The 219,850-nt window shown below is 37.5% G+C and overlaps 3 protein-coding genes across 5 annotated transcripts; 2 read left to right on the top strand and 1 right to left on the bottom strand.

Annotated features, from left to right (window-relative positions):
* Positions 1-31,773: 31,773 nt before the first annotated feature.
* Positions 31,774-88,900, top strand: PLBD1 (phospholipase B domain containing 1). The gene is made up of 11 exons (XM_037136568.2): positions 31,774-32,164; positions 43,921-44,140; positions 59,011-59,094; positions 60,487-60,625; positions 63,282-63,422; positions 63,937-64,081; positions 81,970-82,170; positions 82,278-82,418; positions 85,663-85,848; positions 86,624-86,730; positions 88,610-88,900. The coding sequence occupies exons 1-11, from the start codon at positions 32,008-32,010 to the stop codon at positions 88,790-88,792; spliced, it is 1,704 nt and encodes a 567-aa protein (XP_036992463.2). The 5' UTR covers positions 31,774-32,007; the 3' UTR covers positions 88,793-88,900.
* On the top strand, positions 71,987-74,542 carry LOC119042792 (developmental pluripotency-associated protein 3-like). The gene has a single exon (XM_037136569.2). The coding sequence runs from the start codon at positions 72,821-72,823 to the stop codon at positions 73,286-73,288; it is 468 nt and encodes a 155-aa protein (XP_036992464.2). The 5' UTR covers positions 71,987-72,820; the 3' UTR covers positions 73,289-74,542.
* A 728-nt stretch (positions 88,901-89,628) lies between the features above and the next one.
* On the bottom strand, positions 89,629-207,830 carry ATF7IP (activating transcription factor 7 interacting protein). Of its 3 annotated transcripts, none has more exons than XM_037136567.2 (15): positions 207,657-207,830; positions 161,307-162,940; positions 153,847-153,924; positions 152,356-152,501; positions 150,484-150,621; positions 143,295-143,360; positions 129,906-129,985; positions 128,868-128,956; positions 123,248-123,895; positions 116,383-116,444; positions 103,067-103,145; positions 100,491-100,646; positions 98,682-98,861; positions 96,815-96,927; positions 89,629-94,191 (listed from the first exon to the last, which is right to left on the bottom strand). In XM_037136567.2, exons 2-15 carry the CDS (start codon positions 162,931-162,933, stop codon positions 93,772-93,774), a joined length of 3,882 nt encoding a protein of 1,293 aa, XP_036992462.2. In that variant the 5' UTR covers positions 162,934-162,940; positions 207,657-207,830; the 3' UTR covers positions 89,629-93,771. The 3 variants fall into 3 exon arrangements, with proteins under 3 accessions (XP_036992462.2, XP_036992461.2, XP_036992460.2); XM_037136566.2 differs by lacking the exon at positions 207,657-207,830 and adding an exon at positions 191,715-191,870; XM_037136565.2 differs by lacking the exon at positions 207,657-207,830 and adding an exon at positions 184,176-184,536.
* Positions 207,831-219,850: the final 12,020 nt, after the last annotated feature.

The raw sequence follows: 219,850 nt of genomic DNA, 5'->3' as shown, positions 1-219,850 counted from the left end.
ATTCTGTCCTAGTCCTCTCCCGTGAGAGGCAGGGCCTGCAGCTGTCTCAGGTCTGGGATAAAGTCAAATCCTGTTTAACTATGGAAACCAGTACTTCTAACTCTGCAAATATCCCTTTCCTGCCACCCAGAAGCCATCTCCTGATCCCCCTATGGCTCCCCGGCACAACTCAGGTGCTTGGAATCTCTGGGAAAATGGCAAAAGTCAGTTGGTGTTGCGTAGACAAAAATGAGCAAGACAAGCATATAGCACTTCTGCCGTTAACCTTCAGAACTAAAACTTCTTCACACATATTCCCCCTTGCCAGGCTGCTGCCATGAAAACCACTGAGAGATTAAGAAACATGTCTTCTCCATCACCTGGAGAAGGGAAAAGCAGAAAATCAGAAGCTAATAAAATAAATTATGTCCCGATTTACAGGTTGAGAACCTACTATTCAGCAAGAGTTCCTCCCTGGGATCTGGAGGTTTATAATCAATCTGTGCCTCAGTGTCCAGCACAGGGAGACTTTCTGCGTGGGGGTGAGGTTGTGACATGAAAGTTCTCGGTCATTTATTTAGTAAATGTATATAGAGCACCTCCTCTTATTCTAGGAACTGAGTGTGGTGTTGGCGTTGTAGAAACATGGTCTCAGCTGAGCTCTGAATCTTAGAGGGGAGAGAGAAATGTAAGGAGTTAAGTAAAGTTGGGGTGCTAAGCAATGTTCTTGACAGTGGGCAGATTTAGCAATGTCTAAACCAACCAGAAAAACTCAAAAGCATGTGTGATGCTAAGAGGCATTGATAAGACTACTCAGTTGAAGTCTCCGGTTTGTCTGCTATTACAGAATCTACATGGGTGTGAAACATTTCTCAACCTTTACACAGATGTATGGCCTCAGCTTGTCCACTTAATAATGTGGTTATATCAGTGATGACAGTGACTAAGGATGGGACCCAAGCCAGGGCGGGTGTCTCACTTGTTTGGAGCATCATTGTGTACACCAAAAGCTTGCAGGTTCAGTCCCTGGTTGGGGAGCATAGGGAGGGAACACTTAGTGTTTCTCTCTGCTCTCTCCCCCCTCTTTCTTCTCTCTTCAAAATCAATAAACATATCTTCAAGTAAGAATTTTTTTAAAAAGAATGAGACCCAAGCAAGTGTCAAATTCCTGCACTATTCTAGCTTTTAATTAATTAATTATCTAATTAATTACTGTATCTAAGCTCATGTTTCACTAATAAACCATGAAGCATAATATGCACCAGAAGCAGTTGTTACAAAGATTTTTTCAATTGAATTTGTCAGGCACTTAGCACAGTATTCTCACATAGTAGTTTCTCAGCAAATAGCCTCTGCCTCCCGCCTTTCCCCTGTCTCTACTTGCTTTATCAGAATTTTAAAATTTCAAACTCAGGACCTCATATGCACAAAGTACACATGATTTATATTTAACAGCTGATTACGGAATTTTTCAAGTGTATGCAAACATAGAAGGATATGGCTAATGAATCCCTATATAGTCATCATCAGTTTCAGGAATTAACATTTTTTTTAAATGTGAGAAAGAAACTCATATTTATTCACAGGTCTAACGACTCAGGCACGGACCACAAAGAAGCAGCGGTGTGACTGCTCTGTGGTGACCAGTATCATCTATCCGTGCAGAACTTCCAGGTCCTCTCCATGCCCACCACCCTCACACAACATTTTGATGTGTTCACCAGCTCGGAACCTCTCAAGACCTATTGTTCTGTGGAGGTCTCCTTATGCAGTCGCAATTGATTGAATCATGAGTCATTGGAGAGGTCATGAGCCATCTCCAGCCCCTCTGACCTCCCCAGATTGCAGGGAGGGACAGGTCTCTATCTAGGGGCCTCCTACCTGGGTCAATTCATTAGCATATAAAAGACATCCTTCTTACTCAGGAAATTCTCAGGGTTTTAGGAGCTCTGTGGCAAGAACAGTGGAAAGACCAAGAATATTTTTTATTATACTACGGTCAGGGTTCCTGAAGGTGGACATGTTGCTACACAGCAAGTGGGGCCCTGCTGCCTGCTGCCACCTGCCAGGCGAAATTCTGGAGGCAAAGGTTTGAAAATAAAGGAAAGGAGTCTTTATTCAAAAACTACACGATTATGAAATAAATTTCCCCATGCAATAGTCACTTAAGCCTATTAATTAAGGCTAAAATCTTTAACTCTGGAGTAACCCTATCATCCCCCTTGTTAGTTTTTAATTATCTTATTTCTATAAGATTAGCTTCCAAACTAAAACAGAAGATACAAAAGCTACATTTTTGGAAGAATAGCAAGCTTCTGCCTCAGAGCCCATTGCTTCGGGAACACCCAAAAAAGAATAGCTCTGCCACCCCGATCCTAGGCTGCTCCTAGTCTCTCTCCTCCCCCATCCAAAAATACTATCCTTTGGGAAATGCCGGCAGCTGCAGCACCATCACGCAGGCATCCTTGAAGAAGAGATCCAGAGAGCCACTCTCTGCCCTCCTTTTATTTTAAATCTCTGGCCCATAATGCCATGGGCTCTGGAGGCTATCTGCTTCTCAGCCAATCCCGTCATAGACCGTTTACCACTGCCTGGGCAAACTCCTCCCACTCCTGATCTGATTGGATCTCGGTATCAGATTGCGAACAGAATGAGGAGCCAACTTGCAGCTCCCAGAAGCTGCTGTCTTAATTCTGATGCTCAACTGAAGGCAGCTGTCATTATTAGTGTAACAGTCTCCACTCATTATTTACAACTGGTGTTTATTGGGGACTGTACTGATTTCTAGGGCTGTGCTTTGTGTGCTGCTCTCAGCCTATCAATTACCAGTGTTGTGTCTGTACTGGTCCCTGTGGCTCTTATTACGATTGCGAGATGCCCTTCAGCAGTAAACATTAGAAACTTATTAAAAAAAAAAAGTATATTATCTTGGGGAGGAACAAACAGTCCCTCTGAAGTTTCTTTGGCTGATCTATTCAAATAAACATGAGACAGATTAACAAGAGTATAAGCAAATTTAACTTGTACTTATGTGTGGGAACCCCATATATAAAAGTCCACGTGCACAAGGGCTTCGGAGGTAGAAAAGGAACACGGGTATTGGCAAAAGAACCTCCAGCCCAAGGAAATGTGTTATGAAAAAGAGTATATTTGAGCCAAAATGAGGACAATTGCTGGGAAGCAAAATCTCAAGGGATTGAAAAAATGTTCCCGAAGAATGGCAGTTTTGCATCTTATTTTATGCCTTAGAATCAAAAAAGAACTAGGGGAGTTACATGAAATCCATTGGTGGTAGATTAGGGAGGGGAGAGAAAACGAGGCAAGGAAATCTCTGGGACTGGGTAAAAAGTACAATGGAGAGACGCGGACGTCGGTGCGTACAGCACAGAGATGGTATGTGGGAAACAGATAACAAGGCAGTCTTGTGCTCTGGTGCCTGGGGCCAGGCCTAGAACAGGAACACCCACCATGACCCGCTTTTAGTTAGGGGTTTTTACATTCAGACCACTCTGTGTGGTTACTTCGGTTTCTAGGTTTGTAAAGCCCACCATGCGGGACTCCCTTGAGATTACCAGGTTTGGAATGTGGCCCCTTTTCTGTCTGTGTGAGTATGTAAGACATCCTGAGCTAGGGATAAGGTAAGGGGCATTGGGGGTTTCAAAGGGTCACTGCAAGATGTTAAGAGGAACAGAAGCTTAGAAAATTAGAAGTGTGTCCTACCCTACAAACAGGACAAAAGAGGTTGTCTCTGATCATCTCTTATAGACAAGGCCTCTATTTCAAAGCTTCTAGGTGGTTCAGGGAGGAGCAGAAGTTTTTTTTTTGAGCCTGAGGCTAACACTGCCTTTAGGTCCAAACAATCTGCATACCACAGAGGCACACCTTGGGGTGACCTGCTCTGAACCCCCAATAATTACTTACAGGTCCTGGAAATTATATGGCACATCTGGGGCCACACAGCAAGGTCATGGGAAGGGGGGGCAGAGGAGACAGCGAGGGAAAGAGAGCAGTGAGCACAAAGCTGGGGCTCTGCTTTATTGGGGTCAAATGTGCGGCCCTAGGGTTTCACTCTACTGGTGAATATAAAACATCAGAGCAGAAATTTAAAGCCCATGAAGAGAAAAACTAACAAGTGGCCCAAACAGTCACTTACAAAAATCAACCATGACCTCTAAAACAAAGGAGCATGCAGCCCCAGCCCCAACCTGCCTCACGACAGGGCTCTTGATCTAGTCCCGTGACAGCTGCGGCCTTTGTTGATTGACATGCCTCTTCTTCTAAATGGATGCTTCAGCAATAGAGCTTGGATTGCAGAAAAGAAAAAGAAAAACTGTCAGAGCCTATACTACAGGCTGCTTGTAAGAAATCGCCATCAACTTGGTAGCTTAAAAAAACCAGAAATGTATTCTCTCACAGTTCTAGAGGCCAGAAGTTTGAAATCAAGGTGTTGGCGGGATGGGGCTGTCTCCACAATCTTTTTTTTTTTAGATTTTATTTATTTATTTTTAGACAGAGGGGAAGGGAGGGAGAAAAAAAAGGGAGAGAAACATCAATGTGTGGTTGCCTCTGGCATGCGCCCTACTTGGAACCTGGCCTGAAACCCAGGCATGTGCCCTGACTGGGAATCGAACCAGTGACCTTTGGATTCGCAGGCTGGCACTCAGTCTACTAAGCCATACCAGCCAGGGCTCCTTGCAGTCTTTAAGGGAGCATCTTCCAGCTCCTGACTGACTCCAGGACTCCAATCTTCTCCATCTTTAATGGTCTTCTCTCCATGTTTATTGAGGGGAAGCAGAATATGCCACTTCTGCAAATGGATTATTTTAAGCTAAAGACAATTAAGACCCAGCAAATTCAGGCAAAGTTTTTCCCTCTCCCTTAACTGCCTAAAAGAATTTAGATGGGGTGGGGGGAGAAGGGGTGGGGGCGCTGTATCAGGAACAGAGATTTTTACCAGAGATAACTGTTTATGTCAGAAAGACTCACCTGGATGGCAGAGCAAACACTGGTTTGCCAAACATTGGCTCTTCTCATCTTCCTGTGAGTCATCCCCTCCTTTTAAAGGCCCAGACCCTGTCCCTTTCTGTAACTCAGGATGGTATATGAGCCTAAATTGCATGACTGCCTCTGAGTCTCAAATTTTTACGGGGCTCTTGAATGTGCAATTTTAAAATTATTTTTCTCCTGTTAATTTGTTTTATATTAATTTAATTATTAGATCAGCCAAAGAGCCTAGAAGAGAAGTTTTCTGCCCCTGCATTATCTTTTATGTGTCTCTCATAGGAACAATTGTCATTGGATTTAGGACCATTCAGATAATCCAGAATGATTTCTGGAGAGCTTTTATTTAATTGCATCTGCAAAGATTCCTTTGCCAAATAAGGTCACATTCACAGGACACAGACATGTCTTGGGGAGGCCATCACTCAACCTACTACTACAGACACATTCTGCCTACTTGTATCATCTAAAAAAGGGTAACCATTTCTATCTTCAGGTCTTGATGAAAGTTCTGACGAGTGTTCTGGTGTCCCTCTGTCTGGTCCCATGAGAAACCAGACTGGGGGTCATTCCACCTAAGGGCTCAGGTGTTAAAACATAACTTACGTCAAAACATTGTCTTCAGCCTGCCAGAGGTTCGACCCATTGTGACCATTAGTCAGGTCAGCACTAGTGCCCTCTGCCGCCTCAGAGGTGGCTGATTATCCAGGGGAAAGCTAGGCCCCTGAGGGATATATGTATATATGGAGAGATATGGTTTGTAGAGCTGGAATTTAAAGCTAAATTTAATCAAAGTCATGTAATCAAGGCCCCTCGGGAGAAGTGAACACAGATCCTTGGACGACCAGTGAAAACAGGCTCTTCCATAGGACTCCAAAGAAAGCATGCCAAGAACCCACGCATGGGAGACTATGGTGCCGCAAAATGGTTTATTTGTGAGGAAGGCTGTTTTAGGATTTCAAATTTCCCATCTCTGTCCATCCCACCACAGGAAAAGTTCAACCATGGCTTCAGCAAGGCCAAAACAAAAGCCACTGTCTAGAGCTTCTGCTTCATATTAAAGCTCAGTCCTTTGGAGCCCACACAGTTGGCCAAAGGTCCCAGTAACTGCTAGACCTGCAGGGCCTCGTGTTCCCAAGTGAGACTGTGTGCAAAAGAACCGGGTGAGGTTAGGTCACAAGTGCGCATGTGTGAGAGAAGGAGAAAGAGAGAGAGAGAGCAAAAAGCACACTTCTTCGTTCCCCTGGGGTTATATTTACATCAGCTTGGGTCTGAGACAGACCAGGTGCCTTTTCAAAATAACCAATCAACTTCCCACGCTTTCCTGGGCTTTCTGATAGTTTCATCTCATGGTTAGACTGACAGGCCTCAGTGGTCAAGCACTTCCCCCTGCACCCCGAAGGGGAAGGGAGGAGTGTTAAGCCTCTTGGTGGAGCAATGCTGTGGTCCCCTGGGCATGAAGCTGTAGCTTCCTGGTGAAGCAAACAGGCTCATGCTTTCCAGTTTATTAAGCTCAATGTCTAATTCCTTTTGCTTTTTCTTATTAGTAACCAGTTAACTACCTACAGTAACACTTGGTCTTTTTTTTTTTTCCTCTTCTTGAATCTTTGCTCCAGACTTCTGTATGCAGGAAGACCCAGAAGATAGGGTAAAATCCACGGCAAAGAGCCACAGTGCTGGCTGATAAAAATACAAGTTGCTTAGCCTTTAGAGGAGAAGGACAAGAGAGACATTCCTAAGTCCAGCTCAACTAATAAGAGTGGCAGGTGAGATAGAAATCTGAGCAAATCTTTCTCTGACCAGCGTAGCTCAGTTGGTGCCATTGTCCTGAAAAGCACAAAGTAGCCAGTTTGATTCCCAATCAGGGCACATGCCTGGGTTGTAGGCCTGGTTCCCAGCTGGGGTGCATGCAAGAGGCAGCTTATAGATGTTTTTCTCACATGCATCAGTGTTTCTCTCCCTTTTTTTCTCCCTACCTTCCCCTCTCTCTAAAATAAATAAATTTTTAAATTTTGAGCACCTTTTGTCACTTTATCAACATTATCTCAAAAAATGATTTAAAAGATTAATAACAATAAATTATTAACCTTAAAAAAATTATTACTGCCCTGGCCAGGTAGCTTAGCTGGTTTTAGCGTTGCCCCAATAATCCACAGCTGTGGGTTGGATTCCTGGTCCGGGTGCACAGACAAGGACCAACCAGTCAATGCCTAAATAAGTGAAACAAGTCAACGTTTCTCTCTCTCTCTCTCTGTCAAAATCAATTAAAAAAATTTTTTAAACATTATCTCAAAAGTTACCATAGAGATACTACAGTTTCTAACTGAGAAAACTGGTTCAGAGAATTTAAAACTACTTGCCACTCCTTCTTGATAAAGATAGGGTTTGAAACCAGGTCTGCAAGGTCTCCATTCTTTTGGTCAAGCCCAGGAGGGAAATTAAATAGCATTCTCTGAAAAATGGCTATACTCAGCATAAGAAACCATCTATGCTGTTAGAAGGGAAAACTTCCTAACCAGGAGAGTTCTAAGATTGTGGGACAATCATCTGCCCTTTTCTGAAGATTCTAACAAACTGCAAACCTTTTCCCAACTCACACATTTTTCTCTGTGACTTCTTCTATTTTCCTGTTTATTAAACACTCCTAGGTTCCAGGGATATTCTTTAATATAATCCACAGCAATCTCTACAGTAACTGTTATCCCTGCTTTAGAGACTATGGCAATAAAATAAGCAATTTGCCTAATATTTTACAGCTACTAAAAATCAGGGCTTATAATGGGACAGGTTAATTTGACCCCAAAGCCCATGATGCTGCTAAAACTTTAGAGTTTTTTTCTTTTTAAATTTTTTAAATTTTTATTGTATTTTTTACATTACCATTTATCTCCCTACACTTCCTTCCCCACCCCATAATCCCTGTCTTGTTGTCTATGTACATGGGTCCTTTTTTCTTTTCTTTTTTTTTTTACAAGTTTTATTGATTATGCCATTACATTTGTTCTATTTCCCCCTTCATTCCCTTCCACCCTGCACACCCCTCCCCCACCATTTCCCCCCTTTAGTTCATGAATATGTGTCTCAAGTTCTTTAGATTCTATATTTCCCTACTATTCTTACCCTCCCCCCTATCTATTTTCTATCTACTGTCTATGCCACTTATTTTCTGTACCTTCTCCCCCCTTCTCCTTCTCCCACTTCCCTGTTGCTAACAGGGAAGATCTCCACGTGATCTTTATTTCTATGGTTCACTCTTGATCTAGCTGTCCTCTTAATTTGCTTTTGTTTTAGGTGTGGTTGTTAATAACTGTGAGTTTGCTGTCCTTTCACTGTTCATCTTTTTTATCTTCTTTTTCTTAGATAAGTCCCTTTAACATTTCATATAATAAGGGCTTGGTGATGATGAACTCCTTGAATTTGATCTTATCTGAGAAGCACTTTATCTGTCCTTCCATTCTAAATGAAAGCTTTGCTGGATAGAGCAATCTTGGTTGTAGGTCTTTGGTTTTCATGATTTGGAATACTTCTTTCCAGCCCCTTCTTGCCTGTAAGGTCTCTTTTGAGAAATCCGCTGACAGTCTGATGGGAACTCCTTTGTAGGTGACTGTCCCCTTATCTCTTGCTGCTTCTAGGATTCTCTTCTTCATTTGAATCTTGGCTAATGTAATGATGATGTGCCTTGGTGTGTTCCTTCTTGGGTCCAACTTCTTTGGGACTCTCTGAGCTTCCTGGATTTCCTGGAAGTCTATTTCTTTTGCCAGAGTGGGGAAGTTCTCTTTTATTGTTTGTTCAAATAAGGTTTCCACTCGTGACTGTTCCTCTTCCCCTTCTGGTACCCCTATAATTCGAATGTTGGAGTGTTTAAAGATGTCCTGGAGGTTCCTAAGCCTCTCCTTATTTTTTTGAATTCTTGTTTCTTCATTCTTTTCTGTTTGATCATTTTTTCTTCCTTCTGGTCCACTTCATTGATTTGAGTCCCAATCTCCTGTCCATTACTATTGGTTTCCTGTGTATTTCCATTCATTTCAACTAATTTAGCCTTCATATGAGACTAAAATCAACCAGTTCTGTGAACATCCTGATCACCAGTGTTTTGAACTGTGCACCTGAAAATCTGGCTATTTCTTCATCACTTAGATTTATGGGCTCTGGGGCTCTGAGTTGTTCTTGAGCCATGTTTTGATCTATTTATGAGGAGAGGCGCCTTACGTGTTCACCAGGGTGGGGCCACCCAGGTCGCTGGTTTGTGACACTGTATGTGGGGGCGGGGCCAGAGAGGAAGCAATGGCAGTCCTCTCCGTTGGCCAGGTCCGCCTCACCACTCGACCCCGCCTGTTTATCTGAGCGCAAATGTGCGCCCACCACCCTGCGCCGGGGCCTGCGAGGTCTCAATGCACGTCTCTTCACTGGTTTATCTGAGTACAAATGCACGACCTCAGCCAGCCAGCCACGTCCGCCTTCCCATAGCTACCCCGCACCTGGGATCCGTGCCCTCGGCTGTTTGCGCACCGCTCGGGTCGAGGGATCATTTTTGCTCGACCTGCTCTGCTGCTGGCTTCGCCACTCTCACCAGTTTAGCTGAGGGGTCCGTTATTTTCGGACTCCGTATTGTTCGATTTTCTGTGATTTGGTTGGGTTTATTGTTGTTAAAACTTTGTTGTTTTTAGATTTGGTTGTGCAAGGAAGCAAAGTGTTTCCACCTATGCCTCCATCTTGGTGGAAGTCCCAACCTTAGAGTTATTGACTCTCTTTTCAATACCACTCATTTGGTATTTATATTTATTCTTCAGTCATATTGGAGATATATCTATATATCATCATCATTGACCAGTCTAGAAGTCTCTTGTAGGCAAAATATTTGTTTTATACTTCCTTCATGATTCTGTCACTGAGATACAGAAGTTCATGGAGATAAATATCTTCATACTCATCTAGGCTGGATGGCTTCTTTCTGCTCCTCAGATTTCATCTGCACCCTTCTGTACTCTGTTCTGTGTCCCAAGGAATCTGTCCTTCAGCAGATGGCTTCTTTAAATGGCTCAATTGGTTGGAGCATTGTCCCTTGCATGAAAAATGTTGTGGGTTCAATCCCTGGTTGGGGCATGTGCGAGAGGCAACCAATCAATGTTTTTCTCTCATATCACTGTTTCTCACATTAGTGTTTCTCTCTCTCTCTCTCCTTTCCTCTCTCTCTAAAGACCAATAAACATATCCTTGGGTAAATATTTTTTAAAAACCTTTTAAGAAAATAAAAGGGGACAGAAACTTGAGGTTGTCTGCCTATAGGAGACAGCAGAAGAAAGATCAATGAAAATGAGTAAAAGAAAATGAGAACTTCTGGTCAAGATGGTGGCCTAAGCAGACACGGCTCACCGCTTCTCACAACCACATCAGAACTACAACTCAATGTAGAACAACCATCACTCAGGAACATCAGAAATCAAGTTGAATGGAAGTCTGACAACTACAGAATTGAAAAAAACACATCCATCCAGACTGGTAGGAGGGGTGCAGATGCAGAATGGGCTGGTCCCACACCCGTGTGTGGTAGATAAAAATCCAGGAGGGATCTCTTAGGAACAAGGAGTCCCAGACCCATAGCAGGCACCCCAGCCCAGGTTTCCAGTGCCAGGAAGATAAGTCCCCACAACTCTACCTGCAAACACCAGCAGGGATTGAGTTGGTGGTGGAGGCTTTAGGATCCCCAAACAGTTCCTCCAAAGAACCCACGCACAATGACTTACCAACTCAGACTCACTTCCTCTGAGCTCCAGTACTAGGGTAGCAGCTTGAAAGGCACCAAAGGTATACTGGAAGAAAGTGAAGTGTCTGTCATCAAGGAAAGCAGAGGCCATCGTCCCTTTGCTTAACCCTCCACCCACAGAGCCAGCACACTGGTGACAAATATGAGACTTCATCAACTCGGATAACACTTCATAACTTGGATAACTCGAATGGACCTGCACTGGAGATCCACAGAGGCTCTGCCCCACCCAACTTGCAGGCCCACCCAAGCTGCATTTCCATAAAAATGGTTGGTCTTGTCTCCTAAATCCTCTCAAACAAGCAGCAGCTGGTTTCAGTGAGCCCTTGCAGCAGCCAGACTAGAGTCACAGCTTGACTTACCTGGGAATCTCTAATCTGATTGCTTTACAACTCAGGCAGAGTGCCCCCAGGTAAAAAATAGGTAGGGGCTGACCTGGGCCTGCACCACCTGGGAAACCCCAGGGTCAGCACACCCAGTGGACAGCTGCAGACCACATCAGAGCACCACCACTCTGCGCCTGCATAGCTGATCATCCAAGGAAGGTGAAGGTTAGTGGTCACTGGTCACAGCCAGTCCTTGCAGCTGATTGGCCTGGGTAAATCCCTCTCATTTATCTGCCAACAGCAACCAAGGCTCAACTACAAGAGGAGAGTGTACTCAGCCCACACAAAGGGTGCACCTCGAGTACCCAGCTTGGATGATAGAAGAGACTGTGCCACTGGACCCTACAGGACATCTACTACATTAGGCCATGCTATCAAGAAGGAAGTCATAGCAGCTCTACCTAATACATAGAAACAAACACAGGGAGGCTGCCACAATGATGAGACAAAGAAACATGGCCCAAATGACAAAACAGATCAAAACTCCAGAAAAGAGCAAAATGAAATGGAGATAAACAATCTATCAGATGCAGAGTTCATAGTACTGTTTATAAGGATGCTCAAGGAACTTAATGAGTTCAGCAGCATAAAAAAGACCCAGTCAGAAACAAAGGACACACTAATTGAAATAAAGAACAATTTACAGTGAAACATCAGTACAGTGGATGAAGCTGAGAATCAAGTCAATGATTTGGAACATAAGGAACCAAAAACGACCAATCAGAAAAACAAGAAAAAAGAAAGGCATCCAAAAAAAATGAGAATAGGGTAAGCAGCCTCTAACACAACTTCAAAAGGTCCAACATTCACACCATAGGGATGCCAGAAGAAGAGAAAGAACGAAAAATTGGAAGTCTATTTGAAAAAATAATGAAAGGAACCTTCCCTAATTTGATGATGGAAATAGACATGCAAGTCCAGGAATCATAGACTTCCAAACAAGATGGATGCAAAGAGGCCCACTCCAATACACATCATCATTAAAAGGCCAAAGGTTAAAGATAAAGACAGACCTATGGAAGCACCAAGAGAAAAGAAGTTAGTTCTCAGATGGCTGCCCGATGGAAGGGGCGAGGGGAGAATGGGTGAAGAGGTGAGGGGACTGAGAAGTGCAAATAGGTAGTTACAGAATGGCTTTATAACCATGAGGATATAAAGTACAGTCTAGGAAATGTAGTAGCAGAAAAACATACACATGACCCATGGACATGAACCATGGTGGGGTGATTGCCTGAGGGAGTAGGGGTGCTGGGTGGAGGGGGCCAAAGGGGGAAAAGTCAAGACAATTGTAATAGCATAATCAATCAAATATAATTTAAACAAATTATTACGTAGTAACGCATATTCAAAAAAATAAGAAGTGGCATCATAAATACTAAGAAAGTAGGATGTTAGAAAAGAGGGAACTGTCACCTGAGCCAAATATTGCAAAGCATAGAAAAAGTTCAGATTTTAGGGAAAAAAAATGTATGACATGGCAGTTAGGAGTAGAATTGTGAACTTTAAGAAATATCTGGAGAATGGGACAGAAAAAGATTCAATATCAGCTCACAGGAGACCCTGTGTGTTCTCGGATGTTGGTGGATCCTTAAGATCACAAATTCCACTTTAGCAAATCACTTCTCTGGTAAAATGCCCACCCACAAAGTTAATTACACAGTCATTCTGAGATGCCAGGACCACTTGGCCATCTGCTGAACCCTTCCCACTTCATACTTCGTGCCTCAGCGAAACCCCTAATGGCTACACGGCATGGGTTTTAGGACCTCCCTCTGACCGTTTGAACTATGATGATTGAATCCACAAATGGCTGAAGTCTTCTGTACCTTAGAGGAAACCACTCTGGTTCCTCATAATTAAGATGTAACATGGGCAGGGTAAAGGCCATTGCCATTTGGCCAACAAATGTCCTTAAGTCAGTGGTTCTTTGAGTGGACGGTCATGCCCCACTGTAGAGGCTCTGAGGCAACAGGAACCAGGACTCTGAGTTTTATTTTTTACTTTCACTTTTATTTCATTTTATTTTTTTCAATTACAGTTTACATTCAATATTATTTTGTATGAATTTCAGGTGTACAGCATAGTAGTTAGACAACCATGCACTTTACAAAGTGATTCCTCCCAGTACTTCCAGTACCCACCTGGCACCATATGTAGTCTTTACAATATTATTGACTAAGTTTCCTATGCTGTACTTTACATTCTTGTGCTATTTTGTAACTACCAATCTGTACTTCTCAATCCCTTCACCTTTGCACCCAGCCCCCCAGCTCTCCTCTGGTCTGGCAACCATCAATCTGTTCTCTGCATCTGTGAACAGGACTCTGCTTTTTAAATAAGGAACACATGTGATTCTGATGCTGGTAGTTGTTAGAATTGTTATTTGCAACACAGTCAGAACCTATTGCTAATCGTACAAAGGGCAGGGGAGCGCAGGGCAGGGCAGGGCAGGGCAGGGCAGGGCAGTGAGAGGCCTCTTCATACAAGAGAACTGAATTGTTCCCACTTGGCTCCAAAGCCAAAAACAGGATTTTTTTAAAATCCTCACCCAAGGACCTTTTTTCGCTGCTTTTGAGAGGTAGGGAGAAAGAGAAACATTGATGTTAAAGAGAAAAACATTGATCGGTTTCCTCTTGTAGGCTCCCCAACCAGGGATCCAACCCAAAACCTAGGCATGTGCCCCGACCAGGAATCGAACTTTCAACCTTTCAGTATATGTGATGGCACTCCAATGGAGCCACACCAGCCAGTGCCTAGGAGAGGATTTTGATCAAAGACACAGGTGGCCCTGAGGCCAAGGGGGAGCTCTTAGGCATGAGTTCCAGGCTGCCTCCCTTGAGTATGCACTCCACCGCCCAGGGCCTGGCCTCTCACCCAACCCTGCTTGGTTCCCAGGTCACTCACTTTTCCACGGAGATGAGCGGCCCCTGGAGAGAGCCTAGGAATGAGGGCCCAGAAGAACCAGTGCAGGATTTACCCCACCGTCAGGACAGCGTGTCAATTTGGGTCTCACAAGAATGCAGACGATGGCACAAACTATTGAATAACTCCATTCTAGATGCAAAAGAAAGGTTAACTCATTACAGACAAAGAATGTCTTCAGCTGTTAGGGCTCAACTCCACCTAGCCATGTTACAGTTTCTTTGTTCAGTGTGCTTCTCCCTTCCACAAAACCTACTTCAACCCTCTTCATATTTCCCTAGTCCTGGGCAGATGGCCTCACCTCCTACTACAGAGAGAAAGCAGAAGTCGCAATGTGGCAAATTCCTTCCTCTTGCCTGTAGCCTCTTCACACAACTACTTGCCTTTGCACCCAGGAGCTCTTTGTTCTAGACTGTTGCAGTGAAAAGGAACTGCTCCTCTTATCATCTAAGATCAATCTCTCCACCTATTCCTAATCCTTCTATGGTGTTTTCCATTTTTACTCCTAATTCAAGCTAATACTATCAAGTATTTATTCTCTCCTCTAAGTGCTTCCTCCTTTGAACTTCCCAAATACCCTATGCTTATCATTCGTGTACTTAACATATTATATTATAATGATAAGTTGATGCTTTGACCCCCCCCTCAGACTGGTCAGATCATTGAGATCAGGGATTTTTGTCTTATTTTTGTAATCCCTCATGTTTAGCTAAGTTCCTGGAACACTTTTTTTTTTTTTTTTTAATGAGTGAATGAATAATGATGGATATCTAATCTAAAACACTAGTTAAACTTGTAGGTCAAAGACAGCTGGATTACTTTAGATTTATTTCCATATTGAATATGCATGCTTTCAGATTTGGTTGCACAAAGCTGCCCATCTGACAACATAATTACAATTATGAAAATAATAATGGGTAACATTTACTGGGATTGTACCATGGTAACTAGCTATATACCTATTAGATCATTTAATCTTCAAAACACTACTGCAAGGTAACTAGTAGTATTTCAAACTTTCAGATAAAGAAACAGACGCCAAATTTTCAAATACATAAATGTATTTATGCCACATTGCTTTTATTTCCTAGGTAACCATGTAAGCATATCCTACATGTTCCCTGTGGCACTCTGTGCTTCACATTAAAGAAAGCCCGAAGCCCAGGTCACTGGAGTGGTCTGCGGCTGTCCCTGTACTTCTGCAAGCTCTCCCTCTTCTCAGTGACTGCGCGCTTCTGCCGCTGTGAGGGTTCTCTCGACTTTGTTTCAAGAATCTTATGACTTGAGAACGTTGGCTACAAAGGAGAGAAGAGATACATGGCCATTGCCAAGAGGGAGCATGAAATGGAGATTTTGGTTTTTGTTATTAATGCTACATTTCATCAGGTTTACAGTTTTGCTAAAGGAAAGAGTAAAGAGAGAGATCAAAGATAGAGAAGAGAGAAGAAACATTTGATAGTGTTAGACTGAATTGAGTAAAAAGGGAAAACACCATAGAAGGATTAGGAATAGGTGGAGAGATTGATCTTAGATGATAAGAGGTGCAGTTCCTTTTCACTGCAACAGTCTAGAACAAAGAGTTCATGGGTGCAAAGGCAAGTAGTTCTGTGAAGAGGCTACAGGCAAGAGGAAGGAATTTGCCACATTGCGACTTCTGCTTTCTCTCTGTAGTAGGAGGTGAGGCCATCTGCTCAGGACTAGGGAAAAATGAAGAGGGTTGAAGTAGGTTTTGTGGAAGGGAGAAGCAAATTGAACAAAGAAACAATTAACATGGCTAGGTGGAGTTGAGTGTCCATTTGAGACTGAGATTTATGAATGATTAATGGCACCAAAATTTTTAGCGACTTGGTTTTCTCCATTAGAGGTCAGCTAGTGGAGTGGAGGCACAGACAAAACGTGTAGTTGGATTCATGCAGGTATTTTGTCAACATGGTTAAATCAGTAACTGTGACACCATTACGAAAGGCCTCCAGCCTGACACGTGTGGCTCAGTGGATTCAGTGCCGCCGGCGAACCTAAGGGTCACCAGTTCAACACCCGGTTTGCAGACCAGATCCCCCCTTGGGGGCATGCGAGAGGCAACTGATTTATTTATTTCTCACACACTGATGTTTCTCTTCCTCTTTCTCCTTCCCTTCCGCTCTAAAAATAAATATATAAAATCTTTTTGAAAAAAGATTATGATATTTTTCGGACTATAAGAGTAACTTCCCCCCAAATTTTGGGGGGAGGGGGGTGTGGCCTATAGTCCGAATGCAACTTACCTGTCTTGCAGTGGGGGCGGGGGCGGCAGTGGAGCGGGGTCACAGGAGGCAGAATCAGGGTCTCCACAGCAGGAAGCCTGTGGCGACAGGAGTGGGGCAATGCTGCGGGCCCTGGGCTGGGAGGAGGGGGTGTCTCTCTGGAGCGAAGCCAGGGAAGTTGGAACAGAGTCCCCGCTGCGGCATACTATAGCGCTAGGGGGAGGGTACAGTCTGTGCAGGCGCTTCAGGAGAAGAAAGCCCGCGGCACCCGTACAGGCCTCCGTCACGTGACTGGTGTGTCTCTCCCCTCCCCACCATTAACATTAATGTAGGCAAATTCCACTGCAGGTTCACCTGTCACTGTGGCCCTGCAGCTGTTGCAAAACTACAACTCCCATCATGCTTGGACAGGTTAGGATAATCGGGGCTGTAGTTTGGCAACAGAGCCGCACAGGTTGTGCACAACTGCTGTCCCTGTACAAGACAGTTGCACAACCTGTGGCCCTCCAGCAGCAGATCCCCCATAACAATGCATCATCCACTGATGTTCTCAGCTACGGTGCCCCCATAAATACGAAGGACACAGTGCTGGTAGTTCTGTCATTACTGTGTTTTGTTGTAGAAAGATACAATAGCGTGCCATAGTCTCCCGCTGAATCTACCATAATTGTGGTAAGATGTCAAAGCAGAAAAGGTTTCATATAAAGTCCCGTTTAAACTGGAGGTAGTGAAGTACACCAAAGAACATGGGAACAGAGCAGCAGACAGACACTTCGGGCCACCTCCGACCGAAAAAATGAAACGGGAATGGCAGAAACAGGAGGATCAGTTGCAGAGAAGGGACAAAATGAAACGATGTTTTCATGGCATGCTGCAAAATGGCCACGGTTAGAAGCGGATATGAAGAGTGGATCACACGCCAGGAACAGTGGCTTTCAGTATCTACAACAATGATCATACATGGAGCCAAACATCTTGCTGCAGAGAAAGGCGTCGAGGACTTCACTGGATCACCATCATGGTGCCACAGATTTACGAAGAGATGTGACCTTGCTGTGAGCACCGAAACCAGTATTACACAAAAAATGCCTACAGACTATGAATCCAAGATTGTGTCTTTCACAAATTTGTAGTGGATGCAAGAAAGGAAAATGGATTTGAAATAAGCCAGATTGGCACATGGATGAAGTCCCGTTAACCTCTGATGTTCCGTCAAACAAGACTGTTGAGGTGAAAGGTTCCGAAACCATGACCATGAAAACTTCGGGGCATGACAAAACCCATTACATGGTTGTGTTGTCCTGCTGTGCAGATGGCACCAAACTGCCACCATTGCTGATTTTCAAAAGAAAAAACATGCCAAAAGAGGCCATCCCAAGAGGACTTATTGTTCACACTCATGACAAAGGATGGATGAACGAAAATGGTATGAAGATATGGGTAGAAAAAGTGTGGTCCAAATGTCCTGGAGGGCTTCTGAAAAAAACTTGCTCTATTAGTGCACACATCACTGAAACCACAAAAAAAGACATTTAAAGAAGAGAAAACCCATCTGGCCATAATTCCTGGGGGCTTACCAACCAGTTGCAACCTTTGGGTGTTTCCATCAACAAGCCATTTAAAGTTTTCACGAGAGAAGAGTGGAACAAATGGATGGCTGCTGGAAACCAGGATCTGACACCAGCTGGGTGAATGAAGAGGCCCACAATTACCCAAGTTTGCGAGTGGGTGAAAAGCTCATGCAGTCAGTGAAGGATGAAACCATTGTGAGGTCCTTCAAAAATGTGGCATCAGCAATGCCGTGGATGGCTCTGAAGATGGCATCCTCTATGAGCAGAGTGAAGACAGTGACACTAGTGATTCTGAGGAGCTGAGCTACATACATGGGACAGCAGTGACAGGGAGTTCTTGGGGTTCCCTGGTGAGCAGAGGAGTTTCCGTACTTACAGCTTGAAGTCAGTAATAATGGTTGTTATTATTATTGTAATAACAATAGTGGTTGTTATTATAATGCTGTTGTTGAGTTCTGTTTATATTTACATTGGTGAAATATTACGTTATTTATGTCATTGAATATCTTACCACATTTTTTGCTTCAAAAATTTTTTTCCTATTTTCCTCATCTAAAACCTAGGTGTGTCTTATGGTCCGAAAAATACAGGGAATAGTTTGAATTCTTTAAACAAATAGTCTTGCAAGATTTGCACACACAGAATTTTATAGAAACTGGAATTGGAAACCACTTTTTTAAAAAGGGAATGTTTATTGAGTGTTTAACACACACGGGGTTACTTCATAATTACATGACATTAGGTATGATTGTAGGTTCTTTGGAGGGCCGGCCACAGTGCAGCGACACTTGGAAGGAAGGCAGAAGCTGCTGCAGCTCCAAGCTAGAGGAGGCTGTCCCCTGGGGCGGGGTCAGCGTGCTGGCTGGGGCTGCAAGGGCAATTCTTTGGCAAGCGAGGTGGGGTTAGCTAGGGACTGTGACTTCCTAGAGATTGGATATTTTGAATAATTCTGCAGGCCCAAGAAAGAGGAGGCCATATCTGACCGTTAGTATCTGGGAGGCTTGGGCAGCTAGCTGACTGTTAGACATGTAACCCAGGACTGTTAGAGCCTGAGAAGGTAAGTAGTTAGGGCAAGGTCTTAGCAAATTGCATGCAAGGGGTAAACGGTTTTTAGCCTTGACTTCAAAACTAGGCCAAGAGAACACTTGTGAAATACTGTATTGCCCAAATATTGGCAGACCACTTTAATTCTATTAACATGTGGAACTTATAACACACCTATAATGTAGGTATACTAGTTTTATTATTCCCACGAGGGGAACAGAGTCATGGAGATATAAAGTCACTTGCCTGTGTCACGGCAACGTGAATGTTTAAAACCCTAGGATTTGAATAAATAAATGAATAAATCCAAATGATTTGGTTCTAGGAACCAAATATGTTAACCACCACGTTTCACCTGATTAAGGTAGGTAACCTGGAGAGAAGAAAAAGTATGTTAGGCCATCAAATCCTGGTGTCCACAGGAGGTGTAGCCTGGAGACACAATGGACGGACAAACTGCTGTCCTCTTAACGACATCAGGATTTCTCTACGTGGTTGAGAGGAAGAGTCTTGGAGAGCAGAGAGCAAACTCACTGCTTTACTTAGGTTACTGTTTATTTGGGAAGACTTGGTGGAGCCTCTGTTTTTGGAGCCTGGGGCAGTTAGCGTTGTTCTCCTGGGGGAGCCACTGCATGTCCTTCAACCAGGCCGTTGGGCGGCCCACCTACATTGGCATTGGATTCTGTACAACCCAGGTCCCCCACTGTTCAGGGATCCTCTAGGGGAAAACATTCATTAAAGATTTGCCTTCAATTTCAAGACATTTAAGGAGAGCACACACACACACACACACACACACACACACACATGAAACACACACGAAACAGACATGAACAGCCAGAGTTCAGTTATTAGTGGTACAAATAATAAGGGTAACAATAGTTCAAAGAAAGAAGTATCACCATGTATCAAACAGCTTCAGGGTAGAGGTCAATCCTCTGAACCTCACAGAACTCATATTTATTATGTAGCACTTAGTATTATGGCCTCGTGTTGTAGCAACTTGGATACTTACCTAAATCCTACCACCACATGGCGAGTTCTTCCACCAGGGCAGTTACCTCAAATTTTCTACTTGGGGATCTCACAGTATCTATCATAGATAGATACTTTTTTTTTTTTTACTAAGCCCTCTGAAGTGCTTCTTTAATTTGTCTAATTTGAGGTTAGAGCTGAGCCTTCAATGATGGATTGGTTTGAAAAAGAAAAGAAATAAGCTAGAACAACTTCATCAAACTATGGAAAGAAAAGGCAACCTATTTTAGACCCAGTGCTAGATCAGCAAAAGGTTTACCCAGAAGAGATCAAATGAGAAGGAAAGGCATCGAGAGTCATATCATGAAGGCTAAGCTATAAAATTTGAACTTTCTCAAATACACTGGTGGCTTTCAGTCCTATAGGCTAGGGGGATTTTTTTTTCTTTGTTTTTTTGCACTGACCCCAGGGGTTCACTTACTATGTTTGCAAGATGCCCTTAAGCAATAACCATTAGGAAGCTTTGAAGAAAAAAGAACTCATTACTTATAGGCCAAGGAATTTTACAAAGCGTGCCTGAGGGCACATAGCCAGGAAAGCCTAGCCAGGTCACGGGGGATGGCTACTGGGGGGAGAGACTGGGGGGGGGGGGATTGTCATAGATAGATAGATAGATAGATAGATAGATAGATAGATAGATATAGATAGATAGATACATACATACATAGATAAATAGATAGATAGATAGATAGATAGATAGATAGATAGATAGATAGATACATACATACATACATAGATAAATAGATAGATAGATAGATAGATAGATAGATAGATAGATAGATAGATAGATAAAGAGAGTGAGCACAGGCCCAGGTAGGAGGAATTTGAATCTTCTGGGAGGGTAGTTTAAATCCCAGCCCAAAGAAGATCAGATTGATAGTGAGGCATTAAGCAACCAAGAGTATTTTGAAAATTCTTTCTGGACAAATTATCCATCCAACTGTTGCTTTTGGCAATGGAGTTCCTTTGGGAAAAAAAGTAACAACAACTACAAAACTGACCTAAATGGAACTGTTAGTATTTTTCCAAAGTAGAAAAGCTCAATCTGAAATATACTTTGTGTTGCAAATTGTACAATAGCCAATTTAAAACTCTTGGTTGTAGTTAGTCTATTAAGAGGATTTTAGTCAGGACACCTTCAAATATTTATATTTTATTTATATAACATAAAATATTCTATGAATATTTTATGATAAAATAAAATTTTTTTGGTAAGAAAACTACTATATTCCTACTATAGAAACTTTGGAAACTACTGACATGTGGGGGAAATAGCTTTCTAAATCCCCAAACACAGAGATACCCATTGAAATATGCTCACATAATTCTTTCCTTTGATGAATTCCCCTCCCCCAGTACCACTTAAACACTATGTCCTTTTGGATATATAGCAAGGTATATATGAATATGCATTCAGTTAAATTCAGTAATGATGCAGTTTGCAGCTGATACCCATCCTCTGCCCAATTATCAATATCGATTTCATTAATTTCATTAACTTTGAGAGACTGTGTCTTTTATAGTAAAGTCTTTAATTTTTGGACTCTGCTCATAGCATCACGGGGGGGGGGGGCGGTTACCACACATATTTTTTCTTGGCGGGATCAATGCGATTTGGCCCTCCCTGCAGGTTTTCCATAGTGGAAAGTAGGCTTCCTTACCCCCTCCATAGCTCATCTTGTAACTGGTAAAGACATCAGTGTTTCGGCTGCCTGTCACTACCAAATCCAATAAGCAATGACAGCCATTGAATCTTTTATGGGCGCTTTATTCAGATGGCCCGTGATCTGAAAAAATGGCGGGTTCATACCCTAACAAACCATCTTGTCTTTTCTTTCCAAGCCAGACCTTTTATAAGGTGGGGGTGGGGGAATAAACAAGGTGGGGTGAGGGCTTTGAAATTCAGGGAGGATTCGGTGAGCAAAGCTGCAACATTCCTATGTCCCGGGGCAGTTAGCTGTCCCCAGGGAAGGGGGGTGGTCTGTTTTCCCAAGAACAAAGGTTTGAAAGTCCCCAGGTGGTAATCTCCTATCAGTGCCCCAGGGGGCCCGCTGTTTCTCTGGAGCCAGGACAGGCCTTATCTGTAGTTTCTGAAACAAAAGCTTTAACACACACATTACTTGCTAGACTTATAACTTTTTCCTTAAGCTAAAATTTTCCAAGTCTTGAGTCCCCTATCAATCTGAGATCAGAGCAATGCTCTAATGGCCCCACATCTTGCAGACTTGAAATCTGTTTCTTCTGCCTTTGCCTGAAGGCCCTTCCTCTTCCAAGAGCTCAAACCAAGGTAAGAAGGCAGGCAAATGTAAGAGACACCCTGCTTTTCTCCCCTCTTCCTTCTCCCCACCCCCTCTGCTTTCTTCTGAGTGCTCACACACCAAACTACTCTTCTGGTTTCCTTTCTCAATACAAGCCAACTCAGGTAGATCAATATATGTTGGACTCATTCATTCATCAGACACATCCAAATGTGAATCCTGGTTCCTTTTTTTTCTTTTCATTTTTTGTAAATTTTAGTTTAGCTCAGCCAAAGATCCCATGCTACCTAAGCCTAGACAATAAGCTCACCCCCTAGAAGGTGATCAATTAGAGGGTTGGCTTCAGGATTATCAGTAAATAGACCGAGTCATTTATTTGTTTCACACAGCCAGTTTTTGAAAAGCATGACTCATTCTTCACAAAGAGTCGTCAGGATATAGAAAATCATTGCTCAAGTTATCTGGCCATGACAATGGCCATTATGGTTTTTATGCAACTTTGCTTCTGTTATGTAATTCTTGTTGACACAGTGTTTTAACCAAGTAACTTGGTTGCAAATGCTAAACAGAAAATCACCTACAAGTTCTGCAAATGGTCGTCAACCACAACAAGGAACCAATCTGCAATGTGCTGTGAAGAATGCAGCTTGAGAAATGCACCTTGTGTCAGAAGGCAAGATTAGGAAACAAAGAAAACACCGTCCTGCTGGTGGAAGCCCTGAGGTGCAAGCTGCATCCCTAGGTTGCAGGACCCACCTAGGAAGAGAGAACCAACTTCATTCTTGAACTTAAGGACCTGAATTTACTAACCTGTGTGAGAAATTCCTTTCTACATGTTTACATCATGACTTTCCTATTTATCCTTCAGGCCTTAACTTTGACTAGGCACTAAGTCAGTTGGAACACATCAAAGAAATTCTTTTTAAAAAGATTCCTAGAAGTTCTATTTTCTGAGTCCTTGAAAATGTGTTACCTTGACACATGAACTAAAATTAACTCAGTATGAAATGTCGTGGTCACAACCTTTTCTCTCAAAAAAATCTGTAGATAATTCTTCATTGGCAATGTCAATCTGATTCTTAATACTTTCCAGGTAACAATTTCCATCACAGCATTTTTATTTGTTTGTTTGCTTGCTTGCTTGGGTTTTGTTTGTTTTGATGTTTTGCTTTTCTACAAATTCAGTATCTACTATTTTCTTAATAACTGCCATGCAATCAATCCTATAGAGAGGCCCAGCTTTGTGGAGGGAAAGCTTTGATAAGCCTGAAAGGTAAAGGAATGTTTAGCCTCCAGGGCCAGTGGACTGATGGGTCCAAGCTTGAGATAAGCTGTGCCTCAGGGAGGAATGTGCCGGCTGCTGGGAGAGGAGAGGAAGAGGTTCCCAGAGCTTAGGTGTTGGTGGCAGCACAGAAAGGGCGATTCAGGAGAGGTGAAAAGCCAGCTAGGAAGCCAATGAAAAAATGGCCATTAAAAATTACCCCTTACCCTGGCTGGTGTGGCTCACTGTGTTGAACATTGGCCTGTGAACCAAAAGGTCACCATTTGGATTCCCAGTCAGGGCACATGCCTGGGTTTTGGGCCAGGACCCCAGTTGGGCATGTGCAAGAGGCCACCTACCAATGGTTCTCTCACATATGGATGTTTCTCTCCCTCCTTTCCCCTCGCTCTAAATAAGTAAATAAATAAATGTTCAAAAAATAAAATAAAAATTACCCTTTTAGGCCCTAGCCGGGTAGCTCAGTTGATTAGAGCGTCATCCCCATATGCCAAGGTTGCAGGTGTGATACTGGGTCAAAAGAATACAAGAATCAATCAATGAATGCATGAATAAATGGAACAACAAATCGATGTTTCTCTCTCTCTTCCTGTCTCTAAAATCAATAAATAAAAATGTTTTAAAAATTAAGAAAAAACAGCTTGCCAAAAGGATTCTTGTGGGGGATTATTTTTTGCCACATTTATTTTACTTCTGTCCATAGATACATTTATTTTTACCAAACCATCTGTAAATTGCAGACACCGTGACCCTTCACCCCAGTGGGTGTGTCCTCTGAGAACCAGGACCTCCTCCTGCACATCCACAATGCTGTTCCCACACTCAACGAAAAATATTGTATATTTTAAAAATGTACAATACTGATATACAGTCTTTATTTATTTGAATTTCTCCAAATAATTTCCCTGAAAATGTCTGCACGCATGCTCGTTCAGGACCCAGTTGAAGATCACACATCATTTTTGGTTGTAATGTCTCTTTAACAGCCTTTAACCTAGAAGAGTATTTCCTTCATGTTTTCTTCGGGGTGGGGGTGCAGGAGATGGTGGTGGGAGTTGGAGGAGAACATGTCTATTAAGTAACTGACATTTTAAAAAAATTATAGGCTCCAATAATCTGGATTTACCAGATTCAGGAATAACTACTGTAAATAATTCGTGAGCCCCAGTATAAAATGCAAATGCATGATGCTTTGTTCAGAAATTAGTAAGAATTTCAAGACAGTGAAACAGACAGTTGAACCCAGCATGGGCTCCTTGTAAGGATGGGGTGCATTAGACAGCCATGGGCCCTGATGCCGGCCCTAGCAGGTTTTATCTTCAATCTTTGTTATTTAATTCAGGTTAAATATGTTTGCCAAAACTACCATTTCAGGAGAAACACCTGGATGTGTTCATTTAGCTCAGGAGAGTTTTCTTGATAGTGTTCTGATCAGTGCTTGGATTCTAATGAGTTCAATTTCACCTTCAGGAGAGTGAATCATTCTTAGGGTGAATTTTAAAGTCTTTTGCTTATCACATCTTTATCTTCTTCTTTGTGTTTATCTTCTCCCTGTAATTCCTGGAGGGCCTCATCAACTTGTCCTTCAAATTACTGGCTCGATTTTATTTTTTTGAAAAGATTTTATTTATTTATTTATTTCTAGAGAGACTTGAAGGGAGAAAGAAAGAGAGGTAGAGGTGAGAGAAATATCGCTGGGTTGCCTCTCGGCCTGCAACCCAGCATGTGCCATGACTGGGAATCAAACTGAAGACCCTTTGGTTCACAGGCCAGCACTCAATCCACTGAGCCACAGCAACCCCGGGCATATTGGCTTAATTTTTAACAGTGTTGACTTCTGCTCCTTACTATCACCCTCCAATGGAAATGCCAATTCTACTGTTAAATTTTAGTTTTCTGTCACCCTTTCTTATTCTACCGATCCCTTTTAATTGCATGCATTTTCTTTCAACTTGTGTTTTCTTTATAAGCTTTCTTCTCTTAGTAAATAGAAGCTATGTTTTTCTCATATCCTAAAGACAATGCTAAAATATTTTCTAAAAATTGCTTTGGGTTCCGAAAATTGATAGTTTATAGAAATCCGAGATTTCAAGTTGATGTTCCCTTGCTCTCATTCTGAAATATTTTTCAGACAACACCATGTTGTGTTCTCGTCATCTTTAAATTGAAAGAGCTAGCAGACAGTGTGGTTCTCAACAGAGAGAGTATTCAAATTTTTCTTGGCATCACCCCCTTAGAACTGTCTTCTTAGACTACAGTTGTCTAGAAGATTGATACGCACAGTTTTAACTCCATTCCCTGTATCCAGGAGATGCTCATCTAGTTTACTCAGCCAGACTGAAATAGGATCTTGCCCTGTTCACCTTTTCTGGAATTTGACCCAGGGTTATATTTAAATGCTAATTTCTAGACACTTTCCAAGAATTAACTGCCTAAGATTTGTCTTCTTGTTGTCTTCATTTTAAAATATCAGTAGCTGCCCTGGCCTGGTAGTTCAGTTGGTTAGAACAGCACCCTAATACACCAAGGTTGTGAATTCTATCCCCATTGGTTGCCACATAGAAGAGTCAACCAATGAATGCGTAAATAAGTGGAATAACAAATCAATGTTTCTCTCTCTCTCTCTCTCTCCTGCTTCCTCTCTTTCTCTCAAATCAATAAAGAAACCTTTAAAAAATGAAAATACATAAAACAAAATATCAGTAGCAGCCATGTTCATCAAGCACTTACTCATTGTTATCTACCATTCAGGCTTCAGTCCTTATAATCTGAAGGAATAGTGGGGGCATTTAATGCAGGAATATTTTGCATCTACAGTTAAGGTTGAACACTACTAAGAAAGAATTTTGTTTTGCTTACTGTTATTATTTGGCATTTGTACTGCTGTCTGTAGAATGAATGCAGATAGCAAGATATAAAGAGCAGGAGAAGAAAGGTACATAGAGAAAGTTGGTGGCAGCTATTCCAGGAAGTAACCACTCGGTTTAGGAAAGAGGTGGAAAAGAAGTTTACAGAAGGTATGAAAAAAAAACTGTCAGGAAGACATGACATCCCTTAAATGATGCAGAACATGCTCGTGTCCCTAAAACCATCCCAGTGCTTTCTTCAGCCTCTCTGGAGGGACAGTTGTGGGTGAAGATGCCAATCAGCAGGGTGAGAAAGTTCATGTTTGTCATGTGGAGAAAAAAAAATTATACTAAACCATCTAAGCAGTATTCAGCTTGTGCCGAAGTCCCTTCTCACCTCCACCTCTCCTACTGCAGTCAACCATCCCTGACTGACATCTTACCCTTGCACCATGGTCCCGAAGCCAAGACATGCTAGTGGCATTCCAATCACTGACCAATGACAGATCCTCTTTTGTGCAAGATACCCATGGGCTAGAGATTAGAGTGGATGGCAGCTTACACAGAAGATGAGCAAGTGAAAAGCAGAGAGGGGAGAAAGACAGTACAGAATTGTGTTACAAGCACTCAAAACAAGCTCCACCAGCAGCAAGCCCAAGCCCACGATTTCTGAAGGATGTCAACCCTTTCTTTGGTTCTGCAGCAATTTGAACTCAATGTTCTTTGGGATTTTATTTTATTTATTTATTTTTAGACAGAGGGGAAGGGAGAGAGAAGGAGAGAGAGAAACACTGGTCCAAGAGATGTTGATTGGTTACCTCTCACATGCCCACGACTGGGGGCCTGGCCCACAACCCTGGCATGTGCCCTGACTGGGAATTGAACAGGGCAACCTTTGGGGCCACAGGCTGGCACTCAAACCACTGAGCCACACCAGCCAGGGCTGAAATCAATATTCTGACACTTAAGGACCAAATGCTAAGTTTAACTACCAAAACAATCTACACACAATACTGGAAGACAAAAAAAAAATATTACACAGAAGGAAAATTAATTACAGAAGTAAATATACAGAAGAATAGTTAGCTAGTATTCTAAATATTACTCAAAACACTTTTCTTCTGAGAAGTTTTTGTTTAACCTAGTAAATCTTCCACAATTAGGTTTATTCCAAGTTACATTCCAAGAGTCTAATGTTTATTGTTCAAGGCAGGAGAAGATAAAAATATTTAAAAATCAGGGTAAAATCGGTGGCTTTTTGAGATTTTGAGTAGACAGAAGCCACAGTCTTCAAAACCATTAAATGTAAAATCTATGCCTCTGAAAGAGAAAAATATCTTGAGATATTGAAAGCTTGGCTTGGAAAATTGAAAGACACAGATTAAAATAAAAGGGCAAAGTATATTCAAGAACAATACATTGGAATAAGGAGGTATAAGAAGGTTGAATTGGTTTCTTGTCAAACAAGTAAAAAGTCTGAGGCACTAATAGAGAATATGTAGTGGGTTGATGCAAGGGCCAGCCCCACCCTCTCTCCAGGAGATGAGTTACCTACTTAATGAGTGGGGTGGGGTGTCGAAATATTTGGTAATAGAAATTCTAGATGGGCCTGGAATTACCAGGAGATTATGTTTAAACTGTCCAGAATGTAGTCATGAACTTGCAAAAGAGTTGTGTGCCCCACATACACCCGAGTGGGAGAGTAGCAGTGACCGAGGGAGGCGCCTGGGGAGATGAGCCTGAAGGCAGTTGTCTCACTGTTTGACACACACTAGATCAGAGTCCCTACTGCCCACAAATGCAATGCCTGCTCCCTCTTAACTAGACACTTATCAGGCGCTGTGGCTGTGACATCTGAGTTTGAGATACAACAGCAAAACCAGCACGAATTCCTTTTTCTTCTTCACAGTTACACAGGTGGAAGCTCTGTACTTCTTACAGATTTTAACAATCTCAGCAAGTGATTTTTTTTCTGCCCTTATGAAGTTGAGAACTTAAAAAAAAGGAAGTTCTCTTAAAGGAAGAACTTCACAGCTTCTCTTGGGCATGTTTGAATTGCCTGCATCAGTACTCATGCACTTTGTGGTCATTGTTAAGTAATATAAAGGTGACTGGGACACCAGCACTGGGATCCCGCAACAGGCAGTTTGGTGACTGAGAAGGCCGCTGAGTGGCTGACAGGCAGGGAGCCCTTTACGGTGTGGACATGCTGGGCAAAGGGATAATTCACATCCTGGGCAGGGCAGAGCAAGGTGGCTCGATTTCGCCACGCCATTCAGATCAGGACATGGTTTAAAACTTAGGAATGGTTTATTCCTGGAATTTCCCATTTCATTTTTTGGGGGCATGGTTGACCTTAAGTAACTGAAACCATGGAAAACAAAACAGCAGGTAAAGGGGTATTATAAATTTTTAGGAAAACATAGTAGTACTACTGTCCAGTACTACTGTCCATTCAGATCAGGACATGGTTTAAAACTTAGGAATGGTTTATTCCTGGAATTTCCCATTTCATTTTTTGGGGGCATGGTTGACCTTAAGTAACTGAAACCATGGAAAACAAAACAGCAGGTAAAGAGGTATTATAAATTTTTAGGAAAACGTAGTAGTACTACTGTCCAGGACACTGTGCAAATGACTATTATTATTAAATTGTTTGCCCCTAATTACTGAAAGGAACTGTTAGCTATTTCCTGTGGCCTGCAGCCCCAAGAATATATTATTGAGACTCTAAAGGTACTATGAGCCAAGAACAATTGGGAACCTCTGCCTTTGGAAATGGTGGGACCACAAGATGAAAGGAGACTGGGTTTCATGCAGGAAAGCCACCTACCAATTAAGAACTCCCACATTGAATTGGTATATGAGCCAGAAATAAACTTCTGTTGCATTAGCCTACTGAACTTTTAGAGTTCTCCCAAGTCCAAAGTGAGGACTTCGGAGAACTATTAATACCATAACTTGTGGTCCAGCATTTGGATGTTTGCACCTTGAGCTTTGATGATGCTCCAAAGCATTTCTTTGCCCTCTTGGGCTCTGAAAGCAGCTGCAGAGCAAGCAAACCTGTGCTGATTGGACTGTTTGATAAATCATACCCTCTGTGCAGCTGACAAGCAACATCCTCAGTACTGGAAGCACTGGACCAAAAAACCTTTGTTCTGTGAACCCAAACCAAAATTAGGACACCGATAAATGTTTGATGGCATGTACCCATTGTTCTTAACATTGAAAGTTCAGCCCCAACCACATAGCAAAGTTGGTTAGAGAACCATCCTGATGTGCCAAGGTTGTGGGTTCAATACTTCTTCAGGGTAAGAAGCAGCCAATGAATGCATAAATAAGTTGAACAACAAATTGATGTTTGTTTCTATAACAAGTCGATGTCTCTCTCTCCTCCCCCTAAAAATCAATAACAGTTTTTGAAAAAGAAAATTCACCCTGCCTGTTGTGGCTTAGTGGATTGATCACTGGCCTGTGAACCGAAGGGTTGCTGGTGCAATTCCCAGTGTGGCCACATGCCTGGATTGCAAGCCAGGTCCCCAGTGGGGGCACAAGAGAGGCAACCACACACTGATGTTTCTCTCCCACTCTTTCTCCCTCCCTTCCCCTCTGTCTAAAAATAAATAAATAAAATCTTTTTTTTTTTTAAGAAAAAAACCTCAGTTGCCCCCACCAATTAGACATGAATGATGTACGTTTCATAACCTTGTTTCCTAGCAATGCTTCTCCTTCTAAAGCTATGTTCTTCTCCCTACCCCCCACCTGGGAAGATGTCTTCAAGTCCTACTGAGGGCTACCTTCTCTGATTTGCAAATCGTATATGAACAAAACTTTTAATTTCTTTTGTAATTTTTGTTAATACTAGCATTACCCTAACCAATACGCACAGTGTATGGGAACCTAGGCCAGAGGCCAAGAGCTGCAGATGCCAACAGCGGATTCCTGCACATCACAGCATTGACCAGAAAGGCTGAACCTTCAAATCAGCTTATTTCCTGCTGTAGGAAAGGTGACTTTTGTTCTCTCTTCTCATCGCCCCTTAACACTTCAATTAAGCTTCAAAGAAGACTAAGAAGAGTGGGTGTCTAACTGCGGGCCGTGTTGTGGCTTGTCCCATCTGTACCTCCCTTAGAGCTAGCTCTACTACAGTGCTAATGGCCACTTTCCAGTACCTGTGTATGTACTGAATTTTGCCATGTATAGTGCACCCTCACATTTTGGGCCCAAACTCTCAAGAAAAAAAAATTTTTATTTTAGTTTTTTAACCCAATTATTTATTTATTTATTTATATTTAGACACTTGGTTTTTTGCCCCAACCAGCACAGAGTGGGGGTTCCTAAGTGGGGTCAATGGGAGAGATGAAGAAAGACACAGACAGTTTAAGGAAAAGCAGAGGCCGCGGTGGAGAGACAATGACCCTGAACATGTTCTCAGCGTTTATTTTATAAGGGTTAGTTAGAGAAAGCTCAAGGACGTTTTGCAGACTCAGGAAAGAACTGCAGGCATAATCGCTCCGTTCCCAGGCTATCTAAATGATAAATATTTCTTCTGCAAAAGCTACAGTCGTGTTCAGCTGAAGCTCGTGGTTAACTATCTCCTTCTTAATCCCTGCAGGGTCTGGCTGCAGGACGCCAGACTTCACCATCCTCCACAGTTTTCTTGGTATTATAAAAGAATTTTAGCATTTATTTTTGAACGAATTGTGGTACAAGAAATTTTATGTAACAAATATTACAAAACACAAGAACAGATACAAGGTACATAGATACGGAATTAGTACTATCCATGTACAATGTGCACCCTTATTTTTCCCTCAAAAATTTGGGCATATGGCTTTGTGCCTTCTTGGCTGTGGTAGGTCATGCTCTTGTCTGTATAAAACCACTGCTACCTGGTTCACCAGATGGGCTCAATAAATGCTTATTAAATGAATAAAATACCTTTTGCCTACTTCATAATGTCACCTAGGGCACCCTCTGCCACCTTCACAATGTCACCCAAGGCATAGTTTTGCCTACTTCACAATGTCACTTTCAACTGACTGCACAGAAATGGGGACTTCACAGCTCTGTCTGAATCTCTCTCCAGTGGTGGCTCCAGCCAATGAAGAAAAAAGCAAAGAAACCAAAGTCTTGAGCTGCAGCAAATGGATTTAGGTTAAACAGCCTGGGATGGAGGGGTGCTGATCCTTGGGGGAGAAGGGACCTGTGAAGACCTTTCCAGAACGGCAAAGAATCAGAGCTGCTTGTAAGCAGGGGCATGCATTTCCCCCAACCTTCCTCTACAGAGGAGTGGCCGGCCCTGGAGACTCAGGCTAGTGGTGCTGACGTGAACTGATTTGTTCAAACCTAGGGCTGCAAAACAGCCCGAGGAGCAGAGAAAGTAGTGCGTAACGCTGTTAGATCCCAGAAGTGCTGCGGCGAACTTTCCCAGCCCGGCCCACTGGGCGCTAGAGGGTCACGAAGGACCCGCCTTTCCCAGACCGAGGCACCATAGGGCGAAGGTTGTTCCCAAGGCCACGTGAGGCTTCCGGGACCTCTAAAGCCCCAAACGAGCAGAAGTAATGAAAGAGGGAAGTTAAGGACGCTCCAACTCTGAGACGCTGCGCGCCTCTGCCGGCCCTCGAGCCGCTCTCCCAGCAGCTGCCACTGCTGGCCACCTGGTCCAGCCCAGGGGAGATGGTGACCGCAGAGCGATATCGCGACCGCAGAGCAACGTCCCGCCGCAGCCCGGACGGGCGCCTCCCCCGGCTGCCCGCGCCCTCGGCCCCGCCGCCACCGCTGCTGCTGCTGCTACTGCTACTGCTGGCCGCCGCCGCGCCGCCCAGCCTGGCAGGTGAGCACAGCGCGCCCGCGGAGAGGTTCCGCGCTGCCTGCGCGCGCCCCGCCGAGCCCCGGGCCCCGCCAAGTTTACTTCTAGCGAGTGTCGGGGTTCTGAGTGGCCGCCAAGGAGCGCGCTCTTGCGGGGGACTGACAAGGCTCGCTTTAGCACTGTTGTGGCTCTGAGTTTGCCCGGGAGAAGGGCATGGGGTTTGTATTCCTGCGAACTTAAAAAGTGTTGGCCACAGTTCTTGGCAGGCAAATCCGTTCGCTCCTGCACGACTCGGCTTGCCTCAAAGTGCTAGCCAAAGGACATCTAAATATATTTACTCGCATCATAGGGAGGTATGATTCCGGGCTGCCACTCTTCCCCCGCTTCTTAATGGTCAATAACTGGTTTAAAATGCTAAGAAATGCAACCTGGTGCTGTCAGCTTGGTATGTGTCAGGCAGTGTGCTAAAGGATTTATGTTTTCCAATATGACGCTCACTAGAGGGTAATCTAAATAGCTTGACTACCCCCATTCTACAGAGGAGAAAACTTAAGATTAAGTAATTTTCATAAAGATACACAGCATATGAAGGCAGAGCTGAAATGCTAAAGGTCATTTACTCAACTATTCCCCTCCTAGGGAAACAGGCTTCATCCCCTACACGTATTCGCACTTACCTGTACACTTCGCAAAAACCAAACCAACAACAAAAAAACAAGGTTGGATTTGGCATTTTCATTCCCAATGAATAAAGTCAACAATAATGAAAGAACTGAAAGACTTCAAAAGTGATGTAATCTTACAAGCCCCTTTCTATGTTGATCTTGCATAAGAATAGCGTGGAGTTTAGGAGTGCACACTCCTCAGAGGAGTGCTCTGATTCTTGTTACATCACCTTCCATCAGATTTCGAGACAGTTTTCGCAACTTGCCTGCATGTTGCTATTCCATTTTTCCAGTCTTTTAAGCTTCTTGGGCTTCTGAGATCAAAAGTGATGCAGCCCCAGGCTTCTGACTCCAGGTTTACCAGCACATTCCATACTTCCCAGGACCTTGGAGATGGTGTTGGTGCCACGTTTAGGTTCAGGAGACTGTTCTCTCACACGTACCTGGGGCTGTTCTCTCACACGTACCTGGGGCGAGCTACAGTGCCCCGGATACGGAAAGGGTGTTTCTTTCTGGAACACCAGAGGACACTTTTCTCCCTTTTCTGTTCTTTTGGAACCTTGGGATTGTTTTAAATTTTCTGTAGATGGGGGGTGGGGCAGCCTGAGGAGTGAGCAGGAGACATTATTTTTCTTAAGATGTGACACTGTTTATTCAAGAAGATGTCATCTGGAAAGAAACCGCTTCTTAAACCCAGTTCCCCAAATGATAGATAAGCTGACTCCATGCCGGGTGGGGTGGGGAGTCGTCGAGGCAAGAGAGTGAGGGTATTTCGGTTACTGGCCTTCCTGACAATTGTCTGCCCAGCAATCCCGAAAGACTTCTTAACGTGGAGTCCACGGACAACCAGTGGTGCCCATGCTAACTGTTTCAAAAAATGGGATCTCGCTTGCCTTCGATCCGCCCCTATTAACCTCTTTTCCGATGCAGGTTTTTGGTGCTTTGTCTTACCTTCTCTTAGACTGCAAAACTGAGGGCAGAGAACATGGTCTTTGCCATTGCTTGCTTTTCATGTTTCCTTTGAGTGCCCAGCTCAGTACTTTGAATTTAGTGTATACATGATAAACACTGAAGGGAATGCATTTTAATCTCCTTGGAATGACTTTTATATCCACTAAGATGCATCTCTTTACAAACAACTTCTTCAATTTGTTTAAAAAAAGACTTTTTACTGTAATTATTCTAGAGATTGGCAAACAAGTGCATGTTCATCCTAGCCATGTCTTTCAAACTATTACAAACTTTAGAGGTGTAACAGTGTTGCCTTTATCTTTCCAAACTAGAAAGGCCTGTATTTGTGTTTAGGATGTCTCATATAATTTTTCTAAGCTGTTTATATAGTGAAGTCAGGTTGTCACTAGGGGAAGGGATGGGTTGGTTGCCAGGAGACATGTAGGGTGGCATAGAACCCTTGGTAAAACTGGTTCCAAACCTGACCCTGGAACCTGCAGGGCTGGACTCCAGAAATATCTTCTCTCTGGTGCTCCAGAGCTGATCGGCTATAAGGAAGCTGATTCACCCTGATAACCACACAAGTCTATGAACCAAAATACCAGTTGTTAATGTTTAACAGACTGGGTGTTTGTGTAGCTTGCTCCAGCCGTGCTCTGCTGAAACTACGTGGGATAGATGAGATGAGGGATTCCCAGGATGGAGGTTGGATTAATCCACCTCCCGGTGGGGCCTGACACTTCGGGCAGGGCATGGGCACTCCTGCACTGACAGTCCCCACCTGGCCCAAACCTGGCTGCCTTTCCTAGGCTCCCACGGCTCACCAGTGCCCACGTGAGACTAACAGATCACCTCTCCAGACCGGTGATACCTCTGTGTAGTAGTCAAGGAGTTTGCTGTCCTGAGAGTCTTTCCATCTTCTTAAGGTGACTCAGCAGCTTCTGGCTGACACCAGTCTCAGTTACTTCTATAACTCTGAAGACATTCGTATTTCCAAATCACTGAGGTAGTTGCTCCATATGTTTGCTCTATGGCTGTTCTTCATTTTGGGAAGTACAGTGTTAGAAAGATAGTATCAAATTCCATAAATAGAAGCTATGGAGCCTTACTGCCCGTGTTTGAATACTGGCTCCAATACTTACTGTGTGACTTTAAGTAAATTATGTAATCGCTCTATGCCTCAATTTCCTAGCCTGTAAAATGGATGTTCTAATACTCTCTGTCTCATAAAGTGGTCACGAGGAACAGTGTCTGGCTATATACAGTAGGGGCTATATATAACTATATGCCACACAATGATATTTTACTCAACTGCATATACAATGGTAGTCCCACAAGATTACAGTGGATGTGAAAAATTCCTACTGCCTAGTGATATCACACCCATTGTAACTCATAGTGCAACGCCTCACACAGATTATTGTGTTACACTTGGCAACAGTGTGCAGCATGGTACCATGCTATACAGGTTTGTAGTGTAGGAACTGTAGGGGCACAGAATTTATCACTCCCAAACATGCCTATTTAGCATAAGGATTATTATAGGTTAGTCAAGAAACAGCAGACCCCGGAGAAGTTTTAAAACCAAGTAGAAGTGACACTTTCTAAAAGGCATTTACATCTATAAGGGAAATCTCCATATGTCTCCCTCACTGAGTGACCTTATCTTCAGAAATTCTTATCAGTGCAGACGGCAATAACTTGAATCTGCTTAACAACCTGAACCTTGATACGATGGGCTTTTCCTGGTAATTGTCCCTAACTGAACCCCCCACCCCCAACATCTTCTTTTGTCTTCAGCTGAAGATGGTATTTAAAGTTGCTTCAGCCATTTTGGTGAATAACTCCGTTTTTCTGGGCCTCTCCTATGTATATAGAGGTATATGTGTTACTAGACTTTTGTTTTTTTTCTTTTTAACCTGGCTTTTATTTCTGGGATGGCTCAATTAAGAATCCAGAAGAGTAGAAGGAAAATTCTTTTTCTCCCCTCCAGAATAATAGCCTTAGGTGTGTAGTGAGCTACCCCATCTAGGTTTGTATGAGTGAACTGTCATAGTTGCACAATGACCAAGTCATTTATTGACAGATTTCTCGGAATGTAAATATGTCCATTGTTGAGTGATGCATGACTGTAGTCGAGCAGCTATTACTACTGGCCATTGGAGTTACTCTTCTATGAAAAGGCATCAGGGATCTCTTAATTAAGCAACCAAGATGGCAGATGATCAGCTATGTGCTGTGATGTAATAATTTATACAATACTCAGAATTTTTCCTTAGTCACAGTCCAGCATTTGGGGGGTTTGAGGGGTGTACATCAGGCAGCTGTTTCAGAAACCAGTGAACAGTTTCCTTGGTCACTTCCCAGGGTCAGAGCTGTCTGACTGAAATTGTCTTGATTGCTTTAGTCACGGCTGCTTTAGAACCTCCCAACTCTTTTCAGTCTTTCTGAGCCTCACTAAGGCTTCCTACAGCACATCCCCACTGTCCGGGTGATCAGACCCAGAAGAAGTACTCTGTGAATTCAGATGTTTTCTTGTGCTCTCCCTAAATCAGTTTGTTGATAAAAATGTATAGAACTAGGGGAATGGAGGGGGGAATAGAACAAATGTAATGGCATAATCAATAAAAAAGTTTAAAAAAAAAGTATAGAACTTTTGGGAGAAGTGCCTATTCACTTCTATTATTAAACCTTGTTTCCTGGCCCTCCTGAAAATGTGGATCTGACAGCAAAAATCAAAAACTTTCTCCAGAAGAAAATTAAAAAGAAACTTATTTCAGTCTTTAAACTGAAGTAACTTTCTTTAGTCTTAAAATTGAAATAGAACATTTAAACATCATTTTTCATGGTGATTGCTTTTTATACTATAGAAACTATGAATCATGTGAATTTCATCTTGGGACTTTGTTCTGACATGAAGAGCAGAAATTTTTGTTTTCATATATTTTTAGGCATTGTTTTTACTTTAGTCTCCTGTTATCTTTTGCTTTGTTGAATGCCAAATTTTAAAGCATTATTTATTGAGATAGCAAATGAGGTAGCAGCATCAATAATAGAATGAATCTCAAAGAATTTATTTTGTTCAGTATTTTAAGGCTTTTTAATGCACTTAATATTCATCTTTTTTTTTTAATGGAAGAAGTTCCAGTTGCTCTTAACTTATATTCCACAATCTTTTGAAAGTTTAGCTTTACGATGTGGCTAGAAAATCATTAATGTTATTATGTAGTTTGTGTTAGCAGTGAATGTCAGACCTCAGTCCTTGAGTTTAGGTAAGAAAGAATTCAGTACCAAGAACTCTAGTGAAGGAGAAAGTTTATTTAGAAAGTCACAAAGGTAGAAGAAACGAGCCATCTGGGCTGTGTGGGCTCTGGAAACAAGTTACAGAGGCAAAAGAAGGGTTCTTGGAGCTTAGGAAAAAGAAAGCAAGGGCACATGCCTGAACAAAGAGTGGGGGAAAGACTCAGGTGTACTCTAGAGAGAGAGAGACAACACCTTCACTGGGTCACTGGGTTACTGGGTCACTGGCCTTAAGGGTTTTTATCTGTTTTCTGAAGATGAGGATTTTAGAGGAGGTTGTCAAGGAGGATCTCAATAGAATATTCATCAGCTTTTCAGGTGTGTAGGGTCATAGTCTCTACTGATTGGCTGGTGCTGTGGTGGAGGGTCATTAGTCATTGCACCTGATATCAACCATGGCATTGCTTCCTTGGTTTCGGCTGCTTTTCTGGGCCTGGAGCTGAAACACAACTGAGTATCACAACTTCTGTGATAACTCCCAGAAGTTATCTCTAGTTTGACCGAACTCTGACTCTGTGGTCAACGGACCCAAGGCTTTGTTTCTAAGATTATTTGATGCTAATCAGAACCTCATTTCCCTGAGGGCTTAATGCTTAGAGGAGTGGTCCTGTGAGGAAGGAGGCAGGTGGGTCAGAGAGCTGGATGGGGCCAGCGTCCCTTATTCCACTTGCTAAGGAGTTATCCTAACTGATTGAAAGGCTCAGGGTTGCTCTGAAATTTGTCAGCCTTGCAAATGCAATTTCAATTTCCACATAAGGTAGTTTAGAGTTATTCAAACCAGCATTTGGAAACCTAGGGTACGAAAATTCTAATTCACAACTAGAAATCAAGTATTAATGTATTACAGGCTTGATACAAATCTGTCTCTGAGTGTGACCTTCACAGCTATTGTGATAGTTTGTGATTGAGGCAGCCACATAATCAATGAAGCATTGTGTTAGAAACAAGGAAGTTGATACAATGAAATATGCAATATTTTCCAGGACCTTATAATCAAATTTATTGGACCAAATTCATACAAATGCACATAACCAAAAAGTAATCTAGATGAAGAGTAAGCTAAGAGAGCTGAATTAGAATGGGGCTAAATTGACTTTCTGTTGGTAAGTTTTTTGGCAAAAACTCTGATTTAATCTCATAGTGAGGAGTAAGTTTGTTTCAAGGGGGAGGAGGAAATGGATCATTTTAGTTTCAGACAAATCTTATAGCATTTTTTCTGCATTAGTGTTTTGTTGCTTTGGGGTACTTTTTAAAAGCTATATCCTTTTCTATTCACCAAATGTATCAGGTACATCATGCATCCCACCTCACATCCTCTCACCTGCCTTTTATTCTAAATAGCTAGCTTCATGCAGGTGTAACCTGAGGCACCTCCACTCAGTGACACTGCAGGATTCCCTTGCTTTCTGACCCAGAGTTTCTCTGAAATCAAATCATTTAGTACTAGAGCACATGCAGACCGGGAGTGAAGGTTTAACGCTGCATAGGACAGCTTTTGACTTATGCAGGGGGGAGCCGAAGGGGAAATTCTCCCTCTTCCATCCCCAGTAGAGGGTCTTTAGAGGCTTATTCTGCACACTTCCTCAAACCATCTCAGAATGCACCCTTATGGGGGTAGCTACAGGCAGACCCAGGGAAGGCGCAGCACGGCTGGCTGTCTGAGGTCGTGCATTTGCGCGCAGATAAACCAGTGAAGAGGCGAGCATTGAGACAGACCTTGCAGGCCCTGGCACAGGGCGGCGGGCTCGCACATTGGTGCTCAGATAAATAGGCAGGGGCCAGCGGTAAGGCGGACCTGGCAAGCGGAGAGGACTGCCATTGCTCTCTCTCTGACCCCGCCCCCACATACAGTGTCACAAACCAGTGACCTGGGTGGCCCCGCCCTGGTGAACACCTAAGGCGCCTCTCCTCATACGTAACAGGCATAAACAGATCAAAACATGGCTCAAGAACAACTCAGAACTCCAGAGCTAATAAATCTATGTGATGAAGAAATAGCCAAACTTTCAGATGCACAGTTCAAAACACTGGTGATCAGGATGCTCACAGAACTGGTTGATTTTAGTCACAAATTAGGGGAACATATGAAGGCTAAACTAATTGAAATGAATGGAAATGCACAGGAAACCAATAGTAATGGAAAGGAAACTGGGACTCAAATCAAGGGAGCAGACCAGAAGGAAGGAAAAAATGACCAAACAGAAAAATATAAAGAAACAAGAATTCAAAAAAATGAGGAGAGTCTTAGGAACCTCCAGGACATCTTTAAAGGCTCCAACATTCGAATTATAGGGGTACCAGAAGGGGAAGAGGAACAGTCACGAGTGGAAACCTTATTTGAACAAATAATAAAAGAGAACTTCCCCATTCTGGCAAAGGAAATAGACTTCCAGGAAATCCAGGAAGCTCAGAGAATCCCAAAGAAGTTGGACCCAAGAAGGAACACACCAAGGCACATCATCATTACATTAGCTAAGATTCAAATGAAGAAGAGAATCCTAGAAGCAGCAAGAGCTAAGGGGACAGTCACCTACAAAGGAGTCCCCATCAGACTGTCAGCGGATTTCTCAAAAGAGACCTTACAGGCAAGAAGGGGCTGGAAAGAAGTATTCCAAGTCATGAAAACCAAAGACCTACAACCAAGATTGCTCTATCCAGCAAAACTTTCATTTAGAATGGAAGGACAGATAAAGTGCTTCTCAGATAAGATCCAATTCAAGGAGTTCATTATCACCAAGCCCTTATTATAGGAAATGTTAAAGGACTTTTAGAGAGATAAAAAAGATGAACAGTGAAAGGACAGCAAACTCACAGTTATTAACAACCACACCTAAAACAAAAGCAAATTAAGAGGACAGCTAGATCAGGAGTGAACCATAGAAATGAAGATCATGTGGAGATCTTCCCTGTTAGCAACAGGGAAGTGGGAGGAGGAGAAGGGGAGAGAAGGTACAGAAAATAAGTAGCATAGACAGTAGATAGAAAATAGATAGGGGAGGGTAAGAATAGTAGGGAAATATAGAATCTAAAGAACTTGAGACACGTGTTCATGAACTAAAGGGGGGAAATGGTGGGGGAGGGGTGTGCATGGTGGAGGGGAATGGAGGGGGGAAATAGAACAAATATAATAGCATAATCAATAAAATAAAAAATATATATATATAAAAAATGCACCCTTATGTTAGCTTTTCCTCATTCCCTGTTTTATTCCACCAGCCCCCTATTCCTGTTCCCTGGGAACACTCCCCGGAATAATCTGATTCCTCTGGAGACTAAAACCTGAAACTCCTGCTTATAATGTTGTTGGCCGGACATTGTTCATGAGTCAGCTATTTTCTTAGTGATTCTGATGAAGAGTCAAAGGAAATCTAAAAACCAAATATTAATTTATTGAGAACCATTTCACAAAAGGGAAGATCAATGCCAAGTGCACAGAAAAAGAGATCCTGAGAGACTATGCTCAGGATCATATGATGATCATATGATGAGCATATGAGACTGTGTTCATAAAAGAGAAAAGCAACTCAAGGATCAGAATCAGTGAAGTACTAGCTAAACCCAATCTGAGTAGATTGAATTGCAATCTTAATCTTTTTACATTTTCTCTCACATATTCAGAACCTCTGCTCTCTTGTTTCTCTTTTTTCTAGCTTCCTGAATATATTAGCCAAAATTGTATTGCTCAGGGTTCAATACCACTTACTCTAGCATAAATGAGGTGCTAGGAAAATTATGCTCCAAATTTGGGTGAGAGTGATTTAAATCATTTATGACTATTTTGCAAATTCCAAGACAGTTAGAAATTTTTTTAACTTAACTGAAGACAATTAAATCATAGAAAATATTAGAATACACAAGTAAATAAAATTTTAAATGATTATGCTTCTTCCATCTTTATTGATAGAAAAAAATACCCTGATTTTATAAAGTAACATTCCCATTCATTCAACAAATATTTATCAACCGCGTTGTTGAGAATGTTGCTGTTAAAAAACGTTTAGATCTTATTCTCCACTTGCACAACTCTGGAGAAAACATCAATACATGGTGCTTGTACTGGGAGCAGCTGAGCCATTCTCTAGGCTCCTCACCTGAACTTGAACATGTATTGTGATTACTTCAGTTATTTCAGGCTAACTTCTGCGAATGTTACAGTAAACCTCACTTTCACTTCAAAAACACACACAAGTAAACTAGACTCACAGGAATGTGACTGTGCCAGGCACAGTGATTCCAGAATATTCTGTGGCAAGCCGCAGCAGTCCCTGCCTTCAGAGAGCTTGTATAAAGCTAGGTTAGGTTTTGAATTATGTAATATTTTTCTACCTTTTTGCTATCTTTTTACATCATCTGCTTCCTAACTTGAGATTTTTTTTTTAGAAAAAATTATAATGGTTTAAAAGCTGTTAAAGGACTTAAGAAAAAATATTGTGCAGTGCTGGGAAAACCAGAAAGATGCATGGAGAAAACATCGAGGAATAGAGGACATTGATTAGGAGTGAATTGAGAAACTCAGATTTTGGTGTAATTTTCAAAGCATCTGGTAAATTGGTCAGCTCATTACTAGCAAATTTTTATCATTGAATTCTCATGAGGCCTGGGCAGGGGACCTTCCTTCGTGAGGACTAGAGTAAGGTCAAAAAGCACAGATTTGCAGACATTTGTTATTGGTGGTCGGAAAATTAGGTCAAATGTGGCAGTACCTGTAGCAATGAAAGCACAGCCCTTGAGTACTTAGATTGAGAGCAAGCCAAGTTCATAGCAAAAGGAGCTACTGGAATGGAAAACAAAAGGAAGGGAAGGTCAGGATGCTGATGAGAAATGCCAACATTTTGGAGAAGGGAACAAAGCTAAAAATCATGTTATGTGGGCAGAACTGAAAGAGACGAGAGACTGACAAGTGTTGCCTTCCTTTTTTTACAATTTCTGTTCATGATCCCACCCTTCCTGCAGCCATTTGTGGTTATTTTTTGTTTAGTCAGTCCTGCTTTCTCATTTCCCTACAGACTCCCTGGAGGTGAGGGTAGCAGAGAATGTGAGAGAAAGGCTGGGAAGGGCTGAGGCTATGGCTTTTGTGGTCCAAAATCAATTTGGAAGGCATATTTATTGTACTTGGGAGGCAAAGAAGGGAAGTTTCTATGAATACTGCTTACAATTCTCAAATCATGGCCAATTTGTGACTTTATTAACAATTAGACTATTGCTTGCCATCGGGAGTTCACACAGTATTCTGCCTGTGACAGTCAATGTCCTTACCTCCACTTAACCACTTTTTAGAGAAAGCCTACCATTGTGGTCATGATGCTCTGAGATTACAATTATACTTTTAGTGCTTATTGGATAAACAATCATTACAACAAAAAACCAAAATGGTGAGTCACTTTTGAATTTAATCTGAGCTGGAATTTCTAGTATCTTAACCCCTAAAACCTCAGTATGTCCAAACCTATTCCTTCCCAGACCGATTCCCCACTTGCTCCCTTTCTCAGTGAATGACACAGCATTCATCCACTGAGTCCCAACCTAGAACCCGAGAGTCATTCTGGCCTCCTCTCCTCTTTGATGACCTGAGTGTAAAGTTTGTCTTTAACCGGAGCAGCCGTGCAGTGGTTTCTTAGGCAGAGAAATGAACACAGTATATACCCTATCTTTTCTCCCCTTCTTTTTTCTGGTTTTTCTTTCTTTTCCTAAGTCTCTCTTCCTTTCACAAATATTTACTGAGTATCCATTATAGGCTGGGCACCATACCTAATGCCGAGGAAACAGTTTTGGGCTTCAGTGGTTCATAGGTAGAAGCGGGAGCAGACACTTAAGTTGCAGTACAAAGTAATAAGACCTAAAGATGTATATACTAGGTACATTAAGCTTGTAGAGCAAATCAGCCCCTTCAAAGGGGTGCTGCTTCCTAAGTCTAAATTAGCAATTTTGAGATTGCTAGGTGGCTAACAAGAGAGAAACTCTCAGGCAGAGGAAGGAGCATATGCGACTCCGCGGTGGTGGCCCAGCTCCTGGTGGGTTGGGTGGTGTGTGACCCTTTCCAGATTGTAAAGTGCAAGGGGCAGTGGATGAAGCTGGTGGGTAGGCAGCTACCACAGAATGCAGAGAGAGCTTCTGTGGTAGCTTTGCTTTGATCCGTGTGGCAATAGAACATGTTAATTTACTAGAGGGGGAGGAGCCACCACAGAGAGAAAACTTTAGGGTGCTGGAGGAAGAAGATATAGGTTAGAACACTTCCTAACAAGATGAGAGGGGTGAGATTGAGAGCACCCATGGGTAGATGGATTAAAATGAACAAGAAGAGAGACGTGAATATAGGATTTGTGAGGATGAATTCACAAAATTATCAAGACCTTGAGGGGGTCACAAGTGATAGTTTTTATTTTTATTTTTTATTTTTTGCTAAATAGGAATCTAATGTCATGTAAGAGTTAAGCAGGAAAAATAGGATAAGGAGCCAGAGAATGCGAATGCTTTGACCCAGCTGCTGAGCAGAATGGAAGGCCCTGGCGACCAGGGACGTGAACCCTGTCCTTGGCTGAATGAGGAAGTGGGCAAGGGCTCCAGCTCCGTCCTGGCTGCTCTCCCATCTCTCAGGATGGAGCCCGTAGATCCACCTCTGTGATGTTATAACCACGCCCCTACAAACTTCAACTGGTATCTTTGCTATGGGCTGATCCCCCTTGATTAAGGTTCTGGTTTTTCCTCCACTTGCAACAAAGACAAACTATTGTGGCAGATGTCCCAATTTGTTAGAATGGAATTCTTTAAACAGTGAATGTGTTGAAATTGTTTACATAGAAGAAAAATACATAAGAAAATCAGTTCAATGGCATCCTATCATTCTTCCCTTTTCTTTTCTTCCAGAAGTCTCCTATGCGACTGCATACTGGATACCTGCTGAAAAGACAGTGCATGTCAAAAACGTACTAGACAAGAGCGGGGATGCCTATGGCTTCTATAATAACTCTGTGAACACCACAGGCTGGGGCATCCTGGAGATCAAAGCAGGGTATGGTTCTCAGACTCTGAGCAATGAGGTCATCATGTTTGTGGCTGGCTTTTTGGAGGGATACCTCACTGCCACGTAAGTACCCCAGTCCCTCATGGGGGAGAACTGTCAGGGGACCTCTGTCTTTTTCTGTGTCCAGCAGGGTAGCCCTTGTCTTCCGGAATTGTGTGTTAGTAGCTGTACTAATGTACATTAGTAGCTGTAGTAATATCTCCTATGACAGAAATATCAGAATTACATTTGTACTCTCAGTCAGTACCTGCCCCCAAGGAACAAAGTGGCCCGTCAAGGTACTGCTCAGTTGGCACGGCGCAGGCTTTTTAAATCTTGCCTTCTCCAGGAACGGTTTTAAGAGACAGCTAAGCCATCTCGTCCTGCTAGTTATTGTCCAGCAGAGAACAAGTAGGAGGTGAAGTGACTCTTCAAGAACCACAAAACAGAGAAGGTTAATTAAAAAAAAAAAAAACATGAGAGCATTTCTTTTCAACAGTCTTAGAACAATACTTTCGAGTGGGTAAAGAAATTTTTAATTGAAAATTTTAAATTTGAAACTGATTTTAAATAGAAATTCCGGTTCTATTATTACTTGGTTCTTGTGTCCTTTGTCTTATAAAGATAACAAAAATGCAGTTAATGGTGATGCAGACAGAACTCATTCTTTTAAGAGAAAAACTCTTCAAGGAAAAGAAAGTTGCAACCCATTTAACCAAGCCTCAGTCTTTCTTTGCTATAAAGTGTCTGGATAAGTCAGCTTTCTGTTTTTAACGTTCTGTGACCTAGATTACTGAGGGCAGTCTAACCAAAACTTATTTTGCACTGTTACCGCCTTGGTCATAGTAAGTACAATGCAGTCTTAATCGGTTTCTGCATTCTGGAGGTTATATTGGATGTTGGGTGACTGGTTATTAAGTTCTGGCTGCTTCTTTCAAATTTAAACTAGAAATTCCCATTTTTGTTTTTATGCCAAATTTTTGTTACCCTACCATTGGAGACCCTTCATATAGTATACTACTCAGAGGCGCATACAACTTTATAAACCCAGCAAGATATTTAAAACATGTTTCTGGCTGTATTACACATGTACAATCTGAACTTGTTATCTTTCATTCCAAATTTTTATCCACTTCTATATTCACTCATTTGATTGCCTTATTTGAATTGAATTGCAAATTTGAAGAAATATTTTTTATCAACTGACTGACTGGAAAGAGAGAGAGAAGCAGTGATTTGTTGTTCCACCCATTCATGCTTTTACTGGTTGATTCTTGTGTGTGCCCTGACTGGGGATTGAACCCACAACCTTGGTGTATTGGGACAACATTCTAACTAACTGAATTACCTGGCCAGGGCTGGAGAAGTAATTTGGGCAGAAATTGTGTGAATATAAGCATAGTAGATGAACTCATGCGTGCCAGCCATAGTGGGTTATTGAGGGAAACTGTGTGATTTGAAGACAGCAGCTCTAGTCCTGAGACTGTTGTGAGAATAAGCATGTCTGCCTTGGAGATGGTGTCCCTACCAGAGAGCTCAGGAGTGTGGCTGAGAGGACTTCGGACAAAGGTGGCACTTCAATACTCTTCTGTCTCAGGAAAAACTGGTTTTAACATTTCGCTTTTGTGGATGACTTTACCATTTCCCCCCAGTTCTTCATATAAAGCACTAACCTATCCTTGATTACCTTTATCCACTTTCTAAGAACATCCATAAATAAAGGAGCCATTTTATTAACAACTTTTTAAATACTTTTATTTTAGAGTAAAAATTACTTAAATTTTATTTCTTAAAAAAATAAGTCACTTAGCTACTGGTCACTAACTGTTTTATTGTTCTCTTTGCCTTTTGCCGTGTCTTTTCCAAGAAAATTCCACATGTAGAAGTCAGTCTTTTATGATTAAAGCAAATACACAACTTCCTGCATATTGTGATCCATTTTCAGGATCTGGCAACTGAGTCAGCCTTCTCTTCAGACCAGTAGCAGCAGCCCATGGGTGAGTGATCAGGAGAGAGGGAGAGGCCAGTCTCGCAACCTCAGTCAGTGCTGGTCCGTAAGGGATGATTGGGAAACCCTGGGCAGCATTTCCGCTGCACAGAACAACCAGAAAAGAGGGCTTTAATCTGAAGTACCAGAAAAGTCCGAGAGGAAGGCATCCAGTGGACCAGAGCAGTCAAAGAAGGCTTTGTGGAAGGGTGAGTTGTGGGTCTGGTGCTTGACGGATGAGAACCATTTTACTTGGCTGGGAAGAAGGAAGCAATCATTCTGGGCAGAAGGCAGTGGGACGGAGCACTGAAAACGGCCCTGACTCTGAAAGAGTACATTGCATTTACAAAGAGCGAGGAGTGGAGGCTCTGACTGAGCCAGCAGAGGGCAACAGGTTTAGAAAAGGCAAATGGGGGCTGTACTGTGGAAGGCTTTGGAATGTAGACCGCTCCAAGGTTATCCTCCTCTATTCCAAGCACAGAGTGCTAAGAAGTTCCGTGAGTTTAAAAGACGACTGCTCTGTTCGTCTTCATATTGTATTTATGACCATGGCAGTTCTCCCTGCCTGCTCAAGGATGGGCTTCCTGTATGTGGTACCAAGAATCTGAGGGACTACTGCTCCATAGAGACCGTGATATATCTCATTGAATAAGAGCTGCTGGTGAGCAGGAAGATGCATGATAACTGAAGGGAGAGAGAGATAACAGCATTTGTATGTTTGAAGAAGGGAAGGAAAAGAGAAAAAGAAAGAGGAGGGAGAAAAGGCAGCAAAGAAGGGAAAAGAAGAGAAGGAAGATGAAGAAGAATTGCAGTCTAAACTCTCTTTAAAAGGGCGTGTCCTCCCTTGCCAGGTAGCTCAGTTGGTTAAAGCATCATCCTGATACACCAGGGTGGTGGGTTGGATCCCCAGTCAGGCACATACACAAGTCAACCAATAAATGCATAAAGAAGTGGAACAATAAATTGCTGTCTCTTTCATCCTCTCTGTCTCTCCTTTGTCTTCCTACCTCAAATAAGAAGGGGCGAGTGTGCATTTCCCATAAGCTACTTTTCAGAGGCTTATGGGAAATTTTAAGCGCATTCCTGAAAAGTCAGATCAGTAGGGGCATTTCCAAATCAGCATTCATTTAAAGGAACAGCCTTGTGCCTAGCTGAAAGCTCAGGTTAGTGGGATGTGAGCCAACATGCTTAAAACAGACCTCTGGCAATGAGTTGGGGAAGAGGGGAGAGAAGGAGGAAGCTATCTGTTTCCTTCCTCTTCTTCTGATGTGGTCCAGGAGAAGGCTTGTCGCACATTCTGATGCCCAACAGTTTGCTTCGAGGGAAGAAGATAGGCCAACGGAGTCAAGAAGCTGGGCTCACAGTGACAAGCTCTAGCAAGGAGACAGAACAGAGGAGATGCTGGAGCATTCATGGGACTTGGACTCCTAGACCGAAGGCACCAGCAAGGACTGTCTGCAGTCAGCACCATGGCTGCACAGCCCACCGTCTGGACTGAGCAGGGAGAGGCAGTGTGGCTCCCTCTGAGCAAAGGTTCCCAGCATTCTCTCAAGCAAAGCAGAAGAGCTTACATGTCAGCTATCTCAAGGCTGAGGCTGTAGCCACAAAATCAACAGTAGAGAAGGAATACAAGTCACAGGCTATGCTTTCTGTTTGTTTGCTGGCTTGTCTTCAGCTACACATGGGCAATTGTCTACAAAGTAATAGCATCTTCTTACACAAATATCATTTTATCAACTTAAACCATACAACATCCTCCTAGGGACTTTTATTTGTGAAGCTTTCCCAGGTATGATTGACTCCACATATCAAGACACTGCCTTGAAGCAAGGGCATCTGAGCCTGAGCTGACAGGGAAGTGGGTTGTGCCAGAGGCCAAAAGAAAGAGCCATCTTGTCTCATTTTGCTCTCAACTTGGAAAGCTGCTCAGGCAGCTGCCAAGGAGTGGGAGCACTGGGCTGCCACCTTTCCCCACAGCGCCACGTCTACAATGGAGTGCTGTTCCTCACAGTCTCCTGACTCTTGGCAGGAGGAGGTGTCTGAGAAGATGAATATTGTGTGCTGAACAATTGAGATATTCAGATAAGGAGACCCATTTACCAACCCTGGAAGACATAATTTGCTCTTTTCAACCTATGGGATACTCGAGAGACCGAATGAAAACAGACAAAAAAATATTCTCACATCTTCCATCATTTCCTTTAAATTTGTCATTTCCTTGAAGTTTTACAACACTTCCAGTTAACAATTTGGTCCTGGGCCCAGCCCTTTGTACCTTTCATGAAGCTCGAGGTCATCTACCCTTGCTGCTTTGGCAGACTAATTTCATCCAGGGCGGTGGCGGCAGCAGCAGCAGATTCAGCTGGGCCATAGTTTGGATTAGGCACAAGATACTTTCAGAGGCTTTTCTTACTGTCTGGCACTTCCACATGCTCTCTTCTTTTCCCCGTCTTCTTCTACTATCTATGGCCCCACTCATCTCCTGGGGAGTCACTCGCTGCAGGCCTCACCATGCAAGCCTTCACTCCAAGAGGGCTCCTGAGCTATGCTGGGATGCCCCTCAGTCTCTCGCCCTTCCCCTTTCTAGCAACTCTTAGAGCCATGATTCCTGAGAACCAAATGCTGCCTCTTGCATCTCCACCAGCTGAAATATTGCCCAGCCTCCTAGATGCATCTCAGAGGCTGTCTTTCTGATGAAGCTTTTTCTGATTCCATTCCCACTGGACTGGAGCTCTGTCTCCCCCACCCCGCCCCAGCACCATCTGTTAGTGCCTAAGGGCAGGGTCCTATCTTATTCATCTTTGAATACCCCAGACACCTGGCCCAGTGCTTCTGCCCTCAGCAGAATTTAATTACATGCTTATTAGGTTTAATTGAATTCTGTTGTTGTTCCAATTCTATTAGAGATGAATTAGGAGAGTGAGATACATATTTCCATGCATTGTGTTGCCTACAAACCTTGATCGAATTGAGCTTCTTCCTCTGTTTTTAACTCTATGGAGTGGCTCCCTAAGAGTTGCCATTCAGAGTCTCTGATATTTCATTAATGATGTAAAATCTGTTAAATAGTCATAGATTGATTTTTAATAGAGTGAGTCAAGAAACCTTTCTGGAAAGAATGGTGATGAGGGTGTGAAGACCTGGTCTACTCTGGTTTTGAACAAAGTGACTGACTTTGTGTTGCTGAAGTGGCTGGTGAGATGACCCCTGGAATCACCCAGGAAGCACGAGCCAATTCAGCGCAACAAATACTTGTTACACTACCCGTACCAGGTTCTGGGAATGGGGAGAAAGGTAGGGGGAAAGTTAATTCCTAAGTACATTCTTCAAAGAGGATGCCTTTCAAATTAATATGTCGACACAACAGTTGCTAAAACTAGGATTAAGAGATTGTTAGCAAAATTATGGCACAAGTAGAGAAAATAGTTAAGGGTGGTACCTTTTTTGTGTTTGGTCTACCGCCAAGAAATAGCTCAAAAATCTCCTTCACACTCCCAACTTACCCTTTTGATATTAGAAACTGAATATGCTTCCAGGTCAAGGCTATGGGCAAAGGAAAGATAAGTAAGACACAGTCTCACTCTCAAAAATGTCAAAAATCCCATCAACTAGTAATTATCTGAAACTTAACATGAACCACAAAATGATGATGGTGATGATGACGATGATACCTAGCATTTATAAAGCATTTAAAAAGTACCGGACATTGTTCAAAGTATTTTACATATATTAAATTATTTAATCCACAAAATGTTATGAGGCATTTGTCACTGTTATCTCCATATCACTGATATGAAAGTCCCAAAGCTAGTTAGCAGGAGCTAGGGTTGGACACCAGGCTGTCTGGTTACAGAGTTTGTGCACATGCACACATGTACATATACACATAGTAGCACACGCTCCAATGAATAATCACTATGGAAGATACTAAAGAAGCCCAATATGGTCTCTGACCAAGGAAGTCAAAACAGAAAACAGTAGGAGATAGTGGATGACAAGTGAGTGCTAAATAACGTGTATTCACACAATGCAGAAAGATTCAGGAAAAGGTGGGGATACTTGTGTCTCCATGATTCTCTTGTAAAAATTTGTGTGAGAGACATGAAAGTGAGCAAAATTTCAGCCCAAGTTAGGAGGAAATTTACTGGTTTTACACACCACAGGAGCTAAAACTAAATCTAACACATCTGTGACATCGACTCTAGTGTGAACTTTGTTTGAAGAGAATTCAGAATGTGGAGGAATTAGCAATCTTGCTCGTGATCACAGAGCCTAGAAGTGGTGGAGTCAAGCTTTACTCAGAATCCAAAGCTTGCACTTCTAACTGCTATATTCTGTTTCTCTACCAAACAAAAGTGTAGGGTCCCAGGCACAGGGATCAGAGAAGGGCCTCAACCCAAGGAGCCTGCAAATGGATTGTGTTCTGCAGGGCCCCTGAATGGAGCAGCATCATTTGAGGCCTCCCCTTCTGATCTCAAGGTGGGGGTTTGTCTTCCCATGCTCTGAATGCCAGAATTGAAAAATCTAGTCTCTGCCAAAAAAAAGAAAGGAAGAAAAAGAAAAAGAAAATTTGTCAGTAGTTCAAGCCCAGTTATCCTCCTGTATCTCCATCTGTCTTGTCTATGGTTACATGGATGCCCTCAGCAACCACCCACCAGTCAAGATTAATGTTCACCTGTTTCATGGCTCCTCAACCTCGGCACCACTGGCATTTTGGGATGAATTCTTCTTTTGGTGTGGAGGCTGTGCATTGTAGGATGTTTAGCGACATCTGTTGTACCTTGCCCACTGGTGTGGCAACCAAAAATGTCTCCAGATATTGCCAAATGCTCCCTAGAGGGAAAAATCACTCCAGTTGAGAAACAGTGCCTTGTTTTTTAAGTAAACTGGAAAATTGAGGGAATTCAGAACTGTGAATGGAGCTAGGAAGGATACAATGACGAAAACAATGTGTAAAAATTATGAATTTTTTAACTTTTTTATTGATTATGCTGTTACAGTTCTTCTATTCCCCCTTTATTCCCCTCCACCCTACCCCCCCATCCCCACCATTACCCCCCTTTAGTTTATGACCATGTGTCTCAAGTCCTTTAGATTCTATATTTCCCATGCTATTCTTGCCCCCCCCATCTATTTTCTATCTACTGTCTATGCTACTTATTTTCTGTACCTTCTCCCCCCTTCTCCTCCTCCCACTCCCCTGTTGCTAACCCTCCATGTGATCTTCATTTCTATGTTTCCACTCCTGATCTAGCTGTCCTTTTAGTTTGCTTTTGTTTTAGGTGTGGTTGTTAATAACTGTGAGTTTGTTGTCCTTTCACTGTTCATGTTTCTTTAACTTCTTTTTCTTAGATAAGTCCCTTTAACATTTCATATAATAAGGGTTTGGTGATGATGAACTCCTTGAATTTGATCTTATCTGAGAAGCACTTTATCTGCCCTTCCATTCTAAATGAAAGTTTTGCTGGATAGAGCAATCTTGGTTGTAGGTCTTTAGATTTCATGATTTGGAATACCTCTTTCCAGCCCCTTCTTGCCTGTAAGGTCTCTTTTGAGAAATCTGCTGACAGTCTGATGGGAACTCCTTTGTAGGTGACTGTCCCCTTAGCTCTTGCTGCTTCTAGGATTCTCTCCTTCATTTTAATTTTGGCTAATGTAATGATGATGTGCCTTGGTGTGTTCCTTCTTGGGTCCAACTTCTTTGGGACTCTCTGAGCTTCCTGGATTTCCTGGAAGTCTATTTCCTTTGCCAGAATGGGGAAATTCTCCTTTATTATTTGTTCAAATAAGTTTTCCACTGGTGGCTGTGCCTTTTCCCCCTTCTGGTACCCCTATAATTCGGATGTTGGAGCGTTTAAAGATGTCCTGGAGGTTCCTAAGACTCTCCTCATTTCTTTGAATTCTTGCTTCTTGACTCTTTTCTGTTTGGCCATTATTTGCTTTCTTCTGGTCCACTCCATTGATTTGAGTCCCAGTTTCCTTTTCATTGCTATTGGTGTCCTGTGCAATGCCATTCATTTCAATTAGTTTCGCCTTCATATATTTGTCTAATTTGTCAGTATAATCAACCAGTTCTGTGAGGATCCTGATCACCAATGTTTTAAACTGTGCGTCTGTGAGTTTTGCTATTTCTTCATCGCTTAGATCTATTGGCTCTGGGGCTCTGAGATCCTCCTGCGCCATTCTTGATCTGTTTGGGCCCTTTAAGTGTGAGAAGCGGCGTCTTGGATTCCCAGGTCGCTGGGTTGTGACGCTGTATGTGGGGGCGTGGCCAGAGCGGGGAAATGGCGACCCCCTCTGCCGCTTCTCACAGCTGGGTGCGGAGGAGCAGAGCCTTAGGTGGTTCACCTGGGCCGGGCCACTCAGAGTCGCTGGGATGACCTGTATGTGGAGGTGGGGGTCAGAGCAGGGAAATGGTGGCGCCCTCCATTGCCGCTTCCCGTGGGGACCTGCCGGGCCGGTCCAACCGCCCACTCCCTTGCCTGTCCACCCGCGCACAAATGCGCGACCTCAGTCAACATGCAGCCCCGCTGCTCCGCTGTCTCCCCCGCGGTCGCTCGCCTGGTCGCTCGCTCGGTCGCTCACTAGGTCCGACCCTGCGCCTGGATTCCACGGGCCTGAGTCCGTCTGGCCGAGTCCTCCTGTGCAACCCTGCTCCTCCAGCCGCTGGTTTCGCCCCTTACCGGTCAGGCTGAAGAATTTGTTGTTAACGGACTTCCGAAAAGTTCAATTTTCCGTGTTCTGGCTGTGTTTTCTGTTGCTAATATTTAGTTTTCTCTAATCTTGGTTGTGTGAGAAGGCACGGCACATCCACCTATGCCTCCATCTTGGCGGAAGTCAAAATTATGAATATTTTTTGTTTGCCTGAGTAAGCATGGTAAATCAGTAGCCCATGTATTGTTTTCCAAAAAATAGAACTTTATTTTTATATAAATCATTTTCATTGTAACAGGCCACTCCCTTATGATGGTTATAAAGATGTTGCCATAGTCATTTCTACATAAATAAAATAGTTTATCATTTCAGCTGGGCCAATTCAGAAAGTTCCACTTTTTTCCAGAATGAATTAGTGTTACTGAGGCTTCTTGGAGGGAGGGGGAGATGTTTAATCAGTGGTTCTCCCGTATCTTCCTCTGGCATCCACCAAAGTGAAACAATCTCATTTAGTGTTTAGGTTAGGGGAGTCCCTGCCTGACATCTGATGAAGATCCCACGGTCTCCAGCTATCTACTCAATGCCATCTGAGGTTGCACTTCTCACCACAAGTACAAGTTCTCTGCCCCTGTTAGCTCCATCAGCTGCCAGGGTCCACTGATTTCACTGTAGACCACAAAAGAACACATTTGGCTGTGCCCCAAACTCATTGAAGTGTTCAGAAGTGCTATATTTGGCTCATAAGCCCAGACAGTCCAAACAGCTATTTCTATTTGCCCGGGCAGTCTTGGAATGGGACACTATAGGGTTATAACCTCCCCGAGCAAGAGAGTCATCAAATTCCCTCAGAATTCCTGCATTTCATTCACCTGAAGTGTGAGGCCAGGGCAGAGGGCCCCTTCCTTGTCACCCACATACCTGTCTAGTTTCAGAGGTGGTGGAAAGAGAAGGGTGACCAACTTAATCATCAAATAGATGTGGCGGCATAAAGATACATAAGTAAAAGTTAAATGTGATCATTCAACTTTTAAAAAACATTTATAAATAATTTGAAAGAAATACTGTCTTGAAGTAACATTTAATGGATTCAAGGACCATAAAATAAAAGAGATCAAAGGATTTTATTTCAATGCTGTTTCCCTAACTGGCAATAAAACTCTATTCTCATTCTATCAGTTTTAGTTCTGGAAGCTGCAGTAAGTTCTCACTTAATGTCATTGATATGTTCTTGGAACTGCAGTGCAATGACTTGTAAGGAAGCCAGTTTTACCAAAGGTTAGTAGACACCAACAAGAGTTAAGTTCCTACTGCCTCTCATCAATGTTACAACAAAATGTTGGGAATGACATTTGAGGACCCACTGTACTAGATAAAGGGTATCTAAATCTCGAAAGTACAGGGAACCAAATTCCCCATCTTGAAATCTGAGTCACTTCCTGTTTACAATGCTGACCTTCCTGGTCAGTAAAAAACATCAAATGAAAACCAAAACTAGGCCTTTACATAAGCTTTCAGTGCAGAGAGTCAAGGTGTTCACAATTTGACTGACTTTGCTCCAAACTTACAGCCCATGATAGATGAAATATATCAAAAGAGCATCATAGTAATTCAGCCGGACACCCAAACGAGATTAAACATTTTTTGAACAAGAAAAGGAACAGAAAGCAGAATGCTGAAGTATGAATCTGCTGGGCCCTCGGTCTGGATCAGGCAAAGACAGCCCAACCTGCTGATGCATGAAGGCCTCAGTGTGCTGGGTGAGCTGAGTCGAGGCTGAGAGCCCAAGTTACTTTGCTACTTTCGACTGTGCACTAGGCAACCACGGAGTAAGCTCTATTGATGTGTACCCTAGCCTAAAGGTTTATAAGAAACCAAGAGCTTGGGAAAGGGGCCTGGGCAACCTAGAACCAAATCCCACATATGTGGGTTCAGTTACAATTTCAGCTCCAGTATTCCATAGGAAAGAAGTCCCCAAAGTTATTCTAAGATCTAGTTCTCAGGGAGTCAGAGAGATATACTAAGGGGAAAATGAGAGAGACAGAGAGATGTCAAATAAATAAAAATGTCTGCACCCTAAAGTTCCAAAATATACAGATTGAATGCTAAGAAAAAGTCAACAAAATCAACACTATCATGAATATACCCCAGATTAATTTTATACAATGTTTTAACAAAAGCTTTAAATATTCTTATGGAACTTTGACTTATAAATGAAGGAAAACAGAAGAGTTTATGGAACAAAAGAATAAGATATTTTAAAATAACCTATTTGAAATGTTATAAATAAAATTATGGAAATTAATTTCTAAAAATGTTGATAAATTGATAATTCCTAGATGCAGAGAAAAAATTCTGTATCAGAAGTTAGTAATGACTGATTATATAATATGCTGCCCAAAGAAATAAAGAGATAAAAATAGAAAGCTATTAGAGAGAGGAGTTAAAAAACCACCAATATACAAGGTCTGTCCAGAAGGTATCCAGCCATGTAATAAGAAAAATGGAGACATTTATTGAAGAAGATGCAAGATACAAGAGATGTTGTACATAAAACAATGATGCCTCAGTCCCCTTCAAAGTAGGTACCTTGGGACCTCACACAGTTCTCCCAATTGCCATTAGCTGCCCTGTCATATTTTCCTGAATCTCACTGATAGTCTGAAATCTCTTCCCTTTCAAAGGTGATTTTAGTTTTAGAAAAAGCCAGAAGTCACAGAGTGCCACATCTGGGCTGTTGGGGAGCTGAGTCACCTGGGTGATTTGATGTTTCTCAGAAAAATTCAAAAATGATGCATGAATGGGTGTGCTGTCTTGATGAAGTTGCCAGTCTCCAGTAGCTATAGCCTTCTGAATCATCAAGATCATTTCCATGGAGGAATGTTCGAGTTTAGTGCAAAATTTGAGGGAGATTCATTGCTCTACTCACTCAGTCAGTTTGAATATGATGGCCACACAATAAACACACTCACTCAGTGACTAGTCATCCCTTCTGACTAGCGCAGTGAGGTTGTCATTGTTCACACACGTACACTCCAGTCCACTCTCCTCGGCTGCCAGGTTGCGTCCATGTCACACAAACCATTTTTGTTGGATTAACAATGGCTGGACTTTGGGGGACAAACCACGCATTAGGAGTCCCAGAAAAAGAGACTGGAGAGAATGTCATATAAGCAATAGTTGGTAGGGTAATAGTTGAGGCTTTATTAAAATCGAAAAATGCATGAGTCATTAGTTGGAAGACACAGATTATTAAATTGCTACAACAGAGTCAGTACTACAGAAAATTGAGAATAGAGAGAATAATCTTGAAATCTACCAGAAAGGAAAGACATTGCCGACAAAGGAATTGCAGCAAGACTGACAGCGTACTTCTCATCAACAGCAGCAGAGTCAGAAGGTAGGAAGGTAACATCTTAAAAGTACTGAGGAAGAATGACTGGAATTTTATAACCATTTAAATGATTCAAGAGCAAGGTCACAAAAGTATATTTTCAAATATATAAAATAAAATGGTTTACCACCCACAGACTTCCACTAAACAAAGAAATTAATAAAATGTTATTGTAAAAGTCAAAAATTAGGAAAAAAGTTAAATAGAAATATTTTTAAATATTTCTTTGAACAATAATATAATGGGAGAACAATAATATAAATCTTTGAACAATAATATAATGGGAGATATCAGTAGGCAGTTAAAGCTTGCTAAAATATGCATTATGTTTCGAGGAGGAGAGAAATATTGGATCAGCCAAAAAGTTCATTTTTTTTCTGTAAGATGGCTCTAGTAGTGCTTAGTTGTCTTTAATTTCATTAAAAACAGATACTGTTAGATTGCATTCAGACAGCTGTCATGTCAGCATGCATTTAAAAAGAAGCTTATCAAAACTGGTGAATTTTTGTGTGGCCATTTTCATATTGAAGATGGGAGAAAATACATAACATTTTCAGCATAGTATGCTTTATTATTTCAAGAAAGATAAAAATGCAACTGAAATGCAAAAAAGATTTGTGCAGTGTTTGCAGAAGCTGCCGTGACTGATCAAATATGTCAAAAGTGGTTTGTGAAGTTTTGTGCGGGAGATTCCTTGCTTGACAATGCTCCATGGTCAGGTAGACCAGTTGAAGTTGATAGTGATCAAATAGAGACATTGAGAACAATCAACTTATACCACATGGGAGATAGTCAATATATTCAAAATATCCAAATCACTAAAGTTATTGGTGAAAATAAAAAGCGTGTCTTTTAAATTATAGAAAAAACACCATATGGACTTTTGGCCAACCTAATATAAAATTCATTTAAACTTACTAAGGCAATGAAAAGTTGTATTTTTTAAAATTTTAATTGTTACTTACAGTATAAAAATATGTTTTACATCTTCTAACTCAGCAGAAGTAAAAAAGAAAGATAATGAAAATATCTGAACAAAGAAAACAAAAGGGGGTTAAAGAAAAGTATGGTAAATGGAAAACAAAAAAGATTGTAGTAATAACTCCAAATACATAAAATCACAATAAGTGTAAATGGATTATTTTCATCAGTTAAGATTTTAATTGAAAGGTGTTGCTTAGGGGTACAAACTTGAACCTCATAGACAAATAGTGATGGTAGTCAATAACAGTCTGTTATAAATGTCAAAGCCTCTAAAAGACTAGATCTTCATAGTTCTCACCACAAAAAGGAGTGATGATCGTGGGACCTGAGAGAGATGTTAGCTAACACCACAGTGGTAATTATAATGTAATATATAAATGCATTGAGTCAAGGTGTTGTACACCTATAACTTACACAATGCTATTGTATAAGTTACAGGTGTCAATTATATCTTAATAAAAATGTTTTCTGTACAGCTTCTGAGACACATTTAACTTTTTAAAAGTAAGTTTTAAAATAAAGAGTTCCAAATGACCAATAATCCTGGGATGGGGGGGGCGGCGGAAATTAAAACAATGGGAAACCATTTAACACCCACGAAACTGTTTAAAACTAGAAGGTCTAACCACACCCGGTGCTGGTGAGGCAGTGGCAGGAGAAGTCCGACATGGGCGGGGGCAGCTGGCACAGTCACTGGGGGGGACAGACTGGCAATATTGAGTCCCTCTAGCTGTATAGAGTATTTGCCCCAGATACCCTACTTTTATATAGTATGTATATACTAGAAGAACATCCAAGTATGTAAAAAGATGTTTACAATAATATTTAATAATGCAATATGATCGTGAAAAATTAAAAAACAGTTAAATGTCCATGATGGGTAGGTATACATGAATTGTTATAGTGGTCATACCATCAGCAGCTGCCAAGAATAAGTTTAAGCTGCAGACCATAACACAGATATTTCTTTTAAAAACGTAATGTTGATCCCTGGCCAAGTGGCTTGGTTGGTTAGACTATTATCCCACACACCAAAAGGCTGCAGGTTCAATTCCTGGCCAGGGCACATACGGGAGGCAACTGGTCATTGTTTCTCTCTCACATCAATGCCTCTCTTTCTCTTTCTCTCTCTCTCTCTCTCTCTCTCTCTCAATCAGTAAAATGTATCCTTGAGTGAGGATTTTTTTAAAAAGTAATGTTGAGAGAAACAAGTTAAAGTGGTAGATATGGTCTTATTTACACTTTGTTCTGAAATATGATAAATAATACTCTACATTGTTTATGGTTAAATATATATGCAGTGGAAACATGACGGTATAATCAATCACGGATTCAAAATTGTAGTTTCCTTTGGGAAGAAGGGACAGGATTGGTGACAAAAAGGTGTGCACAGGGGCTTCACATCTATTTTTTTTTAATTTTTAAAAAATTTCATTTCTTTATCTTTAGAAGAGAAGGGAAGGAGAGAGGGAGAGAAATATCAATTCACGGTTGCTTCTCCTGCATCCCCTGCTGGGAACTGGCCCCTGCTGGGAACTGGCCTGCAACCCAGGCATGTGCCCTGAAGGGGAATCAAACTGTGATCTTTGGGTTCGCAGGCCCGTGCTCAATCTACTGAGCTACATCAGCCAGGGCCCTATTTTAATATATATATATATATATATATATATATATATATATATATATATATATATATAGCAAATATGGCAAAATAGAGTGATTTAATAAGGTTATATAATGGATACTTGAGTTATATTTTATGCTTTTCTATACATTAGCAATATTTCCCAATTCTAAACTGTTTGATTTATAAAAGCAATATTAGAGAAGTTTTGCAATAGGGGACATTCCAGTTAGCCAAAAGATTGGGTAATTGACTGTGATGGAGAAATCTAAGGAGAAAAATGGAAATGTAACCATTTTGATCTATCGTTTCAGACACATACACGACCACTTCATAAACCTCTACCCACAGCTGATTAAGAAACCTTCCATCGTGGATAAAGTGCAGGAGTTCATGGAGTATGTACAGTCACTTTTCTCTTCTCATTGAAGCTGCGGGGCCTGAATGTGTCCTTTCGAACCATGATTTGCCTTTCACCGATTTCTTTTTCTGTTCGTCAGGCAGGACTCTGGAGTTGTTATTGTAGTGAGGTGTAGCACATTTTGGTGATAGTATGAAAACTGGTTGCAGACACCAGGCCCTCTAATTTGGGCTCTTTTGGAGGTCAGGTTAAATATCACGTTAGCAGTTGCACAGCTGGAGGAGGACACCATCGGTGTGCAGCAGGCAAATTCAGATCCCTGGATCGCTCCCTCCCCTTCCCCCATCCCCACCCCTGGCGGGAGGGCATGGGATGGGGTGACTCTCCTTCCTCTGGGGTCCTCCCTCTTTCTTCTGTCAGGTGCTTCCTTTTCAGCAGCCTGGGGACTAATCCCACTGTAGTGTTAGCCCGTATCTAAAGTCGTAATTCTTAACATTCTCTGAGAATATTTCTACTTTAATAAAATTGTCTGAAGACTAGTAACTCTCAATATTCAGAAAATTTGTCATATATCTGTGGGATGATGGACTATGAGATTAATTTGGGGATAGAAGAGCTCTTGGTTTGGCCCTCCAAATTACACACCAAGGAACCTCTTCATCAAATGCTAAAGTCCTACAGAGTATCAGTTAAAAACCATTAACTGGGCTAGACCCCATAAAGTAATAATGCTGTATTCTAAAACCGATCTAGAGGTAGCCTGACCAAACCAGAAATGACTTTCAGCACACAGGTGTGTCACAGCAGCCCCCACGAAGTGCATAGAACTGAAAGAGACAGAGTGAAAGGACTATGAAAAACAAGACTTGTTTTTTTTGTTTTTTTTTTTTTTGCTGAGCATGCTAGGACATGAGATTGGAGGAAATGATTAGTGACAACTGAAATAGAATGAACCAGGAACTATAAAAATGATCTGAACAAAATATAAACATGTACAAGCAACCCTGCCCTTGGGAGTTCTTATTTTTTCTTGTTTAACTTTACCTCTTGGTAAAGTTACGCTTTACCAAGTGTAACTGACTTACTGACCTAGTGAGATGTTAGGATTTGATGTGAAGGTACTGGGACTGTCTCTCCTTGACTTTCTCAGGTCTCGGTATCCCAGTCAGGTTAACGCTACACCTGTGCTTTGGCTCCAACTACAGCACAGAGGAAGCTCTGAAGGGAGAGTCCTATCCCAGGGAGAAATTAAAAATCACTTCGGATTTGCCCTGATGGTCTTTCAGAGGGAGTGGAATGTTAGAAGATCCAGAATTTAAATTATACTACCATAATTATCAGAATATGTTATCTTGAAGTGCCCAGGTTTAATTTAGCTTTGGATGAGCAACCACAGAGACCTCTGGGACAAATCTAATTTCTCTGTCAGGAAGCAAGAACAGTGGACACGAAATAACATCAAATATTATGAAGATGACCCGTTTTGGAGACACACAGGCTACGTCATGGCACAAATGGATGGGCTCTATTTAGGAGCAATGAAGAAGTCTATCTTAATAGGGGAAAAGGTAAGGCTTTTAAGAAGCTACTTGATACAGGGTTTATTAAAAATAATCTTTAAAATTACATTCCAGTATAGAAGCAGATCAAATTAGGATTAGAATATAAAGTTCTTGCACACAAGTACCATCTTATTTATCCTGACTCATTGGCTGACACAAAATTAGAGCTTACTTGCTTCTGCATTTTCTCAACCTCTTTCATTACACTGTCTTCTGGGTCAGGGAGAGAGGCTGGTGTGTGTACTGGCTGTCCAAGTAACCTAAGGAAGCTACTGTCTACATGATGTGACCATTGAAGCACAACGTCTAAGTGTGCACATGCTCTGCATCCCATGTCCATGCACACGTCTGTGCACACACATGCCCATGCACAATTTTCTCTTAAAGCTTTACTGAATCATTGAGGATTTAAAGGGAGCATTTAATTACCTCTAAAATTATGGAGCCCTTGTTTCCTGAGGGAGATTATAGATACACACACACACACACACACACACACACACACACACACACACATATTCTGGACAAAAATATACAAAAAAAGACAGTTCATAGAAAAGTGATGCAAAAATTATAAATCATATGATCTCAGTCTTGCTCATAAGATAGAAATTCAAATTAAAACCATATTGAGTAATACTTTTTCACTTGTCACAAATTTTGGCACAAATTCTAAAATGTGAAAGCATCCTCTGTTGGCCAAGCTATGGGGGAAAGGCACTTTTCTAAAACACCAGTGAGGATGCAAAGTAGTGTATCCACTCAGCAGGAATTTTTCAGTCAGTACCAAAATCACATACTCATATACCCTTTGACCCACTTACAGAATTATCACAAAGGCTCACTAGCAAAAATAGAAGCCTATTCATTGCAGATAATTTATAATAACTAATGACTAAAAACAGCCAAAATATAGAAGACTAGTTGCATAAATGATATAGATGCAGACAGGAACGAGGTAGATCTCCTTACACTATTATGGAGGGACTTTCAGAACCTGTTACTCTGTGAAAAATAAAGACAGTGTGTATTGTGTGCTACCTTTTATATAAGATGTGGAGGGAGACAGGTAGATAGATAAACAGACACACAGATTTGCATATCTTTTCAAGAAGAAACAACAATGAAAGAATAAGCCAAAATCTAAAATTAAAAAAAAGAATTACTTATGAAAGCAGGAAGAAAAGGAAGTGGAGGGGAAAGGCTGCATTTCTTCGAATGTAACTTGTTTATACGTTTACATTTGGCTTTGGAACCAGGCAAATGCTGTTGATAACTATAAAATGAAATTAAATCACAAAGAAGAAATGCAGTTCCTGAAATCTGGAAACAAATGGACAGAAATATAGTTAACTGTGTATCAAGCGCATAGCAAAACCATACGGAGAGTAGTTGTTGCAGGTGCCTTTAGAACAGTTATCACTGTGTACCCTAGTGCGACAGGTCCTAAGAACAGGAAGAATCCCCCAAAAAACCCTAAAACAAAATGACCTGAAATTATATTGAGTAATCTTATATAATAATATTGGTATTGTTATTTTGAAATTTGATCAAGTTCAATAGATACAGTAAGATAAAACAAACAAGTAAATAGAGGGGAGGGCAAAAGTACCTTTACAGTTGTGAGTACTCAGAACAGAGCTTACTATAGTATTCTTATATTCTTATTTATTAATTATTATGTGATTCTCCAACAAATGTTGGATATCGAGATTTTCAGCATAAGAAAAATTAATGAAGTAAAGACCCTATCATTTTTTAAGTTGAATAATTAGGTTGGGTTTTTTGTTTTGGTTTTTGGTTAAAATTTCTTTTGTGTGAGTCCTCCCACCGCCTGTGCCTAGTGGGCTGAACCTCGATAGAGCAGCGCTTATCCAGTTAGCCCAAGGTTCATGTTCAAGTCCGATCATTGCTTCAGGGTTAATGCTGTCAAGTCAGTTAGACCTACGTTAAACATACCATCAAAATCAAAAGCATCCTGTCCTGGCTGGTGTGGCTCAGTGGGTTGAGCGCTGGCCTGCCAACCAGAAGGGCACTAAATCAATTCCCAGTCAGGACACATGCCTGGGTTGTGGGCCAAGTTCCCTAGTTGTGCACTTGGGAGAAGCAATGGCTCGCACATCAATGTTTCTCTCCCTCTCTTCCTCCCTATCTTCCCCTGTCTCTGAAAATAAATAAAATCTTTAAAAAAAAGAAAAATCTTAGTTGAATGTGTTTGCTGTAAAGCAGTGACTCTCAACTAGGAGTGATTTCTTTCCAGAGGATATGTGGTAATACCCAGAGACATTTTTGGTTGTCAACACTGGGAGGTACTACTCATGTCTAGTAGCTAGAGGCTGGGGATGCTGTAAAGCATCTTAGAATGCACAGCACCCCCCACCCCCCAAAAAGAATTATCACTAGTGCTGAGACTGAGAAAACCTGGAGAGGCAGCTGTCTTAGGAGAATTTGCCCAAGTCTGTGGATATTAAAACATGCTAAAATACTCATAAACTATAAAGTAAAAAATATTTTATAAGTTTACAATGAAATCTAGTGCATCTGTTACATTAGGGGCCCTTCACAAAGCAATAATATAATGGATCCCTAACAAGAGACACAACAGAAAATGGCATCTGGCTGTCACAAATCAGTGTTGATCATGGTCTCTGTCTTCCCCCAGCCCATGACCCTGTTCCAGATTCAGTTCCTGAATGCCGTTGGAGACCTGTTGGATCTGATTCCCTCTCTTTCGCCCACAAAAGATTCCAGCCTGAAGGTTTTTAAGAGATGGGACATGGGACACTGCTCTGCTCTTATTAAGGTGAGACACACAGCAGTCTTTCTCTTTTTCCTTGCTCTGGTCCACACAGATTTTTTTCTGTGTGACACCCAGGTATGGTAACATCTCATTGGCCCTGGCTATATTAGATCAGCTCTTGGGTTCCTCTGTCATAGATGTGAAGAACTGGAAGGCACTTGTGGAGGGAATTGGTGTACATGGTGTTACCTGTATTTCTTCCACAATTTTTCCTATTCCGTGTCTACCTGTCCCTCTGACTTTCCAGAATCTTCCCTTTTGCGCACTAGGACAGTCTATCTTGTGTGCACATTAAAGGTTAACTTTCCGATAGTAAATAGAGCAATAGACACAATCCCTGTACATTTACTTCACTTACAGTCAATTTCTCTATGCATCTCCCGTACACTTACTTCACTGAAGTAAGTATATAGGGATTGTGTCAATTTGTGTCTCAGTTATGTTAATCATTTATGACATATATCTATATATCACTTGTAGTCATTATCTATATTGTTCACTGTGATTCTGACTACAGGTTCTTCCTGGATTTGAGAACATCTACTTCGCTCACTCAAGCTGGTACACATATGCGGCCATGCTCAGGATATACAAACACTGGGACTTCAACATCAGAGATAAAGACACCAGCAGTAGCTGCCTCTCTTTCAGCAGTTACCCAGGTAAACAAGTTTAGGGGACATCTGAGTGCCCTGTCAGGACGAAACCTTGGTGGTTCAGAGTAACTGGAATGGAAGAAGTATTTAGTGGTTACTAAACATGAATAAAATTTCATTTTCAGCATGCTTTTTGAAGATCTATAGTCCTAGTGCTTTTAAAAATAGAATGACATAGACTTAGTTAATAGAGTTGCCACTCACTCACTTCAAAAAATGCAACTGAGTGATTTATGAGGTACAAGGCACTTTCCTGTGCTTTGCTGCAGAAGCAAAGATGAGCGAGGCAGATCCTGCTCCCCATGCCTCCGCGAGGGCCTGTTTTTCTTTCTCTTGTTCGCTGCAGTATCCACAGCACCTAACCTAGTATGTGGCACCTAGTACTTAACAACTTCTTGATGAATGAATGGATGAGTGAATGAATGGGTAAGTTTATGAATGTTACAATAACAAGATAAACACAATACAGCTAAGAACAATATTATTACTGGATACTGTGTATGCTACAAAAAGAGGGAGAACTCACATCAGGTTGTTGGAGACAGGAAAGAAGGGTTGACATTTGAGGTGAACCACGAATGATGACTAGGATTTGAGCAGGTGGAGATGGATGGGAAGGACAGTCTCTGCAGAGTAGGACTTGCACACTCTTCCCTAAAGGAAACAAGCAGATGATGCAATGAATAAAAGGTGCTAGTATAAAAAAAACTGAAGTGGAAGCAACTGTAGCAAACACACATTGAAAGGAGGCCAGCTGCTCAGCTCCCACTGACAGTTGTGGAGATCAGTGTTTCCAGTTCCTCCAACTTCTCAAGAGAAAAACAAAACCACTGTGTGAACCCAAGAAAACACATCGGCTAGCTGGAATTGCCCACTTAGTTGAAGGTTTGCAACCTGTTCACAAAACATCATGTGCAAAGGCCAGGGGGGAATTCTTACCAAATTCCTAAGGGTCCAAGGAGGATGTGATGTGCATACTCTTGAGCTTTAATTACATGTGTATCACTTACAGGGTGGTTGTACCAACCACTTGTCACATCCATCTCTCATCATCAGAGCATTTTGCCCTTTCTGGTATTATTGCTCCCGGTAGTGTTAACATCACCCTATCAGGAATGCTGACGAAGGGCATAGCTTGTTATTCTTCATTCCTTGGGACCCGACACTTCTTTTAAGGCCATTTGATTTCATCTTTTTTATAGTTTCCTTAACTGCTTCGGTTTAACAGGGCTGGGGGGCTCTTTGCTCTGTGCTCTGATTCTTTCATGTTCCTGTAGAGCAAAATTTAAGGACAGCAAGAGAGTGAGACCCATCAAACATTCTTACTCTTTCTCTTGTTTACAATAAAGTGTGATGTTCGAATGTTAACTGCCCTGCTTTGAATCTCTGGAGATTAGTGTTCCACCACAGTCTTAAAATTCCTGGATCCCAAAAGCAGGGATGGGGAAGGACATGAGGGATTTCTTATAAAACTCACAACTGTTAACATTTCCATGTACGCCATTTCAGAATAGACACAGATAATAGAGATTTTTAGAGCAATTACACTGAGACAGAACAAAAGTTACTTTTTTTTTTAAACCCCCAATGTGTTTTAATCGAATCCAGTGGAGCAGTGTGCTTCCTGTTTTCTTGGGCTGAACAACTTCGTTTTCAGCAGCACACGTGAAGTACCATGTCTTGTTTATGTTGCAAAGAGCTGATTAAGGGCGGAAGCCACTTTGGATTCAGCTAGCAGACGTGGAACTAGGCTTTGCCACTAACATCATGCCGTGGGAGCTGTTGACCCCAGCACAGAGTTGGATGCTTGCTTGTTTCTCTTTGGTGGAAAAGCGTCATGGTACATGAAATGGATTAGAAGTGTGGTGTTAGTTTTGTTTTGAAGGAGGCAGGACCTGGAGGCTCTTCATGATAAGTACGAGGATATTAAGAATCGCCGAGTCAGAACAGACATATCAAGTCATGAAACATTCGTGACTTAGCTGAAGCTCATGTTAAAGGCTGATAACTGTGCTATCGCAGACACCATCACACTGAACATGCACTTAGCTCTGAAGATCTCACATGCACCTGTCCATACTCTTACAACACGCAGTGGACCCCTGCAAAAGTCCAACCCCGATGACAATTGCCATGAGATCTACAAACTTTCAAGACACAATGGTCTTTTTTTGAAGTTTCCAAAGGAGAAAGGTAGACCTTGAACAGCTGCTAACCTGTTCACCAACATATGAAGTCCAACTATTTTACTTTTTGTAAACCCGCTTTTTTATTTATAAAATGAGGCTAATATAATGCTTACTTCATAAAGTTGTAAACACTATATAATTTATTCATTCATCAATAATTTTCTGTTAAATTACTTGGGAGGCAAAGCATTTACAATGGAGAACTGATGCGGACGAACACTGTCCTACAGTGTCTATGGTGTTGTGGATGAGACGAGACAAATTCACATGGACTACTGAGTTCTGTAGAGGAAAAGGGATGGCATGGCCACTCTCTCAAAAGGAGAATACCCCAAACCTTGCCTTGACAGGCTTTTATTGGCTTAATTTGCATAGGAATCCAGGGCATATATGGAAAGCTCATCAATTATTGTCAGGCAGTAATGATCAAATAGATAACATTAAAAGAACTCTGAAGACCTATTCTGAGACAGGGTCAGATAGCTGAAGGGCCATAAAACATTGGGGGGGGGGAATTCATTCCATGCTTGGACTGCGGACAGAATGAGGACTCAGGCTACGTCAAAGCCAAGAGGTGAAGGTCCATCACCCCCTTTTTTTATAGCCCCCAAGTCCTTCCCTGAGGGCCCCCCTCATGACCATGCCTGTCTTAGGTTGTCCTTCCCTGGAGGAATCTTACCCATCATTGGCTAACCAGTCTGCACTGGGGGCCAGGCAGGTTGAAGTAAAGTGGGCAGAGGTAGTGCTCCCGCCAGGGAGATAAGCTTTGTCCCCTTAGTGGCTTAGGGTCTCAAGGCCTCTCACTCAGCCTTAGCCATGGGGAGATTACAGATTCTGAAACCAGGCAGGACAGTTTCCACCAGAGAACAAGACAGATACAGTTTCTCCTCTAACAAAATTTGTCTTCTGGTGAAAAATAGATACAAAGAAAAAAGCAATGATAATACAGTGTGATTTGTGTAATAAATAATAGGCAAGACCAGTTTGGGTATGTTGAAATAGACTGTAAGAGAGTAAAATTTAAGTTTAGGCACAAAAGACAAGTATAAATTTGCCAGACCATTGGGGATAGTGAGGTGGTGGAATATTCCAGATGGAACAAATAGCATGTATAAAGGCCTATTGGCAAGAGCAAGTGTGGGGAAGGCAAGAGAGAAGGAACAAAGATCAATGCAAGACCATTAGAGTCACAAGTGGGAGTGGCATAAATAGATTTACATTTTAGTATTGTCTGGCCCATGAAAAGAGGACAAGAGAGGCTGTCCACAGAACATTAGAAGGGTGGTACGATAATCCAGGTGACTCAAACCATATGTTTTATAGATGGCCAAAAGATCTATGGATGGAAGACCAATATCCATGTTCAAGGAGAAAACAAAATGTCAAAAATGACTGTGAATGACTTTCTGTGGGTGCCTGTGGTCCTAGCCAGAATACAGGCCGGGTGATTACCTAATGAGAACTGCCAGGAGGCAGTTCTCCTTTCCTTTGCTGGAGAGGGTGAGTTCCCTAGGGTGATCAGGCTTAAGAGAGAATGCATAAAATCTTATGAAACCTGCTTTGTTAATACTCTCAATTTAAATGATAACAGTCCAAGCATGGAATGAATTCTTTCCCCCAATATTTTATGGCCCTTCACTCCCCACACTGTGCACCAGCACCGGAAAATAAAAGGAACAGTGCAGTCCTTCACAATGCAGTCATCAGCATTACAAAAGGACTTACTGTCTCCAACACACCCAGGCTGACCTAAGCCAATCTCCTGTGCACCAGAGCATTCATTCACTGACTCCATACAAACAGAGGTGGTTAAGGCAAAGGAATACATTAATATTATAACCCCCATCTTAATCCTTTCTAGATTTGGTAGTCTCAGTCCTTTTTAGTCTAGTTTTTAAAAACTGTGAATTTCCTTTACCCTTGGAGAAATTATTTCACCTGAAGATGATAATATGAAATGTCCTGAGGAAGTCAAATGTGTACCAGGTGCTGATAACATCCACACCACCCGTAAGCCCAGGCAGCGAGTTTTTGGCTCTGCAGCATCTTCCTCACAATACTCTGAGCCTGGCCCCAGCAGCCTGAGACTAGGCAGGCTAGAGGTTCTGGGGCATCCTGGCCCTGGCCCGGGTCTCAAGTATATCTGATTTAGGAAGCACCTTTCCAGAAATTTTCTGTCTGTCTTTCCAGTGTATAAGACTTGTATAATGCTCTGTATAAGACTTTTCTATCTTTCCAGTGTATAAGACTTTCCAGTGTATAAGACAGTGTATAACGCTCTATATAAGACTTGAATTTGTGGCCATCACTAACAAATCACAGTAAAGACCTTTGAGAGAGGCATTAGCAGCCAGTATCGACAGGTGGCATGATAGCTATTACAGATAGATAGAAATGTTTTATCTATCTTTCCAGTGCCCAAGACCAGCCAGTATGGCATTCAGGTGGGGCCAAGCTCAGAGAGGGACCCATGTGCATCAGATGCCCATATCTGTCATTTTTGGAGGGGGGGTTCCCTCTACCCACATCCACAGGCAAGTTCAACAAGATGCCGTGAGGAGCTCTGGGACCCAAGCTTATAAGGAGGTCCTGGTGAGTAGATCCTTTCTGCTGGCCCTCAGAGTATATTCTTACCTCACTGAACTGACAGAATGTTGGTAACACGATGAGTTTGGGTGACCCTCATGGCAGACACAGCATGTGTTCTGGGTTCTAAGTGACCAAAGTCAGACCGAAGTTCTGGGTTCTAAGTGCTTACCCTTGGGCTTCAGCATGTGTTGTCACTGCAGTGCCATCTTCCTTCTGCAGCACTCAAAGGCAGCAGGGGAAGTGACAGGTGAACTTCACTCTGTGAGCTCCACTGCTGGCCCTTGTCACCTCATCTCACTGCAATATTCTGGGGAGAGCTGGGGCCAGCTCCTATGGGGGCTTTTGAGAACCTTGCTCCACAGCGCCAATGGGCATTTCGACTGATTTCATGCCTTTAGTTAATGATGTGGCTTCCCACACTCTCAGGCCAGTCTTACGATGCTTGAATCTTCCTTGTGCAACTGGGACTGCTCTTCTGGCCCTGCCCACAGGCCTCTGCCCTAATGGTGCCCACTGCTGGGGGGGGTGTGAAACGTGGGGGTGTGGAAAGAGATCACATTCTAGGAATGCAAGGGTTACAGCTGAAGGAACCCAAGAACAAAGAATTGGAAAATAGGTTGATCTATGTTTATGCTATGGTATTCTGAATTTAACTTTAATGACCATAAAGAAATTATCATTCATGTTTCTCTTAATGCTCTGTATAAGACTTGAATTTGTGGCCATCACTAACAAATCACAGTAAAGACCTTTGAGAGAGGCATTAGCAGCCAGTATCGACAGGTGGCATGATAGCTATTACAGAGTCATTAAGTAAATGGCGGTAGGGAATGGCAGGGGCAAAGAAATCCATGTTGCTTTAGTACAAGCAAGTTACAGAGTCGTGGCTTTGTGAGTGAGAACAGGATTGCTACCTTTTTCTCATGGTGGGAGATTTAAAATTATCCAGGAATAATGCATTTGATAATAAGTAACACAGAGAGATGGTACCCGGACACTATAAAGAATCTTCACATGTACTGACTGGACAAATACATTTGTACTTTTCTCCACCCAGTATTCTAAATCTTCATCAGTAAACCACTACATCTCACCTGGCCCATAAATTTTGGAAAATATTTCTTCATCCAATTGTTTTGTAGGCAGGGGCCCTGAAAAACATACTTGCCTGAGGCTCTGGAAGCTCTGAGGAAGGTGGCCCTGGATAACCTTGTTCTAGAAGCTTTCCACCCCTCACATGGGTTTTTGAATAGCTGTGGTCCAATTTACCTAGCAACTGATAAGCCTAAGGAAGATAAAGGCCCCAGAGTAGCCCTACCTCAGGATACTGTACACACCTAAGTGTTGATTTTGGCTGTGCAAGTCAAGAGCCAAAGAGATAAGACAGACATGGAGAGAAATCCCATAGAGAATGATAGCACTGAAAAGGGAGCAAATACCACTTATGAAGACCTCAGCACAAGGGTCTACTGACTTCAGTTGCAAGAAACCTTTCAATCAATTCAGAGAAAATCAGTGTCATTAACACTGAGTCTTCCAATCTATGAACACAATATCTCTATTTATTCAGATATTCTTTTATCTGAGCAATGTTTGGTAGTTTTTAGTATATGGGTTGTACATACCTTTAATTCATTTGAATCTTAAATAATTTTTGGTGCTCCTATAATCAGAATTGATATTTTACTCCTTTTTTCAATTCTTTGTTGCTTGTATATATGCATTAGTTTTCTATTACTACATAACAAGTCACCCCCAAAATTAGTGGCTTGAAAAAACAATAATCATTTAGAATCTCATAGTTTCCATGGGTCAGGAATGTAAATAGGGCACAGTGAGGATGCCCTGTCTCTATTTCACTCTATCTGGAGCTTCTGCTGGAAGACTCACAGACTGAGGGACTGAACTCTCTAACTTAACTGAGGCTGGAAGAAGTACTTCTAAGGTTACTCACATGGTTGACAAGGTGTGCTGGCAAATTGGTTACCAACCACTTGGGCCTCTCCACAGGGCTGCTCAAGTGTCCCCATGACAAGGTGTCCAGCTTTCCCAAGACCAAGTGATCCAAAAGAACAAAGCAGAAACAGCAATGCCTATTATGACCTAGTCTCAGGAGTCATATGCTGTCACCTCCACCACATTCTACTCATTAGAAGCATGTTATTATGATCAGCCCACAGTCAAAAAAAATTGGAAATGTAATATGACCACAGTACAAGAATATAATTTGTTTGTATATTTACTTTTTATCCTGAGGACTTTCTAAACTCATTTATCAGTTCTAATAGTTTTTCTATAAATTTCTTGGGATTTTTCTATATTCATAATCATCTCTTCACAAAGATAATTTCACTTCTTTCTCCCCCTGTATGCCCTTGATGTCTTACATGATTGCACTGGGTAAGGACTCCAGGACAATGTACACTAACAGGGAATGATAATTCTTGCCTAGTTCCCTAGGCAATTCTTGCCTAGAACTTAAGAGAAACATATTCAGTCTTTCATCATTAGGTATGATGCTTGATGTAGGAATTTTATAGATAACCTTTATAAGGTTAAGAAGATCCCTTCTCTTCCTACTTAGCTTACCAATGAATGTTACACTCTTCCTACCAATGAGTGTTACATTTTGTGAAATTCTTTTTCTGCTTCTATTAAAGTGATCATATAATTTTTCTCCTTTTTTAATATGGTGAGTTTCATTGATTGATTTTCATTTATTAAATGAACTTGGCATTCCTGCGATAATCACCACTTATTAATAATATATTATCAAAAATATTTATTCAACTTAATGCCATTTTCTTAAGGATTCTTCACCTATATTCATGAGAGATATTGATTAATGGTTTTCATTTCTTGTTATAGTTTTGGCATCATGGTAACCTTGCCCTTATAATCTGAGTTGGGAATTATTTTTTCCTATGTTTTCTGAAAAAGTTTGTGTGTGACTGGTATTATTTTCTCCTCAAATGTTTCATATAATTCATTGACTACGCCATCTAGATATACAGTTTTATTTGTTGGGAAAGTTTTTAATTATTCAATTTCTTTTATTTCTTTTATTGATATAGGACTATTGAGGTTTTCTAATTCATCTTGAGTAAGTTTTGAAAATTTGTGTCAATGAATTTGTTAATTTCTTCTAAGTTGTTATGTTTACTGACAAAGTTATTTATACTATTTTTATTAACCTTTTAATGTCAGAAGCATCTGCAGTTAAGTTCCTTTTCTATTGATTTTTATTTTTTATTGACCAATTGGGGTAATATTGGTTAATAAAATTATATAGGTTTCAGGTGGACAATTCTATAATACATTATCTGTATATTGTATTGGGTGTTCACTACCCCAAGTCAAGTTTCCTTCTGTAGTTAAGTTCTTTTAATCATTCATGATATTGTCTTTTTTCTTGATCAGTCTTCCTAGAAGTGTATCCATTTTACTAATGTTTTTTAATAACAAGATTTTATTTTCCTTGATTTATTTTCCATTGTTTGTCTATTTTTCTTCCCCAATGATTCACATTCTTTATCATTTTCTTTCCTCTATTTCCTTTGCATTTTGTGGCTTTTTTTCAACCTTCTTAAGGTAGACTCTTAGCTAGTTGATTTTTACCTCTCTTCCTTTCTACTATAAAAAAATAAAACTATACATTTTCTTCTAAGCACTTCTTTCAGTGTATCTGCCAATGTTTGGTATGTTTTGTTTTCACTGTCATTCAGTTGAGAATATTTTCTAATTTCTCACAATTTCTTTATTTGCAATTTAATTAGAAATGTAACTTAGAAACTAAACTATTGGTCGGCTCTTTCGCGTTGTGGTAGAGTCTGGCCTTTCTCTTGCTCTGTCTAGGCTGTAGGGTTCTTTCCAAGCTACTTTGTAACAGTTAGAGAGTCTTCAATATCACCAGCTGCTGAACTCTTTGGGGAAATCTTAGGAGCTTCAGGCTGTGACTAGACATCCAATGGACTCACCAACGTTTAACCCAACCTGGAACCTGGAGTCTACTCAGGTTCCTGCTGAAGGATATTCGGCTGACACTCAAGCTTTCTCAGGACTACTAGCAAAGAACCTTCGTAACTTGACTCTCAACCCTAACATCAAACTGCCTCCCCTGCCACCAGAAAGTTCACCCAAAAAGCAGGAGAGCGGAAAGAGCTTACAGGGCCTTGGGCTGTGTCAAAGCATGCTCATCGAAAAAAGGCATGGAGTGAGGACAGTGGCAAGTGTTCGCAAAGAAAAGATGCAAAGGGCGTTACAAGTGATTAGATTCTGCACCCTGTCTCTGCTTAAAAAAACCCCAGAGGAGAGCAAACTTGAGATTGAAGCAAGAGCCAGAAAATTTAGATGTTCCTGTCTTTACCGCCTACATTATGGAGATCCTTCTGATTATATTGAAATGGAGAATAGTTATGACATGGAGTCGGTTTAGCCACAGCCTTATTCTTGTAATTTGGGCTTTTTTGCCGGTAATTTTAATGTCATTATGTAGCAGCTTAGGAAAGTTACTCTAGGCTAGGATAGACTAGACCAATATTTTGATAGCCTACAATAGTTCTGTGATGTCCTTTTCTTGTCCACCTTGATGCCACTAACTTAAGGGGAATCAACGTATGGGTGGTTTGCATTTGAATGACTTAAATACACTTCAGTTCCTTTTTTATTTGACTCGAAAAAGTACTGATAGGTCTTAAGTGTCATTGTTGTTTTAGAAGCCTGAAGTTGGTGAGATGTAATTGAACACCAAGAATTAGAAGCAAGTAACTTGTGCAAAAGGAATGTTAAAAAAAATGAAAAGGGTGGTTTGGCTAGAGCATGATTGGTGCAGGGTGTATTAGGTAGATTTCTCTCGTTTTCAAAAATTTGAACTGTAACAAGTGTTTCTGTGTGCTATTTCAATTTAGTAGCAAATGTGCACATAAGGCATCTTATTAAAATTTGAGGCATATTTAAAAAAAAAACTAAACTATTGTTTAGTTCCCCCAAATTTGAAGCCTTTCCAGATATACTTCTATTTTTTTATTTTAATTCTGTTGTGATCAGAAAACATACTCTGTATAATTTTAAACTTTATAAACTTTTTTGATACCTGTTTCATGACCGAGTATGAGATCTTTCTCAGTGAATGCAGTAGAAAAGAATGTGCATTCTGGTATTTCCAAGTGTAGCATTCTATAAATGTTTATCAGGTTAAGTTAGTTGTTAGTGTGGTTCAGTCTTCTATATCCTTATTGATTTTCTAGCTACTTTTTCTACTAATTACTAAGAAAATATGTACACTTTCAACTATAATAAATTGATTTGCGTACTTCTCATTTCATTTATGTAAGTTTGCTTCATGTATTTTGATACTCTATCATTCATAAATTTTGTTTACTATACAGTCCTAGTAAAATGATCTTTTTATCAGTATGAAATGTCCTTCTCTGTCTCTAGTAAAATCCCTTGTCCTAAAATCTGTAATGTCTTATATTGCCATGGCTGGTATAGCTCAGTGGATTGAGCACGGGCCTACTAAACAAACAACTGTGGTTTGATTCCCAGTCAGGTCACATGCCTGGGTTGCAGGCCAGTTCCCAGCAGGGGACACATGAGAGGCAACCATATATTAATATTTCTCTTCCTCTCTCCTTCCCTTCCCCTCTAAAGATAAATAAATAAAATATTTTAAATATATATATATATATATATATATATATATACACACACTCTGTAACATTCTTTAAAAAAAATCTGTAATGTCTTATATTAATAAAGCCACTCCAGTTTTCTTGTGCTTTTTGAAAAATAGTTAAGCCTGACAAGCTTGGACCTTTGATGAGAGCACTTGGTCCATTTATATTTAATGTTAATATATATATATGTGAATTTAGGCCTGCCATCTTGCTATTTGGTGTCTTTATATTATTTCTCTTTTTCTTTTATTTCTGTCTTCTTTTGTATTAGTATTCTAATAAAATAGTGCAAATTTTAGTAACCCATTTGGCTTTCTACCTGTATTCCTTTGCCTTGTTTTTAGTGGTTACACTGAAAATTATAATACATATCTTTAACGCATCACAATTTACATGAATCAAATACCTAATTATGTCTGGTTAAAAAAAGGTTGGATCCTTGCACATGGCCATAATGTCACTCAGTGCCCCCCTACTTTTCATGATGTTGTTGTCATGTGTTATACCTATGTGTTATAAACTTGCTAATATGGTGTCATAATTTTCATTTCAACACATGTCTTTTAAAGAATTTAAGATGGCCCTGGCTGGTGTGGCTTAGTGGATTGAGCACCAGCCTTCGAATTGAAAGGTTGCTGGTTCAATTCCCAGTCAGGATACATGCCTGGGTTGTAGGCCAGGTCCCAAGTTGGGGGCTCATGAGATACAACTGATCAGTGTATCTCTTGCATGTTTTTCTCCTTCTCTTTCTCACCTCCTTCCCCGCTCTCTAAAAGTAAGTAAATAAAATCCCTTAAAAATAAAAAAAAGAATCTAAGGTGTTTTATATGTATATATATAAAACAAACCTCAAATGGAATAAATATAAAGAAAATCAGAGGTAGTATATCACAAAACCAAAGATAAAAATCTGACTGCAAGGAAAAAATTGTACAGATACTCCTCAACTTACTATGGGGATACCTCACAATAAATCCACTGTACACTGAAAATATAATAAGTTGAATGTGCATTTAATATACCTAACCCACCAAACATCATAGCTTAGCCTAGCCCACTTTCAAAATGCTCAGAACATTTACATTAGTCTGCAGCTGGTCAAAGTCATCTAACACAAAGCTCATTTTACAATAAAATATTCACTATCTTACGTAATTTGTTGAATGCTGTACTGAGAGTGAAAAACAGAATCTTTGTATAGGCACTTGCCATTTACATACACAGATGGAAGCACAATGGGTCTGAGGAATGTTTGGAGCATTGAACTAAAGTTAATTGCATCACTTAGCATTACACAGCATGTTGTTAGCCCACGAAAAGACCGAAATTCCAAGTTCAAAGTATGATTTTTATGGAATCCATATCGCCTTCATACCATTGTACACATGAAAAATCATAAGTCAAGTCATTATAAGTCAGACCATCTCTGTGTGTATGTATATATATTCTATTCTATTATATATATTTTACCTTTGGCTTCATGAAATGCTAGCCCTGGCTTTCTTTGTATTTATTCTATTTGGAGTTTGTTGAGTTTATAAGATCTGCATATTAATGTTTTCCCTCAAATTTAAGAATTTTCAGCAGTTAGAGCTTCAAATATTTTTCCACCCACTTTTGTCCCTCGTCTCTGTCTGGGATGCCAATTACTCATATGTCGGACTGCTTAATCCTGTCTCACAGGTCTTTGGGGCTTTGTTTTTCTTCAGTATTTGTTTTCTCTCTCTAGTGGTCTCATGGGATATTTTATTGATCTTTTTTGAATTCACTGATTCTTCTGCCATCTCAAGTTTACTGTAGGATCCATTTAGTGAAATTTTTATTTTCAGTTATTTTAATTTTCAGGTCTAAAACAGCCATTTTGTTCTTTCTTTAGTTTCCATTTCTCTGTTAATATTTCCTCTGGTAACTTTTAATACCATATTTTTCTTTTCCGAACTGTTTGAAGTTGAAGTCTTTGTTAACTATAGTATCAAAGCCTACTTGGAAACAGTTTCTATTCATTTTTTTTCTGTATGGGGAATGTTTCCTTAGTTAATTCTTATGTCTAATAACTTTAGGTTGGACACTGGACATTGAAGATGAGCACATTATAGTGACTGTAGAGTTGTTGTTCTGAGAATCGTTGGTGTTTTATGATCAGAGGTAATTAATCAAACTTCAGAATGTATCTTCCATGCAGTGTGCAGCAGCCAACGTCTTTGCTTCGTGTTTCTCTTACTTCTGCACGTTCCTTTTCAAACTGGCTGTTCGGAGATTGTGTCTGTACCTTGTTTAGTAGACAGCCAAGGATTTTGGCAGAGGTTAACTGAAATATTAGAGCTAACTCTTTCTGTGGTTTGCGTGTTTCTAAGGTTTCCTCTAACTTTCCATTTGTTCTTCCAGCTCTAAATTTTGCCCCGCAACAGCTTGAGCAGCCCGAGCTGTATCTGAGTTGGGGGATACCCTGTCACTGTCGTGGCGAGCTCACATATCTCACCGGGAACAATCGCCAGGGGCTCACAAGAGGAAATCTCTCACTGCTTCCTGTTTTCACCCTGGGATCGCTGGCGCCTCTCACACTCTCGCATAGTTAGTGTCAGCCAGAGAATTGGAGATTTATGTTCAGGTTTTGGATCTCTGCTCCTCTGTAGTTCTCTCTCTTGCTCCCCAGAACTTGCCCCTTAAATTCTCAGCTGTTCTGCAGCACTGAACTCAGACATCTGCCCCCTGAAGTCTTTATGGCTGCAATTTTTCACCACCAGAGCTGGGGGTAGTGGATAGGAAGTATTAATACATTTAAGCAAGGAAGCCACTTACTCATGTTCTTAACGAATATTACCAGTGTTCAGTTTCTCCCTGCCTTTGGTCACTTTCTAGTACCTTCAACTACTTGTCTTAAATAATTTGAAATAGTGTTCATCATTTTAATATGTGGGAGAAATCCCCCACAGTTTCTTTGTGCTGCTATTATTGGAATAGTCACCTTTGGCATGAGCATTTTTATTGTCATTTAAAACATTTTACCCAAATGCTTTCCATGCTAAAGGAAGGCATCACAGGACCTCCTCTTAGAAAGCTCTGCTCACTTTCAGGCTGAGTACTCGATCCCCTCCTTTGAGCTTCCCTGGCACCCTGCGCATCATTTCTTCTGAGTTCATGCTCCATATTCATGTCCACTTCCCCAGGCCCAGTGCAGAGCCTCGCACATTGTGATCATTGAAGACATATTTATGGAAGCAAGGAAGGAGAAAAGGAGGAAAGGAAAAGCAGAAAGTGGGACGCAAAAAGGAAAGGAAAGGAAAGGGACAGGCAGACAGATCAGGGGTGACCCACCCAGATGAGGACATGCTGGGAACTGTAAGCGACAAAGAGGGGGAAACAAAGTGAAAGGTGGAGGTGAGGGTCTCTGTCACAGCCTCGTTGTTTTCTAGTCTGCTTCTCTCCCCTTTACACCCCTGACTTGAAAACAAGAGCCCAGCATGTTCAGGAGTCTTATCCGGGCATTTGAGATGCAGACCAGTGTGCTCAGCACAAGAATTGGACCTTGAAGCTAATCTTTTGTAGTCACCCTGATTATTAATTACATGCATCGGACCTAACTAATTTTATGGGAATTAGACAGCTCCCAAGTGTTAAATAAGTTTCTGTAAACTCGTCTGTGCTCACTTGTTACTGAAATTAAAAGAAAAAAAACCCTGATATTTGTTTAGTTCCTACCTATGTCCCTGGCACAGTATCTGACACGATACTAAACTGTTGGTATATAAGGTCATTTCATTGCCGTAAAAACCTAACAAGGAGGGTGTTGTATCTACATTTTTCAGATAAAGAAACAGGTTTAAAGAAGTTAAATAGCCTATTCAAAATCATACCACTCGGAAGTTGGGGACTAGGATTCAAATGCAATATATCTAACTATAAATATCTTTTTTTTTTTTTCAGAAAGAGTTCAGTTTGCATTTAGGGTAAATGATTAAAACTGGGGAAAAAAATGAATTCAAAGGGCCTGCTGGCATACCAGATGGGTGGGGTTTTCATGTGGGAACACGTTCTTGAACCTATTCAAAGTGTTCTAATTGGGAATCCCAGCAATGATTATCTATATGAGGCATAGGCTTCAAGCTTAATTATCCATCAGTGAGGCTCTCTGGAATGCGCTTGGTGTGTTTTACCAGGTATGCATGTATGTATGTGTTCCTACTTTGAATTATATCCAGGTATCCCATCACCTCCCCCACAGATATACACAGCCCGTAAACTTAAAATTTCCTGTGGAGCTTGCCAAAAGTGCAAATTCCCAAGTGCCATCCATAGAAATGCTTATTCAGTGGATCTGGGCTAGGACATCTGTAAACACGACCCTAGGTGATTCTAACATACTGGTCCAAGCCCATCCTTTCCGACTCTAGGGCAGCCCTCCTTGCTGCCATGAGACCTTGTTCAGCCTTTTCCTGTTGTAAGTTGAAATACTTTAAAGTAGGTGCAAAGGAAAATAGAAGAATAGTCTCGAGGCCCCAGGATAATTTCATCAAGTCTCCTTCGTAATCTATAATGTTATTACTTTCATAGGTTATACAATTGCCTATGTGTGTTATAAACATTTTACTATACTATTACTTAGATTAATTTCACATTTGTTCTTTTATGTTAGATACTTTGGACATGAAGCTGAAATTAAAAACCTGTAAGTTAATAGGTGCTAAGCTTCATGTCTTTTACCTTTAAAAAGTAGAAGCAAAGAAATAAAAGTAGAAGTAGGTCACCTATTCCAAAGGATTACACCACTTAATTTTCTGCTTTCTTAAGTACCTTATTATTATTGATATTTTTGTTCTTTATGTCTTCTCTGTCACCATCCCAGGACACTTCTGCCAGGCCCTGCCTGTCTTGGTCATCTTCCCCCACCTAGCTCAGGAAGCTTCCTCCCTTCTATCTTTCCAGAAATCCCACCCACTTTTCCATGCTTTCTTGATTAACTGGTCATAAACTGATTTTCTCCAGCTCCACCCTGTCTAAACATGCAACTCCCTGTGACTCACTCTCTCCCAATTGCTTCTTCTGCATTTGCTCCGGCCTGTGGGGGCGTTGTCGCCATTTAAATGCATGACTCCCTGTCCGTTCTCATCACATTTGTCAGGCATGTGGTATATGTGGTATGTTTCAGGACTTTGTCCCAGCTCTGGGCCTTCTCGTTTTTGTTTTTGTTTTTTAATCTTAAAGTCTACACTACAGAATTGGACTCTGTGGTTGGAGGACTTACAAGCCAATTCATCCTGTTCGTTCTAGAATTCTGGGTGGCCTACACTCTTCCTTCTCTAAAGTAAACAGTCTTGCTCTTGAATGAAAGACTACTCCTTACAGATGTTAGTATTAATTACTCAAACTATTAAAGAACGCCTGCCCTCTTGCGTCCATAGAAATTGCTACAATAGGAGTGAATGAGGAAGTTTGTCACGACAGAAGCCCAGTGTTCCAGCCCACAGGGATTTTCCACCAGGGAGCTTCCTCAAGGCTGCCAAGCATGGTTTTGCCTCCCAGACACTGCAGAGGAGCACAGCCCAAGAAGTCGATGAATACTCACTGAACTCTATCCCCACTTTGCTTGTCTAGCCATGCATCCTGTGTTCAGGCCGTGATTTCCCAGAGAAGTTGCCCATTAAAATTTCATTCAAGGGTGCCTGCTGTTGAACCTGTACCGCCTGGAGCAGGCAACCTTCTCTCCTTTATACACACTTCTGCACAGCCTTGTGGAGGGGAGGCTCCAAGACCTCAGTGGAGACTGCTCTCAAAATGTCATTTTCCTACTCAAAAATTAAAATTAAACTGTTGAGCCAGAAGGTACTCAGTCCCAGGTTATCAGAGAAAGGGACTAAAGAACAGAGAGGCAAAAATAGGAAGTGCCCAATCTGTCAGTGGCAATGCAGAGAATTGAGGTTCTGACTCCCAATCCACGCTCTGAAGGCTCACTCTTCGCTTCAGGTGTCCCCTGTATTTGATCCCACGCTACCTATCCAGGTGCCTGTTGAGTGAACGAATGAATGACCATCCAACAGTATTTTCTAACATTTCTTTGTCCCCACCTCCCAAACTTCCACTCTCCTAAGCCATATTTATTCCTTTGTTCGTGTTATTGTTCCTACCTGTAATGCTCACTGCCCTTCACCCGGACAATGCTTAGCTCCGGGTCCACTTGGAACTTCCCTCCTTCTCCAGCTTTCATTAAGCCAGAAGAAGAAGAGCCGTGCGGCTGAGCACAGGTGTTCAGACTTAGTGGGGAGAGCCCTGGCCTGGACCAAGGACACGCACCCTCGCTCTGCCAGGAGATTGCTGTCTGATCTCGAATGGATGCCGCATCTTGCTCTTACCGATTACGAAGGCGTCAGACTACATGTGTAGTGTGCACAGTGCTGGTGAGGTGGTATGAAGTGGTTCGTGAACAAGTGTTTTCTGGCATGTTAGTAGAAATGGATTTATTTAAATGTATTGATTTGGGGAGAAAAATCTCAAAAACATTAAACCATAGTCCCCTGGGTATTACTATATGTGACAAAGCTAGGTACTTTAAGTTTGAAAAGAGAGCTGATTTAAGGAAAAATGGTAGGTAAACAATAGTACAGGTGGTCATCAGATGTGACAAAAGTGATAAGGTGTGTGCAAGTTGTGGAAGTCTGTGAAGCACTGGGGAAACTCTACACGCAGCCCCCTTCTATTCTCGCTGGGGCCCTTCTCTCTTGTCTGCTCAGCACTGAGAGTGTGTCGGTCCTTGCTACTTGACAATGACAATACATCCTCTTTCCTTGTCACGGCCATGTCTGATAGTCCTTGATCTTCACCACACTCATCACAGCATAAAACACAAAATAAGTCTTTAAAAAAAGACGCGTGGATTCACTGATTTTCTGTGTTGACTCCACCGTTTATAAAAAGCATGACCCAGAGTGCCAATATCCGAGCTTCAAAACCATGTTTGCTTTTATAAATGTAGCTTTTTTTATTTATAAAAATCATTTAGACTCATTAGGTAAAATTTGGGAAGTACAGAGAAGTAGAAAGAGAAGAAGTCACTCATATTCTTATAAGCCAACCACGAACCCTGCTCAGACCTCTTCCTGATTGAAAGTTGTCCTGCAAAACCCTAGCAAGTGGGGATGTATTTCTACACAGCATTTGAGCAAATTGGAATAATCCTGGCTGAATATTTTTATCATCCCAAATCATAAAATGGAAAAATTTCACTGGTGAATCCAAGGAGGGGGGGTCCACTTATATCCTTCTAAGTTGCAGCTGAGTAGCTGCCGCAGCGGTGAGCCCAAGCTGGGAGAGGCTGCTGCAGGCCAAGGATAATCATAACTGACACTCTTTGCAAAATGCATTGCGTGTACAAAGTTCTGTGCTAAACGATGGTTCAATGTTTCATGTATACACACGCTGATTTGCATACTTGTCTTTCGTGTAGGGTTTCTAGAGTCCCTGGATGACTTTTACATTCTTAGCAGCGGTTTGGTGTTGCTGCAGACCACGAATAGTGTGTATAATAAAACCCTGCTAAAGCTTGTGACACCCCAGTCTCTCCTGGCCTGGCAGAGAGTTCGTGTGGCCAACATGATGGCCAGTGATGGCAGGCAGTGGGCAGAGATATTTTCCAAATACAACTCTGGTAAGTGGCCTTGCAGAGTAACTTCCAGGCATGTTCCTGTGCTTAGATTTTGAGTGGCCAGAACAGCCATAGTCATGCCCTGTTTCATGTCTCTCCCGACATTTCAGGCACCTATAACAATCAATACATGGTCCTGGACCTGAAGAAGGTAAAGCCCAAGTACAGCCTTGATGCAGGAACTCTGTACATCGTAGAGCAAATTCCTTCGTATGTAGAATATTCTGAGCAAACTGATGTTCTTCGGAAAGGTACCTTCTTCATGCTAGAAGTGTGATGAGTGTGTGTGTGTGAGTATGTGATGGAGGGCTGTGTGCTGGGGAAGAAAGGGCGGGAATGCCATTGCTAGTTACCCTGGGAAAGAATTTCCAGGTTCAGCACGATGTGCAAAACCTGCATCTCAGACTCTTAAGTGACAGTGTGTTGATTGGGACAAAGCCAGGCATTCACCACCTTGTGACTTCCATGGCTCCAAATAATGCCTTCTCTCCTGGGTTCCCAAATTAAGCCTTTAGTTCAATTCAGCAAACATTTATGGGAGTGCTGTGCTACCCCAGGGACTAGAAAAGCAGAGATGCAGGTACAAACTCCGGACCCTCAGGCACTCACAGTCTCGTGGGGAAGCCAGGCCCAGAGAGCACCCCACATAGCACCCAGCAACCAAAGAATGGAGATAAGCACTGATTCAAACACAGGTTTCACAGAGCCCGAGTTGAGACCAAAGGAGCCTTAGTCAGTTCATCAGTGGGAGGGGTCAGGGAGGGTGGTTCTGGGGAACGGGATTGTATCCCAGACCTGGAAGCCCGGGTTTGGGAGTTGTACTGACTTGATTTGAATCCCTGCTCCTAAAAATCTCAGGCAGATTACTCAGTCTAAGTCTCACTGTCTTCATCTGCGAAACACGACAGTAATGGGGCGGGTCCACCTTCACATTTGTAATGTTGAATCTTGAAACCTCAAATCTCTAAAACTTTTGTTGAGGGATGTCAGGGTGGGGAGTCCTTGTTCAAGTGATAGCAAAATGTGACCTGATCTGAACCCATTTGGTAGCAAGAACTAACTTGTACTCTCTATTTATAGCTTTATTTCCTCTTCTACAGGCTGTTCATACATTAGGCCCCAGAAATATCAATATCTGTGAGTGTGAAGTGTTCCCCGCAGAGACTAATGCCATTTCTAATATATGCACTCCATTGCCGTTCTGAAATCTGACAAAAACCCTGAATTCTGAAACACTCTAGCCCCCAAGAGTTTTTGGATGTTGGGAGTATAGACTTTTACAATGTCACAGGGTTATGAACATAATTAATTGAGATAATTCTTGTAAATAATTCTTGAGCACATTGCTGGACTTACTGACACACAGTAAATCCTCACCGAATATTTGTTGAATAAATGAAAGTGAAGACAATGTTTGAGTGGAGGTTTAAAGCCCCCCCCCCAAAAAAAGCTCACTAATTTGATGAAGGGATGGGATCAAACAAATGAAAGTGGTGTGACTGAGAAATTATTAGCTAAAAACAGCTAAAGGAAAGGCTCTGAAGTGAAAGGTAGATAGATAGGGGAAAATATCAGCTTTGTATAACCTGCTAAGTCGTTGGGCCTCTTTATTCTTTAGGACATGGAAGTTTCTGAAAAGAAAGAATAGACTAGAGAGCACAGAGAAGACAGGAGACTAGTTAGGAGACTGTTGAAATAGATGGGCTGATCAATGAGCAGAAACAGAACCAAAATAAGCTATCAACCCTGGGGATCCTGGCTGGGTCCTCAGTTCCCCCGGTCCCCAAATCAATTTGGTGTGTGAGGAGGAATGGCCCACATTAATGACATGTACACAATACACATAAAACAGAATCAAGGTGAAAACTGCAATTGCCAAGCAGATCAGATACCATCAAGTAGTAGACCTACCTCCTTTTCTGGGAGGAAAATTCATCTCAGAAGTCAAATCATTAGGTGGTTACTTGGTTAGCATGACAATTCAAAACCATGAGACCCTCACGGTCTGACCTTGAAGGCTGGTCCATCCAGCCCCGAGGAGCCTGACAGTAACAGCATGCCTCCAGAGAGACCTCTGAATGATGGAGAGGTCCCTATGTTGACTGACTGTTCTGTAGGCAATAACCCAGGCCGCTATAATCTGGGATGTTCCTGAAACATAGATTTTACTATAGTTGTGTCCAATGTTTGATGCTTAGTGGCTAGTGGCCTTGGCACACCACCAAGTTGTGAATGAAGCTGAGTCTTTATGAATGCTTTGAGTCTACCAGACTGTACTGAAAGCCTACCGGAACCTTAAAGATCATCTCCAATCCCCTCATATTATGGATTCTCCTTTCCCTTTCCCCTGCTAAAAACAAACACAAACAACAACAAAAACTAGGTTAACTGCCTAAGACTTGGTTGTTCATCCCTGAGCCTAGAATTCAGGTTTCCTGAATGCCCACGCCCAGCACTGGGTTCTTCCACTCTCCCACGACCAGGCACTTGGCCTGTTCCCCACTGGGACCCCACTGTGAAACCATCCACTGGCATTTCACTAACCCAGTCCACTGAAATGAGCTGCCCAGACCACTTTGTCTCATACTTCACTTGGCTTTGTAAACACTGTTATTTTCTGGTTAATAGATTGCTGTAATAATTTGGAGTGAAAAAATCAAAGAATTCTGGTGCTCATTTCCTCTAATGGAATAATCTAGAGGCATACCAGTTCTATAAATTATGAAGATTGATTTGACTGCCAGGGTTCACTTTTAAAGTTTTATTTTCTACACCAATCCAAAAGAACCTATGCACTCCAATGTTCATAGCAGCACAATTTACAATAGCCAAGTGTTGGAAGCAGCCTAAGTGCCTATCAGTAAATGAATGGATCAGAAAACTATGGTACATTTACACAGTGGAATTCTATGCAGCAGAAAGAAAGAAGGAGCTCCTACCCTGTGCAATGGCTTGGATGGAACTGGAAAGCATTACGCTGAGTGAAATAAGCCAGGCAGTGAAAGACAAATACCATATGATCTCAACCTTTAACAGGAACCTTAATAACAAAACAAACAAGCAAGCAACATATAACCAAAGACACTGAAATACAGAATAGGTTGACAGTGACCAGAGGGGAAAGGAGAGGGAATTCCAGGGGGAAAGGAGAAGGATTTGCAGGAACAAGGATAAAGGTCACAGGAATAAAAACTAACAGGGGTGGAAATGGGAGGGAGGTGGGGAGCACTGAGGGTGGGGGGTAGGCTGGGATGGGAGTAAAAAACATAAAACTGTACTTGAATAATTACATTTTAAAAATTTTAAAAATAATAAATTCTTAAAAAAGAACCCCACAAGTTTTATTTTCTATATAATATCATTTTGTAATTACAGATCTGTGCCAGGTTTCAGAAAAAGTCATTACGAACATTTCTTTTGTTCTCACTCTTTCCTTTTGTTGTCTGCCTCCCTCCCTGTCAACTGCACCCTTCCTTCCCCTCCTTTGCAAACCAGGATACTGGCCCTCCTACAACATTCCTTTTCATGAAAAAATCTACAACTGGAGTGGCTATCCAATGTTAGTTCAGAAGCTGGGTCTGGACTACTCCTATGATCTGGCTCCACGGGCCAAAATCTTCCGGCGTGATCAAGGGAGAGTTACGGATATGGCATCCATGAAATATATCATGCGATACAACAGTACGTAGCACATTTCTCAAGAATCATTCTTCAAAACTCCTTTTCTTCCCCATGGATAAAGAATCCATGTAAGTTTATCATCTCTGTACTAGGAGCAATTATAAGAAGTTATTGAATTAAGTATTTAGTATTCAAATAATACTATATGTATTTTATACTCAACAAATAGAATTTCATCCACCTTTAGAAAATGACAGGGGGGAGAAGCTACAGATTTTTTTTTAATGGAAAAAAATTATATGTGAAACAGAAGAAATAACCTCTATGGGGCACATTTCTTTTTTGCTTTTGCTATTTTAATTTTTATTATTATTATTTTTTCCATCACCATTTATCCCATCACTTCTCAGGGTACTTTTTTTTTTTACTACACACACCCATTCCCCAAACGGTTTTCTTCCAAGGACAGAAACAACCAATAAAACAAAAATAATTCACAAATAATTTATTTTTTAACAGTATCAGTGTCAAATTTGTATGTATTTTGTTGAAAAAAAAATGATGCACATTTATCCTGCTAATCTCTGCTTCATCCACTCTCCACTGCGCAAAGTTCTTCACAGCAGGCTGGGCCTGGAGCAGGGAACCCGCAGTTACCTCTTCCTAGTGCAAGCCAAAGGAGACTTCTGTAGCTGGGAGCAGGCTGGGCTGTGGAGGCCTCTGGGGTATATATTCTGATTACCGAGGCTTGAACAGATCCAAAAAGCTTAATGTGGATCAAGCGTGATCTCAGAAATAACCAGTATTCACTCTTGTCCCCATCTCTGTTTCCTAGATTATAAGAAGGATCCTTATAGTAAGGGTGATCCGTGCAATACCATCTGCTGCCGTGAGGATCTGAACTCGGTGGACCCAAGTCCTGGAGGTTGCTATGATACGAAGGTAACATGCTACCAGCTTTTGAATGTAATTTCCACCAGCACCTACACCTATTCAAAGGCAAGGCTGTAAAGGTTTTGGTGGCATAAAGCACGATGCATCTAACCATTTACTCACTCAGAATTCAGCTTTTTCAGATATTCTGGTGATAGGTGCCATTGCCTAGCTTCAAGTCCCTGCTCTGCCACTTACTAGGCAATCATACTCTTATAATGCTTCTGTTACCTCATCTGTAAAATGGAAGTAACAGGAATTGCCTCATAGGGTTGTTATGAATGATAAACATTTAATATCTATAAAATATTTAGAACAGACTTAGTGGGTTGTTTGAAAATGTCACTGACGATAGTGATGTTTTCACCAGACTGGCCCAAAGAACATACTGAGAGCAGCGTGACAATACTATTGGACCAGATGCCAAGTCACTAAAGGGGTTTTACCAGGTTAGAATTGATAAAGGCTATAATGTGCCTTCTAGGTACTATGTTCCCAGAGGTGGTCTGAAGCTAGGTCATACAGGCTTGTGAGAACCATTGTTAAGAACAGTTGACTTTGGGGTTAACAGCCTGAAATCAGCCATGGCAGCAATATTTACACCATGGACACACCACAAAACTCTACAAATCGGGGCCTTTTTCCCCCTCAGAGAGCTAGTTGTTAAAAGTTTTACCTGGACACTCCTGGATTTAGGGTATCCAAGGGTGTAAGTTAGATCTTCTAGTTGGAGAGATCATTCTACCACATTCTTTTCCGCTTTTAGTTTGGGCATGTGTCTTTTGGTCTGCAGGGTGATGCTCCAGCCGAGCCACACTGGCCTGGGGGGCATGTGTCTTTTCATTTGTAACTCCAGTCCTAAATTCTGCAAGAAATCTGTTATGAGTTAACTGTTCTAGCCTTAGGTCTGTCTGAAACTGTAAGAATGCCGACACCCTGCCCCCCCACATTATTTTTTTCTACTAGTTTAATGCCTAAGTAGATGCCTTAGTCTGTGTTCCAACTCACCCCACTTTTTAGCTATGTGCTGATGTGCTGATGGCAAGGGTTTGGCCTTAATGATTCCCAATGTGCTGTACAATGTAAAAAAAAAAAAAAATAGTGGGGCATCACATGAAGCCCCAATGAAATGTTTTTGTCTTTTTCTTTTTAATGGCATTTGCAAACATTCAGTAGTGTCTGACCCACTGCAGCCATTCCAAAATATACAAACAGAACTACCTCTGCTGACTTGCCTAGGAGAATCTAAGACAGCCTGCTGTTTGTCAAATTTTACTTTCCTCTGGGAACAGGAGCCTGCTACTTCTTCATCAAAATAGTTTTGTTAATGATATACTTTATTTCTGTTGAGTCGCTTTGAATACGGGGAAAATCAAAAGTTTTGAGACACTGTCTTCTTCCCCTCTAAGGTCAAGATCTGCTGTTACCTGCTATTTAGGTGTTTTTGAGAACCGTGGGCCTCATTTTTTGATACTGAGTTCCACTTCCTAAGTCTTGTTACTGTACTGATTAATACAAACTTTTATCAAGGAATTAATATTTTCTCAGCACTGCAACTAGCATTTGCTCTCACTAATCTACATGACAACTTTTCTGTGAAGTGAGGTCATTAGCCGCTTCACAACTGAGAAAGCTGAGTCACGTGGAGATTACTTTTCAGTAAATACTGGAGGTAGAATTCTGATTAATTTGATTACAGACCTCACTTTGGCTATGTTCACACTTCAATGCCAAATGAATAAAGAAAAGCAAATTGGGAAGCTGGTAAGACTTTTGTTTTAAAGGGGCTAACATTGTGGCTTGGGAAAAAGAACAGAAAAAGAAATACGGGTTTAGTGAAGTTTTTTCCAAATGGTTTTTCTAGACTGTCCCCCTTTTCTCTTTCCAGGTGGCAGACCTCTACCTAGCATCAGAGTACACTGCACACGCCATCAGTGGTCCCACGGTTCAAGGCGGCCTCCCCATTTTTCACTGGACGCGGTTCAACAAAACTCTCCATGTGGGCATGCCGGAGGCCTACAACTTTGATTTTATTATTATGAAACCAATTTTGAAACCTGACATAAAATGAAGGACATGTGGAAACAGAAGGGAATAGACGGCTGCAAAAAACCAAAGGCACTATTTTTAGCTACGTTTTTCCATTCAAAATTAGTCTTAATAAAATGTATTAAATTTAGTCTGTTACTGTCATTTGCCACTGTTGCTTTTGTAGTTAATAAGCATCCCCTGTAACACGCACTGTAGAAAAAACATACTGTGATTAACACCACCAGGGTTTAGCATACAAACTTACATACAAGAGGGTATGGAAGATACTGCTCCTGCACACATCAAAACCCATGTTCTTTTATGTCTGGCCACACAGACCACATAGCCCAGGTTCCCTTAGGTAGTTGTGCCACATGATGGAGTTCTTGCCGACAGAATCTCCTTTCAGGAGATGAGCGCCACTCTCAGGCCCAGCTCTGAAAACACCTGTGCTCCTCCCTCCACGGTGCCAGTGCACCTGCTGCCCCCGCCCCTGCTTCCCCTGCTGATGTACTTAATGACAAAAACATAGGGGAAGGTGAAACTGAGTTTTCAAAGGAACCTCTTGCAGTGAGTGATTTTTCTTCTGGGCATTAACGGATATCAGTTGAGTCTTTTTGTGGTACAGGCTAGGCACACAATAAAGCAAATCTTAATGTCTCTCATTAGTGGAAAGCAGCATATCTAATATGGGAGCAACTCTGCATAACAATTTTTTTCCACAGAGAATTGTGTGTAGTTTCAGTAATGTGATGTTGTCAAACATTAAATAAACCATACTGTGCCATCTAATGGGCGATCTTTAATAAGGTGACTTTCAAATGAAAGAAACCCAAGGGCCAAGAACAATCAGAATGAATCAGAGTACTCAGAATGTTAAAAACCCAGTAGTTTATTTCAAAGTATAAATTTCAGGCTTGCTGGACAAAATCCCACTACAGTTAACACTTATACAGACACCAGTCTACTGTACATTTAGGGGGAAAATAAAAGACAAACACAAAAACCTTTAAAACCTAATAAAAATAGGGCAACTTGCTATAGCCCAGTTTATATTAGACGTTATTAAGGTCTTACATTGTCTTACTATTTACACTTTCAACTGCAATAAAGAAAAATCAGAATGTAATTTTCCTACAAAGGATTTATTTTTATACTTAACTTTGAAGTGGCTGATGAGATACCAAAGCCAGAATCCCCAAAAGGTGTTTGATTGCCCAGTTACCTTATTTACAAACAAAACTTTTAAAAAAGTACATCATTTAAATATACATGATTGGTATTTAGCTGACTCTACAAATTAAAAAAAGTTATTTAGCATGATAAAACTTTGTATTGTCCTATTTCTCCCCATTGGCTGGCTCGAGAGGAATAGAGTTTAGGAATTATGTAAGTCTGAGACACAAAACACCTCGTAAGAATTGTTCTCATCTTTTTCTTTGTCCCAAAATGTACAAAAAAAGGGGGAGGAGGAATCCATGTGCTCAGTAAGGAAGGCAGAATCATACATTGGTTTTTAAATAAAGTTATCTGCAATAATCTAATACTGGGACATAATTTTTGTCTGGAAATTAGAATAAAACAGGCCAAAGACGACTAGTCAATGATAAAATTAAAACAACATATGAACTGTAAGATACCAAAATAGCCCAAGAAGGAAAGTCAGCGAGAACACTTGGAAGGTCTTTGCAGTACTCCACAGTGCTAAAATCACGTGTATGAAAGCGAGAGAGGAGGGTACCACAGGCATTATTCTGTTAATCTTGTACAGTACTGGAAAATTCGTGGAACAAGATAAATGCATGTCATGCATATTAACACTCACCTTGTCGCATAAATAATTTAGAAAATATAAACAAAGGAGCAAACAACAGAACTAAGTTAACACTTATGCAATACAGTAAGAGAACTGTATGGTGCAGTCTGCCTAAAGAGTTCTGCAGAGATGTGCCTAAGATTCTAAGATCCTTACTCTAGAACTTGTTTTTCAGACAAATCTTTCATTTATCTGATGACAAGGGTGGGGGGAGTGGGGAACACCTTGCTGTGAGGCAAATGGTACCCCAATAAATACTCACTTTCCATGGAAGAAAGTTTTCTTCACTTTCCTCATTAGCTTCTACTGTGTTAAACAGTATACAATATGCTGCATATTTTAAAAAGTGAGTCCAGAGAAATAGAGGGATAGAGTTACATCATCAAGCTAACTGTTATCAAGCAGATGTTATCACTGTATATAATTTATAAACTCACTGGCAATAAGGTAGGTCTGAAAAAGAGGCTTACTCACACAACAGGGCGATATCACTCTAACAAAGTGCAAAGTAAAGAGACGTCACTGACAGCTTTAAATGCCATATAAACACCCTACATTTTGGGTTCAAATATCAGAAATTTCCAGGATTTCTAACAAATACTTAACAAAAGTATTGTCAAGCTAAAAATTTATTTAACTTGCATTCCCCAAATGGGAAAAACAAGCTTATTTGTGATACTTTGTGACAAGGTACCACGAATTTTAAAAAGCTATCTGGGGTGTGAACTGCTACAAAAAGTCTATAATCAGTAGCTATTTCTAGTTGAGTCCTCTATTCTCTCTCCCAAAAGAAACAAACCAAACAAAAAGTGCTCATCAACATTAAAACCTGCCCCAAATAAAAGACTAGAGTTCTAGCCTAGCAGCTTTCAGTTAATCCAAGATAGCTGTTGCCTATAAATTTCATAGCAGGCTAACTTGAGGAGACTTTTTATAATACGCTTTTTCCTCAAATAATTACCATCTTTCTTTGTACCTTCCTTCCACCATTTGCAATAAAAAATTATTTTACTGTAGTAAATCTATTTTTAGGTTACTACTTGAGTTTTTTTTCTTTAACAGATAGAAGAATAAAGGCCCAAACAATTTAATATTTTCATTTTACTGGGCTTTCTTCACATGATTATATAATGCTATAAAAGTTTTTATAAAAGAATTAGTGAATATAAATAAAAGCATTCACCAAGGTAACCTTTTCTAGGCTAGGTTAGCAAATTGTTATCACATGGCCATAAAACCGGCCAATAAAAAACAATTGTGAACATGAGCTTTCTATTCTGTAGACAGGAATGATCTTAAACACATAATCAACATTGCAACCACTGCAGGTAAAAACACACACACATGCAGATACAGATTAAGTGTTCATATACATCTAGAAGATATCTCCCTTTTGAAATTTTCATTGGCATGACATTGGCAACCTTTTTACCATGGTCATTAGTCCTAGAGTGAGTACTATCTACATAGTTGGTTGGCAAATTTGATTCCTGGAAACTTTAATTCTTGTGTGGTCTTATTTTCTGAAAGTGAAAGGAAGGTTCTGGAGCACTGATAGTTTGGCAATCTGTAGGCCTCCTTCAGCATCAATCAAACTTCACACCTAACAACATACACGGACCGGGGAACGTCTCTAAAGACTACAACTAGAATGCTTCCGATTACAAGCCATCAAAGTTGCAAACAAAGCAGCATTAATAGAAGGGACAGCTCCCTCCTAATTTCAAGAGGTATAATTTCAGAAGGTAGAAATATGAATTCAAATGTGGTAAGGGAAGATGACTTGATAAATTATTTCACAAACTCCATAAATTTCTTTCAAAATATTCCCCACCACACTCCCATTCCCAAATGTACCCCAACAGTCCTGTCCCAAACCGTACTCAAAAAACTACCTGATACCAACAGAGCTGCCACTCATATGGAAAATGCAAGACCTATGCTGAATCTGATGGACTTTGAAGAGGAACGGAGATGCACAGTAAGTTATAAATGTTACATAAATTGACCCCAAAGGATATAGTTTAAATGCTATCCAAAGCTGACATAGGGTAAATCAGACATAACTTGGCACCATCAAAATGAAGTCAAAAGTTAACAAATAATGTTATGAGAATAGAAATAATGGATCTTTTCCATTAATATTTCAGCTCACTGTGTTTTGTGAATTTGACTATTTCCTTCGAAAGCATACTATGCTTTGAGCAATAAACTAGAACTGCTTTCATAATTTCTAACACAATGTGAACACAGACATGAAAATAAGTTTGAAGGAAAATTTTCTTACACATACAGTCTTCTCTTGGTCCACTTTACATAAAGTTAATTTAAATAGTGACCAAAAATAAAAGCATTTATATTCTTAGAAAAAATAGCAAGTCAAATTTTTGGAGTTAAATGTGGTAATGCCACTGACAAAGAATATACATAAAAGCCTTGGTTTAAAATCTACTTGAGGGAGTGTGCTCTATTTTGTGGACATGAAGGAAAAATGTTAAAAGGCTGAAAGGGAAGAGTAAACAATGGAAAAGTGGCCATGCTTATTTTTGTAGTTAATCTTTAAGGCACAAAATAAATGTAAAAGTAAAAGCAGAAAAGGGAGGGGCCATTGCAGATGTTCACCAAATCAACAACCCAGCGAGACAAAAAAACAAACAAAAAAAGATGAACAGATCCTTTCCTGTGTTCAAATTAACCTATTTTAAACTATTTAACCAACTTTCTTTTTTTTTCTTTGGGTTTTGTTTAGATTCTATTAAAATCATTTAACTATGAACCTACAGATCCCCTAGGAGCAGAATCACGACAGTTGTAAATACCTCCTATCCTTTGATCTATCAATAGTTACTTTATACTAAAAGAGAGGTAAATCTGAGAATGAAAATGGGAGATTCCACGGCAATAAACATATAAATAAGAAAAAAAGAGCCCACACAAACACCCATACGTATCCCCCAGCCTCAAAACTAAAGGAAGGTGCATGTTTACATTTCAAAACCTTGAAGCTTGAATTGTCCAGGAAAAGATTCTTGCTTTATGGGCTGAGTTTATTTAACTCTGATTATAAACAAATATGTAGTGTATATACACTTGGTCCAAGAAATCTTGCACAATGCAGATTTTACAATGGGTATCATGCACAAGATTAAAACAAGACCAAAAAGTGGAACTTTTCAAAGAGAAAAAGATAAAGGCTCCAAGGTTTAACTGCTCTGGGCAGAAGAGATCACATCCGTTGACTGAGGATCACAGAAAGGTCCAAAACGCCCGTAAATATCCTTGGCCCGTACTGCGAAGTAGTATTTGCTGCCAGATACAAACTGGGTGAGAGTGCATGCCATGGGCAACGGAAGTGCCTTTACCTCCCCAATCTTTTTCCATTGTGAGGGGACAGTGGCACTGGGTTCCTCATGGTAAGCATAGAGATGGTAGCTGTCAACAGTGGCACAGGTTCGATCCACTTCCAGGACGCTCCATGACAGTACAATGCCATTTTGACTCTGAACTCGCGCTAACTTCAAGTGTGGCTTCTGAGGCAGAGATGTGCTGGCAGCTTCTGGGGGCAGACGCTGTGGCTGTGGGGCTTCTGGTAAGGGAGCTGGGTGCACAGGACGTGGGGGCTCCTAAAAAAAGAAGAGCCACGTTCATTTATAATGCCACAGAAAGGGCTTTGCTGGGAGCCAGAACTCTAAGACATCCTTGAGGTCATTTACTGAGATCACTGTATTATCAAGAATTCGGGGAAATACCTAATACCACACTACATTTGGCAAGTTTTATCTGATGATTTGTAACCAGCCAAACAAGTGTGCTGAGATAAACCCCTGCTGTACTTTCTAGACCTCCTGAGTTTTCCTTGGGAAATAAAAGCTCTTGCTAATGGATCTTGACTGAAATTGAAATAATTTTCAACTTCTAACAAAATAATTTATGATTTAATTCTCTATGCTATAGCTTCTTTAGTATAATGCAACATTTTAAAATAACATGTGTGGCAGTCTATCATAGAAAATTTGAGCATTCAACTCTGCTTTCATTTTAAAGCTGTTTCTCCACACAAAGACACTAGTATATTCTTTTAAACGAGCACATAGAATGATGAATATATATGTTCTTGGTCAGGCTACATGAAAAAGGTGACATTTAAATTAGACCATGAAGGATGGAATTCGGAAATGTACAAAAAGTTGTGTACCTTTCTGTCAATAGGTAAACCATGAGCAGGGGTGCAGGGATGTGTGGGTGAAAGCAGCATTAACTTTTACTTAGGCACAGGGTATGTGAAGAAGAAAAAGTAGATTTGCAAAGTAAGTTAAAGCCAGATAATGAAAAAGCAAGAATTCTTAGCTTAAGAAGTCAAATTGACCATAGACACAGTCAACAGTATGATGATTACCAGAGGGAAAGGGGGGGGGGGGAGGAAGAGAAGGTAAATTGGGGATAAATGATGATGAACATTTGACTTGCACACCTGAAACCTACATAATTTTATTAAGCAATCTCACCCCAATAAATTCAATTAAAAAAAAGAAGTCAAATTCACTTGTCTAACACTGGACATTATTATTATTGTATCTGGGTTTTAAGATTACAGTAATAACTTTTCCAAAAAAGATTAAAGTGAAAGCCAGGACAGGGAGTGAGTGATCTCTTTTCCCTAGTGAAACATCATTGCTCACTGACTTCAGATTGGAAGGTGTGAAACAAAATTTCCTTAACAAATTCATTTAACGAAAGCTGTTTTAATGTGTATTTCATTAAATGGATAATTTCCATATGGTAACAGTGAATTCTGTGATTGTCTGATGCTATCTTTTTAATTTCCATGCCTTCTGAAAGCTACCAGAAACATGCACACAGAAAGACTCTAAAAGAATATGCTAAACAACTTCAAGGACTATAACTCTGCTGAAATTTATATGCCCAGTGGAAAAAATTCATACATATGTCTGGAAAATGGTACAATCTCAGTTAAAAAGCTAAAATATAAAGTTAAAAAAGAAAAAAATCAAATTTAAACAGATAAAACATTGAAAGCTGAAGAACTGATCTGAATACTGGCCATGTTACTCTATTTCCTCTCTCATTATCTTTTTTCTTAAAATAAATTAAGCATTTTAATTAATAACATTAAATAAGCATATAGCTAACAATCCAAGAGAAGATGGCTGAAGCCTTGAACTTGACTGGAGAGAGAGCAAAGGAATTTAAGAAGTTTGACAATGGCTTGAATGGCTTGTAATACCCTTTCTAATTCTTAAAATTCTAGGATTATGAATCCTCTCATATCAAAACTAATCAGGTCAAATGAATTATTGCTTTGTTTTTGCTATTGCAATGGTTTTTACTGAAGTTTTACCAATAAAACATATGATATCAGGAATTTGCTTCAAAAAATACACAAGGTGGTGGAAATAAATGGCTGGTAACAGATGAAATAAGAATGGCAACAAAGTACTAACACTGTTGAAGATGGGCAATGAGTACATAGGAATTGTTATACTACTTCTCTACTTTTACATAGATTTGATAACTGCTATTCAAAAATATTTTTTAAGTTCATTAAAAGAATGCTCCTCCTGTGAGTTACAGTTTATTCCAAACAATACGCATGGATGGAATCTGGCAAAAAAACCCCAAATAAACAAAAAGACAAACAATTAAAAATAAATAAATAAATGCCATGGCTCATCAAATTTCCAAAACTATGGTATAAATAAGATATTTTTGTTATATAATTTTTGAAAAAAGTATAGAGGGGAAGGAAGGGAGAGGCAGGGGGGAAAAACATCAATGTGAGAAAGAAACATCAGCTGGTGCCTCTCACAGACCCAGGCCACATGCCCTAACCAGAAATCAAACCCTCAACCTTTCAGTTTACAGGATGACTGAGCCACACCAGCAGGATTAAAATATGCTTTTTAAAATATGCTTTTTAATTCTAAAAAAATATTCTTTTTAATAAACCCATAAGTTAAAATGGTCTCTTTCACTTTACATTCCTCAGCTGTGGACTCCTTTTGTACACTGTTAAGCCATCATAAACTCAAAGATCTTTGATGACTACCATCCCTAGGAACATTTGTTCATAATGATTAAGATCTACTGTCTATGATACATTCTGCAGGAGAAACAAAAGACCTGTCATTTCCTTTTGATATACGTAGTTAAAGAAAAAAACACCAACTGTAATGATATTTGAAAGCTTCACAGTAAAGAATTTGGGAAGCCAGCATCAACCCTTACGGTGTGCACTTGTGGTGGTCGATGGTGCACTGTGAGCTGAGGTCCTGCTGATCCCAAGGTTAGTCCATTGTTTACAACATATGTAGTTGCTTGAGGCACTCGAACTGTGACACCTACAAAAGGAAATTGAGGAATAAATTGGAATTCTATTTTAAATTTGGTAGAACTCTGAGTGAATACTTGAAGTCAGTAAAGTGGTATTTTTAAAGTATAAAGAAAAAATATTTCTAGTCTAGAAGTCTACACTCAGCTAAAGTATCATTCCAGCATGAGGACGAATAAACTTTCATATATGCAAGCAACCAAAAAAAAATCTTCCCCTCAAGTAGCCTCTAGAGGATATTGCCACAAATACAAGAGAGGAAACAAAGAAAAGAAGAAAACATGAGGTAGAAGGAACAGGAGATCCAGCACAGAAGAGGAATACATGGAATCCCTACCAAAAGAACTATGAGTAAACACCCTAGAACACTGGAACACTAGAGGTACACCATGTATAGATGCCATCAGGCCAGAATGAAACTCATTTCACCCAACAGAAAACTATCGAGGCAAAAGAAGCAGAAAATTTAGAGCCACCTACTTCCCAGACGATATTCCTGCCATATGTTCATACCTGGCCCACACTATATAGTTCTGCCACTTAACTCTAACTGTGGTGAGTCCAGCTTCCCAGAACTCACTGATGGCCTTCTTGACTTATTTTCCCAGAGGAAAGCTCTTGTAAACTTGAGGAAGTTGAAGCTGGCTATGAACCAAAGACTCTGCTTAGTTTATATTCTCCCGGAGGCCATCACCTAACAATGGCATTATCGTGGTATCTTTAAGCAGCTACATTTCTCCTTGCTATTAAATTTTTTAAAATTAAACCTTATCATTGATACCTATATAGATGGCAAACCCATACAGAAAAGTACAAAGTAAGGATGATGCTTACCTCTGATAGAGAGAGGGATGCAATTAAGGATGGGCATGGTAAAATAAACCCATAAACCCATCATAAGTTGAAAATGTATTTAATACACTTAATTTACTGAACATTACACTTATCTTAAACATGCTCCAAACACTTACATTAGCCTATAGTTTAGCAATTATCTTGAGTTTCATCTCAAGAGTAACTGCCTTCCTCTTCTCACCAGGAGACACAGATGTGTATTTTGTAGACATGATGGCATGTGAAAACACAAAATGCGATACACAAAAACCCCTGGCAACACAGTACCCTGTGGAGTATCAGCTGTTCACCCCCACGCACCCTGGGTGACTGGGAGCTGTTTCGTTGTCCCTGCCCAGCATCACAAGAGAAGATCACTTATAGCCTATCACTAGCCCAGGAAAATATCAAAATTCAAAGTATGGTTTCAGCTGAATGTGAATCACTTCTGCACCACTATAAAGTCAAAAAAATCTTAAGTCAGGAACTACCTGTATGTGGACACAAGTTTCCTTTAATGTTTTCCCATCTGTCATTTCTCAGCCATCTTCCATACCTTTAAGACTCTCTCCTTGGAGGGTATCAATTACTACTACTCCCATCATCTGAGCTAAGTCACAATTAGTCATTCTCACTGTAATTCAGCAAGATATCTCTTAATAGAGTGGCGTGCAGACCAACATCACACAGAACACTGTAATTCTACAGGCCATAATTAAAGTTAAAGACAACACAGAGAACATAAATCACATAATAAACATGTCCAATTTTTCTGGTTAACTCTCCTAATGGAAGAAAAATTAATTAATAATAGTTTTATATGATATTACAAAACCTTTTTGCTAAATCTAATATCAATAAAAGGTACTCCAACTAAATGCTGAATAAGTACACTAAGTCGGGGCCATACACAAGAAAAGAATCTCTTACTATTTTGGGGATTGACCTGCCGAACAGCAGGAGCCTGCATGACAGTTCCTCGCAGGGGAGCCTGCGCTGGTGGTGCAGGGAGAGTTGTATAAACCACTTGGTTTGCAGGAGCTCTTGGTACAGGAAGCCTCGTGGTCACCTGAGTTGCTGGACGATGTGTTACATTCACGGTGGTTGGAGCTAATAAAAAGTACAAAAATATATTAAGAATGCAGTACAGCCTATCTTAATTAACTTTGTACTATATTTAATAAAGAGAGAAACAGAGACAATAGTTTCCTTCTGGAATGCTGACAGGGCCAACCAAAATTAATAATATTTTAGATGAAATATTCAGATGAAAAGAGCACCTCAACCACGGTTAATGCCTTTCCACTCTTTAGTTTTACTTCTTATCTTTTATATGAAGATAAAGAAAAGGTTTAGACTGGAGATCCTAACCTTACAGAAGTGACTTAAAAGAGCGGATTTTCCCTCCTCCATGTTAAACTGTTCCTAGTAGTGTGGAATTTTAGGCTCTCCAGACTGTCTACAAATGGGTATAAACCCAGAAGAGTAACTATATTCCCACAGATCATGAAACTAGTTGTCTATTACAACTGACATTTTCTCCAGGTGAGTTAAATCATCTCTTATTCAACAAAGTAAAATATTCATTAAAATACAGACTTCTTTCTGGTCTGCTGTGGCGTTCCTCCAGACCTATGGCATACCGAGCATTAATGCCTTGAGTGATGCCAATATACATTTATCAAAAAATGAGTCCTAAATGTTCATTCACAATATGTAACTAAAACAGTGATTTTAGGAGTTAACAGCTTTTTGTTAATAATTCTGAATTAGAATCACATTTTATAAATGACCACATATTAACTATATTAAAAAAAACAGTAAGAAATCTTTCATATGGAAAAATGGGTTTGATAAATAAATAAATTTGGAGGTGAATGCTGGAGATACAAAGATAAAAAGGTTTCTTTACTAAAGACTCCTAAGCCTTTCTAACATGAACTAGAAAATGGAAGTATACAAGGATGAATACTAATCTCTTCATCTCAGATGCACCTCAAAAAGAGCACCTCAACCACGGTTAATGCCTTTCCACTCTTTAGTTTTACTTCCCCCCCTTTTATTCCCCCCTTTTATTACCTGTACTGTATATGGGCTTGCATATGACATCTTTCTAAATTATTTAAATTAGGTGACTGCCATTTTAATTTCACTGGATATAATTCCATGTGAACTCAAGATTTTCTTTAATGAGAAGTGTGATTACATAAGTAACTTTCAGCTAAACCTCTAAGTGATGGGCTATTTAATGAAGAAAAATTGCCTTGAATGGCTGCCAAACAGTTTAGGAGATACAAGCTAAACCTTGAAAATAATCTGATTTACAGCTTCTTGAGAGGTACAAATAAAATAGTAGTGTGTATCTCCTCATAGTAGTAGTAAGCCAGTTAAAACTAGTTCAAGTTAAGAATTATTTAAAAACTCTTATTTAGTCAATTATAATTTGTTGGTTATAATTAGAATGAATCATTACAGCCATCCCTTCCAAAGAAACAATACTCATTTCTGTTGTTTACAGTGGCAGATGACAAAGGCATATAGTTTAAGTCTTCTATATAACCATTCAATATAAGGGCTGCTATTTAAGACAGTCAGGAAAACTAAGTTACACTGCATTTGAAAAGACACATTGTCTTCAAAGTAACGACGAGAATTTTCTGTCTAACCTGTCCACTTGATTACAGTCATATTTCATTGTAGACAAAACTAAAGCTTCAGTTCAATGATTCAGCAAGTTACCTGTAGGTAGTAAGTGTATCGTTGTCTGAGATGGTCCACTTGTTGGCACCCCAGACGGTTGAAGAGGTGGTGCTGGCTGGATAGGTTGCAATGGTCGAGACACAGGCTGAGAAGAAGCTATGGCTGACACAGGAGTGTGATTTTGCTTTTTAGTGTCTGTTAATTAAAAGTGGGACATTACAATTATTGATAGAAAAAAATTAAAAATATAGGTTTTTCCTTTATGGGCAAATTTAACATTTGCTTGCCACTAACTCACATTTACTGCTTAGCAAACAATTTCTTTCTGTTTTAATTACATGTATTTGCCAATGTGAAAACCACAGATTCCAATTCACATTTATAGAAATACAATTTTATGTTTTGTTTGATTTTTATGGAAGAATACTTGTTTGAACTCAATACATCATATCAATTAAAACTATTTCACTTCCTATATTTATATATGTCTACATATATACTATATCAAGGACGTTCTCCTAGACAAATACCTATAAACTGATGAGTTTTTCACCACAGATCATAAATCCTAATTAGTCTGTTATTTAGATTCTTTTGTTTAATAAAGCAGATGGCTGCTTATTTACATTATCCAGTCTTTACAGTAAAATACAGAGTGTCTATCTCAAAAAAGTCTACAATAGCCAATGAAATTAATGTATGCATATCAGAAGAAGCCCTTGAAAACAGGCAGTCACTATACAATATAACATAAAGAGTATAAGTTAAAAGCTCTTCTATCCCAAACGATCCTCACTGATTTCTGTCTTATAGAATTCTAAAATGTAAATAAGTTTCTATGTAAATAAAATTCTAAAATGTAAATAAAATGTAAGGCTTTAGGAAGTAAAAATTTAACTGGGTGCTACAGAAAATAATGCACTTTAGAATAAGAGAATTTGAAGTACATCAAAGGTGGGGCAATGGAAAAAGATCCCAAGAGGCAGGGTTGCTGGAAAGAGAAATGGCAAGAGCACCAGAATAGCCCTACCTGGGTTCTCTCAAAAATAACCTGTATTTATTTGCCCTCTAGGAATTCATTATATTTAGATTTCTCTATAAAAAATAGTGAAAACAATACGGATAATTTGAAACTTTTTAAGAACAGTCATAGTGGTAATGAATTCAACCATGACAAATGATGGCATAACTCTTTCAATTTTATACTTTATACAAAAAAAGTGACTGTACTGTCACAAAACCAACTGTACTTAATAGCTGCTTAATCAATAGCTACTTATTTTTTTCCTAAAATCAAATGAAATACCTTATTCCCTAAAATGTGACTTTTTAAATCTTTAGATTTTTTTTATATTTAATGTCTTTAAGGTAGTTAACTTAGTATCTCATCATACCAGAACTTCCACATGCATTATATAATTATCACCACGGAGATTTACAGATAAGTCACTGAACAAATTTATTTTGTACAGGCAAATAAAATTGAGAAATACTTTATATCTTGAATCATTGTTTGATAATTACATCATAAATTAATAAAGTAAAGGCTCAGAGAAGTCTGTATTAAGAAAAAAAAAAACCTCACAACTAGGGGTGGTGAAACAATACTATATGCAGATGATGTGTTACAGAATTGTACACCTGAAACCTATATAATTTTATTCTATTCTTTTAAAAGAAACTAAAAAAACAAAAAAGATTTTATTTATTTATTTTTAGAGAGACGGGAAGAGAAGGAGAAAGAGAGGGAGAGAAACATTAATGTGTGGTTGCCTCTCGCGCACCCCTGACTGGGGACCTGATGGGTAACCTAGGCATGTGCCCTGACTGGGAATAGGACAGTGACCCTTTGGTTCACAGGTCCATGCTCAATCCACTGAGCTACACCAGCCAGGGTGAAACCTATATAATTTTATTAACCGATGTCACCCTAATAAACTCAATAAAAAAGAAAAATAACATGTAATTTTGTTTACTACACATTTCCTAAGCATATTTAACCATGAAACTTTTTACTCATAGAATGTCTATTAACAATGCAGAAGAATAATTTGGACTATTGGTTAATATCTATCTCATATTATTTCTAAATATTATAACTCAGAATAATGCTGAGAATTTTGGGTGTGCATACTTTTTAACATTACTTTCATTTTCACTTAACTACTATAATGCTAAATGTAATTATTTCAAATAACCAATTACACGTACACACAATTAAAAGTAACTACATTACAACACACACGCATAAGGCACTGGGAGTCAGAAAACCTGGGTTGGATATACACTTCCCTTACCGATTTTGTAGTCTATCAATCTATCCTCGACTCTAAAATGGGCATTATGTGGTTATTGCAGAGATCAAGTGAAGTAACAGATATAAAAAGATAGGTGTTCCATAAGTTTAATATTCTCCTAATTGCTCTGTTTTCCTCTATGCTTTTTTATATTCACTCAAGATTTGATTTTCATTTTTTAATTCTAATCTAAAAAACTCTCATTCTAGAAAGGATATGAATACACCAAACATAAGCTATTTCATCAAATATCACACTAGACTGAAATAAAAAAATAATATCAACGCATCACTTAGTATGATTAGTTATATTAAGTACCTTGTGAAGCTCCACTCTCTTCATCATCCATTGTGAGGTCAATGACACCACCTGAATCACTGCCTGTGACTTTTCCACTCTGAAAAACAAAACCTTTTCATTTTACAAAAGAAACATTGGCAGACATAAATAAAACATGAAATAATAAGGAGGAAAATTCTATAAGGATAATGAATAGGCTGGTTCAATGACTATCATTTTCTCTTGTGTTGTTTTGTACAGTATCATACTGTGCAGGCTTGTAGCTCAGGAGCAACAGGCTAGACCATACAACCTAGGTGTGTAATAGGCTAGACCATCTAGGTTTGTGTAGGTGCACTCTATGACACTCACATTAATGATGAAATCCCTTAATGACACATTTCTCAGAAGGTTATCTCAGGTGTTAATCTGCTAGACTGACTATAAATGCTAATCATAATTACTTTATGATATATTATACTGCAGATCAACTAAAACCAATGAAGTTTTCATTTGCAAAACCCAAATTTTGTGAAGTTAAAGAAAATAAGCCCCTGAAGCTAGAAATTTTGGGTCCATTCCCAAGTTAATAATATCAATTGTAAGTCCTACAATTATAAACCTGGAGTCATGATAATGACTTCAAAGAAAATGACTTATTAACACTGCAAATCTGTAAAATCTAATACTAAAAGTACTTAACAAATCCACAAAGAAGGTAACAGAACCCAGTCACTACAAAATATCACTAAGGTCCATTTTTCAAAATTTACTAAACTTTAAATTTATCAAAAATTACTAGACAAATATACAAAGAACAGTAAAATACAACCAAAGAGAAAAGATAGTTAATTGGAAATGATTCCAACTGAAGCCAGATGTTGAATTTAGCAAAGACTGCAAAGTAGCTGCTAAAAATATGTTCATGTGGCTCAGTTGGTTGGGCTTCAACACACAAACCAAAAGGTCACAGGTTTGATTCCTGGTCAGGGCACATTCCTATGTTGCAGGTTCAGTCCTCAGTTGGGGTGCTTACGAAAGGAAACCAATAGATGTTTCTCTCTCACACTGATGTTTCTCTCCCCCTCTCCCTCTCTCTCTCTCTAAAAATAAATAAATAAAAACCTTTAAAAAAAAAGTTGCTGGGTGAGGATAAATAAAATTTAAAAATATATGTTCAGCCATGTGACAGACGTTACTCAGTGGTTGGGTACCGACCCGTAAAGTGCGATGGTTCAATGATCAGTCAGGTAATTGAACCTAAAATGGCTGGGTTTGTGGGTTCTGCCTCCAGTTGGGGGCATACGAGAGGCAACCAATCATTGTTCCTCTCCCACTTCAAAGTTTCTCTCTTCTTCTTTCTCCCTTCCTTCCCCTCTAAAAGTTAAAAAAATATATTAACAATTGTGTAATTTTAAGAGGTAGAAACTGAAAAACAAAAATAGAAACAGATTAAGGTATTTTTTAAAAACCCAAAAGTTTGGCAAAAAGCAAAAAATAACCAAACCACATAGAAACAAAATTTAGATAAAACAAATCTAAAAAATTACAGAACAGCAGACCTAGATATAACCATATCAATTATACTACATGTAAACAGATTAAAATTTCCTGTCAAAATATAGGGATGTCAGATGGGATATCAAGAAATCAAGAAATAACTATATATTCTTCCTCCTAGATGCTCATTTTAAATGAAAGACACAAACACACTGAAAAAAGTAAGCATAGTTTCTTGTGATCATATAAATAGTAGATAAAATACAAAGAGGGAAACTTTATATATAAAGGGCCTATTTGTCTATTTCTCCCATTAATTTTGTTACCTTCATTTCATGTTTTGATGTTCTACTACAAAGTTCATATTTTTCTATAATGTATACTCTATAACTAGACAAGGCCTACAATCAAATCTCATCTGCTAAATTGTATTTTTAATAATCATAACCTGACATTCAATTTATCTATTTTTAAAAGACTTTAATTGCTCTATTACACTTGTCCCATTTCCCCTCCTTTATTCCCCTCTGCCCTGCACACCCCCTCCCACCTGCATTCCCCCACTGTAGTTCATGTCCATGGGTTATACATATAAGTTCTTAGGCTTCTACATTTCCTACATGACTCTTAACCACCCCTCTGTCTATTGTACCTACCATTTAGGCTACCTAATCTTTGTACCTTTTCCCTGTTGCCCCTCCCTGTGCCCCGCTGATAACCCTCCATGTGGATCTTCATTTCTGGGATTCTGTTCCTATTTTCGTTGTTTGCTTAGTGTGCTTTTGTTTTCAGATTCAGTTGTTAATAGCTATGAATTTGTCATGATTTTATTGTTCTTATTTTTTATCTTCTTTTTCTTGGCTAAGTCCCTTTAACACTTCATATAATAAGAGCTTGGTGATGATGAACTCTGACTTGACCTTATCTAGGAAGCACTTTTATCTGTCCTTCCATTCTAAATGATAGCTTTGCTGGTTAGAGTAATCTTGGATGTACGTCCTTGCCTCTCATGATTTTGAATACTTCTTTCTAGCCCCTTCTTGCCTGTAAGGTTTAAGAAATCAGCTGACAGTCTTATGGGAACTCCTTTGTAGGTAACTGTCTCCTTTTCTCTTGCTGCTTTTAAGATTCTTTCCTTATTCTTTAATCTTGCTGCTTTTAAGATTCTTTCCTTATCTATAATCATGATGTGCCTTGGTGTGTTCTTCCTTGGGTCCAACTTCTTTGGGATTCTCTGAGCTTCCTGGACTTCCTATAAGTGTATTTCTTGTGCCAGACTGGGGAAATTCCCCTTCATTATTTGTTTAAATAAGTTTTCAATTTCTTGCTCTTCCTCTTCTCCTTCTGGCACCCCTATGATTCAGATAATGGAATGTTTAAAGATGTCCTGCAGGTTCCTAAGCCTCTCATTTTTTAAAATTCTTGTTTCTTTATTCTATTTTGGTTAAATATTTCTCTCTTCTGCTCCAAACCACTGATTTGAGTCCCAGTTTCCTTCCCATCACTGTTGGTTCTCTTCACATTTTCCTTTATTTCACTTTTCATAGCCTTCACTTTTTCCTCTAGTTTGTGACCATATTCAACCATTTCTGTAAGCATCCTGGTTACCAGTGTTTTGAATTGTGCATCTGATAAGTTGGCTATCTCTTCATTGCTTAGTTGTTCTTTTTCTGGAGCTGTGATCTGTTCGTTCATTTGGGCTTTTTTTGTGTGTGTCTCTGCACATCTGTTACGTATGACGGGTGGAGCCTTAAGTTTTCACCAGCACAGGGCAATCCATGTCACTGCGCTGTGACACTGTATGTGAGGGAGGGGTCAGAGAGGAAACTGTCACTTTCTCTACTCTCTGCCAGTTTTCAGTTACTTCCCCTGCTACCCACATGCAAATTGGGCCCTTCTGGTGCTGATTCCTGGGTTGGTGGATTTGTGTACATTCTAGGACCCTGTGGGTCTCTCCAATAAAGTCTCCTGTGAGGCCAGGAGTTTTTCCCATTGCCTCAACCCCCACAGGTATTTTCAGTCAGAGGCTCTGAGGCTTTATTTCCCTGAACTGGAACCCGGGTTGCTTGGTATATCTTGCTCTCCAGTTATTCCTACTGGTTTATCCGCATATGAATGTGGGACTGCCCAGTCCACAAGGTGCTGCCTCTCCTGGTCTACCAGCCACCACCTTGCTGTGAGTCCTCTCCACCCGGCTGCCTCTCCTGTCTCTGCCCCTCCTACTGGTCTGGATGAATGTTTTTTCTTTAACTCCTTGGTTGTCGGACTTACATACAGTTCAATTTTCTATTAGTTCTGGTTGTTTTTTGTTTTTAAATTTGTTGTTTCCTTCTTTTGGTTGTACAAGGAGGCACAACCTCCTTGTCTATTTAACACTTTTATTTAACACAGTAAATAAATGTCTATTTATGCCTCCATCTTGGCCAGAAGTCCCAATTTATCTATTATCACATGCTATAGGAAGTTTCCTGGATATATTTTCTTTTTGAGAGATAAAATTGGTAATTATTTCAGTAATTATTAACAGTAATTTTAAGATGACAGCTAGCACTATTGCTATTGGGCTCTGTACTAAATATTTATATTCATTAACCAATCTAATCTTTACAATAATCCTATGAAGTGGGTAACAGCATTAGCCATATTTTATAGGTGAAAAATTCAAGGTGTTAAGTATAAAATCCAAGCCCAAAGTCTATCCACTAATAAGTGACAACAGCCAGGTTGTTTGACTCTAATAGCTTATTTCTGTCATTAGGTACAGATTAAGCAGACACATATACATATGTGTATCGTTACATTTTTTTCTGCTATCATTTCTGAGAAAACTCATCAGAGACATTACACATTTATATCTGCATTTACACATATTACTGAAGTTCTCAACTTGCAACTATTAAAAAAAATCTTAGTTGCCATTAAGTAGGTTTTAATACTAAGAAATGTATTTTACTTAAAGTTACTTCCCCTAAATGACCATTCTCATTAAATGAACACTAAGGAAATTTCAAGAGAGCAAGGATACTACTGGCTTGTAGGGTTTTTTTGTTGTTTGTTTTCTATAATGAAACAAATAAAAATTACATATATGAATGGTTACAGTAGGGCATTTCAACAATTGGGAAGAAAGTTAAACACAGAAGACCTGGTGTTCACTCTTCACACATCTCTCCTAGGAACTTGGAACTATAAAAGAGACTTGGGTAGCTACCAAGAAGTAGCCCTTTGAACTTTTCCATTAATGATTAATAATTTTCTTAACTACACCTTGAAAAATGGACTGGATCATACTGGCTTGTCAAGACTGATGTGAACAAACATCAAGATAGTAGATGTACATTCGATTTTACTGTCCGAATGTTGCATTTGAACTGTCCTGGCTGGTTACATAAGAAAGATGTAGCTATATAATCAGCTCTCAAAACTACCTCAGACCTTGAGACTCAATGAAACTTTGTTGGGCAGAGATTCTTGGCACATGTCCTTGAAGTTAATAACAAGAAAGTACATCCTATGTGATGTTGAAGAATTTTTTTTTTTGACACAGAAGGATTTAGAAGCCTGTGCTTAACCTCTCTGAACCCCACTTGATGTATCTTTTTCCTGTTATTTTTGCTTTCTGCCTTTTTGCTGTGTAAACTGTAACCATGAGTATCCTGCTGTGAGCCTTATGAATCCTAGTAAATCACCAAAATTGAGGGTGAGCTTGAGTCTCTCAAAATAGCAATATAACTACACATAGCAACATAAAAAGAATATTGTTTTATAATGTATGCTGATGATTTGAATAAATGTATAAATTTTTCACTCCATGAAATATGAGGTCTATCCAGAAAAAGTCCAGCCACTGTTAATATAACAAGGAAGGTTTGTGCAACATCCATGTAACCTGGCAGCCAAGGAGAGTGGACTGGAATGTGCACGTGTAAACAATGATGACTTCACTGTTAGTAGTCAGTGGGGGCAGGAGACACTGTTGAGTGAGCATATGGGCTGTGTAGCTGTCACATTCAAAATGACTGAGCAAACAGAGCAAAGATTCTGCATCCAATTTTGTGTTAAACTTGAACATTCCTCCGTGGAAATTATTCAGATGATTCAGAAGGCACACAGGTATGGGCAACAGGTGATTGGCAGCTTCATCACAACGATGCACCCGCTCATGCATCATGTCTTGTGCAGAGATTCTGGCAAAACATCAAATCACCCAGGTGACTCAGACCCCCTACATCCCGGATTTGGCACCCTGCAATTTCTGACTCTTCCACTAAAATCACCTTTGAAAGGTAAGAGATTTCAAACCATCGACAAGATTCAGGAAAATATAACAGGGTAGCTGATGGCAATTGGGAGAACTGTGTGAGGACCCAAGGTGCCCATGTTGAAGGGGACTGAGGCGTCACTGTCCTATGTACAATGTTTCTTGTATCTTCTTCAATAAATGTTTATTTTTTATATTATATGGCTGGGTACCTTCTGGACAGACCTCATATACTATTAATGTATTATGTAAAATGAGATATATGAGTAAAACATGTAGTAATACTATATTTTATGTGAAATATGTTAAGAACTTATTTGGAGGACATTAGAGAAATCTTCATTCAAGGACTACAAAAATATTTTACATATTTAACTATTTCTTAAACTAGGTATGACTGAACAACAATAATTTCCACACAAGTTATTCAAAAGTCCTTCCAATTTCTATTAACTTTAACCCTGTGGAGTTTGTAGTCAAAAAAATTACAGCATAGATCGCTTGTATCCGAGAGATACATTCATTGCTAACATGTGCTTAAATGCGAAAAAAATTTTTTAAGCACCGCAAAGTAGCATTACATTTATATAATACGTGATTTTTAAATTTTCAGTCACATTATTAAATTATTAAAGAAATTATTAACAAAATATAAATCCAAGAATAAAAACTTTAAAAAAATTAAAACATGAATATTGCTAAAATATATAATAAAAAATATCTTTAACATTAATTAATTAGAATCTTCAGTAGTTGGCTTTGCAAGACATTTGTTAACAGTTATTGTAAACAATACTGCTGTGCTCAAGGCACATATGCTTTTCACAACAGCAAAAATATTTTGGCAAGCGGCTCATTTTGGATGTACACAGCACCTAATACATTCTTCTCTTTTTCTGCTTGTCAAGAGAGGTTAAGTTGTCATTAGAATTTCTTCAGTGTATGTTCGAAAATGATGAAGTTTTAGGTGTAAAGGCTTATGCACACCTGTAGAGATTTCTGATTACCTTTTTATTTGTTCTGACACTAACTGCGTTATGAGATTTCTAATATTCTGTGCCTTATTTTCACATTGTTGTTCAGAATATGAATCACTGACCATTTATTCCTGCAATATTCAAAATTATGTAGAATATAACCGTAGGCCACCTTACGGTTTTTCTGGCCACATTACACGTACCTATCATTTGGTCCAGAGTGTCAACTCCTGACTTTGTTTGGCGGTAACATTCTATTATGCCAGGCTTTTGCATATCTAAATATATGGTGTCATCAAAATGCATACTTGAAACTAAATTTACCTTTTTCCCCTCTTTTTGGGTATATGAGATACAAGTGAGCAATCTGCACCAATTGCAAATAAGTTGTCTTTTTTCAGGCCTTCTTTTAGTAGAAAGAAATTCAGGGGACAGTTGGGGTATATTCTTATGAACAGGATCTACTTATGAAAGTTACTTCTTTGTCCTTCCCTTCCCTCCCCACCCCCCACCTTTTTTTTTTTTTTTTAATCAGTGTATTGTTGCTTCTGATGCATCCCCTGCTGGGAACTGGCCTGCAACCCAGGCATGTGTGCCCTGACTAGGAATCGAACCACAATCTTTTGGTTCGCAGGCCCATGCTCAATCCACTGAGTTACACCAGCCAGGGCTGAAAGTTACCTCTTTTTGAAGTCGGAGACAAAATTTATATTAGTGAACCAATTATCTGCTGTAATATTATGTCCTGAGGAGTAAATGGCTCTTCAGGTCTCTTGATTACATTTGATGGTTTATTACTAATCAAGTAAGGACTGTCAAGCTGCTTACTGTCATATATTTCAAGATTTCCTGTGTAAAAAAACTTTTGAACTGACTATAGCCAAAATTTTTATATCATATTTACTCGGTGTGGAGGGATAAATGATCTAAACTGACATTTGCCTCTAAATCCAGGTAACATTTTGTCTGTTGTTACATTCTGTCCCATAGAGTAACAATTTTCTACAAACAGCTGAGAAAATGTCCCTCACAACTGCTAATGTGTTTACTTATAGGCATTCTAAGACGGTAAGTTTATCATCAAACCTGATACAATTATGAATAAATCTAAATCTCCATAAAGATATTAAGTCTAAAAAGTTCAATCCCACTATCATCTAGCCCATAAAAGATGCAAATTTAGCTCATTGCTGTGATGTAAACCAGCAAGATACAAGAAGCCTAAAAATGCTTTCAATTCAGTTTTGTCTATTCATTTAGCATCTCTTTCTCATGAAAATCAGCTCAATATAGAATCAATGTATTCATTTGTATATAATAAGATTAGATCTAAAATATCATTTGTGATAAAGCAGTTCAAAGTTTAAAGTTCTATTCTGACACTTTTTGCATTTCGCTGAATACACAGAAGATGACACAAAATATTCTGTGGCTGTTTTCTAATTTGTCTTCTTATTGGATTTTCCCTCCATTTTCATTCTTTATCCTTTCCAAAAATATACTTTTCATTCCTATCTATTTCATCTTCACTAGAAATATCTTCCTTAGTACTGGAATCTTTTGAACTAACTTCTACATAATCTTCATCTACTAAATCACTTTCATTTTCACATTTTACTTTATCATTCTCATCATTGGACTGGATGGAATACAATTGGCTGAAGTTCTTCAACACCTGTTAGGTTATCAAATCAATATATATTTCCAGCCATTTTCAACAATAAATGAAAACCAAACAAAACAACCCTGACTTCCAAGTTTGTGGAAAAATTAAAAATTAAAAATAACTACACCAACACTGACTTCAGAGTTTGCTACATCTCTCAGATACAATTTACTATTGAATATCACACACCCTTACAACAAAACTGATAGCTTAAGCACAGCTTAACATCAGTAACAGATGAATTGAGCAGCTAGTCATGACCTTGAACCTATGCACTCGATATATGTAACAATATTTAACAAAATAGTTTGCTTGTGTCTCTCAAATCAGCCATGACCTCCACAGAGTTAAAGTGTTAAAGAGTTTAGAAGTACAATTATGTAAGATTTGTCATAGAAAAAATAAGGTAGTCACAAGCACATACTTAAATAGTGATATTCTAAAGAATCACAGGCTATTTCACACTACTTTCTATTTGCTAATAAGGGGCATATAACAAGCTAATTTCTTAATAAATATTAAAAAAACCAAGAGTGTTACATTAATAAAGTTATTTAGCAAAATGACAAAACTTTATTTGTACCAGAAAAGTCAAGCCAGCAAAGCATGGGTTTATAACTGGCAGTACATACATACTTCTAAAATGTTTTCTAATGATAAAATAAAGCTTGTTTATTTATTATTCATATCTACAACTGGCACTCGCTCAAAGCTGAAACTTTGCTATTTCTGACAAGGCTTTGCTTTCGCAGGTAATCTGCCTAGACAAAGTGCTTGGTTGTGATTTTCATTCTCTGGTTTTGAATTCTTCTTCCTCAAAGCCAAATAAGATTTCCACCGAGAGCTCAATTTATTCTGTTGCACTCTCTTTGTTGTCTGATACAGTTACTTACTGTCTCTGTTGACTTTAATTTTTTAAAAGATTTTTATTTATTTACTTTTTTAGAGAAAGGGGAAGGGATGGAGAAAGAGAGAGAAACCTCAATGTGTAAAAGATATATCAACTGGTTGCCTCTTACCTCCCTCCAACTGGGGAACCTTGCCCACAACCCAGGCATGTGCCCTGGCTAGGAATCGAACCTGTGACCTTTTGATTTGCAGGCTGGCATTCAATCACAAAGCCACATCAGCCAGGGCTGTTTCAGGTGACTTATAACTGGTACGGGTTTGTTTCATTAAACATGGCAGTTACATAGCACAATCAATATAAAGTAAAATATTTTAGATTCAAAATCTGTGAAGTGTGGAATAATATATAATATTTTAAATTTTCTAGACTATAAAAAGAAGTTGGGTATAATTGGACTTCATATCATTTTGCTTAATTTTTCTTAATTTTTTAAAGTATTATAAATTTTATATCAATTTTAATTTCATTAAATATTTACATTATATACACTTCACTTCATATAACTTTTTGAGATGATGAAAATGTTTTATAACTATTTTCCAGTATGATAGCCACCAGCCATATGTGGCTATTGAGACTTCACATGGAGTGAATTAAAATTTAAATTAAATTTAATTAATTAATTAAAATTCAATTTTAATTTGAAAAGCTACATTTGACTAGTGGCTATTATTTTAGACACTATAACTTTAGAAGAACTGTCCTAAGAAACACAGCCATAACAGCATCATTTTCCTATCCTGAAAATGTTACTTACCTTGTCTGAACAACAACAAAAATCACTGAAATAAAGATGTTTATAAATTTTTTATTTTAGGTTTATTTTATAAAGTAAAGCTAGCCTTCCAATAAATGTTAAATAAAACCCACCAGCTCTATCATAATGATCAACATTTTGTATATCACATGTTTCCTAAAAAGTACTCCATATACTTTTAATTGGAAATATAGCTAAAATCCACAAGATAGCCTCAGAAATAATCACAATTTTGATCTTTAATATCATACATAAAATTGCCAAAATTTGTACAAAATTAAATATTTTTTACTTTAAATCATTTATGATTTCTTCAATTACAGTTAACATACATTATATTAGTTTCAGGATTATAACCCAGTGATTAAATATTATATAATTTACTATGTTATCCTGATAGAATCTCACGTACCTGCCACCACACAGTTATTACAATATTATTGACTGTATTCCCTATGCTCTACTTTACATCTCCATGACTGTTCTGTAAATACTAATTTGTACTTATTCCTTTTATCTTTATCAACATCCCCTTAAAACTCCTTCTATCTGACAACTATCAAAAACAGCTTCTGTATCTATGAATCCCTCTGTTCTGTTTATCAATTTTCATTTTCAATTTAATTGTTGGTAGGTATGTATTTATTGCCACTTCATTATTCATATTTTTATCTTTTTTTCTTCTTAAAGACAACCCTTTTAATATTTCACCTAATAGTGGTTTGATGGTGGTGAACTAACTCCTTTAGCTCTTTCTTCTCTGGGAAGCTCTTTATATGTCCTTGAACTCTAAATGTCAGCTTTTGCTGTGTAGAGTGATCTAAATTGTAGGTCCTTGCTTTTTATAACTTTGAATATTTCATACTAATCTCTTCTAGCCTGCAAAATTTCATCTGAGAAATTAGCCAACAGTTTTATGGGGCTCCCTTGTAAGTAACTAACTGCTTTTCTCTTGCTGCTTTTGAGATTCTCTTTTTGTATCTAATCTTGGCGTAGGCCTCTTTAGGCTCATCTTGTTTGGTACTCTGTGCTTCCTGGATTTGCATGTCTATTTCCTTCACGAGGTTAGAAAAGTTTTTCATCATTATTTTTTTTTTTTACCTAGGTTTCAAATTCTTTGCTCTCTTATCCTTCTGGCATCCCTATGATGTGAAGTTTGGTATACTTAAGTTGTCCAGGGTTTCCTTACACTACCCTCACTTTTTTTGGATTCTTCTTCTTTTCCTGTTCTGCTTGTTTTCTGTGCCCTTATTTTCCAAATCTCTGAATTGACCCTCTGCTTCATCTACTCCACTGTGACTTCCTGTATTCTTCATTTCTGACTGGTTCTTTTCATGTTTCCTACCTCTTTGTTCACATTCTAAATTCACCTGGCATACTTATAACCTGTGTTTTTAACTCTGCATCTGGTAGATTGCCTTTCTCCATTTTGTTTATTTCTTTTTCTGTAGTTTTGTTCTGTTCTTTCATGTGGTTTGGTTTCACGTTCTGTTCTTCAACATGATCTGAAGCTGTCCACCAGGTACATTGGCCCTGGTGCTTCCTAGGAGGTGCAGACCACGGTCAGGCATTGCCTGTGTTCTGCCTAGGGCAACCCCCGACATGGACTACAAAGCAGTTGACAGATGGCTGCTACTTATGCTGGGCTTGGAGGTGCCCAGGAGAGGCCAAGCTGCAAACAAATGCCGACAGCCCCTAGTGCTGGGCCTGAGGCCACTTAGCAGGAGGTACTGGACATGCTGGGGCCAGAGGCTGCTTATTTGAGAATTTTTAGGAAAGTGGGACACATGAGATGAGACAGGCAGTTCACATAAAAAAGCTATCACACACAACTTGGGCTGGCCCACAATTTGGGTGGAGTGGGGTCTTAGGTTAATCACCAGGGCAGGGCAAACAGTGACAGGCACATTTGTCTGGAAGAAAGCTGCTTCTAAAGCTCTCGCTATTATGCCAGAGAATTCAGTTCATCCTGTATGTTACTGATGCCTTTTGAGCTGCTGCACCAGTCCTGGGATTAAAGCAAGTTAGTCCAAGTCAGTTCGCATGCAGACCCTTTAAGAGGAACACCTGGGACCCTAGAAGCCGTCTGCTTCACTTAGCCACAATCTCTACTGGCTTCTACAGCTAGAAGTTATGGGGATTTCTCTACTTGGCACTGGAACCCTGGATTGGGGGGCCTGGTGTGGGGTTGGGACCCCTCATTCCTCAGAGAGAACCGCTGGAGCCAAGATAATCCTACCAATTGTTACGTATGTGTAAAACCAAACTGTTCCATGTCTGCACCTTTCCTAACAGTCTCATTGTGCCTTCTTCTTTACAGTCTTAGTTGTATGACTTCAGTTAGATTTCATGTGGTTCAGACTGATGGTTGTTCCTTAGTTTAGTTGTAATTTTCAAGTGGTTGTGAAAGAATGCAAGCATTTACCTGTGCTGCCATCTGGACTGGAGGCTGAAACTAATATTTCTAATAGCTTTAATTTGATCTATAAACCACTAGTATAACCAGCTTTGTCAAAAATCCTTCATTTTAGAGCAAAAGTCCTAACTGAAGATCATTATGTCCTTGTTTTAAAATTCATGTCATTTATTCATGCCTGACTTATTCAAGACTTTTTGTTTTTCTTGGAAAAACATGATTTCCTTGAAATGATTAAGAGGCAGGCAGAAAGTAAAACTATCAACCTAATGACTTTTCAATAAGTCTATTATAATACCTAAAGCAATATTGTGAAAGAAATAGGAAGAATATTGTTAATATATGAAAAAAGTACTCCATCCCTGGATAATTAAAATTTAATACAAAAAAAGTACAAAGATTTGCAAAATACTAATCAGTGATCAGAAGACCAAAATTTTCCTTCTAAATAGCTATGTCTGATCAGCTTTAAAGAAACTAAAACGGTGCTTCTCTAACATGCATTGGGAGTATATGTATATATGTGTGTGTGGCGGGGGGAATGAGTGAGACCTTTAAAAAGACGAGGCAGAATGAAGCTACATGTGCAGACTGAATCTTTACGCCATATGAGGGCAAATATTAGACTGTCAATTATATGAGCCATGCAGTAGGTTAACATAATGAACTAATATTATCTCTAAGAGAATTACTAAGTAAAGAAAACTCAATTCTTATCAAATATTACAGAGAAGTTATTGGAAATCTTTGAAAAGTTGTAAAGAACACACTTAGAATAATTTTCATTGTATTAAAGATAACTGATGGAAATCCATTCTCTAGTGAACTGTAATAACAATTTTAATTTGACACAATAGGAAAATCTTACCTGTGATGTGCTATCAGCTGCTTTCTTATTAACAGAAGCATCTATTGTTTTTGTCTGGTTTTCTGAAGAGTCAAGGGAAAAAAAAGTCAGCCATTTTTAAAAGCACCTGAAAATGTGAAAGGTTGTGTTGCTTCATATACAATAATGTATGCGATTTTTTTTTTCAATTTTTTTGGTCTGTCAGCATGTCACCTACGTAAATGGACTCTCTTACAGAACACTGTCACAGTATTTTTCAGAAGGGCAAATTCACAACAAATCAAAAAATTTCACATACCCACTGGCCCAGAAATTTTTAACTCTTATCCTAAGAAATATCTTAAGAGGAATAATTTAAGATGTGCTTATGTAAATGTTCTAATGTGAGTGAATGGTTAAATAAGGTACCATATTTCCATACTACCTATCTTAAAAAAAAAAATTCAATGACATGGCAAAAATGTGGTAAATTCATTAGAAAGATAGTTAACACAGTGATTCTGAGAAAATATGCATGAATAATCCTAGTAGTTCAATCACAGATGATTTTTCTTTATTTTTCAATTAAGTTGTGTTGAATTTGTAGTATACACACATACATGGGTTACTTCCATAATGGCACAGAAAGTAAACCAATGTTTTTCTGTCTCAGTACTGAAAGAGATGGTACTGAATTTTATCAAATGTCTTTAGAATCTATTGAGGTGATTATTTACATTTTTTTCTTTGGTGATGTAGCAAATCACTTTAATAGAAGTTTTCTGATTTTTTTAAAGATTTTATTTTTATTTATTTACTATTTATTTCTCTTTAGAGGGGAAGGGAAGGAGAGAGGGAAAGGAACATTAATGTATGGTTGCCTTTCGTGGGTCCCCTGATGGGAACTGGCCTGCAGGGAACCAGCCTGCAACCCCGGCATGTGCTCTGACTGGGAATGGAACCATGATTGTCTGGTTCGCAGGCCCGCGCTCAATCCACTGAGCTACACCAGCCAGGTAAGTTTTCTGATGTTAAAACATCCATTCTTGCTTTTTGTAGATAAATTTCCTAGGCAAAATATGGATTTCTATCATTTGTAAATCTTAAGAACACATGTAAGGTAAACTATGTTAAAAAAAAAACCCCAGAAAATAGAACTATGTATTTTCATATATACATATAAAACCTGTACAAAAAATCAGAATAAATACCCACCTGCTAAAAGAGATTTTTCAAGGCTAGGGAGAAAAAAAAAAAAAGGCCCTTACAATTTCTCCCTACACTATCTGAATTATCTTAGTTCTTACTGTATGAAGCTATTATTTATTTATTTATTTATTTTAATACTTAGATTACTTCGTTTATAATTAACCAGCATCTGTTGTGTTGGACTGTGAAGTTCCTGAAATACCACTTAAATAAAAATGACTCCCAAGCTACTGACCCTACATGGCAGTGCATTAAATACACTGAGGACATCACCAAACATCAGTCATTTACTACCAAATTTTGTTCTACTACATTATTTGAGATTTGAAACTCATTTTTATTTTCAAGTGAATATAAAAAATAACTTCAGAAAAGCAGCTTCATTTTATTTTCTGTTGAAATAACCTCACATAAAAAAATTCAACACTCAAAAAGTTTAGACTGCTCAATAAAAGTTTCATATACATATAAATGCATACACATACACAAACATATACACTATCAAGGCTGAGTTAATTATTCAAAGAACTGTAATAATATTCCTAAGGAGGTTTTCAATAAATATTCCCCTGCCCTTTTGTTACACTATTTTCATTTTTAAAATGACATTTTACAATTTCACTGCATCTTTTTTTCCTTTTACTATAATGAATACCTTAGATGACTTCTGAAAGTAAAGTTATAAAATCAGTCTAGTCTAGGTGTGACATGAGAAACTGTACTTCAAATCTATCATTTCAGAAACATCTCTATCTCACTATTCTTATTTTTTAATCAATACTGCATTTTTGCCAGTCATAAAAAAGTTTTATATAAATGCCAATTACTAGTGTCCCTTAGTAGGTGCTGAACAATTGTATGAAAATGAATGAGATGCAGAACTTTTAAACCACTTCATAATACCACCTCTAAGATCCTCCTAATTGCTCTCCCAGCTCCACTGTTCTCCCCTCTAAACCATTCCCCTCACTACAGCCAGTAGTCAAAATCCTTTGATCCTATTTTCTACTTTCTTTCAATTTATTATCTTCTATCTTTGTAGAACTCCCATATCTCCTCATAAAAACTCCTGCATATCTAATTCAACATATTTATAATTAATTACTTACTTAAGACTCAAGTTTCCTATTTGATTAGAGCTTAGTGAGAACAGGTAATATCCTGTACCTGTATACATACTACAGGACTTCAGAACAGTATAGGCATTCAATATTTCATGAATGACTGACATCACCACTAATTTAAGTCCTAAATTTCCAAACAGTCTGTAGGATGATTTTTACTCTAGTATGAACAGAAAATACTGACTTACTCTATAAGGATATACAAATGATAATAAAATACATACAAATGCACACAATCTGCTTAGACAGCATATATTATTAGGTCGAAAATACCTACGTAAGTACAGTACTTTAAAAGTTTTAAATATATATCTAATTAATTAATGACATTAGGTATGCATTAAAGTTTGGCTTCAACCTTCACATTAAGCTGAAATTTGCATTTTGGCTTCAGCTTAGGTTCTGGAAAATCTAAAAGGCTACATGCCTACTTTAACATCATTTATGGGACCTTGAAATTATGCATGATAATAAGATTTCATTCTAATTAACATTATGAATGATATACAAAGCTTACCATTCACATTTATGGTTAATATCTAATAAGCCACTTTCAAATGTATATAAGCACTCTAAATAGAACCTGAGATGAAGATCTCCTTAATATAATTTATATTGGGTTGGCCATAAAGTCCACTATTTTTTTCTGTAAGTTGGCTCTAGTAGTGCTTAGTTGTCTTTAACGTTTCATAATTTTGTTAGACTGCCTGTCATATCAGGGTGCAGTTTTTTAAAAAACATCAAAATTGGTGAATTTTGTGTAGCCATTTTAATACTGGAGATGGAAGAAAACATGCAACATTTTTGGCATATTATGCTTCATTATTTCAAGAAAGGTAAAATCACAACTGAAATGCAAAGAGATTTGTGCAGTGTATGGAGGAGGTGCTGTGACTGATTGAACGTGTCCAGAGTGGGTTGTGAAGTTTTGTGCTGGAGATTTTTCACTGGACAATGCCCCACAGTCAGGTAGAGCACTTTAAGTTGATAGAGATCAAATTGAGAAATTAACTGAGAACAATCAATGTTACACCATGGGGAGATAGCCGACATACTCCAAAATATCCAAATCAATAAAGTTATTGGTGAAAATGAAAAATGTGTCTTTTATTTTATGAAAAAACTAACCGGGCTTTTTGGTCAACCCAATATGTTAAAGTACATATAAATATATTAAATATATGTTGCAATATGCAGCTTTAAGTATAAGTATAAATGTACACCATCACAAGAAATGATGTACTAATTAATGATTGTGAAAACTATTAATTTTATATACAATAATTTAAAAAGTCAAGTAATTAAATAAATGCCAAACAGACTGACACTGATTACTATTAATAGAGTACATTAGCTAGATAACTTGGGAAAAATATTCCCCTTGTGTCAATAAATATTCATAAAAAATTTTAAAGACCAGAATAATGAAATTATATTATAATTCTGATATTTATAGAAGTGTTTAGGATACTAGTATTCATAACATTAAATAAAATCTTTTAAGTTACTTATTTGTTTTAAGGCCATGGTCTTTCAGGAAAAGCTCTATATTTAAGAATATCTTGTTATCTTTTGACTACGAACTACAAATTTAAAACAATGTCAACTTAGGCTCAGTATTTCATAAAGAGGAAAGCCTCCCAAATCATGTAAAACAATGACCATGATAAGTCAATCATCTTTCACCTTATTAAAAATTACTAAGGATCAGGAGAAAAAGTATTAGAAAAAACGAAGTAACCTCCAAATATTTTGCTCATTCCCTGAGAGTTAAAGTAAGCATCTTTTAGTGTTCCCAACATGAATTAGTGTCTAAGGAACAATACAAAATCCAATAACACTAAGAAATGTTGTTGTACTATTCAAACATTTAATTTTAAGTACTAGTATCAATAACAATTTCATTTTTATATAAAATTTCATATTTACCCTTACATCCCAGATGTTAATTGTATGTAGGGTAATACTCAGATTCAGTCAAGTATTATTTTATCTGTCACTCACTGACTACTCTCTCATCAATTCTGTGAAATACCATCACTATTTTATATGAGAAAATATACACAGAGGGCAAGACATCACTAAGGGCTACATGAGAAAATTTTTTAAAGGCTCTATATGTCACTTATAAAAGTAATACTGTACTTCAGAATCTGTGCCTTACGTTTCATGTTACTTACTATATCAATATGAGAGCTACTGTAGCAATTTTATATGAGGTTTACTTATTCTTGTTATCTTTCCAAAACTGGTGGGCATAAATGTAAAGTCAGAAATGTAAAGGCATAATAAAAAAGTTCAAATATATATACAATGGAGTCTTTACTCCATTGGCATACTTGAATAGCTCCAAGGCAGGCTATTCATTAAATGGTGTTGGAAAAGCTGGATGGATACATGCAAGAAATGGAACTAAACTACCTTTCTACACCACATACAAGAATAAACTCAAAATGGATTTAAAAACTTAAATCTAGAGGGCCCAAACCATAAAACTCCTAGAAGAAAACATATGCAGTTAACTCTCTTGACATTGCTCTTAGTAATATTTTTTCTGATATATCTTCTCAGGCAAGGGAAACAAAAGAAAAAAATAAATAAATGGGATGGTATCAAACTTAAAAGTTTTTTGCACAGTGAAGAAAAGCATCGATGAAACAAATAAAATCATCAGTGATATATTTGGTAAGGGCTTAATTTCCAAAATTTATGAAGAACTTACAACTAAACACCAAAATAAAACAAAAAACCCACCACATACAACAACAAAAATTCAATTTAAAAAGTGGGCAGAGGACCTGAATAGACTTTTCTCCAAAAAGACAATAGACATTTGAAAAGATGCTCAAAATTCCTAGTCATCAGTGAAATACAAATTAAAACCACAATGAAATATCACCTCACACCTGTCAGAATGTTTATCCATAAATCAACAAACTAGTGCTGGCAAGGATACAAGGGGTGTGTGAGGGGGAAACCTCACGCACTGTTAATAAAAGTATAACTGTTGTGGACACTATGAAAAACATCTGAGGTTCCTCTAAAAATTAAAAATAGAACTATCTTATGATCTACCAATTCCACTTCTGGGTACTTATTAAAAAAAAATCCAAAACAGTAAACTGAAAAGATGTAGTCATCCGTATGTTCATGGCAAGACTATTTATAATAGTCAAGATATGGAAGCAACCTATGTATCCATCAACAGATGATTAGATAAAGAAAATATGGTATACATACACAATGGAATATTATTCAACCATTAAGAAGAACATAACCTTATCATTTGCAACAACAATGAATAGACCTAGAGGCTATTTTGTTAAATGAAATGTGTCAGAGAGAGAAAGACAAAGTACCATATGATTTCAGTTACATGTGTAATCTAAAGAACAAAAACAAACAAAAAAACCCCAAACAATCGTACAGGCACAGAAACAAACTAATGGTGGCCAGACAGGAAGTGGTTTGGGAGGATGGGTGAAAAAGGTAAGGAGATTAAGAAATATAAATTAGCCCTGGCTGGTGCAGCTCAGTGGATTGAGCACAGGCCTGTGAAGCAAAGAGTCACTGGTTTGATTCCCAGTCAGGGCACATGTGTGGGTTGCAGGCCAGGTCCCCAGTAGGGGACACATGAGAGGGGGCACGCTGATGTTTCTCTCCCACTCTTTCTCCTTCCCTTCCCCTCTCTCTAAAAATAAATTTAAAAATATTAAAAAAAATAAATATAAATTGGTAGTTACAAAATAGTCACAGGGATATAAAGTACAGCGTAGGGAATACAGTCAATAATATTGTAATAACTAGGGATGGTGCCAGCTGGGTACCAGACTTATCAAGGGAATCACATCATAAATTACATAAATGTCTAACCACTATGCTGTACCTGAAAGTAGTATAAAATAATACTGAATGTCAACCATAATTGAAAAAAAAAAAGAATGCATACAGAATGTACGCTTTCTAAGAATAAGGAAGAGTTTGACAGACTTTGAATACAGATACAATCAAGATCTCCTTGCAATACTTCAAAGTACAAACATAATCAGATAATACAACATAGAGGAAAATATACAACAGAGAAAACAAAAAACAATCAAACACTTTATAGTAAATTACAGAGGGCAGAACTTATTTTTAAACTGTTCAAATTTGGAAGATGTGAGTAGTTGAGTATACAAAGGATTTTTCCAAATGGGTAGGATAAAATATGATTTTTAAAATTAGCATATAATACATCAATTAGATATCGTAAAATAAATGTGTTCTATTTGGATATTCTTGGCAAAGGTATTACAAAAGTAATTCATAATACTTGCTACAAAGCCCAAATAAAAAATACACCCAGATTAGTTAAAATTCCTAAAAGAGAAATACAAGCACTAGCTTCTCACTCAAAATAAACTCTCTCAAATCCCATTTTAAGAACATCATTTCTGATTTAACTAAAAAATTTCTAAAAATAATTTCCAGGATACTCTATTTACTTGCACAATCACACAAACTCAAAAGTTCAAGTATCAAAAGGTCACTAACGTGTTCATTTCTATTATTAAACCTATCTAGTGACTTACCAATTCTTGGGGTAGTAGTGCTGCTCTGTTCTGCAGATGATGAAGAACTAAAAGCAGAGATTGGAATTTTCATCTGTATAGGACCTCTATTATTCGATGGACTGTAAAGCCCTGAAGGGCCTACTGTGGGTAACGAAGTCCTTGTGGCTTGTACAATAGAGTGTGCTGTTGGAACAGCCTGTACAGCAAGTGTTGTTCCTAATGGTGCAGCGCTGGCAGGAGAGTTCCTTTGAATAGTAGAACTGGGCACAGAAGGAACGTTGTTTGCTTTAGAGGGGTTTGGCAAGGATGGCAAGGATGGCAAGGATACTGGATTTTTGGTAAGACCACTCACTGCAGGTGGGCTCTGTACAGAAATGAATTCAACGTTGCCAGATGGTTGATTAGTCACTAAAGTCCCAGTATGGCTCTGCAGGAGCTGAGGCTGAGAGGATACTGCAACAGGTACATGCAAAATCACAGGTAGAGATTGTAAAGAGATTGTAGGTTGGGGATTTCCACTAGGCACCTGAGTAGTAGCCACTACTGTAGCTGTATTGGGTGCAGGAAGAATTGATGTTGCTGTCAGAGAACCTGAAGTCACTGGAGTCTGCATTTTAGGTTGACTACTGACAACTGTTGGAGGAGTGACAAGATTGGTTGAAGACACTATAGAAAGAAAAAAGAAGTCTCAGTTTAAATGCCTAGCTCTATTTACCAGCTGGGATAATATAGTATGATATAAACTTAAGGCATTACAATAGATATAATAAAGTCCTGTATAATGAACTTTTCTCCAGATTTAAATTCTTGAACTTCTTAGACTTAAATTTGTAGAAGCATTTTTGCACCTATGATTGGTACATTATGAAAACCTCACATGGTTTATGAGTAATATGGAGGACTGCTATATGATTACCAACACAGTTTCTGAAAACTACTACAACTACTTTAGAGTAACTGGAAAAACAACTAAAAACTTGGTAAAATTGTATAGATATTTTTGAAATTATACTAAAAACATTATAAATGCTTAAAGACTGGTGATATATAAACTGAAATAGAAAATCTAGTAAGTGTCACCACTATCAATGAATAGTATGTAAACCTGGTCATGTATTTTATCATTTGGACCATGTGAAACCTGACCAGTGGACCCAGTTGTACTGAGCTGCCTGGGAGAGGAACCAGAAAGAGAGGGCTGCCTGTACTGACACTCTGTTGACACTGCATGATATAGAAGATGGCAGAGTGAAGATGGGAGATACACTGAGAAGGGAGCTAACCCCCAAAACCAGACAAAATCAAAATGATGGTCACTGGAGTTTTATAATAATTTTGGTTCAGCTATTTCTGTTTTTCTCTTATTTGAACAGGCTTGCAACAGATAGTCAAATTTTTTTTATCACTGACTAATTTTAGTCTTTCTTCCAAAATCACAGACATATTAGAGTAGCAATTCTCAAGGTGTGATATAGTAGGACCCTTGTGGGTAACTGAAGCTCTTTCAGGAGCTTGAAATGTCAAAATAACTTTGATAACAGCAATAAAATATTACTTTACTTTTTTACCATGTAGATATTTCAACTGATGGACTTTACTTTTTTACCATGTAGATATTTCAACTGATGGAGCAAAAGCAATGGTGAAACTTCTGATGCTACACTACAAAAATCAGGGTAGTGGCACTAAGCTATCACTATTCTTTTGGTTTACAGGATAATGCTCCAACCATCTGAGCCACACCAGACAGGGCAAGCTATCACTATTCTTTACCATCACATGTTCATAGTAAAAAGCAAGCAAAATTATTTTCACTTAAGAATGTCCACGGTGAAGTAGTAAATACTACTTTTACTAAATCTCAACCATTGAGTGCAGGTCTTCTTAACATTTTGTGTAAAGAAAGAAGTACACATAAAGCGTTACTGCTGCATGCCAAAGTGGGATCATTGGCTTAAGGAAAAGCATTTGTAAAAGTATGACTGTGTTGCAGGCTAAGCTAACAGCCATTTTCATGGAAGTCCTTCGTACTCCAAAGCATGATGTACAGCTGCACTGTGGTTATTCATACCTGGGTATGTGACAAATCATTTCTTGAAAACAAATCAAGTAAGGCAGTCACTTCAAAGAGAACAACTGATACTTTTGGTCAATATGGCACACAGGCAGATGGCTCCCCTCTTCACAACAACACATCAAAATTACAACTACAATATGTAACACCATCACTCAGAACCATCAGAAATTAAGTGAATGGAAAACTGACAACTACAAAATTAAAGAAACCATATCCATCCAGACTGGTAGGAGTGGTACAGATGCTGAACAGGCTGGTCCCTCCACCATACATGGTGGATACAAATTCAGGAGAGAGAACTCGGGAGTAAGGAGTCCAAGCCCCAAACCAGGCCCTGCAACCACAGGTTCCAGTGCCAGGAAGATAAGTCCTCACAACTTCTGGCTGCAAAAATCAGTGGGCATTGAGTCAGTGGAAGAAACTGCTGGAGCCCCACACAGTTCTGTTAAAGAACCCACATACAGACTCACCTACTCACTCATTTCCTCTGAGCTCCAGCACCAGGGTAGCAGCTTGGAAGGCACCAGTGGCATAACGGGAGAAACTGAAGTGTCTGACATCAAGGCAAGCAGAGGCCATTGTCCCTTTCCTAAACCCTTCCCCCACAGAGCCAGCAAGCTGGGGACATATCTGAGACTCCACCAAACTGGCTGACACTATTTGACCCAGCTTGGAGATCCCCAGAATCTCCACCTCAACCAACTTACTGGCCAACCTAAGCTGCTTTCCCATATGAATGGCTGGTCTTAGCTCATACTTCACAACTTACTAAATCCTCTCAAACAAGCAACAGCTGGCCTCAGTGGGCCCAAGGCCTAGCATTAGTAGCAGCCAGTCTAGATTCACAGCTTGGCTTCACCTGGGAATCTCTAAGCCAAGCACAGGTAGCAGCCATCTCAGATTGCTTTATAGCTCAGGCAAGGTGGCTGGAGGCATAACACAGGTGGGAGTTAACCTTGACCTGCACTACCTGGGAAATCCCAGGGTCAGCACAATCAGTGCACAGCTACAGACCACGTGGGAGCACCACCACAATGTCCCTGCACAGCTGATCATCCAAGGAGGGTGGAGGCTGGTGGTAATTGGTCACAACCAGTCCTTGAAGCTGACTGGCCTGGGTAAATCCCTCCCATTGACGTGCCAACAGCAACCGAGGCTCAACTACAAAAGGATGGTGTAGTCAGCCCACACGAAGGGCACACCTCAAGTACCCAGCTTGGGTGATAGGGGAGGCTGTACCACTGGACCCTACAGGAGACCTACTACATTAGGCTACACTACCAAAACACAGAGTCAAAGCAGCCCTACCTAATACATAGAAATAAACACAGGGAGGCTGCAAAACAAGGAGACAAAGAAACAAAGCCCAAATGAAAGAACAGATTAAAACTCCAGAAAAAGAGCTAAATGAAATGGAGCAATCTATGACAAGCAGAGCTCAAAAAACTGGTTATAAGGGTGCTCAAGGAACTTAGTGAGAACCTCAACAGCATAAAAATGATCTAGTCAGAAATGAAGGATACACTTACTGAAATAAAGAACAATTTAGGGGAAACAACAGTAGAACAGATGAAGATGAGAATCAAATCAATGATTTGAAACATAAGGAAGCAAAAAACAACCATGCAGAACAAGAAGAAAAAGGAATTAAAAAAAAAATGAGGACAGTATAAGCAGCCTCTGGGACAATTTCAAGCATTTCAACATTCACATCATAGGGATGCCAGGAGAAAAGAAAGAGCAAGAAATTGGAAAACTATTTGAAAAAATAATGAAAGAAAACTTCCCTAATCTGGTGAAGAAAATAGACATATAAGTCCAAGAAGTAGAGTCCCAAACATTAATGCAAAGAGGCCCACTGCAAGACGTATCATAATTAAAATGCCAAAAGTTAAAGATAAAAAATCTTAAAAGCAGTAACAGAAAAGAAGTTAACTACCTACAGGGCAGTTTCCATAAGACTGTCAGCTGATTTCTCAAAAGACACTTTGCAAGCTAGAAGGGATTGGCAATAAATATTCAAAGTCATGAAAATCAGGGACCTACAGGCAAGATTGCTCTATCCAGCAAAGCTATCATTTAGAATTGAAAGGCATAGAATGAGTTTCTCAAAGAAAAAATAACTAAGGGAGTTCACCATAACCAAACCATTATTTTATGAAATGTTAAAGAGACTTAAGAAAATGATCAAAACTATGAATAATATTGCAAAAAATATATACCTATCAATAATTGAACCTAAAAAACAAACTAAGCAAACAAGAACAGACAGAATCATGGACACAGTTTTAATAGTTGCCTGATGGAAGGAAGGTGTGTGGGAATGAGTGAAGAAGTGAGGGGATTAAGAAGAATAGGTAGCTACAGAATGGCTATGGAGATGTAAATTACTATATAGAAAATGGAGCAGCCAAAGAACTTACAAGCATGACCCACAGTCATGAACAATGGTGGGGGAACTGCCTGAGTGAGTGGGGGCTGCTGGGTAGAGAGGGGCAAAGGGAGAAAAGTCAGGACTTTTCTGACTGTAATAGCATAATCAATAAAATACAATTTAAAGAAAAGAGACCAACAGTATTTATTGACAATAATAAAATCTTAGTTTTAAAAACCAAAATTATAACTTTATAAAAACATAACTGTCACTAAGAGCATGGCAGCTTCCCAAACCTTTAAAGACTTTTCTGAGAAGAATCAACAGTGAAGTAAATTAATGCAGTTTTTTAAATTATTAATAAGGTGTAACATTTGGAAGACTTAGATAAGCCAGTGAGAATTTTCAAAATGATCAGTGAATGGTATTAGTAAAAGATTCATCCAAGTACAAGACAGATAAATAAATTTTAATTAAAAAGTTAGGAAAGTTCACTGGCATGGTTTCAGAGTCCACTTTGCAACCAACCTTTAATAACTACTTGACTTTCAAAGGAAATATCCACAAGTCTCTAAAAGGGCTTGCCTTTTTCCAACTACATATTTGTATGAGGCTGAATTTTCTTCATAAACTTCCATCAAACAACAAATAAGAACAAACTGAACGCAAATATAGACATGAGAACACAGCTTTCACAGGCCATCTCAATGTTTTAAGTGAGACATAAAACAAATTTATAAAAATGTAAGACAATCACATTCTTTTCACTGAATTTTTAAGCTTAGAAAAGTTATTTTTCATTAAAAATGTTATTTGTTACATAATGTGGGTTTATTATTTTTTAATGAATAAGCAAACATTTAAAATCTTTGTTTTAACTTTCACTACAATAAATATCAATGAACATAACCCACATAAACAAAACCTTTGGGATTCTTAATAATTTTTTAAAGATTACACTGGGATACGGTGACTAGAAAGTTGGAGAACCACTCAGTAGAGATTACAATTTCTGTATTTCCATGTATATATGTAATCCTAATGTTTAAATAAAATTTCACACTTAGACAATTTTAAATCAATATTCACAGTTTCTTAGAAAACTTCATCCTCAAAAGAATATAAAAAGAAAACCAAAGACTTCAATTATTAAGAAGGTATACTTCAGTGTTAAAGAATATTATTACCTGTATTCACTGGGGTCTGAAAGGATGGCGGTGTGCTCTCACTTACATTTCTTTTAGACTCCAACAACTGTCTCACTGTACCTGTATTTCTATGAAATATATGCACACACAAATAGTCAGTCATGTATATGCTATTCTGAGGAACATCAATTTATGTCTAGATATCGCAGTGGCCAACAGGAAAAAAGAGCTGGCAGACTTGGGTACTATAGCACTTAACTGCACATGAATGCACCAAGGGGAAGCTAATGCACAGACCTCAGAATGGTGGGGGTGGAGGGTACCTGGCATTAGGGAAGAGTTTTCCTCTTACATTCTAATGCCCTCAATACTTTTACCTGAAAACCAACACAGCTCCTAATATTTGCGGACATTAGTTTTTATAACCACTGACCAAAAAGCATTTCTCAATTACTTGAGAGAATACTATTTAGAACAGGTGATTAAAGAACTCTGCAATGACCAAAGAAAGCCTTGTAATAAACTAGCAAATGAATATTCACAGAAGAACAATTACAACAAAGCAAAAAAGGTAATGTACTTAGTCCAGTACACCAAACACTTATCTCTACACAAATAAAGACATATAAACCCCTATTTTCACTGCAGCATTACTTAGAATATCCAAAATAATGGAAACAACTTAAGTGTCCATCTACGAATGATGAACGGATAAACTGTTATATACACAGAGAGGAATATTATTTATCTATAAAAAAGAATTTAAAATTTTCCCATATGAACCAGCATGGATGGACCTTGAGGGGATTCTAAGTGAAATTAATTAAAGAAAGGCATATACCACACAATCTCTCTTATATGTGAAATCTATAAATAAATAAATAAACGAACAAATAAAATAAACTCATATGGAGAACAGTTTAGCAGTTGACAAAGGTTGGGGGGATGGAGGATGAGAGAAATGGGTGAATTTTTTTTTTTTTTAGTTTAACAAATTACATTTTTTTAAAGGCAGAAAAAGAGGGGTAAACAAAACACAAAATAAAATCTTGACAAACAACAGACTGTTATTCTTACCTGTAGGGAACATTATTATTGCTGTTGACATCAACTACAGACTTTCCTGGTGATACAGGTACAGGTGGGTTTGGTGGACTCTAGGGGAGAAAAATACCAAGATAAAATAAAACCTAATATACAACAAGTCTTTTAAAAACAAAACCTGAAATGGTTTATCAATATATTATCTGTTACTTCTACAATATAGTGAAAAATATTACTAGTTGAAACAACAATTTGAATCTTGAAACTGATGCTTGTTTACTTGTGTCTCAAACAATTGAAACAACTGCTTATCATATAAAAAATTTAATAATTCTTATACCTCAATTTTTGAGATAAGTTTAAAATAAAAAATATCAAAATGGTTTACATGCTATAAGGATCATTAACAATAAAAATATAAATAAAAAACCAGGTACATTTATTCAATAAATGTCTAGTGAATGTCTATATATGCTATGCTAGCTAGGCATATCAGACTCTGGATCACCATCAGAAACTCAACAATGTACATATTTATTCTTCTTCAGAAGCAACAGATTATCAATTAAGTGTCATCTTAGGTCACTTAATCAAAATTTTCATATCAAAATTCTTTTTTAAAACTTTTGCTTAAAAAAATCAGTACTTGCCACTGCGAAACACAATTTTATAAAAATATGTCTCAGTTCTAAACTTATGTATTAACTAATTTCAGCCTTTCCCCCAAAACAGCGAATACAGAAATGGAACTGCAATATCTACATATAAATCACCATTATTTGGATCTCCACCAATAGTGACACTATCATCATTTATTTCTTAAATTGAGAAAAACAAAATTAACTCTGTTCAGACTTATTAAGTATAATAATACATGTTAAATCAAAGGTGTAAGTGCTTAGCGTTACATCAAGCCAATATCATTAATCACTCTCTGCTACTCAACAGCAAATACACCCTGCTGCTTTTCACAGGAAAAAAGGACAATTTTAACCAACCAGCATAGCACTATACTAGTTATGTATATGAACAGATAAAAGATAGGATTAAAATGTCCAAATTTTAGCAAAAGAGCACTAGACACACAAAGAAACAGAAAAATATGGCCCAAAGAAATAAATCTCCAGGAAAGAATCAAAGATCTATGATCTACCTAATGAAGAATTTTTAAAAAGTGACATTACGATGTCACTTTTTAATGAAAGAGAATATAGAGAGAAAACTAAATGAAATTAGGGAGTTGATGTATGAAGAAAATAAGAACACTAACAATGTGACAGAAACTTTAAAACGGAACAAACGGAAATCCTAAAAGTGAAGAATACAATAACTGAATTGAAAAAATTCACTACAGCAGCAGTGCCCAACCTTTTTGGCACCAGGGACCAGTTTCATGGAAGACAGTATTTCCACAGACTGGTGGGGTGGGGCAATGATTCAAGTGCATTACATTCAAGCTCAACTCCTACTGTGCAGCCCAGCTCCTAACAGGCCCCAGACTGGTAAGAACTGGGGACCCCTGCACTTGAGGGGAATCGACAGAATAAAGAACCAATGAACCCGAAGAAAATCACAAAAAAATTAAGTTATAGGAACAACAACAAATAAAAACCCACCAATTTTAAAGTACAGAAAGCCTAGGGAATTTATGTGACACCACTGAATGAACCAATGCATCAATATGGGAATCCGAGATTAGAAAAAGAAAAAACAGCAGAAAGCCCACATGGATAATGGCCAAAAACTTACCAAATTTGAGGACTTGACATACAAACTCAAAAGGTTCAAAAACTCCAACTACATTAACACAAAGACACCTACACTGAGAAATATATTCAAGATTACAGAAATACACAAGTCACAGATATGGAATTGAAAAGCAGCAACAGAAAAGTGACACATCACTATCAAAATAGCTCTCATAAAATTACCAGTGGATTTTCTCAACAGAACTCTAACAGGACACAAGGGAGTAAGTAGTATAATACAAAGTACCAAAAGAGAAACTTTGCCAGGCAAGAATAAAACTTTCATTCAAAAATAAAGGGGAAATTAAGACTTTCCCAGATGCAGAAATCTGATGGAATTCATCACCATAGGATCTGCCATATAAGAGATGCTAAAAGGAGACATTCAAGAGAAAATAAAAGGACATAAGACAGTAACTTGAAATTATAATAAAATACAAAATTCTCTAATAAAGGTAAATACATAAATAAAGAACCCTGCATTACTATAAAGTTGGTGCATAAATCATGTTTAATTCTGGTATATGATTTACACATTAAAATAACTGTAAAGCTGGGTTAAAAGATATACAATATAGTGCATTACATCCATAATAAAATGGTGAGGAAAAGATGTAAAGGTTGGGTTCTTACATGTGATTGAAGTAGTTACCAGTTCAAAATAGTTTATGTAATATCCATGGTAACCTCATATGAAATACTTATAGTAGATAAAAGGGAATTAGAAAATACTGTCACTACAAAAAAAAATCTATGAAACACAGGAAGTAAGAAAGAAAGGAAAAGACAGACACAATAGCTCAAAGACAAATAGAAAACAATTAACATGTCTATGGCCATACCACCCTGAATGTGCCCGATCTCCTCTGATCTCAGAAGCTAAGCAGGGTCCGGCCTGGTTAGTACTTGGAGGGGAGAAAACAATTAACAAAATGGTAATAATAAGAAGTCCCCTATACCATTACTTTAAAACCAAACAGACTGAACATTAGCTTACTAGATTAAAAAACAACAACAACAAAAAAACAGGATCCTGCTCTGTGCTGTCAACAATTGACATACTTTAGATATAAATACACACACAGGCTGAAAGTAAAAGAATGAAAAAAATATTTCAATAAATGGTAACCAAAAGAGAGTAAAAGTGACCATACTTACATAAAACAAACAATATTTTAAGAAAAATCTGTCAGAAAGAGACAAAGATGGGCATTATATAATGACAAATAATCAATTAACCAGATGCAACATTTATAAGTACGTATGCACATAACATAAAGGACTCCCAAATATGAGTAAAAATTGACAGAAGTGAAAGAGAAATAGGTAGCAACACAATAATAGAAGTATTTAATATATCATTCTATATGATGGAAAGATGATCCAGCCAGAAAATCAATAAGGAAACAGCACAACAACAAAACTACAGACCAAACGTAACAAACAGACAAATGCAGATATTTTCGTTCAAAGAAAAGTACACATTTTTTTCTCAAGCACACATAGAACATTCTCCAGTCTAGATCATATATATATTAGATCACAAAATGAGCCTTAACATAGCTAAAAAGATTAAAAATCATATCAAATATCTTTTCCAAATGCAATGAAATAAAATATGAAATGAATAGCAACAGGGAAATAGAAAAGTCACAAATGTGTGGAAATACAAAAGAACCTAAACATCCAATGAATAAAAGAATTACAAGAAATATTTAAAAATATCTTGAGGCAAATGAAAACAAAAACACAACATACCATATGCATGGAAAAATTAAGGTAGCAAATGTACTACTCAGTGGAAAGTTTAGAGCACTAAATGCTTACATTAAAACAGACTTCAAATTAACAATCTGAATCGACACATCAAAGAACTAGAAAAAGAAAAACATGCTAAACTCAAATTTAGAAGAAGGGAACAATAGATTGGGGCAGTAACAAATGTAAAATAGAGAACATAAAATCAATACAAAGAAACAACAAAACTAAGATTTGGAATTTTTTAAAAACTCAACAAAAATGACAAAACATTTAGATTAAGAAAAAGACATAAACGAATGAAATCATAAATGAAATCATAAATGAAAGAGGAGGAATTATAACTAAAGCTATGGAAACAAAAAAGATCATGAAAGGCAACAAATTGGATACCTAGAATAAAATGGGTAAATTCCTTAAAATACACAGCCTATCAAGTCTGAATCAAGGTAAAATAAACATGAAAGGACCCAAAGAAGTAGGGAGACTGAAATTAGTCATGAAAAACACCCTAACAACAACAAAAAAAGAGCCAAGAACAACATAGCTTCCTTTGGAAAAGTCTACCAGACATTACAAGAATTAACAACAGTTTTCCTCATTCTTCAAAAAAACTGAAGAGTGAACACATCCAAACTTATTTTATGAGGTCAGCCTTATCCTGATACCAAAAGTATTATGATACCACAATAAGAGAAAACCACAAAAATCCTCAACAAAAGATTAGCAATACAAACTTACTAACACTTTAAAAGGATTACACAAGATGACCAAATGAAATTTGGATAGCTTGAGATACGAAATTCAATGTAATATACATTAACAGAATGAAGGTTAAAAAAATACATGTTCTCAATTGCTGCAGAAAAAGCATTTGACAAAATTCAACGTACTTTAATGATAACAAAACACTCAACAAATTAGAAATAGAATAAAACTACCTCAACTTTAAAAAAAACTCAAAAGACCACAGCTAATATCATACTCAATGGTGAATAAATGAAAATGTTTTCCCTAAGATCAGGAACAAAACAAGTTTGCCTACCCTCACAAACTTTTGTTCGACATGGTATTGGAAAGGCATTGTTAAAGCAAAGAATCAAGCAAAAGACATAAAAGGCAGCCAAATTGGAAAGTAAAAGGTAAAATTATCTGTTAAAAAATGACATGATCTTGGGTTTTTTGGGGTTTTTTTTCAGATTTTTACCATTTTATTTTATTTTTTTATAAATTTTTTTATTATGCCATTACAGTTGTTCTATTCCCCCCTTCATTCCCCTCCACCCTAACCCCCATCCCCACCATTACCTCCCCTTTAGTTTATGACCATGTGTCTCAAGTTCTTTAGATTCTATATTTCCCATACTATTCTTGCCCCCCCATCTATTTTCTATCTACTGTCTATGCTACTTATTTTCTGTACCTTCTCCCCCATTCTCCTCCTCCCACTCCCCTGTTGCTAACCCTCCTTGAGATCTTCATTTCTGTTTCCACTCCTGATCTAGCTGTCCTCTTAGATTGCTTTTGTTTTAGGTGTGGTTGTTAATAACTGTGAGTTTGCTGTCCTTTCACTGTTCATGTTTTTTTAACTTCTTTTTCTAAGATCAGTCCCTTTAACATTTCATATAATAAGGGCTTGGTGATGATGAACTCCTTGAATTTGATCTTATCTGAGAAGCACCTTATCTGTCCTTCCATTCTAAATGAAAGCTTTGCTGGATAGAGTGCAGTCTTGGTTGTAGGTCTTTGGATTTCATGACTTGGAATACCTCTTTCCAGCCCCTTCTTGCCTGTAAGGTCTCTTTTGAGAAATCTGCTGACAGTCTGATGGGAACTCCTTTGTAGGTGACAGTCCCCTTATCTCTTGCTGCTTCTAAGATTCTCTCCTTCATTTTAATCTTGGCTAATGTAATGATGATGTGCCTTGTTGTGTTTCTTCTTGGGTCCAAGTTCTTTGGGACTCTCTGAGTTTCCTCGATTTCCTGGAAGTCTATTTGCTTTGCCAGATTGGGGAAATTCTCCTTTATTATTTGTTCAAATAAGTTTTCCACTGGTGGCTGTTCCTTTCCCCCTTCTGGTACCCCTATAATTCGGATGTTGGAGCGTTTAAAGATGTCCTGGAGGTTCCTAAGACTCTCCTCATTTTTTTGAATTCTTGCTTCTTCACTCTTTTCTGTTTGGCCATTATTTGCTTTGTTCTGGTCCACTCCATTGATTTGAGTCCCAGTTTCCTTTTCATCGCTATTGGTTTCCTCTGCAATTCCATTCATTTCAATTAGTTTCGCCTTCATATGTTTCTCTAATTTGTGGCTATAACCAATCAGTTCTGTGAGGATCCTGATCACCAGTGTTTTAAACTGTGCATCTGAGAGTTTTGCTATGTCTTCATCCCTTAGATTGATAGGCTCTGGGGCTTTGAGATCTTCTTGAGCCATTTTTGGTCTGTTCGCGCCCGTTAAGTACAAGGAGCGGATCCTTGGACTCCCAGGTCGCTAGGTTGTGATGCTGTGTGTGGGGGCGTGGTCAGAGCGGGGAAATGGCGGTCCCCTCTGCTGTTTCGCGCCGCTGGGTGAGGAGCAGAGCCTTAGGTGGTTCACCAGGGCTGGGCCAATCAGAGTCGCTGGGTTATGATGCTGTATGTGGAGGCGGGGTCAGAGCGGGGAAATGGCGGCGCCCTCCACTGGCGCTCGCCACTGGGGCCTGCTGGCTCTGGTCCAATCGCCCACTCCCTCGCTTGTCTATCCACGCATCGACCACAGTCAACCCGCAGTCCTGCTCCCTCGCTGTTTCCCCGCGGTCGCTCGCTGAGTTGCCCACCAGGTCCAACCCTGCGCCTGGCTTCCACGCGCCTGAGTCCGTCTGACGGAGTTTTCCTGTGCAACCCCGCTCTGCCAGCTGCTGTTTTTGCCCCTCTTACCGGTCAGGCTAAAGAATTTGTTGTTATCAGACTTCCGAAAAGTTCAATTTTCTGTGTTCTGGCTGTGTTTTCTGTTGCTAATATTTTGTTGTCTCTAAACTTGGTTGTGTGATACAGCACGGCGTCTCCACCTATGCCTCCATCTCGGCGGAAGTCCTATGATCTTGTTTTTAGAAAACCCACCCACGCGCGCGCACACACACACTCAAACTAATACATAAATTCACCAATGTTGCAAAGTAGAAAAATCAACACACAAAAATCAGTTGTATTTTTATATAACAACAATGAACAATCTGAGAAAGAAATTAAGAAAATAATCCCATTACCATATGATCAAAGATAACAAAAGAGTTAGGAGTAAATTTAACCAAGAGGGCAAAAGGCTTTTTACAATGAATGAAAATGCAAAACAATTTGAAAGAAGTAAAAGACACAGATAAATAGAAAGATATGCCACATTCATGGATTGGAAGACTTAATGTTGTTAAAATGGCCATACCACCCAAAGTCATGCAAGTTCAATGTAACTCCTATCAAAATCCTGTCATTTTTCACAAAAATAGGAAAAAGCACCCTAAAATTCACATGAAATCTCAAGAAACCTTGAACTTACAAAATAATCTTGAAAAAGGTTGAAAGTTTCATATTTTCTGATTTCCAGACATGTTACAAAGCTACAGCAATCAAAACAGTGTGGTACTACCATAAAGACTGACATACAGACAAATGGAATAGAATAGAGTAGAGAAATAAAGTCCAACATATCTGGTCAAAATATTTCTTGATGATGGAGTCAAGGCTCCACAGTGTCAGACAGTTCTTAAACAAATGGTACGGAAAATGGGTATCCAAATACAGAAAAAATAATGTCGAGCCATTACACCATATACAAAAACTCAAAATGGATTAAAGACTTAAATATAAGACATAAAACTATAAAATTCCTGAAAGTAAGACTGGAAAAAAGCATTCATGACAACGGATTTGGCAATAATTTCGCAGATGTAACATCAAAAGCACATGTAACAAAAGCAAAAAAAGACACAGAAGACTATGTGCAACTTAAAAACTGTTGCACATCAAGGTAACCATCAATAAAAAGGAAAGAACACCGAAGGATAGGAGAAAATAAGTGGAAAACAAATATCTGAGAAGGGGTCATTATTCAGAATATGTAAGGAATTCCTACAACTTAACTGTAAAACTAGGTAACCTGATTAAAAAGTGGACAAAGGCATTTGTGACAACATAAACAGACCTTAAGAATATTATGCTAAGCTAAATAAGTCAGAAAAAGCTCAGAACCATATGATTTCACTCATATGTGGGACATAAAACAGAAACTCAGAAACAACCAGAAGTGCCAGAAAATCAAGCTGCATGGAATTCTGACAACCACAAAATTAAAGAAAAAGACAAACAGAACAACCAAGCTGGTAACGTAGCAGATGGAGAGAAACTGTGGCAAGTCTGCAGACCATGCAGGTGGGGCTGGCTGTGTTGAGGTGGCAGACTGCTCAGACAGGGCTGACTTAAGGGGAAACTGAAACTCAGAGCAGGCTGTGGACTACAGAGGTTGCTGCAGTGGGAGACCCTCCCAGTATCACACCAGAGTTCACTGAAAAGAGGGCTAGAGAGGGGCAGGGGAGCTGTATTGTTCCCTCTCTGCCCCCCCACCCCCGCCACAGGCAGCAGGCAGCTCAGCAAAGAGGGTTTGCCTTGCCTGGGTGAATACCTAAGGTCAGCCCCTTTACAAGTTCACAGGCACCCTGAACAAAGAAATTAGGCCAAAATGAGAGAATAGAGCAAAACCTCAGAAAAAGAACTAAGCAAGGAGACAGCCAACCTATCTGATGGGGAATTTAAAGCCCTGGTAATGAAAATACTCACAGAACTGATTGAGCTTGGTCAAAAAATAAAAGAACAAATGAGAGATGCCCAAAATGAAATAAAGCAAAGTATTCAGGGAACCAACAGTCATGGGAAAGAAACCAGGACTCAAATCAATGATTTGGAACAAAAGGAAGAAATAAACATCCAACTGGAACAGAACAAAGAAACAAGAATTCAAAAAAGTGAGGAGGCTTAGGAACCTCTAGGGCAAAACCTCTTAAGCTTTCCAACATCTGAATCATAGGAGTGGCAGAAGGAGAACACCAAGAAATTGGAAACCTATTTGAACAAATAATGAAGAAAAACTTCCCCAACCTGGCCAAGGAAATAGACTTTCAGGAAGCCCAGAGAGTCCCAAAGAAGTTGGACCCAAAGAGGAACACACCAAGGCACATCATCATTAAGTTACTTACCCAAGATTAAAGACAAAGAGAGAATCTTAAAAACAGCAAGAGGAAAGGAAAAAGTTACCTACAAAGGAGTGCCCATAAGGCTATCAGCTGATTCCTCAAAAGAAACCTTACAGGCAAAAGTGATTGGAAAGAAGTATTTGAAGTCTATCCAGCAAAGCTATCATTTAGAATGGAAGAGCAGGTGAAGTGCTTCCCAGACAAGGTAAAGCCAAAGGAATTCATCACCACCAATCCCTTTTTATATGAAATGTTAAAGGGACTTATCTAAGAAAAGGAAGATCAAAACTATGAACAGTAAAATGACAGCAAACTCACAACTATCAACAAATGAACCTAAAAAAATAAAGAAAAATGATGAAAACAGAAACTAAGCAAACAACTAGAACAGGAACAGAATCACATGTTCAGAGAAATGGACATCACATGAAGGGCTTTCACTGGGGAGGGGAAGGGAGGAATGGGAGGAAACGGTACAGGGAAGCAGTATAATTGAAGAAGTAGACATTAAGTAGACAGGGAGAGGTCCAAAATGGTATAGGAACCAGAGAATTCGAAGAACTTATATGTATAACCCGTGGACATGAACTAAGAGGGGGGATGCTGGAGTGTTGGGGGGTACAGAGTGGAGGGGGATAAAGGGGATAAAATTGGGAAAACTGCAACAGCATAATCAATAAAATATACTTAAAATTACAGATGAAAATAAAGAAAAAAACAACTGAAAGAGATACAGGGGAGGGGGTGAAGGGCGGTAAAAGGTAAAGGGGGACAAATATATGGTGACATAGATGATTTGACTTTGAGTGGTGGACACATAATGCAATATACAAATTATGTATCATAGTAATGTACACTGAAATCTATACGACCCTATTAACCAATGTCACCTCCAAAAATAAATAAAAAGAAAATAGAAAAAATGGGCAAAGGATCAGAACAGACATTTCTCCAAAGATATGCAAAATAACCAACATATGAAAAGATGCTCAACATCATTAGATAAATGCACATCAAAACCACAACATGCAACCTTACACTCATTACACTAGCCATAATCACAAAAACAGAAAACGACAAGTAATGGCACGGATGTGGAGAAATTGTTACCTTTGTGACCAGCTGGTGAGAATGTAAAATGATATGGCCACTATGGAGGCTCCTCAAAACACTAAAAGTAGAATTACCATATGATCTAGCAATTTCACCTACGGGTATATATACGAAAAGACTTTGAACATCTGGCACACTGATGTTCACTGCAGCATTATTCACAAGAATCAGGAGACAAAAGCAATCCAAATATCCATCAATAAATGAATGGCTAACACATTATTAGTATATCCACACACAATGGAATATTATTCAGCCTTAAAAAGAAGAAAATCCTGTCACATGCCACAACATAGATAAACCTTGAGGACATTATACTGAGTGAAATAAGCCAATCACACAAAAAGTATTTTATGATTTTGCTTAGATAATCTCTAGAGTGGTCAAGACCATATATTTAATAGAAAGTAGAGTGATGGTTTCCAGGGGTTAAGAAAAGAGAAAAATGGGAGTTGTTGTCCCATGAGTATAGAGTTTCAATTTTGCAACATGAAAAAGTTCTAGAGATCCGTTAAACAGCAATATTTTTTAAAATATATTTTATTAATTATGCTATTACAGTTGTTCTATTTCCCCCTTCATTCCTCTCCACCCTGCACACCCCCTCCCCCACCATTCCCCCCCTTTAGTTTATGACCACGTGTCTCAAGTTCTTTAGATTCTGTATTTCCCATACTAATCTTGCCCTCCTCCCTATCTATTTTCTAACTACCGTCTATGCTTCTTACTTTCTGTACCTTCTCCCTCCTTCTCCCACTCCCCTGTTGCTAACCCTCCATGTGATCTTCATTTCTATGGTTCTGCTCCTGATCTAGCTGTCCTTGTAACCTTCAGGACATCTTTAAACGTTCCAATATCTGAATTACAGGGGTACCAGAAGGGGAAGAGGAACAGCCACCAGTGGAAAACTTATTGGAATAAATAATAAAGGAGAATTTCCCCAATCTGGCAAAAGAAATAGACCTCCAGGAAATCCAGGAAGCTCAGAGAGTCCCAAAGAAGTTGGACCCAAGAAGGAACACACCAAGGCACATCATAATTACATTAGCCAAGATTCAAATGAAGGAGAGAAACTTAGAAGCAGCAAGAGATTAGGGGACAGTCACCTACAAAGGAGTTCCCATCAGACTGTCAGCAGATTTCTCAAAAGAGACCTTACAGGCAAGAAGGGGCTGGAAAGAGGTATTCCAAGTCATGAAATCCAAAGACCTACATCCAAGATTGCTCTATCCAACAAAGCTTTCATTTAGAATGGAAGGACAGATAAAGTGCTTCTCAGATAAGATCAAATTCAAGGAGTTCATCATCACCAAGCCCTCTTATGAAATGTTAAAAGGACTTACTTAAGAAAAAGAAGATAAAAAAGATGAACAGTGAAAGGACAGCAAACTCACAGTTTTTAAGAACCATACCTAAACAGCAATATTAATATTGATATTGATATTGATATCAGGAAACACTACTGAACTGTAGAATTAAAAATGGTAAATTTTATGTTATGTGTTTTACCAACTAAAATTTAAATTTTTTAATTTTTAAAATAAAAACTAATGCAGAATTGCTCTGGCTGGTGTGGCTCAGTGGACTGGGTGCTGGCCTGAGAACCAAAAGGTCACAGCTTCAATTCCCAGTCAGGGCACATACCTGGGTTGCAGGACAGGTCCCCCATTGCGGGTGCACAAGAGGCAACCACACATTGATGTTTCTCTCCCTCTCTTTTCCTCTCCCTTCCTCTCTTTCCAAAAATAAATAAAATATTTTTGAAAAAAACTGCAGAACTTAGATTTGATCCAAAATTTAACTGGGAATCAATTAGATTATTCATTATCTTACATAAAAGATGACAAATATTCTTGTTATTTCTTTCACATTAAAAACTAGAAAGGACAAAAATTAGAAATATCAATCAAAAGGCAGTAAAACAGATTAGATTATGAATATGATCTTAAGAGCAAACTGCCTACTTGTGGGTTTTCTGTCCTTTAAAAAAATTAAAATATAAAATGTTTATAACAAACTTGAATGGTGGAGTTTATTTTTAACTAGTTAATATCAGAAGACCAAGAAGCAAGCCTAAATAAAAGAACATTTAAAATATTATTATTTATTTTTATAAGGGGGATAACTAAAGTTACAAATATTACTTTTATGTTTCTCCTGCTTTTAAATCTAACCGACAGATAAATGTGAAGTTACAGTAGATACCACAATTAAGAGAATTAGAATTAGGACATAAAAAAACACATTCTTGAATCTTTTGATATATTTCTCTCAGAAGAAAAAAATATTAACAAGAATGGGTAGGAAGATATCCAAGTTCTAAAATTAAAAACTGTCCTTACCCACAAACTGATTAAGAAAGGAACAAAACTTGAAAGACTGAAGACCAACTTAACTTTTTCCTTCAAGCACGTGTGCCCTAAATGTTCAAATTAATCTTTTCCAATTTTCAGGAATTACCTGGTATTTACTCCTTGTTTCTATACTACACACAGCTCTTTAAAACAAGCCTTTCGATGCCCTGGCTAGTGTAGCTCAGTGGATTGAGCATGGGCCTGCAAACCAAACAACTGCGGATCGATTTCCAGTCGGGGCACATGCCTGGGTTGCAGGGCAGTTCCCAGCAGGGGGTGCACGAGAGGCAACCATACATTGATATTATTCTTTCTCTCCCCTTACCTTCCCCTCTTAAGATAAATAAACAAAATATTTTTTTTTTAAAAAAACAAGCCTTTCCGGAATTATAACACTATTCATCTTGTTCATTAAAGTCTTTGCCTATCTCCTTTGACCAAGTAAACAAGAAGAACTGGAAAGTAGTTTTGAGAACAAATTTGACATGCACAAACACTGGAAAAGTACATGGTGGGGCAGTATGCTTTTCAGTTCAGACACAGTTAGTTCAGTATTAAAAGACAGAATCAGGAATTCATACTGTATAAAATTATGGAAAGACCTTAAAGCCCTATGCTTGGTTCAGGCCTGGTCCCGGGCAGAGGGCGTGCAAGAGGCAACCAATCAATGTTTCTCTCCCTCTCTTCCTCCCTTGCCCTCTTTTTAAAAATAAATAAATAATGTACTTCAGAATAATTTAAGAAACAAAAAGCAAAGCTAGATTACAGACCAGAGTTTATGCTATGCTACAATGTTTGGACTTAACTACATGGTGTAAGAAAGGAAGTGGAGAACAAGGCTGCTAAGAGGCAGTGGAATTCTAGAATAGTTTGGAAGAAATGATAAGAGGCTAGACTAGAACAGTGGCAAGAATGTAAAAAGAAAGAAACATGATAGGATAAATCCCAAAAATATAATTATAAAGATGTACAGAAAACACAGCCTCAAGAATGCCATAAAATAAAAATAATTAATGTGCGTTAAAATATGAAAACAGTAATTGAGGAGTAGAAAAGCTTTAATAATCAGATCCAGAGCTGTAGGCCCAGAAACAACATACATGAAGTACAGATTATGAAAGCAAATTTCAGACTTCTAATAAAGGAAGAGTTTCCTCTTAACCCAGCATTTCCTAAGATTATCACAGAGAGCTAAATGTTAATTGCATGAGAATAGAAATTCTTACCTCTTGTCTTTTCTTAAGGTCTTCTTTGGCAGCTCCAAAGCGTTTGGTTAACCTGGCTATCTTGGCCTAAGAAAAGCAAAAACAAAACACAAATCAAGTGGCATTCCAGCATTAAAATGGAACCCATGAACACATAATATGAAACTCACAGGTAACAGGATTCTCAAAAGACAGGTAATAGCAAAAACAACAAATACAAAAAATCATAATGAAAACTAAAACGACCCTTGGTTTTGATACGCACAGGAAAACACACTTAATTTTTCAAAGGTCAGCTTTTTTCTCCTAGCACTGTGGGTGTTTGCTCACAAACCAGTACATTTCTGAATATGTATGACTGTTTTTATGAACATAATTGTGACTACACGCAACTTTCTCACAGAGAATTATGTAATAGTAATAGTAAGCATATCTGTTAAGTCATAAAGATCCCTTGTCAATACTACTTATAGGTATATGTATAATATATTGAATCAATATATACCATTGATTTTATATATAAATATCATATATATTAAGTCATATATATACCACTTTCCTGTTGGATATGTCAGTGTTTCTCAATAAACTGCTACAGCCAAGTAACACTGCAATTAATAATTTTGTTCTTTCAGATTATTTTCTTAGGCAACATTCACAGAGGTACAATTTCTGAGACAAGAGTATATTTTTAAGGCTCTTGTCTAAATGTTTTCCAGAAAGGCTTTGATAATTTATATGTTCAATGAGTTATATGACAGTCATATACTGTTACTGTTTGAAACTTTTAATTTCATATTCTATTGCTCTTTAATAATCTGATAAAAATGTTACCTTCTTAGCATTAACATTTGTCAGTAAAATGATATTAATCATTTGTACTGCTTACATAAACTGTCTGATCACATATTTTGCCCCAATACCTATGCACAGAAATTTTTAAAAAGACAGAACAGAAAGGAAAAACAGAAAAAACTTATCACACCACATATTTTCTTTCAATTTCCTTTAGGTCTTTTACTAAGGCATAGATGTGATATTCAATTCTTATTACTATTACTGAGACTGCCATTTTATATTAAATATATTTTCAAAAATTATAAACTAAACTTCTGAGTGTATTCATGAGGCCTAAATAAAGGAGAGCTCCTCCATGGACTTTCTTTAATATATGCACATCTTAAAAAGAAAATGGTATTATTTATATAGGGTCTGGCAGAAATAATGCCTGCTTGAGTGTGGTTGGTAGGGTAATAATACGGGTGTAATAATTTATGACTTTGTAACAAAAATGGGGCCTTTTTTGCGCCAGACCCTGTATTTAATGTTTCTTTCAGAAAGTAGTCACTTCTACAGGAGACCTCAAACCTTCCTACATATTTAAGTCCACTGATGAAGCCTAGGCAATCAGTTACCTATGATTCCCAAAGTGGAAATTTTCCTCAGGACTTAGTTTTTGTGAATAGTATTAACACCCAAGGACATACAGCATAATTATATATTCTTAACAATTCACCTTTCTATGACTAAAATATTTCAAGTCATTTTTTTCAAGAAAGTTACATAGGAAAGTGTTTTCTATACCCCAACTTAGACCAGAATTTTTTTTTCTTTAAAATTTGTAAAAGTCTATTTTATGATTATGCTATTAGTTCTCCCAATTTTATCCCCTTTATCCCCCTCCACTCTGTACCCCCCAACACTCCAGCATCCCCCCTCTTAGTTCATGTCCACGGGTTATACATATAAGTTCTTCGAATTCTCTGGTTCCTATACCATTTTGGACCTCTCCCTGTCTACTTAATGTCTACTTCTTCAATTATACTGCTTCCCTGTACCGTTTCCTCCCATTCCTCCCTTCCCCTCCCCAGTGAAAGCCCTTCATGTGATGTCCATTTCTCTGAACCTGTGATTCTGTTCCTGTTCTAGTTGTTTGCTTAGTTTCTGTTTTCATCATTTTTCTTTATTTTTTTAGGTTCATTTGTTGATAGTTGTGAGTTTGCTGTCATTTTACTGTTCATAGTTTTGATCTTCCTTTTCTTAGATAAGTCCCTTTAACATTTCATATAAAAAGGGATTGGTGGTGATGAATTCCTTTGGCTTTACCTTGTCTGGGAAGCACTTCACCTGCTCTTCCATTCTAAATGATAGCTTTGCTGGATAGACTTCAAATACTTCTTTCCAATCACTTTTGCCTGTAAGGTTTCTTTTGAGGAATCAGCTGATAGCCTTATGGGCACTCCTTTGTAGGTAACTTTTTCCTTTCCTCTTGCTGTTTTTAAGATTCTCTCTTTGTCTTTAATCTTGGGTAAGTAACTTAATGATGATGTGCCTTGGTGTGTTCCTCTTTGGGTCCAACTTCTTTGGGACTCTCTGGGCTTCCTGAAAGTCTATTTCCTTGGCCAGGTTGGGGAAGTTTTTCTTCATTATTTGTTCAAATAGGTTTCCAATTTCTTGGTGTTCTCCTTCTGCCACTCCTATGATTCAGATGTTGGAAAGCTTAAGAGGTTTTGCCCTAGAGGTTCCTAAGCCTCCTCACTTTTTTGAATTCTTGTTTCTTTGTTCTGTTCCAGTTGGATGTTTATTTCTTCCTTTTGTTCCAAATCATTGATTTGAGTCCTGGTTTCTTTCCCATGACTGTTGGTTCCCTGAATACTTTGCTTTATTTCACTTTGGGTAGCCTTCACTTGTTCATTTTTTGACCAAGCTCAATCAGTTTTGTTAGCATCTTGATTACTAGTGTTTTGAACTCTGCATCAGACAGACTGATTATCTCCTCGTTGCTTAGCTCTTCTTCTGGAGTTTTATTCTGTTCTTTCATTTGGGCCATATTTCTTTGTCTCAGCACACCTGTTATGCTGTAAGGAGTTAGAGCCTTAGGTATTTGTCTGGGCCGGACAACCCTCTGAGCTGCACCGTGGTGCTGTCTGTGGGAGAGGGGGTCAGAGAAGGAACAATGGTGCTCACTTGCTTGGCTGTAGCCCCACTGTTCAAAGAACTCCCATGTGAGACTGGGAGTTTCTCCTGCCATGGCAACCCCCCTCCGTAGTTTACAGTTAGCAGTGAGTCTTGGTTTCCTGCTCAGCCAGCCCTGCCTCACTCTCACAGTCTGCCCCCTTGTGGCAGTTCTTCTCCACCTGCCCGGCTGCCTGTCTCCTTCCTACTGGTCTGCTTGAACATTTCTTTAATTCCTTCATTGTTGGAGTTCCATGCAGTCTGATTTTCTAGCACTTCAGGTTGTTTACTGTTTTTAGATTGATTGTTATCCTCCTGTTGGTTGTGCAAGGAAGCGAAGAGTTTCTACCTGAGCCTCCATCTTGGCTGGAACCCCCCCTTTTTTTTCTTAGCCAGACAATCTGGTGGGTATTTTATAAACTGTATAGTATGTTATAGTATTATTATATTATTTTTACTTAAAAATGAAAACAAATTTAAAAATCTTTTTGTGTTTGTTACATATGGTGTAAAGTCTAGATGGATAAACACTAAAGAAAAAGTGGCTATTTCTAGAGACGAGGGTCAGCAGACAATGGGAAAGAATGTAAAGAGAAGGACTTAATTTTCATTTCCTTTACATATGTAGTATATTGGAAAGAATTAACATGTAATTAACACATTTTTAAAAGAACTTTATCATTTAAAAAACTAAACTATTTGCAGAGAAAGGTAACCAAAGTTGGAACACTGACTTATTGTCTTCTGTCACTTAGTATTCTAAGAAAGAATTCAAAGAACAGCCTTTTTGTTGCTTCAGTGTAGTAAAATGTAAATTTTTTTCTAAATTATAATAAAAAATATCTGCCATCATATGTCTAAGATTGGGTGTCTTTTTTGGCAAGTATACTCCGTAAAATTTTTTAAACTCTATAAACATTCCTTTTTCTGTTGTTTGGGAAAGTCACATTCTATTATTATTATGAATTTGATTACTACTTACATTTCTTTTGCTCTTTTTTCTCCCTTAGGGCACAGCTGTAATTTCTTAATAATGGCATAATGGTACCTATTTAAATATAGCTGCACGACTGTTGGGATTCAGACACATTGGACCTTGTTTAGCAAAGACAAACCCTCACACTTACTAAGAGAAATGGAAATGGGGTAGGTGCTCCAGAAAACTGTTGAGTTGTTCTTTAGTAAGCTACCACACGTAGGTATATGCACAAAATATTTGAAAACATGTATTCAAACAAATAGCTGTACATGAATGTTCACTGCAGAACTAGCCACAATACCTAAAAGGTAGAAACAATCAAATGCCCACAACAAAAGAATGCACAAAAAGATGTGTGTGCATGCATTTTATATAGAGGCATACATGCATGTGTGACTGCACATGTGTACACACACATAAAGCTGTACACACGTGTGTAGGCACACATGTACATATATGCGTATGTGTGTGTGCACAGATATATAAGTTTTTTTCCTTAGTGATTACTCTGGGAATTGCAATTAACATCTTGAATTAACAGCGACTTATTTTCAACAGTATAAAAACTTAAGTAAATATTACTTAGCCATAAAAAGGAAATGTGATACTACTTATACATGCTGCAATGTGCATGAACCTTGAAACACTATGCTAAGGGAACAAGCTCTGACACAAAAGCTCACATGTTGTATGATTCTGTTCATATGAAATATGCAGAATAGGTAAATCAACAGAGACAAAAAGCAGACTAGTGACTGCCAGGGGCTAGAGGGAGGGGGAAATGGAGAGTAACTGTGTAATGAACACAAGGTTATCTTTTGGGTGGATAAAAATGTTTTGGAACTAGATAGAAATGATGGTCACACAACAATGTGAATGTACTAAATTCCACTGAATTGTAAGCTTTAAAAGTTATTTCATTATCTGAATTTTACTCTCATAAAAACTAATTATCAGAAAGAGCCATGAACTAAATTGGGCTGAGTAAAATTTAAATAAACACCATGGTAAGAGCAAGTCATTATGGATAAGTGAATGGGAGAAACATTATAAAGCTGGAAGACTGAAATAAAAATTCTTATGATCACTGATACTCTGTAGGGCAGTAAAGCAACTGGTAGTCATTAGGAAAAGTGGATCAGAAACTAAGAGATCCTAATTAAAAATTAGAAAATAAATACTGACTTAAAAATGGTACACAAGTGGGAAACACATAGGGGAATGAAACAAGCAGTATTTTAGAAAGATGAGTATAATTCTTGGGAGGGACCAGCAAGGACTTAAAAAGTAGTATCAGAGCAGTCATATAAAAGGTTATTACTATAGTTAAGGAATTGGATAACAATGGATTTGTGAAAAGTAAGAGGAATAAAAGACAGACACTTTTTGTTTTTTAATGTTCACTGAGGATATGTTTGTTTGATTTTTATGAAGAGAGAGGAAGGAAGAGGACAGAAAGAAACATTAATGTGAGAAACACCAACTGGATGTCTCCCATTTGTGCCCAACCAGGATTCAATCTGCAGCCTAGGTATGTGTCCTGACTGGGATCACACCCACTACCTTTTGGTGTACAGGACAACGCTCCAACCAACTAAGCCACCTGGCCAGGGCCAAAGAGAGACTTTTATAAGAAATAAAAAGTGTAATTTGGCAACTCATTGGACATGTGAAATGACTGGGAGAAATCCGTTTCCAAGAACTCAAAAAACTGTCAATAAGAACAATAGGAAGATATTCCTTTAAGATTTTCCCAAGAATTCAAAAAATTGTCAGTAAGAAGAATAATGGGAAGGGGGAATTATTTGTGAAGGAAATGATTGGTTTGCTGTTAGATTCAGATACTAAGGCTACAAAGAAACATCTAAGTGCAAAGGTTTATTAAATGTTAAGAGATCTGAACTTATACCTTATGTGAGAATATAGAAGTAAAAACTTCAGGTTCCCAAAACACAAAATCATAGTGACAGCCATTGGACTGATAAGAAACATGAACGAAATTAAATTACTCTTCAATTTTCACACACTGTCAAGTTCTACTTCAAAATTCTTAACACTAGTAAATTAAGTTTAATAATTTGATAACACTATCACTATGAAATATAGTATAAGTGTTCCAAATAGTCCATTACATAATTACTACAAAAACCTTATCATTAATAAATTTTCACTTCAAGCAAAATTAACAATATGAAACCCAAGAAAATGACTTTTGGGCTTAAAGACAGAATACATAAATTCTAGTCATTTTCTGTTTCAATGTGCTTTATAACTGGGAAGTAATGACTTTATTTTCATAGACTACTTTTCCCTCATTTGTAAAATAAGGGTCTATAACTGGCTGGCTATTTAGCATCTGTAGACTATGCTCATATTTCAGATAGCCTGACAGAAACCACACATTTAGTTATAACTGAATGAACGAATAAAAATTTCCAGTTTCATAGTCTTAAAATGAAATGAATCACTATAGCATGCTATCAATTACTCATTTCAGCTGCTTGGAAATTCTGGCACTATCTGTTAAAATATAACTATATTTAATAAAAAATGAAAGTAGTAATTATCAATATAGACTTACAACCTAGTATCTTTAAAACATGGCAGGAAGTGGATTAATACAAAAAGATTAAGTTATTGTATAACAAATACTATTTAGTATTAATTACATGTGAGTAAAATAACATTTAAGAAGCACTAAGATAATTTCTGGGGCTCTGTTATGGGTTAAACTGTATATCTCAAAAGCTTGTATATTGACAGCTAAACCCCAAACATCTCAGAATGTGATCTTATTTGGAAATAGAGTAGGTGCAGAGGTAATTAGTTTAGATGAGGTCATACTGGAGTAGGGTGGGCCTCAATCCAGTATGATTGGTATCCTTGTAAAAAGGGGAGATTTGGACACAGACACACAGGTACAGCGCCATGTAAAGATGAAGCCAGAGATCATCATGGTGATGCATTTACAAGGCAAGGAACCCCAAAGACTGTCAGTAAATAAATCATTAGAAACCAGAGGAGACTCACGGAACAGACCCTTCCTCAGAGCCCCCAGAAAGAACCAATCCTGCCAACACCTTGATCTACAACTTTCAGCCTCCAGAACAAAGACAATGTTTTTGTTGGTTAAGTCAACCAGTTTATGGTACCACTTTTATGGCAGCCATAGGGAACTAACAGGGGCTTCTCTTATTTCTAAAACTTAGAAGTTAAATGTATTAACTTCAAAAATGTAGCACAAAATAGGTATATAATTCAAGTCAGTGTACAGACCTGTAGTTCAGTAAGAACTGTTTTATGTCTCTTGTTACATTCAATCTTTTCCACTCGTGTTTTCAACTCTGCCAAAGTCTTATCAAACACAGCACACTGTAGCGCACACAATTTTTCTTCTAGCAACCACTGTACAACCTGGAGAAATACATAATCCTTTGTTACATCAAAGAAGACATTTCATCAAGCATCAAACAATAAATACTCTTCTAAAATTGTTATTTTATTTTTAATTTTAGAGATGGGAAGGAAAAAAGAAAGAAAGGGAGAGATACATCAGTGCAAGAGACAAACACTGACCCCTTTCCTATATGGGCCCCAAACAGGGACCAAACCCGCAACCAGGCATATGCCCCAACCAGGAATCAAATGGCTACTTTTTGCTTTGCTGGATCACACCCAGCCAACTGAGCCACACCAGTCAGGGCACAACATTCTTAAGTACTAATGTATAACTGACTTAATAAAAACAACATGCTGGCATCCATAACAGAATGCTACCTGCTGAAAGACATGTATTGAAATATCTACTACAAAAGTATATACAAAAAGTAGAAATTTTCCAGAGGGCAAAATTTTAAAATAATTTGAAAATAAAGTTCTAATATTTTTTTTCCATACACTCAATCATGATTTAAAGGAAACAAGTAAAGGAAAAAAACAGGTTTATATATTTCTAATCTGTTCCAGATGATTTCTTGTGAGACACTTAAGAATGTCACTGCACTACAAAATTTGTTAAACATTTCTAAATGCCTACTTACACTTCCCACATTCATTTCATTATGAACCCATAACAAAGAGCACACATGGTACATAACCATGGACCATACTTGAACGACACTATTCAAGGAGTAAACTCTCAGTACATATAAAAGATTTCAGAATTCTTTCCCATAGCTATTATCATATTTCCAACAGCTCTATCAGAAATACTAAAAAAATGCTATTTATCTCCACTGACAAATAAAAAGCTGGAAGAAAAAGAGCCACATTTTTACTGCCTTATTATTCCTTTTGCTACTGTGGATATTTATACTACATCTTAGTGGAAGAATACTGGTCTAAAACCTGGATGATTTACAGTTTTATCATTAATTGATAAGACCCTGAAAAATCTATTTCACCTGAGTTTCATATTACTCTCTGAAAAATAAACTGGTCATAAACATTTGTGAAACATTTTGAAAAGCATATTAAATACTGCATATTTTCCACTGTACGTCTAATTTAGCAATGTGGTGGTGGTTCAAAGTCTATACTTTCCCCCTTTTCCTAGTCCTTTGAAAGCCTTGTCTCCACCATTTTTAACGCTAAGCCTACAGTACATAACAAAGATTTTAGCATGTAAGGACCTGCAACCATGAAGCCAACTTATTATAAAGATTAAAATACTGGCATATAAGACTCTACTGTTTCTAACAGAATAAAGTTCAATATAGCAGAAAAAATAAAATCTGAAAACTGAAATTCAGTTTTGTTATTAAAGCAAAAAGACATCATTATATCTCTCTTCCAATTTGATAATTACTATAATATCTAAAATAAGTTACATAGCTTTCTTGATAAGATTCAGTTTATGAATTTCATGGTTAAGAAGCACATTCATTTATGACTAGGGTTTTTTTTTTTAAGATTTAAAAAAAAATTATTTATCTTTAGAGGGGAAGGGAAAGAGAGAGGGAGAAATATCAATGTGTGGTTGCCTCTTGTGTGTCCCCTGTTGGGAATTGGCCTTCAACCCAGGTATGTGCCCTGACTGGGAATCGAACTGTGATCCTCTGGTTTGCAGACCCACATTCAATCCACTGAGCTACAGCAGCCAGGGCTGTAGCTTTTTTTTTGAAAAAGGAATTTAAAAATCTGTAACACCTTCTGTAGCTTCTGGTTAATATCTCCTTTGGCTGTAATCTTTACTTGAAATTCTGCCTCATATTCTTCTTCTATATATCGACGGCGTTTGGACTGTACATTGTCCATGTCCTCTGATTTAGACCGTTTTCTTCTGGAAAATTCAACTGAGAACAAAAAGCATAATGATCGGCCAGGTGTTTTTTATTATAGACCTTAATGCCTATTCTGCATCCTCAGCAAAATCTCATTTCTAGCTATCACAATAGCAATCTCAATCATTTTATGAATTGTTTTTGAGCTCAGAAAAGTACTAGGCAGCTTTCAGCTTTCAATGTGAAATGATTTTCAATATGCTAAATAAATAATTTGCTAAGCAATGTACAATATAAACACAGAACATCCTAACCTTAAAATCTTCATATTATAATGGAGAATTACCTAAAAATGAGAATATGAGATGAGAAGAATCATCTCATTCATTCCTTTTGCTAAATTTTATAGTGAACATTAATCCTCTGACAAAATGCAGTCTTCGTTCTCATGTCACATATTGCTAATAACTGGACATAGCTTTAACTAATAATTCTCCCTTTTCGGTAAATATTTTCCTCAGTAAATTTAGGGAAAACTCCCACTTAATTTTCAGCCTTAGGCAAATAACATAATAATAGTTATTAACATATTCTAATGAATTTCAAATATGTAAAAATAATAAAATTAATAACATTATAAAATAAATTTGATTAAAAAATAATATACCCAAAGATCTTAAGTTAAAAATTTCCATTTCCCAAAGTGGTAACATTCATAAGATCATAAGCAACTTGTATCTGGTTACTTTTTCAATACACACTAAAAAAACCCCAAAATTAAAATCTCCACACTTATCAAATGCAAATGTCCTATGTGACCACACCTATCCCTCTCTACTTCATTCTATATCCATATCTATGTGCTAATTTTTTAAAACTAGTTCTACTCTATGACTTCTCTTATAATCATAACTTAGTCATATATGGAGAGAAGTATGATAGGGAAGAGCAGAGAACCCAGGTTTCCAGACTTCTAGTCCTACAATCTTCCTATAAACCTAATGACACTCAGCCTCATCATTTCCCCTTCCCACAAAGTTTATGAACCTTAAGTAGACTGAAACACATAATTCCATTCACTTAGATCATCCCAGACAAAATTCTTATAGTCCCATGCTTTAAACATAAAACTAAAACAATTTCTCTCAGGACATTCAAACAGAACTTGACTACATTAAGCTTAAATCTTATAGAACAAAGAAAAGTACAAACAAACAAAACACTGAAGTTTATAAAATGATTAACACTTTCAAAGATCCTTGAGTTAGCCACCATCAAAATGATTTAATGGTGGCTTACTTAAACTGTAAAATTTTATAAACATCTTATGGATATAAAAATATATTCCATGGTCTTAAAAGTAAAATCAATGAATTACTATTTGTTAAACAAGTTCCTTTTTTTTGTACGTGCTTACTTTTTTCAGGTCTTTCATCTTCAGGTATTACTTGCTCTTCTTCCTCTGGTTTTCTGTCCTTTTCATTATTTTTTACTTCTATGACAAAAAGAAAAGGAAATCTTACTGCCACTAGAATTCATAAGAGCACATTATATAACTAACTCTCATTTTTCGTGTAACTGTCAAATTAATCATTTCTAATGAAATCAGGGTCTTAAAATGTGAAATCTGGGGAATAAAAAGGGACCATGAACTGATAGAAATGAATGACCAGTCCACTATCAAGTGTTCCTGCAAATTCATAATAAACTCAACACTGAAAAAAAATTAATAGTACAGATTTTTTTAAAACAAACACTTCTACTTAGTAATTTACTGTCACCCATAGAGTAACAAAACGTGGAAACAGCTACCGTAAAGCACTTGGACTCCTTACACTCAATTACTAAAACTAAAATAATGGTTGTGACAATTACAAACCACTGTCAAATCATCTAATATTTTGACTAGACAAGTTGATCATTGTTATTCAATGGTTATGGAACTAAGACAAATGGAAAAGTTATCCTAAAGATAATGAAAGTTTTACTTTGATACCAATGCCAACAACCAAGCTAGTTGTTTAACATATATTATTTCATATCCTCAATATAATTTGCATATAAACAGTATATTTGCTGTCATACAGATGAGGAAAGTAATGTTCAGAAATGCCTCGCAAGAAACATTTAAAATATAAAAATTAAAAGAATGCTACCAAAAAATATTGCTAAAAGAGTCTACACACTTGTATTGTTACAACAAATAAAATCCCAGAGGTATAAGAAACAGCCTTTGGCGAATCAGTCTATAGCTCATCAACTATCTTAATCATTAAATGGGAGGAAAGAAAAAATCATGAATATGTTTAAGTTTCTACTGTATTCCCTTTACATCACTGCAACTGGTTCCCCAAGTGACTTTAATAAAGCATGCTATTTTATCATATTCTGCAACCAAAATTAAGCAATCACAAGTATACAGCATTATACACTGATAAAAAATTTTGATATAGTATTTCGTACGCAAACAGGGTTTAAAACCAGGGTTTTAATCTCAACAGCCCTAATGATAGAAAGTCAAGGTTAAAAAAACTTCAAAAGATCTTTCAGGTAAAAACAGATAAAGACTAGGATCACTGATGAACCCATTAAGGCTCTTACAAATATGTCTGCATGCCAAGATAAAACAAGAGCTATAACTCGTGACTATAGTAAAACAAAAGAAAATAAAACAAAAACAGCTAACACAGTCAATAAAGATTACTAAAACTATTTTTATACTTTAAAATAAATGAGTACTAGAATATTCACTTTCTATTCACCACCCTATACACATTAGACATATTTTGAAGATCTCATGTTTCAATCTTAATTTCATTAAATGAAAATGTTTTGCTATCTTGTAGACTGCAAACTCTTACAAAGCATTTTTTCTATTTACTATATAGTTTTCCAAATCTTCCTGATATTAATACTGAAAATAATGACTCCTGAGTTTCCTATTCCCCACAGTTTCCAGAGACAAAGAGTAATTGGGTTGTTTGAAATTAAGATTTACATAGTTTTTATATAGCAACCCTAAGAACAAAATTAGCCATGGTTCCTATTAGGGTAAGTACATGCCAGAAAATCTAAAACACAGAAGAGCCAACTGGCCTAGTTTGGTATCCTTCCTTTTATGGATATGTTAGCTTTCTCTTGTCTTACAGATACATCAAAATTAGCTTGAGACTCCTCAGTTTACTCAAAAAACCTTCTTCTAACACCCAATTTCCATATTCCAGTATGCTTAGAGGGTATGACTGGATTACCAATGCTTAAATTGAAATACTCATTAGGAATTTAGAATAGACACACAGAATTAAAATTTATGGTAGAGTTTTATTCAATCGAAAGAAGTCTGGATAAGAAAAATGGTACTAACACATTCTATGGGAAAGAGTAAGGCCCTCTTTCTTTAATTCTTTTGTTCCAAAGTCTCAAAAGAATCTGAGTGCATCTCCTTCAACCCAGAATAATAACTAAGGGCCCATGCACATATGTTTTTAAATATAATTTCAAGTAGTTCCTGAGACTTTTGAAACTCATCTGAATGCTTAGGTAAACTCTTTCCTCTGCTACAGATAGTTTCTGCCACAATTCCTCTGATTGAGTATAGCCTCATTACAAGTTGCCATGTTTTAAATATACATTTCTATGTATGGTATTCTTTTAATCAGACTAGATCAGTGATGTTCTATTACTATGCCGCAAGAAGTTTTAAAACGTGAAATACCTATTTAGTTGGGGTACAGGCCTCTTCTCATTTAGACTGTCATATATAAAAATGACAACAGCCAGCATAACAATAGCCGTGTGGTGTGAATGAATCAAAATTATACCTTTTTTTTGTCAGATCAGCAAAAAAATATATTTTTTTGTATACCGTAGAATTTTAGAAATTAGTTTATGTGTGCCATGAGATGAAAAGGGTTGAAAATCGTTGGACTGGACAGTAAGCTCACTAGAAGCAGGTACCACATCTTTAATTTTAGTAATTCTAAAATCTTTGGGAAATGGCTGAGACAAAGTAGATATTTAACATCTATCTGATGACTGCTATTTTAATAAGATTCCATTAAAGAAAGGTAGAAAAACTACATTGTAGAGGACTGGAAGAAAGAATTTACATCCCGAGTTAATTTTTACATTTTCAGAATTGCCCTTTACTTTACTCCAAGGAAATATGGACAGAACTGTTGCCTTGGATCAGGGATTGGCAAATATTTTTATTTCATCAGTGATAAACATGTAAACAAATTGGTCTATGTTCCAAAACAACTTATTGACAAAAACAGACAGCCTATAGGCCATAGTTTGCCAATCCTCTGCTTTAAATTATTGGCTCTGTGAGAACATTTAAAACAAAACAAAAAATTCCTATAGTTAAAGACAATATATTCATTAGAAGAATAGGTAAGAGACATGAACAGGAAATTTATAGACAAGGAAATACAGATGTCCAATAAGCATGTAAAGATTTTAAACCACATTAAACAAAAAATGTGGTATTACTGGTAATATGATTTTTCTATAAATTTTGAGTTTTACTTAACACAAAGTTCCAAGTAACATTTTCCACAGCAAGTTTTTCTGTGTTCTTTTTAAAGCAAAACTCAGGAGAAAAAAGTGTATTTTATTGTCTCTAATTTTTTTCCCTTTCATTCTCTCTGAAACCCAATCTCAATCAGGCTTTCAATTCCACTGCTCTTTACCAACTGATACCTAGGTCATTAAATTTTTCTCTTTCATTTACTTAACAAAAGCAGCATTTGATATATAGTTAACTATTCCCTCCACTGTAAAACATTCTCTTTACTTGATTTCTAAAACAACAAAATCCCATTATTCTTTCTACCTGCAGAGCTGTTTGTTCTATTAGTCTCCTTTGCTGGTTCTTCCTCATCTCCCCAACCTGTCTGCACTGGAACACCAAGAGCTCAGTTCTTGGATCTCCTCTTGTCTCCATTTACACTCACTCTGAGCTGATCTAATCCTGTGAGCTCAACTTCAACTAATGTCGGTCTATATGCTACCTACTTCCAAAATTTCTAGAGGGTCCAAGCCTTTGCCCTGAAATTTGGACATGTTATCTAACTTGATGAGCAACAGTTGTTGAAACTGTTCTTCTTCCTACATTCACTCACCTTTCTAAAACCTGTTTCGTTTTTGATCTTCCTCAATGCTGAGAAGAAAATCTTCAACTTACATGTCAATGTAAGGAAGAATGTTTAGGTTCCATAAAGAAAAGCCAAATGCATAAGAAACAGCTGAATATAAATAGGTAAATATAATAAAGAATTTTAGCTGAACACAATAGTGACAACAAATTAGTACATTATAATTTACTAAAACATAACAATTCTATCATTACCAACCAAGAGCAAAATTAGAAAAAACCTTGAATTGTATTCCCATGCAATTGTATTCCCATGCTAATGTATCCTCATTAGCATTTATTTTCATATCTTAAATACCCAATGAACAAGGGAAAACATATTAACCACAGATATTTTTTAAACTGAAATATAATCTAGAAGAAAACTATGTCAGAATTTAATATAAAATCTGTTCTACTCTAAAACAGATTTTTCTCAGTAACATTAATAGCATTGTTTAAAAGTAAAAAGCAAGTAGAGGAGAACTTTCCCTCCTATTTCTCTACAAGAAATAGAATGAGAAAGCCCCAAAAGGAGGGAAAAAATGAAGAATGCAGTAACCCCAAAACTAAGGAGAGTCTCAAGAGAGGGGCTGTTTAAGAGGTCACCCAAGTATGAGAGAATAAAGACCAAAACAAATGCCCCTGGATTTAACAACATGAACATCAATGTCATTTCACTGAGAAGAATTAGGAGGGGGGCTGATAAGGTAAAAATCAAAATTCAATTAAGTTCGAGAGTAAACAGGAGGAAAAGAAATGGTATTAGCTTTATCAACGTAATTTGAAGAATGGCTCTAAAAGAAAGAGATGGAACAGTAGCTAGATTAGAGTTCATAGTATGGAATGTACATGGAGGGTGTAACTAATGTTTATCTCCCTTTAGTGTTGTTTGAACTCTCCCAGAGAGAAACCTTTATTTTCTTATGCTTCTTAGACTATGATTTTCATCATTTAGGCACTACCAGTTATTATATAGTATTATATAAAAATATGACAGTGCCTTCAGGTCCACTAAGGTATATATGCAATACTTTTTAGGTCTTTCTTTTTTATAAAATTAAAATAACTTTTCTATTTGCTTTCTTATATCTTTTATTAATTTTTGTTGCTGCTCAGATCCATCATAACCGCTATATTTAAAACAAACTTGCTAAGTTTTCTATCAGTACAGTGTATAAATGTTAATAAAGGGAAGAGCCAGACTTCAGTACTTCAATTTATAATTCTGTGTTCTGAAAACATTAAAATTTAATTAAGAATAAAGAATTTGATGAAAGTAATACCTCAGCTGGTGCGCAGCAGCAAGTATGACATGTAAGATTCTGCTACCACATAAAAAGAACAGAGTACATTTTATGAGCCAACCAAGAAAGAAACTATTATTTCAACCCAAATACACAAAATTTCCTTGGAGGAGAAATGAAAAAATAAAAGTTTAGTTACCAGCTAAGAAATTAAATGTACTGGTAAACGTCCTCTGCTAATAGCATACAATCAGATAAGAGTCTTAAAAGTAACGAACCAAAAATAAAACAAACTTTAAATTTTTGAAGAATGCAACATGGGATGGCTTAATATTCATCTCTCTGCATTTTATAGCATTGTGTGAAAGGGATGGTCTCCAATATCGAGATTTATAAAATGTATAAACTTACTAAATAATAAGTTAATTTACTATGCCCCTCTTATACAGACTACTAAAAGGTGTTTTTAAAGAACTTGCCCCAGTATCATTCTTTATATAAAATGAAATTCCTTGCCATTCTCCTCTGCTTGAAAGCATTCAGTGGTGCTATCACAATGCATTAGCCTTGTAACCAAGGTCCTCCATGAAAATATAATTGGTACTTCTACTACCAATTATTCATTCATTACCCAAATATTTACTGAGCACTTACTGTAACCCAGAAATTATTCTGGCTTGATGGTGATGACTCAGCAGAGGAGTAATAGCAGTTAAGATGGTAAGAAAACACTAGATTCTAGATCTATTCTGAAAGTAAAGTCAACAAAATTCCCCAATGTACTGAATATGGGATATGAAAGAAAAAGAAAGAATGGCTCTAAGATTTTTGGCCTGAGCCAGTAGGACAAAGCTACAGTTAAGAGAGATTATCTTCATAATCTTCATGTAAAAACCTGTATTATACAGTCAGTGAAAAGCAAGTGCTTTCTAAAATACAGCTTATATTCTTCTGAAGTTAATCTCCTATAAAATTCCAGAATACCAATTGAATATTATTACTGTATTCACAGCCTTGTATTTAATAGCCTGTGTTTTAATTCTTGTCTCAGTCCTGAGGGCAAATACTACATTTTATCTTTAAATTCTCAAAACCACAAAGAGACTGACTTGTCACTATATAGGTTTACTGAATGAAAAGATACTCCTTGGAAATGAAGTCATCTTTTAATAATAAAAAATTTCTACCCCCAAGCCCTGGCTGGCGTAGCTCAGTGGATTGAGCGCGGGCCTGCGAACCGGAGTATCACGGTTCGATTCCCAGTCAGGGCACATGCCTGGGTTGCAGGCCAGTTCCCAGCAGGGGACTCACGAGAGGCAATCACACATTGATGTTTCTCTCCCACTCTTTCTCCTTCCCTTCCCCTCTCTCTAAAAATAAATAAATAAAATATTTAAAAAAAAAATTTCTACCTCCAAAGCTGATAAAATATATTGGGGGAAAAAGTCCCCTATGTCTCCTAGCCGTCTCATGTTTTCATTCTTTGAACAAACTGGAAACCAGATGCTGTTTCATGCAATAAGGTCATCCCTCTCAGAAAGTTCTAACAACCCTGGCCAGGTAGCACAGTTGGTTAGAGCACTGTCCTGATACACCAAAATTACAGGTTTGATTGTGGGTCAGGGCATATACAAGAATCAACCAATGAATGCATAAATAAGTGGATCAATCAATCAATGTCTCTTTCTCTAAAATCAATACAAAAAAATTTAAAAGAATACTCTAGCAGAATGTGATGCATTAAGAACATAAAGATGTCATGCCCGTCTCAAAGGAACTGAGAAAGTCTCATATAGAAATATTTGAGTTTGACCATGAAAGCAAAGTAGGATTTTTCTCTTTCTCTCCTTTTTTCTCTAGAGATTTGGGTTTTAGAAGGATCATTCTGAAGAAAAGAGGGAAAAGAGTAGATTAGGTAAAATCAAGAGGGCAAAGAAAGCAAATGGATGTCTTCATCAAACAGATAATCAGCTTCAAGGTTTCTGTCTTCCAGCAATGGTGGTGTCATTCACCAAACAAAAAATAATAAATCAGATTTCAATGGGAAATTCAATTGTAAAATGCAATTTGTAACACTTGAAGCAAATAAACTAGATTTTTATATTCTAAGTTATTTGGTTGCTACATGATATCAAGAACAATTGCTAGGCATTTGATCAATTATATACTGACTTGAAATTGTTAACTCATAGCGTTTATAGTGTGGTCCATCTTATTTCACTTCCTAGACTATAAATACGTTGCAGGCAAGGGCCATATTTTCTTCTTACTTTATGTTCCTTCTTAGAGCTTTACCCAATGCCTCCCACAGAATGGATACTTTATAATTCTGAATTCTGTGAAATTAAGACTCTATCAAGTTAAGAGATCATTTTAGCCACCATCATTCTAACTTTCTCGGCAACTAAAATAAATTCAAATCTTTATGAGAATGTTTTATTAACAGTTTATTAAAGCTATTTAAAAATTTTTTAATTTAAATAATATGCTAACCTGGAGAGCAAGTCTCATTTTGTGATAAAACTTCAGACTCATCTTTTTCACCTGAAATATCCTCTTCATCAGAGAGAACCAAAAAGGCTTCTTTTGGCAAACTCTCACTACTTTCTTGTTTAGATGGTGAACCAAAAGAACCTTCCATCTTCTCTTCCAAATCTGGATTTGTTTCATCAATTGGAAGGAGACAAGTTTTAGAAAAGCAAGTAAGTTCATCTTCAGCAGGTGCAAGCTTCTCCAAAATAGGAATAATTTCATCTGTCTCCATAGAATCTGTATTTTCTAAGATATTCTCATTTTTGTCATCTTTTATAACATTTTCACTAATGGATTCTGTGAGGTCAGCAGAATTTTCATCTTCATTCTTTTCATTTTGGTCAATTTCTGTACTGCTAGATATAGCTTCTTCTTCAAGAACAGGCTCTGTGACTGTATCTTCCTCTACCTGCTTTTCATTTTCAGGAGGTAGATCTGGACAAATAATTGTATCATCTGCTTCTAGAGTCTCTTCATCAACATCAGTATTACTATCAGCTTTATATTTCTCATCAAATGAGAAAATTTCATCTAACTTTTCATCATCCCCATTTTTCTCAAGAAAACCATGATCTTTATTGCTAGGCTCTATATTGTCAGTATCAGGAACCTGCTCACAAACTGGTATAGAACTTGGTTCAAATGTGTGATCAAAGGTTGGTTCGGAAGTTGATTTATCAGAAGTCAGTTCATCAGAGACCAGGTCACCGGACGCTGGATCAGCAGAGGCCTGATCACCAGTGGTTAGATCACTGCAAGCCGGATTACGAGAAGCCAGATCACCAGAGGCTAGATCTTCACCCGCCAGATCATCAGAGGCTGAATTATTGGAGGCTGGATCACTGGAGATTATTGGTTCACTGGAGACCAGTTCACCAGCCACTGGTTCACTGGAGACCAGTTCATCAGAGACAGGTTCACCAGGTATCAGTTCACTAGAGACTGGCTCTCTGGTGACTGGCTCACCAGAGACTGGTTCACCAGACACCGACTCACCAGAGACAGAGTCACCAGACATGGGATCATCAGAGGCAGGCTCATCAGAGGTGGGAACACCAGAGGTGGGATCACCAGAGGTGGGATCACCAGAGGTGGGATCACCAGAGGTGGGATCATTACAGGTTAACACTTCAGAGGCCAGATCTCCAGAGGCTGGTGGATCTCCAATATCCAGATCACCTGAAGCTGGATCATCAGAAACTGGGTCAGTGGTCAGTTTAGAGGTTATTTCAGGAGTTATATCACTAGGAGACAAAGGTTCACACTTTAACTCATCATCTGGCTTGTTTTTTACATTAACACTTAAGGAACAAGATGTTTCTTTCCATTCTGAGTTACTTTTTTCGGGGTTAAAGCAAAATTCTTCAATGCCATTCACCTCGTCCTTGTCATTAATATAATCCATATCTTCCAAAGGTGATGTTGGGTCCAAATCTCCATTTTCATGATTACCATTTAACAGCTTGGCATCAGTTTTCAACAGTTCTTCTTTGACTTTGTAAACTGCTTCCAGTTGTTGACGATCACTCACTCTCATTGTTTTTCTAGCCTTAAAGACTTTCTTCTGAGGTTCTTCTATACCATCCATTTTGAATCTTTAAAGAGAGAAAGAGAGAGAGGGTTTAATAATTGAAATAGAAACCACCTAATTATACACTTACTGTAAACTGATTTTACAAGCAAGCAGCACTTCATATAATTTTGAAATGACCTATAGAAAGCATAATAACCCTTGCTGTATGTTAATTACAACATTTATTAATTCATGTAATATAAAATTGATAACAGGTATCACCCACAGATCAATTACCAGAAGTATTAGAAAAAAGTGACGAGTTTTCATTCACAGTAAGCTTAATGAGTTCAGAGTCTCGTGGAAATAAAAAAGTTGATGGAGGAAAAAACAGGTAAGAGAATGAAAACAGCAAGTGCATGGGAAAGAAGTACAGAGGTACAGAGGTACAGAGACAAGGAAGAAAGGAGAGAAAATTAGGAAACACAAAGGAAAGATTATATTTGTAACCAAACATATCTACATCAATTCACACAATAGAGGGAAATGTCAGCAAATAACCTATCCGATGAGATAACTTGTATCTAGGAAACAGAAAATGCTGTTACAACTGAATAACAACAACAAAAATTTAAAAATGGGCAAAAGACTTAAATGAACATTCCTTACAGGGGTGTCCAACATTTTTGGCCTCTCTGGGCCACTCTGAAAGAAGAAGGGTTTTTTTTTTTTTTTTTTTTTTTTATTGATTATGCTGTTACAGTTGTTCTATTCCCCCCTTCATTCCCCTCCACTCTAACCCCCATCCCCACCATTACCTCCCCTTTAGTTTATGACCATGTGTCTCAAGTTCTTTAGATTCTATATTTCCCATACTATTCTTGCCCCTCCATCTATTTTCTATCTACTGTCTATGCTACTTATTTTCTGTACCTTCTCCCCCATTCTCCTCCTCCCACTCCCCTGTTGCTAACCCTCCTTGAGATCTTCATTTCTATGTTTCCACTCCTGATCTAGCTGTCCTTTTAGTTTGCTTTCGTTTTAGGTGTGGTTCTTAATAACTGTGAGTTTGTTGTCCTTTCACTGTTCATGTTTCTTTAACTTCTTTTTCTTAGATAAGTCCCTTTAACATTTCATATAATAAGGGCTTGGTGATGATGAACTCCTTGAATTTGATCTTATCTGAGAAGCACCTTATCTGTCCTTCCATTCTAAATGAAAGTTTTGCTGGATAGAGCAATCTCGGTTGTAGGTCTTTGGATTTCATGACTTGGAATACCTCTTTCCAGCCCGAAGAAGGGTTTTCTTGGGCGACACATTAAATATACAAACAACAATGAAAACTGATGAGCACAAAAAAGGTTTTAAGTAAATCTATGATTTATACATTTGGAGAATACCATGTGAAGACTGGAGTTAGGCTGCCATAAGCCACAGCTAGGAGGAAGGTCTGGAACAGATCCTCCCTTAGCTCCAGAAGGAGCATGGCCCTGTCAACACCTTGATTTCAAATTTCTAGCCTCCTAAAACATACACAAAAAGGCAATAGATAATAAGCAATAAACAAAAAGAGGCTGGTCATCATTGGTCATCAGAGAAATGTAAATGAAAACCACAATGATATACCACTTTACACACAATGGGATAACTATAATCAAAGAGGAAAAACAAGTATCTCGCCATTGGCAAGAATGGAAGCAAAGTAGAACTCACACAATGGTGATGGAGTAGTAAAATGGTACAGCTGATTTGGAAAACAGTCTGGCAGTTCCTCAACACGGTAAATATTAATCATTACTTTTCAATCTTTCCTTTTTTGTAAGGCATGTAGATAATAAAGCTATAAATTTCCCCCTAAGCACTGCTTTACCTGCATCTCACATTTTGATGTGTTATATTTTCATTGTTGTTGTGTTAAAATATATTCTACTTTCTATTGTAATTTCTTTCATTGATGAGTTATTTACAAGTATTCTTTTTAAAAAGCAACATATTATGACCATGTGCAGCTCATTAAAAAAATACAAAGTTGGTTTCACATTAAAAAATTAAGCAATGTCATAAAGTATTATGGATTTTTTTCTAGCCCAACCAAGGTATCCACTTGATAAAAATCAGTGCCCTATGCCCCGATGCCTGAGAATGTGACCTTACTTGGATAAGGTCTTTGCAGAGACAATCAAGTTAAAATGCTGTCATTAGAATGGGCCCTAATGCAATATAGCTGGTGTTTCTATATAAAGGGGAACTGTTATTATACAGAGACACACACATGTAAAGACAAGGCAGGCTGCCACAAGTCATAGCTAGGAGGAAGGTCTGAAACAGATCCCCCATTAGCTCCAGAAGGAGAATGGCCCTGCCAACACTTTGATCTCTAGCCTCCAAAACTATGGGACACTAAATTTCTGTTAGTTGGGTGAAAAAAACAGTGTGATTTATTAAATAAAACAGAACAGAAGGTGAAATGAACAAAAACTCTTAAAAGATACAGAATATTCATTCATTTGACAAAATTCAATAGTGACTCATAATTAAAGCTCTTAGAAAACTTAATAGAAGAAAACAACTCAAATTTAATAAAGATAATCTACAAAAATATCACACTTACTGGTGAAATAAGACCAGAACCAAAAGAAGGATACCCCCCCCTCACCCTTTCTGGCCATTGCAATAAAGCAAGTAAAAGAGGGCAAGGAGTTGATCTTAGAGAAAGAAAATGTCACCAGTCTATGGTAGAATAAAACAAAAGTCCTTTGAGGACCTAGATGTACAGGGAACAAGAATAATGCTTTCACATTCTATTAATGAGTAGAAATGATGGTACGATGTACTTGCTTTGGCTGGAGAAGGGGGAAAAAAAGCATTCTCTGAGGTACTGGAACTTATCTGAGGCTGACAGGCTAGCCTTAACATCATTCCAAATTGACTTGATGCTTACAGCTAAGCCATATTTTCTCCTGTTGGACATAAAACCACCACTACATTCAAATTAGGTAAGGCCACAGTACAACCCATAAAATAACAACCATTTCCCTTTCTGACTAAAAATAAGTGATGACTATTTATCAATTGCACTTTAGCCTCACTGTAGTCTGTCCTCACTATAGATAAGATTTATTGAGATACCCAAGCAAAGAATAGCCCCCACTTTGACAGCACGCACTCCATCCAGAGTAAGGTCTAGTTCCTCAAACTCTACCCAAAATAATGCAACTTAAGACCAAATCCCACACTAGGTTTTCTTTAACACCCTCTTACTAATGTGCTTCAGTTTCCCATGATGAGCATTCTCCCTCACTGCAACAAATTATAAACCCAACTTGTTAATTACAGATATGTTCCTAGTGTTCCATTGTTCCTTTGGCTGCAAGGCATAAAACAATGGCCTCGTTTATTTGCTGGAGGCCAGTATGGGTTGAGAACCTAACCGTTTGTCACAGTACTTCTAGATTATGGTACATTCTGCATTTGTTCTGTCCATTAAGAAAATTACTTTATATTTCTTAGTCTTGCTAGCCTTTTATTTTAAATTATGGAACTGAATAAAACTATTTAGAAAAATTATCTTACTACTGAGCAGAAACTTCGATGCAAAATTATTACAGGAACTATTTTAAGGATTAGTAATTGCAGTTTAAAATTTAAACTTCAAATTTTTCCCACCCATTATCCATTCCAAACTGAAGCTAACTGAAAAATTTTCTGCAAAGATGATACCATATAAATTTTGTAGTCACTTTTTTGTGCTGACTCCAAAGATACAAAACAATTAAATTATAATATGTGAAATATGGTTACCCTTTAAATATTTTCAAACACTGAACTACAATTCTTTTGGATTTTGACTTCATAATATCCACATTTCTCAGCTGTTAATATGGGTCATTGGCAGTTATTACTAATCACATTAAAAGCAAGCATTCCTCTAAAAAAAGTGTATTTTTATAAGCATCCTGCAGACAGAAACATGGATTTGAATTCCAGCTCTCCCATGTACATACATGATACAGGACAAGTTACCTAACACTCCAATTTTTAGTTTCAGCTATCTTAAGATGGGAGTATCAGGGCCTGCAACAGAGGCTATGGCGATGATTAAATGAGATTCTATACATTAAGCACTTAGAATATAGTAAGTACTCAAAAAATATCCTAATTGTCTGTATATTCGGGATGTTTTAAGGCATACACTAGGTAATCTGAGAGAAATTTCTTTGAGGTATTTTTGTTATTTTGTACACTAACTAATTAGAAAACCCAACATGTAAACATCACCACCAAATATCATCTAATAAACTGCCATCACCAAATAACATTTAATAAAAATAAATATAATCCAAGCAAACTGGTTTTATCAACAAAATTGCTATTCGATTCAGAAATAATACAGTAATGTACAAAGAATTACAGGATAACTACCATCTATACCCACAAGAGAGCACACTACAGCCATTTACCAATCTACTATGGGTTCTAAGTACAATGAAAAAGAGAGAGAGCAATAAGGAAGTAGCATGAACAACCAGTTTAAACTAGTTCAGCCATGTGCAAACCAATCAGCTGTAGGTTTTTAATACCTCTTGTGCATAAAGCAAAGTATATTTAAGAAAGACACACATTAGAGAATAGAGTGTTACCTGCAATCAAGTCTCCATGGCTATATTACAGAAACAAAACATTTCTAGTGATCACTTTAAATACCGTCATCTATAACTGAGATGCCATTCACAAAACTATTCTACAAAATAAATACTACTTTTTTTAGGTGGCAACACAACAATCATGAAGCTCTTACATGCCTGTAATTCATTTTCCCAGGAAAAAGCATTTATATTTTACAGTAGAAAATGTCTGCCATACCTAGACATAAATGTGTAAAATGTGATGAACTTTCTGCTGAAAATACTTTTTCATGAGTAAAAAAATTTTTAAGTAAATATATTTTCATGAAGAAGATAGATTTTTAAAATGTTTTTAAGTCCTTACTCTATATATTTAGATTAAAAAACTCTGGGGAAATATCATCACCAATATAATCTTTTGTACAAGATTACCATAGGAATTTATATTTAAATAACCAAGAAGGGTGTGTTACCTGCAAATAAGTCTATGGCTTGGAATTATTTTTCAAATTGTGGGTAAATTATTTTTAAGGAAAACCCAATGAGCCTCTCCTTCTTTAAGTGAAAACATTATTTCCTTCTTTGCTTCATCCCCCTCCACCCACTGTTTTCACTCTTCTTTCTAGCAAAGAGATCACAGCTATGAAACAACAAAAGGAAGCATTTCCAAAAGCTGTAATGTCTTAACCTACAATCTGCTTGCTCAGAAGCTCAAGAATTTAAGTGGCTGTTCAAGAGCTGCTCACAGACTCAGCCAATCATTAGCTAGCATTCTGATTTCTGCCCAGCAACAGGAGACAGACAATAAGGTCAGAGAAACATAGTTAAAACCTGGATCTGCAATACTTCTGAGGTTCTTTTTCATTGTCTGACATAAATAACCTAGAACATAACTGCATAAAATCCTAAATCCATATAAAATACTTTAAATATACCCTATAAATAAATAAGAGTTATACCTTTTATCCTATTTTATCTTCCTTTTAATGTCCATAAATGTTTCTAGAAATACAGATCAATTCCCTACTTGGGGAATGAGTCAAACATGGACAATACATAACAAGAACATACTTTTGTACACAATGGGCTAGAATCTGCAAAATTCTAATTTTTTTTAAAATCCACAGTCATTAACACTTATAAAACATTTATAACTAAAAATCCAGCGAAAACTTATATCCAAATAGCCCAAAATTATTTTATGCCCATCTATTGATATTGTTACAGATTTACAGTTTCAAAAATCTACAGTATCCTGGACCCAAAGATTTTACTATCAATAAGATTATAATGTTTTGTTGTCTACTGCACTCTAGATGTCTATTTCTTGATAACATATATTAAATGTCGTTAAGTACAATTACTACATCCTTTTCTCATTAACTGCCTTTCGAACCAGGTTACAAAAAAGGTTATATGAGCTCTCCCCTTTGGAAGCACTAAAGCAAAGGTGTACATTACATAGTAAATAAACATTTGTATAAATTTAGGGAAATTTTTTTATGTTACCTAGTTCTACAGTACATTCCTTTAAAAGTAAATTGTGAAAGAAAAACATGAAATCCATCCTAAGAATATATTTTTTCTCAAATTCACTACCTATCAAATGTTCTTAGTAAATTAGTTTTTAAAATAGACCTCATTTTTTCTTCCTTCAGTTACAGATGAACCTTGACATTTTTCAAAACATACCCATGAGGGAGCTTACTGCAGCCATACTCTTAGTTTACATAATCTCCCTACAGGCAAAATAAATCAGCAGCTGCTTCAATGCTTCAGTCCTGTGAGAGACCTGATATTCACTGTCTGATTGGCTCAAAGTCATAGCTGCCTATAGCCAATCAGATATTAGCAGCAGAACCTGCCCAGCAACAGGGGAAGCAGATGCGGGCAAGTGCTTTAACAAGATTCCAAATAGTGTGAAAACATACCTGAATAGTGAAACTGAAACATATCTGTAACATACTCCTAGATCCTTTGTCTGAATAACAGCTCTAAAGTAGGGTTTTCTGATTAAATGAATAAGCAGGGTCTGTACTAGTACTTTCGAAGCAGCCCTAACTGACAAAGGAATAGGAAGTACCAGGACTGTTGGTTCAAAATGCACAAACAAACACATTATTAACTCAAAGTTATAGATACCAGGTGAAGTACACTTTAAAACAAAACAGCAAAAACTTACAAAATGTTAACCAAAACCATTTAAGTGGACCTGAAACTTCTATCTTTAACACAGGCACTCTAATTACGTTCATGTTCTTAACTAACATTATTATTAGTAGTAAGAGTATATAACATTGTTCTGAATGAGATGCTGAAAATAATTTTTATTCTAATTTGAGTTTTCCTTAAATGGCTTAAGGAAATACTACTTAACAGACCTGACTAATCATGGCCTGCTCATAATCACTTTATGCTGATGATTTCCAGACTTTTTAGAAACATAACTCTGCTGCTAGATTTTTTAAGTACTCTGTTGAAAACTATGTGATTTTATTTTATACCCCTAAAATTTTAAGAATTTTGCAATAGTCCAGGAAAATAAAATAAAGAACAATCAGCATATTGCACAATGTTAATCTGATTTTGTTTACTGCCCATTAATTAGACTGCTGAACCTGATAATACAATGGTTCATCCAGTATGATACTCCACTGCTCAAATTTAGTATACAGACCTTCAAAACTTTTAAACACTGGGGATCTTATCACCTCTGTTAATAATTTTTTTCTAAAGCTCTAGTAAAACATACTTACTACTTTACTATTTGTTTCCATATTCTGTTACATTGTAGATATTCTCTCCCCCAATCACAAAGCACTGACAATATTTACTTGAGGACCCTGAGCACTCACATTCAGTTAAGTATTGAGTGACCATGCTATCTGACACCTCAACAAACAACCCCTTCTGCCTGTCATCAATGTCATGATACTATCTGGGTATCAAAATGTGAAATAGAATATCCCCTAAGTAAATTTTTAAAAATAATCAACAACACAGGAAATGTGGAGTTTGCTTTACCAACAATTCCCTGGACAAAACAGGAGCAAATCATGATCTCCAAATTTTGGTTATATCAAAACCAGTACAGCCACTTGGCTAATTTGTTGTATTATTGCTTTGTTCTGAGAAATTATAGGGCAGCCTACACGAAAAAAATTCAAGATACTTTAAAATTACTTCTTCAAGTTTATTTTTGGGATCATTCTTTACATAGGCAAGTTAAAACTAACTCACCTGATCCAAAAATTTGCAATTTCAGGATACATTTATCAAATTGCATCTTCTTAGAAAAACTGGCCAGTTATTCATCAGGGTCCTACCTTCTAACTTATCCCACTTAACAAACTCCAGTAATACCTTTGCCGGCAATGAATGACATTACAATAGGCTATGTATTTTTAATTGACACTTGTCAAGGGGCAAATTATATGTCAGACACTATACCAACACCTATCTTTCCTCATTTAAGTGAAAATTTATGTAAATTCAACTTTACGAATGATTGGAATTAATACATCAATAATGAAGCTGCTATCATGCATTCCATTACACAGATAATTTTAACTTAGTAAGGCCAACCAGATACCTAATTTTGCATCAAGTTGTTTTTATTAGCATCAGCACCCTTCTTATGAATTTCAGCCTTTAAATTTTGCTAGGATAGGGTGTTCTATTTTAACAGCACTAAACTGTATGATAGTGTTAGGCAATAAACTATGTAATATTTGCAACATTTTCTTCTCTCTTTGAAAATGAAGTCATTTAATACAATTGTTAAGCTGAATCTACAAGGACAAAAAGATCGGTGGTTGCCTAAAGTTGGGGGGTTGAAGGAGAAATGAAGAATGGCTACAAAAGAATACAGGGTTTCTTTATGGGGTAATAAAAATGTTCTAAAATTAACTGTAGTGATGCATAACTGAATATTTTCTTTCCTTTATTTTTATTGTTAACACTAATACAGATGTCCCCATACAACTGAAAAAACTTTTTTTGACACCAATGAGTGTAGTGCCAGACACAGGGAAGGAGAGTGGAGGAATGGCTGGAGGGGAACAAAGGGTGGGGGGGGCAGGAGAGAGGGATGGGGACATCTGTAATAGTGTCAACAATAAAAATTTAAAAAATTTAAAAAGCCACTGAGCTGTACAGTACCTCAATAAAAATTATTTTTTTAAAAAAGGAACAGCATAACTATAGTTGAATAATTTTCAATTGTTTTAAAACTAATCTCCCACCCCGGCTGGTGTAGCTCAGTGGATTGAGCACGGGCCTGCGAACCAGACAATTGCGGTTCGATTCCCAGTCAGGGCACATGCCAGGGTTGCAGACCGGTTCTCTGCAGGCCAGTTCCCAGCAGGGGATGCACGAAAAGCAACCATACATTGATGTTTCTTTTCCTCTTTCCTTCCCTTCCCCTCTAAAGATAAATAAATAAAATCTTTAAAAAAATAAAAATAAAATAATAATAATAATAATAATAATAATAATAAAACTAATCTCCCTTTAGTGGGTCATATGTCTAGCATGGACAAAGCAACTATACCAAGAGAACTAAGTGCTGGTTCATACTTCAGGAAATTTACATTTCTAGGCCAACAAGTAACATCTGTACTCGACTGGACAGTGACAAAAGGAATGCATGTAAAATAACAGCAACTTTTTTCTCTATGTGCTCATCTTAGATAAGATAGTTACTCTTTTCCCATCCTAAATGGGGCAAAATTCTGAAGTTTATCTCACAGGATGGTACCAATGGGCATGAGATACTCATAACACAACAAATTTTATCAACACAAAAATAGTGCTGACCATGATATGGATGAACACTCCAACTATATAAACTGATAAAGTTTTGTACACACAGAAAATGCAATGAAGTATCTTCTTCCAGAAGGACTAGACAGTCTTAAGTGAAAAAGAATCATTCTCTTGTATTATAAACTGGTACTATAACCAAAGGCTTTATATGTAATTAATATTGATCAGTTTATTTTACAATGAGATATACTACTGAACTTTCTGGAGTTACATAAGGCTTAGTCACATTTTGTCAATTTTGTTTTTATTCACATAATGTATCTGGCCACCATCTACTGTACTTGCCAGTTCTTTAAATGTATCTCTTTAATGGGAGTAAAAGACAGAAAACTGTACTTGAACAACAATTAAAATAAAACATTTTTTAAAAAGATTACAATTTAAGATTCAAAAATAAATAAATAAATACATAAATGGATGCATGTATCTCTTTAGAAATAATTATCATACAAAGACTTTACTACCTATATTTATGTATTGTTTTATCCAACACTTTAGCACATCTCATCAAGTCCCTGTCATTATGATGTGCTTCAAGGTCATTTAACAAAAAAAATAAAAAATAAAGTAAGCATTTTGGTATAATATTAATGAGCTACATAGTGTGGCACACAGTATACACTTAGTAAATACTGGTTACAAGAATGATGAATTATACAAATATAACTAACATCTAAAATAATTCTTAAATGACAAAACTATTCTTTTAGGAAGCAAAAGTAATAATCTAGAATATTTTGACAGGACTGTAAACTAACATGCTGGCATGTTCACATCCAAGTAAGTTTACAAACAGAGGACAACCTCTCTTTAGGGAGTCAGAATGCTTATAAACTAACAAAAGTAACAATATATGTCCAACTATACATAATGCTGCCTCTGACAGAGTATAATATACAGCCAAACCAATCAATTATGACATGAGAGAAAATTTTCAGACTTAATAAAACTTAGTCTGGGTTCATATTTCAAAAAAATAACCATTTTTAAAATTTTACTTTTGCTTACTTATAACTACATAATAATGAAAATCTTCTTTAAAATAATAAACATATCCCAAATAGAGCTTCCTGCAGCCATCTTGTCAGTTTTCTCACAGCAACAGAGACTAAAATACAATTTGCATAGTCACAGTGGTTGGCCAAAGAAAGGTAGCTCTTACAACCAATCAGAAAGCTAAAAATTGAAAAACTATAAGAGGATTTTAAATCTGCCTGGCAACAGCCTGAAAATAGAAACAATATGCTACTATAAATCCCAGAATAGATATGAATATATAAGAGCAAAACCACCAGCAAAAACACTTTATTTTTCTTAGTGAAAGAAAACATGCTTTTTTCATCATCTAAAATATTAACTTGTTAACTATTCTAAGTGACAAAGAAAATGAATGCTAAGCTAAATAGGCACTTTCCTGTTGAATCCATCATCCATATTATTTTACATGTGCATATGTGTGTATGTACATAAATATTTAAGTGTTTTTCTTTTTCAGGAGAAAACTGAGGTGACTTAACCACAGTTCTAGTTAATATCTCTAATATATGATATCTCTTAAAATGTGAACAGCACTGCAATGTTTTCTAGCACTTTTCCCCTGTAATTATTTGGGAATCTGAGTTACACAGAAGAGACTATTTGTTGTGTATTAAAAATACAAAGGTTAAATAACTTATGACCGCAGATCTTTAAATAGGGTGAGGATTATGCCCTATTCACTTTTAACATACATTTGTTCCAACATACAGCAGTGTCTTCTATACAATAGATATTCAATAATTATTTTCTCAATCAAATTAAAATAATTTGTCAGTAAGGAAAACAAATTATTGAGGCAAACAACATGCAGCCTGATGTAATAACTATGAAGATTATGGGCCAGTAAGAAATGACTAAAACAGGAGGGTGGGAGGGAAGGAAAGAAAAAACAACTTTTTAATTTCAAAAATATAAATTACAGCTGCTGAAATAAAAGGCTGGTTAGACGGTCACATTAAAACGAAGTTACTTATTAGAGCCTATGATCTATGTATTTTGACTCCCATTTGATGTGTTTTAATGAAATGGTAAATTAATTTTTAAATGTTTTCTTTGGTCACTGTTATCCAAAATGAATTCATATATTCAATACTAGGAAAGTTTAAAAACTTATTAAAATTATACAAAAAAGATTTATTGTAATCATGAATAAAGCCAGAAGCAGTATCTTAAAATATGTAAGAATGCCGACAGTTCTAAGTAACAAAAAAGAGCTCCAGTGAAGGATGGAGAAAAAGCAAATAAGCAATCCACTGAGTATCAATCCTTTTAATCAACACTTAAGGATAGCTAGATTTTAAAATTACGTTTAAACAACCTTTTTAAATATACTGTTATTCTGGATGAAAAGTAACTTAGCTTATTGTCTTAATGTTACATTTGTATGTGACTAGGATATCCAGAATCTAACTACAATCATATTCAATCTTTAAGGTAACTTAAATCTTGTGTATGTAGATCCTGCTTACTTATCTGGACAAATAAACTACGACTTTTACCACATAGGAAAGTAATATGAATTATTAACCCAAGTTACAATCAGTGGAGAAGAATATAACAAATGGGTCAATTTTTATAACAAGACACTATAGGAGAGAAAAACTACTTTTTTTTTGGGGGGGGGACTATTTTATACCTCTAGATATACAAGTCAAATATCACTCTAAATATAAATCTCAGCATTTCATGTTTTCTTTGGTATTACTTAAACCAGTTATAATTTTAATTTTTAGTTATACTGTCCAGTTTTATTTCAAGAAAACAAAAAAAGCACAGTCTGCAAAACATTATTTAATGTAGTCACAAATCTTAACCACATATCAATCTAAATTTCAAGTGGACAGTTCTTGAAACTGTCCATTGAAATCAATGGTGCATTAGTATTAACAATTACTATAGCATATAAAATGCCGTGCAGAAGTTTCAACAGTTCCAGAAACTTCACCCTCCATCTCTCTATTCTTTCACCCTTCTTTTAGCCCTCTCCAAAAGGAACCCACAGGAGTTATGTCGCCTGAGAACCAGATGTTCCATGGCCCTAGCCTATGGTATAGAAGTCTAATTTTAATAACAAATATCACTAAAGGAAGAACCCTAATCTTTTTCATAACCTGGAGGAAGCTCAAATTCCTCTTTGTACCTATTATTTTCCTATTATTTTTGTCTTCTGTAGCAAAGCAATACTGGTACATTACTGCTCCTTGCAGGTCTAGTTAACATTATATTTGCCACACTCTTTGAGCTAATCCTATTTATCAATCTATATCTTTCTTCACTTGGAACTCATGGATCACTACTTCCCCAGGGAGCAAAAAAAAAAAATTACATTCACACTGTAAAATTCTCCTGGCAAAAAATGTATAAGAATATAATCTACATGTTTCTTTCAAATGTTCCTAAAAAGATTTTAATTTTACAGACTAGGTTGTCAGAAGCTATTGACAAAATTTTATTTTCTACTTTAAGAAAATACAGAGTTTCATTATCCAAAACCAAGAATTATCACTTTATTTCACCTTTTAGAACCTAAAAAATCTGCAGAGAGCTGACCAAAAAATACACTACACTTTGGAAACTCTCTTAACTGCTTGTCCTAACCATCAAACCAAATGAGCCAATGTTCTCTACCCTTTCTGTAAACGTGCTGACTGATAACCACAAATACATTGAGATGTCAGGTTCCTCTGCTCTCATCTAAAACTATACATATTTGTTGTGCTTGATACTAAATGTTATACATTTTTATTATAAGTTATAGAATACAATTAAATGTTATGTAAACTGATGAAATATGAGTACCCCCCCAAAAAAAAGAGCTGCTACATATACTTCAGTAAAAGAAACTACTGCAGAAAAAACACAGCTTAGAGGGTTTGGTTTAGGCAAATAATTTAACATCCTGAGGTCTAGTTTCCACCTAAAATAAATGAAAATTTTATTAGAAGACCTGAAAGGATCATTAAGTTTTGATTCTAACATAAAATTTTAATAAATTTCACTTAAAAATACACTGTTCTACTGAGGAATGGTAAGACAGGCTGGTGTGTTCATATATTCAATATTTATTGAATGCCATGTAGGTCACAATTACAAGAAAAATTTTAAGACACTCTAAAACACAATGTGATCAAAAGTACAAAAAATAGACAAAGTGTTACTGCATGTAGACTTTAACATAAATGTGGAAGAAAAACAGAAGCAGTAATACAAGGTATGAACATCTTTCTACATGAATGGCCATGAAAATTAGAATTTCTCTATTTTCTCTTAATTGCCATCTCTCCAATATAGACTACTTAATCCCAATAGTTTAAAAAACATGCTTTCAAATGTGTAATTACAAACAAGACCTCTACAGAACACTTAATGCCTTCCTTATAGGTTTTTAGTACTTATTCCCAATTTTTGTTAACCAGTTATGAAAACTGTGCATGAAGAAGCACTCAAATTCAAAAGGAAGAGGGGAAAAAGAGTATATGCCTTTCTTTCCAATCTCAACTTCAATTGTACTTCTGCTCATAACTCTATTTATAATTCAGTTATATTCACAAGACTTCACAAGTAGTTGCTAAGCAACAGCAACATGCTGAGTTCAGGGCTATTGAAAATCTGGCTTTCTGCCATGTGAAAATATTTAACTGAGCCTAGCGCCTCTGGAATTTAAAAAAGAAGAAATGGGTGTGAGCGGTGGGGGTAAAATACCAAAGAAATAAAAGAATAAATACAAAAGGTCACCAAGCTCTTTTGCATGGGTTCAAAAATTCAAATGAAGAAACTTATTTTGTGTTTACAAATATTTATTATAATTCTCTAAATTTATCACCTTTTTTTATGTTGAAATTAAGTCTCTGAAGCTATTTCTTCTGCAAAATAGACAATGTTACAATTAGCCCCATCACTGTTACCAACATAACAATTGACTCAATAAACACCTTGTGTAAAGAATAGTCCTTGGAGAGTCTAGGAAAGCAGTCTGTGGGAAATGACAAGACTTTCTCTATTGGGTCTTGTTTTAGGCCAGGATGCAAAAAAACACTGTACACTTTCTTCAAATCCCTTTATTCCCATATGCCTAGCTAAGTAGTAAAAGAAAAACTTTCTACCCCCAACTGTAGGTTTTTCAGTATTTTATACCCCTAGGTAAAAAGTTAAATATATTTAGAAATTAACAACCCAAAATAGTTACAAAAATTTACTGTCATTTTTCAACAGAAATTGAAGAGGCATTAAATATGGTTCAACACTGATTTTGATAAAAAATAAAAATTAAAAACATAAAGATTACTCCTTAAACTGCTAATGGCTACTTCAACTTCATATTGAGTGGTAAACACTATAAACATTTCCATTAAGGGTAAAAACAAAAAGTGTGATACTATATTTATAAATATCTTTCTAGATATCCTAACCAAAGCAGTAAGAGCTCAAACAGTCAGAAGATATAATGAAGAAAACATTTAAGTAAGAAGAGCAAGCAAGGGTATCTAGAAACATTACATGTATGCAAAAATTCAAGGTATGAAAATATGTGAAATATCAAAGCTATATTGGACATAAGACTCAATATAGAAAAAATATCAATTTCAGCCCTGACCCATGTGGCTCAGTTGGTTGGGCACTGCCCTGCAAACCCAAAGGTCACATGCCTGGGTTGCAGGTTTGGTCCCAGTCAGGGTACGGTCTCTGAGGGTGCATATGGAAGGCAACCAATCAATGTTTCTCTTTCACATCTATGTTTTTCTCCTTCTCTTTCTTCCTCCCTTCCCCTCCAAAAAATAAAAAATAAAATAAATAAAGATAAAAAATTAAAATTAAAAAAATCCATTTCAAAGACACAGGAAGTAGTACAAATACCTACAAATTTAAGACACAGTTGAAAAATAAAAAGCCTAGTGATATGGGATTAGTATACAAAAGAAAAAAGAACATTAATTAGTGAATAAGAAAGACAATTCAGAAGAAAAATAAGTATCATAAAATGCAATTCATGAAACAACAAATACAATTCTACCTCACTAATAATCAGAGAAAGAGAACAAAAAAAAGTATTTTTATACATCAGATCGGCAACTATTTATAGTTAGCAACAATATACATGAATGAGCAGTCTCATACACTTTTGGTAGGAGACTTCACTGTCATAACCATTTTTAAGGGTAAATAAGATAGAAACTGTGTATCACTTTGACCCACCAAAGACACTTGGATATATTTATCTTTAGATACACTAACACTTAAATAGGTAATGTATCAGGATTGACTACTGCAGGATTGTAACAGCCAAAAAAAAAAAAAAAAAAAAACCAAACAAACAAAACAAATTTAACATCTTCACTAATAGTCTTTTAAAAACATGAGAGCACACACACTAAAGAGTAAAGGATACTACAAAGAAGGATATGGTATATCTTTTTATGGGCATGAATTTAACTGTACAAAAAGCAGCTATAGAACTCATAGTACTAAATGTGCTAAACCCTGAAACTAGATACACTTTTATGAATATTGGTACTATCATTACCTAGTTAAGTTACTTGTCCATGTTATTTATTTTCTCCTTGTCTTCAGGGTCCTCATCTACGAAACTGAGACTGGAAGAACACTTGCTCTCTTAAGAATGTTATGGGGATTAAATGAGAAAAATAAATATTAAGTGCTTAAATACATTTATCAGCAGTCAATAAATGTTTCCTGCTTTACGCCATGTTTTAAGACATAAAATAATTTCTATTTCTAAACATTTATAAATGTATTTAAGTAATATTTGATGGTCTGGAAGGATAAATTCCAAACTAGTTATACCAGTTCATTGGGGTGAATAAAAGAGAACAAATACAGACTTTCACTCAGACTTGATATGCCAGTTTCAATTTCACAAGGAAAACACATTCATGTAGTAATTTTTGTATAACAGTTAAACTCATTCAACTTTCCCCAATCTCTTCCATGCCAATGCTAAGCAGTGACATTTATGAATATGGATAGGGTAGTGATCCACACAGACACAAAGCTCCAGAAGAGACAGGGAAGGGGGGTTACTATCCAAAAGACAAATTCCCAGTACATCCCATGAGCAGCAAGTACTATTTGCCCACAATTACTTGAGTTAGCATCCATCCAATGAAAAACAGGAAATCTCAAATGCAAAAATGAGTACAATCAAGAATAATTTTTTAAAAAAGATTAGGTGCCAAATCTCACAAATTAAAAAAATAGCTAGCTGGTAGCAGCATGGATAAGACATTTTAAAATAGTATATTAAATATCCTCAAAGAGTATGACTCTTATTTCACCCATAAGAACAAGCAGATATAAAAAGAAATCAACCTGAAGTCTTAGATATTCAAAGTATGAGCTGCCTGAACACAAACGAAGTGACCCAAAGTTAATCAAGAACAGATGTTCTCTCAAAGCAGTACACAAAGGAAAAAAAAAAACCAGAAAAGCTAACAGACATGAGTATATAGACAGAAGCAACAACTTTCACTTTAGAGAAGCTTTAAAAAAAAGAACTCAAAAAATAAAGGAGAAAATAATTTAAAAATTCACCTCTCATTATATACTATCTTTTCGTAGAGAGTGCTTGATTACCAAAACAGGGTAAATTAAAACAAGCAAAACTATTTTTAACACCCACGCATAATGTGTTAAGACTTCAGAAAATATGAAGACATGCCAGTAACTTCAAGTAAAAAAAGAAATAAGAATTAAACTGACATCAGACTTGTCTTTGGCAATACTAAATGCTAAAATAAAGTATCCCCAAAATTTAGAGGAAAAGGTTTTTTTTTGCCTGGAATTCTATTGTCAGAAAAACTAGCAATCAATAAGAATAGGAAGTAGCTCAGTGGATTGAGCACAGTCTGCAAACCAAAGGGTCACCAGTTCGATTCCCAGTCAGGGCACATGCCTAGGTTGCAGGCCAGGTCCCCAGTAGGGCAACCACACAATAATGTTTCTCTCCCTTTTTCTCCCTCCCTTCGCCTCTCTCTAAAAATAAATAAATAAAATTTTAAAAAAATAAGTATAGAAAAATAAAGATATCATTCTGAGCAAAGACTCAGGAAACAGACTGTTGCCAATATAATTTTATAGATACCTCAGATAAAAGACAGCAAAGACCCTAAAAAGGAATTCACATAAGGGAAACTGCAATGCTCCAAAAATCAAGCAAAACTCCTGGGCAGGCTAAAATAATTAAGGATCCATCATCTTTAAAATAAATATTCTGAAATTAAAATCCCAGATAATGACAAAAGTGGAAATTAAGAGATTTAGGAGTTGCAGAACATGGGGTGAAAATAAAAAAGTATTTCCTATTAATAAATGGTACAATCCACTAGAAGCATGTATCTCTTTGATGTACCTAAATAATGTCACTTCAAATTAAATAAAGCCAAAACAGGTTTAAAATTGTCAGGAAGAAAACTAGCAAATCCACAATTAGAGTTAAACATACCTCCTTCTAAAACTTAAAGATGAAGAAAACAAAGGTAATATAAAGAATGCATTTCTCAAATAGCATGCTAGAAAAATAAATAGAATTGTATATCCAACGAGGATTATGCATTTTATGAACACATCTAATATTTATTAATACCAATCATGCACGTGTTTACAAGGAGTTAATACATTCAAAGACAAAAAAAATCACACAAGGCCACATTATCTGCCCATAAATAGTAAGTTTAGATAAACAATAAAATGAAACTGTGGGGACTGACCGTGGGAGAGGTAGTTGGGCTGGGCAAAGGGGGAAAAATTAGGACAACTGTAATAGAATAACAATAAAAAAATAAAATGAGAGGATAAGTATCTCATTATAAATTGTTTTTAAATCTTTTGGAATAAAGACAAAATAAGTGGTGAAATAAAGTATTAATGAAGTACAACTTCAGGGATTAAACTAAAATGATACTCAAAAAAACACTGGTAGCCTTAAATACATATATTAATTTTAAAAAGTCACAAACAAGTAAAGGAGAAAAGGTATACACCCAAAGCAAGGAATTACAACAGAAACAGAAAATTATGAGGGAAAACTCAAAACAGCAAGCAATCATTGAAACCAAAAGCCAGTTTTCAAAAAGACTATTAAAAGGGGGTAAATATAGCAAGGTGAATCTAAAGAAAGTACAATAAACAATTATAAGAAATTATGAAGGCAATATAACCATAAATGTTAATATACTTGGTTCAAATATTCAAGTATATAAGTATGTGAAAAAAGACTGGGGAATTTTAAAACAATGAAATTCACCAGTGCCAGGCAGCTGCCACAAATGTCAGTGCAAACTTAAACTGCAGAACAAAAGTATATATATGGTCAAAAAGAAGGGGGCTATGTTCTAGTATTACATTTAGTTCTGAGCATAATAGATAAACAGGGACTTTTATTTACTTATTTATTTTATCCTCACTTGAGGACATCTTTTCATTGTTTTTAGACAGAAACATCTATTAGTTGCCTTCTCCTATGTACCTGACCAGGGATTGAACCCACAACCTGGGTACGTGCCCGGACGGGGAATTGAACCCATGACCTTAGGTCTAAGGAATGATGCTCCAACTGAGCCACATCATCCAGGGCTAAAGTAGCTCAAACAAGAGGATGGCTAGGCTAAGGAATGAAGTGGACAATGAGTTACATGAGCAAGAGTTAGGAAAATGCAGGATAGTTATAGCCTAGAAAACACAAGATTTTTATGGTTTTCTTTAAATAGTTCAGATCTAATATTTCATATCTGTTTCTTTCTCTCCATATCTGTGTCATATAAAGACACACAGACACGGAGAGAAAGAAGGAGACATAGATGGGAGAGGGACAGAAACAAAAACAATGAAAAGCCAACTTTGTCTCAAAAAACAACAAATGTTAAATTTGTTCAGATGTCCAACAAAAAGAAGTAACTGCCTTATGAAATTGGAGATGCTCCCTTCCGTCATTAGGAACATTGAAGCACAAACTAGATAATTACCTGTCAGGAATACCAAAAATGGTAGATTCTAGTGTAAAGGGTGATGTTAGAACTACTTGACCATGTATGGTCCATTTCACAAGAAGTCTTTGTGATTCTACAATGCTTACTAAATAAATTTTTTTTGCCTAAGAGGAACACAAAAACTAAAAACTCAGATTGTATCCCCCAGATTTTTGGATCCTTCATACTCAACGTCAAAAGTCTCAAAGATTACACATCTTTATGCTCACAACTTTCATCACTGTCTTACATGCCTTCTTTTAGGTGTATTTGTCTATACACATAACACTCCATTGTCTTATTTTCCCTCACCTTTCTTTTCTATGACTCTCAATTCCAATAGCAATCAATAAATTTCTGTTTTGGTCTAACAACACCTTGCCTTTTTACCTATATATAAAAACCAAACATTCCATCTCAACTATCTTCCCAACCCAACATTCTCCCAAATAATGACTCAAGAGAAGTCTGAAAACATTTCCCAACTGTTTTTATATTTGCGTTCTCCACACCAAGTATGACCTTCTCCCCATCCAACCTCAAGCACACGAATCAAAACTGTTATCTTTCTATTGCCATTACTCCAATCCTAATGAAATTGTTCACTGAGAAGAAAAACATACAAACATAAACTTTTACAGTTTAAAGGGACATATATTAAAATATTAGTTTTTAAAAATCTAAGCAACACTGACAAAAGGCAACAGAATATAGTTTGTGCTCCTGAAGCACAAGTGTGGCTTCTTCACAGCTTGCCCCTAGTTTTTAATTACCCAACCATGTAATAATAAATGACCAATTGCCTTTCAGAATCAAAAGAACTGGAAGTCCCACCTAAAACTAACACTTTTAGGTTGCAGAAAGAGCCCGCTGCTCAACTTCGATAGAGAGGGGAACAAAGAGTGGAGAACTGACTAGTATAATTCCTTTGCTCCTCCACTTCCCTAAGCTAGCCTCATTACCACTCTTCACTTCACCCTACTCGCCTTCCCACACTCAGTGCTCCAACATTGTATCAATCAGTAACATGTTGTATCATTGGCCATGCTGGCATTGATACACAACATATTTGCATTTCTTTACAAATATAAATAGTCATACCTTTATAGTAATGATTATATATTCTTTATATAGTTCTTCATTTTTACTTTAATGAGATTTTTTGTATGCTATTTTTCATGCACACATACAGAAGAATAATATAACAAGTGCCTGTGCAACCTTCACATTATTTAAGGATTAAAATATTAGATTCAATTGAATTTTTAACTAACATGTTCACTTTAGTTTTAGACTCTTAAATTCAGTTAAAATGGTGATAAATTCAAATATGTGGACATGGAAATAAGGGTGGTACTGGAAAACTGGACCATCTAATGAATGTCAATGAGCCCCTTGTGAAGACATAAGCACTCTGATTTTGATGACAAATTCAAAGTGGTACATTTACATTAAAACTTTATAGTTTGAGGTCACAAAATGTCACCTCTCTGTATATACCAGTTGGTGTCACTACAACTGAGAACACAGTAACAGGACTATAATGAAAAGAGATCTAAAACTGATTTCTATGTAATGTAAAATACTATATGCATGAGTAATATTCACATGAAGTTCACTGTTAGTTCACTTCAAATCTGAAGAAAATTAGAAGATGAAAATAATTTTTTAAAGACCAAATTCAAATATGGCATTGAAAATCTCCTAAAAATTAACATTAAACAGTCTACCAATCCTAGTATTACCAAAACTAGAACAGAAAAACTTCCCAATGGTGAGAGATATATAAGGCCTGAGAGAGGGAGAGAGGGGAGAAGATTACAGAAAAAGGACCTGAATCTCTTACCTGTGGGCAGCTTGATATTGTGAAAAGAATTTCCTCTTCTGTAAACCACTGCTACTTAGTTCATTTGTGTACATTAAAATAATGCAGACTTCTAGATCAGCCTTCTGGAACCTAAATTCCTTGTTTGGTTCACATTCATAAGAAAAACAGGAATACAGTAATGTAGATTGGCTACATATTAAAATTCCTTTCAAACAGTGGTTCACATCTGTTGTGTAGTTTGTGCAGCAAATATCCCATTAACCATAAATGCCAAAAAAACGTCAGACAATATGTCAATGAAGCTCACAGAACACACAAAGTACATTTTTCCAAAGGACTGTTGCAAGTGAAGATGTCTAGAATCAGAATTCTTTTGTACTGCTTTCTATTCTGCCAACTATTAGGTCTGCAGCAACTGTGTGCAGTGAAGTACCTCCCACACATTACCCAATAGTATCAATAGGCATAAATCTATAAAAGCAGAACTAAAGCTTAAAAAGGCTTAGTATAGTCTCTCACTGTTCCACATATTCATGTGTCAACTGTAGAGGTCTCAGTATTCCTATTCTAATGTATCCACTCCGTTCTTTCAGTCCAAAAGGCTGAATTCTCATACACTCCAAACAGAAAGTCCATGACACATATTACTGGCTGCCCTAGCACAGGCAGACTGCAGTTACAGCTAGCTGGCGCCAGTAAGACTGATTTACATAAAGCAGACCTCATTTCATGACCAAACTAAAGGAGAATACTGCTGAGTAAACCCTCCCCCATCCGTTCCCCACAGGCACTGACTGGCTCTAGAATGTACCTAGTTATCTTTTTACTAATATGATTCAAATCCAGGTAATGAAAGAATATCAATTTATAATTCTTATGTAATTTGAAATTCTACACCCAGCACACCAAAAATGTTACCCCCCCCCAAGAAATATTCAAAACCCTTACTTTATGCGGGAGATGGACCAATATGATTATATAAATGCAATTATTGCTATTTTAAACAATCATTAAAAATATAAATTATAATTTACATTAGCTAAAAGCTACCCTCACTTTACTCTGCAGCTAACTTTCAAATTCTAACCAATCAGTTAATGACCATTAAATGAATTTGCTTTTAGAACCAAAGTACTTTGTATTTCACCAAATAAAAAGACATTATATCTTCAGGTATCACTATTACAAAGGTTAAATAATTCATATTTACCACTAGTTAATATTACTAAAGCATGTACTCAACATCAAACTCACGCATGTTGAATTTTGTATATTGTTTTTTTCCTTTTTATAGAATTTATTGGGGTGACTCTGGTTAATAAAATAGGTTTTGGGGGCACAATTCTGTAACACATAAAGTATACATTGCATTGTGTGTCTCCCACCCCAAGTCAAGTCTCAGTCCATCACCATTTATATCCCCTATCCCCTCCTCTACTTCCATCCATAGCCCCTCTCTCACCACCACGCGTATTGTTTTTAATCGGCCAGATGTGACTGGGCAAGAGTTGAGTCATTACCTATAAAGTCCTTTAAATTTTTTTAAAGATTACTTTATGGTCTACTCGTAAATAATTCTATAACTCCACTTCTATTTTTCCACTTATTTTATTGAGTATAAACATATTAAATTTCATTTCCAAATAATAATCCAGTCATTAGTTTAGAACCACATCTAAAATGATAATAAAAAGTATTTAATATGCTAACTAGGGGTTACCCAAAATATGTACCTTTTTAAATTATATTTTCAAGCATAGTCTTTAAATTATCCTTATTATACAATTAAGAAAAGAATGAAACAGGCCCTAAATTAGGAGAATGGTAAAGTTATATATCAATAGGAACTGGCAGACTTCTCATAAATGGATAATCCTAAGTGTTACTTGGGTTATCTTTGATAAGCAGTAATATATTTCCTCAAATAACTATTTTATCTTGTTAGGAAAAGAACAAGGACAAATATGCTAGTGTTCATCTGGCTAATGGCTGCCTATTCCACCGTCTACTCCTAGCATTCTCAATCCCTCAGAATTTTAATACCTTCTTATGTCTATTGTCTTCACAGGTTCTCTGGCCCAATGTAAACTCATTGAGGGCAGAGATCTTGTATTCCAACCATGAAAATAGTGCCTGACAAATAACAGGTGCATAATAAATATTTGTTAAATTTGTTGAATCGATTGATCAATTCACAGTCCACTTTTGTTTACTCTATTGTGCTACCTTAGCACAAATAAGACTTTTTGTTTTGTCCCCTTCCGGCTCTTTGAGTTCTTTACTTTGAGATTTAAACACCATGCTCTCTGGCATTTCACTGTAAATCAGCCAGGCCCCTAACAACCTCTTCTCCCTAAAGATCTTTGTCTAAAATACCCAGTAGAGCATATCTCTCCCAATTCCTTAATGATTTGGGGGGGAGGGGAGAGACAGAAAAAGGAAAAAAATGCGCTGGCAACAACCTTGAGAGGAAAAAGCAACCAACATTTACCCATAACTTAATTTGTGCTTTATATTTGTTCTGTTCATTTAAATCCCAACAGCAACTCTGTAGACTTTATTCCTACTTAAAGATACAAAAACTGAGGTTCTGAAAATAAGTAACTAGACTCATCCTATAAAAAATAATCAGACTTATTGAATACTTAATATAAATAGGCAGTATACTTTGAGCACTATATATACATTTCTCACATAAACTTTTAACTAGTGGGTGGATGAACATGAATTCACCTGCACTCTGACAACAAAGTTCGTGTTCTTTGCTGACTCCTTATCTAGTCCAAACACCTCTCTCATTTAATGGTCAAGGAATAGCACTAAAAGCTTAAATAATTTATCCAGAACTAAAAATAATGGTTTACTGACTTCTACACTAATACTTTCCACTTGCATGATGTGATACTTATGTGTCTGCAAAGGAAAGCGCTAGGTCAGATGGCTCTGCTGGGCAGTTGGGTCTTGTTTACTTCACTTCCCCAGGGAAGGCAGAAGTCCTTAGGCAAATGCAGAAGCAACTCCTCAGACTTCTCTCTAGTGTTAAACTCCCTCTTTCATTAAACAAACATTCACTGAGTCAATGAGCACTGTTTTCATTATTTCCATATTCACTCATTAATGACTAATAACAGACTATTACAAATTACTAATAGAGAACACTCTGTGAAAGTTCTAACCTGAACGATTTTTTTAAATCTCTTATTTGAAGAGACTTTAAGCTTTCTTTCAAATCACTTTCTCTTTTGGACGGTGTGAGGAGTAGGAAAGCAGAGTAATGTTGTGACCTATACAAGTTACCTGCTTTTTCAATTTCGCTAAAGTTGTCTCTCTAATTTGAATACCATTCCCCCCAAAAATAACATTCTTTCAGCACTTTCCTTGAGCTACCACTGTCATGGCATTACACAAATGTCCAGAAGTGGGCTTTTACTCTAGAAAATGTGGAATTCAGATTCACATCAGATCATGATTACAAACTACCATGTTTCATGGATCATTAAGGTAGTCTTCCCATAGTTCAGACAGTGAATGCTATGTAAATAGAAGCAAAATTTTAACAAAAGTAAGTTTATAATAGCCTCTGAAATAATCTAGTGCAGTTAAGAAAACTTTTGATTGGGAACATACTCATTTTAAGTGCTAAACTCCTGTAGGTTCAAAAACCATTTTAGGCAAAAATCTTTTATAAATATCTATTTATCTATTTGGTAAACTGAATATCATGAATATAATTTAACTTTTTCTTATTTACTCTCATCATCAAGAACACCAAGTTGATAAACAGTGATGTTTTAACACACTAATTATTTTTTAAAAAGATAACATTATATTAAAAGACCTTCAAAGTACTTATATGTTTCTAATTAGTATTTCTTTAATCTCTTCCTGCTGATGTCACTGTATGTCCTTCAGGCAACACAGTACTCCACTACAAAAACCAGGACAAGGCTAAAAGATTAGCAAATGTGCCATATAATCTAAAGAGTAAACTGACTTTATATTTATGCTACCTTTCCTACCAAGTGAAGTAGGCTAAATTTTACTTATGTTTACTTTCTTCTGGGTTAGAAGCTGTATTTCAGATGTTAAAGGCTGCCAACAACCTGTCAAATTAGTAGGATAGGGATTTACAAATAAACAGCATACAGGGCCCAGCAGGTAATGTGAATTAAAGAAGAGGAATAGATGTGAGGACTAGGCCCTATCTGAAGGGGACAGACAGTAGCTCCTCAACTGTAAATTATTTCTCTCAAGCAAAAACACACTCTTAGCACTGCCTAATCATCATCTTTCAAGAGAGGAAACACTCACATTTTTGTGTAAAACCTGACAGCTTTAATTGTTAACAACTAGAGAAACAAGGCAGTGACTAAAGGATAAAGTAAGTCTGTTTGTTGGCTGCCAATTTGTGGCCACTGAAAGAACTACAATGTTAGGATCTCCTGTGTAATGAAACATAGAAAACTCTAGGCCATGAATTCAAGTCTTTTACAGAAATATTTCTGTCACTGTATATTTGGTGAACTCAGCCTGACTAGAAGTGAAAACATTCCTACTCCTCTGTGTAATGCAAATATTGCATATTGGCTACATTATTTAAAAGAGGAGGGCCCTGGCGGGGTAGCTCAGTTGGTTAGAGCATCACCTAGCTGGGCCAGAGCTGGGTTAGATCCCCAGTCAGAGCATATATAAAAAGTAACTCATGAATGCAGAATAAGTGAAACAAGTCATTCCCCCTCGCTCCCCCTTCCTCTCTAAGAAAAAGTCAAAATTTTTGAAAAATTAAAAGAGTGGGGTCCAGTAGTGAATATATCATGTTACTAAGTCAATACACTTACATTAGCTATTAGCACTTCTGACTTCTGAGCATGTTATATAAGAAACCTCTGATCCAATCACATCTGATAAAGTATATGACATCTGAGAAGCAAATCAATTGTGAATCATTCAAGTACTACTGGAAAATTAAAGCCAAATATTTGTGAAGTATTTCATGATACTATCCAGAAGTATTATATAAACTGATCCTCAGCACATCCCTGCCAAAAAGATAGAAATTTCTCCCCACTTTACCATGAGGAAGCAAGAGTCAGAAAGTGGAATATGTTAGTCAGTATTAAAAAAGGTAGCAAAAATAGAATTTACATTTAGGTTTGAACTCTTCGTTAACGTTCTTTCCACTACCTCATTTTCCTTACAGGACTATGTTAATGAAATAGTTTATGAAAAAGAGTAAACAAATGGGGAGGACAAGAAGTGAAAATAATAACATAAAACCTCAAATATCCAGCTCCCACATTTATGATGCCCTCAGTTAGTCAACATAATAAATAACCTGGAATCTAGCATAGAAAATTTGAATCTGTCATCAGTCCCAAAAGTAATAAAACCAGTGGGGTCTAGTCTTATGATCATAGTTACAGAAATGCAAATGGCACAGAAAGAATTAGTAATAATATCCTGAGTAACGACAGTGTCGGTGTTTCTCCATGTACAAGTCATAATCAGTGGAGTCATCTTATGGAGGATAAAAGTAAATTTTGTAATCCACAATAAAAGGCAAAAACAGTGGATCATTAAAACTTCCCAGAGATCATACTCTAATGATTATAAATTGATCAGTAATTTCAACCTAGTCAGTTTTCCTCTAGCAATAAAGAAAACCAAACACATATGGCTTGGACTGTTGAAATTTTAAAAATACAATGAATGTTCTTACTATGAAAATAAAGAGTAATTAAGGTCACAGCACGTTCACTTTTTTTTACATCATACTCACTCCAGATCACAACCTTACTGAAAGGTATGATGGTTCAAATCTCTCACCCGTATTGAATTTCTTCTTCTTTTTCTCTATTAGGAAACTTACATAAAGTAATGTTCAGATTATGAGAATCTACCATATTACATCAAAGAGTCCCAACAACTTCACAAAGTAATTAGTTAATGAAAGTGAAATAAACTTGCTAAAATGTTGATGACATTGAGCGAGCGATCCCAAACATGCTAGGCTACCAAACACTGACTAGTTAGAAAAGACAATATAGCAAAAAGAAAAACTAAGAATTGATTTAAACACAATTTTGTGGTAAGGTAGCAATTTTAAACTGTTAAATTGTGTAAATATAGGTATAATACTCTACCTTCATGGAAATCAAAACAGATCATGAATAATATATGGTCTAGAATACTTTCAAAACCGAATTCCAGTCCCTTAGCGCCAGCAACCTAGATCCTGACACTAATGTAAGATCGTAATTGTCATATGTTATCTAGTTTCAAACTTTTATGTTCGCATTTTATTAACAAACTTATAATAAGTGTTACAAATTTACATTATAAAATAAGTACACAAAAATAACATGTATTCTTTTTATATAGTGGGAGCTTTCATAAGAATGTAATGTGCAAAAGTTGTTTTTTTTTAAAGCTGCTGAATTTAAAAGGTTCAAAACTTACAGTTCTATGTCACATTAGTCAGGGATATATTCATAATACTGTATTGACTAAACTGGACAAATGTATTGTACCATTTAGAAAAAATGTTTTAATGTACTATGATTTAAACATAGTGCTAATAATATAACTTTTATGCTATCTGAAACATTACGTGAATATGAATTTCATTCTCCTACCTTTCTGGATCATTGTACACTTACAATATCTCAATAAATGTTTCTACTTCAGAATAGTATTTTTTTGAAAATTTTGAAACTAAACTTACAAAACCAGAGTTGTATTACTTTTAACCATACCATAGGTTTAAACTAATACTAAAGTGAACATCAACAATTAATCAGTTAATTATTTAAAATAATTGAGTATTTACTTCAGTTTTGCTGCATTAGGATACATTAACTGTAAAGAAAATGGATATCCAGACCTAGAAGATGTAAATTTATCAATTCAAATTCTGCATTTCAATGCCAATGTCGACAAAAAGTAATTAGGATACAAAGTTGACAGTATTAAAAATGTGAAAGAACTGGATGGCCTGGAGGAGGCAGCATAATGAGAAAGAATTAGAACCCCAAGTATAAAAAGTATAAAAAAGTTTAACTGTTTAAAATAGTTTTTTTCTGTAACTGATTTATATTCAGAGAATCAATATTCTTCCTAGAAAGCTACCAAACAACACCTTCAATACACAATACTCACATGCAAGAAATATCACATTCTTCATGCAAAACAAGGATTAATTATGACTTTTAAAAATCTATTCAGATTAATATTGTTTTTCATTTCTGTAAGTAAATATCAAGCAAACTAAAACATCTAACACAAAAGGAATATTAACTTAATGAAAGCCAGAAAAATACTACTGAGTGATCTTATGTTCTGGCATGACAGAACATAAAATGGTGAGAAATTACAGGAATTTAACCTTTGACCTCACCATCCTATGCACTGTTTCCAAAATAGAGGCTTAAAGGTTCTATGAGCAAACATTTCAACTTCCTAGCAAGCAAGCTCTAGTTCACCTTCCTGTATAAACACAGCAAAATTCTAATGGTTTTTAATTAAAGTCTTCAAAAATAGAGAGAAACTGGTTCTTACCTCTGCTTGTGATACATGTGACAGTGCTCCACACTGGCATAGTTACTGGCTAAGCAGCTACAAAGACTAGGTTAGCAGCCATTTTGAGACAGCTGCACTGTCTCAGTTGCACTAAAGTGTAATTAAGATGGCTGCAATGCACTCAAGAACTCAGAGTGAAACCTCAGTTATGTATCAAACAAAGGCCCTCCCACTTTGTCAGCCTCCAAGAAACTGAACACGGACAACAGCTAATGCATTTACTGCAACAAACAATGCAGCTACTCAGGACACAGAAAACAGAAAAGGCAAGCCAGTTTTGTAACACAATGCCTGTGAATCCGGACTTGCAATACAGACTTCAGGCACATCCAGATCCAAGGCAGCTGGAAGTCCATGCCATATATTAGTAGTTACAGAGATGGAGCCAAATCACACACAGCAAACATCAGGGAATTCGCTTGAAAGAAAGCCTCCATTTCAGTCCAGAAAAAAAAAAAAAAAAGTCAAACTCTGCTCAAGGCCCTCTCTTTAATTCTTTTATAGTACTTTTATCACAAAAAGAATGCCAATTTTTATAATTTCTAGAAAATTATGTTATTTCAGTCTTGATAGTCAATTTCCATTTTTAGAAGACCAAATAAAGATTTTTCCAGAATCTATGCCACAAAGTGTTCAAATCTAGCAGAATGGTTAAAGCTGGCAATTAACTATTTGAATCTTGACCATTTTAAATAACTTCTAGGGAAGGACTAGAGTCACCAGAGCTATGATCAAAACAAAGCTGATTTTGATTAATCTGCAATACAGATAAAAACAACTTCTCTTCTGCAATCCAGATGATCAAAAAGATACCTCCAGGTAAGTGTTTGGTCCCAGAGCAAATTAAATTTCATGCCCTGCCACAGACCTCCCAACATTTTAATATAAGTGAAAAGCAAATAAAAATAAAGAATGTAGACATCCTTGAGGAAAAAAACAATTAGGGAGAACAAAAGGGTATAAAATTCAGTCTGAAAGTGGGTATATTACAAGATAAATTTGAGAGTGATACCAATCGATCAAAAAAAGTGAAGGACAAAAGCAGAGAAAGAATCTGTTTGCTTGATAGCTCACAAGGGCTATTTCCTTCTGTCTTCCTTGGTTTACCTCCCTAAATTTAGCTGCCCTGTGCTATCTTGTCTCTATTCACCACTTGATATAGGTATTTATTAAAACTTGTAAGAAGGTGGAGAGGTGTTAGGGGTATAGCTAAAAGGAGACTGACTGGTCTCATAAACTGGTGATTGTTCAACCCGAGTGGTGGGTAAATGAAGTACATTATTTCATTCTACTTCTTTTTACATTTGACATTTTCCATAATAGAAGTTTAAAAAAAAAATAAAAACTCAGGTTTTAAAAGGTCCTTATTTATCTCCCAGGAGGAAAACGAATAATATATATAAAAACTGCTGTAGGTACTTTATTAGAAAAAAAATATATGATTCAAGCCATATTAATTCTTTTCTTTTTTTAACAGAGAGAGAGAGAAACATTGACTTGTTCCACTTCCTGATGCATTCGTTGGTTGATTCTTGTAGGTGCCCTGACTGGGGATCTAATCCCCAACCCAGGTGTATGGGGACTATGCTCTAACCCTGTGCTCTAACCAAGTGCGCTATACCCCGCCAGTGCCAAGCCATATTAATTCTTCAAAAATATAACTCCCTGAAATGGCTCAAATCTATTCATTAAAAAACAAGAGGTTGGTAAACTGGAAAAGATTCAAACAGAATATACATTACTATAGCACTGGAATGTGTCTAGGGTTAATAGGGAAAGAAATAGCCAAAACACTTAGACCTTCTTGATGAACAGCTTCTGATATTCTGGAAGCAGATTCTTTTGGAAGTCTGTTCCACAAAGATTTAAATTATGTAACACACCCTCCAATATTCTAATCATTATCCTACCTAAATTATCACCTGATAATTTTTTCCTTACTCTCCCTTCTCCTCATTATGCCCATCTCCCAAACCAGGTATAAAGGGTCTTGGATCTTAAATATTGTATATAATAACATTATACTTACCATATTTCATTACCTATATCTTTATATGAGTTTCTAAAGGGCAGAAATCACATCATTTTCCATTCATTTTATTAGTATGGAACACAGTATTTATTTGCCCAATAGATGGTGCATTGAAACATCCCCAATATTTTCATTTCTATCACAAAAATCTCAGAAAATTCTACATTTCTAAGAACCTTCACTTTTGAGATCTCAACTCATATTCTAGGAAGAAGTCAACTGATACGTTAACTAACTTTTTAGTCTTGGCCTAAAAACTTCTAGACTTCAAAACCAAAGATGGAAAAAAGTATATTTTGTAGAACATTTTTTTGGTTTTTAGTGTTTTTATCGTTATTACATAGAAGCTAATACATGCTTAGATGAGTTGAACTCTACGGAATATTATAAAATGTAAGTATATTATTTACCTTTATATATTAATAAAAATATAGTTCAATTATGTAATATAATAGGTTATAAGAAATTTGTTATAGATAGGGTGAGTCATAATAAACCCAGCCATTGTTTATTTATAAAAGCAAACATATTTGGAAGTTATTTCTACTGTTAGTTAAACATTTCCATGATTATCTAATGTTTTAGCTCTTCCTAAATAAAACTAGCACTTTTCATATAATTTCTCCATTTGATGACTCTTATAATGACCATGTAAAATAACAGTCTTATAATCTCAATTTTTTATGATCAGAAAATATAATCATATGCCCAGGGTCATACAAGTAGCAATGAAAAAGGATCACTATACTACTTTTTTCTAATTAATTACTATACTTTTATATATCATATATCACACTATTAGAAAATTTTTCATATGTTGAAAATTCCATAGAACCGAAATAAAAGGTTTCATTGTATTGGGTAGAAAGTTAACACAACTTTTCATTTACTTAAGTAATGCACTTTGTTTATATAAGTTACTGTAAATATTACACATATTAAAAGAGAAAAAGTGTTAAAGGGATATGACGATGGCAAAATGAAAAACACTCTCATTCCCTCAAATCCCATTAAAATTACAGTAAAGGTACGTATCTGAAGCATAAGTCCTCAAGAACAGGGAGAAAAGTAAAAGAGACAACATCTTGAAAGACTTTGGGAGCTGGGAGAGAAGAACCATTGATAACTAACTTAGCAGTTCCTAAAACACCATATTCCAAGTGGCACTGGGGACAAGTTAAAATGAACCCATTTGATTTACATGGCAGCAACTTCAAAAACCACAGGAACTAGATGAACTAGGTACCTTTGGAAACTGGAGTGAAGGGAGCAAATAGTAGGATGGTGTGACTAAAAGAGGGAGTGTAAGTGAAAGCTGTTAATGTGGCAGTGAGATAGCCTAAATGCCCTCTCACCACCTTCCACTGAATATATGCTATTCCCAATTCTGGCAAAGTCTGAAAACAACATCTACAGTTAAAAATGAAGGTAACATACACCAAGAAGTGAGGATTGTCTGCTGAATGTAGAGACCCCTAGTCCTCTGGTTCCATTAATCTCCCAGAATGTTGGCAATCATACCTTAAGTCTCTATGTATGAACATTAAAGACTATTCTTTGGTGGTATCTAATAAGCCAAAGATATAAATCTTAAGATCCCAGGAGCTCTCAAAAACAAAAACAACAACAAAAAACAGCCTAACCAGGTCAGCCTACAGTGAAGTTCAAAACTGACAAGATTAAATATGCTACTTAAATATTTAATCATGTTTTAATCTTCCACACGTTTTATAGTCAAAGAAGAAAAAGACAACTAAGAAAAAAAGTCTAATGTGAAAGACTAACAAAATGTATAAAAACAAGTACAATTAAATTTAATTTAAAAAACACAAAGCAATAGACTACACAGGAAAATGTCAAAAAACAGTAATATCCACAAATAAGAAAAGATGTAGCATTCGTATGTCAAGAACAGAAAACTACAGGCAAGGAATAAAAAAACATAAATTAAGAACATAATAGAAAAAAATGAAAAACTCAATAGAGGAACTTAATAATGAAACTGAAGAAATCTAACTGAGCAAAAAGAGAATGTCATAAATGAGAAAAAAATAGAAGAAAAGTGGAGGACCCAACCCAAAATTTGTCTTATGACAAAATGGCATAAGAAATATATCACCAATGAAATCATTTCAGAAAAATTTTCAAGCAAGAACTACCGAACTGAAAGGACCTGATGAAGGCCAGCCAATGATAAACTTTCAGAGTACTGGAGACTAATAACAGATTCTAGAAGCTTCTATCAAGGGGGATGTCAGAAGTAAGAATGGCTTTGCATTTCTCAGTAGTAAGAGAAGCAAGAATATAATGAAAGAGTGCCTTTAATGTTCTAAAGAAAAATGTTTCTAAACTAGATTTCTATACCTAGCCAAGCTATCAATCAGGCATAAAAATAAAGGATAATTTTTAAACACACATATTATCAAAAAATATACCACCCATATACTCTTTCTCAAAAAGTTACTAGACAATATGGTCCCCTCCTGCTAAAGACAGAAGTAGTAAATAAAAAGACATAATGCGTTTTTTTTTAAAAAGGGTTTTGCACAGAAGAGGAGTGAATGAAATCCCTAGAATGGTGAATAAAATTCTAAGAATGACATTGGTATACCAGATGCAGAGAGCAACTAGGCTAGGCTGGAGCAATGAGATTCAAGAAACAAAATGAAACCACAATCCTTGCTGCCACTATAACTAAGGAAGTAAATGTTTCCTTTAAACAAGCATCAAAGGATCTTTAGTAAAGGACTATACCAAATCACCTAAACTGTTATTGTATGTAAGAGACTATGGCTATAAAGGTGACATTACCTTCATTAATCAACATCTCAAACTGTATCAAGAGAATGGGTCAAGAATTCCATGAGTCTGTTAGTCAGGTGCAGACAATTTTGTGTCAAGTAGATTATTTAGCCCTACAAGAATTACCTAGGATGAAATGAACTGAATTGTGGTTAATATTTTATTTTTAATGGTCATATAGAAAAATTCTTTCTAATCTCCCTTTAATCCTCAATTAAGATACCGGGTCTGTCTGGAAAAAGTCCAGCCATTGTTAATATGAGAACAGTTTGCACAACATCGATGGAACCTGGCAGCTAAGGAGAGTGGTCTGGAACTCCATGGGTAAACAATAATGACTTCATTTACTGGTCAGTGCCGCTATGGGCAACTGGTGATAGGCAGCTTCATCATGACCTCTCTGCAGAGTCTTTTAGTGAAACATCAAATCATTCAGGTGACTCAGACCGCTTACAGCCCAGATTTGGTGCCCTGCGACTTGTGGCTCTTCCCCAAATTAAAATCACCTTTGAAAGTGAAGAGATTTCAGACCCTCAATGAGATTCAGCGAAATACGATGGGGCAGCTTATGGAGATCAGGAAACTGTGTCAGGTCCCAAGGTGCCTACTTTAAAGAGGACTAAGGCATCATTGTCCTGTGTACAGTGTTTCTTATACCTTCTTCAATAATGTCTCTTTTTCATATTGCATGGCTGGATACCTCCTGGAAAGATCTCATATACTTTGTATAAATAGTAATTTAAATAATATCTTGATCTCATACACTCAGAATTCTAAAAGATAGCCTATAAAAGATCTTAATATAGGTTATGTTAATAAACCACCAGAACATTTTAAGAACAATCCTGTATAAAATCACTGAGTATATTGGCCCTGTCTAAAAAATACTTAGAACAGTGATTAAATATTGCATAAAATATCATAACTGAGTCTCTTTACTTTTTATCACCAGTTCACATAGTTTCAGTAAGAATGTGTTTTCCTTCATACAAGGATAAAATTAGATAAATTTGTAACCATGGCAAGAGAACTGTGATCTTTAAAAACAAATCTCCTATAATCAGTTGTTATGACAAGAAACAAGGACATCTCAAATGTAGGAATGATGCCTCCCCGGTCTTCACAGGGAGTCAAGTTAGTATCTCTTCTATAACTTATGGATTCTCAGCTTTAATGGGAATAAGGAATATTACTTCCTCACAGAAAAGAAACATTGATAAATGTGGGAATCTCAGGAACCATATCCTACAGTTTTAAATACTGCTGGTAAAAATTCATTGAGGAAATATATGGCTCTTGGTTTCTGATTTTGCAATCAAGCAGATAAAATATATGTTAATTATTACACTTTACAAAACATCTAGACAGACATTAACTCTTAAACCTCTATCAAATGGATATAGTACTGTTAACCAGAAAACATTAATCAATACCTCATTAGACCAATGTAAAGAAAATGGTCAAATACAACATCAAAATAAATAATAAGAAAAGTATTGAACAAAGTTATGTGGTCAAGTCAGTGCCTTAAAAGACAGAGACTTAGCCACAGAAAAGGTTACTGAAGAAAACTGACACCTTGTATTGCCTCAGTATTAAGTAAGCAAGTTCCATTGCTGGAAGGTAAAGGAGAAAGGAGCACTTTGAACCCTGAAATTAAAAAATAAAAATAAAAAGCAGGGTATGGGGTTGGGGAAGTAATCCTATGTGGATTTAGTACTCAAAATAAATGACAATACCTCTAACTTTCACAATGATGGTTGTCTGAAAAAATTTGACAAACCTTGAAGACAAATAATTAATGTGAGGTATGGCTCCTTTTTCCATGAACAGATAAAGAGGCTTACTGCAAACTAAGTGAATTTAGTAATCTTATAGGGTTTTCATTAATACTTGGGTTTTTTTATACATTCAGTACTTTATTTAATTTTTTTAGCAATTTACATTATTTTCCCACCGTTTCTTTTAAGTTAGTGTGACAATTTTCCATAATAAACTACTAAAGGAGAAGCATTGGTCGAAAGTGGGAACAGAACGAAACAAAAAACAAACAAAACCCAATTGCTGCTGCTTTTTAAAAAACCAACACTTTTTATAAATTAATGAATCAGTTTTAAAGTTGGACTCCCTCTCAAATCTTTGCAAATCAACTACTTTTCTAAATGTGTATTTTTCCCTACTAGTGAGTAGTATTATCAAATCAACTTTTCTAAATTACTTTATAAATGCATTTAAATTCTAGCTCCAGTAATCAAGAACACCTGTCATTTTTCTATATATCTTGCACTGCAGGGCTTCCAATAGCTGCACTATGCTGCCTCTTAGCATATACTCATGCCTGACTGATTCACCAATTCATTGAAGCCTTATAAGAAAAATGTATCAAAAACAAATGCTAAGAATTTTACATGTCTAATCTCTTATAGTTCTCATAATAATCCTATCAGGTAGGCGGAATCACCATTTTACATATAAGAAATACTGCTGAGAAACACTAATTGCCTAGGTCCAAATACAAAATTACTGTTCTTTCCACCTCACTATATATTATTAAATGGTTAAAAAAATACATTGTCTTTTCTCTTGTTCTTTTTTTTCTTCATTTATTTGTTTGTCTTTATTTTCCAACTTTTAAATCACAATAAGTTTGTGAGGGGAAGGAATTACACAAAATTAAAACACAAAATTATAATATTCTATCTTTTTAATCAAACCCTTACTAATTTGTATACAATCTGTCCTTCACACTTGTTTTAGAAGCTTATTTATAGGTAAGCAAAGGTATTTCCTTGTTTTCTTAATTTTCTTCTATTTCTTACTGAATAACTTACTGTTCAAGTTGTTTTACTATTTGTAATTTTTCATAAGCAAACCGCGTATCTATCTTTGATGATTTATCCAGTGGGTGCTTAAGTAAATTACCTGTTCAATTACTAAAAAAAAAAAGAAACAGTTCTGACATCTGTGAATAATCATGAGTTAAATGAGCTAGAATATCTTATTCCCCTTTTATTCACCTCTGCCTAAAACAAATGGGTTCTATTCTTTTAATAAGCAAATATTTAGTGAATATTGAGGTAGGCATTATAGAAAACAATCTCATAGCTTTCCAAATGGTCTTATCATGGTTTAATCAAACCTAATTAGAGGGAATTTGTCTTTAAAATGTGACATTTGTCAAATATATCAATAGGATATTCCTAACTGCAGGGAACTTATAAAGTACTATACAAATAACAATAAACATAAAAGTAGAAAGGAATAAATGCCTTAAAAAGAGGTACAAAGTAAAAAAGAGAAATTAGAGAACTTCTAGCTGAGAATAAATACAGCTCCTTTATTAGGCTGAAAAAAGTAGGCACCAAGGGAGCAATGACTCTTATTTTCAAAAATCAAGGATTTATGTTAGGGGGGCTACTTTGAGTTCTCCTAACATACTAAGATTTCCTTGATCTCCCCACAACAGAGTCTCATTTTCTGTGCCTTACACAATTATCTGTTGTTTTACTTATCATCTACAGGAAGATATTTTTAATTACTTAACCATGTACATTTTAATTAACCATGTAAATTTCACCTATGTGCAAAGAAGTCATGATCACAATCTTTTTACTTATGTATATTACAAGGCCTTCAAAAATCATTACCTTACAACTTGAAAATGTAAATTGTATATATGTATAATATATACATACAGTCATAAAAGAAAAAACATAAAATAATGAAAAAAAAAACACTCAACTTAAGAGACTAAAACAGTTTCAGTCCAAACAGTCCAAACTAATGGCATACAATTTACCTACTATCCTTCATTTTTTTAAAATAAGCAAGTTAACAGGCAAGGTTAAAAAATACTACAGTAAGTTTTAAAAATTAAATTAAAATTACAATCCTTCCAAAAGTAATCATGATTTAATTTTTATTTCATCATCTCTCAAGGACATGTTTATTGATTTTTTTAGAGAGAGGGAAAAGGATGGATATGAGACAGAAACATCAATTGGTTGCTTCTCTTACACACCCTGACTGGGAGGAACTGGTCTGCAACCCAGGCACATGCTGTGACAGGGAATCAAACCCACAACCCTTTTTCTTTTGGTTTATGGGCCAGTGCTCCAACGAACTGAGCCACACAGGCCAGGGTGTGATTTAATGTTGTCAAAGGCAAGGAGAAAAGAGCACAAATTCTACCAAATAAGATAAACATTTATAATAACCAGAACCTTAGCCACAAATCATGAACATGAAGCTCTCAAAATTCCATTTCAAAGGAAAACATACAGATTTATAACGGGATCTAACTCAAAAAACAAAAAAAGTTTTCAATATCAAATTAAGAATTACTTAGACTACTTCTCCAGCTTCCTTTTGTAGCAAAAAAAATGCTAGTTGTTTTCTAATAGCCATTTCTCTCCTTTACTCATAAAAATTTTCTAATTCTAGCCAAATGCATGACTGTCCAACTGGATACTACATTTCCCAGCCTTCCTCTGCCAGCTAAGTATGTTCCAATGACTAAATTTTCTTCCATAAAACATGAGTTAAAGTGGTATGTCCCACTTCTAGGTTGTGTTCTCCAAAGAATGAGTGGGCATTCCCATTCACTGTCTTTTCTCCCTTGTCCATGGCTGATGCAACTTTGTAGTTCTACCTAGAAACCATATTCAACATATGAAAACCATTTGTTAATCCAAAGCCAGCTGTAAGCCCTAAAAAGTCTGCTGTTGTGTTATATGAGGGAAATCAACATTTATCACCCTTAACCAATAGTAATAAAGACTCTCAGAGAAGTTTAATCTTTACTGTCATCTGATTAGCTCCTGATATTTACCACCTAAAAGGAAATTTAACAAGTTCAAGGATAGTCTTTTTTTCTCTTCCATGCTTCCCCCCACCTCTTCCTTTTCTTAAAACATTTATTCTAATAAGAATAACTGGGCAGATACATTGTGAAACTACAAACCTTTAGGAGAAAATGAGCTGAAGTGATCAAGTCATTATTGTTTCACCAAATGTTTTTTATCCTGGTCCTCAATACAGCAGATTCTCTTTTCCACCTTCTAGTTTTACCTTTCTACAAAATGGAAGATATGATCTTTGTGAACTACTGACTCAAAAAGAGCTCTGTTAAAGCCGTCTGTTCTGAGAATCACTATTCTAGTGTAAAATTCAAATTTCTTATTAGAATGTAAAAGTGGCAGAATGCTACACACATAGCTCCTAAATTTCCCATTAAGACAATAGTTCCTCAAAGTAGCACAGGGCTATCCAAACAATAAAGACAGATATTTTGACATTGCTACCTCACATCACCATCAAAGGGCCCTCTCTCACAAACTGAAGGGTTTCTAACTAGTTATTCCTAGCTATCAGGTACAAAATAACACAAAACATTATTATACTATTCTGAGCAATGAAAAACTGCAGACATGAATAAGTAAATATTTCTGATGGTAAAGTTGACAGGTCATGTTTGTTTCCCAGACTTCCATGTGTATTTGTAGGGCCAGTTACAGATGGTCAGGGAGGCAGTATCAACTATACCCACAGACCTAGGTCTGCCACAGTTTTGTGGACAGTGGCCAAGGAGATGCCTGAGTAATTATCTTAAAGGCTCAGAAAAGCAAATGATTAAAATTCAAAATGGAAAATATTCACATTGTATAAATAAGCACTAGTGCCCTGGTCTTCTCATTTTGCTGGACTTAAAAAACAGAAAATGCTGCCCAGAACTCATACTCTCCATATCCATTACAAAATGGTTTGCACCCTGCAACTTAAACAGTATATAAAGTTTAACTTGGTTGAACTCACTTTTACTTTTCTGTGTTGAACAAACTCACATGACAGGAGAAACCACTGAATTTCAAAAAAAAAAAAAAAACCACACACACACACAATTATGCAACTACTGTTAAAGCATCACCTAATTTTAACCTATAATATGCCACACAACGGTTAGGAACTCAAAGGTAAGAACTTCATCCTCAAAATTAGGTATGCCAATGTGTGAATTTTCCACATACCTCAAAACAAAAATATTATAACAGAAATCTTTCTAAACTAAATCATGTACTTCTTCACCTTCCTGAAAAGTTAAACATACCTAAATATGCTCTATAATTCAAAATCATTCATGAGATCATCAATTACCATATTGATTACTGATTATATAACAATTGCATAATAAATACTGATTCAGCTCTAGGAACAATGATTCCCAAACTAAATAACCTCAAAACTAAGATTTTAAATTTTTGATTCTAACACTTGAGATCTGACACCTCTACGCTATCAAGATGCTAGCCATCATTTCTTGCCACTAACCATATATATTCCTCTAATAGCACTTCTGTCCCAAATTTGCTAGTTCTCATCTATTATAGCCTGAAAAAATAAGTGACATTTGTCAGAACTAGGAAAAATTCTCAGGCAAAGACAAAAGTCATACAAAAACAGTAGAATATAAAAATTTTTGAAGCAGATTTGCTTGAAAGAGATCCAAAATGGGAATTTTTCATTTCAAAAAATGCTTAAGAGAAGCAAATAATATCTTAACATTCCTACCCATTTCCTAGATTTATTTTCATAAACCAAATAGTATTTTACCATTTTTTCTACCTTTACTTCCTGTTTTCTTTTCATCAATTTCAAGTTTAACTAGTTCAATAAAAATATTTTGAAATAACCTGACTTTCTATTCAATACACATTACAAAATTGATAAAGTAGAATTACAACTGAAATAGTTCACTATTAATGAAGATTATAGTCTTCACTGCAATCAGTACAAACAGTAAATATACTGAAGAAGGAATTTAAATAATCAGGTTAACAGCCTTATGAGACATTATAAAACTTGTTACCAAAGAAACCAAAACCAAAAATTTTTACTTTATTATAGTATTAGGTTCTATCCTGACCAGCAAGTGAATAACTTTTCAAAACTCCTCCATTAAAAAAAAGTCTATGTTAACCAAAGAAGAAAAAATTTGGTTTCAAGTATTACACAACATTTTATGTTAAAAACCTATTTTTCCCTCTTCTAACTTCACATTTGTACTATTTTCATGTCACCATGTCCTAAAGCAGATTAAAAATAAAAATGTAGTATTATGTACTCTATCAGTTCATCCCTATTAACATTGTATCAGCACTACAAAACAAGCACATAATACCATAGTGAAAAGTAATAGGTATCACAAATTTTCTGTGTTCCTAAAAGCAGTACATTTTTGTGGGATCTGCAGGAAATGTATCATATTCAAAAAATAAACAAACATTATAAAGATTTAAACTGACCCCAATTTAGGTTTAATGCAGTTCTAAACAAAACTGCAAATAGTTGACTTTTTAAAAATGAACCAAATGAATCTACAGTTCATCTGCAAAAACAGGAAAGACTAGCTTAAAAAATTGTGAAAAGGAATTATAAGTATACATTTATGTGGTCTATACTTCTACAGCAAATAAAACAATTCAGTACTTCTATATGAAAAAGACCCAGATACAGTGGTTATTAACCTGCTTTTTGATTTTATATTACATATTCCTGTGAGAAGCTAATGAAAAATATAACTCCTTCCTAAGAAAAGTGCACATAGGCACTCACATAATATTGTGTACATCAAGGTATCCATGGAACTCTTTAAAAGCCAATCTATAGAACCCAAGGCCAACAGACCTCCCAACTTAAAACATCCCCAATGAAGTAAATGAAGCAGAACTGAGAGCTCAAACCTAGTAAAGATCAAAAGAAAAACAAAGAAATAAAAGAAGGATCACTACAACAAAATTCTGAGAAAACTAGATACTTGGAAAAAGTGGAAACTAGCCAACCCATCTTTACACAGTACATTAAAATAAACTCTATACATACTAGAACATATTTTTTGTTAAGTTCTAGAAAAAAATAATACAACATAGATGAACATTTAGTTAACCCACAGTAAGTAGTATTTTCTAGGCAGAGAAATCCTGGAAGAAATCACAAATAAAAAAACCAGTGGAGTTCACTATGTAAAAATATAACATTTTTCAATATATAAAACCATGAGCAATTTACAAAGTAATGAACTAAAAAAAAAAAAACTGCACGAAATATGAGAAGCAAAAGGCGAATATCCATAAATAGCTGCTACAAATAACAAAAACATTATATACCACAGAAAAATACACACAAAAAACACCTCACACAGCTAATTCACAAAAAATGAGAAAACTGCATATATTAAACATTAAAAAGTTCAAGTTCACTAGTTATAGAAAAAAGGAAGTTAATCAGATACTATTTTTCAACCACCACACTGATGGTCATATGGAAAATGCTGTTCATAAACACTTTTTATCAATTTTGTGAACTGCTTCAAAAGCACTCTAATAAAGTAATTTCAAATAAATTTTTTAAGATGTAGATCATGACCCATGGAAAAGGATGTTCCCTATAGCATTATTTATGATAGAGAAATGGGCAACAAGCAAAATAGTCAACAACAAAAAAATGTTTAGTCAGTCACAGTACATTCTAAATAGAGATAATGTTACGTAGCCATTTAAAAACATATTTGAAGAATATTTGATAATTTGGGATGTTCTCACAATATCATATAACCATTAAAAACACATTCTAAAAAACCAGTAAATTTGAAAAATATTCACAATATGATACTAAAAGAACAAGAATAAGATTATGATCCAATTAAAAACAGATCAATCAATATTATTGATCAATCATTGATCAACTGCTCAACCATGGGAAGGTCACAAAAATCACCAAAACATTTAGAGCATTTATTTCTTTTTTAAATTTTTTAATTTAATTATTGTTCATAGAGCATTTATTTCTAAATGATCATTAAGGTCAACATGTTCCAAATGTGCTATAAGTAAAAAAATACAATTTATTAATTTCACAAAACTGAAAAGATTTAAAACCCCAATAACTTTTATTCATTTCTGTAATAACCTAGATTTAATATTTATATATGCTGCAAATGCATCAAAATTTTGTGGTATCAACTACAGAAGTAAAATGTCAAAACAAACTTGTATTGACAGTACCAATGAACAAAGAGTGTATGTTCAGACAATTCATTGATCTTAGTTTTCTGTTTACAGAGCTATATTTGCCTTTCTAACAAAGATGACAGCAAAATTGGACTATCAATAAATATTTACATTTTTTAATATGTTCTTCAGTGTTTTCACAGTACCTCTTTCAAGGCTTCAACATTAATTTAAGAGATAATCATTTGTATATTCAAATGAAAACATCAGCTTGAATGTATACACCAAAATATTTCACTTTTCTGGAAATGAGAAGTGTACCATTCCCTAAGTTCAAAGTTCTTTTCATAACCTAAATATGTATGTGTCTACACATGCACACAAACATACACACAGATAGAGAAAATACAACATATTTTAAATGCTAATAAAACACCAGAAACAATGTCAAAAGAGTTGGGGGAGGAGTCTGCTGAGCAAACCACCACAGAAGTAAGTATAAAAGGGAAAATTGCACAACTGCCCTCTAAATATATTTGAGTAGAAGACTCCAGAAGCCCAAGAATTATATTAACGACAAATTTTCTGTTAAGAAAAAAGAATTTTCCTATCATTCCATTCTATGTCGTGTGTGGTATTATATTTTAAAAATTCACCAACCACAACTACATCCTTTCAACTACATCTTAATGCTACTAATAGTATTGCTTAAAGTTAAGGCAATAAAAGCGTCCCTAAAGCAACCAAGATTACAAAGCAAGAGCCACTTCTTCATTTGACAGGAGACTGATTTAAACTTACCAACAAACTGTTATAACCACAGATGAAGTTTATGAAAACCATTTACAAGTTTTTAGACCGGTAAGAAATAATTTGCACAATGGTAGAATTATATCAAATTTCAAAATACTAAATTGCAAAATACTTCTCCCAAGCGTGTTATGTAAGATTTAAATATAGTGGCACTACCATTTTAAACTAAAATAATCAATAGCTAAACCTTCTTTAAGAAAGTAAAACCTGGAACGCACTTACAATTTTAAAAAGTCAAACACAACTTTATCCTATACATATGTATATTGGTATTTTTTTATTGATGGTTCACTTAATTTCTTCATAAAGGCCTCAGAGTAATTGGAAGTTCTTTACAGCATTCTTTGTCATAAAAACTTACAAAGTTTTATATTTTAATGACAAAATACTAAGAAATTGACTGAATTTTTAAAGTGTAACAAAAATGTTCTAACTGAAGCAGCAATGCACAAGTCATCTGAGACTGAAAAATGTAAAACTAAAATATAGGTATGAACAGAGGCACACAAACTAATTCATATTAAACCTTCATTGACTTAGGATCAAATATTTTCTAAAAATACTCAAGGACACTGAGATTTCTTTTTAAACAAATCCCATCACCCTCCCCCTCATATTTCAAAAACTCAAATTATTTCTATTCTGTAAACATCCCATGATAACAACACTAGTAAAATCAGGGTTAAAAATATAGTTGCAAATATACAATTCAAATAAATGCACTTCCTGTGAGAACACCACTAGGTGCTGATATTCACCTTCCTAAATATAAGCTTGAATCCAGCAAAACTCTAAAAGTGAAATTATAATCGAGAACCATAAGTGACAATCATTTTTCACAGAAAATTAAGTCCACAGGTTCTCAGAATCAGAGAAAAATATAAGAATACAGTTTTGAGCTCTGCATACAAGTACAACATAAGAGGAACGTTTTTCTTGGAAAAAATGTAAGAATTTGAGGATAATAAAATGTAACCCCTCGAGAACGGGGAAAATTAAATCTAGAACCCAAATGGCGTCCAACAAGAACATTAGATCTTGAAAATGAATATTGCGCTTGCGCAGCCACCGCCCAGCCAGCTGCACAACTGCAGCTAGAGCCCGACCCCGCAAGATCACGTGCTCCCATGCAGCGCCAGCCCGCAGCTCCGCAACCGCGCACGCGCAAGCAAAACTCCCGCAGCCGCCATAATGCGGTATTGACTCTACAAAAATACAATAGTAATTTAAGAAAATATTGTTATAACTGCCCCTAGGATGCACATATACCTTTCTGGGCAAGAGATGAGAAAGTGGGAATCAAGTTGCTTCCCACAGCGCCCTCCACGCAGCCGCTCACAAAGCTGCTGCCTTAGTCTCGCGCGCTACACTCGCCGCTCCGTCACTGCTGCTGCCGCTGCCGCCGCCGCCGCAGATTCAAAAACAAACCCGCTTCTCCCTGCACGCGCGAGGCCGTTATGCAAATAATTGTAGGCGGGGCTCGGTGGTCGTACTATTGGCCACGCCCTCTGCACTATCAGCCAATAGGCTGACAGACTGGCTGGTCCTTATGCAAATCACATGGTTTTTTATTTGAATGAGGGCAATTGGCCCCGCCTTCTGTCGTGGAAAAGAGGAGGTCTGAGGTGGTGGCGCTGCGCCTTTCAGTTGCAGTGTGAGGTATGTTTTTCAGTGGAACTTCCCTAACCAGTGAAGTGAGTAGCACTTTCTGAGTGCCTTCTATGAACCTTAGAAAGAAGGAAGGAAATAGGTGGGTAAGAGTTTAAAAACTGAAGGAAAGATTTTTGAAAAAGGCTAGAGTATGTTCATTTGTTCATTATTTATATTATAAATTCAAAGTATGCTTTAAACTCTATACATAATGAGGTAATGAGAAAAACACATCCTTCATTTATTCTGTGCCAGAGCAGCCACTTACAATGATATACTTTCACCAGAAGCTATATCCCTCTTATTCAATTTTACATTGGGAGCCAACCCTTAATGAAAACCAGTGGGATTTAATGGAGAAGGTGCCACTTAGTTGGAACTTCTGGGCTCACATCCAAGTACCTGGGGTTACTTGCCTGTTAATCAGAATAAGTGTTGCTCAGTGTTCTCATCTCTAAAATGGTGATAATGTCTGCAGTTAAAGTCATTTGAGAGAACTAAATGATAGGATAAAAGTAAATGTGTTTTGTAAAGTGAGCAAATGTGTTTTGCAAAGTGAGCAAATGTGTTTTGTAAAGCCTGAAAAAAGGTCATAAAGCTTGACATTTAATGTAATTTGTTTCTTGAATAATCTATTCATTTAATATTTATTTAACAATCACTGTGTTCCAACCTGTCTTCAAGACAGGTACCTATATTAGGTGCCTGTCTTCAAGAAATCTGTGCTACAATGGAAAAGACCAGAAAAGTAAACAGGAGATTTTTGTAAATAATAAGGAGTTAGTGCAAAGTGGTTAACACTTATTTTTATAATTTGGGCCTCTCAATTTAGCTGATACTGACTGGCTTTTAGGAGGATCACCTACTACAGACTTGAAGAATCAGTAATGACTTCCTAGAAGAGGTAATCTCTGATGTGAGAACTAATTTAATAGATTTCTTACCTAAAAGGTGAACTTTATTGTGAGAGAAATAAAGACTCACTTGAAAGATTTAAGTCAGGAAATAACATTTAGATTTGCATTGGTTAATTGCTAAGCTTTGTAAATTACTTAGAAGAGAACATAGTATATAGTTGCCCAATAAGTTTCAAATAGAGACTCAATTATAACATTTTGTATTATAATTTATTTAGTACATAGGTGCTCAATTGTATAATAAATGGTCAGTAAATTAAAAGTACTAATATTGACATTAAAAGTTCCGTATAATAAGAGAAATTGAATTAGAATATTACAGTTTATTAGGTTTCTCTTTGTACCTCTATAAGCAAATAAAAAGGAATCATTGTTATAATCACTCTTTTTAATATTTATATTAATTGTTGTTCAACTATAGTTTTCTGCCTTTTACCCCCATCCCAGCCCACCCCCCAGCCTTCCGCCCTCCCTCGCATGTCCATCCCCTTATTTTTTCTCCATGTGTCCTTTATAGAGCTTCTTGTAAATCCTTCCCCTTTTCCCCTAAAATTCTCTCCCCCTCCCCTCTGTTCACTGTCAGCTTGTTCTTTATTTCAGTGTCTTTGGTTATATTTTGCTTGTTTGTTTATTTGTTTTGTTGATCAGGTTCCTGTTAAAGATGACATCATATGGTATTTGTCTTTCACCACCTGGTTTATTGTGCCTACCATAATGCTTTCCAGTTCCATCCATGCTGTTGCAAAGAGAAAGAGCTCCTTTTTTCTTTCTGCTGCATAGAATTCTGTTGTGTAAATGTACCATAAGTTTTTGATTCATTTATTTACTGATAGGCACCTAGGTTGCTTCCAGCACTTGCTATTGTAAATCGTGCTGCTATGAACGTTGAGGTGCATAGGTTCTTTTGGATTGGTGTTTCAGGGTTCTTAGGATATAATCCTAGCAGTGGAATTGCTGAGTCAAAAGGCAGATCCATTTTTAATTTTCTGAGAAAAGTCCATACTGTTTTCCATAGTGGTTGTACCAGTCTGCAATCCCACCAACAGTGCATTAGGGTTCTCTTTTCTCCACAACCTCTCCAACACTTAGTGTTTGTTGCTTTCTTATAATGGCCATCCTGACTAGTGTGAAGTGGTGTCTCATTGTGGTTTTAATTTGCATCTCTCTGATAGCTAGCAATACTGAGCATCTTTTCATGTGTCTCTGGATCCTCTGTATGTCCTCCTTGAAGAAGTGTCTGTTCAAGTCCTTTGCCCATTTTTTAATTGGGTTAGTTGTCTTCTTAGAGTGGAATCATGTGAGTTCTTCATATATTTTGCAGATTAAACCCTTGTTTGAGGTATCATTGCAAATATGTTTTCCCATTTGGTTGGTTCTCTTTTATTTTAATACTGTTTTCTTTAGCCATGGCAGAAGCTTTTTATTTTGATGAGATCCCATTTGTTGATTCTTTCCTTTATGTCCCTTGCTCTAGGGAACATATCAGTGAAAATATTGATGCATGAAATATCTGAGATTTTCCTGTCTATGTTCTCTTCTACAACTTTCATGGTGTCACAACTTATATTTAAATCTTTTATTCACCTTGAATTTATTTTGGTGTATGGTGTAAGTTGGGACTCAAGTTTCATTTTTTTGCACGTAGCTGTCTAGCTCTCCCAACACCATTTGTTCAAGAGGCTATTTTTACTCTATTTTATGTTGCTGCTCCCCTTGTCGAATATTATTTGATTGTAGAGTGGGTTTATTTCTGGGCCCTCTGTTCTGTTGCATTGGTCTATGTTCCTGTTTTTATGCCAGTACCAGGCTGTTTTGATTACAGTGGCCTTGTAATACAGTTTGGTATCAGGTATTGTGATCCCTCCTACTTTGCTCTTCTTTCTCAAAATTGCAGCAGCTATTCAGGGTTGTTTATGATTCCATATAAATTTTTGAAGTGTTTGTTCTATGCCTGTGAGATATGCCATTGGTACTTTAATAGGTATTACATTGAATCTGTAAATTGCTTTGGGTATATGGACATTTTGATTATGTTAATTCTTCTAATCTGTGAACATGGTATGTGTTTCTATTTGCTTGTGTCTTCCTTGATTTCTTCAGTCTGTAGTTTTCTGAGTACAGGTCTTTTACCTCCTTGGTTAGGTTTATTCCTAGGTATTTTATTTTTCTTGTTGCTATATCAACTGGGATTTTTTTTTCTTGATTTTTGCTTCTGATGTTTCCTTGTTGATATACAAAAATGCCTTTGATTTCCGGATATTGACTTTGTATCCTGCAGTTTTGCCAAATTCATTTGTTAGATAGAGCAGTTTTTTAGTGGAGTCTATTGGATTTTCTATCTTTTGGATTTACACTATCATGTCATCTGCAAACAATGAGTTTTGTTTCCTCCTTTCCAATTTGGATGCCTTTTATTTCCTCTTCTTGTCTGATCATTGTGGCTAAAACTTCCAATACTTTGTTGAATTTAAGTGATGAAAGTGGACATCCTTGTTTGTTCCTGATCTTCATGGAAAAGATTTTAGTTTTTGCCCACTGAGGACGATGTTAGCTGTAAGTCTCTCATATACGGCCTTTATTAAGTTGAGGAATGCTCCCTCTATTGCCACACTGCTGAGTGTTTTGATTATAAATGGGTGCTGTACCTTATCAAATGTTTTTTCCACATCTATTGATGTGATCTTGTGATTTTTGCCTTTGCTTTTGTTTATGTGATGTACTACATTGATTTGTGAGTATTGTACCATCTTTTCATCTCTGGGATAAATCCCACTTGGTCATGGTGTATGATCTTTTAAATTTATTGTTGGATGCAGTTTGCCAATATTTTATTGAGGATTTTAGCATTTATGTTCATCAGCATTATTGGCCTGAAGTTTTCTTTCTCCCTTGTGTCTTTACCTGTTTTTGGAACTAGAATGATGCTGGTTTCATAAAAAGAGTCTGGGAGTCTTCCATCATTTTGGATTTATTGGAATAGTCTGTGAAGAATAGGGGTTAGCTCTTCCTTAAATGCTTTGTAGAATTCTTCTGCGAAACCTTCTGGTCCAAGGCTTTTGTGTGTCCAGAGTTTTTTTACTACTGCTTCAATTTCATCTGCTGTTATTGGTCTGTTCAGGTTTTCTGCTTCTTCTTCATTGAATTTTGGAAGATTACATTTTTCTAGAAATTTGTCCATTTCACATAGGTTTTCAAATTTCTTGGCATACAGTTCTTCATAGTAATTTCTTACAATCCTTTGTATTTCTGTGGTATCAGTTGTAATCTCTCCTCTTTCATTTCTGATTGTATTTATTTGGGTCCTCTCTGTTTTTTTCTTGATGAGCCTGCTTAAAGGCTTGTCAATTTTGTTTATCTTTTCAAAGAACCAGCTCCTAGATCTACTGATCCTTAGAATGTGCTTTTAGTCTCTATGTCATTTAATTCTGCTCTGTTCTGGTTTTTTCTTCTTTCTGCTTATCCTGGGCTATCTTTGTTGTTGTTCTTTGAGTTCTTGTAGGCGTAGAGTTAGGTTGTTTGTTTCAAATGTTTCTTTTTTAGGCAGGCCTGTAGCACTGTGAACTTCCCTCTCAGGAACACCTTCGCTGTGTCCCATAAGTTTTGGGCTGCTTTGAGTTCCTTTTCGTATGTTTCCAGAAGCTTTTTGATTTCTTCCCTAATTTAATTCTTGACCCATTCGTTGTTTAATACCATGCTATTCAATCTCCATGATTTTGAGTGTTTGGTTTTTTCCTTTGGGGTTGGTTTCCAGTTTCAGTCCCTTGTGGTCAAAGAAAATCCTTGGTATGATTTCAATTTTCTTGAATTTGTTGAGGCTTGTTTTGTGTCCCATCATGTGGTCTATCTTTGAAAGTGTTCCATGTGCATTTGAGAAGAATGTGTATTTAGCTTCTTTGGGATGAAGGGCTCTATATATATCAGTTAAGTCCATTTTATCTGGGGCGTTGTTCAGTGCCACAGTATCTTTGTTGATATTTTGTTTGGAAGATCTGTCCATTTGACAGTAGGGTGTTAAAATCCCCTACTATAATTGTGTTGCTATCAATATGTTTCCTGAAGTCCTCCAAGATTTTCCTTATGTATTTGGGTGCTCCTATGCTGGGTGCATATGTATTTACAGTGTTTATGTTTTCTTGATGGATTCTTCCCTTCAGTATTATGAAGTGACCTTCTGTGTCTCTCTTTATGGCCCTTTTTTTGAAGTCTGTTTTGTCTGATATGAGTATTGCTACCCTGGCTTTTTTTTCCTGGCCATTTGCTTGGAAAATTTGTTTTCCGGCCCTTCACTTTTAGTCTGCGTAGGTCTTTTGTCCTGAGGTGGGTCTCTTGTAGGCAGCATATTTGTGGGTCATGCTTTCTTATCCATTCAACTATTCTATATCTTTTGATTGGAGCATTTAATCCATTTACATTTAAGGTTATTATTGATAGGTACTTATTCATTGGCATTTTTGTACCTGTGTTTCTCTCTCACTCTCTCTTTTCCTTCCTTTCTATAAAGCAGATGCCAAAGCAGCATCTCTTGCAGAGCTGGTTTGGTTGAGGTGTATTCTTTTAGACTTCTTTTGTCTGGGAAGCTCCTTTTTTGGCTTTCTATCTTGATTGAAAGCCTTGCTCAGCCAAGTAGCCTTGGTTGCAGGACTCTGATTCTCATTACTTGGAATATTTCTTGCCATTCTCAGAAAGAATGTCCTCCGGCTCACTGATCTAATCTTCTACTTCATCTAGCCTGATTTTGATACTTTCTACTGTGTTCTTCAGTTCAGAAATTGTATTCTTCATTTCCTCTTGCCCCTTGTTATAGTTTCTATTTCCTTTTTCATGTTGATATAGTTTGCAGTGAGTTCATTGTACTTTTCCTGTAGTTTCTGGTAATTCTCTGTGAGCTCATTGAGCTTTCTGATAACCATTACTTTGAACTCAATAGCTGATAGTTGAGTTGCCTCTATTTCATTTAGCATTCTTTCTGAGACTTCCTCCTTTCCTTTCATTTAAGGGTTGTTTCTTTGTCTTCCTATTGTTTGTGAGAATCTTTTTGTTAGGCTCAGCTTCTTAGATTTAACTTTTCTGACTCCCTGGGTTAATGGTGTGAACTTCTATGGTAGAATACCTGTGAGATTCAGTGGTGCTGTCTCCTTGATCTCCCAAGCTCACTGGTCTTGGGCTGTCATTTATGTTGGCTCTCTGTATGTCTTTGGGTTTTGATTATTGTTGGGTCTTTCTTGAAAGGGTCCTTCCCACCAACTGGTTAACTGAAGATCATTCTGTCTACCACCTCTTGTATTTTGTTGTGCTGGTGTGGGCAGGTTGTATTGAAGCTGGTTCTTTTGTGTGTACAAGGTTTTGATGATTCTCTCTTGCTCTTGTTTAGTTGTTTGTTCTGGGTAATTTCTCCATTATTTAGTTGTATTTCCAGATAGGTCGTGGATTGAGGTTAGTGTGGCTTCCACTCCCTCCTTCACCTTCTTCTGTTGTTATCTGCTGTTGGTTCCTTTGTTGGTGGGTTTCCTCTTCAAGCATGTATCCTGGTGTTCACAGCTTTCTCCTCTTTTTTGTGATCAGTGGGAGAGAGAAGGCAAAATGGTTTAAGACAGCAAGAGTGTATCTATGATACTTACAGTAGCAGCCGGTAGAGAAGAGGTAGGAGATCCTTTGGCTATGTATAGTGTTAACTGTGATATACCACCCAACTAGCCACTTTTCAGAAAGGGCAGAAAGAAGATAAGACTCTTGTTGGGGAGGGAAGGATTGTGAGTTTGATCTAGAAGGCAGTGAGCTTCTGGGAGGTCAGATTCTGAGGTAAGGTGAGAGTAAAGGATAGAAAATAGGTGTAGTGTGTGAGGGAATAGAGTTAACCACAACAGTAATAGAGTTCAGGAAACTGTGAAGTAGGCTAAGATCCGGAAGGGGTGCTGTGTTGTATTTACAATTGTATGGAACAGCTATTATTTACAATAATAACGGAGCAACAATCGTATGACAGAATCTATGTGATCTGGATAACAAGAATAGGAAGTATAGGACCTTGAGTAGTACGCTAATGGAACACAAATGAAGTGAAAGACAGTTAATTAACAATACGCTGTGAAAGGGAGAACCAGGGAAGCTAGGCAAACAATACAATTTAACCAGCCAACCAGTCAAGCTACACCTAGCTGGTGTAGCTCAGTGGATTGAGCGCGGGCCTGTGAACCAAACAACCAAGGTTCGATTCCTAGTCAGGGGACGTGCCTGGATTGCAGGCCAGTTCCCAGCAAGGGACACATGACAGGCAACCATACATTGATATTTGTCTCCCTCTCTCCTTCCTTTACCCTCTAAAGATAAATAAATAAAATCTTTACAAAAAAAAAAGAAAGAGAGGAAAAAGGAGTTGAAAGATAAAATAAACAATAAAAATAAAAAAAAATAAAGAATTACTTAAAAAAAAAAAAAAAAAGCCTCTTGCTGGCTTCAAACTGGCCAAACCAGTTTTGCTGGTCTTCCTGGCTGCAGAAGGCTGAGGGGCGATTTGTTTCTCTTTTCTCCCTTCCTGATCCGCACTCAGTGAGCCTCCACCCAGTTCCCTAGCAGCCTCTGGTCCCTCAGGTTCCACAGGTTTGGGTGGATACTCTCCCTGGGCCTACAAGTGTGAGCACTGGGTGCCTCTTCCTAGGGCTTTCCTCAGAGGGCACTCTCCCCGCATTGCAGGTGTTCATGCTCAGCTGGGCGTCCTTCAGTTCCTCAGGTTCAGGCGTGCACTCTTCCCAAGGCTATGAGAGTGTGCACAGGGCCTTCTAAACCACCTCAGGAGCACCACCCAGCCAGTGTCCACAGACTCTGTGCTCACAAGCCCCTGTGTTTTTGCCACTTAGTCTTTATTCCCCTCTTTACAACTTCAAGCAACCAGGTGTCTCCTGGTGCTGCTGCAACCTTGTTTGGCAGAGGAGGGAGTCATTGACCCAGCTCTCTCCCAAGGACTCTTTGGCAGACCCGGCAGGTGCCAGGCCTGAGGCTGCAGCCACCCTGGTCCCCGAGCTGATCCCAGGGACCTTATTATCCTGAAGCACTCTCCTTACCATCTGGTTTTTCAATGTCCATTACAATTTTTGGTCTCCTATCTTCATATATGCTGGGGTACTGTTGGCTGTTTGCTCTGTTCCTTCTTAGATTGGCTAGGCTTTTCTCCCGTGTGTAGGGGGAAATGGAATCCGCTCCTTCCTACCTCGCTGCCATCTTCAGTCTCCTATAATCACTCTTAATTGTCTACACTAATGGGAAAAGGAAAAATAAATAGGCATTAACTCAACAATTGATTAATTTTCTTAGATTTGCTCATATTCTAGACTTACCTCCATAAGACTCCAACTAGACAATTTTATTGTATTTGAATATCCCCAAATATCCTCAACCATTTATAGTCTCTTCAGCCATTGTACCTACTGATTGATCTAACCAATGAATTTCTTGTTTCATTCAACAAGTACAGTATCCAGTATTCTAAGTGCTGCAGAGGCCCATAAGAAAAGACACTGCTTCTAATGGGGAGTCATATATACAGATAATCAATATGAGATCATTACTATCATGGAGATATACATTAAATATAAAAGAAATATAAAACAAGAGAACCTAAATCTTCCTCATAGTATATGGGAAATTTCAAAGACGTGATATTTGACCTAACTCATAATGTAGAACTAAAAGTACTATCAGAATAGGTATAAAACAAAGAATTCAACTTAGATAAGACAAATGCAAAGACACTGAAGAGTAAAAAAAGATATGGCTTCAAATTCTGGGTAAGATAATATTGAAAATAATAATCAAACCCCATGGCACCAGGCACTGAAACAATTAGAATGGAAGCAGGCTTTAAGACCCTCTACTTTGTCAGATATTAATCTTCTAGTTGGAGGGTTGTAGAGAGGTCCTGGGTTTCTTCAGCTGGGGACTGAGGCAGACCCCATGGTAGGAGTAGTACTCAGGTATGTGGCAGCTGCTTACCAATCAGTACTGAAGGATTTCCATATTTTATTCACCACTCTGACCTTATTTATACATACTCTCTGAATATCCTTCTAGAAAAAAATGCTGGAGTAAAACAAAATGAACTTTTCGCAGAAAACAGTCCAAAAAAAAAGCAAAAATACCTAAAATAATAAACATAGACTTCCGGCCAAGATGGAGGCATAGGTGGAAACATTGTGCCTCATCACACAACCAAGTTTAAAGGCAACAAAGTTTTAGTAACAAACATGCAACCAAAACACAGAAAATTGAACTTTACAGAAGTCCGACAACAACGAACTGGTAAGAGGGGCGGAGCCAGAAGCTGGCAGAGCAGGTTCATGTAGGAAAAAGTGGCCAGACTGACCCAGGAGCGCAGGTGGCGGTTGGCAGATCCCAGGTGTGGGGTGGCAACAGGCAGACGACCCACTGAGGGTGCAAGGCGGCTGGCTGACCATGGTAACACATTCGCCTGCACATAAACCAGGCAAAGGAGCGAGTAGTGAGACAGACCATACAAGCTAGGGCCCCAGCGACAGGAATTAAAGCCTGAAAGCACCAATTGGAAAAACTTTCGGGGTTGAGGTGCTGGGAGAAGCTCCCAGGCTCACAGAGAAACCCACAGGGTCCTGGAGGGTGCACAGGCCCACACACCTGGGAGCCAGCACCAGAGGGGACTGGTTTGCTTGCGGGAAGCGGCAGAGGGGATCAAAATCTGAGAGAGAGCATGGAACAAGCACCATTGCCCCTCTCTGCCCCTGCCCCCACATACAGCATCACAATCCAGCAACATAGGTTGCCCTGCCCTGTTAAACACCTAAGGTTTCGCCCCTCATATGTAACAGACGCAAACAGACTAAAACATTATGGCTCAAGAAGAAGAACAGCTCAGAGCCCCAGAGGCAATACTTCTAAGTGACCAAGAGATACCCTACCTATCAGATGCACAGTTCAAAACAGTTCAACTGTTTAAAACAGTTGCATGTTTTAAACTTCTCTATACAAATAATTCTTGAAATATAAAATGGGGATGATAAAAAATAGCTTCTATCTGGTAAAGTTTTTATGAAGATGAAATTCTGGTAAAACACTTCAAGCAATACTGGGTATATAATAATATCTCTATGAGTGTTAGGTAACAGTAATCATAATAATAGTAGTAGTAGTAATAGTAGTAGCAATGCTTGTCAGAAAATTAATTGTACAAACAGCTCTGCTTGAGCGGTTTATGTTTGCACATCCTACACTACCATTAAGAAAGACTATGAGTTGTGCCCTGGCAGGTGTGGCTCAGTGGACTGACTGCCAGCCTGTGAACCAAAAGGTCACCAGTTCAATTCCCTGTCAGGGCACATGCCTGAGTTGTGGGCTGGGTCCCATTTGGGGGCGAACAAGAGGCAACCAATCAATGTTTCTCTCACACATCAATGTTTCTCTCCCTCTCTCTCTCCCTCCCTTCTCTCCCTCAAAATAAATAAATAAAATCTTTAAAAAAAAAAAAGAACAACTATGAATTAACCACACCTGATAATTTGTATTATTTTTCTCCAATTTGAAGGGAAGTTTAATGAGGTGTTAAGTAGGCAAACGTGGGAAAACTTGAGAAAAAACTAGTGGGAATAGGAAGTGTGGTAAATAGACTTCTAAGATGATCTTCACCTTCTTGCATTCGCACCCTGTATAATCCTCTCCCCTTGAGTATGGTAGAACCCACGACTTGCTTCTAGCCAATAGAATATGGCAAAGGTGAACAAATTTTGCAGATGTAATTAAAGTCCCAAATAAGTCAATTTTGAGTTAACCAAAACAGAGATTATCTTGGCTCTGACCACTATGATTCAGTTGGTTGGGTGTCATCTTGCAAAGCAAAAGGTCACCATTCCCAGTAGGTCACATGCCTGGATTGCAGGTTTGATCTCCAGTCAGGCACCTACAAGAGACAACTGATCGATGTTTGTATCTCACATCAGTGTTTTTCTCCCTTTATTTCTCCTTCTCTTCCTCTATCTTTAAAAATAAATAAATAAAAGCTTTTTTTTTTTAATTTTTTTCATTGATTATGCCATTACAGTTGTTCTATTCCCCCCTTCATTCCTCTCCACCCTACCCCCCATCCCCACCATTACCCCCCCTTTAGTTTATGACCATGTGTCTCAAGTTCTTTAGATTCTATATTTCCCATACTATTCTTGCCCCCCCATCTATTTTCTATCTACTGTCTATGCTACTTATTTTCTGTACCTTGTCCCCCCTTCCCTCCTCCCACTCCCCTGTTGCTAACCCTCCTTGAGATCTTCATTTCTATGTTTCCACTCCTGATCTAGCTGTCCTTTTAGTTTGCTTTTGTTTTAGGTGTGGTTGTTAATAACTGTGAGTTTGTTGTCCTTTCACTGTTCATGTTTTTTTAACTTCTTTTTCTTAGATAAGTCCCTTTAACATTTCATATAATAAGGGCTTGGTGATGATGAACTCCTTGAATTTGGTCTTATCTGAGAAGCACTTTATCTGTCCTTCCATTCTAAATGAAAGTTTTGCTGGGTAGAGAAATCTTGGTTGTAGGTCTTTGGATTTCATGACTTGGAATACCTCTTTCCAGCCCCTTCTTGCCTGTAAGGTGTCTTTTGAGAAATCTGCTGACAGTCTGATGGGAACTCCTTTGTAGGTGACTGTCCTGTTATTTCTTACTGCTTCTAGGATCCTCTCCTTCATTTTAATCTTGGCTAATGTAATGATGATGTGCCTTGGTGTGTTCCTTCTTGGGTCCAACTTCTTTGGGACTCTCTGAGCTTCCTGGATTTCCTGGAAGTCTATTTCCTTTGCCAGGTTGGGGAAATTCTCCTTTATTATTTGTTCAAATAAGTTTTCCACTGGTGGCTGTTCCTTTCCCCCTTCTGTACCCCTATAATT

The sequence above is a fragment of the Artibeus jamaicensis genome, unplaced genomic scaffold, assembly GCF_021234435.1.
Source record: "Artibeus jamaicensis isolate MK-2021 breed Jamaican fruit bat unplaced genomic scaffold, CSHL_Jam_final contig_233, whole genome shotgun sequence".
Classification (NCBI taxonomy): domain Eukaryota; kingdom Metazoa; phylum Chordata; class Mammalia; order Chiroptera; family Phyllostomidae; genus Artibeus; species Artibeus jamaicensis.
Note: the sequence above shows the minus strand (reverse complement) of the source record. Positions and strands in the feature narration are given on the sequence as shown.

Excerpts from the sequence above, each read along its gene's own strand:
- PLBD1 (XM_037136568.2), top strand. The coding sequence starts at position 32,008 with ATGGTGACCGCAGAGCGATATCGCGACCGCAGAGCAACGTCCCGCCGC. Across the intron at positions 60,626-63,281 it reads CTATCTTAATAGGGGAAAAG|CCCATGACCCTGTTCCAGAT; the intron begins GTAAGGCTTTTA and ends GTCTTCCCCCAG. Across the intron at positions 82,171-82,277 it reads ATTTTCCAAATACAACTCTG|GCACCTATAACAATCAATAC; the intron begins GTAAGTGGCCTT and ends CCGACATTTCAG.
- LOC119042792 (XM_037136569.2), top strand. The coding sequence starts at position 72,821 with ATGGACTCACCAACGTTTAACCCAACCTGGAACCTGGAGTCTACTCAG.
- ATF7IP (XM_037136565.2), bottom strand. The coding sequence starts at position 184,249 with ATGTACACAAATGAACTAAGTAGCAGTGGTTTACAGAAGAGGAAATTC. Across the intron at positions 129,986-143,294 it reads ACCTTAAGAAAAGACAAGAG|AGTCCACCAAACCCACCTGT; the intron begins GTAAGAATTTCT and ends TTTCTCCCCTAG. Across the intron at positions 96,928-98,681 it reads GCAGGTCAATCCCCAAAATA|GTGTCACAGTTCGAGTGCCT; the intron begins GTAAGAGATTCT and ends TTCCTTTTGTAG.